The following is a 288,358-nucleotide window of genomic DNA, read 5'->3' on the forward strand; positions in this document are numbered from 1 at the left end:
TCACTCCCAGGGATTATAAGGATAAAATGAGGAACCAATATGGTGACTCTGTGGCTCCTGAGCAAGGCCTGAGGTTCTTGAGGAAGAAATCCTCAAACTGGAAGGAGAGAAAGGCACCCTTCTGTGGCTGGCCAGAGGCAGGCAGATCACTCAGCTAATTCAATGTGTGATGTCCAGTTCTGTGCTTAGCAAAATAGATCCCCATATTCATTCATTTTTACTTCTCCCCATTTCAACTGTCACCGCCCTCTGTGTTCAAGTCCAGGCATCCAGCTCCTTCTGCCTAGACCATCACCATGTGTGCGTGTGCTAAGTCACTTCAGTCGTGTCCGACTCTTTGTGACTCTATGAACCTTAGCCCGCCAGGCTCCTCTGTCCATGGGATTCTCCAGGCAAGAATACTGTGGGTTGCTGTGCCCTCCTCCAGGAGATCTTCCCCACCCAGGGTTCGAGCCTGCATCTCTTACACGTGCATCTACCTTGGCAGGTGGGTTCTTTAGCACTAGCACCACCTGGGAAGACAATCACCATAGCTCCTGTCTGGTTTCCCTTCTTGTTTACTCTTGTTTCCTTCCATTCTATTTTCCTCACAGCAGTAAGGAAAGATCAGAGTGATCTTTTAAAAACGTAAATCAGATCATGTCACTCTCCTGCTTAAAATCCTTCAAAAGCTTCTCATTTCACTTAGAAGAAAATCCAAACTCCTTCCCATGACTCATAAGGTCCTCCAGGATCAACCCTCTGCCTACCTCTCAGACCTCTTCTGTCTCCCTTGCTCACTATGCTCCTATGTGCTGAGCTCTTCCTTCTCTTGAGGGTCTTCACATATGTGGCTCCTTTTGCCTGCAGGGCTCTTTCCTAGGCTTCTCTCAAGGCTGGATCCTTCTCAGTTTTTAGTTCACAGCTAAAATGTCACCTCTTTAGAGAGGTTTTCCTGGCCACCAGAGAGAACTTCTCTCTCTGTTTATTTCCTTCTTTAGCATCTACTACAATTGCAATTGGATATCCCTGGTGTCTCAGATGGTAAAGAGTCTGCCTGCAATGCAGAAGACCTGGGTTCAATCCCTGGGTCAGGAAAATCCACTGGAGAAGGGAATAGCAACCCTTTCCAGTATTTTTGCCTGGAGAATTCCATGGACAGAGGAGCCTGGGGCCTGGTGAGCTACAGTCCATGGGATCCCAAAGAGTCAGACATGACCAAGTGACACACACACACACACACACATGCACAATTGCGATTGTTTGACATGTTTGTTTATTCAAACTCAGTCTTCCTCACTAGAATGTAAGTTCCAAGAGGACAATGCCATACTATCCCTAGCCTTAGCACATGTGTGAGTGCTAAGTCACTTCAGTCATGTCCGATCCTGCGACCCCATGGACTGTAGTGCACCATTCTCCTCTATCCATGGAATTCTCCAGGCAAGAATTCTGGAGCGGGTTGCCATGCTCTCCTCCAGGGGATCTTCCCAACCCAGGAATGAACCCACATCTCCTGTGTTTTCTGCATTGCAGGTGGATTCTTTACCACTGAGCCACTGGGGAAGACCCAGCCTTAGCACAGTACCTGGCATTTAATAGGCATTCAATAAATGTATGCTGAATTCCTTTTTTTGATAGTAAATGCACAACATGTAATTTTTAAATGAATGAGTGTGTTAAAAGTAGAGGGAATTCCATGGAAATTAAAAAAAAAAGAATATTATCAACAACTCGATGTCCACCAATTTGATAACTCAGATGAAATGCACCAGTGCCTTGAAAGACACAGTTACCAAAACTCAGACAAGGTGAAATAGATAATCTGAAAAGGCCTATATCAACTAAAGAAATTGAATCAATAATTAATAACCTTCCAAAAGAGAAAGCATGGGCCCAGATGGTTTCACTGGTGAATTCTACCAAACATTTAAAGAATAAATTATGTCAATTCTCTACAATGTGTTTCAGGGGGAAAAAGCACAGGGAAGCCCTCCTAACCTGTCCTATAAACGGCATTACCATAATATTAAACCCAAATAAAGATATTACAAGGAAGGAAAAGTACAAACCAGCATCTCTCATAAGCATAGATGCAAAGACCTTCCCAATTTGATCTATAGATTTAACTCAATCCCAACCAACTTCCCAGAGCATTACTTTGTGGATATTGACAAACTGATTCTAAAGCTTATATGCAGAAGCATAAGACCCAGTATAAACAACAGAATTATGAAGACAAAGGTGAAGAAGAAAGTCAAAAGACTGAAACTCTCCAACTGCAAGACCTACTATAATCAAGATGATGTGGTATTGAAAAAGGAGCAGACAATTAAATCAGTATAACAAAACAGAGCACCCAGATGTAGACTCACACAGGCTGGGGAGAGGAGAGAAATAGGTGAGGGAGAATAAGAGGCACAAAATTCCAGTTTCAAAATAAATGAGTCATGGATATGAAGTGCACAGGGTGGGAATATAGTCAATAATTAGTCAATAATTTTGATGATGACAGATGGTAACAACACTTGTGGTGATCACTTTGAAATGTATAGAAATACCGATTCACTTCCCTTGTGGCTCAGCTGGTAAAGAATCTACCTGCAATGTGGGAGACCTGGGTTCGATCCCTGGGTTGGGAAGATCCCTTGGAGAAGGGAAAGGCTACCCTTTCCAGTATTCTGGCCTGGAAAATTCCATGGACTGTATAGTCCATTGGGTCACAAAGAGTCAGACACGACTGAGCGACTTTCACTTATGTTCTATAACAGGAACTAGCATAGTGTTGTAGGTAAATTATGCTTCAAACACAAACATAAAAGGAAACCCATAGAAAAAGAGATCAGATTTATAGCTACCAGAGGCAGAGGAGAAGGGAAGGGAAATTGGATGAAGGCAGGAAAAGGTCAAATTTACCCTTATAAATAAGTATTAGGAATGTGTACAACATGATAAATATAATTAACACTGCTGTATGTTATATAGGAAAGTTGTTAAAAGAGTAAATCCTAAGTTTTCATCCGAAGAAAATTTTTTTCTGTTTTCCCTAATTTTGTATCTATATGAAATGATTAATGCTCACTAAACATATTAAATTACCACAGACATATTTGTGGTAGTCATTTTATGTTGTATATAAGTCATATTACTATGCTGTACACCTTACACTAATACAGTGTTCTGTATGCCAATTGTATCTCAATAAAACTGGAAGAAAAAAAGAAATAGACTCACACAAGTATAGCTAACTGATCATAAAAGCAATTCAATGAAGAAAGAATAGTCCTTTCAACAAATGGTGCTGGAACAACTAAACGTACATCCACAACCAAAAGAAAAAAGAGAGAAAAAGAGCATAGATACTGACTTTATACTTTTCACAAAAATTAACTCAAAATGGATCTTAGACCTATATGTAAAGGGCAAAACTATAAAAATTTTAGTAGGTAACATAAGAGAAAATGTGGGTGACCTTGGGTTTGGTAATGACTTTTTAGATACAATACTAAAAGCATGGTCCATGAAAGAAAAAAAAATAGTAAGTTGGACTTAATAAAATTAAAAACATCTTCCGTGTTAAAGAAACTGCAGAGAATAAAAAGACAAGTCACAAACTAGGGAAAAGTATTTCCAAACACCTAAGAGGTAAAGGACTAATATTCAAATATAGTAAAATCCTTAAAACTTAGGAAACAACCTAACTTAAAAAAAGGTGAAAGAAACCTCACCAAAGAAGAGATACAGATGGCAAGTTGGCAAATGAAAAGATGCTCAACATCCTGTCATTAGGGAATTGCAAATTAAAACAACAATGAGTTGCCACTCGCTACATACCTATTAGGATGGCTAAACTCCAGAATATTAATACCACCAAATGCTGGCAAGAAGGCTATGGAGCAATAGGAACTTTCATTTACTGCTGGTGGGAAGGCAAAATGGTTCAGCCACTTTGGAAGACAATTTGGCAGTTTCTCACAAAACAAAACATAGTCTTACTGTATAATCCAGCCACCACACTTCTTAGTATTTTTTAAATGATTTGGAAACTTAGGTCCACACAAAAACCTTCACACAGTGTCTATTGCAGCTTTTTTTATAATTGCAAAACCTAGAAGTAATCAAGATACCTTCCAACAGGTAAGTTAATAAAATCTGGTATGTCCAGATGATGGAATATTATTCAGCAATGAAAGAAGATGAGCATGAAAAGACACAGATATCACTTAACACATATCTCTAAGAAGCCAGTCTGAAAAGGCTATATACTACATAATTCCAACTATATCACATTCTTAAAAAGGCAAAACTATATAGAGTAGGAAGATTAGTGGTTGCCAGGGGCTGGGGCTAAAGGAGAGGCATGAATAGGTAGAACCCAGGGGGTTTGTAGGGCACTGAAAGTATTCTCTGTGATACTGTAATGGTGGGTACATGTCATTATACATTTGTTAAAATGCATAGAGCTGTACAGTACAAAGAGTGAACCCTAATAGAAGCTACGGACTTTAATAATAATGTATTGGTTGATCAATTAAAACTAAAGTAGCACACTAATTCAAGATTTAATAATAGAGGTAACTGTGTGCAGAGGGAGAGGGGGCATATGTGCTCTCTGCTCAATTTTTCTGTAAACCAAAAACTGCTCTAAAAGATGTGAAAGTGTTTGCTGCTCAGTCATGTCTGACTCTCTATGGACTGTAGCCCGCTAGGCTCCTCTGTCCATGGAATTCTTCAGGCAAGAATACCAGAGTGGGTAGCCTTTTCCTTCTCCAGGGGATCTTCCCAACCCAGGGATTGAACCCCGGTCTCTTGCATCTCCCGCATTGCAGGCAGATTCTCTACTTTCTGAGTCACCAGGGAAGCCCAGTCAATTAATTTTTAAAAGTGGAGGGAATGTGGGAGAAACAGTTCTGGAAGAGACAAGTGAGGAGACAGAAGGTCCTGATATTTCCCAGGAGATGAAGGTTGATGATTAAAGGGAGTTAGGTTCCAAAAGAATTGCAAAAACCCTCCTCCCACTAAAACCAGCAGCATGTGCTTCAACCCTACTCTATTCCAAGTTTTACATGGCAGCTCAATCCCACTGGGACAGTCTCAGATAAGAACAGGAACCTCTTGGCTTTTCACAGCCTTTCCCATTTCTCCTACTGAAGTTCCACTAAACTGTGATCTGACAGTTAAACTAGGCCTGTTGAAGGAATTTACCCCATAATAAATCCCTTTATTATAGCTTCCCAAATGGAAAGAAGGGAGAAGAGGGAGGGAGGGAGGAAAGAAGGAAGGAAAGAGGGAGGGAAAGAAGAAGGAAGGAAGGAGTAAAGAGAAAGGAAAATAGCTAATGAGGAACTAGAACTTCTTTCACAGCTACCTTTGGTGGAGTATATGCATTCCATTAAAGAGTGAGATATCCTCATGTCGCTTGATTCACATATCCTTCTGTCTCAGTGGGAAAAGATAGGACAAACACATTCACCCTGCAGTTGAGTGACTGTTGCTGTGCGTTCTCCTTATCAGAGCTCTGTGCAATTACCTAGAGATTCTTGGAATCGCATGTTAGGAAGAAATTAGACTCCTGGGAAAATTGCAAGCACTAGTGAGTGGTAGGGCCAGGGGGGAAATTACCCCCCAGGCTTCCTGCTCAATCTTATCTTCTGGGTCCTAGGAAATTGAGGAACAATAGAAAGAGGAGTGTACAGGCTCAGGAGTTTCTGGTGTCGTGCTTGTGTGCATGCTCAGTCACTTCAATCATGTCCAACTCTTTGCAACCCCATGGACTGTAGCCCTCCAGGCTCCTCTTCCATGGGATTCTCCATGCAAGAATACTGGAGTGGGTTGCCATGCCCTTCTCCAGGGGATCTTCCTCACCTAGGGATTGAACCCAGGTCTCCTGCATCTTATGCATCTCAGGCAGATTCTTTACTACTGAGCCAAGGAGGAAGCTCCAGTATCGTGCTTAATCGGTCATAATACTGACAGATGGTTTAAGGAGGAAGACAAGTTGCATGGGCCAGAGGGGAGGGGATGAGATCTATACTCTGGTCCCACAGCCCACAGAGAATTATAGGAAGAGGAGGCTGGTTGCTCTCCACAGCTGAGGCCCCACCTGACTTGGGAGGTGACTGGAATTTCAAAGCTGGAAGGCGCTGCTAGAAGAAAGTCAGCTGAGTGGGCTGTTTATTCAACAGGCACTAAACATGAAGTTTGGCACCTCATTTGAGAACTTCGAGCCACGTGAAGGAAGCTGATTCATTTTTTCAAATCAGACTTAATTGTTGTACTAAATTGTTATTTAATAGTGAGATAATAACATCTTATGTGTATGAACTGTCTCATAGCCTGAGGGAGTCTACACCAGCTTTCCAGACTTTAAAATCTGAGAGCAAGTTGACAGGGCTGGTGTCTTCCATCACTGAAATGCTGTCACCTGGAGGCTAGGGGTCTGGGAGGGGAGGGATTCGCTCTGGAGGAGCAGGGTCTTTACAAGGACAGACACTTCCTGGGGTTGCTTCACAGCCCAGGACTCATGTTTCTCTTGGGCAGGGCTACCAGGTAGGGTGAGGCAGGGTGTCTGGGGCAGGACACCCACCTGAGGAAGTAGATGAGAGCTGAAGCTTAACTCAAGCTCCCTTTGCCAAGCTGAGCCACCCTGTGAGGGTCTGCACCTGCCTAGGGGAAGACATATCCTTTTCTCATTCATAAAAATGAAGGGTTTCTAATTCTAATCAATGAAACATTTCATTCTAATGTGAATAGGTTAATGGTGGCCCTGCTGGAAGAGGGGTCTCAAGAAAGCATGTGTTGTGAGAGGGTCGGGCTGCCTTTGAGAGCACACTCTCCTTGCGAGGCAGTATGGTAGAAGTGAGATGGAGCCCCACTCTGACGTGAAATGGCTATGTACCCCAAGTAGTTCATTCAGTCATGTCTCCAGGCCTCCATTTCCTCGCCTGGAAATGGGGGAAGTCACTGTAGCTGATTTTTGAGGAGGGTTGCTGAGATGGACAACTCCAGGGGGCACCATTCCTATTGTTTCTGAAGAACCATGAGCTCTACAGTGGAGTCTGGGGACTTCCCTGGTGGTCCAGTGGTTAGGACCCCAGGCTTCCAAGTGCAGGAGGTGTGGGTTCCATCCCTGGTCGGGGAACTAAGATCCCACATGGTGCCTGTGCAACACAGCCAAATATTAAGAATTTAAAAATGTTTACCATATTATGATAATAAATAAATAAATGGAGTCTAGGCTTGACTAGCAGAGAAGGCAATGGCACCCCACTCCAGTACTCTTGCCTGGAAAATCCCATGGATGGAGGAGCCTGGTAGGCTGCAGTCCATGGGGTCGCTGAGGGTCGGACACGACTGAGCGACTTCACTTTCACTTTTCACTTTCATGCATTGGAGAAGGAAATAGCAACCCACTCCAGTGTTCTTGCCTGGAGAATCCCAGGGACGGGGGAGCCTGGTGGGCTGCCGTCTATGGGGTTGCACAGAGTCGGACATAACTGAGTGACTTAGCAGCAGCAGCAGCAGGCTTGACTAGACGATGGCGGGGCTAACCATTCCCTGTGCATTTAAGCCAAATGCTGACACTTGCTTCAGGTTCCCTCACATCCGGAAGCCAGTTTGCCCTACTCCCCACTTTTTTGTTCATGTTACTCAGCCCTTCTCTATGCCCGTAGGGTATACCCTGCTGTGTTGTACATAATCTCGCAATATTTTCTCACTTACTTACATCCCTCATTAGACTATGATCTCTTCAAGGACAGGACAGGATCTTTTTCTTCTCCATCTTTGCATGTTTGCCCTCTGCCCATCCCCAAGCCCCACACATAAAGAGTCCCTGTGGCTCCTCTAGCTAATTAGAGGTGTTTAAGTGGGTTTGTTCCCTCTCTCCTCTCTAAAACTTAACTTTCAAGAAAAAGATTGAGGGTGGGGATGGGGGTTACCTGGGAGACCACTAGGAATCACCCATTTCCCATCTGGTTCCGCCTTTGGCTCCCTGAGGCCCCTTTCTGATGGCCTCTCACTGCAGAGGCTGGGCAGGGAGCGGGAGTGCTAGAGATGAGCTGATCTCTAAAGTATCTTCTGTTTCCAGCTTCCTATGAAAACATGCTAGTTGCCCTTAGTAACCAGCTATGCATAAATTTATGAATGCTTCTAACCCTTTTTGAAAGGTATTTACACATACTTTCAGTTTACACTAACTCTTGAGGATAATGAATTTCATATATTTGTTTTCTGTTGCATAAAATCACATTTATTTGTGGTTTTCTAAATGTATCCCTTTCAAAACCCCGAGAAGTCTCTGATAGCATCTCCTAGATGTCGTGACCACAGTCTGCATTCCCCATCGCTCTGGGCCTCCCCCAGCTCTGCTGCATCTCCCTGCAGATGGAATTCAGAGGCCGGCATTCTTTGTGCAAGGGGAAGGGACAGGTCTTTCCTCTAACAAGCCCAGAAGTGGGTTGCCTGCCTTGACCACAGCGGTAGGTGGTTGTTGCTTTCATTGTTCAGTCGCTCAGTCATGTCCAACTCTTTTGTGACTCCATGGACTGTAGCCTGCCAGGCTCCTCTGCCCATGGGATTTCCCAGGCAAGAATATTGGAGTAGGTTACCATTTCCTCCTCCAGGGGATCTTCTCAACCCAGGGATGGAACCAGCATTTCTTGCATTGCAGGCAGATTCTTTACTGTCTGAGTCTTAGCGACTAAACAACAACAGTATGTGTTTATTTGGCTTTAAAAAAGATCCTCAGGGACAGAGTTCGTTTCTCTGCCTTTTCCAGTCATCTCTCCCCAACTTCTCCCTTCTCAGCCAGTATTGAAGAGGGGTTTGAAAAGTGGGAAACACACCCTAAACAAGTTGGACAGCTCTCACGGATCCTGGAAGGGTTTCTGGCTGCATTCTAAGAGCTCCTATCTTTTGAGGAGAGGGTGTTTCCTCTTGAGATTCTAGAGAAGCATGGAGCCTAGGGGATAGCAACAAGATCATCTACCACCATCCATAAAAGATTTCACATTAGAATATGTACAATTGAGGAGACATCTCTGGTTGTCCAGTGGTTAAGAATCTGCCAGCCAGTGCAGGGGACATGAGTTTGATCCCTGCTCGGGGAACTAAGTTCCCAAATGCCATGAGGCAACTAAGCCTCAGGCCACAATTAGAGAAGCCCACACGCCACTACTACAGAGCCCCACACACCACAACTACTGACCCTGTAAGCTCTGGAGCCCACAGGTCACTAGAGAATCCTGCACTTTGCAAGGAGGAGCCCACATGCCACAGCAAAGACCAAGCATAGCAAAAAAAAAAAAAAAGAATATGTAGCGCTGAAAAAAGAAAAAGAATATGTACAGTTGGCAAAGCTTCTACCAAAAAAAAAAAAAAAAAAAGAGAGAGAGAGAGACAGAGTGTGCTCTAAAGAAAACAGAAGCAGGCTGGTATACAGAGGACTTGTGTCTGGAGCTGAGTGACACTGTTGGATTGCTAGGTGGCTGTACCTCAATTTTTCCATCTGTCTTAGGGGAAAGTATGAGGATGAACGACCCCACAAAAAATAAAGGGATTTATAATCCTGATCTCCTTTAAAGAAAATGGCTACTGGTACACGAAAGAAACGTTCTTAATTCTGTTAAGACCTAGATGATTGACCTGCTAGATGGTCTAATAGAGTGAGAAGAAATTGCATGAGAGGCAGGAGCACAATCTAGGAGGAGGAGGAGTGAAAAAAGCAGAAGAGAGAGGAGAGGAAGAACACAAGGGACTTGGCAGAAGCCTCCATGCTGGGACCCCCTTCCTGGGACTGTCCCCCCAAATCAGTGAAGTCTAGAGATGAATAGGGCCTTCCCCGGTGGCTCAGCAGTGAAGAATCAGCTTTTCAGTGGAAGAGACATGGGTTCCATCCCTGAGTCGGGAAGATCCCCTGAAGGAGGGCATGGCAACCCTCTCCAGTATTCTTGCCTGGGAAATCCCATGGACAGAGGAGCCTGGGTGGGCTACAGTGCATGGGGTTGCAAAGAGTCAGACACTACTGAGCGACTGAGCACGCGGGCAGAGATGAGTAGACTTCTTTTTGAAATCGAAGAAGGGACTAAGGTTGTGTTTGGCATCCCTAGGCAAACAAAAATAGCAGATGCAGAAGCCAGAATCAGAGTGGGGAGCAGAGGAAAGAAATCCTCCTGAATGGCTGACTCCCCTTCCGTCGCATTGAGCTGCTCCTTGGGGCCTGCAGTGTCCTTTCTTGCCGGGAGGCTGTGGTTAGGCCTAGCTACTTGGTCAGATTTCCTTAACCTGAAGTCTTTGAGGAGAGATGGGGTCCCCTTCCCTTTCCTCCCAGCGAGAGAGTGGGGAGGGGTGGTAGGCAAGGAGACACTAAAGAGACATCACACAAAAGATCCTGAAAGGCTCTTTCTCTTGCACAAAGGTGCAAGCTGGCCTTAATTTGCTTAATTAAGGAAGCCACCGGAGAAGGCAATGGCACCCCACTCCAGTACTCTTGCCTGGAAAATCCCATGGATGGAGGAGGCCTGGTGGGCTGCAGTCCATGGGGTCTCGAAGAGTCGGACACGACTGAACGACTTCACTTTCACTTTTCACTTTCATGCATTGGAGAAGGAAATGGCAACCCACTCCAGTGTTCTTGCCTGAAGAATCCCAGAGACGGGGGAGCTTGGTGGGCTGCCATCTATAGGGTTGCACAGAGTTGGACATGACTGAAGCGACTTAGCAGTAGCAGCAGTAGCAAGGAAGCCACTCAAGGGTTTTTTGCCATTACAAAATGAAATCAAAATAAAAGCAAATAAATGTAAATCTTCAAGCTGAGATGACATGCAGATTTGTCCCCAGTCATCTTTCCCCTGCCCCCTTGCAAGTCCCCAAACCCTCAAAGAAACCCACTTGTGGTTTTGAGGCACCTTGCCCTTGGATCCATCTTTTCACCTGCCGATTTGGTTAGTGCTGGGGGGGCCAGGGGGCATGTCCTCACACAGCCTGAGACGTTAACATTGCATGGTAGTAGTGGGACTTCCCTGGCAGTCCATGGGTTAAGACTTCACTTTCCAATGCAGGAGGGGACTGCATTCTATCCCTGGTGGGAGAGCTAAGATCCCACATACCTTACAGCCAAAAAAAAAAAAAAAAAATCACACAAAACATAAAACAGAAACAATATTGTAGCAAATTCAGTAAAGGCCTTAAAAATGATCCACATTAAAAAAATTTTTTTAAATCACATAGTTGTTGTACTGCCATTTCTGTTACAGACATCAAAGGGGAAGGGCAGTCTCAAGCCAGGAGGACACATCAGCCTCAGTAACTGGCCTTCCCCCTCCTGTCTTTCACTTTCAGTCTGCCTGTCCTCCACCTCCACAGGCGACCCCTAGAATCCTGAACCAGGATGCATGCTGCCACACCTATACCTGGCCTCTGACAACCCAGTGTTTCCCTGTCTCAGCTGTCGAGTTGTGAACAAATCCCTCAGTTCAGCAGCGATAAGGTGGGAATTAGAAAACAAATGCAAACGCCTAGAAATGGAGGCATTGACAGCACAGTTATCTTCAGCAGAAGCCACAAAAGTGTATTCAGAGCTTATGCCCGGCCCCAGTTCCTTTGCCTCATGAAACCGTTACTCTGCACAAAGGGTGAATGCTAGGCCAAGCCACTCAGATTTCCAGCCTGAAAGAGTTCTGAGTTCATGCAGCAATGATTGCATGGGGAAGAGAGGAGGCCCACACAGAAAAGAAGTAAGGACACACACACACACACACACACACACACGATCCTTAAACAAAGGCGTCAACAACCACCATAAGGGAACCATCGTACTTTATGATCTTAATGCTGTTTCTCAGTTGAATCAAAATATTTTTCATTCTGACAGTTTAGGGCCCAGTTGACTCAACTGGTTTGACTCTGTCCCCCGTCTTGTGTGCCATCTGATTTGCCCTTGGATTGGCTGATGGCTGGGCACTGCGATAGCTCCTTGGCCAGCGTTTTCGTTTTGAGCTTTACCTCTGTGGCAGAAGGTTTCATCTGCTCAGAGAGAGGTTTTTTGTAGTTGTTGTTGTTTTGGCTTTATAAATAACCATACTCCTCTCCTCTGAGAATGATGGGTTATTTTGAAAAGGGGAGCTTCTAAGAAAGCTTTTATTGGATCTGGACTTGAGCCACTCTCAGAACTGTGTGTTTCATGTGGTCCATCACTCTGCTTGCTGCCACCTACGCAGATAGAAATCATTGCCAGGGACTGAAATTTACAGGCCCTAGCCCATCATCCAAAGTGCTAGATATTCTGGAAGCTGGCATCTACCAATAATTGCAATATTAAGGCATGTACACAAGACCCATAAATGCTGTTGGCTTACTGAGAATAGCCAAACCAGAGCTGATATGAACCAGAAGAAGGTACAATTAGTAGTTATAAACTACCCATACCAACAAAATCCAACATATAGCCCTGGCTCAAAAATAAGCCATGTAGATCTGAGAGCTGTCACCATATTTAATATGTAAACAAACTATGATCATTGGAGAAGAAGGAAACCAAAGTCAGTGTTTTCAGAGTGTCTCCTGGAAAACCAGAAGACAGATGTGTCTCTTAAATCTTCCATCAACCCCTCATATGAATCAGGCAATGGCATAAGTTACTAGCAGAGAAAATAGTGTCATATTATGGAGAGAAGCTTGGGCTTGCTGTGAGACAACCTGGATTCAAATCCCCCTAGAAGCACTTATCAAAATTTCTTTTGGAAATAAAAGAAGGGAGTAAGGTTGTGTCTCTCTTACTTAAACTTAATATAACTCTTTGAGTCTGCATTTTTTTTTTCATAAAACAACTATAATAATAGTAGTACATGTTGGAAGTTTCAAATAAGATAATTCAAGTAAATATTTGCCATAATTCCTGACACACTGTGAGAGTTCAGTAAACACTAGTTGTTTTTGCTTATGGGGTCCAGGAATCAGGGAACCAGAAACCCATAGAAGATTTTGGCCTCTGCTTGTAATTCCAAAGAGTGTGACCCTTTAGGTGTCCACAGTGCTAATATAAACTGATCTCTCCTGCCATTGATGTATAGTTCCCAGTCACTGGGAGACTGGATTTTCCTTTTTTTGGGGGGGGTGGGGGTGGGGGGGAATCACACTACAGCATGCAGGATCTTAGTTACCTGACCAGGGATCGAACCCGTGCTCCTTGCAGTGAAAGTGCAGATTCGTAACCACTGGACCACCAGGGAAGTCCCTAGACTGGATTTTCAAATTGGAATTAGTGGTGTGTGTTAGAGTTCTCCAGATAAATAGAACTGATAGACGAAATAGATATAGACACAGATATAGATGGGCTTTCCAGGTGGTTCAGTGGTAAAGAATTCACCTGCTAATGACAGAGGAGCCTGGCAGGCTGCAGTCCATGGGGTCGCAAAGAGTCAGACATGACTGAGAGACTGAGCACGTACATAGATATAGATGCAAATTTAGTATGAGGAATTGGATCATGCAAAAACGAGACTGAGGAGCCTCATGATCTATAGTCAGCAACTTGGAGACCCAAGAGAGCTGATAGTGTAGTTGTGGTTTGAATCCAAAGACCTGAGAACCAAAAGAGATGATAATATAAGTTCTAGTCTGACACCCAGCATGCTTCAGAACCAAGAAGGGTTAATATTTCAGTCTGGGTCTAAAGATGAGAAAAAACAGTCATCCTAGTTCATCAGTCAGGCAGGAGGAGTTCCCTCTTACTCAACAGTTTTGTTCCATTCAGGCCTTCAACTGACTGGATGAGGCCCACCTACATTAGGAAGGGCATCTGCTTTACACAGTCTACTGATTCAAATATTAATCTTATTCAAAACCCCCTCCCCACAGACATACCCAGAATAATGTCTGGCCAAATGTCTGGGTACACTAGAGCCCAGTTATAAAATAAGCCACCACTGGGGACATATGCTAAACTCTCAGTAGCCAGTGTGGTCTATGGGCCAGCACCATCAGCAGTCACACTCAAGTAGCTCATTAGGAATGTAGAAACCTGGGCACCCCCCCCCCAGACCTGATAAATCAGAATCTGCATTTTAATAAGATCCTCAAGTGATTCATATGCACGTTAAAACTTGAGAAGTGGTGAGATAAAACATTAAAAGCTCTGGTCAAAGTGTGGTCCTTGAAGAACTGGTAGTATTGGCATCACCTGTGGTCTTTTCATACATGCAGATTCATAGGCCCTACCTCAGCTTAACTAAATAAGAACATATGGGAATGAGGCCTACAAAACTGACTTTTAATGAACATGTTAAAGTTTGAGGCCCATTGACTTACAAGTAGATTCTTTTCTCTATAAGCATCAAATGACTTGATGCCTGAACAATAAGACCTTTCAGACCAATGTCTTCGTTTTCCTAGCTGATGGATTTGACACCACCATTTTTCTCCTCTCTGAGCTCTTTTATGCTTATGACTTTATTGCTAGCCACTTGTTTGGGGGGATACTGTCATAAGGTCTTGCTTGTAGGTACTTAAAAAATATTTGTTGAATGAATGAATAAAAGATTTTCAGCCAAGAAGCAGCCTAGGAACTCAGCCCTTCTTTTTCCTTATCTCAGCTTCATTTTCACATAGTACAACTTCCCATCAGACTCTAAGCTCTGCAGCCACTATTCCCACCTCCCAGAAATGACCAGTCTCCACAAGAGTATTGGAGAAGGTATTTGAGTCAGTGCTGGAGGAAGAAAAGTATGGACAGTGGATAGGAGCTGAGAGGATCCTAAGACCCTAGAACCCCACAACCCAAGATAAATTATGCCTACATACACACACACACAGTGTTTATCTGTCCTCTAAATAAAAGGGAATGGGTTAGCAGGCGGGTACTCTTTCTGCCCCCTTCTGATGCCTATGTCAGAAGCTTTCTCTATCTCCTTTATACTTCAATAAAACTTTATTACACACACACACACAAAGGGAATGGGTTGACTGTGATGCCAGGCCCTCCCATACATATCCAGCTATAATTCCATTAGTGGAGCTCATCCTGTCTTCTGCCTCTTTGGAGAAGAAACCAACTTGAGTGATGATCTAGGAATGCCTGGATCTAGAATTACCTTTTTATTGATGCATAAAAGATAAATGACTTGGCAAGGCTTAGAATTTGTCAAGGGTTTTATTGTTTTAAAAATATAAAATATTGCTGTTGTTTGTGGGGAGTTGCTTAGAAATTGCCCTGGTATGTATTTGACAACTGGTGTGTGTAAATGTCTATTCACATATTTACATGTATATATACCTATTTATGCAGAGAAGGCACTGGCAACCCACTCCAGTACTCTTGCCTGGAAACTCCCATGGATGGAGGAGCCTGGTAGGCTGCAGTCCATGGGGTCGCTGAGGGTCGGACATGACTGAGCGACTTCACTTTCACGCATTGGAGAAGGAAATGGCAACCCACTCCAGTGTTCTTGCCTGGAGAATCCCAGGGATGAGGAGCCTGGTGGGCTGCCGTCTATGGGGTCGCACAGAGTTGGACACAACTGAAGCGACTTAGCAGCAGCAGCAGCATACCTATTTGTGTGTGTGTGTGTGTGTGTGTGTGTTTAAGAATATTCATAGTTTGCACTGTGAGTTTGTCTTTCCTGTTATGCACTCTCTTTAGGCCCTGGGAACTGTAAAAAGCAAATAGTCATCTTAAAGCTACTCCTAGGCCCATTGTTTTTGTGACTGTTGTGAAAGTCGCTCAGTCGTGTCCTACTCTTTGGGACCCCATGGACTGTAGCCTGCCAGGCTTCCCTGTCCATGGAATTCTCCAGGCCAGAACACTGGAGTGGGTAGCTGTTCCCTTCTCCAGGGGATCTTCCCAATCCAGGGATCAAACCCAGGTCTCCCACATTGCAGGCAGATTCTTTACCATTTGAGCCATCAGGGAAGTCATGAGGGTCATGAAATAAGTGGGAGGGGAAAGAGAAGGTGGTGGATTCCCAGCGTTTGTGGCAAATGTACCTGTTACTGTGGGGAGATCTTGGTGTTGCCAAGAAGCCAGCTAATCCCTTTGCCGATAGGTTTTGATCACTACTAAAATTCAAATACTCCTGGGTTTTTACTCTTTAGTTACCAATCACATATCTCAGAATGAATATATAAATTCATTCTTCAACAAATATTTTTTGAGCTTTGTGCCAGGCACAAGGATGAAGAAGAAGCTGGAAATTCAAGAGGAAGAGAATTAAGAGAGAATCCCAAAATAAAGCTGAGATAAGGAAAAAGAAGGGCTGAATTCCTAGGCTGCTTCTTGCCTGAAAAATCTTTTATTCATTCATTCAACAAATATTTTTTAAGTACCTACTATTTGTGAGACACTAGGCACTAGAGACAGAACAATGAATATGAACCAAATAGACCCAAATCCCTGTCTTCATGAATCTTACATGATAGTGGAGAGAGATAGGTCATGAACTAGTAAGGAAAATATATAGTATAAGAGATTGTTATAAATACCGTGGGAAAAAAAAAGAAAGCAGGATATGGGGATAGAAATGTCAGGAGTTGCCATTTTAAATGGGAGAGGGGCAGAGGAGGCCTCATTGAGAGTGTGATATTTGCGCTTAAGACTTAAAGGCACTGAAGGAGTGAGTTATTCAAATACCTTCAAAGGCAGAGGGAAGCAGCCGCAGCAAGTCCTGAGGTGGGATTCTGGCTGGTTTGTCTATGGAGCAGAGAGGAAGCCATATAAGCAGTGGGAGTGAGGAAGTAAATGGCAGGATAGAAAGTTGGAACTTAGGCTTTTCCTCAGAGTGGGTGGGAAGATGTTGAAGAATTGCAAACAGTGACAGGATCAGTTTATCAGATAATTTCTTTAAATATATATATATTGTGGTGGTGGAGAAGACTCTTGAGAGTCCCTTGGACTGTAAGATCAAAACAGTCAATCCTAAAGGAAATCAGCCTTGAATATCCATTGGAAGGACTGATGCTGAAGCTGAAGCTCCAATGCTCTGGCCACCTGATGTGAATAACTGACTCACTGGAAAAGACCCTGATGCTGGAAATGATTGAGAGCAGAAGGAGAAAGGAACAACAGAGGATGAGATGGCTGGATGGCATCACCGACTCTATGGACATGAGTTTGAGCAAGCTCCAGGAGTTGGTGATGGACAGGGAAGCCTGGTATGTTGCAGTCCTTGGGGTCACAAAGAGTCAGACATGACTGAGTGACTGAACTGAACTAACGTGATAAAAAATCAAACAGTACATAAAAGTATGCAATGAAAATCAGAACTCTCTTTTCCATCTTTCCCTCTATCCCTATCTGACACTTTCTCCAAAGATAAACACTATTTTCAGGGTACTGAATAACCTTTCAAAAAAAAACACACATACGTATGTGTGTGTTTGTGTGTGGAGAGAGGCATATTTCCTTTTTTATTTACACAAATGGAATTATACATTTTATATAGTTCATAACTTAGAAACTCATCCATATTGATCCCTCTAGATGTATCTCTTATTCTTTTTAATGGCTGCATGGCACTGCAACATATGGCATAATTTAGTAAATCAAATCCTTATTGATGGATATTTAGGTTGTTTCTAGGATATTTCTTGTTTGTTTGTTTCTGTTTGGTATTACGAATAATACTACAATGAATATACTAATGGGAGAAGGCAATGGCACCCCACTCCAGTACTGTTGCCTGAAAAATCCCATGGATGGAGGAGCCTGGTAGGCTGCAGTCCATGGGGTCACTAAGAGTCAGACACGACTGAGCGACTTCACTTTCACTTTCCACTTTCACGCAGTGGAGAAGGAAATGGCAACCCACTCCAGTGTTCTTGCCTGGAGAATCCAATGGACGGAGAAGCCTGGTAGGCTGCAGTCCATGGGGTCGCACATAGTCAGACACGACTGAAGCGACTTAGCAGCAGCAGCAGAATATACTAATAAATGCCTCTTTGGAGCATAGTAATAATAATGAGCGCTCACACTTATTGTGTGCTTATTGTGTACTAGGTACTATGCCAAGCCCTTTACATGTCTTATCTCATTTCATACTTATAACAACTCTAGGAGGTAAGTACCTGCTATAAATTGAATGTTTGTGTCCTCCCCAAAATTTATATTGAAAATCTAATACCCATATGCCCTAATGCCTAATGTGGTAGTATTAAGAGATGGGGTGAAAAACAGAGATGGGGCCTTTAGGAGGTGATTAAGTCATTAGGGCAGAGCTTCCATGGACAAAATTAGTGCCCTTCAAAAAAGCCCTAGAGACCTCCTTCCACCATGTGAGGATATAGCAAGAAGGTGGCTGTCTGCAACCTGGAATAAGGCCTTCACTAGAGCCTAACCATGCTGGCACGGTTTTTTATTTTATTTTATTTTATTTTTTGGCCATGCCATGCCATGCAGGATTTTAGTTCCTCAACCAGGGATCAAATATTCAAGGAGTCTTAATCACTGGACTACTGAGAAACTCCCCCATGCTGACAGCTTGATCTTGGACTTCCCAGCCTGCAAAATTATGAGAAATACATTTCTATTGTTTATAACTACCCAGTCTGTGGTATTTTTTAATAGCAGCCCAAGCAGACCGACAGTATTATTATTTTTTAATTATTATTTCATTTATTTATTTTTGGCTATTCTGGGTCTTTGTTGCTGTGCGCAGGCTTTCTCCAGTTGCTGTGCGAGAGCTTCTCATTGTGGTGACATCTCTTATTGTGGAGCATGGGCTCTAGGGTGAACAGGCTTCAGCAGTTATGGCAGTGGGCTCAATAGTTATGGCTCATGGGCTCAGTAGTTGTGGGGCAGGTGCTTAGTTGCCCCTTGGCATGTGGAATCTTCCCAGACCAGGGATGGAACCCATGTCCCCTGCACTGGCAGGAGGATTCTTAACCACTGCACCACCAGGAAAGTTCCAGTATTATTATTATTCCCATTTTGCAGATAAAGACACTGAGGCTTAAAGAGGTTGAAGAACCTTCCCAAAGTCATAAAGTCCAGTTGTCAAAATAGAACTTGAATGTAGGCAGTAGGATTCCATATGTATTCATATGTACATTAAAAAATTATAGTATCTAAATTGTCTGTTCCCCTATGCCCTCATCAACACTGGATATTATCAATCTTTTTAAACAGTTGCCAGTGTGGTAGGTGAAGAAAGGGCATTTTGCTGTTTTAATTTCACTCTTTTGTTTAAGAGCATACTTTTTTTTTGTTTAAGAACATACTTTTATATGTGTATTTGCCATTCCTATTTCTTTTTATATGAACTGCTGGTTCTTATCATTTGCTTGGTTGTCTTTGGATTTGCTGGTGTTTTTCTTGTTGATTTGTTTGAGCTCTTTGGAAATTAAGGAAATTAGCCCTTTGTCACAAGTGCTGCAAATATCTTGTTGCTTGTCATTTGTCTTTTGACTTTGTTTATGTATATTTTTGATGTGCAGAAACTTACAATTTTTATGTGGTCACATTTATGCATTTGTCTACTGATTTCTAGATTGGTGGCCTGCTTACAAAGGCCTTCCCCTTACCAGGATTATATGTATTTAAATACTCCCATATTTTCCTTTAGTACTTTTAAGGTTTCATTTTTCACATTAAAATCTTTGATTCATCTATAATTAATTTTGATGTAAAGAGTAAGTTAGAGAATTCAGCTAGCCCATTATGCAAATATAAGTTTTGAATAATTCATCTTTTCCCCAATGATTTGACATGCCATCTTTAAAATGTACTAATTTCCCACATGTATTGAGGATTGTTAATAGGCATTTTTTTCCCCTCAAGAACGCAACTGTTGTTTTTTTTCTTTAAGAACTCAACTGTTTTAAGGTAGCACCATGTTTTAATACCTGATATTAAATATCTTGTTTCTCCTCAAACGCTCTTCTTTCAGAATTTTCCTATTTTATTTATTCTTTTCCCCTTGAGTTTCAGTTTCTCCTTTTGCTGCTTCTCTTCTACCAAGAATGACAGCTTATCCACACCATCTGGTATTGCTTGTTCATTTGATGTGTATTTATGGAGTATTGCCGATTGACAGATACTGTGTTAAGGACTAGAGATATAATAATGAATAATGACACAGTCTCTGCCCTCATGAAACTCACAGTCTACTGGGAGATGTAGATAATCAACAAATAATTACAAGACAATGTGGCTGGTACATTTCCTGAGTGGTGCAGAAGTCCTTTGCATGTTAAGTCACTTCAGTCATGTCTGACTCTTAGCGACCCCATGGACTGTAGCCCACCAGGCTCCTCTGCCTTTGGGATTCTCCAGGAAAGAATACTGGAGTGGGTTGTCATGCCCTCCTCCAGGGGATCTTCCCGACCCACGGATCGAACTGGTGTCTCTTATGTCTTCTGCATTAGCAGGCAGGGTTCTTTACCACTAGCTCCACCTGGAAAGTCCCAGAAGTCCTGTGGGTCCCTGGCAAAAACAAGTAACTAATCTGGACTTGGGAGGGCAGGGAGTAGGGGTCAGGAAAGACCTGGAGCAGGTGACACACAAGCTGATTCTGGAAAGACTAATATGAGTATACTAGGAACAGGGAAAGAAGTGAAAGGGAGTTCCAGGGAGTGTAAGCCTCTTGTGCAAAAGATCAGAAATGGGATGAACTTGACAAATCACAAGGAGCAGTTAGTTGTATTTAATAGCTGGAGCTTAGGAGGTATGGGAAATGTTGGGTTGGGGTGGGAGATGTGGCATATAGCTGGAGATGCAGGAGCTGGGTCCCATGTAGAGAGTCTTGAATGCTGTGCTCAGTTGGCTGGACTCTACCCTGTGGGCAAAAGAACTCCATTGAAATGATCTAATAGGAGGAGTGATATGATCACATTCTCACTCTGGCTGCAGGGTGGAGAATGGGTGGGAAAAGGGCAACAATGAGAGCAGGGCGATGCGTTAGGAGGCTTATGCAGGAAAGTAACCCAGATGAGACATGAATTCATGATGAGTTGGATTCAAGTAGTGAAAAGGTGGCATCAAGAATGCCTTCCAGAGTTTTTGTTTGTTTTTTGTTTTACTTTTTGGTTGTGCCCCATGGCATGAGGGATCTTAGTTTCCTGACCAGGGACAGAGCCCGAGCATCCTGCATTGGAAGCTTGGAGTCTTTTTTATTTTTTTTTAACTTTATTTTATATTGGAGTATAGCTGATTAACAATGTTGTGACAATTTCAGGTGGACAGCCATACATATACGTGTATTCATTCTCCCCTAAACTCCCCTCCCATCCAGGCTACCACATGACATTGAGCAGAGTTTCCTGTGCTATACAGTAGGTCCTGGTTGCTTATCCATCTTAAATATGGAAGCTCAGAGTTTTAACCACAGGACTTCCAGGAAAGTTTCAGGGCTTTTGTTGTTGTTGTAATAATCTATAAAAGAAAACAATCTGAAAAAGGAGATATGATATAATTATATATATCTGAATCACTTTGCTGTACATCTGAAACCAACATATTCTAAATCAACTATGCATGCTTGCTCAGTCACTTCAGTCATGTCCAGCTCTTCGTGACTCCATGGACTGTAGCCTGCCAGGTTTCTCTGTCCATGGGATTCTCCAGGCAAAAATACAGGTTACCATGCCCTCCTCCAGAGAATCTTTCTGTCCCAGGGATCAAACCCATGTCTCCTGTGTCTCCTGCACTGCAGATGAATTCTTTACTGCTGAGCCACCAGGGAAGGCCATAAATGAACTATACCTCAATTTTAAAATAAAATAAAAGCTACATCATGAAAAAGGTATAGAGTTACTTTGTCAAGAAAAAGTATGCCTTCCAGGTTTACGGAGCCAGGACTTAGAAAGGGGAGTAGGCTTGGATAGAATGTGAAGATAGCAGATCTTGAGCGTGCCCAGTGTTATGAACCTAGTCCCTCTCATCTCTGCTTCAAAATTGATCTATACCATGTTCCAGTCCCTGAAGAACTCTGTCCTCCCTTTCTAATTTATGCTAGGGTGTTGCAAGTTCTTTATTCTTACCATTCATGGGGAATATTTTCATTTGGCAGCTACTTTTAAGGCTCTCATCTATAAAAATTATTCTAATAATGAGAGTTTCAGGCAGGCCAACTGTGTAAGAGATTTTTGGCAGGAGGGCTTCACATTATACCATAGTCCCCACAGTCTGCTCCCCAAAGCAGATCCTGGTCTTCTGTTACCCTAAAGTCAGATATGCCTTTCTCCTACAGCATAGGCCAGTCCAAGGCGGAGGCAAGGAGAGGTGTGGACCTTCGGTTGGTCAGAGGCTGACCCAGACATCAGCAGAAATAGGTCATATGCCTCACTGGAACCATCTGTCTGCCTTGGTCTAGTCTCACATGTCAGACTCCCTCTTCCCCCAAAGGAATGTGTCCTTAGGGGTCCGGAACAAACAGTCCTGGGAGACAGGGAATTATATATAAGCCCAGGATTGAGCCCGTGAAACCAAACACAGCATTACAGCAGAAAAAACTGGCATTCTGGATTCTGAAGGAGGGGAGGAGGGCAGCCTGACATCAGAGGAGAGGGATTCTTGTTGTCATAGCAACCATAAGAGTTATACTGTATTGTTTGTACCCAGAATTTAAGAGATTATCCTTGGGCTAACAACAAAAAAAAGGAAGTGTCACCCCTTCCACTTCAACATCACCATCTCAGGACACCTACCACCTTCCTATAAGGAATTTTTATTTGTTCATTCGTTATACGTCATTTGGGTATTTATTGATTTATTAATCTGCCTTCCTCCATTTTTTTCTCCTTTTCTTCCTTCTCTGCATCTGACCAGCACAGCCAGAAGGGGCCATTTGTCTTCCTGCAGATGGTGCCAGTAAATCAAACTTCTGGCTGGTGGAAACTGGGGCCCTGGAAATCCTCCCAAGATGGGAGGTGTCCTTCCCATGCCTTAGGGCTGCTTCTGATGTGCAGAGGAGGGAGCTGGGGGAGGGGGTAAAGGAGGGCTTCTGGGAAAGGACTCTTTAGAAAACCAGGCACTATGGAACCCAACAGAGGTCGTTTTCCCAGTCCAAGCCTATATTGGATTATTGGATAACTTTGACATCTTCCCTCCTGTAGTCACTAGGCAGGGAGCTCACCCGAATTATAGCCTTAAAGGTGTCAGAACAGTATCAGGGACTTGGTAAATGAGTAAAGACCTTTTTTGAACCTTTACACAAGCAGTTAGGAATTTCCTCATCGCCGTGTGTTTCTTCCTGTTTCACAGAGGGATAAACTGAGATAGGAAATGCACCCCCAGCAGGTTCCCAAAAAAGTGAATCAAAGAAGAATCTAGAAATGACACAGTGCTTATTAATTCCCTGGCTCCAGCTAACCCCTCCTCCCATCGATAACACTGACATCACCTAGCTTTTTAACCCTGAGGACTAATTGGCATCCTGTTTATCAGACTTTAAAAACCCTTTCTTTCTTTTGCCTTCCTGGCTCAGTAACTCACACTTGGAAATCTCTGGAAATTTTAATTTCCCGAAGAGCCTCCTGTCATCTCTTACAGTAAGTCTTTTCATTTCACCTCGTGTAAGTATATTGGTTGGCTAGTTTAGAGGCTTAATAGCGATGAAGAAGATTAAGTCCAAGTTTAATAAGCATTAAGAGTAGAACAACATCCTTTATTTCCTCTGGCTTCAATAATCATTGCATTTGGTTTTTTTAATTTGTAGTGGAAAAGTTCAGATGACCCAAACTGGGGGAAGGAGGTGGGCTAAAGAGAAGGGCAAGAAGATGTTTAGCTGGCTTTTTCTAAAATCTGTGCTTGTTGCTGCTGCAGTGGCAGCAGACAAATGGTTGGAGGGTGATGGGTCTGGAAATTATCTGGGAAGAATGCAAGATGAAGCAGGCACCCAGGCAGGACAGAACACTTCCAAGCTCTTGCCTTGTTTCCAAATGGGCTCTTTATTTCACCAGCAAGATTGGCTTCCAGAACACTCTGGGTTCTCCAAGTCTCTTGGCACGAGTGTAGACAAATCTCTTTTCCTGTTAGTACAGCGAAGACCAGATTAGCATTTTTCAAAAAGAGCTTGACTAGGAAATGAAGGGAAACACAAAACTAAAAAAAGAAAATGTAAATGCATAGAAATGAGCACAGAATCTAAGATAAAGTCTAGCCCTAGATTGGCTCAACTGGCATAGACTAACACACACATACACACACACACACACACCCCTGGTCCTTTCTCCTCAGTGCTATTTGTGGAACCTTGCTTCAAAAGGCCCCCTTTCAAGCCTTGAGTATTCTTCCTATGTATTGCAGTCTTGACTTTCTCCTCCATTACATTCTTTATCCCTCTGTTTTCTGATGATTTGAATACATATTTGTCTCTTTCTAGTGGACTGTGAAGCTCTGCAAAGACAGGGACTAATCATAATCATTTTTGTACCCACAGTGTCTGGCATGTGAAACCATCCATAAATGATTGTGGAACTGAAGTGTACCAGATCAGATCCTGGCAACCTAGAATCATGTCTATCCTTGGAAAGGAGCGCCTCTAAAAGCAGGGTTCTGAGAGCAGACAATGCTTTACACTCGAAGCTTAGATCTGTTTGACCCCCATGTAAACACACTTCTGGCAATTTACAAGAACAGCACTGCCTTGTAATTATGTAGGACTCTGTGCTTTTCAAAACACTTTTCACACAAAACCTCATTTGATTCTCCTAACAACCTCATAAGGAAATGAGACTTAGAGAGCTACAATAGCTACCCCCAAAGTCTCAGAGCTATGTAATAGTAGAGTTTGAACTAGCTCCAGGTCCTCTAATTCTTAGTCCAGCAGTTCTCCTAGTTTGGTATCTTACATCCCCAAAGAGACATTTTATGGTTGAGTCCTCTGTAAACTCAGAGAACAAGTCTAAGGCTTACCTCCCACCATTCTCTCTGTCTTCCACCCACCCAATATGGCACTAGCTCAGGGAAAAAGACCAATGACCATCTGGGGGCAAGCAAATAGCAGAAACTGGCTAAATCAGAACTGAATGCATGAGACCCAGTGATTCTATTTCTAGGAATATATGCTAACAAGTCATCCAAATTCAAAACAACTTTTTTACTAAAAAACATGTGCTGGCCAAATGAAAACAAATTTATGATCAGAAATCAGCCAGTGGGTTGTCAGTTTGTCATCTATGAAATAACTGGACAGATGTGTAAATATGTATGCATAATGGTGTTCGTGATATCTACATTACAATTGAAAAACATAGGAAACTACCTAACAATAGAGGGAGAGGCAACAAAAATGAAAAAAAAAAAGTGAAAGCATATCCATACCATGTACTGTCATGAGGTCAATAAAACCAATGATGATATTGATCTATATCTATTGATGTAGAAATATACCAATGATATTGTGAAGCTTTTTAAAAGGCAAGACACAAATCAGCATTATAGTATAATATCATGTTTGTAAAATATACTGCTGCTGCTGCTGCTAAGTTGCTTCAGTCGTGTCCGACTCTCTGCAACCCCATAGACGGCAGCCCACCAGGCTACCCCGTCCCTGGGATTCTCCAGGTAAGAACACTGGAGTCGGTTGCCATTTCCTTCTCCAATGCATGAAAGTGAAAAGTGAAATTGAAATTGCTCAGTCGTGTCCGACTCTTAGCGATCCCATGGACTGCAGCCCACCAGGCTCCTCCGTCCGTGGGATTTCCCAGGCAAGAGTACTGGAGCGGGGTGCCATTGCCTTCTCCGGTAATATATACTACACTTCAAAAAACAGTCTGGAAGGATATTTTTAAAGTGGTAACCGTAGTAGAATGTGTAACCTTGAGATTGAAAGGTAGAATGATATGTGATCTTCATTTTTGCTCACATGTATTTTTCTGCAATGAGCATATATTACTTTTGTCTTAAAAATATATAACAAATGATTTTTAAAAAATATATTTATTTTAATTGGAGGTTAATTACTTTACAACATTGTATTGGTTTTGCCATACATCAACATGACTCCGCCACAGGTATACACGTGTTCCCCATCCCGAACCCCCCTCCCTCCTCCCTCCCCATACCCAACCCTGCCATTTATGGTCAGTTGATTTTCAACAAGGAGGAAAATACATGTCAATGGCTCAGAAATACTCTTTTTAATAAAAGGTAGTGGAACAAGTGGCTATTCACATGCCACGAATTTGGACCCTTACCTCATACCATATACAAAAATCAAAATGAATCTGAGACCTAAATATAAGAGAGAAAACTTTTTGTGTATAGAAAGTGGTCTAGTTTCATTCTTTTACAAGTGGTTGACCAGATTTCCCAGCACCACTTGTTAAAGAGATTGTCTTTAATCCATTGTATATTCTTGCCTCCTTTGTCAAAGATAAGGTGTCCATATGTGCGTGGATTTATCTCTGGGCTTTCTATTTTATTCCATTGATCAATATTTCTGTCTTTGTGCCAGTACCATACTGTCTTGATAACTGTGGCTTTGTAGTAGAGCCTGAAGTCAGGTAGGTTGATTCCTCCAGTTCCATTCTTCTTTCTCAAGATCGCTTTGGCTATTCGAGGTTTTTTGTATTTCCATACAAATTGTGAAATTATTTGTTCTAGCTCTGTGAAGACTAACACCATACACAAAAATAAACTCAAAATGGATTAAAGATCTAAACGTAAGACCAGAAACTATAAAACTCCTAGAGGAGAACATAGGCAAAACACTCTCCGACATACATCACAGCAGGATCCTCTATGACCCACCTCCCAGAATATTGGAAATAAAAGCAAAAATAAACAAATGGGACCTAATTAACCTTAAAAGCTTCTGCACATCAAAGGAAACAATTAGCAAGGTGAAAAGACAGCCTTCAGAATGGGAGAAAATAATAGCAAATGAAGCAACCGACAAACAACTAATCTCAAAAATATACAAGCAACTCCTACAGCTCAACTCCAGAAAAATAAACGACCCAATCAAAAAATGGGCCAAAGAACTAAAGAGACATTTCTCCAAAGAAGACATACAGATGGCTAACAAACACTTGAAAAGATGCTCAACATCACTCATTATCAGAGAAATGCAAATCAAAACCACTGTGAGGTACCATTTCACACCAGTCAGAATGGCTGTGATCCAAAAGTCTACAAATAATAAATGCTGGAGAGGGTGTGGAGAAAAGGGAACCCTCTTACACTGTTGGTGGGAATGCAAACTAGTACAGCCACTATGGAGAACAGTGTGGAGATTCCTTAAAAAACTGGAAATAGAACTGCCTTATGATCCAGCAATCCCACTGCTGGGCATACACACTGAGGAAACCAGAAGGGAAAGAGACACGTGTACCCCAATGTTCATCGCAGCACTGTTTATAATAGCCAGGACATGGAAGCAACCTAGATGTCCATCAGCAGATGAATGGATAAGAAAGCAGTGGTACATATACACAATGGAGTATTACTCAGCCATTAAAAAGAATACATTTGAATCAGTTCTAATGAGGTGGATGAAACTGGAGCCTATTATACAGAGTGAAGTAAGCCAGAAGGAAAAACATAAATACAGTATACTAACGCATATATATGGAATTTAGAAAGATGGTAACAATAACCCGGTGTATGAGACAGCAAAAGAGACACTGATGTATAGAACAGTCTTATGGACTCTGTGGGAGAGGAAGAGGGTGGGAAGATTTGGGAGAATGGCATTGAAACATGTAAAATATCATGTAAGAAACGAGTCGCCAGTCCAGGTTCGATGCACGATACTGGATGCTTGGGGCTAGTGCACTGGGACGACCCAGAGGGATGGTATGGGGAGGGAGGAGGGAGGAGGGTTTAGGATGGGGAACACATGTATACCTGTGGCGGATTCATTTTTATATTTGGCAAAACTAATACAATTATGTAAAGTTTAAAAATAAAATTAAAAAAAAAGAGAGAGAAAACTATAAAATTCTGTAGAAAACACAGGTGCAAATCCTTTCTTTGAGTTGGAGTATTGTCTTCACATTTGGTGATTTTTAAGGGATGGGATGGGGAGGGAGGTGGGAGCAGGGTTCAGGATGGGGAACACATGTACATCCATGGCTGATTCATGTCAATGTATGGCAAAACCCACTACAATATTGTAATTAGCCTCCAATTAAAATAATTTAATTAAAAATAGATATCCTCAGGGAGTTATTTAAATAAGTTTTTAAGCTCTGGTCTATAGTAAGCAATACTGTATGTGTGCATGTGTCTGTCTGTGTGTCTGTGTGTCTGTGTTTGCTTGTGTGTGTGTCTGTTTCCCTGTGTATGTGTATGTTGGGGACAGATATGTACAAAGAGTGAAGGAGCCTCCACCATCAGTCTTTGAATACTGTGGCCATGAGCATATTACCATTTTCTGGGCTTGGTGGACAGGAATTTATTTTCCTGAGGAAATAGAAGAGAAGGGTAACCTAGACTAGCTGCTTAAGAGGGGGCCCAGCTGAAATTTGCTGCTAAGCACAGGTGAAATCTTTCCTTTAGAAGCACAGCCTTCACAATTTATTGGCTGGACTGTAGCCATCTTGGCTTCCTTGTGGGTAGAGTTGCTCCACCCCTCTCCACCCCAACCTGATATTAATACTTGGCTCTTTGTATTGAAATGTTGTCTCTTCTTCCTTTGCTTTTCCAGGTAGGCACATTTTGGGTTTGTTATCTTAGGTTAGGTTTCCTGGAAACAGACTCTGATGCGAAGTTTGCATACAGAAGGTTGTTAGCGAGTACACTGGGACCTCTACCTGACAGGTACTGTGGAAAGCAGGACCTGGGGGGAGGGAGAGGGAGAACTGGAAAGCCACCCCCAGGACTGCAGGCCAGGCAGGCTGCAGTCCTGGGGGTCACAAAGGGTCGGACACAACTTAGCCACTAAACAACACTAAACAACTCGAAAGCCATAGGTTGTTCCTATGGGGAAATCTGGAGCTGGGATGGCCTTTCAGGGCTGTCCAAAAATTGAGGCAAGGAATGTGAGTCTTTGGTTAGCCTTTATACTCTCATTAGATGTGTGCTGCTTACCATGCCCCTGCCTAAAAAAGCATAACCTGGGGTAAGACCACCTTTGGCTAATAGCAAGGCCAAGAGAATGAGCTTCCCTGGTGGCTCAGTGGTCAAGAATCCATCTGCAATGCAAGAGACCTGGGTTTGATCCCTGGGTTGGAAAAATCCCCTGGAGAAGGGCATGGCAGCCCGCTCCAGTATTCTTGCTTAGAAAATTCCATGGACGGAGGGGCCTGGCGGGCTGCAGTCCTGGGGGTCACAAAGGGTCGGACACAACTTAGCCACTAAACAACAACAACAACAGGTTACAGCTGTGAGCCATCAACAACCAATGCTTCCAACAGCTGCAGAGGTTGAGGGGTGGGGAGAAAACATATCCAACTCTTTGTGACCCCATGGACTGTAGCCTGCCAGGCTCCTCTGTCCATGGGATTTTCCAGGCAAGACTACTGGAGTGGATTGCCATTTCCTACTCCATGGGATCTTCCCAACACAGAGATCAAACTGGTGTTTCCTGCACTGCAGACAGATTCTTTACTGTCTGAGCCACTAGGGAAGCTCCTGTACCACAATATCTACTAGTTATTGACCTCAGAGAAAGCCTCAGAACTGGTTGCTATAAATCCTTCCACTTTAACCTATCTTCTAGCACATTCTTTCATGGCTAGAATCGACATTTGAGAAGAGAGATGCAGGATGCCTGGATTTTGGGTGTGAGCAACTGGAGAATACAAAAAAAATTCCTCAGCTTGAGCAAATGGATGGATGCTGGTGCAGTTTATTGAGATGGATGAGGAAAAGGCTTGGGGCAGGGAGAAATCAAAATTTTAATTTTAGACAAGTAAAGTTCAAGATGTTTGTGGAATATTCAAAAGGAGAGGTAAATTATGTAATTGAATTTATGAGTATGAACTTAGAGAAGTCTGGGATATTATTCTAACTTGGGAGTTAGGATGTATATTGTGTTAAAAGCCACAAGCATGAAGGAGATCACTTCAGGAGAGAGTGTGGAAAGAGAAGAGAAAATCTAGAGCTGAGCCTTCAGGAAACCTTCAATGTTTAATGCCTAGAAGAATGAGGAGACAGAGATGGAGTAACCTGAGAGGTAGGAAGAATACTGTGAGAGCATTAGGTGACAAAGTACTTGGGAAAAGAATGCTTCAAAAGCAAAAAAGATATATAAGAATAGATATAAGGGCTTCCCTGGTGGTTCAGATGGTAAAGAATCTGTCTGCAATCCAGGAGACCTGGGTTTGATCCCTGGGTCAGGAAGATCCCCTGGAGAAGAAAATGGCAACCCACTCCAGTATTCTTGCCTAGAAAATCCCATGGACAGAGGAGCCTGGGCCAGCTACAGTCCTTGGGGTCACAAAGAGTCGGACATGACTAAGCTACTCACACACACACACACACACACACAACTGAATCACCTTGCTGTACACCTGAAACCAATAGAACGTTGTAAATCAATTATAAGTCAATTTTTAAAAAGAATTAAAATAAATAAAGTTTGAAAGCTAACTCCTCCATGAAGGATGATTAGAAAGACAGAAAATAAACAAGGAAGTGGTCAGTTGTGTTAAATATTGCTGAGAAGGGAGGCAAACTGAGGATAGAAAAATTTCCATTCCATTTAACAACATGCGAAGCCAGTGGTGATCTTTGTGAGAGCTGTTTTAGGAGAGTTATGGGGACAGAAGGCCAGATTGGAGTGGGTTGAGGAATGAGTGGAATGTGAGGAAATAGAGGCAGTGAATATATAAAACTCAAGAAATTGGCTGTGATAAGGAGGAGGGAAGAGATACAGGGCAGTGAGCTGAAAGAAAGTGTATGTGAGTCTGAGAAATTGTGTTTGCTTGCTTGCCCGTTTTTGAATATTTAATGGAAGTATAACATACACACAGAAAAGCACAAATCAGATGTGCTTGATGAATCTCCACAAACTGAACACACCCATGTAACCAGCATCCAGATTAAAAAAAAGTATACCTAAAGACTACATAGTGTATGATTCCAACTATTCAGCGTTCTGGAAAGGCAAAACTATGTGCTAAGTCGCTTTAGTCGTGTCTGACTCTTTGCAACCCCGTGGACTGTAGCCCACCAGGCTCCTCTGTCCATGGAATTCTCCAGGCAAGAATACTGAAGTGGGTTGCCATTTCCTCCTCCAGGAGATCTTCCTGACCCAGGGATTAAACCCGTGTTTCTTTTGTCTCCTGCATTGGCAGACGGGTTCTTTACCACTAGTGCCACCAAAAGATCAGTGGTTGCCAAAGATTAGTGAGGAGGAAGGGATGAATTGGTGAAGCAAAGAGGATATTACAGTATACAGTATACTAATGCATATATATGGAATTTAGAAAGATGGTAACAATAACCTGGTGTACGAGACAGCAAAAGAGACACTGATGTATAGAACAGTCTTATGGACTCTGTGGGAGAGGGAAAGGGTGGGAAGATTTGGGAGAATGGCATTGAAACATGTAAAATATCATGTAAGAAAAAAAATTAAAAAAATAAAAATAACTGCAAAAAAAAAAAATAAAAGCAGTGAAACTAGTCTGTATGATGCTATGTCTTTGTTGCTGTTGTTTAGTTGTAGGTCATGTTCAACTTTTTGCAGCCCCATGGACTGTATGTAGCCACCAGACTCTGATGTTCATAGGATTTCCCAGGCAAGAATACTGGAGTGGGTTGTCATTTCTTCCTCCAGGGGATCTTCCCAAATTCTATGTTTAATTTTTTGAGAACCCTCCAAACTATTTTGTTCAGTGGCTGAATCATTTTTCATTCCCAGTAGCAATGTATCCAAAATTCTTCACACCCTCTCCAATATTCATTATTTTCTTTCTTTTTTTCTTTGTAATAGCCATCCAAGTGAGTAATAAGTGGTATCTCATTGTGGTTTTGATTTGCATTTCCCTGATGACTAATGATGTTGAGCATCTTTTCATATGCTTCTTGGCCATTTGTATATCTTCTCTGGATAAATGTCTATTCAAATCCTTTGCCCATTTTTAAAATTGACTTGTCTGCCTTTTTGTGTTAAGAGTTCTTTATATATTCTGGACATTAGACCCATATTAGATATATGATCTACAAATATTTTCTCCCATTTTGCAGATTGTCTTTTTACTTTCTTAGTAATGTCCTTTGGTCCAATGAAGATGAGCATATTTTTTTCTTTCATTCTATTAATGTAGTGTTTTACATTGATTGATTTTCATATGTTGAACCACCCTTGAATTCCTAGGATAAATCCCACTTGGTCATGGCGTATAATCTTTTTGATATACTATTCAAATCAGTTTGTTAGTAGTTTTTTGAGGATTTTTTGCATCTATATTCATAAGTGGTATTGGTCTATAACAAATGTTCTATTTTAAAAAGAAAAAAATGTACTAATATACTTTACTCAAGAAACAAAATAGGGAAAAGGTAAAAATCACACTGCAGCAGTTATAGCCTTAAACAGTACTTCATTACATTGAAAAACATAATTGTTCATACATCTTGTAGGGAAATTTCCTTCAAGAAGGATTCTGCTTAATCTCTCTAATATAATTAAAAACAAATATAATTAAAAACAACTAAATCTTAAGCTCATCAAATCATCTTACAGAAGAAGAAACATTGCCACAGAAGTTAAATGATTTCCGGGAGTGGAACTGCTGGATCATATGGTAGTAATTTCCATGTGGTGACATTTATGGTGAACAGGAATCATCACTTCTATTTTGTAATCATTCACCTAAAGCACTCTATCCTTTACTACCAATCTCCAAGGCTTGTTTCCTTACCTAAAAACCCATACTGCCAAATTTTCCCTTGCTTCTAACTAAAAATACATATGTATTCTGCAATTTAAGCCAACTTCTCCCCCATGTTCTCTTTGGTAAGACTGGAAAACAACTAGTGTTACCTTTCACATATTTAAAGAACAATTAACCATGTGACCACATTCTTTAACATTTAAAAAAAATATTTTCTTTGCTAGTATTGTTTTCCCAGCCTTTTGGGCTACTGTGCTCTGGACTGGTACCAGTTCTCTATATCTCTCAAGGCTATGAAATCTGAAGTATCTACTGTCCTGGCAATGAACCCACTCCTGTATTCTCTCCTGGAGAATCCCATAGACAAAGGAACCTGGCGGGCTATAGTCCATAGGGTCACAAAGAGTCAGACACCACTTAGCACAGCACTGTCCTAACAGAGGGGAGTTCACAGGATAAAGCAAGAGTTGATTGTGATGGTGGATGTGATATTTTAAAGCTTGAAAAGTGATGTGGAAATAACAAACCTGTTTGAAATGTTCAGGTTGAAATGTTCAAATTAAGAAGAATGTTGAGAGACAGGAGGGTAAAAATGTGAACAGTAATGGTCTAATTCACAAGCATGAGTTAATCATACTTGATAACTGGGTGGAGCCAGAAGTGGATGCAAATAGGATGGCGAAAACTAGGGAGAAAAACTATCAGTAAGTGAGAGGCAATTCAAAGTTCAGATGAACTATGAGTGAATCAATTTGGATTTCTGCATAATAATTTGCACAATGGCCTGCCATGTGTCAGGCTTGATATGGCATGCTGCAGCCAATATCCTTGTGAAGTGGTGCTGAAGGGCCCAACATTTCGATATTTTTCAGTGGTAATTTCAAGCTCTGTTATTCCAGCTCTTTGACAGCAGTACCCTGGTTCTTTTGTATTTTATTTTTTGGAATTTTTCCTGGCTTCGGTGGTTCTTTATCCTTCTGGCGTTTACTGCCAGTGGCTGATGCAAACCACTGCCTCCTCTTGCTCTTCCTGCTTTACAGCCACAGTGCCTCCACACTGGCCGCTGTGCCTCCCCAGTGGCAGTGACCGCCACCACCGTTGCCACCATCTGAAGACAGTTGACAGCTCCCTCTCATTTCCCCCTTCTTAGGCTCTCAGGGACTATGGCAGCAATGACAGTCATGTACATATCTTTTGGTAAATGTATTCATATTTGCACTTACGTTGGGTATGTGCTTAGAAATGGAACCCCTGGGTCATAGAGTAGGATATGTTTTAGCTTTAGAAGATACTGCCAAAGAGGTTACTAAATATTTGTACCAATTTGTACTCCCACCACCAGTGATGAATGACAATTCAAGTTTCTCCTCATCCTCACTAACAGTAGGTATTGTCCTTTTTTTTTTTTTTTAGCCATTCTGGTGGATGTATAGTGCTATCTTATCATGGGCTGTTATTATTATTGTTTGTGTCTTTCTTTTAATTAGTTTGAAATAATTTTAGACTAATTAAAAAGTTACAAAAATATTACAGAAAATTCTGTATACCTTTCACCTAGCTTCACCAGATATTAATATATTATATACCCATAGTGCAACTAGAGGAACCAGGAAATTAACATTGATACATTATTATTAACTAATGTATAGCTTATTTGAATTTTGCTAGTTGTCCCGCTAGCAAACCTGATTACTTTTCTGCTCTGGGATCTAATTGTATCTAATTATCATGTCTCCTTAGTTTCATGTCCAATCCAAGACAATTCCTCAGTCTTCACCTTTCATGATTGTGGTAGGTTGAATCAACAAGGGAATCCCTAGGTTGAATCATGGACCCCGAAGATGTCCATGTTCTAATCTCTGCAACCTGTAGGTGTTAGCCTACATGTCAAAAGGTATTTTGCAGGTGTGACTAAGTTAAGGTTTTGAGATGATCACCTTGCATTATCCAGGTGTGACCAATGTAATCATAAGAGTCCTTATAAGGGAGGAGGCAGGCAAGAGATCAGAGTCAGCAGTAGAAGATGTTACAATGGAAGCAAAATGATAGAGCAATGGAAAAAGGGAGTTACAAAACCAAGGAATGAAGGCAGTCTCTAGAGACTGAAAAGACAGGGAAACAAATTCTTTCCTCAGAGCCTCCAGGAGGAACACAGGTACTGACACCTTGACTTTAGACTTCTGACCTCCAGAATTGTAAGAGAATAAATTTGCCTTCATCCACTAAGATAATTTGTTGTAGCAGCAACAGGAAAATATTATAATTAACTTCACACTTTTGAAGACTACTAGTTTTCTAGAATGTTCCCAATTTGAGCTTGTGTGATGTTTTCTCATGATTAGATTGTGGCTATGCTCATTTTTTGCACTAATATCACAGAGGTGATGTTGTGTCCTTCTCAGTGCATCATGTCACATCATGTCAGGGGATACATGACATCAACATGCTCTATTATTGGTCTTGGTAAACTTGATTACTTGGTTAACTTGGTGTCTGTTAGATTTCTCTACTATAAAGTTATTTTTCCTTTTGCAATTGAAAAAGATTTGAAAGGAGCTACTTTGAGATGAATGCTCAAACTATTGCACAATTGCACTCATCTCATATGCTAGTAAAGTAATGCTCAAAATTCTCCAAGCCATGCTTCAACAGTATGTGAACTGTGAACTTCCAGATGTTCAAGCTGGTTTTAGAAAAGGCAGAGGAACCAGAGATCAAATTGTCAACATCTGTTGTATCATCAAAAAAGCAAGAGAGTTCCAGAAAAACATCTATTTCTGCTTTATTGACTATGCCAAAGCCTTTGACTGTGTGGATCACAATAAACTGTGGAAAATTCTGAAAGAGATGGGAATACCAGACCACCTGACCTGCCTCTTGAGAAATCTGTATGCAGGTCAGGAAGCAACGGTTAGAATTGGACATGGAACAACAGACTGGTTCCAAATAGGGAAAGGATTACATCAAGGCTGTATATTGTTACCCTGCTTATTTAACTTCTATGCAGAGTACATCATGAGAAACACTGGGCTGGATGAAGCACAAGCTGGAATCAAGATTGCCAGGAGAAACATCAATAACCTCAGATGTGCAGATGACACCACCCTTATAGCAGAAAGTGAAGAACTAAAGAGCCTCTTGATGAAAGTGAAAGAGGAGAGTGAAGAATTTGGCTTAAAGCTCAACATTCAGAAAACGAAGATCATGGCATCTGGTCCCATCACTTCATGGCAAATAGATGGGGAAACAGTGGAAACAGTGAGACTTTATTTGGGGGGGCTCCAAAATCCCTGCAGATGGTAATTGCAGCCATGAAATTAAAAGATGCTTACTCCTTGGAAGGGAAGTTATGACCAACCTAGATGGCATATTAAAAAGCAGAGACATTACTTTCCCAACAAAGGTCCATATAGTCAATTTATGGTTTTTTTCAGTAGTCATGTATGGATGAGAGAGTTGGATTATAAAGAAAGCTGAGCACCGAAGAACTGATGCTTTTGAACTGTGGTGTTGGAGAAGACTCTTGAGAATCCCTTGGACTGCGAGGAGATCCAACCAGTCCATCCTAAAGGAAATCAGTCCTAAATATTCATTAGAAGGACTGATGCTGAAGCTGAAACTCCAATACTTTATCCACCTGATGTGAAGAGCTGACTCATTTGAAAAGACCCTGATGCTGGGAAGGATTGGGGGCAGGAGGAGAAGGGGACGACAGAGGGTGAGATGGTTGGATGGCATCACCGACTCAATGGACATGAGTTTGAGTAAACTGTGGGAGTTGGTGATGGACAGGGAGGCCTGGTGTGCTGCAGTCCATGGGGATCACAAAGAGTCAGACACGACTAGGTGACTGAACTGAAGAACTGAACTTTGAGACTGATATTACCGTGTTTCTCCTCAAGCTTTTGGCCATCAATGTTTCCTGCTTGAAATAAATATTACTGCCTCTTGATGATTATCTATTTCCATTATTCTTTCTACATTTATTAATTGGAATTCTTCTGTAAGAAAGATCTATCCCTCCCCTACTTTGTTCATTCACCTATTTACTTACATGTGTACGGATCTAAGTATACTTGTTCTATTCTTTGAGTGATAATTCATTGCTAGCGTTATTTACTTTGTTGTTCACATTTCCCCAGACTTAGCTTCTGAGAGTTGTCTGCTCTATAAAGACATTCTCCTAAATTTTCTTCTGAAAGCTTTATTGTTTTATCTTTCACATTTATATCTGCAATTCATGCAGAATTCATCTCTGTGTATAACATGAAAAGAAGTTGATATACAATTTCTCCTGTATGGATAATCAAGTGATCCAGTACAATCTATTGAAGAGACTGTTCTTTGCCCCCACTGAACTGCAGTGTCATCTTTGACATAAATATGGTAACTAAAGATATGGATTTGTTTTTATGTTCTCTATTCTGTTCCATTGGTCTATTTGTCTGTCCTTGTATCTATACCACATTGTCTTAATTATAGCTAGATATAGCTTAGTTTCTGGTATTATGTTCTGTTTCATTCTTCTTCAAGATTGCCTTGTTTATTCTTGGTCCTTTGTATTTCCAAATAAATTTTATAATTGGTTTGTCATTTTCTATCACTGGATACAACTGGGATTTGATTGGGCTTCCCAGGTGGCACTACTGGTAAAGAACCCACCTGCCAGTGCAAAAGACATAAGAGATGCAGGTTCTGTCCTTGGGTCAGGAAGATCCCCTGGAGGAGGGCATGGCAACCAACTCTAGTATTCTTGCCTGGAGAATCCCACAGACAAAGGAGCTTGCTGCTGCTGCTGCTGCTAAGTCAGCAGGCTACAATCCATGAGGCTGCAAAGAGTCAGACACAACTGAGTGACTTAGCATGCACACATCTTGTATCAACAGATCAAATCAGCAAAAATTGACAACTTTACAGTATTGAGATTTACAGTTCATTTACAACCTACTTATTTATTTGGGTCTTTTTTACTTCCTCTTAAATATGTTTCAGAGCTTTCTACCTGGAGGTTGTGCACAATTTTCCTAGTTTCACTCTTGCTGCTGCTGCTGCTGCTGCTAAGACGCTTCAGTCATGTCCAACTCTGTGCGACCCCATAGATGGCAGCCCACCAGGCTCCCGCATCCCTGGGATTCTCCAGGCAAGAATACTGGATTGGGTTGCCATTTCCTTCTTCAATGCATGCATGCTAAGTCACTTCAGTTGTGTCTGACTCTGTGTGACCCCATAGACGGCAGCCCACCAGGCTCCCCTGTCCCTGGGATTCTCCAGGCAAGAACACTGGAGTGGGTTGCCATTTCCTTCTCCAATGCATGAAAGTGAAAAGTGAAAGGGAAGTCGCTCAGTCGTGTCTGACTCTTAGCGACCCCATGGACTGCAGCCTACCAGGCTCCTCCATCCATGGGATTCTCCAGGCAAGAGTACTGGAGTGGGGTGCCATTGCCTTCTCCAAGTTTCACTCTTAGGTAGTAAATATTTTCCAACACTATTGTAAATGGTGTAAGATTTTGGTTTTTCTTTGTAGCTTACTTTTAACTTTTAATAAACCCATTTGAGAATCCAAATTTTTAAAACAAATGTCTTTCCATAATGGCAAATAGAAGAAAATTGACAAAGGAGAGAATTTCACAATTATTAGATGAATCAGAATGTGAATGAATATAATGAGAAAGATAACAGAACTCCAGACTCAGATGATGACAGTGAACTTGATTGGATAAGTGAAATATCAGATTATGAGTCTTCAGATGAAGATATATATCCTAGATGAATTTTCTCAAACTCAAGAATTGATAAGTCTATATTTCTAAAGACAAACTGCTGCTGCTGCTGCTAAGTCGCTTCAATTGTGTCCAACTCTGTGCGACCCCATAGACGGCAGCCCACCAGGCTCCCCCGTCCCTGGGATTCTCCAGGCAAGAACACTGGAGTGGGTTGCCATTTCCTTCTCCAATGCATGAAAGTGAAAAGTGAAAGTGAAGTCGCTCAGTCTTATCTGACTCTTAGTGACTCCATGGACTGCAGCCTACCAGGCTCCTCCATCCATGGGATTTTCCAGGCAAGAGTACTGGAGTGGGGTGCCATTGCCTTCTCCATCTAAAGACAAAAAAGAGTGGTAAAAAGTCCAAAAACAAAACAAAAGACATACAAAAAAAAAGGAATGACAGTCATTTGACAGGAAATATTTTATTATGCAATGTTTTGTGACATGGACCTGAACCATCCCTTTTTGCTAAGAGGCCGCGTGATGACATTCTTTATTGTTTATGATGTTTTTGTGCCAAAAATTTGCATGATACAAAATTATTTATTAAAATCCTTCCTAAATGTTTTTATAAAGTTTTTTGTTTCTTTACAATTATTTTTCCCTGTAAGGTATATCTCACTGGAGATATTCAGTCAAATTACTGTTTTTAAATTTTTTGAATACTTCTATCACTAGATTTGGAATTGCTCAACTGGAATTCCATCACCTCCACTAGCTTTGTTCATAGTGATGCTTTCTAAGGCCCACTTGAATTCACATTCCAGGATGTCTGGCTCTAGGTCAGTGATCACACCATCGTGATTATCTGGGTCATGAAGATCTTTTTTGTACAGTTCTTCTGTGTATTCTTGCCACCTCTTCTTAATATCTTCTGCTTCTGTTAGGTCCCTACCATTTCTGTCCTTTATTGAGCCCATCTTTGCATGAAATGTTCCTTTGGTATCTCCGATTTTCTTGAAGAGATCCCTAGTCTTTCCCATTCTGTTGTTTTCCTCTATTTCTTTGCATTGATTGCTGAAGAAGGCTTTCTTATCTCTTCTTGCTATTATTTGGAACTCTGCATTCAGATGTTTATATCTTTCCTTTTCTCCTTTGCTTTTCGCTTCTCTTCTTTTCACAGCTATTTGTAAGGCCTCCCCAGACAGCCATTTTGCTTTTTTGCATTTCTTTTCTATGGGAATGGTCTTGATCCCTGTCTCCTGTACAATGTCACGAACCTCATTCCATAGTTCATCAGGCACTCTATCTATCAGATTTAGGCCCTTAAATCTATTTCTCACTTCCACTGTATAATCATAAGGGATTTGATTTAGGTCATACCTGAATGGTCTAGTGGTTTTCCCTACTTTCTTCAATTTAAGTCTGAATTTGGCAATAAGGAGTTCATGGTCTGAGCCACAGTCAGCTCCTGGTCTTGTTTTTGCTGACTGTATAGAGCTTCTCCATCTTTGGCTGCAAAGAATATAATCAATCTGATTTCGGTGTTGACCATCTGGTGATGTCCATGTGTAGAGTCTTCTCTTGTGTTGTTGGAAGAGGGTGTTTGTTATGACAAGTGCATTTTCTTGGCAAAACTCTATTCCAAATCCTGAAAGATGATGCTGTGAAAGTGCTGCACTCAGTATGCCAGCAAATTTGGAAAACTCAGCAGTGACCACAGGACTGGAAAAGGTCAGTTTTCATTCCAATCCCAAAGAAAGACAACACCAAAGAATGCTCAAACTACTGCACAATTGCACTCATCTCACACGCTAGTAAAGTAATGCTCAAAATTCTCCAAGCCAGGCTTCAGCAATATGTGAACCGTGAACTTCCTGATGTTCAAGCTGGTTTTAGAAAAGGCAGAGGAACCAGAGATCAAATTGCCAACATCTGCTGGATCATGGAAAAAGCAAGAGAGTTCCAGAAAAACATCTATTTCTGCTTTATTGACTATGCCAAAGCCTTTGACTGTGTGGATCACAATAAACTATGGAAAATTCTGAAAGAGACGGGAATACCAGACCACCTGATCTGCCTCTTGAGAAATCTGTATGCAGGTCAGGAAGCAACAGTTAGAACTGGACATGAAACTACAGACTGGTTCCAAGTAGGAAAAGGAGTTCGTCAAGGCTGTATATTGTCACCCTGTTTATTTAACTTCTATGCAGAGTACATCATGAGAAACTCTGGGCTGGAAGAAACACAAGCTGGAATCAAGATTGCCGGGAGAAGTATCAATAACCTCAGATATGCAGATGACACCATCCTTATGGCAGAAAGTCAAGAGGAACTCAAAAGACTCTTGATGAAAGTGAAAGTGGAGAGTGAAAAAGTTGGCTTAAAGCTCAACATTCAGAAAACGAAGATCATGGCATCTGGTCCCATCACTTCATGGGAAATAGATGGGGAAACAGTGAAAACAGTGTCAGACTTTATTTTTCTGGGCTCCAAAATCACTACAGATGGTGACTGCAGCCATGAAATTAAAAGACTCTTACTCCTTGGAAGGAAAGTTATGACCAACCTAGATAGCATATTGAAAAGCAGAGACATTACTTTGCCAACAAAGATTTGTCTAGTCAAGGCTATGGTTTTTCCTGTGGTCATGTATGGATGTGAGAGTTGGACTGTGAAGAAGGCTGAGTGCCAAAGAATTGATGCTTTTGAACTGTGGTGTTGGAGAAGACTCTTGAGAGTCCCTTGGACTGCAAAGAGATCCAACCAGTCCATTCTGAAGGAGATCAGCCTTGGGATTTCTTTGGAAGGAATGATGCTAAAGCTGAAACTCCAGTGCTTTGGCCACCTCATGCGAAGAGTTGACTCATTGGAAAAGACTGTGATGCTGGGAGGGATTGGGGGCAGGAGGAGAAGGGGACGACAGAGGATGAGATGGCTGGATGGCATCACTCACTCGATGGACGTGAGTCTGGGTGAACTCTGGGAGTTGGTGATGGACAGGGAGGCCTGGCATGCTGCGATTCATGGGGTCGCAAAGAGTAGAACACAACTGAGCGACTGATCTGATCTGATCACTAGATAGAAATGTATATCAATTTGTTTTATGTTATTTTTTATTTTTAAAGATTGCTTTTTTAAAAATAATCTTTTTATTTTTGACTAAATTTAGATTCCCTAAAAGACTGCACAGATAGTACAGAGAGTTTTGCGTACCACTCATACAATTTTTTTCTATTGTTTGCATCTTACGTTTCCATGATATTTTTGTCAAAATCAAGAAACTGTCACTGGTACTTTCCTGTTAACACCAGACTTTATCTGGATTTTACCAGCTTTTCCATTCATGTCCTCCTCTTTCTCTTCCAAGATCCAATCCAGAGTAATGGTATAGCTTGAAATTTTTTTTTATTTTCAAGTTGTTTGTGCTGGTTATATAGAAATACAATTGATTTTTGTTTATTGACCTCATTAACAATGACCTTATGAAATTTACTTATTAATTCTCATAGTTTGACTGTAGATCATTTTGAATTTTCTGGGTAACCAGGTATGTCATCTGAAAATAGTAATGATTTTAAATTTTAATCAACTTTATTGAACTATAATTTACATATAATATAATATACCCATTTTGAGTGACTAGTTAATGAGTTTTGTCAACTGTGTACACCTTGTGATCCTTCTCAATTAATCTCCACAGCCCATTCTTGTTCTTTGCAACCACTACAGATTAGATTTGTGTTTTCTGGAGTTCCTTATATATGGAATCATACAATATATACTGTGTATTTTGCGCCTGGCTTTTTTTCATTTGGTATAATAATTTTTATATTAATGCATGTTGTAGTGTATCAGTAATTGGTTTATTTTTTAAAAACATGTTAAAAACTTTCTTGAGGTGTACATTAATCTTGAAGTACATTAAACGGGGCACATTTAAAGTATACAATTCACTCAGTTTTGACGTATATACACACCTGTGAAAACTTCACCACAGTTAAGATAAACATTTCCATCATCCCCCTAAAGTTTCTGTGTATCCCTTTGTAATCTATTCCATCCTCCACCTTCATACCCAAACTTCTAGTGGTCTTATTTCTGTCACTGCATATTAGTTTGCATTTTCTATAATTTTATCTTAATGGACTTATGCAATATGTACTTTTTTTGACCTAACTTCTTTCACTCAGCATAATGATTTTGAGGTTCATCCATGTTGATGAATATACCAATAATTTGTTCTTTTTTGTTGTTGTTTTTTGCGTGGGGTCGCAAAGAGTCAGACACGACTGAGAGACTGAACTGTGTTCTTTTTAATTGATGAATAATATTATATTATATATATTTACCAAAATTTGTTTTTATATTCATCAAATGAGGAACATTGGAGTAGTTTCCAGTTATTTGGAACTATTTCCAGTAGTTTGGAGTTATTATAAATAAATCTTCAAGTAATATTTGTATACAAGTCTTTGGATGTAGTATGGACATAGGCTTACATTTCTCTTGGGTAAAAATACCTAGAAATAGAAGACCTTGGTCATGTAGTAGGTGTAAATTTACCTTTTAAAGAAATTTCCAATCTGTTTTCCAAATTGGTTGCACTATTTTACGTTTCTACTAGCACTGTGTTAGAGTTGCAGCTTCTCCCCATCCTCATGAACACTTGCTATGGTCAATATTTTAAGTTTTAGCCATTCTGCTCGTTGAGTAGTGGCTTTAATTTGCAATTCCTTGATGACTAAAGATACTAAATATCTTTTAATGTGTTTATTTTCCATTCACATATCTTTTCTGTGAAGTGTCTGTCCAATTCCTCTGTTCACTTTTAAAAATTAGGTTGTCTTCTTAGTGTTGATTTGTAAGTATTTTTTTTTTAAATAAATTTTGGGTGCAATTCCTTTTTCTGATGTATGTATTGTGAATATTTTCTCCCAATCTGTGACTTGCTTTTTCATTTTTTTCATGCTGTCTTTTGAAGAGCAAAATTTAAGGTTTTAATTATTTATTTATTTATTTATTTCAGCTGCACTGAGTCTTAGTTGTGGCACCCAAGATCTTCAGTCTTTTGTTGCAGCGTGTGAGATCTAGTTCCCTGACCAGGCATCAAACCCAGGCACCTTGCATTGGGAGTACAGGCTCTTAACCACTGGACAGCCAGGGATGTCCCTAAAATTTTGGTTAAGTCCAATTTATTAAATTTCTTTGTGTGGTTTGTGTCTTGGTGTTCTAAGATTTTGTTTACCCCCAAAACATAAAGATTTTCTCCTGTTATTTTTCTTCTTCTAAAGTTTTATATTTTATATTTTATGTTTAGATATATGATCCATTTGGAGCAGGATATGGTAACCCACTCCAGTGTTCTTGCCTGGAAAATCCCATGGACAAAGGGGCCTGGCAGGCTACAGTCCATGGGGTCGCAAAGAGTCAGACACTACTGAGCACATATGATCCATTTCAGCTTAATTTGAATTACTATATCCAGTTTTTCCAGTACTATTTATTAAAGAGTATATTTTCCCTGTTGAATTACTTTGGTACATTAGTAAATATATATGTGTATAAATATATATATATATATATATATATATATATATATATAATTTTATATGTTGAATGTATATATATACATGCTATTCTGTTCCACTGATCTACCCTTAATATCAATACCACACTGTCTAGATTAGTACAGTTTCACAGTAACACTTAAGATCAGGTAGTATAAATACTTCAAGTTTGTTTTTTGTTTTTTTTTCAAAACAATTTTTGATATTCTAGGTGCTTGGAATTTTCACAAAAAATCTTAGAATAGTCTTGTCAGTTTCTACCAAAAAATCTACCAGACTATTGATTGGGATTGCATTGAACCTATAGATCAATTGGCAGTGAATGGATGTCTTATAAGAATGCAGTTGATTTTTATATATTGATCTTATGCCCTGCAACCTTCCCAAGCTCACTTATTGTGCAGAGGAAGTAGCTTTTTTTTGCAAAGGAAATGGAATGAGTGACTATAAACCACTCTGTGAGGACATTTAGCTTTGATAAGGAGTAGGAGAGAGATCGGAGAAGGCAATGGCACCCCACTCCAGTACTCTTGCCTGGAAAATCCCATGGATGGAGGAGCCTGGTGGGCTCCAGTCCATGGGGTCGCTAAGAGTCGGAAACGACTGAGCGACTTCACTTTCACTTTTCACTTTCATGCATTGGAGAAGGAAATGGCAACCCACTCCAGTGTTCTTGCCTGGAGAATCCCAGGGACAGGGGAGCGTGGTGGGCTGCCGTGTATGGGGTCACACAGAGTCGGACACGACTGAAGTGACTTAGCAGCAGCAGCAGCAGCAGCAGCAAGAGAGAGATACAGGGCAGTTAGCTGAAGGACTGTGTGAGTGTGGGACATTTTTTTGTTTATTTGTTTGGCTAGATGGTTTTCTTTTCTGTTTTGTTTTCTTTTATTAATTGGAGGTTTAAAACATGTTAAAAAGCTGAAGGACCCAATAGAGAGGGAACACTTTAATTTAGAGAAAAAATCATCAAATCATCCATAATTTAAGGAGATAGAGTTTTGCTGTTTAAAACAGCATACCCAAACCACACACAGATTTCTCTACCTTCGATTGTTCCAACAGAGTTACACCACAATTATTGTTTAAATTGATACTCATCATTTTTTTTTCTTTTTTCGCCATACCAGCCAGGGATCAAACCCAACCCCTTGGCAATGAAAGCACAGAGTCCTAACCACTGGACCACCAGGGAATTTCCTGATACTCATCATTTACATTATTATGACTGTTAATATCTTTCATTGCTGGGCAAAGTAGTATACTATGATTATATTTCCTTTTTATCCCTAGAGTGAATTTTTCCTTTAAAAAATCATGGGCTTACTATTTATGTTATTATCAATAGTCTTTTAATTATACTCTCCCTAGAATATTGTTTTTACTATCATCAAAGATATCTGGGATTCTGTCTGTTCCATTTGTTAAACAGAGACACCTGTACCTCCATCTTCTTGCTCCAATTTAAACTCACTGCCTTCTAGGCCTGCTACACTGTTCTCATCTTAGTGCTTCCTTTCATTCCCCTTCTATGATAAATCTCCTATTTCCTGAGTCCCAAATGTTCCTGTTTCCTGGAGCACGTCTAATCAATTCCTGAGAAAGGGTGTATAGGAAGGCTCTAAGACCTTACATGTCTGAAAATTTATTTATCCTACCCTGAAAGTGAAAGTTGCTCGGTGGCTTCCAACTCTTTGTGACCCCTGGACTATACAGTCCTTGGAATTCTCCAGGCCGGAATACTGGAATGGGTAGCTGTTCCCTTCTCCAGGGGATCTTCCCAACCCAGGGATCGAAGCCAGGTCTCCCGCATTGCTGGTAGATTCTTTACCAGCTGAGGCATCAAGGAAGCCCAAGACTTTCCTCAAGTGCCTGGTGATCCTCTGTTGTCCCTTTATATTTTAAATGCAAACTCTTCTAAGGCTTACTAACAGGTAGGTTTCACTGTAGATGATTGAACAGGCCCAGACATTTCACTGGAGGAACAAAAATAGTCAATATCAGCAATCCTCATTTTGTATGATTCCTATATGAACAAATTTCAGCTTCTACCAGTTCCCTATTAGCACAGTTTAAATTTCAGTTACCACAGTATATTAACTGTAAGTAATTGCAATAAAAACTGCTGCTAGCTCTTCAGCCTACAAATCACCATGTAAATAATAGATGTGCATCAAGATCACGTCACTTCTTTCAAAGCTCACTGGTGATTGGTCCCTGTAAATCTGTTATTCAGTTCAGGCACAGATGACAAAGCATGTACTGTAGTTGTGTTGATGCCTTGTCTCCCAGATAAACCCACATGGCATTTTACAAAAATGGATAATCAAAAGAGGGAATTGGCTAACAAAGGTGGAAGTACAGCCAAAAAATGAAAATGTGGGAAATGAAATTGAGTGTGATTTGAAAAGGACTGCAGCAAAGACAGGACGAGACCTAGGCCTGCATTAAGCTATGGTACAAACAACACTGGAGAAGTTTGATTAACATATTTTTTAAAAAGATAAAGTTCCATCAGCAACTTTTAGTTTAAGTTGCACTAGGGATAGAAAGCTGTTTATGATTGAAATGGACAGTTTACTTCTATTTTGGATTAAAGACTGTAATAAAAACAATCCTAATCAGTCTGGCTAGCATTCAGGCCAAAGCACTGAAGTTATTGCCAGTAAAGGCTGCTTTAATCATTTCAGAAGTTGTCCTAAACTGACTAATATTCATTTATCTGGTGAAGCTACTAGCACGGATGAGGATACTGCTGTAAAATTTGCTCCAAGATTCCAAGGCTTAGTTAAGTAGTTAAGAAAGCCTTCCTCAGTAATCAGTGCAAAGAAATAGAGGAAAACAATAGAATGGGAAAGACTAGAGATCTCCTCAAGAAAATTAGAGATATCAAGGGAACATTTCACATAAAGATGGGCACAATAAAGGATAGAAATGGTATAGACCTAACAGAAGCAGAAGATATTAAGAAGAGGTGGCAAGAATACACAGAAGAACTATACAAAAAAGATCTTCACAACCCAGATAATCACAATGGTGTGATTATTCACCTAGAGCCAGATATCCTGGAATGTGAAGTCAAGTAGGCCTTAGGAAGCATCACTACGAACAAAGCTAGTGGAGGTGATGGAATTCCAGTTGAGCTATTTTAAATCCTAAAAGGTGATGCTGTGAAAGTGCTGCACTCAATATGCCAGCAAATTTGGAATACTCAGCAGTGGCCACAGGACTAGAAAAGGTCAATTTTCATTTCAATCCCAAAGAAAGGCAATGCCAAAGAATGCTCAAACTACCTCACAATTGTACTCATCTCACATGCCAGTAAAGTAATGCTCAAAATTCTTCAAGACAGACTTCAGCAATATGTGAACTTCCAGATGTTCAAGCTGGTTTTAGAAAAGGCAGAGCAACCAGAGATCAAATTGCCAACATCCACTGGATCATCAAAAGAGCAAGAGAGTTCCAGAAAAACATCTATTTCTGCTTTATTGACTATGCCAAAGCCTTTGACTGTGTGGATCACAACAAACTGTGGAAAATTCTTCAAGAGGTGGGAATACCAGACCACCTGACCTGCCTCTTGAGAAATCTGTATGCAGGTCAAGAAGGAACAGTTAGAACTGGACATGGAACAACAGACTGGTTCCAAATCAGGAAAAGGAGCACGTCAAGGCTGTATATTGACACCCTGCTTTTTTAACTTACATGCAGAGTACATCATGAGAAATGCTGCGCTGGAAAAAGCACAAGGTGGAATCAAGATTGCCAGGAGAAATATCAATAACCTCAGATGTGCAAATGACACCACCCTTATGGCAGAAAGCAAAGGAGAACTAAAGAGCCTTTTGATGAAAGTGAAAGAGGAGAGGAAAAAGTTGGCTTAAATCTCAACATTCAGAAAACTAAGATCATGGCATCCAGTCCCATCACTTCATGGCAAATAGATGGAAAAACAGTGGAAACAGTGAGAGACTTTATTTTCTTGGGCTCCAAAATCACTGCAGATTGTGACTGCAGCCATAAAATTAAAAGATGCTTACTCCTTGGAAGGAAAGTTATGACCAACCTAGATAGCATATTAAAAAGCAGAGATATTTACTTTGCCAAAAAAGGTCCATCTAATGAAAGTTATGGTTTTTCCAGTAGTCATGTATGGATGTGAGAGTTGGGCTATAAAGAAAGCTGAGCACTGAAGAATTGATGCTTTTGAACTGTGGTATTAGAGAAGACTCTTGAGAGTCCCTTGGATTGCAAGGAGATCAAACCGGTCCATCCTAAAGGAGATCAGTCCTGAGTGTTCATTGGAAGGACTGATGTTGAAGCTGAAACTCCAATATTTGTCCACCTGATGCGAAGAGCTGACTCATTGGAAAAGACCCTGATGCTGGAAAAGATTGAAGGCAGGAGGAGAAGGGGATGATAGAGGATGAGATGGTTGGATGGTATCACTGACTCAATGGACATGAGTTTGGGTAAACTCCGGGAGTTGGTAATAGACAGGGAGGCCTGGTGTGCTGCAGTCCATGGGGTCAAAAAGAGTCAGACATGACTGAGTGACTGAACTGAAATGAACTGAGTTATGATGATCATCAACCATTTGATGATGTTGAGGACAGAGGTCTTTTTTAAAAGGCAATTCCATTAATAACTTACTTGACAAAAGCTGAAGGATCCTGAAGTGGCCATAAGGGAGAAACTTCTGCAGCCAGAAAAGCTTCATCTTACTGAGGACAAACTTATCAACATAAAGGAGGAGAGTGGTTGTGACAAAGACAATGAAGATGTTGCAAAGGAAGTGACACTGGAAAAAAAAAAAACTTCACATTAAAGGACCTCTCAAAGATGTTTCACAAGATTGAAAGTACAAGGGACAAAATTATGGAAATTGATCCAAATTTAGAGAAGTGTATGACTGTTTTCAAGCCAAGGTGTAGAATGCTTGCTCTATGTTGTAAATTATACTATGAGAAGACAAGAACTGTTTAGACTACTTCCTAGTAATTTTCTTCCAAAACAATAAATTAATAAAACACTTTCATTCTCAATGTTCCTGATGTTTAAAAAGTTTTTTTTTTATTATTTTATATTGGAGTATAGCTGATTAGCAATGTTGTGATAGTTTCAGGTTCAATGTTCCTAATGTTTTAAATTACAGTATACAAAATAAATATCAGTTTTACATTTTCATCATTTCCCTATACATCTAAACCTAACAGTAAGAGAGGTTTTAACGTTTTGACAAAAAAAAAATGTTGAAGGTCACAGCATGATTGTTTTCCATTGATTATTAAAGTCACCTTGGAGACTTCACTGGTGGTCCACTGGCTAAGACTATGCACTCCCAACATAGGGGGCCTGGGTTTGATCCCTAGTCAGGGAACTAGATCCCACATGCCTCAACTAAGAGTTTGCATGCTGCAACTAAAAAAGAGAGAGAGAGAGAGAGATTCCACATGCTTCAACTAAAGAACCTGCATGATGCAACAAAGATCAACAAGCTTCAAAGATTTCACATGCCACACCTAAGACCTGGCACAGTCAAATTAATTAATTAACTAAAAATATCAGCCATTTCATTAAAAGGGTAAAATGGAATTAAAATAATAAAGTCACTTGTATAATAAAGTTGCAATAATAAAGTCAGCTGTATGATCCAGCTTGCAACAGTCATTTCATTACCGGGAAAGCAAGGATTGCCTGTATCAGTAGATCTCTTCTCTGGACCACTCAGTTTCTCTGAAGAGCAATCTTCCTATGCCTTGCCAATGTCTACTATACATTGAGTTTGCTGTAAAGTTTGTTCAGATTTTCCCTTGACAGCATTCAAAAAACCCAAATGAATTTTTTGGTCAAGCAAATATTTAGCTGCTAACATGCTTGGAGCTATGTGGCACAAGAGGCATTGGCGGGATTCCACCATTGAATATGTAGACTTTTGCTTAATCACATTATTTTCGAATGGTACCATGCTCTGTGCCTGATAGCCCCCAAACCAAAGTCTCTCTGGTTCAGTTTCTCTGTGGAATAAATGTTCTGTCTCCTACCAGGATGAGGAAAGAGATTCACAGTGGACAGGGAGTGGGAAGTTGGGTCATTTTTTATGACACATGTTTTTAGGCAAACTCTTTTTCAGCTCTATTCATTTCCCATCATTTACTCATTAACTAACACCTCCAATTCCTAAGCTTCTCTGGGATTCTGTAGGTGAATAGGCTCACTTCTCATCAGCATCATGAACTTGTGTTCAATCTTTCAGTTCCACTAACTCCTCCATCTGCTTTCCATCTTTAAAAATGTGTTTACATTCTCTTATTCTCTGTGGTATCATTTTTTGCAATTTGTTTTCATAGGTTTATACTTTAAAATGTTTTGTTTAACTCCCATTTTAACAGAATTTAATCAGAGAATAGGTAGATGTTCCATATGTTATGTTTAACTGGAATAATCTACTATCATAAATTCATAGTGATCCTAGTCTGCCTTACTGTGATAACTTCTTTAGCAATGCTTAGGTGCTTAGGTAAAAGAATCAAGAAGCTATATTTTAAGGTTCATCCATAATTAGGGTTTTACCAGGCAGGTGCATCAAAAATTAGAGGGACAAGAGAGCCTGAGGCAGTGACAAAATGTTGAAATGATGAATCATATAAGCAGAAACAAAAGAAAAGAGAAAGCTGATGACTGATAAAATTAAGGGGTCCATATACTGAAAGTGCTGGTTAGGTCAAAAGGGTCATGGTGGGAGTATTTGAATAAGTAGTTAAGACAAAGAGGAAGCTGTGGTCGTACAGTGATATGTTTGGCTTACTGATTTTAGAGATCGAACAGTCACGGGTGGCTGACGTGGTATAGAGGACAAGGTTATTGGAATAAGATACCAAAGAACAGAAAGGCCAGATAATTGAGTCAACCACATGGATGTTGCACAAAATTCATCATACTTGAAGTCTCTTAGCATACATGGAGAGTAACAACAACCAAAAATAGGAAAAGGAGGAAGAAGAGAAAATTCTTTTTGTTTAGGATTAGGTTCAACTTATATTGACAGAAAACTTAAAACAGCCAGTTTCAACAGTATAGGTTCTCTCTCATGTGAGTGTCAGACTCATGGTGGTTCTGCCCCATGATGTCCTCACGGATCCAGGCTACTTCTAGCCATCATTCCTACAGCATAGCTCTTGTTTTCATGGTCCAAAGCGGACCTCCAAACTAGACCTCCAACCACCCCATCTGCCTTCTAGATAAGTAGATGAAGGAAGGTTAAAAGAAGAGGCAAAAGACATGAGCAACTTTATTTTTAATTTTATTAAAATATAGTTGATTTATAACGGTGTGTTAATTTCTGTTGTACAGCAAATTGACTCAGTTTTATATATACATATATATTCATTTTCATATTCTTTCCATCATGGTTTATCACATGACACTGAATACAGTTCCCTGTGCTAAACAGTAGGACCTTGTTGTTTATGCATCCTATATATACTAGTTTGCATCTGCTAAATCTGCATTCTTAGTCCTTCCCTCCTCCATCCCCCTCACTTTTGGCAACCACATATCTGTCCTCAATGTCTATGAGTTTGTTTCATAGATACGTTCATTTGTTGTACTTTAGATTCCACATCTAAGTGATATAATGTGGCATTCGTCTTTCTCTTTCTGACTTACTCTCATTAGGTCCGTACATGTTGCTGCAAATGGCATTATTTCATTCTTTTATGGCTGAGTAATATTTCACTGTATATATGTACCACATCTTCTTTATCCACTCATCTATCAGTGGACATTTAGGTTGATTTCATGTCTTGGCTAATGTAAATAGCACTTCCATGACAATAGGGGTGCATGTATCTTTTTGAATTGTGGTTTTGTCTGAGTATATGCCCATGAGTGGGATTGCTGGATCACATGGCAACTCTATTTTTAGTTTTTTGAGGAACCTCCATACTGTTCTCCATAGTAGCTATACCAATTTACATTCCCAGTAATAGTGTAAGAGGGTTCCCTTTTCTCCAACATTTATAATTTGTAGACTTTTTAATGATGGTCATTCTGACTGGTGTGAGGTGACACCTCATTGTAGTTTTGATTTGCATTTCTCTAGTAATTAGTGATGATGAGCATCTTTTCATGTGCCTATCAATCATCTGTATGTCTTCTTTGGAGAAATGTATATTTAGATCTTCTGCCCATTTTTCAATTGCGTTGCCTGTGTTATTGAGTTATGTGAGCTGTTTATATTTTTTTGGAAATTAAGGACATGGACAGCTTTCTTAAAGAACTTTCCTAGAAGCTGACATATTTCACTTAAGCTTATATCCCACTGGCCTGAATGTTATATGCTACTGGCTCACACCCCATGGCTACTTCTAGCTAGAAGGAAAATCAGAAAATAGAATATTCATTTCTGGGAAGCCATGTACTCACCTAAATACTTATTACTATGGAAGAAAAAGAAAATGGATATGAAGGGCCAAGCAGCAAGCTCTGCCACAGCCATAGAAATCAGATATAAGGAGAGAACTGAAAAACAAAGATGAAGTACAGAGGAATATTCTCACCATTAAGTGATGTTCAAAATTAATCTTTATTTATACTTCAATGTTGATTCTCTTTCCTTAAAAAATTAAGTCCTTGGTATTTGTTAACAGGAAGGAAGAGAAGGGGACAATAGAGGATGAGATGATTGGAGAGCATCACTGGCTCTCATGAGTTTGAGCAAACTCCAGGAAATAGTGAAGGATAGGCAAGCCTGACATGCTGAAGTCCCTGAGGTTGCAAAGAGTCAGACATGACTGAGTGACTGAACAACAGCAACAACATTTGTTAACAGAAAAGTCAGCAGGAACTCAAATATGCCAAATTAAATAATCATCCCTTTATAGTTACCAAGGGATTTGCGAACTTGCGCTCTCTTAAATAATAATAAAAGCTACTGTGAACAGCTAAAAATGACCCCAAGGGACTTCCCTGGTGGTCCAGTGGCTAAGACTCCATGCACCCATTGTAGGGGGCCCTGGGCTCTTCCTGGTTAGGGAACTAGATCCCACATGCCACAACTAAGACGTGGTGCAACCAAATAAATAAATATTTTAAAAATAAGAAAAATTGGCCCCCCAAAGATATCTTCCTTGTAATCCCTGGAACCCGTGAATAACACCTTACCTGGCAAAAAAGTGGAAGGCAGGGAGGGGGTTGGTTCTTGGCAAATGTGAATAAATGAAGCATCCTGAAATGGGGAGATGTTTTGCTCCTCTCCTCATCACCTCATTGGTGAGGGAGAGAGTCCCACTCTAAGGTTCTTGGAATGGTCAAATACATGGCACCTGATGCTGGACCGATGAGATGGACAGCAATTTATTAATCACATATAGTTATAGCCCAGAGGACGAGGACACCGTGCGCTATGCAGGGCCACATGGGGGTTGCACTCAGGAATAGAGTAAAGCTGAAGGCACTGTGGGAAGGAGGCAGGCTTCGTAGTTACAGAAGGGTGGGATACCCCTCAGTTCCCAAAGGAGAAGGTGAATAATTTCACAGGCTGTCAGGGAGGTGAAACCAGGTAGGTTGAAGACTGGGCTGGGTGAGGAACAGCTGATCTAGCTGATAGGGGGACCTTTCTCACTGGATGAGAGAAAGTAGTTAGAACTTTGAGGCTCTGAGAAACTCAAAGAGATTGAGGCAGCACATGAAATTGTAACCCTAACACTATAGAGATTATTCTGGTTTATCCAGGTAAATGCAAAATGCAATCCCATATATCCTTACAAGAGGGACTGTTGTTGTTCAGTCTCTAAGTCATGTCTGACTCTTTGCGACCCCATGGACTGCAACACACCAGGCTTCCCTGTCCTTCACTATCTCTCACAGTTTGCTCAGATTTATGTGCATTGAGTCAATGATGCTGTCTAACCATCTCATCCTCTGCCACGCTCTTTTCCTTTTGCCTTCAATCTTTCCCAGCATCAGGGTCTTTTCCAATGAGTTGGCTCTTCTCATCAGGTGGCCAAAGTATTGGAACTTCAACTTCAGCATCAGTCCTTCCAATGAATATTCGGGGTTGATTTCCTTTAGGATTGACTGGTTTGATCTCCTTGCTGTTCAAGGGACTCTCAAGAGTCTTCTCCAGCACCACAGTTTGAAAGCATCAGTTCTTCAATGTTCAGCCTTCTTTAAGGTCCCACTCTCACATCTGTGTATGACTACTGGAACGACCATAGTTTTGACTAGATGGACTTTGGTCGGCAAAGTGATATCTCTGCTTTTTAATATGCTGTCTAGGTTCAACATAGCTTTTCCCAGGAACAAGTGTCTATTAATTTCGTGGCTGCAGTCACCATCCACAGTGATTTTGGAGCCCAAGAAAATAAAATCTATCACTGCTTCTACTTTTCTCCCTTCTATTTGCCATAAAGTGATGGGACCAAATTCCATGATCTTAGTTTTTGAGTGTTGAATTTTAAGCCAGCTTTTAAGATGGATATAGAAGGAGATTAAGTACACAGAAGAAGAGAAGGCAGAGACCCAAGAGGCAGAGGTTGGGGTGATGCAGTTACAACCATGGGATTCCACTAGAACCTTGAAGTGGCAGGAAATATAATAGGTTCTCCTCTAGAGCCCCAGAAGGGCTCCCTCCTAGTGAGACCCTGATGACACGTTGTTTTCAGCCCAGTGAAACTGATTTTAGAATTTGGCCTCCAGAACTCTCAGAGAATAAATTTCTGTGGTTTTAAGTCATCCAATTTGTGGTAATTTATTAAAGCAGTGCTATGGTCTGAAAGTTTGTGTTCCCTTTAAATTCACATGTGCAATCCTAATGCAAATGTGATGGTATCAGGATGTGGAGCCTATGGGAAGTACTTATGTCATGAAGGTGGAGCCCTCATGAAAGGAATTTGTGCCTTAATTAAAAAAGACCCCACAGAGCTCCCTTAACACTTGAACCATGTTAGGACATGACCAGAAGAAGCCACTGATGAACCAGAGAGTGAGATTTCATCAGAACCCAACCATGGCTAGCACTCTGATCTTGGACATTTAGATTCCAGAAGAAATCAATTTTTGTTGTTTGTAAGCTACCCTGTATGTGCTGTTATAGCAACTGCAGGACATTGATATAGCTACCAACCATCGTAAAGTCTTTACATGCATTATCTCATTTAATCCTCACAATAGCCCAAACAAATAGATACTATTGTTCACTTTGTTTTACAGATAGAGAAACTGAGCAACTAACACACACACAGCGGGTAAGAGCACGGGCTCTAGGGCCATGTATATCACGAGCAGCACCCTCAATCTGCCATTGAGTGGTGTGTGGCCTGGGGCAAGTTATTTATCATTTCTAAACCTCAGTTCCTCTATCACAAAGTGAACAACCTGGATCTGCCAGACTCCTCTGTCTGTGAGATTCTCCAGGCAAGAACTAGTGAGTAACCATTCCATTCTCCAGGGGATCTTCCCAACCCAGGGATCAAACCTGGGTCTTCTGCATTTCAGGCAAATTATTTACCGTCTGAGCCATCAGGGAAGCCCTCTTAACCACTACCCAATATTATAATTAGAATATTCAGTTTCAGGATCTTGAGAAACACTCCTTGAGAGGATGGGAAACAGGATGAGGAAGTTTGGATGGTGAAGGAGGAAGCCAAGGCATAAGAGCTACAAGAGGGACATCCCTGGCTGTCCAGTGGTTAAGACTCTGCACTCCCACTGCAAGGGTCATGGGTTTGATCCCTTGTTTGGGAATTAAGATCTCACATGCCTTGAGGTGAGGCAAAAAAAAAAAAACAAAAAAAACAAAACAGAAGCTACCAGGGAATGGGGAGTGGACAAAAAAACTCTCAGGGTGAACAGACTAACAGAGCAACTATTGGTTTATTCATGCATGCATTCTACAAATATTTACTGAGTGCCTATCATGTGTTTGGCACTCTGCTATATTCTATGGGAATAGAGATGATCAATGACTGAACTTCTCCTTTCTGAAATGTCTCTTAACTCCTCTGCCCCAGAGTGAACCACAAGTAGCTTTCACTGGTCAGAGACATAGTCCCCACTTCTCTGTGAGGGCCAGCTTGAGCTTTACTCATTCCAAAACCCAGCCATCCAACTCTCAAATCACTCAAAACTCCCAGTCAACGAAGGTCGAATCAGGGTAAACTTCTGTGAAGTACTTAACACTCTCTAGCATCTCCTTAATCTAGTGATAACCCTAGGTCTTCCTTGAGCCTCTCTTTCACCTCCTAGCCTTGCACTATAGGGCTCTTCCAGCTTTGAAAGGAGGTTTTCTGAACAGAGTTTGCATGAAAACTCTCTAATATTCAAGAAACAAAGATGAACCATTAAGAGGCAAGTGCTGTTCTTCACTGCTTGCCCTGCAACACTGCTTTCTGAACACCTATACTTCACCCCTTGCTGCCTTCACCCACATATTCATTAGTTTCTGCTGATGAAACCCAATAAAATTGGAATAGATGAATACAGCTATGTGTATGCATGAGCTTGGTCCATTTCCCAGTATGTGGACTGTCTTATGATAAAGCTTCCATGAATACACTGCATTGCAAAACCAGGAACAGCATACAAATTGGCCTTTTATCGTTTTAAAAGATCTTCCCTGAGGACTTTCCAAGTATAAATGCAATGGAAGAAGTCACAAAGGAAAAATAAGGATAGATATGACAAAGTCGAAATAAAAAACTTATGTGCCCTAAAAAAAAAAAAAAGAAAAAGAAAACCCACAGACTGCTGGTGGGTAAGTAAATTGGCAAAACTTTCATGGCGGGCAATCTGGTACATATATTTAAAGTCTTTTAAATGTGCTTACTATGTCACCCAGGAATCCCACTGCTAAGAATTTATCTAAAGGAAATATACAGGTATGAGCACAAAGATTTTGCTATGAGGATATTTATCTGTTTTAATTATAATAGTAAACAGTTGGAAGCAACACAAATATCCAAGAATAGAGAGCTGATACATTGATATGATATAATACAGTACAGACATGAAAAATTATGGGCTTCCCAGGTGACTCAGTGGTAAAGAATCTTCCTGCCAATGCAGGAGCTGCAGGAGACGCGGGTTCCATCCCTAGGTCAGGAAGATCCCCAGGAGAAGGAAATGGCAACCCAGTCCAGATTTCTTGCCAGGATAACCTGATGGACAGTGGACTACAACCCATGGGGTCATAAAGAGTCAGATGCACCTGAGCATGCAGGCACGTGGAGTCATATCTTAAGGAATGTTTAATGTTGTAGGAAGTACTCGGATTACTTAGGTAAAGAAAGGATATAAAACTGTACATATCGAATTTTTAATTAAAATAAGTATATGTATTCATTAAACAAATACTGATTGAAAATCTAATATAAGTTAGGTACAGTGGCAGACTCAGGGGTTACAGTGGTAGACCACACAGTCTTTGCCTTCAGAGAGGAGAAGAGACTAGAAGGAAATACACCAAAATCCAAATCCTTAAAGGTACCTACATCTGGCTAGGATTAAGTGTGATTTTGATGTTTCTCTTAAGCTTTCCCTATGTGTTCTATAATTATATAATGCCTACATAATCAGAAAAAAAAATATTAAAAAAATCTTCCTTCCAACTGAGGCCAGCCAGTATGCCCTTGTGAAGCCTAATATATAAAAATATATCTAAAGAGCTCTTGACAATTTGGACCACTTCCATGGCCATTAGCTCTTTAAAGCCTCACAACAATTTTATGGAAATAGAGCAGGTATTACCATTCCCATTGTATGGATAAAGAGACTGAGGTAGAGAAAGCAAGTGATTATCCTGGAAAATAGAATGCATTTGGGCTAGAATCATAACCTGTTTTCATTCCAAACCCAAAGAAGGGTGATGCCAAAGAGTATTCTAACTACTGCACAGATGCACTTATTTCACATGCTAGCAAGGTAATGCTCAAAATCCTTCAAGCTAGGCTTCAACAGTAAGTGAACTGAGCACTTCCAGATGTATGAGCTGGATTTAGAAAAATCAGAGGAACCAGAGAGCAAATTGCCAACATCCATTGGATCATAGAAAAAGCAAGGGAATTCCAGAAAAAACACTTACTTCTGCTTCACTGACTACATTAAAGCCTTTCACTGTGTTCAGTTCAGTTCAGTTCAGTTACTCAGTCGTGTCCATCTCTTTGTGACACCATGACTGCAGCACACCAGGCTTCCCTGTCCATCACCAACTCCCAGAGCTTGCTCAAACTCATGTTCATCAAGTCAGTGATGCCATGCAACCATCTCATCCTCTGTCTTCCCCTTCTCCCACCTTCAATCTTTCCCTGAACCAGGGTCTTTTCCAACGAGTTGGCTCTTCGCATCAGGTGGCCAAAGTATTGGAGTTTCAGCTGACCACAGTCAGATCTTGGTCTTTTTTTTTTTTTTTTTTGCTAACTATATAGAGCTTCTCTATCTTTGGTTGCAAAGAATATAATCAATCTGACTTCAGTATTGACCATCTGGTGGTGTCCATATGTAGAGTCTTCTCTTGTGTTGTTGAAAGAGGGTTTTTGCTATGACCAGTGTGTTCTCTTAGCAAAACTCTGTTACCCTTTGCCCTGCTTCATTTTTGTACTCCCAGGCCAAACTTGCCTGTTACTCCAGGTATCTCTTGACTTCCTACTTTTGCATTCCAGTCCCCTGTGATGAAAAGGGCATATTTTTTGGGTGTTCTAGAAGGTCTTGTAGATCATCAAAGAGCTGTCCAACTTCAGCTTCTTTGGCATTAGTGGTTGGGGCATAGACTTAGATAACTGTGATATTGAATGCTTTGCCTTGGAAATGAACAGAGATCATTCTGTCACTTTTGAGATTGCACCCAAGTACTGCATTTCGGATTCTTTTGTTAACCATGATGGCTACTCCATTTCTTCTAAGGGATTCTTGCCCACAGTAGTAGATATATGGTCATCTGAATTCAATTCACCCATTCCAGTGCATTTTAGTTCACTGATTCCTGCAATGTCAATGTTCACTCTTGCCATCTCTTGTTTGACCACTTCCAATTTACCTTGATGCATGGACCTAACGTTCCAGGTGCCTATTGTAAAGAACAATATTGTTCTTTACAGCATCAGACTTTACTTCCATCACCAGTCATACCCACAACTAGGTGTTGTTTTTGCTTTGGCTCTGTCTCTTCATTTTTTCTGGAGTTATTTCTCTAGTCTTCTTCAGTAACATAATGGGTACCTATCGACCTGGAGAGTTCATCTTTCGGTGTCCTATCTTTTTGCTTTTTCATACTGTTTATGGGGTTCTCAAGGCAAGAATACTGAAGTGGTTTGCCATTGCCTTCTCCAGTGGACCACGTTTTGTCAGAACTCTCTACCATGACCTGTCTGTCTTGGGTGCCCTACATGGCATGGCTCATAGTTTCATTGAGTAAGACAAGGCTGTGGTCCATGTGATCACTGGTTAGCCTTCTGTGATTGTGGTTTTCATTCTGTCTGCCCTTTGATGGATAAGGGCTTGTGAAAGCTTCCTGATAAATATATGTATATGTACATATATTTAAAATATAAATTTAATGAGTACATATAAAATAAGTATATATACTCCTTAAACAAATATTTATTGAAGATCTAATAGATGCTGGGTACTGTGGCAGATTCAGGAGTTATAGTGGTGGGCCAAACAGACATAGTCATGGAAGAAAAGTGAGTACAAGGAAATACATAAAAATCCAAATCCTTAAAGGTACATATGTCTGGCTTGGATTAAGGGTGATGTTTATGTTTCTCTTGAGCCTTCTCTATATTTTCTATAATTATATAATGCTTCAGTTCAGTTCAGTTCAGTCGCTCAGTTGTGTCTGATTGTTTGCCACCCCATGAATCGCAGCACGCCAGGCCTCCCTGTCCATCACCAACTCCCGGAGTTCACACAAACTCATGTGCATTGAGTCAGTGATGCCATCCAGCCATCTCATCCTCTGTCGTCCCCTTCTTCTCCTGCCCCCAATCCCTCCCAGCATCAGGGTCTTTTCCAATGAGTCAACTCTTCGCATGACACGCCAAAGTACTGGAGTTTCAGCTTTAGCATCAGTCCTTCCAATGAACACCCAGGGCTGATCTCCTTTAGGATGTACTGGTTGGACCTCCTTGCAGTCCAAGGCACTCTCAAGAGTCTTCTCCAACACCACAGTTCAAAATCATCAATTCTTCAGTGCTCAGCTTTCTTTATAGTCCAACTCTCACAGCTACACATGACTACTGGGAAAACCGTAGCTTTGACTAGATGGACCTTTGTTGGCAAAGTAATGTCTCTGCTTTTCAATATGCTGTCTAGGTTGGTCATAACTTTCCTTCCAAATAATCTTCCTTCCAACTGATACAGACCACTATGTCCTTGTGAAGTCTGATACATAAAAAAATCTTCCTTCCAACTGAGGCCAGCCAGTATGCCCTTGTGAAGTCTAATATATAAAGATATATCTAAAGAGCTCTTGACAATTTGGATCACTTCCATAGCCATTAGCTCTTTAAAGCCTCACATCAATTTTGTGGAAATAGATAGGGCAGGGATTACCATGCCCATTGTATGGATGAAGAGACTGAGGCAGAGAAAACAAGTGATTATCTCGAAAAATAGAGTGCAATTGGGCTAGAATCATAGCCATAGCATCAGGTTTCAGGGCTTTTTAAAATCTCTACTCATTTCCCTAAAGATTTTGTGAAGGACAGAAGCCTCCCAGGGCTTTGCTCTAAATTCTTTTCCAGACATTTCACCCACTGGCTAAGCCACATTGTCTTTCTCTCTATTTTTGAAGTGACTGGATACCGTGGAATTCCCAGGTAAACAAGAGAAATTGCCAAGTTATTTTACCTCTAGTCTCTCAAAAATTTAAAATCATGGAGGAGAAAGAACCTTGGAAAGCATCCCAACCTCCCATCCAAATTGAGAAGATTGTTTGAAGGGCACCCGTGTTCCTGATCTGGCTTGTCCATCTCTCTCTGCCAGATATAGGTACCCCTTCTTTCTCACCTCTTTTGGAAAATCTGCTGGTTGACTGTTTGACTGAACAAATAAATTAGACTTGAGACAGGCCTGGCACCTGGGACCCTTTGCTGCAGTGCTGCCATGCTTGCACCTGGACACACCTCTCCTCAAGCACCAAAATATAAAATAACTATATGGGACTAAAAATAACTGTGTGCATGCTCAGCTGGGGCAAATTCAGCACCCAAAAAATACAAACAAGGCCAAAATACCCAACTGTCGCCTTTGCAGCAAGGGGTCCCAGGTCTTATTCATTTGTTCAAAGTCAACTAGCAGATTTGAGGAACCTGGAGCAAAAACAGGTGTTGTGAGCAAAAGCAAGGTACTGCTCATGCCCCCTGCACACAACACCACATAAGGGTGGACAAAACACCTAAGCCATCCCTTTGCTGGAACCCTGGACACACCCCTACCCTCACCCCATGTAAGGAGGCCCCAGTGAAGCCTTGCCTGGGTTTCTTGACTGGTCTCTAGTCAATTTTTATTGTTTGGGGAAGGACAGGAAAGGCTGGTGAGGGACTCATGCCTGAATACAAATTTCTCATGATGTTAGCACTGTAACTAGGAACTCTGAAGACAGCAAACCCAAATTAACTGTGGGATTTCAAACCATGTAGCAGGCTAAGGCAATGGCAACCCACTCCAGTACTCTTGCCTGGAAAATCCCGTGGACGGAGGGGCCTGGTAGGCTGCAGTCCATGGGGTCACTAGGAGTTGGACACGACCGAGAGACTTCACTTTCACTTTTCACTTTCATGCATTGGAGAAGGAAATGGCAACCCACTCCAGTGTTCTTGCCTGGAGAATCCCGGGGACGGAGAGCCTGGTGGGCTGCTGTCTATAGGGTCGCACAGAGTCGGATACGACTGAAGCGACTTAGCAGCAGCAGCAGCAGAAGACTAGCAAGGGCGTTATCTCTGGTCAAGATGGTGTTTTGGTAGACCTGCTAAAGGTTTTAGAAAACCAAGGCAAGCTCCCCTTTCCCACTGCATATAAGATCAGCCCTGTCTTCAGGGAGCTGGCTCTGCTGGAAGGGAGGACTGGGGATCCAGGCCCACAACAACTCACCCTCCTGGCCTCTGTCAGGGGTTAGCAGATGTAGCGAGGCACATTGCCATCAATTACTCAGTAGGAAGCAAGGGAGCCTGAAGCACAGGGAAGGGAAAGAGCGGCTAGTGGGAAGATTTCCAATCCTTCTGAGAAAAAAAACAAATCTATTTCCTATTCATTCACCTCCTAGATCCTGCTTCCATCCCCCCTGGCTTCCTTGAGTCAGTGGCAAATCTGAGCTCCTTGTTGTCATCTTCTTTTGCCTCCTAATGGCACTCCACATTCAATATCATCTTCCTATCCTGTCCCTGAGGGCAGGAGAGTCATTAAGGACACACACTCTGGAGTCAGATCACCAGGGTTTGCAGCCCATCTCTTCCAATGGCCAGCTGTGTGGCCTCACACAGTTTACTCACCTTTTTATATATTCTTTAAAATTAATTAATAATGTATTTGTATCTGTACTGGGTTTTCGTTGCTGCACAGGCTTACTCTGGTTGCAGTGAGTGCGGGCTTCTCACTGCGGTGGCTTCTCTCATTGTGGAGCGCGGGCTCTAGGGCAGGCAGCTCAGTAGCTGCAGCACGTGGGGTCGGTAGGCGTGGCGCCCGGGCTCTAGAGTGCAGGCTCGACAGTTGATAGCGGTGAGCTTAGTTGCTCCGAGGCATGTGGAATCTTCCCAGGTAGGGAGCAAACCCTGTCTCCTGCATTGACAGGCAGATTCTTTAGCCCTGAGCCACAAGGGAAACCCTACTTACCTTTTTTGGTGCCAGTTTTTTCATCTTAAAAATGAGAGCAACAACTGTCTTTAACTCACACAGTTGTGAGGATTCAATGCAATAGGTAACAGGCCTGGCACCTATTGAGTTCACTATGTAAGCTATTATTATATGGAATGAAAAGTTCTTTATTTTCTCTTGCATTCCACTGCTCCTCTAACTTCAGATACCTGCTCTTCCTTTCCCCAACTCCATTCCCATCCAGACATTGCAAGTGTTTCAATGCTTCATTTTCTTAAAGAAGAGAACTTCCTTTGGATCCTTTCCATCTCCTGTAGACCCTAGCACCAGATAATCATTGGCAACCAGAATTGGAAAGAAATTTTATAAATTGTCTGGTTTAATTTGTTCTTTTTGCAGATGTCAAAAGTCAGAGCCAGAAAGATAAAGTGGCTTAATAAAGATCATGCTGAACTAGAACCCCAGCTAACATCAGATGCCAAAGCCTAACCCACATTTAATTCTAGAAGATTCAACATATACCTGTTAAGGATCATGTGTGTGCGTGTGTGTGAGTGTGTACATGTGGGCAAATGCATGTGGTAATAGTCCAGACAGTGGGAGGGTTAAAAAATAGCCTCAAGTTACTTATCCTGCTGGGAAAATTGAATCTTGGGAGGTTGTGAGGCACTGTGTGTCTTGAGGAAACAGGGGTTTCCATTCTTTTGTTTTATGTATAGACATGGATCTAGATCTAGTTTTATGTATATATTATTTTATATGTGTGAAAATACAAATATACATAAAAGTATATATAACTGAATTTAGGTTCACGTGAAGAATTCAGTGAATTCTCCCACCATCTTTTTTAATTTAATTTATTTGGCTGCTCCAGCTCTTAGTTGGCAGCATGCAGGATCTAGTTTCCTGATCAGGGACCAAACCCAGGTCCCCTGCATTGGGAGTGTGAAGTCTTAGCCACTGGGCCACCAATGAAGTTCCCCCTCCATCTTTTTAAGTATCATCCTTCTGCCCTAGTACAGTGAACATATCTATGCTAAATGATGGGGTTTGTATACACTCATACATGGAACTAAGATAGAATTGGTCTTGGGCACAGGTCCCTCTTGTCCTGAATGTACCCAGCAGGTCCTCACTCTAAAAGCAGATGAAAAACAGGTGCCACTATTTGTGGTGGGAGCTAAGGAAATGACAATTCAAGGAAGACAAAAAGAAAGCAGTGTAAGTCTCTGTGTGACCTGGAAGGTGAAGGAGACCTACTGATTACTCAAGGAAGGCTCAGCAGGGACCACAGGTAGAAGAGGCTCCTAGAAAAAGAACAGGCTTTTCTGAGAGCTGGAGAGTGACCATGAATAGATTGAAGTAATAAGTCCTGAATCAGGGGACCCCAGAGTGAAACCAAACTGGACTCTGGGTGTTCACATGAAAATGATTCACAGAGTATGTTTGTCCCCTGGAGAGTCTTTATGTGTTGAGAAAGGCACAGTGGTAGTTGTTTACAGCTTACTGTGAAGCAGTGTCCAGCAGAGTCTAATCAGGTGTCATAGTCTGGAAGCCATGTTCCCAGGAAGGCAGGGAGGAGACCCAAGCTGCTGAGTTTGGTGCCAATTTCCTTACCTTCTGTAAATCACCCCCCTAGGCTGCCTTGTCCTACCTCCTTCTGGTCAGTTATGACTGAATTCTCTCTTGTAACCTGAGACTGACTCTGAAACCTCTTCCAAAGAAAATGCTAAATAGGGTGCGGTGAGATTCTAGGTCTAAAGCCTTTGGTCATCTTACATGGATTTTGGTAATGAGGTGGACCTCGGTATATTTGAATGGATGAAAGGAGAAGGGAGGAAAAAGGGGGAGAGGAGGGATGGGGCAGTGCATTACACAGGTTTCCCTCGAACAGCAAGGAATTCAAACCCATCAATCCTAAAGGAAATCAACCCTGAATATTCATTGGAAAGACTGATGCTGAAGATGAAGCTCCATAGCTTTGGCTACCTGATGCGAAGAGCTACCTCATTAGAAAAGATCCTGATGCTGGGAAAGATTGAAGGCAGGAGGAGAAAGGGACAACAGAGGATGAGATGGCTGGATGGCATCACTGACTCAATGGACATGAGTTTGAGCAAACTCTGGGAGACAGTGAAGGACAGGGAAGCCTGGCATGCTGCAGTCCATGGGATCGCAAGGAGTCAGACACGGCTGAGCAACTGAACAACAACAGTACATTTCTCACTTTCTTAGAACAACCACTTTGTCCCAGCTTCCAGCTACTCAGAGTTCAGGAACTCAGAGCGTCCTGATAGGCAATCACAATTGTTTTTAATCATAAAAAAATGTATTTACATGCTTCTTTAAAAGTAAAGTTTAATCTCAGGAAACAGAAAGTGAAAACAATGGTTATTTGGCTCATCTGCAGACGCTGAGCCACCAGCAGAGAGAGCGTTGTATGAAAGACAAACTTCCCCGACTTCCCAGTTTTTTTCTTGGCTGCCTCTGGATTGATTAATTTCAGAGAAACTGAAGAAGATCCAAGGAAGAACCATCAAAATAATTTATAAAAGGAAGAAGCTACTGAATGGTATGAGAAGCTTCCAGTGAAGGGCAAGAAAAGCGGAGGGGGAGGCCCTGAAGGCTGAAAACTAGGCAGTCACTGGGACTGCAAAGCTGCAGGCAGCCGGAACCCAGCATCAGGCCAGGCACTCTGGGAGATCAGAAGGAGCTCAAGCCTTGGCCTTCACCCACAAAGGTAGGGAGACCAGTCTATGACCACAAAAGGACAAATTACAGTCCAAGCCCAAAACACAAGGGCTGCAACAAGGCACTTACTCTGATATGTGCCAAATGGTACAGGGAGAAGGTCTCAGTACTTAGCACTCAAAGGAGGATGGGACCTCTGAAAGCGATGGGGTGGAGCCTAGGGAAGGGACACGATGTGGCCAGGCAGAAAAGAGGGAGAGGAACAGAGGTTGTAGAAAATGCAAGATCAAAATGCAGGAGGCAGGGTAGAAGCAAGGAAGAGTAAGGAGCCTTGCCTGGTGGAGCAGGCAGATGGGGTGGACTACCCTGAGATGGGTGTTAGCAGAAGAGTTTGGATTCTGTGCTACAGGCTGCTAATCAGGGGAGTGTCTTGGCACCAGTCATGCTTTAACACGATGACTCTAGTGATCATGGTGGATCAGAGGTGGGGACAGGGAGACCAAGCCTAAGACTACACCCCTTAAGAAACCTCCTGAGCTCCAGCCACTGAAAATATGCTCTAGTGCAGAGAGGGGCCAGGCTTCACCTGACAAAACAGCTAGAGCTCAAGCATATCTCCAACAGATGCAGTGTGGCCTCCACACCCTGAGACCATGGCCTCCGTTCTCTCAGACCCACGAAGCCCACGGAACTAGTCACCATTCCAAGCACAACTTGGCAAGCTTAGGCCAGGACCAAGGACAGATTTCTGGGCAGATGATATCTCTGTTATAAATAGAGAATTTGACTCCAGGTGGGAAATTCAATTTGTGGGAGCAGATGAAATCTTCTGAAACCAAGATCTGATTTCACGAGCAAATGTCCTTTGGTCTTAATGAACAAGAGGAGGAGATAAAGAAAAGAAGCTATAATTAGACTTTTTCCTTAAATAGGAGGCTTCTTGGATTACCAGGGAACTGCCTGCAGTGCCTTAACAAATGCCTCTCATTTCAGAGCCATGACTTTTGAGGCAAAGAATGCCATTCAGTATCGATGCATCACTTAGGGATGGTGGCAAAGTGCTTTTCGCCTTGTTATTCATTAGGCATCCTTATCTCCAACCGCTCTCCTCTCCCCCTCCTTTCCCCAGGCCCACCCCACCAGAAGCCAGGAGAGGCCTCTGCAGGTTGAAAAAATGAGATCTCGCGACAGAAACGTTAATCAATTGACTCCAGGTCAAACACAGCAAGTTATTGACAGTCCAGCAGTGAGAATGTTCTAGTCAGGCCTTGCTGGGGGTTATTGCTTTAGCCCACTGAGACACACAAACTAACGCTGGCTTTTCCTTGCAAAACTAATTTTTTTTTCCTTTCCTATCTGGTGAATGGCAGCCAGAGTAACAGGAAACAAGGTCCAAAACAGACAGAGGTGAGGAAGAGAGACATTTAGTGACAGAAAAAGAGAATGGGAGAAGCCAGCTGAACCCTCCAGGCCTGGTGTTCCTGACCCCTGTGCTTTGCTCTGGTGGAGTCAGCATGGAAAAAAGGTGGGGATGGTGTCAGCAGGAAACAATTGCTTCCTGCCGGTGTGGTCCTGGACAGTTAGCCAATCTGAGCCTCAATTTCCTCATCTGTAAATGGGGATTATAGCAGCCTTACATGCCTCACAGGGTTATTTTGAAAATCAAATAAAAGCCAACTGTGGTGCTAGTGGTAAAGAGCCTGCCTGCCAATGCAGGAGATGTAAGAGATGCAGGTTTGATCCCTGGGTCAGGAGGATCCCCTGGAGGAAGGCATGGCAACCCATTCCAGTATTCTTGCATGGAGAAGCCCATGGACAGAGGAGCCTGGTGGGCTACAGTCCATAGGGTCGCAGAGTCAGACATGACTGAAGCGACTTAGCACACATGCAGACAAGGATTGTCTGAAGGCAAACCAGGAAAGGGCTCCATACCCTCAAAGTCCTCAGCCACCTGCCTCCATGGCAAGCATTCCCACTATTAATCACACGTTTGGAGAAGGACATGGATAGTTTAGCTCTTGACAAGAATGCAAACTTGGGAATTCCCTAGGGGTCCAATGGTTAGGACCTTTCACTGCAGGGGGCACAGTTTCCATCCCTGGTCATGGAACTAAGTTCCCACATTGCAGCATCATGTGGCCAAAAAAAAAAAAAAAAGAAAGAAAGAGAGAAAAAAAAAAACACACAAAAAAAGAAGAAGAAGGCAAACTGTTGGGAGGGGAACTCATTGGCCCACTAGCAATACTGGAGTGGGTTGCCATTCCCTTCTCCAGGGGATCTTCCTGACCCAGGGATCAAACCTGGGTCTCCTGCATTGCAGGCAGATTGTTTACCATCTGAGCCACCAGGGAAGTCCCACTAGCATGCAGTAGCACATTAACAGGGGCTTCCCAGGGGCTTCCCTGATAGCTCAGTTGGTAAAGAATCCACCTGCAATGCAAGAGACCCCAGTAGGATTCCTGGGCTGGGAAGATCTGCTGGAGAAAGGATAGGCTACCCACTTCAGTATTCTTGGGCTTCCCTTGTGGCTCAGCTGGTAAAGAATCCACCTGTAATGCAGGAGACCTGGGTTTGATCCCTGGGTTGGGAAAATCCCGTGGAGATGGGAAAGGCTACCCACTCCAGTACTCTGGCCTGGAGAATTCCATGGACTATATAGTCCATGGGATTGCAAAGAGTCAGACACGACTGAGCAACTTTCACTTCCACTTTCCCAGGTTGTGCTAGTGATAAAGAATCTGCCTGCCAATGCAGGAGACATAAGAAACCGGGAGGTTCCATCCCTGGGTGGGGAAGATCCCTTGGAGGGGGCCATGGCAACCCACTCTAGTATTCTTGCCTGGAGAATTCCATGAACAGAGGAGCCTGGCAGGTACAGTCCATAAGGTTGCAAAGAACTGGACATGACTGAAGTGATTTAGCACATATGCATGCAGCACATTAACAAGAATTCATTTAACAGATTAGTGCGGACCCCCAGGGCTTTGAGGGGAGGTAGATTTAAACACCCTTTCTTCCCTAAAGTCTTTCAAGAGACATTTATCTCTGGGTGATGTTTTCCTTCCAAAAAGCTACAGATGCATCCTTCTGTAAGTCTGCGGCCCCATGAAAAGCAGTGGACATATGTTCGATCCTCCTTTGGGTTTTTTCCAGGGGAACCATAGGCACAGAGAAGTTAAGTCAAGTATCCCTGACCACACTGTGGCCCAGCCAGGATGGAGAGCCTATTAGTTCAGAAGCACCCAGGCCTCTGCTCACTAGCCTGGGAACATGTCCTGTCATCCATCCAGTTTCTCCTTTCCAAATTTCACCCCACTCCCACCCCAACCCGCAGAGATGGAGTAAGGGCCGGGAGGGCGTGTCCTGGCAGCAGTGTCCCAAGCACACGCCTGGACTCCTTTGCGGGGAAGAGCTATACTGACGGCAGCAGCAGCAGCAGCAAGCACTTGGCATCTGACAGGCTCCGTCAGCATCAATTTAAATTGGTGTTTTGCTTCCTAACTCCAGGAGGGCAAACATGCCTAAGATGCCAGCAGGAGGGAGAGAAGGAAGGCACACAAGGAAGCAATGGATGATTCCCCAGAGTCTGTCAATTCAGCTCCTACTCCGAGGCCTTCCTGAGCCACTGGTCCTCTCTCCACGGGGCTCCCTGTGCAGGAGGGAGGTGGACAAGGAGGGCCAGTAGTGCAGAAGCTCTAAAGGAGAGAGAAAGAAAGATGGGGGTGGGGGAGGGGAGGAAGCTCCAGAGTGGGGCCAGGGCAATGACAGGGTGCTGGTGGCGAGATTTTCTTACTCCTCGCCCTCAGTGGCCTCTTGTTAGACCCTGGCTCCCAACTCCCCCAGAGCAAAATTCTTTCTCACCCTGCTTTGGCTGTGCTTGGCTTCAGGTCTGTCCCAGGCACTTGTTAAATACAGAGTCTGGGGGATCCTGGCTGGCCCAGGAACCAGCCTTTTCACTGCAATGGGGTTGAGGCCCACAGCTGGGGAAAGGTCCCCCTACCGCATGGCACACCAATAAAAGGTCCCTGGTCATTGTCTCATTCCCCTTCCAGCTCTGCCCTCCAAGAGGTGACAGGCAATCTGACAGATTTATTCAGGTGTGTGCATTAATCGGCACTAATGACTTAATGCGATGTCCATTCTAGATAACATGTGCAATTTACCAGGACCTTCTGGAGACTGGGCCTTAACCCAAAGGAGAATTTCTGGCACATGCAACTCGGGGGTGTGAGAAAGGGGAAGGCTTGGGTCACACCAGGTGGGAGGCTGCCACTGCTCTCTAGGGGTGTGGCTGGTTCTGCAGGAGAAATTGAGCTTCACGAGAAGACAGGCTCCCCCTAGACTTCACTTCACCCCAACACTCCAAACCATTTCAGTCATTCTTTTCTGTTCCCCACTGTCTTCGATAGAGATAACGGGTCAGAAGCAAGCAGGTTCTGGGATGATGCATTCACTCAGAGCTTCTCGAATAGGGGTCTCTATAGCTCTTGTGGGATACACAGAGCCACAGGATTAACACAGTGTACCTTTATGGAGCTTCAGGGCATGCCAGGATATTGGAGTTATGCAATACTGACATGGTAAGTCAAACACCAGTGTGCTATGGGGGTAGAATCTGAAAATTCACATTTCTGAAATAAAAGGTAAGACTTTGAAGAAGAAATACAACACTTGGGGCCATTTTGGACTTTACCTTCAGATCCTCATTTATTCTGTTCTTAGGGATTCCACTCGTGTGTGTGTGTGTGTGTGTGTCTGTAAAGTTTGAGAAGCACTGCCAATTACAGTCTGTGTTTACCTAATATAGATTGGTTTATCGGACTGTCTATGACTAGGATGGAGACATTTTGATGGAGGACAGACATTGCATGTGGGAAACACCCAGAGCCTGAGGGACTATCTAGGGAAGGGCACAGAGGATCCAGAAAGAAAGTGGCTTACTGAGGGGAGGAGTTGGGGAGGTGGCATACTGAAAGGAAATCTTGTTAAACCAATCTTCATTGGGTAAGTAAGATGAGCAGAATCAGGGATGGCTAAGGAGCCAGCAACGCCAAAGAGGCCTGGGCTTCATGAATATAAATAGTGTCCCTCTGACTTCAAGCCTCAGAGAAGAGCCAAGACCCCATTTCAGTCACAGGGCATCACTGTAGGAAGAACCCTAGTTCTGACCCTGGGGATTCCCCTCCTGTGACTGGGTGCTTCCCCGCTTCCCTAGCAAGTTGTGTGGGAAAGGGATATGAATGGAGCCTGGGAAGCTGGGAGATAGCTGGGACCTGCAGAATGAGCAGGTGGCAGGGCCTGCTGGGCAGCTGCGTTAGAGGGGAGAGGGTACCAGCCAGCAAGGCTTGGGAAAGGACTAACGGGCAGTTTGCAGCTCATTAGCCTGGGAGTTCGTCCCTTAATATCTCCCAGCCCACACTGGGTGGGTAAGCTCAACTAGCACACGAAGGGCCCCTAAAAACCCTCTTAGGGAATTTCCTGGTGGCCCAGCAGTTAGGGGCCTTCCCAGGTGGCTTGGTAATAAGGAAGCCACCTATCAAGCAGGAGACATGGGGTTCAATCCTGGATTGGGAAGATCTCCTGGAGAAGGGCATGGCAACCCACTCCAGTATCCTTGCCTGGAAAATCCTATGGACAGAGGAGCCTGGCAGGCTACAGTCCATGGGGTCACAAAAGAGTCAGACATGATCCAGTGACTACATAACAACAACAACCAGCAGTTAGGACTCACGCTTTTACTACTGAGGGCATGAAAGTGAACGTGTTAGTTGCTCAGTTGTGTCCAACTCTTTGTGACCCTATGGACTGTAGTCCACCAGTCTCCTCTGTCCATAAGATTTCCCAGGGAAGAATACTGGTTTTGTTGTTTAGTTGCTAAATCTTATCTGATCTTTGTGACCCCATGGACTGTAGCCCACCAGGCTCCTCTGTCCACGGAATTTCACAGGCAAGAATACTGGAGTGGGTTGCCATTTCCTTCTCCAGGGGATCTTTCCGACCCAGGGATTGAACCCTGGTCTTCTGCATTGCAGGCAGATTCTTTACCGTCTGAAGCCACGAGGGAAGGCATGAGATGCAGCCCAAAACAAACAAACAAAAATCAAACAACAACAACAAAAACAGATTAAAAAAAACCCTCTTAGCTCATGTTGATGTATGGCAGAAGCCAACACAATATTGTAAAGCTATTATCCTCCAATCAAATAAAAAAGAAAAAAAGCCCTCTTAGTAGACTTCCCTAGTGGTCCAGTGGCTAAGACTCTGTACTCCCAATGCAAGAGGTCGGTGTTCGATCCCTGGTCAGGGATCTAAGAATTCACATGCCGCAGCTAAAGCTATCACAGGCCACTAGGAAGATCAAAGATCCTGAGTGCCACAACTAAGACCTGGTGAAGCCAAATAAATAAATATTTTTAAAAATAAAAAGTCCTGCTTTCTATCCTCCATAGTGACAAACCCTTTGAAATGGACTTTTCCTTCTGCATCTTTCTCTCTGGCCTCCTGTTTTTCTGGTAGCTCCTAGTTTCCCCCTGGATCCCAGGAACTTGGGAGTTTGGCCCCAGATGCTTTAGTATCTGTGGGTGTCTTGCCGATAGGCACGAGGGAGACAAAGGGCTGAAATATTATAAAGTGGGTTTTCTCCTTGATCTTTCTAATTACGCCATCCCTCCTTCGACCTGCACCTGCCTAGTCTCCCAGGGGCTGGGCCCCCTTGCTGCCTTAGGAAGATGCACTTCCTGCTCTTGCCATTGGCCATTGGTGATATTCTGCTCTTCAGTTATTCATCTTTTCCTGGATGCCTCCCAGCAGAGGCAGGGAGCTGAGTTTGTCTCTGGAAAAGGCTGTCTCCACTGTACAACCCCAGTTGGAGACATTATCACCATTGCAGTCAAATTGGCATGGGTTCAAGTCTTGGATTAGGCCGTAGCAGCTGTGTGACTTTGTGGAGATTATTTAACCTCTCTGAGCCTTCATTTCCCTTTAAAGTAGTCACAATCATACTACCTATTTTCTCAGGTTTATTGTGAGGATTACATATGCAAATGCACACAAAATGCTAGCATGGGGCCTGGTCCATAATAAGCGCTCAATAAAAGTTAGCAAGTGTCATTATTATCACTATTCGTTGTCATTCTGTGGTTGAAATTCAGGTTCCATTACTTATCGCTATGTGAGTCTTGGCTACTTCCTCCTCCATAAAATAAGGATGATCATGCTCCCTAAGTAAAAGGGTTGTGATAATCATGAAATGAGTTAATGCATGTAATGCTCTCGGGGCTGGCTGGAGGTCCTACCAGGGAAGTGGAACTAATTGTATCCCCTGGGATGAAGAACCGTCTGCCTTTTCCTAGGAGCATTACCAGAGTGCCCAGCTTGCAGTGAGTGATGGGTGGATGAATGGTGGTCAGTATTACCATTATTATTGAAGGCCGAGAGAGTCTCTGTCCATTTATTCCTGGATTCTCAGTTAAAGGTGAGTTGGGTCACTTGATCGTTAAGTGTTGATTACAGTCTAAGGTACCAGTGAGGCTAGGCTGCCTCCATCCACTCTCAGTGTGCCAGGGAGCAAAATAGTGCCACTTATTAGCTTCCTCTCAATGTATTGATTTCAGTAGGAAATAAACTTTTGGATGGAAGATCATCATTTGTCATCTAGTTGTCATGAGATTTGAAGAGACTAAAAGTTCATCCCAAGGGGATCTTCCTCACCAAATTTCAGTGTGACTGGATTGAGGGTCCCAATTTTACATGCAAGTGTTTATTTTGCTGCATTTGGGTGCCACGTTAAGAAGGTTGAGGAACCTTCTCTGTACCCTGCCTCTGGCTCTCCCTCCTCCCTGGTGAGCAAAGGGGGTACACACAGTTTGTTAAACAACAAAAACAAATCCTACTATGTGATTCTTGGAGGGGTATGGAGGGTGGGAGAGGGAGTTTTCCTTTCCAAAATGAAATCTGTCAATGTGCACACTGGCTTGAGAACTCATTTTGGCCAAGAGTAAGACACAATACATCACTTCAGACTGGAAAAAAGCAGAGTGAGAACAAACTGAGGAGGCTTTTAGTAGCCGACTAGGAGGCAGATTCCTCTGGAGAAAGAATGACAGCTACCATGTACTATGATCTTTATTTCCATTATCTTATTTAAATACCTCCAATAACCTTGTGAGGTAGGTTCTGCCAGCATCTCCATCTTGCAGCTAAGGCTTAGAGAGGTTAAGTGACCTACCTAAGGTCACACCTCTAATAAAAAGCAGATTCCAAAAGCTGTGTACTTAATCACTATTCTTTTTGTTTTGTTTGTTAATATTTTGGCTGCACCACACGGCATGTGGGATCTTAGTTCCCCGATGATCGAACCCACGCCCCCTGCATTGGCTGTTGAGAGTCTTAACCATGGGCCCAGCAGGGAAGTCTCCTTAATCACTATTCTAGACTGGACCATGCCTCACTGCTCACCCAGGAGCTCTCACACATGCATGTGTCCAGTGTTACAGTCCCTCCCAACACTCTCTCCCCTTCAATACCCCTTATTTACTTGTGTTTACCACACAGCAGATTGACTGGAGCCTGGCATCTGCTCCCAGTGAGCCCAGCAAGCAGCAGAAGATGGCTAATCAGAGTCACGAAACGCATTTGTTTTCGTTATTAACCCATTGAGTTTTATTGTAAGAACTGGTACAAACCAACTTGTTAGCATGCGTGCATGCTAAGTCGCTTCAGTGATGTCTAATTCTTTGCGACCCCATGGACTATAGCCCACCAGGCTCCTCTTTCCATGGGGTTTCCCAGGCAAGAATACTGGAGTAGGTTGCCATGCTCTCCTCCAGGGGATCTTCCTGGCCCAGGGATCGAACCTGAGTCTCTTATGTCTCCTGCATTGGCAGGCAGATTCTTTACCACTAGTGCCACTGGGGAAGCCCCAACTTGTTGGCATGTGTTATTAACATTAAAATTAATAAGGAAAGAACTGGGTAAGGATCAGGGAACTCTGGAGGGGATGCCCACACCCCCGAGACACCACCCCCAGGGAAACCAGCCAGGGACTGTCTGACTGCAAATAGCATTATTCATACTGGACAGCTGGTTCCTAGGCCTCCTCTCCAGTCCCTGGAGACAGGAGGCCATCTCTTCCCCTCTTCTCTTCACCTCTCCCTTTTGGAAGGATTAGAAATCAAGTCTGAGTCACTCCCCTGGCTAGACTAGACTTCTTTTTCCTTGTACTAGCTCAGCGTGTCTGTGGCCCCACATGTGATCTGTGTGTGTGCCCGTGTGTATGTTGTGCTCCCCACAGCATCTTCCTGCATGGGGGTCTGCCTGTGCATTTGCCCGGGAAGGCCATGTGTTTCACTCCCTCTATGTCTTTACTTTTGCTTACCATCCATATTTAATAATTCCACCGGCTTGTTTTCCCCAGCCTAGGCTACCCCCATCCAGATGCAGGGAATTTCCATCCTTTCTTTTCTTTCACAGTAGGAAGTGCCAGGAAGGAAGCAAAAAGCGTGCTCAGTGGATGGATGGCCAGATCTGCTAGTCAGCTACTCCACTGATGATCCCAGGTGTGAACAGCCACAGAGCCCTGCACCCGGAGCTTTTCTCTGTATTGTGGAAAGTCCACATAGCTCACACGACCATCCTCTTGCCCCATGATGGCCCTCCAGTATCTTCTGAGGCTTCACCCAAATGCTTACATAGAACTGGGGGTGGGGAAAAGATTCCAACTGGAATGGGTCCCCTTTTCCCAACAGCCTCCCTTCCAGAATCCAAGCACACAGAGAAAATTGAGATGGGCTCACTTTTCACCCTAGAACTGCTGAGGCTCAAATATGCCAATGTTAGCTGTGTCTGGGAGGGGCCTCTGACACGGGAAAAATTAGCAGGCATTCCGAATCACCAGAGGCTCTTCTGTTCCACCCTTTCCTCCTGTTTTTCTTTTCCCTGGACTCAACTTTGCCCTTCCAGACCCACTGACCAGTTTCCCAGGCCCTCTGGATCCCCACTAAGGTCACCTTTTAAGGGAGGAGATCTGCCTTTCTTCTAGATCGCCAAAACTCTTCCAAAGGGGTCTGGAGCCACCAGGGAGACCAAGAGCCTTTCTTTTTGTTGTGTTTCTTTTTGGCACGCCACGGGGCATGTGGGATCTTAGTTCCGCCCCAACCAGGGACCTAACCCGTGTCCCCTGCAGTGGAAGCAGAGTCTTAACCACTGGGCCGCCAGGGAAGTCCCCCAAGAGCCTCTCTTGAATCTCAGTTGCTACATGTTTAGTATTCACAGCGTGTCTCTTAAAAATGTCCTGAGATCATTCATCAGGCACTGTGCTGTGTGCCTGGCTACTCTCCTTTAGGGTGTGTGTGTGTGTGTGTGTGTGTGTGTGTGTGTTGTGCAGGACCCTCCCTCCATCTGCTGGTGAACACAAACACGCACACACACCTTAACCTCCTTCTCTTCTCACCAAACCGACTGCATGCTCAAAGTGGACCTCTGCCAGCCGGCGGATCGCGCCCTTCCTGTGGTGGGCTCTCCAGGCTGGGCCTGGGCTCGAAACAGCTCGCACTCCAGTGCTGGGGAGAGGCGCTGCGAGCTGGAGCCGGAGCCGAAACTCAAGGTGCGTGTGGACGCCGGCGGTGGTGACCAGAAGGGGGGCTGCAGGGCGGGCAACCCCAGCAGAAGGCGAGTAAACCCCAGGGGCGAGGGGGTGCTGGAGGCAAGGTCAGGGGCCAGGGAATGAAGTCCCGAGGCGAGCGGCCCGGTGGTCCCTTCTCCGTAGTTCGTCCCCCCGCCCCCATTTCCCCCACTTTCCCCGGGTTCACTTTGAAAATGGGCTTGTCTTCTTAGCCGCCAGCAGTTTCCCCGGTAGAGCCAAGCCGGAACGGTCAGGTTCAAGAAGTGAGGCAGCGCCGGGCTGGGGAGCTGGGTTGGTGGGGTTGTATCTTGCGAGATCCTTTCCCCAATAGTCAATGTTGTGCTTATTTTTAGTTGTGACCCGAGCCGGCAGCTGTGCCTTTAAGCCGCGTTCCCATTCGGGGAAACCGACGCCAGCGCTCGAGGGTCGGGAGGCGCTGGAGAGGCCCCTCGTTCCGTACTCCCCTCTTTCCTCCCCCTCCCCTCCCCTCCCCCGCCCCCTCTTCCCTCCCCTCTCGGCCGTCCGGCCGCCTCGCCGCCATCCGTCACCTCGCCGCCGCCTGCCGCACTCCCGGAGCGAGCGAGACGAGCGAGCCACGGCGATGGTGCCGCCCGCGGCGCAGCCATGGAGCCCGCCCGAGGAGCCCGCGCGCGCCGCTGCCAGCCTGCCCGCAGCCCGCCGCCTGCGCGCCAGCTCCCCGCGTCCCGGGCCAGCTGCTGCCGCCCCGCCAACCTTCACCCGCCCCACCGCCCGGCGCCACTGAGCCCCACGCCCGTGCCGGGCTCGGGAACACGGGCGCCCTAGTCCCGCCGCCGTCGCCGCCGCCACCGCCGCCGCGCCGCGGAAGAGCAGGAGGAGGAAGAGGAGGCGGAGGAGGAAGGTAAGAGGCGCGCTGCTTCCAGGGGGGCGCGCCCGCAGTCTCAGACCGGCTGGGGGTGAGTCGCGGCGGGAGCGTGCCGCCCCGGGGCCGGCTCGGGGATGCCGGGCGCTTTGGCGCCCCCGGGAGCCGGGAGCCGGGGCGGGGGGCGCCCAGCGTCGGGCCGCCCGGAGTTTGGGCGGTCTATGGCCGGGGGGAGCAGCCGGTGGTGTGCCCGCTGCCCCGGTGAGTCGCCGGCTTGGCGGGCTCGCCTCGGCCGCCGAGGGTGCGGATTCAGGAGCCGAGCTCAGGGGAGCTCAGCGCGTTCATTATGGAGCCTTTGTGTGCGCGCCGGGGCCGTGGGCACAGTTGGGAGAGCCGGCAAGACACGGGGCCCGGCTGCTGGGAGGTGGCCACTTAGCCGGGGTACCCCGAGAAGCCCAAGCCTCGGGGCTGCCAGAAACAGCTGTCTGAAGCATGTGCGTGGTTCCCGGGGCCATGTTCACACGAGGACACGGACGCACACACAGCCGCACCGTATACCCGGCGCTCAGCTTACAGAGTCACCCCCAGCCAAAGAGGAAACACACACACACACATACACACAGCTACAGTTGCCCCCTCCCACCAGGATGCTAATAAAGCAGTCACCCAAACACAGACCCCTACATGCACCCCCTCCCCAGCACTGCTAACACATGTACACACACACACACACACACACACACACACACACACACACACACACACACTCGACTCCCCAGCTGGGTGTTTTGGAGCTTGGAGTGTATGTCTGTGAATGAGTGTGTTGTGCGCCCCCCAAGACACACACAACCACCCCCCATCCCAAGGTGCTGCTGTGGACCCCTCCACCAGGGCCCTTAAGAACTCCATTCTGGGCAAAAAACGTTCCCAACTCTTGTAGTCGTGCCCGTTCATACCCAAGCTCTTGGGCCTCTCTTGCACACACACACCCTCTCACACACACACACACACACACACTGAAACCACTGCAGGGGCAAAAATGCTTGACACCATCCTGTTAGAAGCAGGTAGTATGCCCACCATTTGCCACCAAAGAGCCCTTGATCACAGTATACCCCCAATTCTGCCAGGCCTGTCCCCTCCCCTCTGCATCTTAGTCCAGCTGCAGAGCCCTAGAGTCCACCGGGTGGTCTCTACCTCCGGCAGGTCTTGCGGAGGGCGGGGCAGTCCCTGGACTCTGCCCTGTATCACAAACTGCTCTAAGAGCAAGGCTGCCTTGGGGGCGCCCTTCTTGGCTTGGAGGGTGGGGGACTCTGTGCTGACGCAGAAAGAAGCCCCAAGTGAGTTTTCTCCCCTGGAAGTCTTGGGGTAAAAAGCACACACTTTGGCCTGAGGGCCCCAGGCTGTTGTGGCGATTCAGCCACCAGGGCCATCAGCTGGGGGGACCTTGCCCCTCCCTCCCTTTCTGGGCCCGTCAAGCTCACTGCAGGAGAAACTGGGGAACCTAGTTTCCTGGGAGCTGAGAGAGGCTTCCCAGGAAGCCTTTGCTATTTCCTCTGAGCCAAAGACTCTCGGCTCTCCCCTGGGAAACCTCAACAAGACTTGGCCATGCCCAGGCAGACATGCTAGCTTCTATCCAGTTTCGTAGCTTATTTTATTTTATTTTTTCATGTGAGAGAAGCAATTCAATCTCGGCAGCTTGGTGTGAGGGTACCCTTGAGGTGAAATAAGATGTGATGTATGGTATGTGTGGAGGGGAAGCAATTTGGTGTGTGTGTTGTGGGGGAGAAGTAGTGGTTTTGACTGGTTTAAGTGGAGATGCCGAGTCAGACTGTAGCCTTTGGTAAAATCGTGACTGAGATGCTTCGACGTCAGAACCCCTTCCCTGCACCCCTCCGGTCGGCTGCTCGGCGCCTCTGGGTCCCCTCCCCCACTCCCTTAGATGCTTAGATGGGGCTTAGCTCCCAGCTCAGTCAAATCTAATGACAGAATCCTGGTCTGGCCTAGGTGTTAATAGCTGATGGCGGTGTATTGCCTTTCCCATTCAGTTAACATTTGCATTTTCAAAGGAGGCGGAGGAGTGGCTCTGTTGGTGGGGCTTTGGGCACCTGTGGCAGGACCCAGGCTGGAGCTGTTGTGGATGGCGTTGACTGTCTGTCTGGCCCTGAGTTATGCATAACGCGTGTGTGGGAATGGGGATGTGGGAAGGTGGGATGTAATTATGGAGGACTTGGAGGCCCACAGAGAGAAGGTTTAAATGGATGTGAGAGGTAGTTGGGAGCCACTGCAGGATTCTGAGAAGGGAGGGGATATGATCCAAGTAGGAGAGAGACACTCCTTGCTGTGTGTTTAGAGATCCTCCCCTCTCTCCCACCAACACTCACTACCACAATTGGCTGAGAAGTGTGAGCTGATGTGACCACCAGAGAGAGGAGGCCAGCCAGAGTAGAGGGGTAGGTGCCCCAGGTTCTCGGCTCTTAGCATCTCCCAGATCTGAGGTGCCCTGCAGACTGGCTGGGCTAGCTGCCCAAAGCCAGCAAGTGCCCCCATAAACACCAGCTAGTGATGCTGTTGGTGCTGTGGCTTCCAAGAGTCAAGCTTCTGCCTCCCTGGGTGAGGGGCCTGGGGACTCCTAGGAGGCTGCAGGAGTCTGGGGACCTCTGTCTGGTGAATGGCACAGTTCCTGGGTCTTGGGGAAGTGAGCCATGTGGCCTGATCAGGGGATTTTGCCACCAACCAGGCCTTTGGGGAGCAATAGTAGATTGAAAGAGTGCAACAGGAAAGCCTTGGGATTGCTGAGAACAGCAGCAGGCTGGGCAAGGCAGGAGGGGACAAGGGGTGGGATTTGGGGGTGGTTCAGGGGGGCAGGGGCAGAGAAGAGGCATTGGTCCTGCACTGCCTCACTGCAGTAGTACCCCCTGAGTCCCTGGAGGGAGCAGGACAGCAGAAGCACTCTGTACCCACCCACCCCCACTCTGCAGAAATGACTGGGTTCCGCAGCCCAGCACCAGAGGAGGCACCCTGAGAAGGCAGTACCAATGCCATGGAAGCAGGATCCCTGTTCCTTTGAAGGCTTCAGGCTAGCTGAAGTGACAAAACGCACACACATGTACATTGCACACAATACCTTCAGACAAGACAGGCAGACACACAAGCACACTTGTGCACACATGCACATACATACCCGAAGACATGCACACCTGGAGCAAATTATAGGAAATGAAGCCCACGCTGACAAGCTCAGCTTCTCGGGGTTCATGCTTCACAGAGGCCCTGCCGATCACTTTTAGGGGGGCTGGGAGGGCCCTCATCCATACTAGGTGAAGACCCTTAGCTCAGGCCCCTGGGAGGAGGCCACACCCAAGATAGCTTCAGCTGTGGTCCAGCCTTAAGGTTATTAGCATTCGCAGCAGAAAACTCTGTTCTGGCTCTTCTCTCAAGGACTTCTGTTTTTCTTCTTACCATAAATTCAAGAAGGAAAACATTCTCTTGCATTATCAGCAGCCTAAACGAAGGACTCTCAAAATGGGCTAGACTTTGCGGCCCTGCTGAGAAATCTGAGGGCTGGGGCGCAGGGGAGGGAGCAAGGGGAGGAAAGGGCACCACCTTCCCTCCTTTCTAGTCCACCCTCCAGCTGAGGGCAGGGATCTTGGGGTCCTGTATTATTTCCCACCCACGACAGGCAGCGCCCCTTTTTCTGAGGGCACCATCCTTCTGACAGAATGTTAACAGCCCAGTGGCACACTAGCGCCTACTCCCCTGGGCAGTTAGAAACCGGAGTGTGCATAGGACAGCGTGACACGGTGGGTGGGGCGGGGAGGGCAGGGGGAGGCGAGGGAGCGGATGCTGCCTGTTCTGTGGAGGAGCCAGTGTGCTTGTTTGTGTTTACGGTGATAAACAGGTGATGAGCCGGTTTCTCTTGATGCATGCCCCAGCTAGTGACCTTTCTCTGAGCCCAGCTTCACCTTGTCATTAACCACCCTGCTAGCCATCCCTAGCTTTTTGAAGATGCTCTCTGCCTGGCTGCACTGTTTGGGTCTCCTTCCACCTCAGTGACTCCTCTTTTTCCCTCTGTTTTGCTATTACTCTTCCTACCCCTCAGATCCATGTGTCCTCTTCCTGTTTCCACTTCCTCTGTCTGCAAGGGTGCATAGCCAGGGGTCATGGCTTCCCCTCTCACCCCCTTCCTGACCATTCCCACTTCTCTAACCCAAACTTAACCCCTCCCCACTATGTCAGTCCTCGCTTTCCACCTTCTTGCTGAGGGCGTCCCCTTGGATAGTCTGCCTTCATGTCCCACTCAACGTTCACAAATTCATCTCATTAAAAATGCCTTGCTTTTCTGACCTTTCTATTACACATGCTTTCTAGTCTCCCAGACCAGAAACTTCAGAACCATCTCTGACTACCCTGGCTCACCCTGACCCTGCTGCCACCTCAAGTACACTGTACTAGTCTCTCTCCATTCTGGTCCATAGTACACACACTGGCTGAATTAATATTACTAATATCCTTTATTCATGACATGTATGATCATCTTTGAGAGACTGATTACCAGGGGGGTAAATTTCAGCTTCCTGAGCCTGGCATTCAAGGCTCTCCTTGAGTGGGCCTAACACTGCGTATTCTTCCAAGGTTATTTTCTACTCTGCCTACATCATGGATTCTCAAATTTTAATGTGTCTTAAAATCGCTTGGGGGAACTGCTAAAATGCAGATTCCTGGGTCCCCCATCTGAACTTCTGCTTCAATAAGTCTAGAGCTTGAGTCCAGGAAAGCATTTGAACAGACTCCCCCAAGTCATTTGTTGTGTACCCTATGCAAATAAACCAAAACGTCAAGAGTTTGGAGCAGGGAAAGTTTTATTGCAGTGCTCTGAAATGAGAATGCTTGGCTCCTGCTCAAAAATCCTGAATTCCCTGATGGTTTAGGGGGAGAAGTTTTTAAGTGGGCAGAATTTGGGGTGAGGGCTACAGGGTGGCTACTCCAGGAATCTTATGTTCAGCCTGAAGTTGCCATCCTTCACCTGGGTGGAGGCCTTAGTTCCTGCAGAAGAACTCAAAGATCTTATATATATTCCTTGACATGAGTTTGAGCAAACTGTGGGAGATAGTGAAGGACAGGGAAGCCTGGCATGCTGCAGTCCATGAGGTCACAAAGAATCAGACATGACTGAGCAACTCAATAACAACAACATATTCCTTGAGGAGGGACTAGGGCCCTGCCCCAAGACTGTACTATTGTTTCTTGACTGCTCCTCCCTAGGTTCTTCATCCCCTCCCTTCCCAGATTAGCAGCTGTTCGAATCTGCCCATTGGAACTCTGGGAGTTCTAGGGGGCTAAAGACTTTATCCTGCAAAGAAGAAACCTGGAGACTCCAAAAGAGTTTTGTCCCCAGGAGGGCCTCCGCAGGGTCCTGCTCAGTTTCAAGGTGATGCTGATGGTTTTGGTCTACTTGAGAAACTCAGCCCTATGTGGACTCTCTACTCCAGGCAAATTTCTTTTATCAGGGTTCCTAAGCAGGTCTTTTGTACATTTTCTATTGCATCTGTACTCTTGTTCATGCCATCCTACTCACCAGGAGTGCCCCTCCCCTCTCCTCTCTGCCTGTACCCATCCTTTCATACACATTCAAATTCAACTCCTCTGTGAAAGTCTTCTCTGACCAGTCTAGACCAAAGGCCTCTCTCTCCCTCCTCTGAACTACTCCTACACTTACTGTCTCTAAAATACATTTGATCGGGGATTTCCCTGGCAGTCCAGTGGTTAAGACTCCGAGCTCCCATTGCAGAAGGCACAGGTTCAGTCTCTGTCAGAGAACTAAGATCCTGCATGCCACCAAAAAATAAAATAAAATGCATTTGGTTAGTACATCACTGATATACCCCATTATTATTTCTAGAATCATTAATTCATAAAGTCTTCACATGCAAATGTAACTTCTTATCTGTCTTGTCTACACTGTAAGTTCAGTGGAGGAAAGAGCCTGGTGTTTCTCATCTCTTATCTCCACAGCACCCAACACCTTACACATAGTATGTGTTCAATAAGCATTTCTTGGGTTGGATTGAATACGAGTTCATAGGAGACAGGGATTCTCTCCCATCTCCCCCTGCATATCAGTTCCAGTAATGTTTGTTGAGCACCTGTTATGAGCAAGGTCCTGTGCTAGTTGCTGGGAAGGATATAAAGATGAAGGAGTCCCCTCATCTTCCTCAGCCTCAGTCATCTTTGCATTTACAGGCCCAATGTGTACAAGAGGTCCTTGCTAAGTCACTTCAGTCGTGTCCGATTCTGTGCGACCCCAGAGACGGTAGCCCACCAGGCTCCCCCGTCCCTGGGATTCTCTAGGCAAGAACACTGGAGTGGGTTGCCATTTCCTTCTCCAATGCATGAAAGCGAAAAGTGAAAGTGAAGTCGCTCAGTCGTGTCTGACTCTTAGCGACCCCATGGACTGCAGCCCACAGGCTCCTCTGTCCATGGGATTTTCCAGGCAAGAGTACTGGAATGGGGTGCCTTTGCCTTCTCCCAAGAGGTCCTTACAAGATATTTATTGAATAAATGAATTAATGAGTGAGGGAAGGGATAAAGTTGAGACAAGAATCACTTGGGCAAGGACACAGGGCAGGTGTCACAGAGAAATGAGGTAGGAGTAGAAGATAAAGCTAGGAAAGGAGTCTGGGGTACAGTGGATGACTATTGTTTTTGTTCTTTATTATGAACAACTTTCCCCCCCAACCAAAAAAAATGAGAAAATAGTATAGTAACTCCATATACCCATTATCCACAATAAGTAGTGATTAGGACTTGGCCATCAGTTCAGTTCAGTCACTCAGTCATGCCTGACTCTTTGCGACCCCATGACTGCAGCACGCCAGGTTTCCCTGTCCATCACCAACTACCGGAGTTTTCTCAAATGCATATCCGTTGAGTCAGTGATACCATCCAACCATGTCATCCTCTGTCATCCCCTTTTCCTCCAGCCTTCAGTCTTTCCCAGCATCAGGGTCTTTTCCAATAAGTCAGTTTTTTGCATCAGGTGGCCAAAGTATCGGAGTGTCAACTTCAGCATCAGTCCTTCCAATGAATATTCAGGACTGATCTCCTTTAGGAATGGACTGGTTGGATCTCCTTGCAGTCCAGGGGACTCTCAAGAGTCTTCTCCCACACCACAGTTCAAAAGCATCAATTCTTCAGCACTCAGCTTTCTTTATAGTCTAACTCTCACATCCATACATGACTACTGGAAAAACCAAAGCTTTGACTAGACGGACTTGGCCATATTACCTTATTTATCCTTTTTTTTCTTTGCTGAAGTATTTTAAAATAAAATTTAAACATCAGTTGTGTCATTTCACCCTTATACCTCTCTATGCACATTGGAAAATGGAGATTTTTCTCATATAACCACAGTCCCATTAACATGTCTAACAGTAACAATAGTCCTTTTATTATCCATGACCCAGTCCATGCATGAGTGTCAACTGTCTCAAAACATGTTGTACAGTTGGCTTGTTAGAATCAAGATCCAAAAAAGTTCAGCACATTACATTTTCTCATTATGCCTCTTAAGGACTTTTTGACAGTCCCCTCTCTCTGACTTAAACAGAGAAGTCTCATCAGTTGTTCCACCCATTAGCCCGCATTCTGGTTTGCTTGCTTCACCCTGTTGTCATTTAGCTTGTTCCACTATCTCCTGCATCCCTTGTAAGTGGAAGTTATCTCTAGGCTTGATTAGCTTCAGGCTCATTTTTCTTTTTTTCCCTTTGGCAGATTGATTTAAAGGGGGCCATCCTGACATGAAGACCAGTTAGCAGGCTGTTACAGTAGCTGGCTGGGGATAGGAAGAAGGAGGTGGGTGGATGGATGTTGGAGGCAGAAGATATCTGATGTACCTACCAATTGGATGAATATGGTGAGGAAAGAAGCAGAGTCAAAGGCTTTGAGCCTGAATGATGGTGAGCATAACACCATTATATCATATCTGAAGGATAGGTTTTAAATGAGAGCAGCAGGAATCATGGTTAGATGAAAGGAGGAACTTTCTCAAAGTAATAAGCCATCTGCTCTGTTTTTTCCTGATAACACTATCTTTCCTAGGGAAAAAAAAAACTATGAAGTGGTACAGCTAGAGATTTGGGCCCTCCAGAAAAATAAAAATCGGAAAGAAACTCATTTTTTGTTAACTGCCAAATAATTAAATTTCCAGGCCCTGAGCCTTGGAGTAGGGGGATTAGGGGTAGTATGTACAGCAATGGACAGAGAAAAGGTAATACTGACATCACCCTGGCAGATAAGCCAATTCTCCAATATCATCATGGATAGCCTAGTTATCAGTCTTGGGTGGAGGACCGAAGGATGCCAGGGCTTGGGATTTCTGTGGACTCAGCCTTCGAGCATAGCTCAAGCCCCAAGTCTCCATCCCACAACCCACTTCTCTATCCAATATGGAGCCTGCAGCCTCTTAGGCTCTCAGTTGGCTGTGACAGCAGTAATCCTGCCAAGGTCAAAGATTGCCCAGCAGCCCCAGCATATTCACTGGGCTCTGAGAAAGCTCCCCCGATCATTTAGTTGCCTAAGTAAGAACGTGCTTCAGCTGTTGAATCAGTTGAGAACTACTCTCAGCTCCATCCTATCAGCTCCTCATTCATAAAATCTCTCCCTCCATCTTCCCCTAGCTCATCTTTCTTCCTGCCTTCTCTTCTGCTCCTCCCTCCCTGCTCCATCTCTTCCAACATACATTTATTCTCTCGAGTTAATCAAACACTGGCCCCTGCAGTCCATTGTGTCTCAGATTGATCACTTAAGCAGCATTATTGATCGCTCTGAAAGCCTTAGGAGGTGGGAGTGGACTGAAAACTAGAGATCCAACAGCCGATTGGCTGGCTAGACCTCTCTGGGCAGCCTCAGCTCCTCCAAGGCCTGGAACATGTGGAGGAAACGGCTGGAGAAGATCCTCAGAGGGCCTTCATTCATCTCATCCTTCCTTCATTATGGAGTTAAGTCAAGGGAATAGGGGTCTCTCGAGCACTCCTGGGTCTAGCCCAATGCCAATGTTCTGGTGAGAAGGAGAGAGCCAAGAGCCTGCTCTTTAGAAACTCATAATTTAGCAGAAAAATCATACTTATTCATATGAAGCAACTAAGAATAATACAAGTTGGGAAACAATTACCTACCACATTAGGTGTTCTAAACAGTAAGCACCATAGGGGTTCAGAGTACAGAGAGAGGAGCAATGTGGGCTGGATTGGAGGGAGGAGGCTTCCCAGAGGAGGCTGAACTTGAGTTAGGTTGTTAATAATATGTGAGATGGAGACTGTTGGCTAGAAAAGGAGCAAGCTTCCAAGGGGGAGGTATGATTAGGGAAAAGGGTGGAAGTGGAGAGGGTCATGATGTGATTAAGGAAGAATGAGGAGAGTAGACTAGAGGAGAGGATGGGTGTGGAGGTGCAGTGGGGGAGAAATGACTTACTGGGGAAGGGGTACCTGGATTCAGGGCATCTTTGATATCAGCGTGAGGAGTTTGGACTTAAGGAGGCTCTGGAGGGCTATTGGCCAATGAACACAAATTGCTTTAGGATGGTTAGCTCTGCCCCAGGAACCAAACTTGACTGGAATAAGAAGGATTGCGACCAACTTGTCAATTACTACAGCAGTTTTGCTGCTGCTGCTCTTGCTGCATCACTTCAGTTGTGTCCGACTCTGTACAACTCCGTAGACTGCAGCCCACCAGGCTCCCCCGTCCCTGGGATTCTCCAGGCAAGAACACTGGAGTGGGTTGCCATTTCCTTCTCCAATGCATGAAAGTGAAAAGTGAAAGTGAACTCACTCAGTTGTGTCTGATCCTCAGTGACCCCATGGACTGCAGCCCACCAGGCTCCTCCGTCCATGGGATTTTCCAGGCAAGAGTACTGGAGTGGGGTGCCATTGCCTTCTCTGACAGCAATCCTAGTGAGAGGTAATTAGGGTGGTGGCGCTGGGCTGAGATAGGAGTTGTTGTTTAGTTGGTAAGTCATGTCCAACTCTTCTGCAACTCCATGGACTGTAGCCTACCAGGCTCCTCTGTCCATGGGATTTTTCTAGGCAAGAATACTGGAGTGGGCTGCCATTTCCTTCTCCAGGGGATCCTCCTGACCCAGGGATCGAACCCATATCTCCTGGATTGGTAGGTGGATTCTTTACCACTGAGCCATCTGGGAAGTCCCAGAGAGAGAGAAAGAAGAGTCAGATCCAAAAGGCATCAAAGGCATTGGTGTACCTGGTAAATCACCAAGTAGATTCTCTTGACTTGTTTTTGTCTTGGGCTTCCCTGGTAGCTCAGATGGTAAAAAAAAAAAAAAAAAAAAAATCCACCTGCAATGCATGAGACCCAGGATCAATCCCTGGGTCGGGAAGATCCCCTGGAGAAGAGAATGGCAACCCACTCCAGTATTCTTGCCTGGAGAATTCCACAGACAGAGGAGTCTGGCAGGCTACAGTTCATGGGGTCGCAAAGAGTTGGACAGGACTGAGCAACTAACACTTTCACTGGTCCTGGTCTTTGTCTTGTCAACACCCTCCTCTTAGCCTCAGAATTTAGAGTCTTTTTGCCCCCAGGCCTCAGGGCCCTCCTGTGGTAGAATTTTACTGGAGCTAAGACACCAATGGGTTAATCAGTTAAGAATAAAGTAGATTTGCACCTGGGGCCTCCTTGGTAGGCCTGAAGGAGTGAGCAATGGGGAGTCTGGCCGCAGAATCCAGTGGAGAAGACAGCTGAGCTGGAGTGCTGAGTCCTACACTGACAGGAAGGCTGTTTTAAGCTCCCAAGACCTGTGAGGGCAGAGATGCCTTTCAACCGACGGCCCTGGTAGAATCAGATTGAAAACTCCTCTCAGCACTTGGGATCATCCCAGTGGTGGTCACACCTGTGTCAGAGCATGGTGAGAGCTACCACAGCACTTTAATGCCAGCTGGAGCCCTGTTGTTACAGCTGGTATGAGAGAAATAAGTGAGGATCCCACAGGTGGGTGGGAGGGTGACTGATGGTAGAGGCCTCTGCCTGCTCATTTGCTTCCCCCATCAGCTCTCTTCTCACTGCCCAGACCACTGAATTTCATCCCTGGGCAGGTGTCTGGACGTCCCCCATCCCTGAGTAGGAGGAGCATAGGGAACTGCAGATAAAGGGATAGCTGTAAGACTTGAGCCCCCTTCCTCTTACTCGTTCTTCTTGTTGGAGACAGTGATGCCTTCTAAAGAATGAATGGAGAGTAAGTCTGCTCAGGCTGCAGGCTCCAAACCACCAAGAGAACTCAGCTCTGGGGGCAGGGCCACCCAAACAGGCCTCTCTTTGCTCTGATCCAAACGTACTGGAAAAACAGGAACAGATGGCTAGATTGGTGGATGAACATGCGCGCACACACACACACACACAGTGTAGTCTGTGGACTAGTGGTCTCTGGCATTTTCCTGCTGGAGAACTGTGTTCTGATTTCTGATCAGTCTTCCTGTTTGAGGTAGGGATGATGGTTGGATAGAGGGTGGCTGAGAAGTGGGCAAGCGTTGCAAGTGGAAGATGCTCGTTGAAGTGTGGGACTGGGAGGAGGGAGCACGAGTCTCTGACAAGGGCAGTTGTCCCATCTATGACTCTTCATGTGGAAAAGCCCATTAAATGCAGAAAAGAAGAGGGCATGGTGGTGACAACTGGCCTAGGAGGCAACCAGGTAAGTGTCAAATCCTCTCATTTTGGAAATGCTGCTGCAGTCTGCACTCACTATTTCCCAAGTTTTGTCTTCTATTGCTCCATTTCCCCTTCAGTAGTCTTTCTCTTTATCTTCCCCCTTCTAACCCAGGCCCAAGCAAGTCAGTTACAGATCAATTTCCAGTTAACACAAGGAGATACTGAGGTACCCAGATTATTATTTTTTTCTCCTTTTCGGCCACACTGCCCACATGGGGGATCCCGACCAGGGATCAAACCTGCATCCATTGCAGTGGAAGCATGGAATCTTAATGACTAGACTGCCAGGGACGTCCCACAGATTACTTTTGAATAGGACTTGCCTTCAATTCTGTATCCAGAAGTCCGCATCTTGTGTTTGTAAGGCTGGGACTTTGAAAACCAGCCCACTCACAGGGCTGGCAAGGGGGCTGTGTGTCACACTGGCTCTGTTGCCACCATCAGTGAAATCACAGAGAATGCAGATATGATTAATAAAGTGAGTGTTGTTCCATATTCATCTCATCACCTGGAGTCAAGCTGTAATCTTTCTAATATATAGGGAAATCACTCACTGACAGAAAAAGGAGGGGGGGGGGTGTTTAAACAGAGCCACCAGCCTGCTGCTGCCACACAGTTTAGTGTCTGTCACCTGCAAAGTCCAAATCAGAACTGGCTGTTAGGTCTTTTTCCTTTTTTTTGCTCCCCTTTCTCGAGTGGTTTCCACAGCCAGTCTAAATACAGCTTGTCCTGCTTTGGAATTCTGGGTGACTGCAGGAAATGATAAAGCCTGGTCTTTAACCTAAACTCCAGTTCCATTTCATGATTACCTTTAAAGGACATCTTCTCTTAGGAGTTTACCATCACTTTAGATTCATCACAGCTAAAACCAAACTCAGGATGTCTTCTCCAACCTTTCCCTCCACGCTGATCCCAAGCCCCTCCCTGGATCTCTACCTCTATTAGTGACACCGTCACCCTTTGAATAGCCCATATTCTGAGCCTTGGAATCACTTAACCCTCCCCATTCCTATCAGTCAACCAGCACGCCTTGGTGGTTCACCTCTCACAAATGCCTCGTTAATTCATGCCTTCTTCACTATTCCCCCTGCCGCTATCATAGCCCAGGCTCTCATTACCTCACACCTGGATTCCTGCAGCAGCCTCCTGACTGATCCCTCTGGTTGCTGCACCCTCCCCTTCCTGCCAAGTGATCCTTCAACGCTGCTGCCAAAGGAATCTCCTTAAAACATCTTTCATCATGTCACTTCCCTGCTCAAGAGCCTATAATAGCTCCCTTTTGCTTACGATGTCAAATAGAAACCCCTCTCCCTGGTATCCAAGGCCAGTCTTCCACAACAGCTGAGTGTCACCATATAAATCTATATTCCCTTTGACCTATTTCTTCCTGACCCCGAAGCTCCACTAGTCTTCTTACTCTCCATGCCCTACTGTACCCCACTTACAGCTTACTCCTCTCTGTGTACTCATCTCCATGCTGTTGCGCCACCTGCAGCCCCACCCCCACCTTTCTCCACCGTTGCACATCCTTCCGTTGTGTCCTCTAAGAAGCTCAAGTCCAGCCTCTGTTGTGAAGCCTTTCTTGGTCAGTCTACCCCTCATTGGTTGCCCTCCTCTTTTTAATTATAAAATTTCCCTGATGATATAAAATATTACCAATACAGAGGGGAAACCTCTGAGAATACAGAAAAATATAGGAAAAGACATTGTCACCCACAGTTCCCCCTCTTCCATTTTGGAATTTGGACCATTTTTCTTCCACCATTTAGCACTTGATTCCATCATCTTTTATTGCTTCGACTTCCTGTGTCTTCCCCTTTCTCCTCAGCTAGGGGATGAGTTCTTCAGGGGCCTCTTTGATGTATACCTCGAAGGATGGTGCTGGACACACCATTAGGGGCTCAACAGACCCTAGTTTGTGGATGGGGGGAGATAAGCCATACATCATCTGGTCTGTACCCCTCCCCCATCACCATGGGGAGAGCGGGTCCCTAGGTAGGTGCTGCTGCTATTTCCTCTTCCAGGAAAGGAATGCAACCTGAGAGAGGGGACTGCACATCCAGAGAGACAGCGAAGAGGCCAGGGTTCCTAGCACCCTGGAACTCTGCTACCTCTAATGACACTACCCCCTTGCACATTGATGGGTTTTTTCCCCTTCAGGAAGCCCCTGGCTTTAAGGTGAGAGCTTTAATTCATCCTAGTGGTCAGAATGAGCCTTTCCTAATATGTTGGCATTAAATTGTGAGAATCAATAATTGTTTACTTTGTCCACACTATCACATTGAAATGTCTTATCCTGGCCTTGGAAGGGGGCTTTCCCTGGTGGCTCAGTGGTAAAGAATCCGCCTACCAATGCAGGAGACACGAGTTCAATCCCTGGCTCAGGCAGATCCCCTGGAGTTGGAAATGGCAACCCACTCTAGTATTCTTGCCTGGAGAAACTCATGGACAGAGGAGTCCAGCAGGCTACAGTCGTGCTAAGTCACTTCAGTCATGTCCGACTCTATGCGACCCCATAGGTGGCAGCTCACCAGGCTCCCTTGTGCCTGGGATTCTCCAGGCAAGAACACTGGAAAGGGTTGCCATTTCCTTCTCCAATGCATGAAAGTGAAAAGTGAAAGTGAAGTCACTCAGTCGTGTCCGACTCTTCTCGACCCCATGAACTGCAGCCTACCAGGCTCCTCCGTCCATGGGATTTTCTAGGCAAAAGTACTGGAGTGGGGTGCCATTGCCTTCTCCCAGGCTACAGTCCATGGGGTCACAAAGAGTTGGGCATGACTGAGAGACTGAGCATGCATGTACAGCCTTGGAAGACCATCTGCCAGTTCACTTTGCTTCCCCATCACATCTTGCTAAAGTATCTCTCATGGTTTCCCAGATAAACCCCTTCACTTGAGCTAAGCCAGCCAGAGTGCCATACCCTCAAAATCCTACTTCCCCCGTGAAAGGGTATCTGACAGTAGGTTATTTGCTGCCTACCATCCCCCACCGGGGCCCCAAGCCCTGCACAACCTAACCCCTGTACGTGGAACCCTGTCCCTGTTGCTCTTCACTACTGACCTTCCTAACCCCATCGATCCATGCTGCCACTAACCTCAGACTCAGTGTGCAACCTCCTCAGTCCTTGTGTAATGATTTTCTATTAAAATATGTGCTTGCTATTATATTATTATATCAAAGTGTGTTGCCCAGTTAGTTCCCATCTGAGTTCTGGGAATAGTGTTAGGCACAGTATCTACTCTGGAGCCAGCCTCAGCACTTACTGTATTCCACAGTTTCAAAGACACAGTTTGAACCTTTCTGAAACTGAAATGCTTCTTGTATGCCATGGTGCATTGTAGTCAAGTCAGCGGCATCTTTTCTTCTTCAGGGAAACCTAAGAAAATGTTGTCTCTAATATCCAGAGTCAATGAAATCTGGTAGTAAGTTACTTAACCTCTCTGAGCCCCAACCCTTTTCTCTGCAAAATATGTACTTACATCAGAGGGCTGAAAGATAATATTTATATAGCACTTAGCACAGGGCCTGACGCTTTGGTGGAAGCTCAATAAATGTCAGCCATTGTAATTCCCCAACTTTATAAACTGTAAACCCCTCAAGGGCAGGGACATACTTTTTCCTCTTCTAGCAGATGGTGTGATGTAAAGGGTAGGAAAAGTTCCCTTTCCAAATATATCTCCTTTACTAGACTGCAAACAGGTGAAATTTCAACATTAATCACTCCTTTGAGTTAAGGCATTATCTCTTGAAGACCTCTGTTAAAATGCAAATATGTCACTTGGGAAAGTAACACATTGATTCATTAGCATTCATGATCCCATTAGCGCAGATTAGTTTATCAGATCAACTAGCTAGCACCAAGCAACCTCTGAGAGTCCTAGTAAGGGGGATAGCAAAATACAAGACTCTAGGTGGGAGTGGAGAATTGAGGCAGACAGCCAGTTCAGAGCTTGGGCCACCTCCCACCTGCTTTTGCCTTTTAGGGTTAGTTTTTTTGGCAAGAGTGTGACTCTGATCTGCAATAAACTAGGAAGGTTCTCAGTGACAGACAGAAACAGGGGATAGAAGGAAAGATGAAGTTGGGAAGACGGTTCTGAAAGATCGTCTAGTTCAGTCTCCCTTTCACATTTTCACTTGGCTAAGTGTGCCTACATGTCTTCACCCTGGGTTCATAACATTCAATACCAGTCCAGGACCTAGAAGAGGCCTTAACCCATTGGTCTTGCAGCATCTCAGTCATCATTCTTCAGTAACACTCCAGTTTGTGAGGGTGCCTCTGAGGGGTCCTGTGCAGAGCTGAAAACAGTCCTCCCAGGGTCCTCTAACCAGCACACAGTAGCCACTGTGCTTTTATGAACAGCTTGATACTATACAGTTCTCACCTTTGGAGAACTCTCAGAGAAAACATCTTGTTCTCAGGTAACCTACCCTTACCAGGACTGAAACAGGAAGGAAGGGAGCAGGGCACAACCTTTAAAAGGGTGACAAAGCCATAGGACATAACAAAAACTGGTTAGAACTAACTAGATCCAAGATGGCAGAAGATATGACTTCCAGTGGGTCTTGAGCCTCATTACATGCTCACTGTAACACATTAGCATAAGCTAAGTGACACACCCACTAGCACCAGGACAGTCCTGAGGCCAACCATCATAGATCAAAAAATGGGCAGTGGACCAATTCCTGAAAGTCTCCGCCCCTTCCCCTCAATAGTTGGAATATCCCTCCCCCTCAGTAGTCTATGAAATTACTCAGCCCGTAAAAACTAACCACCCCAAAGGGAAGGGATAGTTTGGGAGTTTGGGATGGACATGTACACACTGCTATATTTAAAATGGATAATCAACAAGGACCTACTGTATAGCACAGGGGACTCTGCTCAATGTTATGTGGCAGCCTGGATGGGAGGGGAGTAGGGGAGAAGGCATCCATGTGTGTGTATGGCTGGGTCACTTTGCTGTGCACCTGAAGCTATCACAACCTTGTCAATTGGCTATACCCCAATACAAAAATAAGATTAAAAAAACTGAGTGGAATGTCAGAAAGAGAAAAACAAATATTGTGTATTAACATATATATATATATATATATATGGAATCTAGAAAGATGGTTCTGATGTACCTGTTTGCAGGGCAGCAGTGGAGATGCAAACATATAGAATAGACTTGTGGACACACTGAGAGCAGGAGAGGGTGAGACGAATGGAGAGAGTAGCATGGAAACATATACAGTACCATATGCAAAATTAGACAGCCAGTGAGAATTAGCTGTGGGACACAGGGAGCTCAAATCTGGTGCTCTGTGACCAGCTAGAGGTGGGATGAGGAGAGAGGTGGGCGGGAAGTTCAAGAGGGAGGGGACATATGTATACCTATGGGTGATTCATGCTGATGTATGGAAAAAACCAACACAATATTGTAAAGCAATTACCCAATTAAAAAGAAATTTAAAGCAAAAAATGAATAAAAATAGAGTTTAAAAAACTAAGAAACTACATAAAATACAGAATTAAGTTAATAATAATGTAAAAATATTGGTGTATTAGTTGTGACAAATTCACCATACTAAAACAAGTTGTGAGTAACAGGAAAGTTAGGTATGAGTATATGAGAAGTCCATTCTCTTTGCAGATTTTCTGTAAATCTACAACTACTCTAAAAGTTAATTAAAAAATAATAAAAAAGTAATTGCCCCACATTTCAGGGCCTCTCACCTTCTGAGATGTTCCACACCTGGTGGAATGTGTCTCTCTCTAAATATAAATCCATTTCTTACCTATCACTTTGTCTCTCACTGAATTCTTACTGTGATGAGACATCAAGAACCTGAGCTTCATTAAGTCTTGAGACCAGATGTGATCTCAGTTAAAAGATCTGGGTTCAAGTCCCAATCTGAGTTGCACAGTTTCAGGACTAAGTCACCTCTTTCCAAAGAGCTTCTTGCTACCCACTCCTCAGCTCACCATGCTGAAAACCTCTCACTTCTTTCATCAGGAGCTAGTGGAGTTCCCCTCTGGGGACTGGTCTGGTCAGGACACTTAGTAGGCCAGCAGAGGAGCAGTGTGACCAGGCAGAGCCCTCAAGTTTTCTCCACTGTCCCCATTTTCTCAGGTCTGTGCACTGTAAAGGAATGTTTGGTTTGCACACACGTCTCACACCTGGCCCTTCTTGAGGTAGCAGGCCCGGGGGGCTTTGTAGGATGGAGTGTGGGGGACTGGTGGTGTCAGTGAAGAACAAGGTCACAAATGTCAAATGCTTCAGGAAGGAAGGAGTGTGTCAGCAAGAGAAATAGGCATGTCTTGGGGAGACAGGCTCCTATCTATTCCCTTCATACTAGTCACCCAGACACAGCACAAAAAAGATAAATAGTAGGTACTCCGGACTGTATGGGGCAGGAGCAGGCCAGCTGGTAAGTAACAATCACCTGTAATGTGCAACATGAGACAGCCATACCACCCAGGTCCTCTGGCCAGAAATATGTTCCTTACGCCTGGTGGTTAGCACCACTTGTGCTAACAGTTTGGGCACTTGCTTTCCCACTATCACAGTCATTCTTTCAGGTGTAGGTGTTAGAGACTGTTGTTAAAATGCAAGTATATTATCTGAGAGGGGAAATACATCCAGTAAAACACTACTCTTGGGACTTTCCTGGTAGTAATAGTCCAGTAATTAAGACTCTGTGCTTCCACTGCAGGGGGCAAGGGTTCGATCCCTGGTTGGAGAACTAAGATCCCACAGCTTGGGCAAAAACAAAACAAACAAAAAACCCACTCTTGCAAAGTGAAAGTGAAAGTGAAGTCGCTCAGTCATGTCCGACTCTTTGTGACCCCATGGACTGTAGCCTACCAGGCTCCTCTGTCCATGGACTTTTCCAGGCAAGAGTCCTGGAGTGAGTTGCCATTTCCTTCTCCAGTACTCTTGTAAGCTGCTCTACAAAGAAGAAAAAAGATTCTGTGTCTAGATCCCCCTCTTAGATCTTCACAGTGCATCTTAGCATATTAAAGGCTCTGAGAAGTCCCACAGTAGAGAAACTACTATCCTTGTTTAAGGTTTTCAGTACATATTTGATCACAGGCCACCATCTTTCTCTTTTCTTCTTTGAATACAATCTATGAACATCCATGCAGTAGCTATGGAGGATTCAGCTTTCAGCCCTGACCCACCATTTCACACCTGGGTGCACAAATGACTTGCTGCACTCAGGGTTCTGCAGAAATGACACCAGGCTGGGAAATCTGGTGGTGGTGAGGGACAGTGAGAAAGCACTGGGTACCTGGGAGAAGGTCTCAAAATGGGGATAAAATCAAACTAGGGGCTACCAGAGACTAGCTCCACCTACTTCCCAGTTTTACCCCTGGCCCGCCCAGCTAGATGCTCAGCTCTGAGCCAACCGTGAGCAGAGCGGAGCAGCTTTGGCCAGGCCAGGACCCTGCAGGGCCATTTGTGGTCATTGGCTTCTCAGCTGGGGCCTTTCCACTTTCATTCCCCACCCGCTGCTGTTTCCTCCCTGGGCCTCTGGCACAGTTTCAATTTCTCAGACTACTAGTCGCTCCATTTCATTTGGGTCTTGTTTTTTCCTCTTCCCTTCAGTGGGACTGAAGAGGGTTTTGAGTTCTCTGCTCCCCATAGAGGGGAGGAACAAGAGGATGGGGCAGGGTGGGGAGGAAAAGAATGTGACCTCTTCTGCAGGACCCCTGGACGAGTATAGTCTGCATTTTGTCTGTGTTCTCAGAGCAGAATGGGCGGGCACCTCTATACCCATTGCTGGGCCTTGAGGAGATAGCAAGGATACCCCCAGAGGCAGAGACAACTCCTGTCTCTTGTCAAGAGACTCTAGGAAGCATTGAGGGTCAGAAAGGCAAGGGGTGCCCTCTGGGAACCAGAGGGACACAAGTGTGAAGGAGTCCAACTGATAGCTATTGAAAATAGCTCAGGTTGGAGAGACGGAGCCAGAGAGGAAGAGAATGTATTTGAAATATACAGACTACACACGTATTCATGTGCATGCCTGTGTGAGTGCGTACTCAGTCGCTTCAGTCATGCCCGACTCTTTGTGACCCTATGGACCGTAGCCCGCCAGGCTCTTCTGTCCATGAGATTCTCCAGGCAAGAAAATTGGGGCAGGTTGCTGTGTCTTCTCCAGGGGATATTCCTGATCCAGGGATCAAACCTATGTCTCCTGCAATGCAGGCAGATTCTTTACCATTGAGCCACCAGGGAAGCCCACATGCCTCTGTGTGTGTGTGTGTGTGTGTGTGTGTGTGAGAAAGTAAATCTGTAGGATTGTTGAAACTTCTGAGTGAGGAGGCCTAGGGGACACCTGGACCCTTGCGGGGGCATCAGGATCACATAAGTGACTTGGTAGTAGGGAGAAGGGATGAAATCTCTGGAGTGCAATAGCCCCTTTCATCCTCAGTGAAACAGACAAGAGGAAGCAGGGTCATATCCCTCCACGGAGGGTGCGGGAGTGTGAGTTGGCTGAGCACACACACACGCAGCTGCCCCTTGGGACTGACCATGCAAAAGGCCTCTCAATGGATCCATTTGAAGCCCCACCACCTCCCCCACTGCCCACAGCCTGGACAGGCTTGCTGGTGTTGATAAAACCCCCTTAGGATCTGATCTTGCCTAGTCTGAATGCCTCTAATGCCAGTGACTCAGCCTCCTTGCTAGGCAGTTTATTCCGCTGCCTAACTGCATTAAGGTTCAGAAATGGGCTTTTTCCTCTCACTAGATTCTTTCTATTTTTAGACACGAAGACCCCAGGCTTTCCTTCTCTTCTCTCTCTCTGTCTCCCTCTCTCACGCCAGGTCACCGAGGCCTGCAGTAATAACAGTCCACGTTCCTACTCACATAGAGACCTCCAGCATTTGCTTTGAAGCCTCAAAATGCCATGACCACGCTGCAGTTGGAATACCGTAAATGGCTCACCCCTCACCCCCTGCTCCACCCCCAAGATTTCCTGTTCTATGACTTATGTGGGCTTTAGCTGTTGCCTATCAGGGTAGCCCCTTCCATCCTTCCTTTTGACTCTGCTGTACCATCTCCCCTGCAAAGACCATCTCCACTACCCAGACCCTGCAGAAAACCTGCCAAACTCCCCACCCCATCCCGATCAAACCCTTGCAAGCATCGAGACTAGAACATCATGCACTAAAATAAAACCCATGCCACTCTGCAGCTCCACATCCCCAACAGCCCAGTAAGTCGGAGTAGTACAGTTAAATGGGTGAAAAACAGTCATGGGCAAGACATCCCAGCAGTCTTACTCCACAAGTATGGTCTTAGGATTTACTTATATCCTGTGTTATACTACATGCCATGGAAAACTGAAGACTGTGACATGGGTTTTGCCCTTAGGACACTTGTTCTCAACTACTTCTGGGGAAAAACAAAAAAATTCCAAGTGAAACATCTTTTTTACTCAACCAACAAATATTCAGTGAGTATCACCAATGTGTCTCACTATGTTTTAGGCACAGGGGACACAGTCGTGAACAGGATAGATGAAATCTCATTCCTCGTGGTATATACATTTCAGTGGGAACACGTTTGGTTTTTTGAACTTTTTATTTGTATTGTGTTGTGTGCTAAGTTGCTTCAGTCATGTCTAACTCTGTGACCCCATGGACTATATCCTTTATTCATGGAGTTCTCCAGGCAAGAATACTGGAGTGGGTAGCCATTCTCTTCTTCAGGGGATCTTACCAACCCAGGGATCAAACCTGGGTCTCCTGCATTGCAGGCATATTTTTCTTTACCATCTGAGCCACCAGGGAAGCCAACTTTGTATTGGAGTATAGCTGATTAACTATGTTTCAGGTGGACAGCAAAGGGACTCAGTCATACATATGCATGTATCCATTCTCCCCCAAACTTCCCTCCAGTCCAGGCTGCCACATAACATTGAGCAGAGTTTCATGTGCTATATGGGAACATTTTGAAAGCAAACAAATAAGCATGAACTACTTGTATCAGTGAGTGCCAGGAAGGAAATTAACAAGTGGCAAGGGATGGAGAGTAACAGGAGAGGCATTTTTGCAGAGGTGATGTTCAAGCTCAGAATGGAATAGCTTGAGCAGAGTCCATGCTGTGTGCCTCAGAGAGAGACTTCCTACCAGCAGAACAAAGTGGGGAGGGCTTTCAGGAAGAGATGGGGTGTGGCTGGGTGACATGCTTGGCACAGAGCATTGACAACTGAGAGCTGCACTTTCATTCAGGTAGAGTATTCCTAATCTTGGAATCTGAGAGAGGAAGGGTCTTCAGGATTTTCCCAGATGATCTGAGTATAAAACCCTCTCTATGTCACACCTCGTAGTTTCCAGCTAGAAAGATTGAGGCTTTCCAGGTAAAACAAAACAGGAAGATAGCTTATCAGTGGGAGAAAATCAGGATTTATTGCAGCTAAAAGTAGAAGTTACATCGTGGAGAATAGAAAAAGATATGTGGACTGGGGCCAAATTATGGTAAAGGTTGTGAAGAGGACTTTGGACTGATCCAGTAAGCAGTGGGTAGTTGCTGTCAGTTTTTGAGCAAGGTAAATAGTTGTGAAAAGAAGGGAAGTGAAAAGCAAAGGGGAAAAGGAAAGATATAGCCATTTGAATGCAGAGTTCCAAAGAATAGTAAGGAGAGATAAGAAAGCCTTCCTCAGCGATCAATGCAAAGAAAGAGAGGAAAACAATAGAATGGCAAAGACTAGAGATCTCTTCAAGAAAATTAGAGATACCAAGGGAATATTTCATGCAAAGATGGGCTCAATAAAGGACAGAAATGGTAGGGACCTAACAGAAGCAGAAGATATTAAGAAGAGGTGGCAAGAATACACAGAAGAACTATACAAAAAAAGATCTTCATGACCCAGATAATCACGATGGTGTGATCACTCACCTAGAGCCAGACATCCTGGAATGTGAAGTCAAATGGGCCTTAGGAAGCATCACTACGAACAAAGCTAGTGGAGGTGATGGAATTCCAGTTGAGCTATTTCAAATCCTGAAAGATGATGCTGTGAAAGTGCTGCACTCAATATGCCAGCAAATTTGGAAAACTCAGCAGTGGCCACAGGACTGGAAAAGGTCAGTTTTCATTCCAATCCCAAAGAAAGGCAATGCCAAAGAATGCTCAAACTACCGCACAATTGCACTCATCTCACACGCTAGTAAAGTAATGCTTAAAATTCTCCAAGCCAGGCTTTAGCAATACATGAACCGTGAACTTCCAGATGTTCAAGCTGGTTTTAGAAAAGGCAGAGGAACCAGAGATCAAATTGTCAACATCTGCTGGATCATCAAAAGAGCAAGAGAGTTCCAGAAAAACATCTATTTCTGCTTTATTGACTATGCCAAAGCCTTTGACTGTGTGGATCACAATCAACTGTGGAAAATTCTGAAAGAGATGGGAATACCAGACCACTTGACCTGCCTCTTGAGAAACCTGTGTGCAGGTCATGAAGCAACAGTTCGAACTGGACATGGAACAACAGACTGGTTCCAAAAAGGAAAAGGAGTATGTCAAGGCTGTATATTGTCACCATGCTTATTTAACTTATATGCAGAGTACATCATGAGAAATGCTGGGCTGGAGGAAGCACAAGCTGGAATCAATATTGCTGGGAGAAATATCAATAACCTCAGATATGCAGATGACACTACCCTTATGTCAGAAAGTGAAGAAGAACTAAAGAGCCTCGTGATGAAAGTGAAAGAGGAGAGTGAAAAAATTGGCTTAAAGCTCAACATTCAGAAAACTAAGATCATGGCATCCGGTCCCATCACTTCATGGCAAATAGATAGGGAAACAGTGGCTGACTTTATTTTTCTGGGCTCCAAAATCACTGCAGATGGTGATTGCAGCCATGAAATTAAAAGGCACTTACTCCTTGGAGGGAAAGCTATGACCAACTCAGACAGCATATTGAAAAGCAGAGACATTACTTTGTCAACAGTTTCGTCTAGTCAAGGCTATGGTTTTTCCAGCAGTCATGTATGATGTGAGAGTTGGACTATAAAGAAGGCTGAGCACAGAATTGATGCTTTTGAACTCTGGTGTTGAAGACTCTTGAGAGTCCCTTGGACTGCTAGGAGATCCAACCAATCCATCCTAAAGGAAATCAGTCCTGAATATTCATTGGAAGGACTGATGCTGAAGCTGAAACTCCAGTAATTTGGCCACCTGATGTGAAAAGCTGACTCATTTGAAAAGACCCTGATGCTGGGAGAGGTTGAGGGCAGGAGGAGAAGTCGACGACAGAGGATGAGATGGTTGGATGGCATCACCGACTCAGTGGACATGGGTTTGGGTGAACTCCAGGAGTTAGTGATGGACAGGGAGGCCTGGCGTGCTGCAGTTCATGGGGTTGAAGAGAGTCGGATATGACTGAGTGACTGAACTGAACTGAACTGAATGAAAGGAAGATAGAAGGAAAGAAAGGAAAGGTCCTGACAACTTGGAGTAACCAGAATGCATCCTTCTGCCCAGTACACGTGGGCTCCCCTAGAGCACATGGTTATGACCCTGGGTTCATATCTCTGCTCTGCCACTTACTGACTTTGAACTTGGGTAAGTTACTTACCTCTTCTATGCCTCAGTTTCCTCCTTTGTAGAATGGGGTTATTGTGAGGATTAAATGAATTAATCATTATGAAGTGCTTAGACTTTTTAAAAGATGGAATTATAGTTGATGTATGATTTAAGTTACAGGTATATAATGTAGTGAATCACAATTTTTAAAGATCATACTTCATTTATGGTTATTATAAAACATTGGCTATATTCCTGTGTGGTACAATCTATGAAGTGCTTAGACTTTAGCTACTCTTATCCAAGGACAAGACTGGTATGAAGAAGTACAGTGTGGATGTTGCCATGAACCTTGAGTTATTCTGGTCACAATTTGATCAGCCCTGCATTGCCTGGGCTCAGAGCCCAATGTCTACAAAGTAAATGTGGGACTTCTTCCCCAATAATCTTTTCCGTTAGCCTCCTACCAGTAGCTAAAACCACCACTGTTCTTTAGTGGTGAGTTAGAGACTCAAGCATTTTTTTTAAATACTTTTTAAAATTAATTAGTTTATTTACTTTTGGCTGTGCTGGGTCTTTGTTGCTGCAATGAGCTTCCTCTAACTGAGGTAAGTGCGGGCTACTCTAGTTGCAGTGTACAGGCTTCTCATTGCAGTGACTTCTCTTGTTGCAGAACATGGGGTCTAGAGCGCGGGTCACTTGTGGTGCACAGGCTTAGTGGCTCCTCAGCATGTGGAATCAGCTTGGACAAGGGATCGAACCCATGTCCCCTCTGTTGTCAGGCAGATTCTTATCCACTATATTAGCAAGGAAGTCTCTCAAGCATTTTTAACTAAATTAGGACTTCTTCTTGTCTGGCTGTTTAAAAAGAATCAAAACATTAGCTCGTTGGCCATTGTTACCTGGAATAAAGCAGAGCTTTGAAGGAATGGAATACAAGATGGTATATTAGTTATCTATTGCTGCTAGATAAATGGCCCAAACTGAGCCATTTAAAACAACAAAGTGATCATCTTATAGTTTCTGTGGGTTAAGAATCTGGGAGCATCTTGGCTGCCTGGTTCTAGCTCAAGGCCTCTCATAAGGTTTTGGTCAAGCTATGGGTCAGGTCTGTAGTACCCAAAGACTCCACTGGGGCTGAAGAATCTGTCTCTGATCTCACTCATGTGGCTGTTGGCAGACTTAGAGTTTTAGTTCCTTGTCATGCCTCTTGGCCTCTCCATTAGGTGGCTCACAACATGGCAGCTTGCTTTTTCCAGTACAGTTGATCAGAGAGATCAGATACATGATCAAGGGTAGGCCAGTCCAAGGCAGAGGCCACAGTCTTTTGATAACTTTATCTCAGAAGTTACATCCCATCACTTCTGCTGTATTCTGTTCATTACATGTGAGCCCTGAGGTCTAGCCCAAGCTCAGGGTGAGTGGATATACAGAGTGTAAGTATCAGAAAGTGGAGATTATTTGGGCCATTGTAGAGGTTGTCTACCATAAATGGATGAGGATTGATGGTAGGTGATAAAAAAGCCTCAGTGAAGTGGAAACTTGGAACATCCTGGCCAATTCAGGGTCAGCATAAAATGGTTACTGGACTTAGTGGTGGCCAGAAATATTGCATACCAAAGGGGCAAATGGAGGAGCAAAAAGGTAGCCTGGGTGGTAGGTAGGAGGTATTTGATCCACAACTGGGGTTGCCAAATGTCCCGGGACCCTCTGCTCCAGGTCCAAATGTGTCCAGTGGTATCAACGCCCCTGCCCTTGCCCACCAGGCCCACTCTATGGGCATGGCCAGGGGGAGAAGAGGGAGCTGGGACAAGGTCCAGGAAGCCCAGTGGCAGCCGAAGCAAGAGAGGGGAATGCAGGTTCAGCAACTGCATTTGTTTGCGGTGGGGGAAGTTGTTAATTTTAGCCTCACACAAGGGGCTGAAGCAGGAGGGTTTGTCGTTTCTGCTGAGCTAGCCCTTGGATGCCTCCCACAGGCCACTGCAGCCATGTCAGCTCCAAGCCGCTGTTTGCAGGGTGGTGAGCTTGGCTAACAGTGAAGAAGGACTGCACGGATTGTGGGCTCCCTTGGGTGTGATGGATCTGGGCCTTGGGTAGAGGGGCTCAGTCAGTAGTGCTGCATGTAGCAACTATCTGCCAGTGCCTCCTCCTCCGTTTTTGCTCCTGTGTTCTCATCCTGGCTCTACCACTTGCTGATTTCTTGACCTAGGGCAAGTCTTTTCATTTCTCAGTGCCTCCATTTCCTCCTCTGCAAAATGGAGATAAATTGTCCCTAGCTTGCAGGGTTGTTGTGAGATATTGTGAGCTCTTGTAGGGAAAGTAACAGTAAATTATAGCTGCTATTACTTATATACCTGGCTCTGACCCAGGGCGCCCAGCCCAAATGAGGCAGATCTCTCACAACACAAGACCCCGCTTCCCAACCCAATCAGAAAACCTCTCTGAGTGCAAGTGTCTTCTTCTCGGTCAGGGCTTTACATGGATTTCTGTGGATTAGGCACACTGATAATTGCCATTTCACATAGGAGGAAACTGAGGTTCAGAGAGATGAAGTGATTTGCTCAGGGGTGCACAGCTAATAACAGGTAGCAGAGATGGGACCATAATCCAGGTCATATTCCCAAATCTGCCCTTTTTGCTATCCTACCCAGAGTTTGTTGGCCCTTAGCCCAATTTCAGGACATGATGGGGATAGACAGCCAGATGAAGGAAGGCTTGGGGTCCAGATCATACAACCTTTTGGAGCCCCACAAACTTGACTTTGCAGTGCAGTTTCTACTCCATCTCCACATGCCTAAGCCAGGAGTAGAGGTTCTCATTTGTGTAACAGCACTCTCCCACCCCCACCCCCAAAATACACACATGCTTTTCTACCAAATAGCTAATTTTCTTTCAAACACATTCTGAGATGAAGAAACGGGGAAGCGAATGCGGATGTGTTTTGAGGACCTGTTCGAAATGCTAAGCTCTAAGAGTACAGTCATCATCACAGAGAGATGCACTCCCCTTATCCCTCCCCTCGTTACCAAGGGAAACCTCGGTCCCTTCGGTGGGGCCCTGGGTAAGCTCAGGGTAGACTCCTCCTCTCCTTTATCTGCACTCCTGCAAAGAGGGAAGTGCTGGAAACCTTTGGCGCTTGAGGAAAGGAATTCAGAATGGAGAAGATTCCAGAATTGAGGCTTGGTCTGGAGAGAGAGGGAGGTGAGGTGAGGAATATGCAGATCAGAGAGGTCAAAAGAGGACAGAGAATAGAAAGCACAAGGATTGAGAGAATGGTTAAGGGAAAGGGAAGAGAAAATCAAGAAAGAGTGGAGTGTGAGAGAGGTGAGGAATGGAGGAAAATTAAGGAAGGGAGTTGCAAAATGCAGAGAAATCCTCAAAGAGTGGCCTCTGCAATTGTCATACAGGATGAACACGGAGGGGCAACAGTCTCATGGGTAGAGAGTTGAGGAGCCTTGTCTGGAAGCAGCCTTTACACATGGTTTTCACTTAGGGTACGTATTGTTGCGGGGTAGCTTGCAGGGGGCAGAAGTTATTAGAGATTGATGAGAAAGTGGTTTCTCCCCCATCCACCCATTGGCCCTGCTGCCGCTAATGAGCAGGATTTGTAAAAGTGCCTCCTATGTGCACATGAGATTGAAGAAAATCAAATAGCAGGAAGTAAAGAAAAGGGAAAAAAAGCAGAAGGGTCTGTATACAAAAGCTGTGTGTGCATGCTAAGTCACTTCAGTTGTGTCCAACTCTTTGTAATCCTATGGACTGTAACCCGCCAGGCTCCTCTGTTCATGAGATTTCGCAGGCAAGGATACTGGACTGGGTTGCCATCTTTTCCTCCAGGGGATCTTCCCAACCCAGGGATGGAACCCCTGTCTCTTATGTTTCCTGCATTGGCAGGCAGGTTATTTACCACTAGCGCCACCTGGGAAACCCCTACAAAGGCTGCAACAGGTTGAACTGTCCTGAAGGGGATAGAGGGCAGGGGTGCTGATAGAGGCTTTCTGCTCAGCAGTCCAAGGAGGACAAGTTGACTAAATCAAGACCTGATACAGGAGACTCCCCAAAGAGGATGGGTGTATATTCCAGAATTTTATTTTAGAGAATTATCAGGCCCACCTCCACCAACAGTAGGGCTAGCTCTGCGTTTATAGCGAGGACACCAAATGTTACTGAATCTCTCTCTCTCTCTCTCTCTCTTATACACACACACACACACACACACACACACACACACATCTGTGTGTGCTCCTAGAGAGGAACATTTCCTCTCCCTGTACACAGATGCATTGCACACCCATGGCTAACACACACAGTGTGTGTGAAAGAGATTATGCGCCCTGTATGCTATCCAGGGGACAGAGGATCGTTCCTTGGCCTGTGAAGGCCATTTCATCTCAGCTCTCTTTCCCCTCTGAGCTCTGTCAAGTGTCTGCTCTGCTCTGTGGAAGAGGGGCCCCAGCTGGGAATGTGTTTTTGTTTTCTGCAGTTCCTTTTTCCTCTGCCCCAACCTTAGCCTGAGCTGCTATTTCCTCAACAACATCCAAAGGGGGAAGCAGTCATTGGTTTAAGAAGAATCTCTGAGCCAATGAGATGTCAGCTCAGCCATTGTTTCCAGATGCCTAAAAGAGAATTATCCATAGAAGGAGTGAAACCTCTGTTGACCAGAATATTTGAGAATGGGCAGATAATAATGCAGTTTTCTGGTGGATTGGGGATTTTTATTTTGATTCATTGTTGACATTCTAAAGTCTGAGGTCCCTTTCTTGCCTTAGAATGTAAGGCTCAGTGAACTGGATTCTGTTTGATGACTAAGGGCTTTGCTTTCTAAATATCAGCCCCAATGTTTGGGGTCACAGGAAGATAGTATAGTATATCAGTCAGAACACTGATTTCTAGAAGTCAGAGGATGTGGGTTCTACTTCCGACGTAGCCACCCACTAGCAGTGTGACTTTGGTCTGTAGCTTATCCTATTAGAGCCTTCATTTCCTCATCTGTCAAATGGAGTTTTGTTATTTTTATAGGATGGAGAAAATATAGGTGAAAATCCTGAATCCAGACTATTTCCTGAAAATTACTTACTTGAATCTTTCCTTCATGCTGGCTTTATTTCATTATCCTTTGCCTCTTTTTTCCAAACAGCCAAGTGAAGAAAAAATGTATATGATCCACTGATGAATCGGAAGATTGGTCTTTTGTTGACTGAAATGTCACCATTTGTCCCATTTTTTAACCCCCAAGGATACACACTATATCCACTGCACACCATTTGAACCCCTTAGCTTCCAGTTCAGTCTCAAGCACCTACCCAATGCTTAGTCATCTTTCACAGTGGTGCCTTGTTGATGCCTTCATCCCTCCACCACTGGCCAAGCTGCAGGTTCCGACAGAATCCCTGCTTTGAGATCTGGGCAAACATAGGGCTTGGCATTCAGTGAGTGCTTAACATACGGTAGTTGCTGGTTCTAGTATCATTCTTCTTTGGGGGCTACCTAAAAACTGGAGAAGATAGTAGGAATAAACATGGAATCACCAGTTCCACTGGGACTGCTAGAATTGTATGTGTAGTCATAGCAAGGAGAATAGCAGAGCTGGAAGAGACTTTACAGATGAGGAAACAAGGTCGGAGGAAGTACACTGGTGGAAAATCTAAGCACCATCCCTTCAGAGCAGATAGGGGGAAAGGAAGACAGAGAGGCAAAAGTTGAAGAAGGTTGTGGTCTGGGTTCGATCTCCTCCCTGGTCCTTTCCCATCTGCCTGTTAGCTGGGACTACTTCACCTGCTTAGGCCGAGGGTTGAGGATAAAGGAGGGACTGGCCTCTGGGGAAGGAACCCAGGCCTAGATGACTTGGGAGAATTTGGGTCTTGAGAGTGGAGAGCAGGGATGAACAGGGGCACCCAGGCTAGAAGGACAACCAGAGGGCATCTAGTCAGGGATGGGGGCAGGAGGTGGTAGGGGTGGCATACACGTGTCACTCCTTAAAGACATCCAGCCTCCTCCCCAGTTTTGTCCAAGGATACCGGAGGTATAGGGTGCTGGCTTTGTCCCAGGGAATCCCTTTGGGGCCCCAGGAAAGAGAAACAACCAGCTCAGTGCCCAGGGCTCTTGGCATCCTGGCCTGGTGATTCTACAGACAGAGCTGAGTGGGGGTGGGGGCAGCACCTATTGCAGAGGGAACTGTGGGGAGAGAGGCCAGACAACCAGCTCACCCAGGATAGGACTGTCACATAGAAATATTCCCATCTGGATAGTTCTAGAGAAGCAAGTCTGGATAATGATAAACTATGAATTTTATGCATGAGCTGAACATTGAAAAACTTCAGCCCCAAGCTCCCGGCTAGCATCTGAGCCAAATCCCACTCGCACAGCATTTAATCAGCTTCCTGACAGATCCCAGTAAAAGAGAGATGAATTTACGAGATTGATTAGCTAATACCCAAGTGTTATGCTTACTCCGTGATCCAAGAGCACCAGGCTGGGGCCTCCAGACATTCTTCCACTTAGATTCTGCAGCTGCTGTGATGGCAGGTGGGCCTGGGGGGCTGCCCCCAGAAGGGGACTGAGCTGGACTGTTCCTGCTCTCAGGCTCCCTGCCCAGCCTGGGATGCTAACCCCAATCCCCAACCTAAGATGGTTCTGGGCCTCAGGAAAGAGTTATTCTACTCTTGGTCTTCCATCTTCTATTATGGCCTCAGCTCGTTTATTGCCCATCTCCACCCTATGCCAAGGATGCTCTCTCCGTGTCTCTACTAATCCAAAGCATGCAAGTCCTTCAGATCCGCCTGGAGTCTCCCCTCCTCCAGGAAGCTCTCCCTGATTATCAGGACCCTCGGTGAGCTTTCCTGTCTCCTAACTCCAAATGTTAAGTATTGTCCAAACCACAAATACTCACAGACTGTGGTTAGAGCTAAACCAGAATGTAGCAAGTTCCATCCATTCCCACTTGTAAATCATAGATGTATTTAATCACAAAAGTCATGCATGCACATTACAAGTCAAAAAAATCCAGAGAAGCTTCTAGAAAAAAAAATTATCCCCCTCTTCTGTCCCTCTAATCCCATCCCCTCAGAAAACCAATATTACCAATCTCATCATTCTGTCTCTACACTCATACACAGCTTCTTCATTTTATCTGTAAGGAAACTGAGGCCCAGAGACATGAGGCAACTTGTCCAAGATCACACAGCTAACTAATGGCCAGGCTTGGAGTTAAGACGGCAGGTGTTCAAGTTCCCAGTTCCCAGGGCCAGCGCTGTTGTGAGTTAGTTGCCTCCTAAGAGAGTCTTCTCTCCCCAAGTGAATTGTAAACTCGACTGAGGGTAAAAACAAACAAAACAAGAAAACCCAAAAAAAACTCTGTTGCATTTCCCACAACACCTAGCAGAGTTTCAAGCATCTGGTCCAGGGTGTTTACTAAATGTTTGTCTCCTCGTTTTAAATCCTTTCTGAAACAAGACACAGTATAAATAAAGAAAAAAGAAAATGTTTGACTCAGTGCCTGGTTGTGCTAGACTGCAAAGCCAAGCTGTGCAATCATACCAAAGTTGATTGTTAAGATGGCTGGGAAAAAAGCAGCCAAAAACTGAAATGATTGGTGACTGTGCACAGATTATCTGAAGGCAGAGACAAATACGGACACCAAGGAGCTCAAATATTTGCAGTGAGCTGAGAATCTGGTTTGAGGAGAGGTGGGAGCAGTGCTAGAGGTGGGGAGGGAGGGCCCTAGACACCCCACTTTCTTTGGGACCTGTTGCTCCCTGGGCCAGTGGCCATATTGGTGGCCTGATCAAGGCCTCCTTGGCATGGCTTCTTTCATGTTTCAAGTCTCGAGAACCTACTCTATGTGGCCTTTTTTCTCCTTTGTGGAGTCAGTCGTGGGATTTGTATGGATTTATTTGATATTTGATATATTTGTGGGGGAGGTTTTTTTTTTTTTTTTTCTGGCTGCCCTGGGTCTTTGTTGCTGCACATGGGCTTTCTCTAATCGCGGCGACTAGAATCTATTCTCTAGTTATGGTGTGTGGGCTTCTCATTGTGGGGCTTCTTTTGTGGCAGAGCACGGATTCTAGAGTGTGGGCTCAGTAGTTGTGGCGCACGGGCTTAGTTGCTCTGAGGCATGTGAGATCTTCCCAGACAAGTGATCAAACCTGTGTCCCCAGCATTGGCAGGTTGGTTCTTTACCACTGAGCCACCAGAGAAGTCTGATTTGATATATTTGTTGACTGTTGATCAGGTGTAAGGGTAGAAGAGGCAGGGCTGGAATGAAGGCTCTCACCCCCAGGGGTGTCTCACTTCCTTGGGGCACTGGGGAGGGGGTGGGGAGCGGCCTCTGGCACATCAGGTGATCTGGAGGTGGAACCTTTTGGAAAATCATAAACACGAATTGAATTTTAGAGCTGAAACAAATTTGTAAGACCATCTAATAAGGCTATTAATGCCTCACATTTATCCAGCACTCCATGGTTTATGAAATGACTGGATGTGACTCATTCCCCTCATTTTGCATGTAGAGAACCCTTTGCTTATTTAAGAAGACCCTGACAACTGGATAGCAGATCGGTAATTGTCTTCAGTGTGAGAATGACATCGTGATTATGTGGGAATATTCTCATTCTTAGGAGATGAATGATGAAGTATTTAGGGGTGATGCATCATGATGTTTGAAACTTTAAACTGATACAGCATTTCAAAAGATATAAATAGGGGTTGGGGAATATGGGGAGTTGTTTAATGGGTATAAAAATGGATGATGGTGATGGTTGCACAGCAGTATGAATGTACTTAAAACCATTGAATTGTACACTTAAAATGATTAAAATGGTAAGCTTTATGTGTGATATTTTACCACAATAAAATATGTATAAATATACACACAAAGATAAAGCAAAATGGCAAAAATATTAATAAATGTTGAATCTAGGTGATGAATATAAAGGTGGTTATCATATTGTGCTTAGGGTTGCTTTAGCAGCTCTCTATAAATATTCATAATAGAACTCTTAATGTGAATAGGCTTATCGAGAAATGGATACATGATTGTCAGAAGCAGCCAAAGATTGTACCAGAGAGGAGTCATGGGCCTCATGGGCACAGCGAAATTTGGAACCCATGATGGAGTGGAGACAATGAATGAGTTGCTGTGTGGTTGGCCATTGTTAGTTAGTTGGCAGGTAAGATGGCAGTTTTCTACTCTGGATGTCATGTGGCATATGTGATAGGAAAGTTGTTATGTAGAGAGTCCCTAGACTGCGACATAACACAGCTCAGAGTTACGGGTGTCTCAATGGCTCTGAATTACTCAGAGGCCAGCTGTCCAGTTTCTGCCTCACCCCTCCCTCTGGACCATGGGCATGCTTGTGAGTCTTCCCTGATTGATTGACACAGAGAAATAAAGTTGCTGAAACCGTCATCAGTTCATTTTGGTTGGTTTTGTGCAGTTCTTCACCACTCTTGAAATTTTATCAAAATATACATCCCCTAGGTGGGCATTGGAGAAGGCAATGGCAACCCACTCCAGTACTCTTGCCTGGAAAATCCCATGGACGGAGGGGCTGGGTGGGCTGCAGTCCATGGGGTCGCTAGGAGTTGGATACGACTGAGTGACTTCACTTTCACTTTTCACTTTCATGCATTGGAGAAGGAAATGACAACCCACTCCAGTATTCTTGCCTGGAGAATCCCAAGGACGGGGGAGCCTGGTGGGCTGCCATCTATGGGGTCACACAGAGTCGGACACGACTGAAGCGACTTAGCAGCAGCAGGTGGGCATCAGAATGGCTTGCTGAAAGTTAATCCATAATGGCTTGGTGGTCCAAGGTTTGGTGAGAGGAGAAGTCAAAAGGAAAGACTTGTGATTCAGTCACACAGCCCTACCTTCATGTATTCTGTCAGCCACTTGAACCTTTGCTGATGAAAGAGAAGGATCTAGAAGGATCTAGTGCTGGGGAACCTTCCAGATGTTCTTGCCTGGAGTACGAAGGTGCTATCCATCTCACTGCTGGCAGGGCTTAAGGATCAGTTCAGAACTCAACAAAGAGAGCCATTAGGGTGGGGTCTGGTCCTCCCAAGCACAGGACAAACTGTAATTTGTTGTTGTTGTTTTAATTTTTATTTGGCTGCACCAGGTCTTAGTTGCAGCACAAGGGACCTTTAGTTGAGGCATGTGGGATCTAGTTCCTTGACCAGGGATGGAACCCATGCCCCCTGGATCATGAGCATAGAGTTTTAACCACTGGAGCACCAGGGAAGTCCTGACAAGCTGTAATTTGTAAGGGTCACATCGTCCCCACTGTTGCTTTGCTTGACCCACTTGCTTCAGCCCCACCAGGGCCTCACCCCTCCTCAGCATACAAGGATAGAAGGTCTTCTGACTGCCCCTCTCAAGGCACAAAGGAAAGGGACAGGGACTTAATTTGCATTTTCCCTTGGCCAGCATTTGCCTGGTGTCTACATTAATCACCATAATGGATAAATGCCACCAAGAGAATGGAGCAAGCCAGAGAGAGACAGAGAGAGAAAGCGCTTGAACAAGCAATAGGGCCTAGTGGCAGGGGAGCAAGGTGGTCTGGAAAAGAGCTGGCCAGAATGAATCCTCAGTGAGCTCTCACTTCAGCCTCTGGAAAATTGGATTCCCTTCCACGTCATGTTTGATGGCCATGCTCCAAAGTTATGGAGACTGAAGCTGCAAGAAATCAGGCTGTAAGCAGGGCCTGATGCAGTGTCGTCATAACAAATGAACGCGGGTGGGAGATTGGACAGAGCAGGATCGGCTAGAATGCTGGAGATGATACATTAGCTCAGTTTCCTTCCAAACGGTACACAGAAGGAACCTGAGACTCAGCGAGGGGAAGGGACTTACCCAAGACCACCCTGCTAATTAATTAGTCCAGCCCCTGAATCCTGTTCCAATCTGCTGTGTATAAATCATAACACGTTCTGGCAGGCAAAACCCGCATGAGCTGAGAGTTCTTTATTCTCTCAAACATCTCTGCAAGGAGTTGGAAGAGGCCTGCCCCTCCTCCCTTCCTGTCTTACCCAGCGAGACAGCCATACTCTGGAGTCAGGCCAAGCTCCAGTAGGTCCTCACTCTGTCTCCAGCCCGCTCCCCCTCCCATGCCTTTGTCAGCAGAGACTTACCGGAAAGGCCACTCTGGAATGAAGGTAATGTCAGTGAAGTGCTCGTTAGCAGGTAGCCGCTGGCTGACTACAGGCTCGGCTATCTCCCTTGGTCCCAGGTTGAGGCCCTTGATCTCTGCTGTACCTGGCCCAACTTTTACCTTCAACTCTGAGCACAGGGTTGACCAGATTCTGCCCTGGGGCTCATATTTTTTCCCACCTCAGCTTTCAGGAAGATCTCCTAAATAAGGGAACGGCTACCCACTCCAGTATTCTTGACTGGAGAATTCCATGGATAGGGGAGCCTGGCAGGCTACAGTCCATGGGGTCACAAAGAGTTGGATATGACTGAGTGACTAACACTTTTACTTTCACCAGCTTCCAGCCTCAGGACCCTCTGTTGAGTTGCTGGAGAGGAGGGGCCAGGAAGCAAACCTTGTGACAGGAGGTGGGACAGGCTTTTCAGAATTACAGACCCTCCGAACAGGAAGGGACCTTGATCTGCCTCCATTGTATAGATAAGGGAACTGAGGAGCACTGTTGCAATTTAGGTTCCACTTGAGAGCAGAGCAAGAGGGAATGGGGTCCCCAGAGAGTTGGCTTGCATGCCAACACTTTTGGGCAGGGAGGTTATATGGAGGGCTCTGGGGGTGGGGAATGCAAGGGAGAGGTTGGTAAATGAAAAAGACATGTATATTGCACAACAATATGAATGTACTCAGTGCCACTGAGCTGGACACTTCAAATGATTAAGATGATAAATTTGATGTTATATATTTGTTATTGTTGTTGCTTAGTCGATAAGTTGTGTCTGACTCTTTGCTATCCCCATGGACTGTAGTCCACTAGGCTCCTCTGTCTGTGGGATTTCCCCAGCGAAAAATACTGGAGTGGGTTGCCATTTCCTTTTCCAGGGGATCTTGCCCACCCAGGGATTGAACCTGCATCTCCTGCATTGGCAGGCAGCTTCTTTACCACTGAGCCAACAGGAAAGCCTGATGTTAAGTATACTTTACCACAATTTAAAAAATAAAAAAATATAAAATAATTCCTAAATAAGTGTTGGTGTTAGAATAAATATAGGTTTTCGTGGGTGTGTATTGTATTAAAAATCTTGACCCTAACGAAGATGTGGTACATATATACAATGGAATATTACTCAGCCATTAAAAAGAATGGAATGAAATAACACCATTTGCAGCAACATGGATTGACCTAGGGAGTGTCATACTGAGTGAAGTAAGTCAGACAGAGAAGGAGAAATATCATATGACATCCCTTATATGTAGGATCTAAAAGGAAATGATGCAGATGATCTTACTTACAAAACAAAAAGAGACTCACAGACTTAGAAAATGAACTTATGGTTTCCAGGGGGGAAGGGATAGTTAGGGAGTTTGGGATGGACATGTACACACTGCTATATTTTAAATGGATAACTAACAAGGACCTACTGAACAGCACAGGGAACTCTGCTCAATGTTATGTGGCAGCCTGGATGGGAGGGGAGATTGGGAGAGAATGGATACAAGTATATGTATGGAGGAATCCCTTTGCTGTTCACCTGAAACTATCACAACATTATTTGTTAATCACCTATACCCCAATACAAAATTAAAAGTTTAAAAAATATAATAAAATTCAAAGACCAAAAATCTTGACCTCTAAAAAAACCACACACACACACATGATACCTGTATTGCTTCCATGACAGGATAAAACACAGTAAAAACAAAAAGTTGCAAAGTTGTTTATGGGCAGAAGGACCTAGAGAATAACTCCCTCAAAAAGGAAAAGATCTATCTCCACGTCACAATGTAGCCTCCCACTGGTCTGGTAACCCCGCCAGGTTCACCATTTTCCCTATCCATAGGCCCATCCCTTTCCTTCTAGCCCATTGAGAATGGGATGCAGGCAAACTTTCAGCAGCTCAGTCTCCATGCACCTCAATATGCAGGAGGAGGGGAGTTATTTGTTACAGTCTGGGTTGCCATGTACAGTTGTGCAGGTTGTGAACTGCATAAAGGTGACTAACTAGACAAAATAAGTAGGGGAGGAAATCCTGCTCGTGCTCTGCTCCCCACATCATGTGTCCTCCTGAAGGGCTGAGTCTACTTGGATAAAGGGGTACATTTTTCACCTGAAAAAGCCACATGTTCATGGGGCTGTGTTTACCCAGAGGAAGTAGCTTTTTCTAAGCTTTATACACAAAGGCATTGAATAGACTACTTGTGGTTCTGGCTGTCATCAGCCATGGGCTCCTGTGCTCCATGGTGACCCGCCCTTAGGTTCCCAAGTTTCCCCCTGAGGCTCTTCTCCTCCCTGTACCCCCTGGTCCCAGGCTTTTTGTTCTTGCCAGGCATCTTCAGAGCCCAAGGGTGGGAGATCTAGTGAGGCAGGTCTCTTAGTGCTGGGGCCCGCCTCAGGAACACTCCCAGATTTCTCAGCTCTCTCAGCCCTGCATTTTCTGCTCCTGTGCTCTGCCCACCTGTTTGGCTCAGCTACCACATCTTGGATACCCGTTCTCTTCCTGCCAGTCTGGTGCCAACTGTTTGTCTGAATCGTGACTCTGACTGCTGTGTCCCCTGTTTTCTGTGCCCTGCCCTCCCAGCTGCCCCCTCTGGAATCAGTTGTTGTAGCCAGAACACAGCCCCTCAGCCTGTAGGGCCCTGATGCTGGGGCTGGTGGGGGTGAGGCTCACCTCCAGCATGCCAGCTCACTCTTGCTCCCTGCCTGCCTGCTGATCTGGACAGAGGCCTCCTGTTGGTGCTTTTCCCTGTGAAAGAACAAGTGTGTGAGGTGGGCAGGGAGGATGATGGTGGCCAGGGGCACTCAGCTGCAGAGCTTTATCGTCCCCACATAGTGCCTGTCCAGACCCCAGCAGATAATCTCCCTGTCCTCCCCGTGGCAGGTCCAGGAACAGGTAGAAACCTGCATGGTTGGGGGTGAGTTTGGGTGGGGAAGACAGCTTAGTCCTTAGGATCCAGCAGCTCCTTCTCATGATGCTTAAAGCGTCCCCTCCCCCACTTCCTGGAGGCCCATGCCCAAGGCTCCCAAATGAGCTCCCTGGGACCTCTCAGAGACCAGGGGATTATGGGAACAGATGGGCCTGAAGCCCACTGCCCAAAGTGCTTCTGGGACAAAGAAAGGGGCCTCAGAAAGGGGCCTTGGATCAGGACCAGCTTGGGGCCAGACCCCGGGGTTGGAGGAGGCAACAGGGAAGGAGCCCAGTTCCCTAAACCTCTCCACTCTGACAAGAAAGCCAGTGTCCTCTCAGCTGAGCCCCTTCAAGTAAGGACCAACAAAAGCCCTTGAATCAAGGGTGTGAATGGAACAGCTAAGCCTTTTCCCTCTCTGCCTCCTCCCTCCTTCTCCAAACCCCAGAGCTGGAAGGAACCAGACAGTGGAAGAAGGGGTGGGGAAGGAAAGCAGAGGGCCTGCCATCAATCTCCTGCCCTGACAAGCTGCGTCATCGTCATCGCAGCTGGCTCCCCTGGGGCAAGAGGGAGGGGAGCTGGTGCGGGTCCCTGCCAAGAGGAGCAGGGGGATTGAGATGGGGTACAGGCAGGTGCTGGGGCTTAGAACCAAGGGCCAGGGCAGAAGGAGAGGGGCTTGGCCCAGGGTGCATAGAGACCCAGCAAGCCCAGGACATTTAGGGAATGCACAAACCAGGGCAAGTCCAACTCTAGGTGGATACCAGCTGGACAGGGCACCAGGCTTTGAAGAGTTCAACAGTAATCCTGCTGCTGCCTCTCAGGAAAATCAAAGCTGCTGGTTTTCCCAGTGCCTGGTTAAGCACCATCCTCAACCTCCCAGACTTCTCAGAGTTCAGTCTGCTCCCCAGGTGTGGGAGCAAATCCCCAAGGAGATGTTTCACTAATTGGGAAGGCCAAAGATCTGGTCATCCCAAGATGTCAGAGTTATAGAGTGGAGGCAACCCCAGATCAGTTTGTCCTTAGTCAGAAATGTCTGCTTCCTGGTTCTTCCTAGAAGAATGTTCCAATTTAGTCATGCCAGTGGGCTTAGCCAACCAAGTAATTTGGTGAGGAGAAGGGAAAGAGGCAGGCACCCTGGGATGGAGGGACTCCTTGTGCCATGGAACTTGGGTTCCTCTGCTGCTAAGGCAGGTCTTGAGGGATCTGGTTTAGGGATGGCTGAGTCCTTGAGGGGGTCTCAACTATAGGAACTGGTCAGTTGAGATTTTCTTTGCAGGGGTGGGAATCACAGGGACAGGGACACCAGACAGTTGTGGGGCAGGGGAGCAGACAGAAAGATAGAGGCAGAGAAGAGAGTTCCCAAACAAGCATCTCCAGTCTTCAGAGAACGATCCTGGGCCAACTTAGATGCTTACTCCTTCTCAGATGTACTAGCTGTTTAAATTTTGTTTAATAATGTTAGAAATGAATATCCATTGGAAGGACTGATGCTGAAGCTGAAGCTCCAATACTTTGGCCACCAATGTGAACATCCAACTCATTGAAAGAGACTCTGATACTGGGAAAGATTGAAAGCAAGAGAAGGAGTGACAGAGGAAGAGATGGTTGCATGGCATCACCAACTCAATGGACATGAGTTTGAGCAAGCTCTGGGAGTTGGTGATGGACCAGAAGCCTGGTGTGCCGCAGTCCATGGAGTCGCAAAGAGTCAGACACGACTGAGCGACTGAACCACAACAACAAATATTAGAAAATATGCGGGTTCCTTCCCAGGTTTATTGGGATTACTAGGTTTGAAGTAGATGTTTTTCTGGAACTCTCTTGCTTTTTCTACGATCCAGCAGATGTTGGCAATTTGATCTCTGGATGAGATGGTTGGATGGCATCACCGACTCAATGGACATGAGTTTAAGCAAGCTCTGCGAGTTGGTGATGGACAGGGAAGCCAGGTGTGCTGCAGTCCATCGGGTGGCAAAGAGTCGGACACAACTGAGCAACTGAACTGAACTGACTAGATTTGAAAAAGCATTCAAGTTCTGTGTTTGATAAGACAGGAAGCCCAGTTCGGTGAAGGAAAGGGTCAGCAAATTAACAGGTTTCATTCTGACATAGAGTTTGCAGCCTGTTCCATTCGAGCTCCTGCCTCTGAATCAGTCAGCCTGGGAAAAGCAGCTGTGAAGACAGGTCTCTGGTAGCCTCTGAGGCCCCAGGGTCTCCGGAAGCATCACCTTCTCTTAGACTCTCCCTGTGTGGAGGGCAGGAGCGCATGGAGGGAGGGGCCTAGGCGAAGGAGGACTGTTCCTCCGTGGCGCCATCCCGCTTAATGGTTTTCCCACTGAAAAGTGCTCATTTGTCACATTTAGCTTCAGGAGGTTGACAGGATGATCCATCCCTCGGGCTTGGACCTATAAAAACCGGGGAATTGGCACCTGCGACCTGCCTTTCTCTGCCTGTCTTCCCCGGCAAAGGCCAAAGCGCCAATAAAATGCTGAGTCCTGCCATGTCCATGATGGAGTGAGCTTTTAACAGGGTAGCTTGGCCTGTGGAGCTTATTTTCTTCAGAGCTGTAGCAAACAATGAAGGAGTAAAGAGCTAGAAGGGCTGGTGGAGGAGTAGGGAGGAAGATGCTGGTGGCTGGGGGCCAGAAGAGCCCCATGTGGCTGGAGGATGGCTGGACCTTTCCTGGGTGCCGTCTCCAGTAACCCCTGGAAGAATGGGCCCAGCTGTTCCTGACATTTCTTCTACGTGGATCTCTAGTCATTAGCTTCATGGCTAGCCATCTACTCACAAAGTGTGCTTTGAAGTTGGGCTTCCCTGGTGGCGCAGATGGTAAAGAATCTGCCTGCCATGCGGGAGACCCAGGTTTGATCCCTGGGTGGGAAAGATCCCCTGGAGAAGGGAACAGCTACCCACTCCAGTATTCTTGCCTGGAGAATCCCTTGGACAGAGGAGCCTGGCATTGCAAAGAGTCAGACACGACTGAGCAGCTAACACACACACAGGTCCCTTTCACCCCAGAATATGTTCTCCATGCTTTGTCATTATTGTTGTGAGTCTGGGCATTGTCCTCTGAAGACCTTTGTTAAAATATACAATTATTTTTTGGGGTCCAAGAAAAGTTTTTATATATCAGATCCATTGGCCTTTACTTGTCAAAAGCAGGCTCATGAACAAAATAGGATCCAGGGCAAATAATGCTTGATGGGAAGGGGAGAGAGGTTATGTTTGCAATTAGGAGAAGCATAATGGGCTAGCTGAGCCGGGAGTCATAATTACTTGGGCAGGGAGGAAGGACTGGGCAGCTGAGGCGCAAATCAAACAACTGGCATCAGTTATCCTTCTAATCCAGGTCCTCCCTGCCCAAAAGATCCTTCCAAATCGCCATGCTCCCAGACCCCTGCATTCCCAGGAAAGGCCTCCTTTCTCCTCATCCCCCACCCACCCCAAGCACCTGGTTCTCCTGAAAGAGTTCCATCTGGAGCAGTGGTTCTAAGCTTTGACTTGTGCAGAATCACTTGGGGAGCTATTAGAAGCCTTAATGCCAGGCCCCACCCCAGACTAATTACATTAGAATCTCCGAAGGGAGGCCCCGGGGCCATCCCAGGTTTTAAAAAAGCTCCCTCAGGTGATTCTCTCTGGTTGCTTGCACAAACAACTGAAAATGTAAACTTGGGAATCCTGGGCCTTAGGCCATGGTCATTTTCCCAGTCAGGCTCTAGCCTCCCAGCCTGTTCCCCAGTCCCCCTCTCTTTCCTCTGTCTACTCCTCTCCTCTCTGCTTCCCCAGCAACCCCCAAAGTTCTGTTCACTTTCCCCACCCGGCATTACGCTCCCTTTTCTGTTGCCTTGACTCCTGCCTACCCATGCTGTCAAGGCAAGTAGCTTATCAACATCTTTTCCTAAAGGCAGTCCCAGTTCTCTCCTTAAGAGGGATCTAGTGCCAGCTGATGAGATGATTGAAATTTCACTCCAGATCCATTTGGTTTTGACAAGGACCCTGGATGGCCCCTTCGTTCTGGCTCCAAGAACCATCGCAGACGCACACTCTATTTCCATCCAGAGAAGCAGGGCCCACGTCTTGCAGGGGAGGCCCAAAGTTGGCACAGCATGTGGAGAGTGACTGTCTGTGTATGCACTTGAGGGAGTCTTTGTGTACTTGTGGGTGTCTAGCCCTTATGGCTAATATTCAAATTTGGCCCATTTGCAGAGTTGACGGGACTTTCCCAAGAGCTGAGAAAAGCATCCTTGATTCATGACCTAAAAAATTAGATACTGTTGCTACAAAACTACTTGAGATGAAAAACATGCGATATTTTCTTCAGTGGATATGTTGTTTTTTGAATTTGATGGTGACCCAAACCTGCATGCCTAGTGCTGGCAGTCTAGAGGCTTTTAGTCATCTTTTTTTTTTTTTTTAAACTACTCTTCCTGAACAAAAAAGCACTATTTTTAAAAAGAAAAACAAACACGTTAAACTGAGTTAGGAATTTCCATACACTGGATATTCTCTTCAGCGCAGGGGTGGGTTTCTGCACACGGGCCTGAACAAGTTATTTACCTTTTGTGTGTGTGAAATGGTGATGTGTGTAAAAGCACATCATGTCTTTTATGGGCCTGTCCATGATTCTCATGTTGGACTATAAGGGCATCTTGAGTCCTGTTACTTTACTTTCCAGAACTCTCAAAAATTCTCAGACATTGCCTGGCTAGCTAGTGGGTTCACAGCTATTGGTGCTCACAGTCCACCAGGCGCTAGGCTTGCTACTTCACACGCATCGTCTCTTTCCCTCCTCACGAGGGAAAGGTGAGTAAAACTCTCATCCACATTTTGCAAATGGCAAAATGGCTCACCTACTAGTCAATAGCAGAGTCAGGATTCAAACCCAGGACTGTGTGACCCCAGAGCCTTTCAAACCACACCCCCTTCCGATGCTACTGCCAAAGCAGGGCTGAGGCAAAGCAAGCTCCCTCCTCATCGAGAGCAACGTTATCACTGTCCTCATTGTCATGGTCATTGTCATCCTGTCATCATATCAGCGATCATTTGTCAACTGCTTTCTTTGTGCCAAGTAATTTGCACTAAAAAGCTTTTAATAATAATAAAAGAATACTATTGAACTGATAACAGTTAACAGTTACTGGATTCGTGTTCTGTGGCAGGCACTGTCCTGACCAGCTTACCAGGATCACCCTAATCATTTCCTCACCAAGTTGCTGTGAGACAGATCCTATTCTTAACCCTGTTTTTTAAAAAAAATTTTTTCTGTTTATTTATTTTACTTTACAATATTGTATTGGTTTTGCCATACATTGACTTGAATCCACCATGGGTGTACTTAACCCTGTTTTAAAGAGGAGAAAACTGAGGTTTCAATGGGCTTGTTTATCCCATGGCCTCACAGAGTAACAGAGCTGTGGTGTGGCCTCCATCTGACCCCCAGGGCAGGAGTTCCCATCTCTTGTGTTTTCCAGTTCAGAAGCACTGTCTGCCTTCTGATAATTGGAGAGCCCTCTCGGATCCATGTGCTAATTGGAAGAGGAGCTGGAGTGACAGGCCACCGTGGGTGTGAGCAGATGACCTCCTACATGAACTGACAACCCAGACCCTTTCCATCTGGCAGCCAATGCCATGAGAATGAGAGATCTGCCCAGAGAGAGCCTCGTGGCCAAACAATTTGTGCAGCAGAACTTTGGGAAAATACATAGCTGAGACCTGTACAGGTGGAAGCCAGTTAATCAAGATGACTCTTTGTATTGTCTTCCTCCTCATTCTGAGGTTGTTTTTTTCTTTTTATTACCTTCGATTCTTTTTTCTCATTTACACTGTATTTTATTTATTTCTTCCTCCCAGGTTTATTGAGACTTTAGTCAGTTCAGTCGCTCAGTTGTGGGTCGACTCTTTGTGACCCCATGGACTGCAGCACACCAGGCCTCCCTGTCCATCACCAACTCCCGGAGTTTACTCAAATTCATGTCCATTGAGTCGGTAATGCCATCCAACCATCTCATCCTCTGTCATCCCCTTCTCTTCCTGCCTTCTGTCTTTCCCAGCATCAGGGTCTTTTCAAATGAGTCAGCTCTTTGCATCAGGTGGCCAAAGTACTGGAGTTTCAGCTTTAGCATCATTCCTTCCAAAGAACACCCAGGACTGTTCTCCTTTAGAATGGACTGGTTGTATCATCTTGCAGTCCAAGGGACTCTCAAGAGTCTTCTCCAACACCACAGTTCAAAAGCATCAGTTCTTCAGTGCTCAACTTTCTTTATAGTCCAACTCTCACATCCATATATGACCACTGAAAAAACCATAGCCTTGATTAGACGGACCTTTGTTGACAAAGTAATGTCTCTGCTTTTTAATATGCTGTCTATGTTGGTCATAACTTTCCTTCCAAGGAGTAAGCGTCTTTTAATTTCATGGCTGCAGTCACCATCTGCAGTGATTTTGGAGCCCCCCAAAATAAAGTCTGCCACTGTTTCCACTTAATTCTTTTTAATAATTAATTTATTTATTTGGCTGTGCCAGGTCTTAGTTGTGGCACTCAGGATCTTTAGTTGTGGCTTGTGGGATCTAGTTCCCTGACCAGGGATCAAACTCGGGTGCCTTGCAGTGGGAACACAGAGTCTTAGCCACTCTTCCACCAGGGAAGTCCCAAGGTTGGATTTTATAGACTGTATATTTTCTTTTCATTGCACTTCCAGGACACCCTGCCCACTAGCATCACTTACTGATGCCTATTCCTTCCTCCTCACCCCAACTAACCCCTGAGTCCCTTACCTCCTGTCTGCTTTCAGTGCCATTTGCTCATCATCTCATTTCATCGCTCTTTCGAAAATGCCTGCTCCTCTCTGCTCCAAATCTCTTCACTTTTCCCTGCTTTCATTTCAGCTTGAGCCACATTAAGGTTGTAAAGCATTTTGGAATGTGGTGAGTATGGCAGGATGGTAAATAGAGTTTTATGATATTTTGCTGTCATTGAGCTTGGAATCTTTGGAAACCAATGGCAATTCACAGCCCTGGCATACCTTTGTCTCTGCAGGGCCATTAACCAGCCCTAGATGAAGTTTGTGGCCACGACCCAAAATGTCGACTTCTCAGATGATGTGAAGTCACTCCAGGTAGAGTAGTATTAGCCTAAACAGCACTCCCCAATTGGCTTCCACAGTGTGTGGGATTAATAGGTACCACAGGAAGAGAAAGGTTTCCAGGTACCAGTGAGTTTGACAAATGCTGGGTTAGATAAGCTAAACTTTACTACAGGGTCTCACAGAGCCCTTAACATACTAATGAGAATCATGAATCTCCAAGAGGACATTTAGAGCCTTGCCACCAAAGTGTTGTGTGAGGACTGGCAGCTTGCTGGGAATGGAACATCTCAGGCCTCTGCCCCAGACTATCTGAGTCACAATCAACATTGTAACAAGATCCTCAGTCAATCTGTAGGCACATTAAATTTGGAGAAGTACTGACTTGGAGTACTAGGTATTTCTTAAACTTTTTATTCATGGAACTCCTTTATGGAGCCTCCTCTGGGATTGGTGTTCCTTGCAGCATACTTTGGGGGAAGTGCCAAGAGTGGAAAGCCAAAGGAATTTCTCATTGTCCAGAGACTCCATGGAAAGACATTCGCCAGAGCGACAGAGATTGGGGGACTGATTCATTATACATTAAGCGAAGTCTCACTTTACAGAGTTTCAAGTCTTGTGTTACCAGATAGTCTTCCACTTACCTCCATGGCCCCAATTAATTCATTTCCTGGGGCATTTTTAAACATTGCCTCGGCTGTGCCACTTTGTCTAGTCTCTGGGCCAGATCAACCTGTTCATTTCTGAAATCCAGCAACTTCTCCAGAGTGCTAGAACTCAGGCTCTGAGCCTCCAAATAATGTGCCTGGACCCCACTGTAGAACACTAGAAAGGCAATTTTATAGGAGCTGGGCAACTTTTCAGTCTGATGTGTTCTGTTCAGTTAAGCTGTCATTGTTTTTCTTTGGGGCCTTTAAGCTACTGTGCCAGATATCAAAATAACACCAGCTATTTTATATTCAGATCTTGCCACTCATTTGGGGGCATGGTTAATATTTTATAAGAAAATTCTCATTTTTTGCCATTCACATTTGTGATTTTTCAAGTGTGTTGCTGCATCGCATTCATAAACATGCTTTTTATTAAGTCTCAGGGCCTCATTTTTTTTCTCAAAGAAACACATCTTCAATTTTATGTTAAAAGTTAAATGGAAAATAGGCTTTGATATGTGAAGATTTGATTTCTGAGAAACTTGTCCAGGTTGCAATCATTCTGTACAATAAGGGGCTGACATGCCCAAGCTCTGGTTAGGTCATGGTAAAGCTGTCATTGAAGTTTCCTGGATGTTGTTACCAAGCACCTCCTCAGAGGCTACTTTCTCTGGCTGGACAGGAAGTTTTGTTCAGAATACAGGAAAAGGATGTAATAGGACCAGCAGGATGATATGTGTGAAAGCAAAAGACACTCCCACTATTAGGCTTCTTGGGTTGGAGGGCCTGCCAACCATAGAAGTTGCTTGTTCTGGGTTTGGAACCATGATTCTGATCTCTCCCATGAAGAGATCTTTACTCTGTTGCCCATATGAACAAAAGCAACAGAGTAAAGAGGGAAGAAACTATGGAAACACCTCCTCACATCTCCTCAGAAGATCCAAGGCTTCATTTGAATTTCCTACCCTCTCAGCGATGCTACCAGTGCCAATTGATGGCACTGCTTGGCTTTCTAAGTATTGGGTTGGCCAAAAAGTTCATTCAAGTCTTTTGGTATGATGATTACCTGAATGAACTTTTTGGCCAAGCCAACATCAATACCCATTTGTAATGTTAAAAATGTAAGACACTCCCTACAATGGTGATTCTACTTGCATTTTTTCCCCCCTCTCTACTGACAACCCACAGTTGGTATATTTGAGAATTTTCCTTGCAAGAAATCCACAGACTTTTCACGGGGTCCCCAGGCGCACAGTTGTCTCTAGAGTTTATACATGGGTGTGAATGAATAATAGCAGCTACTGTTTCTTGAGCACTGACTATGTGCCCAGCACTGGTCTCAACATTTCACATGCATTTATTTCATTTAATCCTCCCAATACCTTATTTTGTTGTTTAGTCACTAAGTTGTGTCCAGATCTTTGCAACCCCATGGACTGTAGCCTGCCAGGCTCCTCTGTCCATGGGATTTCCCAGGCAAGAATACTGGAGTGGGTAGCCATTCCCTTCTCCAGAGGATCTTCCCAACCCAGGGACTAAACCTGGGGCTCCTGTGTTGCAGGCAGATTCTTTACCATCTGAGCCACTTAAGGAAACCCCCAAATACTTTATTACCTCCGTTTTAAAAATAAGAAAACTGTGGCTCATAGAAATACATGACTTACCCAGAGGAAGTCCAACAGCTGGTGAGAGGTGGAACCTGGAGTTGAGCCCAGACCTGTGGGACCCCCAAGCTGTGTTCTTTATTTCTGAGGCTATGGGACTAGCTTTGCTGGCAGAAAGCACTGAAGAGGCCCCAAACACTGGGGAGAGAGGAACAAATGGGCTCCCGAGGAGGCAACAAGAAAGGACTAGGGAGTTGAGGAGAGACAGAAGCGTTTGCCTCATAATTTTGCCTAGAGCTAGTTCTGCAAACCAGGATAGGGTGACCCTTGTAGGCCACTTGGAGAGCTAATGGCAGAGCCCATTTTGGAATCCACTTCTATACATAGAACATTCTCTCAGACAAACTCTTCCACAAGCTTGACTCCCTGTCAGTCCTTGGTTACCTCAGGCAAGCTCCATCCCCGGCCGGCACCTGTGCTGTTCCTTGTGCAGACAGACTCTGCCCCCGACAGCTACAGTGTTGGCTCCCTCCCTTCCTTTAGGGCTCTGCTCAGTTGTCGCCCTCTCATACAGGCCTTTCTTGACCACCCGATTGAAAATGGCAGCCACTCACCCCCAATTCCTTGCTTCAGTGTTCCTTCCAAAGCACTTTCTCACTTTGTAAAATATGTAATTTTACTTATTTATTTGTATATTGTCACTAGGAGGCAAGCTCCATGAGGATAGGGATTTTTTTTTACTATTTTGTTCACTGCAGTGTCCCCCCCCCCCCTGGTCTAGAACAATGTCTGGCAGGCAGTAGGAGCTCAATAAATGTTTGCTTAATTGGAATGTGCAGATAGCTTTCAACATGGCTCCCTACCCTGTCACAGCTACAGAGACACACAGGTATTTTGAAATAAAACAAAAGGTGAGCAGATAAAAGAATGTGTCCCTTCATGGCTGAGAGGACATGAAATGGGAATACTCCATGCACAAATACCCACAGTTCTCACAGTCTGTGCAGTCTGTCTGCACAGTTCTCAATCTGGCTAAAACCGAGGACCCATATTCTGGACCCTTGTTACACTTATTTAACGTTTAGACCTGGGCTCTTCTGACTTTGCTTGGTAACACAAAGACATCAGGCTTCCCACGTGGCGCTAGTGGTAAAGAACCCGCCTGCCAATGCAGGAGATGTAAGAGACGTGGGTTGAATCCCTGGGTTGAGATGACCCCCAAGAGAAGGAAATAACAACCCACTCCAGTATTCTTGCCTGGAAAATCCCATAGACAGAGGAGCCTGGCGGGCTATAGTCCCTAGGGTCGCAAAGAGTTGGACACAACTGAATTGACCTAGCATGCATACATGAATGCATCCATTGATTGAGAAATATATAATGACCAGAGTAATCTGAATATATGATACCTTTAAAGGAATTTCATTACGACATCTGCCTCACATCTAGAAAATAGTGGTACACACATGTGTGAGGTATTTTAGGATGGTGCTTAAAGGCCTAGTCTCCGGCATCTGTCAGCCAGGGTTTAATTTCCAGCACTTCTAAGTATTACCTGTGTGATCTTGAGCAAATTGCTCAAACCTTTGCTTTGGTGTCCTTGTCTGCAAAATGGGGCTAATGATAGTACCAGGCTCACAAGGTAATGATGAAGATGCAATGAGATATTGCATGTCAAACTCATGTAAAGTGTCTGGAATGTAGTAAATGTTCCCCAAATGGAAGTTCTTAGCATCATCATCATCATCATTATCATTGTAGGTTTTTGATTGACATATCCACAGTTTATGCTTCATAGTGTATGGATGTGCATCCCTCTGGCAGTATGCTGCAGCCCAGGGGTCCGGAGCTCACAGTTCTGGGGGCCAGTGTGGTGGACACTAAGTCTCGTTGGCAGTCAAAGAAGAGGGGTCAGTAGCTGGATGAATAGAGACATGGTCGTGGGTAGAAGGGGAAGGTAGACAAGAGGGAGAGTGGCCCCGGGCATCATCTTGGAATGGTGGCTCAAGGTATGCCTTCAGAGAAGAAGCCAACCGGAGGCCTTCCAATACTTCTGAAATCCTGACTTAGTCAAAGGTTGCTCAGGAATACAGATAAAGATAGTTATTACTGAATGTCCCTGGTATAAGTTTCAAGTTTTTATCACCTCCAAGTGTTAGCTCTTCTAGAGTGGTGAGGCTACTCTTATCCTTACCCTGCCTGGCCTTGTATTGCATAGAACGCTGAGTACCAGATGGTAGCCCTTGAATGACAGGTTGGATCTGGGCGACCTGGACAGTTTCTCTGCAATATTTCCATCCTCACCCCCTGCCCCCAAACCAGGGCTCCAGAAAGCCATTTCCAAAATAATCTGTAGGGGTGGCGGGACCACAAGCAACCAGCTGAGGTCCTTGGGAGACCTGATCTGGAAGTGGCAGTGGGTAGCCAGTCGGTCAGGAATATGTCCTTCATGGCACTTCATTACTGTGCCCTGCAGAGCAGGAAGCACAGGGCAGATTACCCAGGGGGTTCAGTGACTTCTGGTGGTTCAAGGGCTCAAACAAGAAGGAAGTCAAGGATGGAGCTCTGGGGGGGGGGGGTGGTATAGTGGCCACCCACTGAAGCTGAACATTATTAGACAGGAACCAGTCAACCTGTGGAAAGAGCATGCATGCTGTGCCCATAGGCTGATTGATTTGATGAGGGAGTTGAGTATGTTCTGTGATTTTTTTGCTCAAAATGGGAAATATAGCCAATTAAACTTCACCTTCTCAGGGAAGAAGCAGGGAACCCCAGCTTTTGATTCTATTTTAAGAAGCTGATCTTTCTGGAAAGATTAAAAAAAAAAACAAAACTCCAGTGGCACGTAGCCACAGACCACAAAGAGGCTTCTTCCCAACCTTCAGGTGGAAAGCTCAAACTCTCATGCAAGTCAGAATTTTTTGTCCTCAACCAAGAATCTTAAAACGATAGCTCAGTCAGTCATGTGTAGATTGACTGCAGCCCCCTCTCCATTGCTTCTGGAAGCCTTAACTCAATTCTCATCACTGTGCAAGGAGCCCATTTGTAACTGTCCAGTCCCTTCCCCAGCCTGATGGGGAGTTCTGCTCTGGGGCCTCATTTGCATAGACAAATGCAGACTGGCATCTGTCAGCTTAGCACCTCAAGCCAAGGAGCTGGATCAGCGACACGAGGCGATGGGCAACCTTCTGGGCAAATACCTTGGATATTGGATTCAAAAATGACAGTGTCAAATTGGGGCTAATTTGCATAGGCTTATCAGGTTAATTACTACAGTGTCTCCAGGAACTTGAAAATCCTTGAATTCTTATGCAACCAGAATGCTCAAAGTCTGTTGCTATGAAACTTGGAGTGTAAATTGCCATGAATACCATTAATCTGTTCACTAGGAGGTTAATTTGCAATTTGTTGGCAAATCACATGTGGGTCTTATAGCAAGAGTGTGGGTGGTGTTTTTGTGCCAACGGTGGCCCCACCTGTGTCTCTGGATGTGTGTGTGTGTGTGTGTGTGTGTGTGTGTGTGCACCCGCACGCACGCATGTGGCATTGGGCTCCACACTCTGTGGGACCTCTCATCTTGGGTTTTCTCACTGTTCCTCAGATCTCACCTGGCTTTTCTGGCAAAATCTTGGGTTCTAGGGCATGTTTCTTCAGTGTTGGAGGGCTGCCGTGTCAAGCAGTCCTCGGCCCAGTGCCACCTTACGAGACATTAACTCCTCCTGAAATGGAATCGCAAAGGTGTCTATTAATGCTTTAAAATCATCTGGCTTTTCTGAAATATGCTCTTTTCTGTTAATGGCTTTCAAGTTGTTTTTGCACGAAGACAAGTTGCTCCTGGCAAAGGAACTCAATCATCCAGAGGAAATGGGCGGGGAAGTTCCAGTGGGGTGGGAGATGGTGACCCAGGCCACAGTGACCTGGGATGGAGGAGTGAAAAACTGTGGAGCAGAGCTGCAGGCATGGTCCAGAGTGGGCCTGTGTTTTTGTTAATGGAGGGTGGCAGGGTTGACGGTACAAATCTCACCCCAGCTGTAGTAGTGTTGGAACCCTATCCACGTGGAAGTAGCTCCCCAGCTAGCCTCAAAGTCAGGGCTCAAAATCCCCATTGGATGGATGTACGGGAGACTCACATATGTTGTCTTGGAAGGAAGACCTAGTGGGACAGCAAGGCCTCACATGTTTTATGGGGACATAAAGCATCTCAGCTTTGATGCTCAAGAGGGGTGCTCCAGGAAATGCTCAATGGTTTGGGGACATCCTAAAGAGCCTAGGGGATGGAAGCCCATGGGTCCATCATAGTGAGGGGCTGTTCAAAGGAGCAAGGGCATACTGAAAGTTTGGGAAGGCTCCGCAAAACAATCCCATCCATCTACCTTACAGGTAAGCCTTAAAATAGGTCTGGGAAGGGCACAGGGAGTTAGGGATGATTCAGTTCAGTCACTCAGTCATGTCCAACTCTTTATGACCCCATGGGCTGCAGCACACCAGGCCTCCCTGTCCATCACCAACTCCCAAAGCTTGCTCAAACTCATGTCCATTGAGTCAGTGATGCCATCCAACCATCTCATCCTCTGTCATCCCTTTCTCCTCCTGCCTTCAATCTTTCCTAGCATCAGGGTCTTTTCAAATGAGTCAGTTCTTCGCATTAGGTGGCCAAAGTATTGAAGCTTTAACTTCAGCATCAGTCCTTCCAATGAATATTTAGGACTGATCTCCTTTAGGATGGACTGGTTGGATCTCCTTGCAGTCCAAGGGACTCTCAAGAGTCTTCTCCAACACCACAGTTCAAAAGCATCAATTCTTCTGCACTCAGGTTTCTTTATAGTCCAACTCTCACATCCATACATGAGTACTGGAAAAACCATAGCCTTGACTAGACGGTCCTTTGTTGGCAAAGTAATGTCTCTGCTTTTTAATATGCTATCTAGGTTGGTCATAACTTTTCTTCCAAGGAGCAAGCATCTTTTAATTTCATGGCTGCAGTCACCACCTGCAGTGATTTTCGGGCCCCAAAAATAAAGTCTGTCACTGTTTCCATTGTCTCCCCATCTATTTGCCATTAAGTGATGGTTTGGTAATGGTTTGAAGAATTTAAGGAGCCACACAGAATCAGACTTAGAAGATGTGCTGGGAACCAGAGAATCCCCCCAAAATGTGGCTTGAACCTTTCTTTTCCCCACATCCCCCTTCTTCCAGTTCATCCAACCAGCATTTACTGCATACTGATACTTGTGCTGGGCACTGGGGATCCAGTGGACAAGTCATGCCCTCCCTGCCTTCAGTGAGCTTATATTCTAGTGTAGAGTAGACTTTGAAATTAACTCCACCTGGGGAGGCAGATGAGGCTCACAGAGGGTTTCCCAGATAAAGTGATTTGAGCTGAATTCAGAAGGATGTGTAGGAGACTGCCAGGTAGACAAGGGGGTGGAGGGCCTTCTGATGTGGTCCCATGAACAAGGCAAGGAAATGTCATCTCCCTTAATAAAATGTCACCCAGAATTTCCACTATTGGCACTAGAATGAGATGGTTTCCATGGGAAGAAGCATCTGTGAGATTCACCTTCCCCCGTAACACTGACCCATCACAGGAGTCTTTTATCAGTAACGCTTTACAGTATTGTTTAGACCAGGCTGATAGTTTCATATGTCAAAGGCTTAGGAGGAACTTCCCTGGTGGTGCAGTGGATGCGAGTTCACCTGCCAATGCAGGGGACACAGGTTTGATCGCTGGTCTGGGAAGATTCCACATGCCACTGGGCAGCTAAGCCTGTGCACCACAACTACTGAGCCTGCGTGCTGCAACTACTGAAGTCTGTGCACCTAGAACCCATGCTCCACAACAAGAGAAGCCATCACAATGAGAAGCTGGTGCACTGCAATGAAGAGTAGTAGCTGCTGCTCACCGCAACTAGAGAAAACCTGCACACAGCAATGAAGACCCAGCTCAACCAAAAATAGATAAAAAAAATTTTTTTTAAAAGCTTAGGAGATGACAAAATTCTGGGAAACCAACATGGAGAAGAAGAATGAAATAGCTAACGTTTGTTGAGCACCTCCTCTGAGCCAGGCATGATTCTAAATGTGTATGTACATTTATACTCATTTTAATCCTCATAATAAGCCCATGGCGTAGACATGGTACTGTTATCATCTTTATGCCCATTTCACAGATAAGGGCCAGGATGCTAGACTAGACAGTCGGTCCTAGATAATATCTCTCAGTCATCTTTCACTGTCCGTGTCCCTGGGGTCCTCCTTCCTAACTCCCAGCATACCTCCATGGGCCAGAGAACACCTATAGTCCCAACCACTAACGAGTACTCTCCCAAACTGGGATACTCAGCCTTCCCTCTCCCCACAGTAAAGAGGAGTGCAGAGGAGTGGGGTGAAGGGTTCATAGGCATAGATGTCTATAGGGCCAGACCCAAAGGAGTAAATGTATTCACTAGGGCAAGGTCTGGAGAAGAAAATGACTGTCCACTCCAGTATTCTTGCCTATAATGTAGGAAGTGATCCACAATAGCTATCCATATGATTATTATTAGGGGTTCCAGCCTGTTACCTAAGGAGTACCTCATTCTAGATGATTGACATGGAAGTCTCTATTCTTCACCTGGAGAGAGACCCCATGCCTTACTCAGCAGAATTCAGCTCCACGCTTGTAGGCAGAGGATACTAAAGGTGTGCTTACCTAGCAGTTAGCCAGCCTGTGTATTTGGAGAGAGAGGTGCATTTCCTTCTTAATATCCCTTCACATAACAAAATCAGTGCTGACTGGTTTACAGAGCCTGTCCAGGGCTAGGGAGGGGTGGTGAAGGCCTGCAGAATGGTTTCCTTCAGGCAGAAGGGAGGAAACTGAGGCAGGGAAGCTAGATCATAAGTTCCCATCCCAGTCTACACTGAGTTCTTACCGGGGACGCCCAACGTTTATAAGAAAGCTCTTGGCTTCTTGAGGCTTTTACACTCTCTCATCTCTCATTTTTACATCTTCCTTTCAAGCCGTGAGTCTCAACCCTGGCAGCATATTAGAATTACCTGGGCAGCTCCAAAAAATACTTGTGCTGGGGCTTGACCCTCTGAGGTTCTATGACCCCTCACAAATTCATAAGCAAAAGTGCATGTGGGTGTGTGTGTGTATATGGACTTTTCTGGGGACTTGGTTAGGGCCTCAAAGAACAGTGTTGAAGATGAAAACCATAAGCATGTGGGGTCCTGTGGGGAAGAGCCGTGTTCTAGGCCTGGACAGTGATCACACTGTATCTCCATGTAGACGAGCAAGCGTTCCTAGCTTTGGTTTCCTCATGGTTTCCCCCAGCGATCAGTACTCACACCCGCTGTGCTTCCTCAGGTAGTTGTGAAGAGGTCCTGAACGACTAAAGACTGTACCAGAAAGAGCTTTGAGGGAGCCCAACCCCCTCTCCACAGGGAAGGGCCCCATATTACAAGATTAAGGAGGGTGTGGGTGGGGAGGTAATGGAGGCAGCGGGAGCAGCGTGGCACATCAAGAAAAGGCCATGCACAGTAACAAAGCAGCACACAAATGAGAGCAAATTAATACTGGGCCCTGAGAGAACAGAACATTCGCACCGCAGGGGCAGTGCACCCATTGGAGCAGCCAGACCTTAGCAGGGAGAGGAAGTAGAAGAGCAGAGGGAGGGGAAACAGGCCAAGGGCGGGGGGAGGTGGTCTTCAAAGCTGGGGAGCCTCACCGTGGCTAAGAGCAGAAGGGATGGGGTCGGCTATGAAGGAGGCAAAGAAAATGGTGGCAGGCACCCCAGGTGGGCCTGAGGAGCAGGTAAGAGTGCCCACAGCCCTTGGTGGGAGGTGGCCAGGGAGGGGCTGGGGAGTGGGAGGCAGCGGGGATGGGGGGAGACCAGTGAGGGGTGCAGAATCAACACCCTGTTCGGGTTATAGCCAAAAGGAGTGTCCCTCCAGTTTCAACACATTTGGTTTCATCCTCTGGCAAGTGGATCCAGACCTCAGGGCAGAGTCACTAGGGCAGCTGCTGCTAAGTACAGAGCCAGTCTCCCCACCCCCTATTCCCTACTTTTTCTTCCTTCCTGGCAAAGCAATCAGGACCCACCTGACTGAGGCAGCAAGTGGCGCATTCCTCAATCCAGAAAGCCCTTGACACATCTTCATGGAGACATGGCCTGGGAAGGGGCTGGTGTGTTAGACTAGAGGGGAATCCTAGAGTAGAGTGATACTAAAAATATTCTATCGCCAGACTTCCCTAGTGATCCATCCAGTGGTTAAGACTTTGTGCTTCCACTGCAGGGGGCACGGGTTCCATTCCTGATCAGGGAACTAAGATTCCACATGCCAATGAGGCTGGAAAATTTTATTTTTTTAATATCACCTGTATGGCTGAACAGGCAGAATGGTCAGCACCCCCTACTGGGCCAAGCATTAACCCTTTAGTTACTGGATCCCTGGGGAAGGAAATGGCAAGAATCCCATGGATGGAGGAGCCTGGCGGGCTGCAGTCCATAGGGTTGCAAAGAGTTGGACATGACTGAGCAACTAACACACACTGGATCCAAAGGTGGTGGAGACAGTTGGAGGGCACTCAGGAAACTTGGGGCAGTGTTTACCCATCACTCAATCAGGAACGTGTGACGGGGCACAGGTGTTCACTGGAGAATGTCAATCCTGATCCTGGGGCAGCTGGAATAAGTCCTGGGAGGTATAGTGGGGGTTCACAGGCAGAAAGATGCAGCTAGGAACCTGAGGGATCCTGGTGGCAAGATGGGGTGGGGGCAGTGAATAAATCCTCTCTTTGCTTCCTAGCAAAGGTGGGTCAAACACTGGCTACATTGTTGAATAGCAGCACCAAGCTTATGCACACAGTGCCAACCCTTTTGCCCCCTCTGATGCCCGTGCATACACAGTGCCCTGCCCAGTGTCCTCCTAGTAGGGGCCCACTCTGGAGGGAACATCAGTCTATCTCCATGCCAGATTGCCCAGAACCTGAGCCTGTTAAACACGAAGGGGAAATCAGCTAGTCCAGTGCTCTCTTTTGACATATGGGGAAACAGAGCCCTAGGAAGGAAAAGTATAGGACCATATATCTAATTACTAATGGAACTGGGATGAGCAGGAAGATGTCCCTGCTCCCAGCCTGGTGTATTTTCTATGTCTTCCTTTGCTGTTATTCCAAGTCTTCATTATAGTCGAGGAAAAATGCCAGAATATTCTCAGGGCCAGCCTCACACATAGGTAAACATGATGTGATCAAATATGTTTCCTCAGTTGCCTGTCACAGTGCCTGGAATTTCACCACCGGTGATTCATTCCTTCAGATCTTGAAGCTTTCTGGTCTTTCAGGGGGATGGGCGATTTATTGACAATCAGCAAGGAAAGACTTTGCAAATTGGACTCAGGTTATGTAGCTGGGGGTAGACCAGTGGCAGCCAGCTCAGGGAGGAGGATGCAGGCTGGTGTAGGTGTGGGAACTTGGACTGAGACTCAATCCAGCACCCAGGCCACCCTGAGGGGGCAAGGAAGGAGTACTTGATACACCCACATCCAAAGCTTTTGTCACAGCCTGGCTTGGGTGCTCAGGAAACTGTATTGTGACCTAGGAGGCCTGAATCACTGCTGTGTGGCCCATGCTGGGGAGAAGGGTGGGAGAGTGAAGGATAACATCAGGCTGTCTGGAGTGGTCGCAGGAACACTTTATTAAGAGGAGCAGTCTGGGTGAAATGGATGTGGCAAAGGAATCTGTGAAGACATTGAGTGGAGCCTCTAGGCTTCCAAAGAAGGCTGGGTGTAGAGTTTGCACCTCCCCCAGGGACCTGCTGACTGAAGGTGCCCTGGCCCAAAGCTGGGCTCCTTTGTATCGCTGCCTCTGACTTCCATCCTGGTTTGGCCCCAGAGCTGTGGGGTGCAGCTCTGGACTCAGCCAGCCATGGTCCCCAGAGGCCTCCCCGTTCCACATTGGTTCTGTATTTTTATATGGAAGAAGCTTTGGGGTGACAGTCTGGTGGGAAGAAGGAAAGGAAGGAAAGAGGCTAGCAGATTTTTCTGGAAATGGTTTTCCTGGAAAGACCCTGTGTTTCCTTAGTCTGTGTGTTTACTTCGGGTAGCAGAGGGTAGGGGAGAGTACTTTTGGAAATTTGGGAATATGTCTCGTAACTGTATTGCATAGCAAGTGTACTATTGTAATTTAGATTATAGGTCTATTTGACGGCACTTGCAGGAGAGAACTGAGCAAATTTAAGACCCTCCCAGAGGCTCCACTAGTTCTGTTGTAGATTTCAGTCAGCTAGACTGAACCCAGAAAGCCTAGCTTCCCAAAGTGTAGAGCATTCACCCTGAGGGCCACCACTGCTGTGTGACATGAACCCTTTGCTTCCTGAAAGGGTGTCTCTGGGGGCCTCAAATGGTTTCTACCCAGATACGTCTGGTGGGCTCAATGGAGGTGGGGAAGGGGGAGGATGCTGCCATTGCCGGGAATTAGAGACCCAGAGGCAAAACTGCCACCCACCCCGGTTCCACTCAAGTCCCCCAAACAATCTCCCTGGCTTAAAACCAGGTCATCACTAACCTTGATGTCATGGGCACTGCTGATGGAAGACGATGTTTCACAGAGCAGAGACTCCTGTGAGTGCAGAATCAGTGATTCGGGGAAGATGGAATTCAGTGCAATCAATTTGGGAGCGTCAGCCAGGATTTCTCTTAAGCTTTTCTTCCCAGCAGCCCCCTCCCACCTTGGAGACAGACTAATCCCTGACATTTGTCTAGTGGCTTTATACTTTTCAAAGCTCCTTCACATCCATTATCTCCATTGAGCCTCAAGACACCCCCATGAAGTAGGAAGGGAAGGTGTTATTATCCCTGTTTGACCAACAAGAAAACGGAGGTCCGGAAAGGATACATGACTCATCCAGGGTCACACAGCTATTTAGTCGAAAGAACTAGGACTTTAAATGTGTTTCCTAACTACCAGCCCTGTGTGCCTTCCACCTCCCATGTAGACTCCCCCACAGAACCGTGGAGATGCAGAGTGGATGCAAATAAACATTTGCCAAATGAATGACTGAGTGAATAAGCAGGGCAAGGGAGGGAAGAATACAAGTTCTTGAACTGCTCTTTTTTATGATCAGAATAGAAGGGCAAGAATACTGTGTTATTTCATCATTTTAACCAGGAAGGAAGGAATAAGAGACCTTTCCCATTTCACAGATGTCATTGCCATGGCAGGGAGATTAGGGTAGCTCCTATTAAGAACCTGTGGGGCTCAGTCTCCCCAGAAGGCTGCCTTCCACGCATTCTCTAAAGAGGAGTGGATGGTGTGGTCCCTGCCAGCAGTTCCCCAAGATTCTCCCATGGGTGTCTGAGAACACTGGCTACTTGCTCCTTTAAGGGCCTCTACCCCTGCCACCTTTGATCTTTCTAGCATAACCCACACCTCACAGACTCACTGGCTGTCTCCTGAATAACACCTGGAGAATACCTCCTTGACCTTTTTGTCTTCCACAAGGCCTGGCACTAGCAGGTGAATTGTAAGCAGGGATGCCCACTCCTGGGCACTAGCACAATGGTCAGGATCCTACCTCCCAGGGCCTCTACCCCCCACCTCCACCAGCAAACTGGCCTGGAGTTGCCACCTGTCCCTAGTCCTGTCTGGAAAATGGGGAAAGAGGAGGTGGGGACACAGGTATTCAAATAAGTTCTTTGCAGCAGCGCAGTGGCTTTTGAGGCAGGTAGCGGTGAATTTGCCATTCTTCGTGTTTCTGAACTTGGCTTCCCACCACTTATTCCCAGCTCCTGCATTTGGGTCTACTTGCTTTGCTCCCCTGAGCCTCGGTTTTATTTTCTGTACAATGGGGAGGATGCTGAGATGAGAAGATGATTAGAAAGCACAGTGCCGGGCACTTAGTAAGTGCCCACCCAGCGGCAGCTGGATCACCCGCCTGTCACAGTACTTGGAGCCCCCCTCCTCTGCTCCCCCGCGGGGGCCCGTCCAAGGGGGAGGATGAGGGGGGAGCTCCTCCGCGGCGGATTGCGGGCGGGCTAGAGGCAGCAGACGCCGTGTTTACCAGCTGCCTCGCTAGTTCGCCACCTCAGCTCAGCCGCGCCTCTGGGGCCGAGCCAGTCGCCTCTGTCTTTAAGATTCTGGTCACAGCAGGGGCTGGGTTTCTAAGGCAGGCGTGATCTTTCTCTTCCTACAGACGCCGCTGCCGCTACCGTGCTACCGTCGGTGCTGGGCACAGCCGGGGGTAGCGCGAGGGGAGACAGCCAGAGGGTGGCCAGAGGGTTCCCTGGGCCAGGCAGCTGCCCAGCCCCGGCCCAAAAGAGGGCCCCGACAGTAAGTACAGCCCTCTGAGCAGCCGGGTTTGAGATCGCCTAGGAAAGGACCAGAAAGTGGGGCGCCCAGCTGATGAGGCCGGTGTCTGTGGGGTTGGGGGAGTCGGGTGCTGGGGGTCCTCGCCGGCCACACAGTGACTCCGGGCGGCACTGGCATGGGTCCCTGGTCCAGGGTGTGCGTCCGCTGGGCGCCAGCAGTCGATGGACGAGGGGACAGAGTTGGCGCGTCTAGAGCCGACATCTCTCCTCCTCCCATCCTGGGTCCCCAGGGAACCCTTCGGGTCGACAGGCCACCCGCGTGCCTCTTCGCAGTGCCGCTCGCTCTGAAATAGGAAGACAAGATGCGCGGGGCTGAGGGTTTGGACGCCGCTGGAACGGTGGAAGCGCAAGCGGGAAGTTTTCCGCTGGAAGTGGGGGTGGCTGGGGGGCGGGGGGTGGGGGTTGGGAAGGAGAGCTGGAAACCGCGACGCACGCGCCCGCGGGAGCAGGGGCTACCCCTCCAGGGGACTCGGCCCCACCCTCCCCGCTGCCGCCCCGCCCCCAAAGCTCAGCCCCCAGGAGGGAGCCGGGTATCTGAACTACCGGGGGACCGGAGGGGGACTTCTAGCCGCCCTCCTCACAGCACCTAGTCTTCCCAAGGGCGGATGCACCCAGGCTGGCCTGCCCTCTCGAGTTCAGGAAGCATTGCGAGGCTGAGAAACGAGACCGCCCTATGAGATGATGCTTACTTGTAGAAAGCTTGGCAGGCGGGAATATGTAGGCCTGTACCTGTCACATTTTTTTCTTGAGCTGTGTACAGTTGGGGGGCGGGGAGGGTAGTGTGTGAAATCACAAAGGTGAGTTCAAGAGTACCAACCATCACTATTACTATATGCCAAGAATTGTGCTAAGCTCTTTAGGTAGTAATGAGAAGTCGTGTACAATAAGAACTGTAACTGGTGTTCACTCAGTGCTTTCTGTGTATGGGGACACAGTTGTTGTAAGTGCTTTACCTGTATTTAATCTTCAGAACAACTCTGTGAGATAAAACCTGATATTTTCCCCATTTTACACATGAGGAAATTGAGGTGGTAGAAACTGAGGGGTGGACAAGCCCAAGGTCCCTCAGCTAGTGAGAAGCAGAGCTGGGCTTCCTACCCTGCCCCACCATGATCTTCACTCCCCACTGTTAATGGCTAGAAATAGGATGAGAACTTGACTTTAATGAAGTAATAATACAGGCTTTGTTTTTCCCATAGCAAAGCTTGCTTATTCTGTAGATCTGAAGTCAGGGCCCAAGGTCCACAGAGATTTGAAACAATTTCAAATCATCCTCATTACATTCTGTGGTGAGAGGCAAACCTAGCAGGCTGTAACAGGACAGCAGGTCCTATTAGTATCTAAACATAACAACCATAACAGTCATTGCTAATAGCCATTAGTAATTGACACTTACTTTGTACCTTTCATCCTCATGTAGGTACTTTGAAGTAGGCACTATCATGAGCCTCATTTTATAGACGAGGAAACTGAGGCTCAAGAGGTTAAGTAACTTGCCACAGAGTTGGGATTCCAGCCCAGATCCCCTGGCTCCAAAGTCCAGGTTGGACCAGACCTTTGGCAGATGTGCATCAACTCTTTGAGCCATCTCCTCCCCGGCCAGTTGCCCAGGGCTCTGCTCAGCACTGGAAAAGCCCCTGATGCTGGGAAAGATTGAGGGCAGGAGGAGAAGGGGGCGACAGAGGGTGAGGTGGTTGGATGGCATCACTGACTCAATGGACATGAGTTTGAGCAGACTCTGGGAGATGGTGAAGGACAGGGAAGCCTGGTGCACTGCAGTCCATCGGGTGGCAAAGAGTTGGATATGACTGAGCGACTGAACAACAACTGCACTGTTCCCTCCATCCCCCAGCCCTGTGTTTGCATTGATGAAAGGATTGTACAAGTTGGCGGAGAAAGGGTTTCCTAAGGAACATGGAGCGTTCTGCATGGATTTGGGTTTTGTTGTTGTACTAAGTGCTGGGCCTGTAACATCAATAAGTTGTTATGCTTTATAAGTTTTATTAATTAGACAAGTGTCTGCTCTGCTGGTTTGGAGCTGTTAATCTGACATTATGGCTCTATCTGAGTACCTCTGTTCAGAATTGTTTTCTAAAAAGTTTTTAGAGCCTGATTTGCAGTGCTGAGCAAAGTCATCTCTTTACCTCCCAGGGAGGGAGAGGGGGCCTTTTTTCCTGGCAGGACTTCAATAACTGAGACTGTAGCTTGTGTAGAAATATTGCTGTTTCTATTGATTTTTGTCCCTCCTTCCCCCAGGATGGCCCCTGTGAACTGAATGAAATGTAGCCAGGTTTGGAGGGGCTCTTCCTGGGGCACAGGTGGCCCTGCAGTCAGGATGTTTGTCATTTCGTACTATTAGCCCTGTCTTGTTCACAGAGCTGGCTTCCACAGACCTGCTGCCATGTGGGCATAATGGCGTTTGAGCTTTGCAGCTTTGGTCTCCATTACTATGGCTGGATTTCAGTGCATCCACTAGCAGGCCACCCTTTCTGCCTTCCCATGAGACAGGGGTCTTCCACGTGTAGCTTTTGGCTGGTGTATAGATATGTGGCTGGTAACCCAGTGTTGGGCTGTGTCCCTGGTTGTGTCTGTGACCTCTTCTGAGTTCAGTGCATCATCTCAGAAGGCTACATGAAAGGAGCCACTGGGTAGCACTAGCCCTCCGCCCTCATTCCCATACCTAGAAATTAAAGACTGACGAGTTATGCCTGATTTTTTTCCTATGACTTCTTTTTTCCATTATAGCAGCTTCAGTAGCTAGAGGTTTCCCTCTTTACTGAATCTTTTCCCTTCCTGGAATGCCTTTCTCTGCTTTGTCTGTCTGCTGGACTCCTCACCTTCACCACTCAGCTTGGGGTGAGGGGGCTGTGGTGGGAGTCATAGGGCCGGGGGAAGAGCCCTCCTCTCTTTCCCATGGCATCCCCTGCTTCCCCCTGTGGTGCCAGGTGACACACGGTTTTATATTTGTGTGTTGACATACCTGCCTCCACCTCAGACTGCAACCTCCCTGAGGGGAGAGACTGGCCCTAGTTTTTCTTCAGTACCCAGCACTGTGCCTGGCACATAGTAGGTGCTCAGTAAATTTTTGTTGTCTGTATGAATAAATGCTATGTAAGAGCCTGTGGAGGGAGCCCCTGACTTACAACGAGGAGAATAGCTAATAAGGCTTCCCAGGTGGCACTGGTAAAGAATCCACCTGCAATTCAGGAGACATGGGTTCAATCCCTGGGTTGGGAAGATCCCCTGGAAGAGGAAATGGCAACCCACTCCAGTATTCTTGCCTGGGAAATCCCATGGACAGAGGAGCCTGAAGGGCTACAGTCCATAGGGTCGAAAAGTCAGACACTACTGAGTGATTGAGCACATAATGGCTAATAATAATAGCTCTGCTATTATTCCTCTTACAAGAGGGCAGGTGGGAGCAGAGCTGGCATTATGATGTAACAAAGAGTCCCAGCTCTGCATATGTGAATCACTGAAAAAATACAAATACCCTGTAATGCCAAAACCTGAATGCTTGGGGAAGGACTTTTCTGGTTAATAGAATGTTCTGGGTAACTGAGGATTAGGTTAAAAAAAAAGCTATTTTTCTTACCCTTTTTTGTTCTTTCTACAATGTCTGGGTCTAGTTTTAAAACCAGAAATAATGAGTTGAATCTGGGGGGTCCACCATTGAAGCAGTGTTGCCAAGTAGGCAGCCTGTGGGTTCTTGGAATTCCTTAGGATCCTGTCTCCCTCAAGCCTGGTTGCATAGTTGGGTGTAATCTCCTTATCACCCTCACAGCCAGTCAAAAACAAGTCTACAGGCCCTTTGAGTTTTGCAGTTTTACTGCCATTCACATCCTGGAAACCAACTAACAACGTGGAGGAGGTGCTGGCTAACTCACGCCTTATGAGATCGGCACCTGCCCTTGCCCTTAACTTTGTTAAAAATAATTTTATTTATTTATTTTTATTTTTTGGCTATGCTGGGTCTTCACTGCTCCGCGGGCTTTTCTCTAGTTATGGCAAGCCGGAGCTACTCTTCACTGCAGTGCACAGGCTTCTCATTGTGATGGCTTCTCTTGTTGCAGAGCACAGGCTCTAGGGTGCACAGCTTCAGTAGTTGCGGCGCATGGGCTCAGTAATTGCGACTCCCAGTCTCTAGAACACAGGCTCAATAGTGTTGCACACAGTGTTGTTCCAAGGCATGTGGTGTCTTCCTGTACCAGGAATCGAACCTGTGCCTCCTACGTTGGCAGGTAGATTCTTTACCACTGAGCCACCAGGGAAGTACCTGCCCTTTACTTTTATTCTTAGGTGGAGGGTTCACCAACCTTGTTTCCCTTTCTCTGATCCCATAGAATCTTCTCTTTGCTTTAGGAAAAACCTTCTAATTTCTTACTCACTGTCTGCAGGAAGATGCAATTAGGCAGAATAAAAGGTATCTCTTTGCCCTGAAGCTGTAGTTGGCATCTCTGGATGCCTCCAGACGGGGTGACATGAATTTACCAGGCCTCTGCTCACATAACCTCTTTTATTGAGTTGCTTCTTGGCCTGATTTCTGCCCTGCCACCCCTCCCCCCATGGACCCAATGAACAGAGTTTGGAGCCAGTGCACAGTTGGGGAAGCCGGGGCTTGCTCCAGTTTGTTCCCTCGCAAGAGGTGAGCCTGGTGCCTGCTGGGCTTGGTGCCTGGGCTTCAGCTACCACCTGCATCATCTCAGGCAAAGAGGGGGCAGATGGGCCATCTAGGCAAAGCAGCGGGATGGATGTGCCTTTCTCTGTCCAGCCACAACTAGACTGGCTCCCTAAGAGGGCACTGCAGAGAGGACATAATGCCCCAGCAGAGCCAGACGTGAGCAAGGGAGGGAGGAGAAAGTTTACCCACTGTCTCTCTGGGTCAGCTCCAGCTGCCTGCTCCCCCGGCCCACTTCTCCCCAGCGCCTTGCACTTGGGCTGTCTCCTCTGCCTCCTGCCACAGCCCCTCACCACCCACTTCTATCTCAGGGTCCAAATCTGGCCCCTCCTATAACCCCCAGCTGCAATTTCTCCAGAAAGCCTTCCCCTGTCATTCTGCAAATCTTCAGAAAGTGAATAAAGGTGAAATAAATAACTTCTTCCCAGGGCCCTGGCAACTCCAAGATTCTCCAGCTGTTTAATTGGAGTTAGGCTGGGACCTCTCAGGCTGGCGGCCCAGGCCATGGATGCCTGGCAGGCTCACAGAGTGGAGGGAGATAGCGCAGCCAGCCTGCCGAGGAGCGGGCCCTCATTTGGCTTCAGGAGATTTTGCCTGGAGCCCTGTGCAGCTGGTGCCTGCCAAGCAGACCCCATAGGGCCACTGTTGGAGTCCCAGGTCTTTGGCTGCTGGAGGTAGCTACTTATGGGGATATTCCCAGAAGCCCCTGTTCACACCTGCTCCCCCTCTCTGGCCTCCAAGCCTTGTTTACAGTTCAGCCATGGGCAGACTAGAGGCTGCGATCCAAGAAAAGAGAAAGATCTGGGTGGCCAGGGACCCTCTCCTAGCTTAGTGTTCTGTGCCAGGGCTCTGCAGCCCGGCCTGGCCTCAGAGAGGTATGCTCGCTGAGGGGAAGAATTCAGGCCTGCTGCTCCCTTCCCTGCCAGCTCCACTTTTCCCATCATGACCATTCCCTCCCACCTTCTGGAATGTTCTCTCCATCCTATTTTCTCCTCTTGATCTCTTTCCCCCAAAAAATACAGCTTCTTGTGGCTGGGGAATTGGCCCCAGTTGGGACAGTGTCCTGGGTTTTCTTCTTCAGCCTACTTCAGATTTGCCCCTCGCTCACCCACATCCCCATCCATGAAATGGATGCGGTCAGTGTGGCAGAATAGCAGTACCCTTCCCCAGAGAGATGGAGCACTGGAAGTCCTATAACAGAGGGCTCTTGTTACCGTGTGGCCTACTGCCAGAGCCTGAGGACAGAGCTGGGAGCAGCTTGAGGGTATTTAGAGAACAGGCGAGGCACAGAAGTGGGCCTCCAAAAAGCTAAGGCAAATGAGTTGGCGGGCACAGTTTCTCTGCCAGGCTTGCCTTCTTCAGCCCTGTCTTTTCTTCTTCACTGTCTCCAAAGCCCTCCTCTTATCTCATATCTCTGCTTCTGTCTGGGTTTCTGGGCTTCACCTCACCTCTCTTCTCCCTCCTGGCTCTGTCTGGCCCCCACTCCTGTCTTCCCCTCCACTCCTCACCTCTCCCGCACTGGCTCGGTCAGTCTTTCTCTCAGCCTTCCTCAGAAATACTTCATGTGTAAGTGGAGGGTGGGGGCCAGGGTGCTCTTTGGGGTGACATGACAATTCCTGCAAGCTCCCGTGAATATTTCATAGCTCCAGTTCCCCCTCACTGCCTCTGCCAGTGACAGGTGAGTGGGGGCTAAAATGCAAGGATCTCCCCACAAACTCCGCCACAGCTCAGTGGCAGCAGCTTCAGACCTTGTGACCCATGGTGCCATATGGTACCAGCCTCACAACTGGCACAGCCCTCACATCTGTCACTGGGCTGGCAGGGAGGGCTGAGGAGCATATCTGGGCCTATTAGACAACATGTCTGAGTTTCTTGAATGTGTAGCCCCTGAGGGGGAGAAGTAGGGAGGGGAGGAGGCGGCTGCCCAGAGGGTCCACTGCAGCCTCCTCTCAGAAGGATCATGGGGATGGTCTTTTGTGAGGTGACTCCAGGTTCACGGGTATTTGTGGAAGGACGAATGGCTTTGGTCTCTCTACCTGCTCCCTTGTGACCTGCTAGAATGGGTGACAGGTGTCTCCATTCCAGCCCTCTGGGGAAGAACAACTGTTTGGACAATGAGAAAATGAATCCAGACACCAGCAGGTTTTCCGGGAGATGCCTCTCCAGTCTCAGCTGAGAAAGAAGTGTCAGGGCCATGAAGACCTGGAGGGAAAGAGGGCGGAAAGCCCTGGAGGCAGCCCTGGGACAGTAATCGATTGAATTGTCTGCCTAGAGGCTCTTGGAAGGGAAAAGACTATCCAAAGTCATCCTGCCCACCCCTGGGCCTCTGGTCATTCTGAAAGAAGAGTTGTTGCCCTTTAAAGAGACTTTTCTGTCCCAGGAAGGAATAGTCATTAGATTTCCTGCCTGATATTCTTCTAAGAACTGTAGCCATTTCTTCTTAAACTGTAGCCCTCCTTGTGTGCTTGCTTTTACTCCATTCTCTCCCTCTTTTTGTCTTTGGTCAGAGATGTTGAAAGCTTTCTTCCATGGACCAGACTCCCCATTTAGAAACCTGAGGCAGAGCCAGTAGGCATTTGATAATGAACTACATGGTCCAGCCAGAGGATTCTAATCCTTATGCCTCAAAATCCATCCATCAAGCCATTTATAAAATATTTATTATAGCACCCACTATGTGCCATGTACACACTAGAAGGTGGAGATATACTGTTGAACAAAAGATACATAATCAATACTCTTATGAGGTTTACAGGCAAATAATCACAGAAATGAGTCTATAGTTACTGATCCTGATGAATATCATGAAGGAAACAGATCAGTTTACAGTGTTAGGACTATCAAGGGGCAGAGTTTTCAGGGAAGACCCCTTCGAGGAGGTGATATTTACATGAGACTTGAAGGAAGGATGATTGGCCACGTGAAGAATAGGGAAAGAGGTTTCCAGGAAGAAAGGAGTACCAACTGGGAAGACTTCAAGGTAGCATAGAGCTTGATCAGAAACTGAAAGGAGGCTAGTGGGGCCAGATTGTTCTAGGCAAGAGTAAGAAAGATCCCTTGGAGGAGGGCACAGCAACCCACTCCAGTGTCCTTGCCTGGAGAATCCCATGGACAGAGGAGCCTGGCAGGCTACAGTCCATAGGGTCACACAGAGTCGGACATGATTGAAGTGACTTAGCACACACGTACAAGAGAGGTTGGCAAGGAAGAGATCACAACAGGGCCTCGTAGGCCATGGAAAAGAACTTTGGATGTTCTTCACTTGCAGTGGGAAATGTCTTCAGGGTGTTAAGCAGAAGAATGACGGGATATGATTTGGGCTTTTGCAATATCTATAGGGAACAGGCTTAAAGGGGGGCAGCAATGTCTATAGGGAGACCAGAAAGAAGGCTGCTGCAGCAATGAAGGAGAGAGATGATGGTGGCTTGAACTGGGTGACAGTCATGGAGATTGAGAGAGTTGGTCAGATTCTGAAGGAATAGCTGCAAGCATTTACTGAGAGGTTAGAGATGAGGGTGAGGGAAACAGAGAGACAGGACACAAGAATGACTCTGAGGTTTCTGGCTTGAGTCACTGAAGAGATGATGGTGCCATGTACTGAGATGAGGAGGGCTGAGAGAGGCCTAGGCTTGAGGGGGAAAAATTTGAGTTCAGTTTTGGACATGTTAAATTTGCAGTTCCCTTGAGACATGGGAGCAGACATGTCAAAGTAGATCGTTGGAATGTAGGAGTTTGGGGGCTCACAGAAGAGGTGTGGATAGAATGGAAATTTGGGCGTTGTCTGCACATAGATTGTATTTCAAGCCAGGGGACTGATGAGATCACCTGGGAAAGAGAGTCTAGAGAGAAGGTCTGGGAAGTTGGTAAGAAGTTCTGAGTTCGCAAGAATTGTGGTATCCAGTGATTCGGTGTAGGAGGAGAAGCCCACAAAGGAAACTAAGAAATATTGGGCAGAAAGGTAGTTGGAGTAGCCACAGAAACCAGAGGAGGAGAGCCTCCTCAAAAGGAAGGAGTGGTCAACTGTGTCCAAGGGTGGTTAGAGGCTGAGTAAGATAAGGACTGAGAGAGAACCATGAAGGCCGTTGGTGGCCTTAACGAGAGTGATTCTGTGGAGTTGAGATATGTAGGAACCAGATTAGAGTGGATTGAGGAGCAAGTAGAAGATGAAGACGTGGAGAAAATATTTGTAGAAAACTCGAGCAATTTTGCCATGTAAGGGGATTATGGAGTGGAACCAGGTCATTTCTGTTAGTTTTCTTAAGGATAGATGATTTCCATCAGTATGCTAGCATGATTCTGGAGAGATGAAGAGATTGATGACTTAGGGAAGAGAGTGAATGGCCAAAGGAGGGAAGTCTTTGAGAAGACAAGAGTCTTCTTTATGGTACTAGGGCATAACTGAGTAGATCTGCCATTGACACAAGAAACTAAAGATCCTCCATTTTAGTAGGAGGGAAAACAGAGTCATGGGTACAGATGCAGACAGGGTGGTGTATAGATTTAGTGGTGGTAAGATAAAGGAGCTCCCATTTGATGGCTTGTGTTTTCTCAATAACATATAGGACAAGGTCATCAGATGAGATTCATTGGGATAAATGGGGAGGTGGGGCAGATGGAGGAGAGGAAGACCTATAAAATAGTCATCTTAGAGAGTGAGAAAGTGGTGGTCAGACAGTGGAGATGGTATTGGGCTGGCCAAAAACTTTATTTGGAGTTTTCCATATGATGTAATGGAAAAACTCAAACAAACTTTTGACCAGCTCAATAGAATAACGGTTGTCAGTGACCGTGGGGAGGGGGGAAATAGGATGTCAGTATTTAATGGGTACACAATTTCACTTTGGGATGATGAAAAATTCTGGACACAGGTGGTGGTGATCGTGGCACAACAGTGTAAGTGTATTTGATGCCACTGAACTATGTGCTTTAAAAAATTATTAAGATGATAAATTTTATGTTAGACACATTTTCTCATAATAAAATAAAAAGTTAGAGCAGAGGGGAAGATCACATATGACTAGTAACATAAATCAATGTCACTGTGGGGACTACCCAGGATATCATAGACAGCAATGGAGAGGGAGAGGTAGAGGTGGGTGGCAGGCGTATTCCACAAGGGAGCAGGATTTAGGCAGAAGGAAGGAGGAGGAATGGCACTGGCAAGCAAGGAGACACCTACCCGCCCTCCCCACCCCCCCCACACACACACAGGCCCTGAGGGTCTTGAGATTTGAGAGGGAAAAAAGTCCAGCTTCCTGTTGAGAGGGCTTGGTGGGCAAGTGATGTCCTCAAGGAATAAAGCCGGCTTCCATTGAGAAAGAAGCGAAAGGGCACTTTCAGAGAGTCAGTGAAAGATACAGAGGAGTTTGCTATTGACTGAGAATTCCCGAGGGCACCGCAAAAGAGTTCGAAGAGAAGAGAAGAGAAGGGTGGCATTAGAGGGTGAACAGATGCCCACGGGGATGAGAACCCCTGGGTTCTGAGGGATGACCAGAGTTGAGTGCACTTCTCTCTGGTGGTGACTGAGGTTAACAGGCATGGGAGGCCCCCTGGGCTGAGTCTCCCATGTAGGAGGGTGGACTTGGAGGCAGGTAGGAAGTCAGTTCTGGGGCTGGAGTCTCCCACCTGTCCCCTCTGCTGTGGTGGCTTCAGGGGAGGCTGCTCTGACACACAGCACTGGCGTGGCCTTCTGTTCCCTGGCAGAGGAGCAGTCTGCTGACTCTCCCCCAACATCTCTTCATGCCCGTTACTTACCCACAGGTTCTTGGCCCAAATCGTGTGAGAAAATTGGCTCTGGAGTTGGACGGACCTGGGTTGACATTGTAGCTACACCACAGTGTAAATAGGTGGATGTCGTGGAGTAAATTAATCTCTCTTCCCCAATCTCGGTTTCCTCATCTGTAAAATGGCAATAAGATCTTCTACTCATGGGGTTGTCGTGAGGCTGGAGTGAGGCAATATGTGCATAGTACCTGGCACACCACAAGTCCTCAGTAAATGGTAGCTGTTGTTTTCAGCACTGTCCTCTCTCAGCATTGTCCTCACCTTACTCCCAGATGTTGTGTGAGACCTCAGGCTGTTCTTTGACTGACCAGACTCTTCAGGGTAAATGGTGCCCCATCTCTCCAGATCTTTCTCTCCTTTCCCCTAATTCAGCCTTACCTGTCACTTCTTATCCTTATAGCTCACTCCCTATTCTCTCCTGGGGTAAATCTGATTCAGCCAGTCAGTCATTTGTTTGCATGGCTTTCTGTATCGTTTCCCCAAGATAGCATTTGTGTTTTAACTGTGCCTTCAATGCCATAAACCAACGGAATGAAAGCACCTTATCCCTCCCACTTGATTGTGGCCCTCCCATTGTCTGACAAAGGTGTTCTTTTATATCTTGCTCCTCAAAGTGTGGTCCATGAACAAGCCACCTGGGCAGCACCCTGGAATTTGCTAGAATCTTAAACTTAACTCCAGACCTACTGCATCAGAATCATTCTAGTACTACTCCCAGGTGGTGCAACTACACACTCAAGGGTGAGCCACCCTGCTTAGAGTAAGTGAGCCCAAGTGAGGGCTCCTTTAGCAAAAGAAGGGTTTTGTGTTCAAGCTCCTGAAAAGAGGGCACCCAGAGCAGCTCCTTCACCCAGGATCTCCCATTCCTACCACAAGGAGAAGATGGCATCTCCTGGGGTCCCAGCTGCCACGTGGGATCTCTGGAGCTTTCAGGAGAATCAGCCTCCTATGACTGGAAGCAGAGGGCTAATTGGCCCCATGTGTCTCCACAGCCTGCCAGTTTCGAGGGGAGCAACAAAACTCCCCAAGGAGCCAATAAATGTAAAGAAGAAAGAGCCAAAGGCAAGGAGGGATGGGGAGCTCAAAGCTGATGCCTGGGAGTTAAGCTGTTAACATTTCTATCTTCCTGCCCAGAAGTGCAGGGGAGAGAGCAGCAGCTCACAATCAGTCCATCTTCTCAGTTCACCTGTCCTTCAACCACATCCTGCCTAGCAACAGTTGTCAGCATGAGCTCCAGCCACCAGCTCCTCTTTAGACAGAGATGCGGGGTGGAGGGTGGGAGTTGTTAGTGGTGGTGGTGTAGGGGATCAATTTAGCCCACAAAGGAACTGGTGCCAGGGTGTCCATAGGGAGCCAGGTCATCTGATAGTGGGGACAGTTGCTTGGAAAATGAGGGGGCAGAGCACTTCTTGGGGCTGCCACTTAGAGGCCAGGAGTTGGTGGGGGAAGGGCCCGGACTGTAGAAAGCGAAGTTTATCTTCAGCCCTTATTCTCTGCTCTGCCTGCCACCCCAAATGATGCCACTGGTAAGATCACCACCTCTACATCTACATGATATGTTTAACCTTCTAAAGGGTTGCTGTAACTATGATCTCATTTCCTTCTCCCAGTGACGCTGAGTGAATGGGATCCAAGACAGATGAATTAAGATGAGGGCCAGCCCGTCAGACTTGGCCAGGATGTGGAGAGCTGCTGGCTGCAGGGTTAGGCCAATTCTGCGATGGAGACTAAATAGCCAGAAGGTCCGGGACCCTGGGTGGGTATAGATGAGGGTACTGGGATTGTGAGCCCTGTCCAAGAAATCTGGCCCCAGCTGAGTCCCTCATTGGCCTCCGCCTTGGAGTCTGGGCTGGAGGAGGGGCAGAGACCTAGTCTGTTTGGCGACTAGGAAGTGATAATGGATGTGAAAGGATCTTTTTGTTGGATGAGATAATGGGTTTAAGAATAAAAAAGAAATAACCACTTGGCTATAAAGTGTTATCATTAGGCAGAAGAGAAAAGGCTAGACCTTTACCCAGGTCACTGACCAGAGAGGGCAAGCCTGGTGCAGGCTGAAGGGATATACCTTTGGAGACCTTGGGTAGGAACAGGACAGATTGAAGGCACTGTGTGGTTTGAAGAACAAAATAGCCAATCCCAGAAACAAAGCTGGGTGGAGGGTGGGGAGAGAGGACCATAAGCTGTGGCTGCTTCATAATTTTGTTCAGAGTTGCCCGGTTTGATGAGACCAGAAGCCAAACATCTTTCAAAGTGCATATTTCCCCCAGGAGGGCAGTCACGTGGCCCATGGACAGCTGAGCTGCTGTCATCCATCACCACTGGCCTTCAATGTCACTCCCAAGTCTCTATGCACTGAGCAAATTTCGGAGGGACTGACTGAGCCTCAGACACTGAAAGATGCCAACCCCAGGAGGGTGGGGACAGCTGCAATTTGCACTGCAAAATAGCCTTCCAGTGTGTTAAAGGAGGGGTTTCTTCTCTGACCACAGATGCTGGGAAGGCCCAAGCAGTGTGAAAAAAGGACTCCTTGCAGAATTGGGGGAGGATCTAGTGGTTGGCACCATGGTAATGGTAAAAAATTTGCCTGTCAGTGCAGGAGACACAGGTTTGATCCCTGTTTTGGGATGATCCCATGGAGAAGGAAATGGCAACCCACTTCAGTATTCTTGCCTGGAGAATTCCATGGACAGAGAAGCCTGGCAGGCTACGGTCCATGGGGGGTCACCCATGGGTACCCATGGGGGCACAACTGAGCACAAGGAAGAAGAACTAATTAGGGACAGGTAGTCCAGCTCTGTCAGACACAACCCAGGGATGAAGTGCTCCAGTCACACCTGGAGACATGCCTGTGGCTGTGGGAGAAATAGCTGGGTCCCCTGTGAAAAGATGGGGGCCACCCATGGACAGAGCTTAGCCTCGTGTTTCTCTTCCCATCAGTGCCATTTTCTGACTACACAGCATAGGTCCTACCTCCTCCAGGGAGCCCTTCAGTCTTCACTCCCTTCTATGAACATACTATTGGGACCTTAATTATGAACTTCATATACTATTCTCATGGGCTCCCTGATGGCTCAAGTGGTAAAGAATCTGTCTGCAATGCAGGAAACCTGGGTTTGATCCCTGGGTTGGGATGATCCCCTGGAAAAGGAGATGGCAACCCACTTCAGTATTCTTGCCTGGAGAATGTCATGGACAGAGGAGCCTGGAGGGCCACAGTCCTCGGCATTGCAAAGAATTGGGACACAACTGAGCAACTAACACTTTGACTTTTTATACTATTCTTAGTTACCACTCTCTTTCTCCTGTTCAGTGTACACTTGTGTGTTCCCCCTCCCCCAACCCCAGACTGGAAGATCTTTGAAGGCAGAGATCTGTAACTTCTTGTGCCTCCTCCCCAAATCTCCAACTGTGTGAGTAGGCACTCAATAAATACTTGTTGATGGATTAACATAGTCCAAACAGTAAAGCAGAACACTTGGGTCACAAAAGGCTCTTAGCTTGTCGGTTCCCCTGGCACCAGGAGTGTCTCTTTTCATGAGTATTGGTGGTACTTCAAGGCCCAGTGGAGACTGGAGTGTCCCTAGCTTTAGAAAAAGAAAAAGGCACCAAAAGGAAGGTTGCAGTGACCAGGGGGCCCTGAGCAAAGGACAGGGTGTCGAGCGCTCTCATTGCATGTGTGGGTCTTCCTTGTGGTGTCCCTGCTTCCCACGCCACAGCCTGTGTATCCCGACAGGCTCTCATTGTCCAGGGTGCCCTGGCTGGAGCCCATGGCCGAAATGAGCTGGTGTCATCCCAAGCAGAGGCCCTTTTAGGGCCAGTGAGCTGAGATTAGGAAACAGCAGGCCAAGGGCTCATTTGGGAAGCAGCCTCCATGGTGAGGCACGATGGCAGCCACAGGAAGATCCTCTGTGGCTCCCTTCAAGCCTTCAAGTGCCTACCTGCCCCCAGGAGCAGAAATGAGAGAGGGGCCAGCCTGAGGCCACCGTCACTGAGCCCTTGTCCTGGAAGGGTACCTCTCTAGAACACCAACTAGCCATATTCCAGCTCCCAACTAACTTTCTGTCAAAGAGTGACCATTTGTCTTACCCAGTGTGAAATGGAAGGAGCCAGTTCCTGAACTCATCTTCAGGAGCCTTGACCTAGCCCTGGAAGCCCCTTCCACCTCCCTAAGGGACACCAGACAGAGCCCAAGTCAGCTTGGGTGCAGCCATAGTTGATGTGGTCAGATTCCAATCAGCCACGGTCCATCTTTCTTCCTGAGTTCTTCAATGAGAGAGATGAGTCTGGGACTATGAATTTCTCTTTTACACAATTACTCTAAATCTTCCCACCCTCTCCCCATCGATAGTCCTAAAGCTCCTCTCTAATTAGCAAATCTGTGTCCTGATAAACAACCTAATTGCTTACAACCATTTGCTCCTGAGGAATTTGGTGTTCTTAGTTAGTCAACAATCACTCTCCTAGTGTCAGAACCTCCCACTTCTTTTCCAAATCTTGCACTAGTTTGATTAATTAGCTCCTGGCCCTCTGTATCTTGTTCAGAAGGGCCCTGCCTGGAACCTTAGTGTTTCAGAAACACACGCCGAGACTAGGAAACTCAACCTCATTTATTAGACCAGAAAGCCTCTTGGCTCTGGTCCCCTCTCTTCCACCTCCACCTGCCCTATCCTGCCTCCCGGTCATTCATTTCCCTTTTCTCCTCTTTTCTGCCCCTAAACCCAGTGCCTTCACATAGCCCAGGGGTCCCCATGCCTTCACTCCTTAAGGCTCTTCATTCAAATACTGAGCTCAGACCCATCCTTGCCTGCAATATGCTTCACCCTTGCCCTTGATGTTAACCTTTTATAAAGTCCTGGCGTAATTCTGAAGCTTCAGTAAGATCTGTTACGGGCATTGGAGTGCCATCTATAATCTCTCCCAAGTATCAGGGCAGCGATTTCTCTTCTCCCAGCTCACCTGGGTTCAGGTCTGCTGACAGCCTCCAGCAGTGGCTCTTCCCACTTGCCCTTGGCAGCTATTCTCCAGCTGTCCTATTAACTGAAATAAGTTGGCATTGGGACTCCCCTGGTGGTCCAGTGGTTAAGAATCTGCACTTCTGCTGCAGTGGACACGGGTTTGATCCCTGATTGGGGAACTAAGATCCCACATGCTGTTTGGTGTGGCCAAAAAAACAAAAAACAGAAGTTAGCATTATGCACAGTTGTGTAAGGGACTGGTCCTCCATGTGAGCCTGTTTGTTTTCATATGGCATCTCAATATTTTCTTTTTATATATGACCTAAGGGATTTTAAAGTTTAAAATTACACAAGGACTTCGTGAAGGTGCTCCACACTCTGAAATGACTTCACATTCCTTCCCCACGGCCTTGCCTGTTTTGCAGTCCCTTCCCTCAAGGTTTTGGTTTCTCTGAGGGAGTTAATAGCCGATTCCATGGGTGATACCGGTTAACCTTCCAACAACACATTTGCTTTTAGGCTCCTTCTGAGTCCCAGTATCTTGAGGAAAGGACAGACTCTAATGTCAGGCTCCATGGCACCCATGTCCTCTGTTGGCCCTGGCCCTATAGCCAAGTGGCTTCTCCTTTCTAGACTCTTCTTTCTCCAGTGTGAAATATGCATTGGTCATCCCTTCTGCTGGTGCCAGAGGATGTAGGAAGCAATGTGCGTGAACTCCCAGGTGCCATGGCCAGCACCCTTATCAGCATCCCTCCCAGCTGCTCTGAGGCTTAGCTGCCTTTGCGTCTTCTTTTGCTCCCATCTTCCCCTCCCCCTCAGTCATGTGATGCAGGAAGAGAACGCAAATGATATGGAATGTGAGCAGCTGCCGGCAGAGACGCTGCGACAAGTGACCATTCACCGGGACCCTATATGTGGCTTTGGCTTCGTGGCTGGCAGTGAGAGGCCTGTGGTGGTGCGATCTGTGAGGCCAGGTAGGTGTCACCCAGAGTGTCCCCCTGGCCCTGGCTCCCACCCCCACCAAACACCCACACATCGTCCCAGAGAAAAGAGCACCCAAGTATACTGTGTTGCCAAGGAATTCATGAAGAGTGGGTGAAGACTTGCCAGCCAATAACTGTGTGAGGGAGCTGGTTTTTAAAGATTTATCCACACACAACACTGACGCTGCAGTTGATAATTTAGTAGGGTCTGGGTCTTAACAAAACTTCCCTTTGCATAGAACCTTCACAGAAGAGCCATACTGCCTTGAGTGAGACATACCGATCTGATTCAATTCAACAAGTATGTATTGACTGCCTACTCTAAGCAAGGTTATAGGGAAATAACAAGACAGAGTTCCTGCCCCCAAGAATCTAATCATCAGGCTGTAGAGACCAGTACACGCTCACCAAATAGGTCATCCAGTGAAGGCTGGAGTCAGGATATAGACCATAGGTGGCAGAGAAAGGGAGAGGAAGTGAAATCTCTGAAGCCCCAGTAGCAATACAACACCTACCATTGATGAAGCCCCCTAGAGTGTACAAATTTACATCATCTTGTTCAGTGCTTGCGGCTATGTCCACAAGGTAAGTAATACCATTCCCATTTTACAGATGAGAAAACTGAGGCAGAGAGGAAGAGAAATGGCATGTCCAGGGTCACTCCACTAAGAAGTAGCAGAGCTAGGATTTGCACCTGTGCCTGTGTGATGCCACTGAGGGGGGTGGGGAGGGAAGCAGGGCTTGAATGGGACCATACGGGGTGGACCAAGTGCGAGCCCACCAGAACTGTGAAAGCCTGCTGTTGTGAATGAAATGGGAAAGGGCCTGAGCACTGTTTTGTTCCAAATCTTGCTAGGCATTGACAAGAAAAGACAGACGGAAAGGAGCTCTATTCCTGAATTGCTGGGCCTGAGGCTTTAGATGTTTACAACAGTTTCTTGCTCAGTCAAGAGGAGCAGCCGGAGTACAAACTGGTCTAGCAGAAATTTGATGAATTTTGCAATCCTCCAAGGAAAAGAAAAAGATTTTTGTAAGCTTGCTCTTCAACTGGAGGGCATAAAGTAAAAAAACAATTCGGTACAGGAGTTTGTGGCTGACCTAAGGCTCCTGAGGTAGTCATGCAGTTTTGCAAAAGGTTTTTGAGTCTCTGATCCAAAATCAAATTTATCCTGGGAAAGAGGGACCATATAAAACTTAGTAACAGATCACCAGGAGACCCTGGTTTAACTTTAGAGGAGACAGAATTCACAGGGTTGCTGCAGGTGGTCTGAGAATGAATAAGAAGGGGTTGGAGGAGTGGAGAGAAGAAAAGCCACAAGGGAGACCACAGGAGGCCATGGGGCCAGCAGGCTGATCTCAGACCTGCCTCCAACCCAGGTGCCCCTCCATCCAATGCAGAAAACTTGATTTTGAGGCCACAAGAAAAGATAATATGCATCCTATAGAGGAACAGGAGAAGGCAATGGTACCCCACTCCAGTACCCTTGCCTGGAAAATACCATGGACGGAGGAGCCTGGTAGGCTGCAGACCATGGGGTCGAGAAGAGTCGGACACGACTGAGTGACTTCACTTTCACTTTTCCCTTTCATGCATCGGAGAAGGAAATGGCAACCCACTCCAGTGTTCTTGCCTGGAGAATCCCAGGGACGGGGGAGCCTGATGGGCTGCCATCTATGGGGTCGCACAGAGTCGGACATGACTGAAGCGACTTAGCAGCAGCAGCAGCAGAGAGGAACAGTTAAGGCTGAACAAGCCAACAAACAATTCCATGAAAATAGTAAGTAGACTGAGCTTACCACTGCCATCAGAGAGCCAAGGCCTGTGATGGAGACCAAGTTCTATGAGGACCTCCTCCATTGAAAGGAAGGATGGAGGGATGAATGGATGGACAGGAGAAAGGAAAGAAGGGAGGGAGGGAATAGGTAGAGTGGTCTGCACCTAAAAGATTGGCATATTTGGCAGAAGTAGATAGGAGGAATATCTTTCCTGGTGGCTCAGTTGTGAAGAATCTACCTGGCTCAGCGGGTAAAGAACCCACCTGCAATGCAGGAAACACAGGAGACATGGGTTCAATCCCTGAGTGAGGAAGATCCCCTGGAGGAGGAAATGGCAACCCACTCCAGTATTCTTGCCTGAAAAATCCCATGGACAGAGGAGCCTGACAGGCTGCTATCCAAAGGTCACAGGGAGTTGGGCACAACTGAGTAAATAAGCACAGTACAGCCAATGCAGGAGATGTGGGTTTGATCCTGTGTCGGGAAGATCCCCTGGAGAAAGAAATGGCAACCCACTCCAGTATTTTTTGCCTAGAGAATCCCATGCACAGAGGAGCCTGGCAGACTACAGTCCATGGGGTCGCACAGAGTGGGACATGACTGAAGCGACTAAACGACAACAAATAGGAGGAATGAAATGAGTGGAAGGAACTGTCCCTTGGAAGACATAATAAGTACCATTTATTGAATTCTTACCAACATCAATCAACTGTTTTAAATGCTCTACATCCATCATCCCATTTATCCTCCCATCTTTCTTCTGCTGTTATTTTTCCATTTCTTAGATGAGGAAAGAGATATTCAGAGAGATGAAATGTCTCATCCGAGGTCCCACAGCCATTGAGTTGTAGATTTGAGTTGAGCGTCCAAACCTGACTTGCTGCAAAGAATGGGCTCTTCACCAGCAGGCTTCCTGTTTCTGACATCCCTGTGCTGTCAGAAGAGTGGGTTGAGGGTCTTTGCGGTTGGAGTGGGGAATCCTGCTCGCTGAGCATACAGGCCTCACCCTCAGCACACAGGCCCCACTCTCCAGAGCCACAGACTGATGCTCAACTGACATGGTGACCTGGTTGTTGTTCATGTTTGTTGCATTTACACAGCACACTTTTTTGCAGAGAGAGGAACAGTTGGGATCTGACCCTTTCAAGTGGATCCCAACAAGCATCCAGGCTGGGTTGAGAGTGAGACATGTCCTTAAACATGTCCTTAGACATGTCCTATTTTGGGTTTGAGTTAAGCTGAGTTCTACTTGTCATTCTCCTTAAATCTCTAAAATCCTTTTCTCCAAGGAGATCTTTGCTAAGCACCAGAGGCAGCACAGCCCAGGGCGCCCCTCCAACCCACCCTTTACCCCCATCAGGAAGGTAGGGCCCTCAGGCAGGTCTGCTTTCTAAACCTCAACAGTAGACGTGAGGAGGAGAGAAAGCAAATTTCCAACTGCCAGTGATTTAGGGTCTGTGCCTTGTTCTTCTCATTTCTCAGACAGCAGCATGTCTCTTAGGTGAAAGAAAATAAATGCCTTTAGGGCTTCTCTGGTGGCTCAGATGGTAAAGAGTTTGCCTGCAATCCAGGAGACCTGGGTTTGATCCCTGGATTGAGAAAATCCCCTGGAGAAGGGAATGGCTACCCACTCAAGTATTCTTGCCTGGAGAATTCCATGGACTGAGGAGCCTGGTGGACGGGCTACTGGAGTTACAGAGTTGGACACTAACACTTTCACTTTAGGTTCTTTAGTTCATCCCCCTGTCTCCAGGGAAGTGAATGCCTACATCCTTCCAGACCAGTAAGTATGAATTATGTTCAAGTAAGAAGATTCCTTACCCGCTCCTGTCACCTGTAACCCCTCCAGTAGTCTGGAAGCCATGCCTTGTGCCCAAGCAGATCCTTCCTGATGAAACCGAAGTTTGTGCTCCTCACTAGGTCCGAGCCGGGAATCACTGGTGAACCTTGCTTGAGCACCAGGCCTTTGCTACCACACCACTCCCAGCCTAGGAAGGGCCATTCCATTCTCTTTCTCCAGCCCTCTGCCCTCCACTTGCTACAGGCAACAGTGGCCCAGGGCTCGAAGAGTTGCCTGTCAGTGGCACCACTCGGCCCGCATCTCCTGCAGGCCTCAGTGCCTGCAGCCACTCCCTCAGGCACTGGCAACTCCCTCCCACCCAGGCCTCACGCCTCTCTCCTCTCCTCCACAGGAGGCCCCTCTGAGGACAAGCTCCTGGCTGGTGACCAGATTGTGGCCATTAATGAGGAGGACGTGAGTGAAGCCCCCAGGGAGAGGTTCATAGAACTCATCAGGTAATAGGAGCCTCTTGGGCCTTGCGAGAGCTGAGCACGGCTATCCCCATCCCACCAGTAGTGTAACTATGACTGCCACAGCCCTCCCTGGCTAAGAGAGAGGGGTCTTCCCAGGGAGAGCAACCTGAGCCAGGGCTCCTGGGTACCCAGAACTTCCAGGGACTGAGGGCCCTCACACACTCTGGCTTAACCTCATTCAGTGATGTGAAGAGACACAAAGAACAGCCTCCTGGAAGTTCACCTCACCTCCCTTCACCCAACAACTCCCCTCACCCAAGCCCTTTGGTTTTCAACTTACATGTGCAGTGACTACTGAGAACAAGTGAGTGACCAATGACACAGACCAAGTGAGTAAAGAATAAGAAATAAACAAGCCATTCAAACAACATTCTGAGATAAGCAGAATCAATGTGAGCAAGACATTATTTCCCACCCGCCACTCCCTCCCCGCACCGCCTCCCCCCCCAAAAAAAAACCACAAGGAGAATAAAATCCAAATGCCTGGCCAGCAGGTTGAGGCATGGAAACTGCCATGTTGGATTTTGCTCACAGTGTGTGTAGTGCCCTCCCCAGATGGGGGCAGGTCAGAGAGAGAAAGGAATGTGAGGAGGACCACCACTGTCCATGGAGTCATCACACTGACTTTTACCCTCCCTTACTTCTGTATATGGGGCTTCCCTTGTGGCTCAGTAGTAAAGAACCCACCTGCCAAGGCAGAAGATGCAGGTTCGATCCCTGGGTGGTGACGATCCCCTGGAGGAAGGCATGGCAACCCACTCCAGTATTCTTGCCTGGAGAATCCCATGGACAGAGGAGCCTGGTGGGCTACAGTCCACAGGGTCTCAGAGTTGGACACGACTGAGCGACTAAACAACAACAACCTCTGTATATACCATACCACCACATATCACACAGACACTACATACCTCTTCCCCCCCATACACCATGCCACCACACACCACATACACACACACACACACCATGCGCTAAAAATACACCCATACCCACAGGTACCACATGCGCGCACACACACACACCTATGCCATAGATACTCCCCCACCCCACACGCCTATCACATGCACACACACATACCACCCCACGCCCCCTTGCATAGACACTTTGATAAGGAGTAAGACAATAGAACTGAGAGAACGGAATTAGATTCTTTCAGCTCTAAATTCCAGGGGATAACCTCAGTTTGGGGGACCTCAGCTATCTATCCTCACATGCTTGCTCTCTTTCTCTCTCTCTCTCTCTCTGTCTGACGTAGTCTGCTCCATCTCTGCCTCCATCTCCTTCAACCCTTCTCCATTTGGAGTGTTTTCATTCCACTCGTCTTTCTTGTTCTCCCAAAGCCCACCTGCCTCCAGGGCCCCTCCCTCCACTTCAAAGGCAGAGGAGTGACGCCCCCTTGCTACTTCTGGAAGGGTTTGCACTGCCCCTTCCTGAAGTCCAGAGCAGGTCTTCCTCCATAGGCTCCCCACTCCAGCCCAATATCCTGGTATGTGTCTGGTCCCTAGTGACCCTTAGTTTGGCTCTTCTCCAAGTTCAGTTTGTCCATTGCATTCCCCCACTCTCTACCCTTCATGGTCCACCACCACATCACCATGGGGTGAATTCTTTCAACCCCATCAGGGCATGTTGGGGGTTCTTTCAGGCTGACCCCTCAGAAGTCTTTGCTTTGCTTCTTGTGGATATCTTTGTACCCCATACCAAGGTAGCCCAATTTTGTGAGACTGCTCAGAGCACCTTCTGGGTCAAGTTAGAGCTCACACATTTGATAATCTCTGGGACTAGCAAGTCATTCATTCATTCAGTGAATATTTATTATATTGAGTGTCTCCTGCGCATCAGTTGTTGTTCTAGGCACTGAATATACAGCAGTGAATAAGACAGACAAAATCCTTGCCCATTGGAGTTTACATTCTAGTGGAAGAAGACACATCATAAGCAGTAAACATGATAAATAAATATTGCACAGTATATTAGAAGTTGATGAATGTTATTGAAGAATAGAAAGGGGGACAAGATAAAGATCAGGAATGCTGGGAACACGGGTGCAGAGTACAACTTTAAATAGCATGGCCAGTGTTGGCCTCAATGAGGAGGTGACATTTGAAGAAAGACTTGGAGGAAATGAGGATATCAGAGAAGGCAAGAAGAACCCAGTGTAGAGGCCCTAAGGCAGGAGTGTGTGTGATATGTTTGGGGAACATGGGAGAAGCCCACGTGTGGAGTGGGGTAAGGAACGGGGTAGTTGTAGCTACTGCAAGGACTTTAGCTTTGTTCTACATGATATGGGGAGACGTGGCAGGGGCTGGAGCACAGGAGTCACATAATTCAATCTATACTAGTTCCCTGCCCTGGCCAAGAGACAGAACTTTCCAGGTGTTTTCCTTGGAACGCAGCTCCTTCCTTACTCGAGGAGCTTCCCAGACCCAGGAGCTGACAACATCCCTGGACTCTGCCTCATTGAATATGGTACCAGTCCAAGTCCTCGAGCAGGGGCCCTGGGCTTTTCTTTTCTTTTTTTAAAAATAATTTTATTTATTTGTTATTTTTGTGCTGAATCTTCATTGCTTCTAGTTGTGGAGAGCAGGGGCTACTCTCGAGTTGCAATGCATGGGCTTCTCATTACAGTAGCTTATCCTGTTGTGGAGCATGGCTCAGTAGTTGTGGTACATGGACTTAGTTGCTCCACAGTATGTGGGATCTTCCCGGACCAGGGATCGAACCTGAGTCTCCTGTGTTGGCAGGCGGATTCTTTACCACTGAGCCACCAGGGAAGCCCGGGCTTTTCTTGAATACCCAGAATCAAGGGTGTCTTGACTCTGCTTCCTGAACACCTTTGTTCCCAGAAACATTTGTAAAAAGACCAGCAAAGAGGGGAAGCTCCTTCAAGGCGAACTCTTTCCATTTCTTTTAGTTCTTTTAAAGGATGATGTATTCTTGGGAGAGAATTTTCATACCTCACAGCTTGTTGGATCATTGGCATAATTCTTGTCTGAAGAGTTTCAAATTCTTCATCCTTTTGAATGTTTGCTATCTGGAGAGTCTTGTCTTCCATCTGTTGCTCTCTGGCTCTCATTTTTTTTGGTCCTTCAATTAAAACAACTCTGCTGAGTATGAGTCATGATGACCAAATGACCTCCTTTGGGTTTTTCCTTTGAGTTTCTCCTCTTACTTAAATACCAAATTGCCAATAATCATGGTACACGGTTCCCAGGACTCTGATTGTGCTCCCTTTGAGTTCCTTAATTCAGGTCTTTCGTTTTCCTTGCAAACTTTTTTGCCTATAGATAAAAGGTTCCTAAGGTTTGAGGATTTCTAGAGAGAATGTGAGAAGGAATATAAAAAGACCTGAAAAATGACAACCCAGAGGTAATGATAATACCATTTTCAGAAGCCTGTGTGAACCTCTATGGATGGTGGATGTCAGCTGCCACAAATGATGGGAGGCGAGGCAGCCATGCAGATATTTAGATTGCCCTCTGTCCTAATCCATATACCTGAATGCAGCCCAGGGGAGAATTCTGGTGTTCCTTCTTGTGCTAGATGAATACCCAGTGCATGATACACTACTCTCCTGTTCCCTCTTCTCTCTGTAGGAGCGCTAAGGAATTCATCGTTCTTACAGTTCTGCACACTCATCAGGTGAGTGAGCCTCTTTGCCATCCACCCTTCCTCCTGATTGAGACAAGAGCATTCCCACATTGGAAAGTGACAGTGATGGGAGAGGGAGACGGGAGAGACTAGGACCAGCATTGTTGTGAGCCAAGGGTTTAGGAGTGAACTTAAAATCGTACCTTCTGCACATCTTGTCTATGCTCACATCCCAGACTTGAGGATTTTGAAGGGCTCCATAGTGCTGTGTGCTGCCCTGTGTGCTCTGCTTTCCCCCACTTAAGCTACCCCACCACTGCCCCAGTTCCAGACATATTTTCTACCTCTTTTTTGCTGTGTCCCATCAAAATTTACCTGTCCAGTGTCCAATTCCATTAATCCTTGTAGACTGTGGGTGCTAATCTTATTCATTCATTTTATACAGGTATATACTAAATGGCCTACGGTGTATGGGACACAACACTGTATGTGGAGGATTTACTATAAAGTTGCTGGGGAGGTGCAGTTGGACAAATAGGTTCATCTTTGTCTAGGTTCAATTACTAACTGCCTGTATGACCTTGGGGGAGTCAGTTCCCTTTTCTGAACCTGTTTCCTCATCTGTAAATTGAGGGATTTAGACTAGATCAGTGTTCCCCATGCTTGCCTGATCATAATAGTCACCAGGACTATTTATTAAAAATGGAAGTCCCCAGGCCCTTCTCAAAAGTTGGAATCCAGAGGCACTGTGTCTGTTACTAGGTCACTTCCGCATAGTAATCTTTGTGGGATCTTAGTTCTCTGACCAGAGATCAAACCTGTATCCTCCACAGTGAAAGCATGGAGTCCTAACCACTGGACCACCAGGGAATCCCTGATTTTTTTTACTTTTTAGTTTGATATCATTGTAGATTCATAGGAAGTTGCAAAGCTAGTACAGTGACATCCCTGTGTATCCTTTACCCTGTTTCTCCCAGTGGTTACATGTTACATCCCTAACAGTACTATATCAGAACTGGGACATTGATGTCGGTACAGTGATGTGAATGGTTCAGTGTTACTCTGTCACATGTGTGGGTTAATGTATCAACACAGTCAAGATACTGGAGAGTTCTATTACTGAAAGGATGCCTCATGTTGCCCTTTTTTGGGGCACCTACTCCCTACCCTCAATCCGTGTCAACCACTAATCTGTTCTCCATTCCTGTAATTTCATCATTTCAAGAATATTATATAAATGGAATCACAAAGTATGTAACCTTTGGGGATTGGATTTTTTCACTCTGCACAATGCCCTTGAAATTCATCCAAGCCATTGCTTGTATTAACAGTTTGCTCCTTTTTTATTGCTGAGTAGTATTCCATGGTATGGATGTACCACTGTTTAGTCATCCACCTGTTGAAAAACATCTTGGTTCCTTCCAGGCTTTGGCTAGCATGATATTAAAGCTGCTATAAACATTCATGTACAGGGTTTTTTGTGAGCATAAGTTTTCGTTTCTCTAGGACAAATGCCCCAAAGTGTGATTGTCCAGTCATATACTAAGTGTACGTTTAGTTTATTAAGAAACAGCCAGACTGCTTTCCATGAGAGTAGACTGTGGTTCACTGCTGTATCACTAGCACCTGGAACAGCATCTGACATAGAATAGGTGCTCAGTATTTGTTGGAATAAAGGAAACCTAAATCAAACTCAAGTGTCCAAACTTAGGTGCAGAATAAAGAGCCTAACACTCCCCCATCTCTGTCCCAACTCTCATCCCAGTGCCCCCAACACCTCTTTGTCATGGCCAGGGTGCTCTCCTTCTCTTCCTTGTACATTTCTTAGTTCTCACCACCCTGTAGACTTCTATCCTTGTTGTGATCCACATCTCTTGTAACACATGGCTCTTTCCTTGAATACCTGCCTTAAGACTTATGTCTTCCAAACATCTTTGCCTGACTAACCTCAATGAGAGTTTCTAGTTCATTAATTTGTTCATCAGACATTTACTGAATGCCCACTATTCTAGGCACTCTTCCAGGCTGGGAATATAGCAGTGCACAGGACAAACATGCTTCCTACCCTTGGAGAGCTTACATTCTAGTTATTGGCCTTGTGCCCTCTAAACCCTGCTGCTCCTGCTAAGTTGCTTCAGTCATGTCTGACTCTTTGTGACCCTGTGGATTGTAGCCCACCAGGCTCCTCTGTCCATGGGGATTCTCCAGGCAAGAATACTGGAGTTGCCATTACCTTCTCCAGGGGATCTTCCTGACCCAGGGTTTGAAGCCGGGTCTCCTGCATTGCAGGCAGATTCTTTACCACTGAGCCACCAGAGAAGCCCCTCTAAACCCTAGAAACATAGAAAAGTATGGGGGCACATATACACAGAAGTGATAGTCAAAACAGTTAGCAACCTGTACAGGAAGGGCCTTCCAGTGAGAATGTAAGCCAGCCACAGGCGGTGGAGCAGAGTCTTGCAGGCCACCTAACTGTGCCAGGTGTTAACCCTTTGTTATTTGATCTTTTATAAAGAGGTTCCAGGGGAGAGATCAGGTGGCACCCAAAAAGCTTAGGGCACAGACTACTTATCAGACAGTGAGCAAAATCCCTCAATGTTTTACAATAGGTATGGCCATCCCAGCACGTCCCGACCAAATATCAGCCTTGCAAACATGTATAGTCAGTCCTCATTATTCACAGATTCCATATTTTCCAATTTGCCCACTTCCTAAAATTTATTTGTGACTCCAAAATCGAGACTTACGGCGCTTTCCTGGTCGTTTGCTGACATATGCAGAGCATGAAAAATTTGAGTCTCCCAATGTACCTGTTCCCAGCTGAGGTCAGGCAAAATGATGCTCTGTCTTGTTTTAGTTGTCATGCAGAGTTGTCCTGAGGATGGAGATGGTAGTGGGCAGTGCAGTGTAGTCCAGGAAACTCTGGCCTGGGGACAGTGGGATGGGGTTTGAATGCCAGCTCTGATACCTGTTAGAGGGGCGGCATCAGGCAAGTCACTTAACACTTCAGAACTTCATTTTCTCCTGGTGAAATAAAATCGAATCTACCAGGATGAATTGTTTTTAGAATTTAAGATTATAATCTATGTGAGACACACACACAATCCCCCTAAGAACAGTTGTTCAGTATTCATTAGTTCAGTGTTAACACAACTGTGAATAACAAAAATCAAGTGAGAAAGTCTTCTCTCTTACACTGAAGTGAAAACTCCTTGAAGACCGCACCCCCCCCCCCAGCAGACGTTACTGTTGTAGCTCCTACATCACGTAACAAGGTAGCACTTGATATCTCATGGGTGCATGAAGACTGCTTCTTCTTATCAAACTCTCCTGTGAAGGCTTGACAGTCTCCCAGAGGACAGTCTCCTCCTGATAGGTTCATGTTGTGGCTCAAGAATCTGTACTTTTAATAAGAGCCACAAGTAAGTAATTCTGATGCTCGGTAGAATCTGGGAAACATTGAACCAGACTATCTTTAAGGCTGCTACCACTCGTACATTGTGTGGCTGGCAATGGTCTAATACAGTGGTTCTCTGCCGCTGCTGCTAAGTCACTTCAGTCGTGTCCGACTCTGTGTGACCCCATAGACGTCAGCCCACCAGGCTCTCCTGCCCCTGGAATTCTCTAGGCAAGAACACTGGAGTGGGTTGCCATTTCCTTCTCCAATGCATGAAAGTGAAAAAGTGAAAGTGAAGTCGCTCAGTCGTGTCCGACTCTTAGCGACCCCACGGACTGCAGCCCACCAGGGTCCTCCATCCATGGGATTTTCCAGGCAAGAGTGCTGGAGTGGGGTGCCATTGCCTTCTCCACAGTGGTTCTCTACCCTGGCTATATATACATTAGAACTTTCTGAGAACTCTTAAACATATTGATCCTTGGGCTCTAGCCCTGACCAATTGAATTACAAGCTGTGGGGATGGAGCCCAGGTATTGATCTTTTGAAAAGGCTCCCCAAATGATTCTGATATGTAGCCAAGGTGTGTGGTCTAATGTGTAGTCTCTTTCAGATGGCATTTTCTTTTTAAGAGAGTGACTCCTACCGTAGCAGACCATTGGGGAGTATTTTGAGCGGCCATAGAGATCCTTTCCCAGGGACCCTCAAACAATATTGCATAGGTAGCCACTTACTAAGTCTAGATGTATTTAAGAATGTTCTTTAATCTTTGAGTGACCAACTATTCCCCATGATTGACTGAATATGTATTAATTTCGGTACCCTTAGACCTTGACACATCATTTGTCCTCAATAAATATTTTAAAATAAAGTACTGACTGGTGACCTAGAACAGTCCTGGCAAAGCAAGCAGACAGTCCCTTCAAATGAAACTAGTTTTCTGGTTTTGAAAACAGCCTGTACCCAGAGAGTCTCAGTCCCCTCTGCTTGAAGCCACCTGTCCAGAAAAAAGCCAAAATCATGGGAACCACTGCAGAAGAACTGGTTTTCCATAGAGCTTCTTGAGTATAGGGCCTGGCAGACAGTAGGTACTCAAGTCCTATTTGCTTAATTGATGAATTAATTCAGTACTAGCCCCTGCAATCAACGACTGTCTTCTCTTCTGTGCCTCCTCTGTGCTTGGTGCTGGGGGAGACACAGTAATGCAAAATGTCACCTCTTCTTTTACAACCTAGTTGGAGAGATAAGTAATGGCTATGTGGATTCACAAAGGAGGACTATAGGAAATCCAGGGAAGGGAACGGCAAGGTTGGGAAAGGATTCAGGACTAAGGTAGGATGTGAGCTGGGTTTTGGAGATGGCATTTATTGAGCAAGAGGGACACGAGGGGGCCCTGAAGAGTGGGGATGGTGAAGAGACAGCATGACATAGGCACAGAAACGGGAAGAAGCTGTGGGCAGAATAACTCGATTAGGTGATTGATGGGAAGTGAGGGTTATGTGTGGTTTGTCAGGGGCCTTGAAATCCAGGGAGAGGACATGTTCCCCTGTAGGCAGTCCTGAATGCAGCAAGGAAGGACCCCCAGGTCCCTTATCAGTGGACCCCTGGAATCAGGATGGCCCTCCATAGTCCCAGGCTCCCACAATGGTTGCTGTGGGAATTGCTTATAAGTAGGTTCAGGTGTCAAAGAAAATGAGGCAGCAGAAAGGGAAATCAGGAGGCTGTTAAAGCTTCAGGAACCTGAGCTCCATGTTCTTAAAATCCTTTCACAATTATCAAAGTGGGGCCCTATCGTACACTTAACACATTCAGCCATATACCTGTCTTCGGCCAAGATATGTGAACACAACCCTGAAATCTGTACTAATAGAGTCACCAAATTAAAAAATGGTCAAAGAATCACCAGCTGCTGAATTCAGCCCTGAGGGAGAAGGCAGACTCTCTCCTCTATTGCTTATTCCACCAAGCTGCTGGCTTCATATTTACTTCAAGGGGCTTGCAATGGCCCTGGAGGTACTTAGAAATTCTAGTCCCGTGTTTCAAGCCAAAATTCATTTTTGCTAGAAAGGGTGCCTGTTGCAAAATGAGACTTCCAGCTGCTTAGAGGAAAAATGGGGTCAGTCAAGAGCTCAGATGTCCCAGCTTTAAGGTACTCAATTAATCTATGCTTCGTGGATTAGGACATTTTCAGCAATTCCTCGGCCCTACCCTCTCAGAGAGTCTGACCTTTGAAGTCTGAAATGGGCTGAGAAATCTGTGTTTGTTTTGTTTTTGGCCATGCCACTCGGCTTGTGGGTTCTTAGTTCCTGACCAGAGACTGAACCTGTGCCCTGGCAATGACAGTGTAGAGCCCTAACCACTGGACTTCCGGAGAATTCCCAAAGAAATCTGTGTTTTAATAAGCATTTCCTGGTGATTTTTAGCATCAGGTAAGGTTTAGAAACATGAGTGAGAGTATGCTAATGAGTTAGTGCAGGAGTCTGTGAACTTCTTCTGTAACGGACCATAAAGTAAATACTCTAGGCTTTGTGCTTCCCCAGGGGTTCAGCAGTAAAAAATTTTCCTGCAATGCAGGAGACATGTCAGGAGCCACGGGTTCAATTCCTGGGTCAGGAAGATCCCCTGGAAAAGGAAATGCCAACCCACTGCAGTATTCTTACCTGGGAAATCCTACGGATAGAGGAGCCTGGTAGACTGCAGTCCATGGGATCACAAAAGAGTCAGACACAATTTAAGTGACTTAGCACACATGCATGCAGACCATATGTGGTACTACAGAAGTAGCCATAGGCAATGCAGAAATGAAGAGAATGGCTGTGTTCTAATAAAGCTTTATTTACAAAAAACAAGTGGTAGACAGGAGCTGGCCCACACAGGCCCATAATCTGCTGACCTCTGAAATGTGTTCATTACTCCTTCCAGGTACATTTGAATTTGGGCCAGGGCCTTCCCAATTCTTAAGACTTTAGTTCAGATGGGCCACTCTAGTATCAAAAACCTCAGGCCCCATAGTTGCACTTTGAAGATGCTTTGGGACAGGGCAACCTTTGAGAGCCACTCATGTCACACTGCAAGGCAGGCGTCATCTGTGTCAAAGCACAAGGCTAGACATGACTCTATGACATATAGCAGAGACCAGCTGGCAATGAGTGAGTCACTGTCAGTGATCAAGGCTGAAGACTGAGAGTAGGATGGAGTCTTAGAAACCAACAGGCAGGGGTCAGTGAGTAATGAGGCACAAACAAGCTGAAAATGGCTGTACAACAGACACTGGAAATGACTAAAATCCTTGAAAATACTGGCAATCCCACTTTCTGATTTTGCTCCTATAAATATCTGAATTTTTTGTTGTTGTATCTCTAGGACAGGATATAATCATGGACTTCTGGTAGAGATAGCAAAGAGGCTGTCCCCTCTGCCTATAGGGTACCAGTTAGGGTTCTTTATTTGTGCAAATCCATTCGCTGGGACCAAGATAGAACCAGACCATTGAACAAAAGACCAGGAATGGACTTCCAGCTTCAGTCCACTGCAGGGGATTGTATAGCTAATCCAGGACTCAGAAAATCTAGGTTCTGGGTTTTGCTCCACTACTCAATTATTTTGATACTTTGAATAAACCATAGCCTCTTCCCTGGGCTCCATTTCCTATGTAAAAATGAAGGGTGGACTGCATGGCCCATTCAGGTCTCTAGAGATGCCTCATTCCACACTGTACATGAGGATATTCGAGGATGACAGATGATCACAGAGAAAATACAGGGTGACTGTCGGGTGGAACAAAGAGTTCCCCTACCTTGTGTCTGGCACCTCCAGTGGAAATGGGACTACTGTGGAGACGAGTCAAGCAGAGCTGCCTGAACAGAACTACAGATCTTTCTGCCTCGCCCCTTCCCTTGTTCCTGCCATAGCCCATGCCCCCTCCACCCCCGCCCCTAGGATCTGAGCACCAAGCTGTGTAACACAAAGGCATTTCTGGACTCCTGTGAACAATCGATACTATAATCACTTTCTGCAGCCATCTCCAGCCCTGGATTTCCTTGTGCTATATTGTCTGCTGCCAACAAATTGTCCCTGTGGCTCAGGATGAGAAGTCTAAGATTCCTTTAGCACAGTGGTTCCCAACCTTAGCTGTATTTTGAAATCATTCGAAGCTTAATACCTGGGTCCTATCCTCAGGAATTTGACGTCATTGATCGGGGGTGGGGACTGGGTACTGGTGCTTTGTAAAGCTCCTCCCTCCAGTGTTTCTGCCCTCTAGCCAGGACGGAGACCCACTGCCTGAGGTTCGGCTGGACTTGGGTTGAACAGGTGGCTTTCTGCAATCTGCCCTCCGTGGGGAATGAGATTGTTGGCTCCGGAAGAGAACACAGCTGGGACCAGGGCCCAAGAGCTGATGAGGACGTTTGTTTCTGGTGTGTCTTTATCTTAGGGCCCTGCCCTCCTGTGGCTGATCTGGTAAATGAATCTCAACTACAGCATTAATGGCAGAAAATTGCTTAATGTATTGCCTTCCCAGCTGGCAGGGACCCTTCAGGGCTGGGAACACAAAGGAATGCTTGATTGTAGGGCTCACAGGCTGCATGGTAAGGCTGGTAGTGGTGGTGGTTTGAAAGAGCCCCAAACCTGATTTTCTCCTTCCTTACTGGAGAGGTCCTGCTCAGAGAGGCAGCTGGGGGCTGCGTCCAGTAGGGCCTTGTGCGTGCGTGCGTGCATGCTAAGTCATTTCTGTCATGTCCGACTCCAGGGGATCTTCCCAACCCAGGGATCGAACCTGCATCTCTTATGTCTCCTGCATTGATAGGCAGATTTTTACCACTAGTGCCGCCTGGGAAGTCCAGGCCTTGTAAGCCATGGCAAAAACTTTGGATTTTGTTCCACCGGAAGGTTTTGAACAGACAGGGTCTGACTTGCATTTAAAAAGGACGCCTCTGTCTGCTGTGTGGAAAATAGTACCAGAGGCTGGCGGCCGGAGGAGGGAGACTAGTTTGGAGTCTCCTGCAAGAATACAGTTAAAACATGATAGAGGCTTGCGCCAGGATGGTAATAATGGTGCTATGATGACGAGTGAGTGGATTCTGGCTAGATTCTGAAGATAGCACCAAGAAGTTATGTTGATGGATCGGTTGTGGGAGGTGAGAAAAAGAAAGGAGTCAACTGGAAGACTGGAGATGCCATATACTGAGATGAGGAAAAGGACTTCCCTGGTGGCTCAGATGGCAAAGAATCTGCCTGAAATGTGGGAGACCTGGGTTCAATCCCTGGGTCAGGGAGATCCCCTGGAGAAGGGCATGGCAACCCACTCGAATACTCTTGCCTGGAGAATTCCATGGACAGAGAGCCTGGCAGGCTACAGTCCATGGGGTCACAAAGAGTCAGACATGACTGAGCAAAACTGTTCAAAGCCTTCCGGTGGAGCAAGATCCAAAGTTTTTGCCATGGCTTACAAGGCCCTGGGCTTCCCAGGTGGCACTAGAGGTAAAGAATCTGCCTGCCAATGCAGGAGATATAAGAGACGCAGGTTCGATCCCTGGGTTGGGAAGATCCCCTGGAAGAGGGCATGATAACCCATTCCAATATTCTTGCCTGAGAAGCCCATGGACAGAAGAGCCTGGCAGGCTACAGTCCATAAGGTCGCACAGAGTCGAACATGACCAGAATGACTTAGCACGCATGCATGGACGCACAAGGCCCTACCTGACGCAGCCCCCGGCTCCCTCTCTGAGCACGACCTCTTCAGCTCCCCACTCACTCAGCTGTGGCTACACTTGGCTTCCTGACTGTTCCCCATGCACCCCACTCCTCCTCCCACCTCAGACACTTTCTTCTTCTTTCTGTTTGGAAGGCTCTTTCTCCAGATATCCTCATGGTTGTCTCTCCCTCATTTCCTTCAGACCTCTGCTTAAATGTCACCTCCTGAAAGAGGTCTTCCCTGCCTGTCTTGTCTAAAATAACAACCCCACCACTCTCTCCCTCACGACTTCAATCTCTGCTGTAGTCCCTCAGTCTGCTCAATTTGTTCTCATAGCCCTTATTTGCCTCCTAAGAGGTGTTTCAGTATTTCTTATCTGTCTGTCTGTCCCTGCTAGGATAGGCACTCCTTGAAGCCAGAGTTTTGTCCATCTTATTCACTGCTAGATCCTCGTCATGTAGAACAGTGCTTGGCACAGAGTGGGCCCTCCCAAAATTTGTTACACGAATGAATAAATGCCCCAGAGACATGAGGGTGCCCCTCACTAGGACTCCTGCATTTTCTCAAATCCACAGTGCACCCAGGAAAGACTCAGTTTCCAGCATTTGCTAACCATGCATCCTGCTGAATTTGTGGGAGTTTTCAAAAACGAGAGACCCTAGCTGATTGTTTGAGTGTCTCTTACAGAGTTGGATGAACAAAGTAGTAGAAAGCCTAGAACTTGGAAGCCAGGACACCTGGGTAAAATCGCTAATGTCTCTTCTGTCAAATAGTGTAGAAACTGTGGATAAATCATTTTGGCATGCTAAGCCTCCTTTCTTCTGCATCTAAAATAATATTTTCTATGAACCTCCTTCCTAGGGGCAGGACATATCTTTGAAATGAATAAGATTATTTCCTTAAATCCTTTGCAATGTTCATATTCAGATGTAATAAAAATCACCATTTAGGTATATCTCACATTAAGGAAACCAAATATATAAAATTTCAGTGTACGTTATTACAAAGAATTTTTGCAAACTCCCGTAGGCCTAGAGCATTAATAATGGGATTCAATTTACTCAAATTCGATTCATGCCCAGCTTACTCAGAACATACCAATCATCTAAGGAAGCACTTAGCACATTGTCTTGCACCTAGTAGGGAATCAATACTTATTTATTGGCTTATTGATCCACAAGGCAAAAGGGGGTACCCGAACTGAGACGTCTTAACTCCATGCAGCAGATGTCAGGTTTTCTCCAAGTATGGTGAACTCATGAGCCCTCTCTGTTTTTTCCAGTCCCCCAAATCTGCCTTCATTAGTGCGGCAAAGAAGGCCAAGCTGAGATCCAATCCTGTGAAGGTCCGATTTTCCGAGCAGGTGGCAGTTGGAGAAACAGATGCAGTAAGTGAGCTTTCGCCTCCTCCCCTCAGCCCTTGGCCAGAGTCAGCCAGGCTGTCGAAGTATCCCTCTGGGCCAGTTGCTCATCTGCTGCTTCTCAAAGTGGACAGCATTATGAAGGGGTCAGAGGAGGGACCTTGGGGCTCTGGGTGGGGAGCGAGTGAGGGGTGTGTGGCATCCAGAGAAGCCCTGGGCATCATGGGGAGAAGGAATATGTATCAATTCACTCAGAATCTTCATGGTACTTCAAGAAATTTTCACCTCTAGCACAGTACTCGGAACAAGTGCTCCATAAACATTTGGCTACTTGATAGAAACAGGAAGGAAGTAGTGGTTTTCTGTAAATGCGGCGAAATTGAGCCCTCGGCACGTTGAAGTGATCCTGCAACTCCAGGTCTCATTTGGAGAAGACTGGGCAGTGAAGGGCGAAGCAGCCTAGGGGAAATGATATAGACTCTCATTAAGTCACAGAACTTTTATTAATACTAGATGCCTGCTGTGTTCCCAGCACTACAAGGGATGCAAAACAGATACCTGTTCCCTGCCTCTGGATTCCTCTCAGTGATGTTGGGAGGACAGGCAACTCAGATTGAGACAGTATAGAATCCACCCCTGGGTGGTAGGGTTTTGAGGAGCAGGTGGTGTTTGACCACCCATGTCATGCAGCAGCCAGTCTGGAGGGGTCATGGCCAGCCCACTGTCTTTATTACTGCCTTGTGGGGTTAACATGAACTGAGCTGTCTGCTTCAGATAAGCAAATGAGAAGAGGCGGGTAGAACACACAAAGATGTGTATTAGGTGGCCATGGATGATAACTTCAAGTCCTCTAGGAGTTGGCAGAAGTTGGTGATATCCCATGGGGGTGGGTGGGAGGAGGCCAGCAGCGCTAACAGGTGCTGTGTGCTTTCACAGGCTGTCATGGACTGGGCTCTCGGGAGGCCCATGGCATTTCTGTAGTGAAGCACAGCTGCAGCTGAGACAAGGTAGGAGGCCCAGCCTGAGTGGAGAATCAGTGGGGCACCAGCACCCCTCTAGTTCTTTGAGGCAGAACCACCCAGAGGATGGTATGGATAGAGGTCAGAGATGTCTTACGACTCAATTTCCCTGACCCTTATCCCCAAACTCTGCCAAGGCCCTCCTCCCCGTTTGAGGAAGACTGTGAGGCCCAAGGGACAACTGGGCCCCACTGGCTAAGCCAACTGAATAATTGGTGGCTGGGCTTCATGTCAGTCTCAGCAGAAGAGGTTGAGGAAAAGCAGGGGCCACAGAGAGGAAAGGGAGCTGTGTGGAGTCCTTGTGTGTCAGCTGAGGTACAAGTCACTAAGGGTACATTTGTGTCCTGAGCCCTGAACACCCAAAGGAAATGAGACCTGAATTTGGAGGGTCTAGGTGGCGCTAGTGGTAAAGAGCCCACCTGCCAGTGCCGGAGACATAAGACAGATGGTTTGATCCCTGGGTTGGGAAGATCTCCTGAAGGATAGGGCATGGCTACACACTCCAGTTTTCTTGCCTGGAGAATCCCATGGACAGAGGATCCTGGCGGGCTACAGTCCATAGGGTCGCAAAGAATCAGACAGGACTGAAGAGACTTAGCACACACAATAGACAGGTGCAGCTTCTCCCATCTCAGTGAAGTGAAAGTTGCTCAGTCATGTCTAACTCTTTGCAACCCTATGGACTATATAGTCCATGGAATTCTCCAGGCCAGAATACTAGAGTGGGTAGCCTTTCCCTTCTCCAGGGGATCTTCCCAACCCAGGGATTGAACCCAGGTCTCCCACATTGCAGGTGGATTCTTTACCAGCTGAGCCACAAGGGAAGCCCAAGAATACTGGAGTGGGTAGCCTATCCCTTCTCCAGCAGATCTTCCCAACCCAGAAATCAACCTGGGGTCTCCTGCATTGCAGGCAGATTCTTTACCAACTGAGCTATCAACATCACAGAAAAACCCACCAAGGCCTGGTCACCCAGTGAAGAATCCTATCCCTCCTCCCCATTCCATTCTTTCCCCCCTTTTTTCTCCCCTTTCTTCCTCTCCCTTGTGTTCTCCCCTCTACCATGACTCGCCTCTCCATATGTCACATCTAGCCACAGGCAGAAGCAAGCCCCCACTCCAGACCAATCTAGACATAAATGCCGCAGAGTGGCTAGAACCCACCCCAGGTTACTCTGTTGCTCCTGGTCAGGTAAACCAGAGGTGGTGGCAGGCTCTTGTTTGGGAGAGACCGAGACATCAACCTTCCTACCCTAGCTGTGCTCAGGAAATGACCTGATGTCACAACACTCCCCCCCGACCACCGCTGCCACCAGCGTGGACCATAGCAGCCTCCCCATTGTTTAGGTCCAGGGTTGGGGGTGGGGCGGGGTGTCCAGGCCCAGGTGACTCCAGAATCCCTTTCTCTTGTTGTTCCAGACTTTATTAAGCAACAAGAGCAAAAATAAATCCTGTGGGCATTCCTTGCCAACTCTATTTTTAAGCAAAATCAATTAAGTAATTATCTGAGTCCAACCCAGTGTGCTAAATAAAACCTGCCACCACAGAGCGTCATCAGCCTGGGAATCTGGGGCCTCTGGGCTTGGTGGGAGTGAAGCATCTTGGGATCAGGGAGAGAACCAGGGAGTCACTTTTCTAACTTTAGATCCCATCACTCCCCGCTGTGGCTTGACTCCATCAGGAAATGACCTGATGTCACAATAGCACCACCCCCTCCTCTTACCACATCCCGACCCAAGAGGACTTGCTTTATGTTTTTGTACTTGTCCATGACAGTCCCTAGATCTGGACTGTTCTTGTCTGGCCTCTCTGATAGTCCACGCCTGCCATCTCCTTTACAATCAAAATCCAGTTCACCCCATCTAGGAGACCTTAACTTATACCTTTTGGTTTGTTTTGGTTTTATTGTTCTCTAGTGGATCATGTGTGTGCCACGTCACTGTAAGAGTGTAAGGCTTGGAGTTCCCTAGTGGTCTAGTGGTTAAGAATCCACTTGCCAGTGCAGGGGTCACAGGTTCAATCCCAGTCAGGGAAGATCCTACATCCCACGGAGCAACTAAGCCCATGCACCACCACTACTGAGCCCATGCTCTGCAACTAGAGAATAGCCCCTGCTCACCAGCAACTAGAGAAAGGCTGCTTGCAGCAACAAAAACCCAGCACAGCCATAAATAAATAATGTTTTTAAAAACAGTATAAGGCTAGACCCTGGTCCTCTGCTTTTGCTGTACCCTCATGAGGCTTAGTATAGTGCTGAGTGTGTAGCAGAGGCTCAGAGAATTCAGGACACTGCACGTCTGAGGCAGCTTTTCAGGTCCTCTAGAACTGATGATGGTGGCCCAAGGAAATGGTTGGATTTCCGTAATGAGTCTAATCAAGCAAGCACATATTAAGCACCTCCTGCTCATATGTTCAGCAGCCATTTATTGAGCACCATCTGTGTGCTGGGAACTCTGCTCAATGTCAGGGCCACAAAGATTGAATAGGACATAGTCCCAGTGCTGAGTTAACTGTTTGGTTACAAAAGACACACATTCTTCAAAAAGAGCACTGGGACTTCCCTGGCAGTCTAGTGGTTAAGACTCCATGCTGCCAATGCAGGGGATGTGGTTTCAATCCCTAGTCAGGGAACTAAGATCCCACATGCCACACAGTGTGGCCAAAAGATTAAAAAAAATTTAAAAAAATGAATGCATAAGGAAATACTTAAATATTTAAGAGCACTTAGAGAGGTGTGTGAAGGACAAGGAGGTCTGGCATGCTGTAGTCCATGGGGTGGCAAAGAGTTGGACATGACTTAGCGACTGAACGACAACAACTGATAGGTGTGTATAAGTTGCTAAAAGAACAATGTGGGAACACCAGGTTCAAGTACCTAATGATATTAGACAGGCTTTACAGAATTCATATTTAAGCTGGATTTTGAAGGATGAGTAGAAGTTTTCCAGGTATCAAAAGAGGGAGGCAGAGGAAACAGTCTTTATTTAATAAAGGTTTATCAAGAGCCTAACATGAACCACTCTATAAATACAGAAATGCCTAAGCCAGGAAAGCTTTAAGGAGTTGTCAGGTGTTCAGAACTGGGCTTTGCAAGTGGTTCTCAATCAGGGTCAGTACTGCCCACTCTCAGAGAGCTTTTGGGAATATCTGGAGGGTGTTTGGGGTCATCCCAATGATTTGGCTTGTTATTGCATTTAGTGTCTCAGAGTCAGAGATGCTAAATGTCCTTTGGGGAGTGAGGCAGTCCTCAAATGATGAGTTGCTAGAGGTATACAGGTATGAAAGAACAGTGTGGGTACCAGGAATGATAACACATGACTGGAGAAGTAGGCATGGACTAGGTCAGAGAAGACCTAAGATGCTTGGACGGAGGGAGACTGGCAGGGCAAAGGCGTGGAAGTGATCTCAATGTGTGAGGGGCCCGGTGGAAAGGAAGGAGGCAGGAGATAGGAGCTGGTGAGTGAGGTGGGCTCCTAAGACCTCCCATCAGCCCTTCAGGGTGTGGTGGTCTCTATTGGCCAAGCCCCCTCTGAGCTGTGGAGCTTTGAGCCACAGTAGACCGTGGGTGTGCTGTGACATCAAATGAAGGGTGAGCTTTGGATATGGCCCATTGTCTTCTTGGAGAATTTGCTTTTGGTCTCTGTGTAATGTTATCTTTGATCAGTTCTTTCTTCTGTCTCTGTCCTTCCATACCTTTGGCTCCCTCTCCTTCACTCACTCCTCTCTCTTCCTTTCTGCTTCCCTCCTCCTTCTAAATGAGCCCCCTCCTTGTCCTTTCACAGAAAATGATGAAGAAAGAAGCTCTCCTCCTCATCCCCAATGTCCTGAAGGTTTTCTTAGAAAATGGGCAGATCAAGTCATTCACGTTTGATGGCCGGACTACTGTTAAGGTACCCACAAAATCTCCTCTCGCGGGTCGGTACTGTACTCTCTGGAGCACACACAGCCGCTGGTCTCAGAGTTCCTCTGAGTCTGCACAGGGCTGCTCACTGCCAGAGCAAGGTGCTCTTGGTCTTTGACCTCCTGCTCCTGGAAGTACCTGGTTGTAAAAATGTACAGTCGTTGGATGACTGTGGTGGGGGGAAAGTTGCCTGCCCAACTGTGTGCTAGTGATTGTAAATGTGTGTGTGTGTGCATTCATGTACATGTGCATGCATGTGGGTAGGCATGCATGTGTGCACACATCTGTTAACAAACTGCTTTGTGTCATGTTACCTTGCATCCTTCATGACTTTTAGGAGCTAAGGAGTGTGATGATCATTAAACCATTTATAAAGCAAAAGTGATTTGTATTGCTACAATAACACCTATGCAAGTTTACACACAGAAATCAACAAATGATCTCTCAGGAGATTAGCTTAGCCATGCCTTGCTTTTTAAATAACAACCAGCTCTTAAGCACTGAACAAGATTGAAAAAAGTCCACCAACAGTCCCTTTGGCTATTCCTTTCACAAGAAGAGCAACTAAAGAGCTCTGATTCTTAACAACTCAGCCAGGCATTTGGGGAGAAGGCAATGGCACCCCACTCCAGTACTCTTGCCTGGAAAATCCCATGGGCGGAGGAGCCTGGTAGGCTGCAGTCCATGGGGTCGCTAAGAGTCAGACACGACCGAGTGACTTCACTTTCCCTTTTCACTTTTATGCATTGGAGAAGGAAATGGCAACCCACTCCAGTGTTCTTGCCTGGAGAATCCCAGGGACGGGGGAGCCTGGTGGGCTGCAGTCTATGGGGTCGCACAGAGTTGGACATGACTGAAGCGACTTAGCAGCAGCAGCAGCAGCAGGCATCTGGAAGTTGTAGCAATTCCCTTAGTCCTGAGGATGAGAAGTATGTACCATTAACCACCTGGATCTACTCTGCTCTGGGACAGAAATATCTGTTCCTGCTCCTTCTGGATTCTCTCCAGAAAGAGAATGCCATCCTCAGAGTGAATGTTTCCATGCAGTTAATGCTTCCCAGAGCCTGGCAGGCTGCAGTCCACGGAGTCACAAGAGTCGGATACGACTTAGTGACTGAACAACAAGACTGCCAGGCAGCTACAGCACCTGCCCAGAAAACCCACTTGGCCCAGGGCTCTCCTGGGGTACCCCTGCTGGGACCAATACAACCCTGTACTAAAGCAAGCTGTGGGCCAGGAAACTTTCCCTAAGAGGAGTTACCAGGTGTTCAGAATTGACTTTGCCAGCGATTCTCAGCCTGGGTCAGCGTTGCCCCCTCCCAGGTAGTTTTTGGGAATGTCTGAGTGTATGTGGGGTCATCCCCATGGTTTGGCGTGCTACTGGCATTTAGTGTCTCAGGGTCAGAGATGCCAAGTGTCCCACAAGAAATGGAATAGTCCCCAAATGATGAAGAATTGTCCTGTCCAAAGTGCTAGTAGCAGCCAAGTTGCAAAACTCTAGGCTTTATTTAACCTGTGTTGGTTGAACCGAGAGTTTCTTTGGAAGGCTTAGGCCTGGGTGGATTCCCCAGGGAACCTAGGACTAAAACACACTCCCAAAGCTGTCCTGAGGTGGTCTCTTGACTGTTGAAGGCTTCCGTCTATGGGACAGACATTAAAACTAAGCCACCCAGTGATGTCCAAGTGCCCTCCCAAGTCCAAGTCCAAGAAGTGGGTATGGGTGTGTCAGAATCTTCCTGTGTGTTACATCATGGACTGGTATGGCCATGTTGATCTGTTCCCACACTGGAGCATTTACCACTCTCTTTTGCCTGAGTAGCTTCTCTAAGCATTCTCTCCCCTCACAATGTCACCACCATTGGTGCTTCCAGGTAGCCCCAGCTTTCCAAAACAATGGCAGCCCCTGGTTGGTGACCATACCCTGACTTCAGGGTGCACTGGCTGCTTCATTGGAACTTGGACAGGTTGCCAAGCCACTTGTCCTGGAGAGGTACCTGGGTGAATTGACAGCCTGGCACAGGGGCCATTACACTTGTAATACAATTTGGCAATCACCAGCTTGGCCACCCACAGTCCCACTGCAGTTGAAAGGCAAAGACAACCTCATTTGTCTGTGCCAGCACTCCAGCAACACTGGGGCCTCTGTGACTACTTGCATAATACAAAGAGATACTCTCAAGTACCCGCCAGTTTCCAGCCTGGCATTTGAATAGCAAATCGGCTTTCAGTGTTCACTGAGGGGCTTGTTTGGCAACCCTGGCTAGAAGGGAGCTTTGCATTCGCAAGTCTGCTTCTCTCTGGCCCTTGGAGGCTTGAGCCACGCTGACTCTAAAACACACGTGTTAGAGGTCGGTGTATGCCAAAGTCACAGCAGGTAGATGGGAAGTCTCAGAACTGACATGTGGGCAGCCCCCACAGATCTGTTCCAGACACCCTAATATTAAAAGGCAGGCAGCAGAGCAGACGGAGCTTGGAAGTCATCAGATTCCTGACTGTACATAGAACATGTGATGTTGTTCCTCTGCATGGACACATTTTTCAAGTTGGTAAATTGATCATCTCTAAAAGCCAGTGACAAAGATGAATATTTTGCCAGTAACTGCAAGTCATTCAATTTAGATTATGAATCCAGAAATCATGTACCCTTGAAATCATGTAATTGTGGCCTTGGCTTTTGTTGATTCCTAAGTAAAGAGTTGCTGGACAAACCAGAGGGAACATCCTCATTTACGTGAGAAGCTGAGGGAAGAACCCACACCACACATGGCACTAAGGACAGGCTCAGGAGATCATTGGTTGAATGGAGAGGGGGGAGGGGGAGGAAGGGCCATGACCTTCTTTTGCCATCTACATGGACCAACCAAGTTTAGGAAGACCTCCCTTCACCCCTTCTGTGTTCTCCAGGGCCTAGGCCTCTGAACAACACTCCTAGGTCACTCTCCTCGTCCTGGAGCCCTGTGCCTGGGCCACCCTGAAGGCCAGTGGCTCTGTCTGACCCACTTTCCCACCCTCAGCCTTCTCCCCAGGACTCTCTTGATGTTCAGTCCCCTTCTGCCATGTTGGGTACAGAAAGTATCTTAGAGCTGGAAGGGATCTCTCTCTCTCAAGGCTCCTTTGTCTTTATAGGATGTGATGGTGACATTACAGGACCGGCTTTCCCTGAGGTACATTGAGCACTTTGCTCTTGTCCTTGAGTATGCCGGACCAGAACAGAACCAAAAGTTCCTGCTTCTCCAGGACAAGCAGCCCCTGGCTTATGTAAGTAATTCCTCTGTCACAGCTTCATACCTTTGCAAGTGGCCTCTAGTAGACAAGAGGCCACCAGGCAATCTCTTACTGGAAAATTCATCATGACTTGCTCAGCCAGCTCCTAGAAGTCCCAGTTCTCAATCAAGATCTGTCCCAACCACCCACAGAGGCCTTTAAAAATGTCCCTTGAGGGACTTTCCTGGAAGTCTGGTGGTTAAGACTTTACCTTCCAATATAGGGGGTGTGGGTTTGATCCCTGGTCAGGGAGCTAAGATCCCACATGCCTCATGACCAAAAAAAAAATTAAAAACAGAACATAATAGAAGCAACATTGTAACAAATTCAATAGAGACTTTAAAAATGGTCCATATCCCAAAAAAGTTTTAAAGAAAATGTCTCTTGGGAATTCCCTGGTGGTCCAGTGGTTAGGACTCCCTATGTTTTCCGTGCTGAGGGCCCACGTTCAATCCCTGCTTGGGGAACTAAAATCCCACAAGCCACTCAGCTCAGCCAAAATAAATAAATAAATTCTTTAAAATGTCTCTTGTAACCTAAAAAAGGCATGACGGTTGTTAGTCTTGGTGGTCACTAGTTAGGGAAGGCGTGGAGTGGCAATTCATTGTGTGGAAGGCTGAGTTGAAGAGCAGTGTCAACTCCACCATCTCATGGAGTCCCTGCCTGCTAGACGTTTCTGCCTCTGAGAGGACACTCAACCTTCAGATTAGCGCTGTAATATGGAGGAGTTGGCGAGTGGAGTCTAGTGAAACCCCCGAGGCTGACACGTGGACTGAGGAGGGGCTGAGTGAAGCCGAGAATGGACAGTGTGTCACCCGTGTCACCCATGTGACAGCCATGTCAGGTTCCACAGTGGAGTAGGGGAAGTGTCTTATCTTCCCCGCCTATGGAAAAAAGCCAGTGAAATCCAGGATTGCTGGATAACGTTTCACTAATGGTGATTCACCACGAAGAGGAAGACAGGCAACCAGGGCCAATCAGTATTCCCAGGCAGTGCAGACTTCCCTGGCGGTCCAGTGGTTAAGAGTCTGTTCTCCCAATGCAGGGGGACACAGGTTTGGTCCTTGGTCAGGGAACTAAGATCCCACACGCCACATGGCATGGCCAAAGAAAGAAAGAATCTCTCATTTGCTTTAAAAAAAGAATATTCTCAGAGAGGGAGAGAAGGAGTTGGAGAGGGACGGCCAGAAAGAAATGTCTAAAGGAAGCAAAGCAAAAGCTGAAATGAGACACACCAAAATGAAAGGATTTTAGAGAGAGGAATTCTTCAAGGGTAGTTCTCAGCCAAATGTAGTCCAGAGACTTAGGTTCCCATCTATGAAGGAAAAAAGGTGGATGGCCTGCCTGGATGGAGGCCTAATCACCTCCCTGCCCATCAGGGGAGCTTATGGATCCAACTGATCTCTTGTTCCAAATGGGATTTTTAAGCATTTTTATTACGGATTCATGTTGATGTATGGCAAAACCAATACAATATTGTAAAGTAATTAGCCTCCAAATAAAATAAATAAATTTATAATTTAAAAAATCTCAAACATACACCAAAGTAGAAGGAATTGGATAATGAACCCTCATTACCCATCCCAGCTTCAGCAGTTACTGGCATATTGCTGGCTTGTTTCAGCTACACCTCCAAATAGGATTTTAACTCTTTGATTTGGTTGCTCATCAGCAACTTCCTCTGCCAGAGGCTGAGCCCCTCTGCAAGGCAAAGGCCCCACAGCAAGAAGAGTCGGAGAAGTTGCCGGGAGCTCTTTCTTCCTACCTTGTGTCCTGGGCCTTGGGTTGTTGATAAAGACCAAGTCATGGATCAGTGGTTTGAAAAATTCTAATCACTTTGGGTCAGAAGAGCAAAAAAGACTCGGCTCCTCATCACTTTCCCCGAGGGTAATTGGAATCAGCCAGGCAGAAGACAGAGTAGGAAATAGCACCTAGCTCTGTTCGGGGGGCCCTGAGCAGACTCCTGCCACCCCAGCCATTGATTCCTGATCTCTTTTCCTCCCACCTCTCACTTCCGGGATTCAGGTAGTGCAGCGGACACACTATCATGGAATGAAATGCCTCTTCCGGATAAGCTTCTTTCCCAAAGACCCCGTGGAGCTGCTGCGTCGGGATCCTGCTGCTTTCGAGTACCTGTACATCCAGGTAGAGTCTGGTTTTGGGGTACACAGACAAACAGACCAATGGACAAACAAGCAGGCAGGCTGCTCTGCTGTCACAATGAAGTTGCTATGTAAATTTTTCCAACCTTCAGGTAGCTCTTTCCTTTTTGGCTACCATGGTAGGGCATGGTCAAGTTAGTTGGCCTGGCAACTTGGGCTGTCTGGGGCGCCAGTCTGTTTGTCTGTTTGTCTAGACAGATCCCATCAACATTCAGGAGGAAGCAACCCTGGTAACTCTGGCATCTTCGCAGGATACCCTGGTTTAACAAGTGCATTTGGGTACCAGGAGGTTCCACTCCTCAGTTCTAAGCTCCAGTAAGGAGACAGTTCCCAAATCAGTTCATCCAGAAACATTTGCCAAGCACTTACTCTGGGCCAGGCCCTGTGCTAGGTGCTGGCAATCACAATGATCAAAGAACTGTCGCAGATTGCTAGAGCTCAGACAGATATGTGCACAAATAAATACAAGACAGTGTGACAGGCACTATGAGGATGGCAGGCTACAATGTCAGTAGGGGTGCTCAGGAAGCAATTTGCCAACTCTTCCTGGGTGAGGCATAGTGAAGGCTTCACAGTGGAAGGGATAGATGCGTGTTCTTAGCCTTGAAGGATGAGTGAATGTTTGCTGGGCGCAGAGATGGATGTTTGGTTCAGATATTTTGGAATTTGGTGACAAGACCTTGTCCACCTTGCCTTTCGCCTTTATGATGATGTGTTCAGCTATATTCCTTTTATACTGAAGATAGTTTTAGTGAGGTCTCATTGACACATAGCAAACTGCACATATTTAAAATGACAATTTGGTAAGTTTTGACATATGTTTATATCCTTGAAGCCATCACCGCAATCAAGATATTAAACACATCCAACACCCCCAAAAGTCTCCTCAGTCTCCTTTGTAATTCGTACCCCTATCCCCAGGCAGCCACTGACATGCTTTCTGTCACTGTAGATTAGTTTGCATTTTCTAGATTTTATAGGAACGAAATCATACAGTATAAACACTTATTTTGATCTTGCTTCTTTCACTCAGCATGATTTTGAGGCCCACTCATGTTGTTATGTGTATCAGTAATTCATTCCTTTTTATTGTTGAGTACTGTTCTATGGTATGGATATACAAAAATTTGTTTACCAGTCCACCTGCTGATGGATATTTGGGTTGTCTGGTTTTGGCTACTACAAATAAAGGTTCTATGAACATTCATATACAAGTCTTTGTATGATATATGCTTTCTTTTCTCTTGGGTAAATACCTAAGAATGGAATGACCTGATCATATGGTAGATCTATCTTTCCTTAATTTCTTGAAGAAATTCCAATACTGTTTTCCAAGGTGGCTGTGCCATTTTACATTCACACCAGCCATGTGCTAGAGTCCCAGTTTCTCTACACCCTCATCAGCACTTGGCAGTATTTTTAAATTTCCATCATTCTAATAGGGTATAGAAGTATCTCATTCTGGTTTTCATTTGCATTTCCCTAATGACTAATGATGTTGAACACCTTTTCATGTGCCTCTTTGTCATCATGCATCATTTTTGGTGAAGTATCTGTTCAAATCTTTTGCCCACTTTTTAAGTTGGGGTTGTTTGTTTACTTATTAGGAAGTTTTGAGAGTTATTTGTGTATTCTAGATACAAGTTGTTTATTGGATGTGTTATTTGCAATTATTTCATCCTAATCTCTAAACAGTGTCTTTCACAGAGCAGAAGTTTGAATTTTGATAAAGTCCAATTTGTCAATTTGTTTTATGGATTGTGCTTATGGTGTCATATTTAAGAAATCTTGGCCGAGCCCAAGTTCACAAAGATTTTGCTATTGTTTTTTTCTAAAAGCATTATCATTTTAGGCTCTGCATTTAGATCTGTGATCCATTTTGAGTTAACTTTAGTATGTGGTACAAAGCATTGATCAGATTTCTTTCTTTTTTCCATATGGATATCCAGTTGTTCCAGACCATTTATTAAAAAGAGCATCCTTTCTTCCCATTAGTTGCCTTTGTGCTTATGTGAAAAATCAGTTGTCTGTATATGTGTGGGTCATTTCTGAAGTCTGTATTCTATTCTGTTGAGCTGCTTGTCGGTCTTTATGCCACCATCACACTTTTTTGATTACTGAGGCTTTTTATTGATTATTATTATTTTTATTGATTACTGAAGCTTTTTAACAAGTCTTAAAATCAGGTAGTGTTTGTCCTCCAAATTTATTCTTTTTCAAAACTGTTTTGGCCATTCTAGGACCTTTGCATTTGTGTGTGAATTTTAGAATTAGATGGTTAGTTTCTATCCCAAACCTGCTGTGCTTCTGATCGAGATTGTGTTGAATCTATACATTGGTTTGAATCTTCCAACCCATGAAGACAGTATATTTCTATATTTCTTAAGGTCTTCTGTAATTTTTCTCAACAGTTTTTTGTACTTTTCAGTGTTTAGGTCTTTCACATGTTTTGACAGATTGTCCTTAATAATTTCATGTTTTTGATGCTATTAGAAATGGTTTTGATTTTCAATTTTAGGTTCTGATGGTCGCAAACATGTAGAAATATGGTTGGTTTTGTATATTGATTATGTTGATACTGAAATATTGATTATATCCTGCAACCTTGTTAACTCATTATTTCTAGTAGATTTTTTTGTTGATTCTGTTGGATTTTCTACATAGATGATCATTGATGAAGCATTCCTTTTACACTGTCTCCTCTGCTGTAGTGATACCACTGTGGCTCTCTAGTCTCTCAGCTTATTCTGGTTCCACCTCAACACAATGGGCAACTGGTCTAACCTAGGCTGATCCTTGATAGCTGGGATTCTGACCTTCAGGGTCTGAGGGTTTTCTTACCTTTGGCCATTAATTCCAGGAGATCCTTTTTAGGATAGCATAGGGAAGATCATGGCATCTGGTCCCATCACTTCATGGGAAACAGATGGGGAAACAGTGGAAACAGTGTCAGACTTTATTTTGGGGGGCTCCAAAATCACTGTACGTGGTGATTGCAGCCATGAAATTAAAAGATGCTTACTCCTTGGAAGGAAAGTTATGACCAACCTAGATAGCATATTAAAAAGCAGAGACATTACTTTGCCAACAAAGGTCCATCTAGTCAAGGCTATGGTTTTTCCAGTGGTCATATATGGATGTAAGAGTTGGACTGTGAAGAAAGTTGAGCACTGAAGAATTGATGCTTTTGAACTGTGGTATTGGAGAAGACTCTTGAGAGTCCCTTGGACTGCAAGGAGATCCAACCAGTCCATTCTAAAGGAGATCAGTCCTGGGATTTCTTTGGAAGGAATGATGCTAAAGCTGAAACTCCAGTACTTTGGCCACCTCATGCGAAGAGTTGATTCATTGGAAAAGATTCTGATGTTGGGAGGGATTGGGGGCAGGAGGAGAAGGGGACGATAGAGGATGAGATGGCTGGATGGCATCACCGACTCGATGGACATGAGTTTGGGTGAACTCCGGGAGTTGGTGATGGACAGGGAGGCCTGGTGTACTGTGATTCATGGGGTCGCAAAGAGTTGGACACAATTGAGTGACTGAACTGAACTGAGGGAAGACTGACTCACTATTGCTTTTGATCTTCAGACACCAAGGAAAAGAATATCTGCCCCATGCCTGCCATCCGTCTCTCACTGTGGGCTTCTGGGCCAGAGCCCTATAGAGAATCCCTCCCAGTGTCTCTCTTATTTTGTTCTTATCTAAGCTGGTAGAGGAGCCTCAGATGGCTGGGGGTGAACAGTGGTGAGTATAGGCCCCAGAGAAAAGGCAGAAAGGTCTCTTGGAACAGGAGGAAAGAAGGGGAGTATTGCCATGTCTCACTTCTGTAGTGCCCTAGACATCCTACCTGTTTGTGCCTTGCCATCGTGTGTACCTGGCACTGAGAAGGGGGCAGTCAACTATCTGCTGAATGAAGCAAATAGTATCTCTTCCCCAAGGGCAGAACCTTCCTCTTCCCTTTGATCTGGGATTCTTAGTGACACCAGGATTCTCTTCTGGGATGTAAGGGAGTCCGTGGTGCAGTGGCTGAAAGATCTCTAACTGATGGGTTTGGACTGCCCTCTCTCACAGAGTCGGAATGATGTCATCCGAGAACGCTTTGGAATGGACCCCAAGCCGGAGATGCTTTTGGGCCTTGCTGCCCTCCACATCTATATCACTGTCTCAGCTACTCGACCTAGTCAGAAGATCTCGCTCAAGAATGTGGAGTGAGTTGTGCCAGGGCCCTTCAGGAGGGGGGCACATAGCCACACAGGGAGAAGGTACAGTGGTTGAGCTGTGCTATGCTTTTGAGGACCATGGGCCTGGGATGGGAGTGAGAACTGGACTTCCTCAAACCCCCTAGACCAAGATGCCCTTGAGCTCCAGCTCCTACTTGCCTGCCTCCTGCCCGCCCCCTAGTCTCCATTCCTCCACCTCTGTCTCCAATTTCACTCCGTTTCTGTCTTGCCATCTTCCTTTCCTGTCTCACTTTGTCCCTCTAATTTCCTACTTTTCTTCTGCTTTTAGGAAGGAGTGGGGCCTGGAACCCTTTCTTCCCCCCTCCCTCCTACAGGGCATCAAAGAGAAGACCCTCCGGAAATCTCTCTCTCAGCAGCTGAAGGCACACCAAACACATCCTTCCAGTGGCACCAAGGTATCCAGAGTCAGCCCCGGGGCCCCCTGCTGGGGCACTAGTGGCATTGGGGGACTCCTGCTTGGTTTCCCAGCAAGTCTGGTCTTCTGGGGACTCTCCCCACTGTTTTTGACCTGGATACACATCCAGCTTGACCAGATATGGAGGATGACTGTGGAGATTTTTCCCCAAGCCTGAGCCTCCCCCAGAGACAGCTCAGTGGCAAGTTACTGGGAGAGCCCAGGATCCTCAAAGCAAAGGGACCAAGATGCAGGCAGAAAAAATTCTTGGGTTGTTTCACCGATTTAGTCATTGCTGATGAAGCACCTGTTGTGTGGACAAGCCCCGAACCCTGAATAGACACATTTCCCACGGAAACGACTACTCTGTCCTCCATTAGCTTTCTAGTTCATCAGTCCTGGTACAGGGAGATAAAAGCCCAACCCCATGGGACAAGGTCTGACCTGGATAACAGGACTCCAGATCACTGCTGGTCACTCCAGGTCACGTTGAGGGCTCAGGTCACTGCTGTACTTTCCTTCCCTTTCTGGGGTGCCCTCTGAGGGGCTCCCACTCCCTGCCTCCCCAGCCCTGCAGGCCCTTCTCTGACTTGTAAGGCTCAATCCACTTGCCTCCTAAGAGGCGGTGGTGAGAGGCCCCAGAATCCACATGCAAATGGAGACACAAGACACAGTTGCCCTCTTATATCACACCCATTCCAGATTCCCTGCATTCCCAACTAGCTTCTCTTTTAAGATGCAAATTTCCCCGGAGAGTTAAGCCATTCCTACCTTGCTGTGCATATTTAATCAGATTGTTTTCTTCCCAGTGGAGAGTTTCAGGGGTCCTAACCGTCTCCTCAGCAAACATCATTTGTGAGCGCCACCACCCCCCCACCCCCGCCGCACCCCCGCCCAGCACTTGGGCGAGAGACATGAAGATGAAGAAAGCCGAGTCTCTGCCCTGAGTCAAGCATAGGCTGGTGGGAAAACCAGAGGCAGTCACAACAGTGCAATCCAACTCATGCAGGTTCCCTGGAAGCTTAGAGGAGGAACAGCCAGCCCATCCTGAAGGAGATGGAAAAAGCCAGGAACTGGTGCATTTGATGCCAGTTGTTCAGTCTCAGTCGTGTCCGACTCTGAGACCCCATGGACTGCAGCATGCCAGGCCTCCCTGTCCTCACTATCCCCTAGAGTTGGCTCAAACTCATGTGCATTGAGTTGGTGATGCCATCTAATGCCAGAGATGGGTCTTAAAGTACAGATAGGAGTTTGTCTAGACGAGTTGCAGGGAGGAACATCCCCAGGCAGAGAAATCTGACATAAACCAGTAGAGAGGGTTCAAGAAACCTTCCTGGGTAGGGTGCAGACAAGAGAAGAGGCCAGAGAGGTTGGCAGGAACCTGTTCATGGAGGGCCTCATGTGCTGTGGAAAGGGATTATCCTTCATCCTGTAAGCAGCACACAGCCATCAAAGGGTTTAATTGGGCAGCTGATGTGATTTAAGTTTTAGGCTGCTCCCTCTCACTGAAGATGTGAAGGGAAATGCGTGTTGGTACTGAAGGTAACATGGCTGACAGATGCAAATGGCAGACCTTGAGGCAATGACCATGGAGCTAGAGAAGAGGGATGGTAGGGTGGAGAGGGAGTTAAGAGGTAGAATCAAGATGATTTGGTGACATGAGAGGCTGAGGGAAGAGTCCAGTGTGACTCGCAGGTTTCTGGCCTGAATGCCCAGGGAATGCCTGGACCACTGTTGGAAATTTTTCTGCCAGAGGAAGAGCAGGGTGGGGACTTGGGAGTGCTCAGGATAAAGGTATCGAGTTGGGGATGGCCAGCACCTAGTGGTCATCAGGGATCTCAGGAGAGAGGTATAGATGTCATGGGGTGTTGAAGTTGGGGAAATGCATTGAGATTAACCCAGGAAAAAAATGAGTAAGCTGAATTCTTCAGGAATGAGGACCTGGAGGTAGCAGGAGGGTTTAGGAAGGCGGGTGGGATGCTAAAGTCTGGCAAGAGCTGTCCAAACTGGAACCTTCCTGTGATTTTTTCCCAAAGGTCCCACAGTGGGGCTTGCTGGCTGGTCTGACTACTGCCTATCCAAAGCTGTTGACCCTCCTTCCTGAAAACATGGGTTTGCTTTTCCTCTGCACCTCAAGTTTCTCACACTTCTGGGTGGGTTGTTTCCACAGGGCTCTGCAATTCAGGCCAAACTCCAGTATCTTCGAATTCTGAATGAACTTCCAACGTTCACGGGCGTTTTGTTCAACACTGTGGGCCTGGTAAGTGAGGCCAGTGAGGGGGTGGGAGCCCTTTAGGGGCACTTGTCCTTGGGTGGGGGGACAGAAGGGACTCCATTAGATCTTTTGGGTGGCATTCCCTATCAGTGAATATTTCTAAAAGACTTCCCTCCCCTTCCTCCTTCTCCCCATTGGGTCCTGTGGTGTTCTGGTCCCACCTCTGGTAAAATGGTTAAAGTAGGAGGCAAAAATTAATAAATAAATAAAGTAAAATGTAAAAACTTTCGGGAATTCCCTGGCAGTCCAGTGGTTAGAACATGGTGCTGTTGCTGCCAAGGCCCTGGGTTCGATCCCTGGTTGGGGAACTAAGATCTCACAGGCCATGTGGTGCAGCCCAAAAATAAAATGTAAAGTAGGAGACAGTATTTGTTTTCAGCATCCCTCCAGGCTCTTTTGTGCCTCCTATTCTCAATTTCAGGGGTCAGCAAACTTTTTTTGTAAAGGGCCAGATAAGTGAATCGCATAGGCTTGGTAGGCAGGCCACAAGGGTCCCTGTCGCAACCACTCAGCCCTGCCATTGTAGCACAAGAGTGGCCATCAACAGTGCATAAACAAATGGGCCTGGCTCTGTTCCAATATCTCTTTGTTTACGGATGCTGAAATGTGAATTTCATGTGATTTTTATGTGTCACAAAATATGGTTCTTTGGAATTGTTTCCACCCATTTAAGAATGTACAAAACCATTCTCAGTTTGTGGGTTGGACAAAAACTGGCAGAGGACTGGATTGGCCTGTGGGCCAGAATTTGCCAACCCCTGCCCTATTTCATTGTTCTTACCCATATTCCCTCAGTCCCCCAGCCTGGATGCCCCTTGCACCAGCCCCCACCCAGGGCCTTCAGTATAGCAATGCTCGCCTGAGGTAGGGCGTAAGTGGTCCCCCTAAGACTGTGCCCCGGGCTAGTTTACCCTAGTGTGCTTCTGTGAAAGGAAATTCAAATCATTTGCTTACTGGATCCAGGTGTTAGTCATGCTCTGGGGAACACACTGTCATGCTCGTGGGGCACACTGATGGAAAGCCACTTATCAAAGTGTCTAGAACAGATGGAAGAGGTTCCTTGGGGTGATGCTAATGCCAGGGAATGGGCTGGCAGAGGACTCAGGCTTGATGGCACCAAGGAGCCTGTCAGGACCACTTAAGGGAATCTAGTCCATCAGGCACAGAGGTGACCATTTACGTACTGAGATTTGAGGATCCTGGGAAGTCCATTGCTGAAATTCTTATAGATCATTCCTCTGGGGTAAGACTACTGTGGTCCCTATTACGTGTGTGTGCACTTAGTCGTGTCCGACTCTTTGCGACCCAATAGACTGTAGCCCACCAGTCTCCTCTGTCCATGGGATTTCCCAGGCAAGAATAATGGAGTGGGTAGCCATTCCCTTCTCCAGGGGATCTTCCTGACCCACGGATCGAACCCATATCTCCTGCATTGCAGGGGATTCTTTACTGTTGAGTCAACTGGGGAAGCCCATAGTGCCTATTCAAGAGAGCAAATAGCTTCTTAGGGAGGGAGATCCCCCTCCAGGCTACTTTGTCAGTTTAGCTTTTAGCACGAGGTGAGAAGTGCAAGCTGTTGGTGGGGGAGGGTAAAGACCAAACACCAGATGCCACCTGTTCAGACAGAGCACCAAGGGAGACTTGAGTGGCCCAGGGCAACCAATGGAAAAATCTCTGGGGTTTAGTAGGACAAGGGTACTTCAAAGGCACCAAAACAGACCTCACCTATTTGATGATTTTGCTAGAACTAGCCCTGTTGCTGCCCACTTCACTCTCCCTGCTACTGAGGCTAATGTGTCCATTTAGACCGATGATCCAGGGCCCTGTCCTGGGAACAGGGGCATCCCAGACCATTTTCCCTTCGAGGTTGTCTTCTTGCCCTGACCCTGAGCTCCAGATATTTCCAGATCTCCCAACAGAACCAGTCCAATGCCTGTTTTGTCTTTCCGCCTTCCACCTCCTCTTCCCCACTTCCTTTGCCCTTCTTTCTGTGAATGCTGTGCACCACGCTGGGGCCCCAGGATGAGAAGCAGTCAGCCACCACCCTCCTGGTGGGACCCCGACACGGCATCAGCCATGTTATTGACCTCAAAACCAACCTCACCACTGTGCTGTCCGAGTTCAGCAAGATCAGCAAGATCCAGCTGTTCCGGGAGAACCAGGGCGTGGCCCGGGTGGAGACCAGCATCATGGATGCCAAGGTAAGTCCAGCCTCGAGGGGTTCCTTCCCAGGAACAGGCCTGGGGAAGAGAGGAAGAAGTAAACTTGACAAATAGTTTTAGCCCATGAGGTGAGGTTCAGTGATTCTGAAGTGGTTCAGATCCTGGGCCTTTGGGGGCTTATCTTTCTTCCTCTTTTCAACCCTCTGGGACATGCTATCTTGACCTCATTTTTTTTTAACCACCTTTGCAATTTAAAAAAAATTTTGATTTATTTATTTATCAGCTGTACTGGATCTTCATTGCTGCACAGGCTTTTCTGCATGGGCTTTTCTCTAGTTGCGATGAGTGGGGGCTACTCTTCGTTTCAGTGCATGGGCTTCTCGTTGCCCCTCATTGTGGAACATGGGCTCTAGGGCACAGTAGTTGCAGCTTCTGGACTCAAGAGTACAGGCTCAGTTGTGGGATCTTCCAAGACCAGAGATTCAACCGGAGTCTTCTGCATTGGCAGGCAGGTTCTTTACCACTGAGCCACCAGGGAGGCCCTTGACCCCCTATTAAGGTCAGCCCATGCTAGGGAAGGCTAGAAAGTGTCTGATCTACCCGTGAGAGGTTTTTAGCAATGGGCACAGAGATTGGGGAACTTGGAATTACCCCTAGGCCATCTCTTCCCAATCCTTATCATGTCACAGCACACATAGAACTTGATATTCATGTGGGGCATTGGGGTAAATGGACCAGCCCCTGGGACTCTGGCCTCCCCAGCCCCGCCCCCGCCCCCGGCTTCCCCCAAGGCTGAAGGGATGTGTGCACACCATTTGGGTGCCATAGGTGCACACACTTGGATTCATCGAGGAGGGGAGTGTCTGTGTGGACAGAACCAAGGGGTCCTGGGGGGACAGGGAGCAGGCAGAGCCTCGTCCCCATTTCACCTTCCAGAGTCAAGTTCTTCTAGGATCTTACAACCTTTCCCATAGATCAGCTCCTTCAGACTGGCAAGCAGCTGTCGCCTGTACAGAATCTGGCAGCCGTGATCAGCCGCCCCCTCTATGGCTCTCCTGTTTGAATACCCAGTGACCAGTGTGGATGGGGGGCAGGCCTGCCTGCCAGCTGGTGGAAGCTGTTAGAGGAGGTGCAAGTTTCCTTTCTTAATCTTAAAGGATTTCCCAGGGGGAGATATTGTTAGCAGATTAAGAGGTGGAATGTTTGCTGTTTCTAAAAGAGCAAATTATTTATTTTTGTCTTTGTGAAACCCAGGAAGCTTTAATATATTAATTTTTTCCACCTGTGATTCATAGGCTTTCCATTGGTTTAGGAACCTTCCTGGAGCCAGTATTTAATTGGCTTGTGGCCACTTCCTCAACCAATGATTGCTGGCCTCCTCAGATGTTGTTGGGTGAAAAGCAAAACAGACAGGGAAGTAGGGGAGGAAAGACAAGACATACAGGGAAGATATGACTTCCTGAGAAATTAAAAGGGTTTAAAACTGAGAAACGGGTTTCCAGCTGAGTCTCCTGTTTGGAGAGTGATTCTCAACATTGGCTACACAACAGAATTTCCTTTAGAGTCTTTTTTTTTTTTTTTTTTAAATACAGATGACTGAACCCTGTTCCCAGAGTTTGTGATTTAATTGGTCAGGCTGCAGCCCGAGCATCAGGATTTCTTTCTTTTTCAGTTCCCTGGTGATTTGGTAGTACAGTCAAGTTTGAGAACCACTGACCTCTGCATCTGTGGTTCTGGGAGGAACCAGCCCCAGCAGAGTTGCTGGGTGTTGCCTGAGTGAGGAACCCTCCTCTCATTTCTAGGAGTGATCTGGCCACAGTTGTGGGCATGAATGCCACCCAGGAGGGGTCACACTCTTATTGGGGAGACTCACAAAGGCACATGACCTGCCTTAATCATACCACATCAGAACATGTATGGACCTCTGGAATCAGACGGACCAGGTTCAAATCTCAGCTCTGCCACTTCCTAGCTGTGTGGCCTTGAGAAAGTGTCTTAACCTCTCTGAACACTGATTTCTTCAACTGCAAAATGGAGTGCCTGTCTCCAAAGGTCGTCATTCAGGATTAAATGAGAAAATGAGGTAAAATGTCTTAGGACACTGTCTGACACAGAGTAAGTACTCAACAAATGCAACCTATTATTTTTGCCAATGTAAAACAGCACTGAGGAAAAGTTCATATGAAGTCAATTTTGTGGTTAAGTGTGGTGTGGAACCATTGGAGAAGGCAATGGCAACCCATTCCAGTGTTCTTGCCTGGAGAATCTCAGGGACGGGGGAGCCTGGTGGGCTGCCGTCTATGGGGTCACACAGAGTCGGACACGACTGAAGTGACTTAGCAGCAGCAGCAGTAGCAGTGGTGTGGAACCTGGAACAAAAGAAGAGGAAGGGGTTAATCAGAACTTGCTTCCCACAGGAGAGTGTTTGAAGCTGGATCTTGAAGTGATAGGCATGGATTAGCAAGGAGAAGTGGGATGTGTTCACAGACAGAGAGCAAGCACGGAAATAAGTAAGCCATGTGTGCGGGTCGATAAGCATAGTTGCTTGGCTGGAGAGGAGAATAATGAGAAAAGAGATTGGAGAGAGATTGGGGGTGGGCAGAACGAGCTGGTGAAAAGTTTCAAAGGCCAGTCCGAGGAATTGAGATTCAATGTGTTAGAATACTAGGAATCCACTGTAGGCCCTTGAAGAGAGGAATGACAGGCCAAAAGCTGACTGGGACCAGTGTACCAGATGGATGTTTGCAAGGCTAATGTGAAGCCAGGGAGGCAGAGAGGGGAAAGTAGTGCAAGTACAAGGGTGAAGTGACCAGGGCAGGGTCTGAACTGGAGGAATAGCTGTGATAATGGACAAGAGTGAGGGTGAAACATAGAATTACTACGAGTTTGCTTGCATATCCCCATACACATTCCTCTCTTCCACACACAATGCAGAGGTCTTATACCTAACCCTTGCTGCCTGCTGCCTGTATCCTGAATGCACTGAAGCACGGTGCCGTGCAGACGGCTCACAGACGGTCCACACTGTGGCTGGGTGAGGTGGTGAGACACTACATCTCAGGGTAAGCAGGACATCTTGTTGGTGCATGGAGGGGGGTATGAGAAGGTTATGCTTTGCTGAGTGAAAAGCAGCAAATCATTAGGTAGATGATACAACCATCAAGTGGTAGATAGATCAGATTGGCTCTACTTAAAGGTGCTGATAAAATGCATATGAGAAACCACGGGAGAATTCTAATTTATATTAAAATGTTTCTATTTTGTCAAAAGGTTTATCATGTGTGGTAAGCAGAATCATACACCTCCCCTAAACTTCCCATGCCCTAAGCCCAAGATCCTGTGAATACACTATGTTATATGGCAAGGGGAATTGTGGTTGTAGATGGAATTAAGATTGCTAGTCAGCTGACTTTAAAATAAATAGATTAGCCTGGATTATCCAGGTGGGCCCAGTGTCAACATAAGGGTCCTTGTAAGTGGAAGAGGGAGACAGAAGAGAAGGTCAGAGTGGTGTGATGTGAGAAGGAATCAGCCCAACCTTGCTGGCCTTGAAGATGGAAGAAGGGACCATAAAACAAGGAATGTGGACAGCCTCTAGAAGCCAGAAAAGGCAAGGAAACCTGTTCTCCTCTAAAGCCTCCAGAAGGGACGCAGGCCTGCCTACCCTTGATTTTAGCCTATGAGACTTGTGTCAAACTTCTGATATCCAGAACTGTAAGAGAACACACATGTACTGTTTAAATCACTAAGTTTAATTTGTTACAGAAGCAACAGGAAACTAAGATTCCTTCAAATAGGAAGCTCTCATTCACTCCGTTAAAGTGTCATTTCTTTGATAAATGTTTCATCTGCAACCCAACTTCTGTTAACATAAAATCTGATGCATCTGTGTTCAGAGATGTCTGACATGAGCATCTCTATTTACAAGTCAGTGCCCTATGAAATGGACAGGGGAGTGTCCCTTTCTTGGGTAAACTGGCAGAATTGGTGATATACTGGTAGGAGGAAAAGAAGAAGGGTGGGGACAAAATGATCCAGGTTTCATTAGGTAGTCATTTACTGTGAATTTACTGTTGCTTGGAAGGACACTAAACCCAATGGGAGATACAAAGATGAAAAAAAAAATGGCTCCTAGCCCTCAAGAAGCTTACTGTCTTGTAGGAGAGAAAGAAGTACACCCTTATATGCATACCAAAGAAGGTACCTTAGAAGAGGTAGCAAGATCATGTTAGAGTATGTGCATGCATGCTCAGTCACATCCAACTTTTTGTGACCCCATGGACTGTAGCCCACCAGGCTCCTCTGTCCATGGGATTTCCCAGGCAAGAACACTGGGGTGGGTTACCATTTCCTCCTCGATGCAGAGACTGAAACTGTGTCTCTTGAGTCTCCTGCATTGGCTGCCAGGTTCTTAACATGGGAAGACCATGTTAGAATACAGAGGAGTGTGAAATTAATTTTGGCTGGGGGATTAAGGAAGCTTCCAGCAGGCACTTTATATTAGCAGGATCTGTGGTTACCAAGCAGTGCCTCTTCCATATATGTGCACAAGGAGGAGGATTTGGGAAGACAGTCTGGGAAGCTCTGCACTGGAGGGTGACTTCCTGGGCTCAGTAGGAGTCTCTCTGTAGGGCCAGTGTCGTGCTGGACCCAACTCACACAGGCACATAAGAGCTGATTGGGCATATGTATCTCTCCCAACTCTGCATTCAGTGAGGTCATATTGATAACTGGAAAGCAGCCATGGTGGGAGTATGTATGCCAGGGAAGTTAGCAAATGCTACAAATCAGAACTTTGGAGAACTGGTTGTTAAATGTTTACCAGCACACCACTGCATGAGGTACACTGAGGAAAGACTCTTTGAACTTCCTGAACAAGGAACATGAAGTTACAAACCAGAATTGGCCATTTCCCCCTAGATGTGCTATTCTGGTTTGGGAATATTCTGGAAGGGCCTTAATAACTGAGACTGTTCACTTAAGGCAGTCAGCTCTGACTGCACATTTGATTCACGTATGGAGATTTAAAAACCACTGGCTGCCCAGGCCCTTCTTTTCAAACCATTTAAAAACCAGAATTTCTGGGGATGAGGTCAGGAGTAGATAAGTTTTTAAAGCTTCCCAGGTGATTCTAATGTGCATCTGGCCTGAGAACCACTGCCTTAAAGTGATATTCTGCCTTGCCCCCGAATTGGCCGACTATTACAATTAGCCTTTCCTGGTGCTGTGGAGGCAAGAATGCAAAGGCACCAGTCCCCTGGGACTCAAGGACAACCATCTTGTTCCTTACTCCTCCAGGCCTCTAAATTTCCATTTTTTCCTGTTTTCAGGGATGCTAGTGTGAGCTGAGGCTCCCGCAAGGCCAGTCCCCTCCCTAGCTGGCATCCCCAAGTGCTGGGTGCCTTCAAACTCCCAGGGCACCCCAGGAAGGTGGTGCTAGAGCATGTCAGATGAATCCCTGCTGTACTTTCTCAGGGCTGGCCATGCCTCCAACTCCATTCTCCTCTTTTCCATTTGAAGATGGCTTGGGCCTATTTAAGGGCTTCCCCAGTGGCTCACACAGTGAAGAATCCACCTGCAATGTCAGAGACCTGGGTTCAATCCCTGGGTCAGGAAGATTCCCTGGAGAAGGGAATGGTAGCCCACGCCAGTATTCTTACCTGGAGAATCCCATGGACAGAGGAGCCTGGTAGGCTACATCCATGGGGTTGCAAAGAGCTGGACGTGACTGTCACTTTCACTTTTTCACTGGGCCTATTTAGTTACAGTTTTCACTCAGTTTACTTGCTCTGAGTGAGGTAAACATGAGGTAGTCTGCAAATATCTTTCTCCAGGAGACAGCAGTCTGGGACTGAGATGGCTCTGGGCCATTACCATACCCCATTACCACGGAAACCCATAAGGGGGAGAAAGAAATCATCACGCTAAAGTCCCAAAGGATCTCTTGTGGCCCAGTGTGTCTCCTGTTCTCATGTTTGAGCCTTATTGCTCTAGTGGTTTCTGTCGGGACAAGCATTACATTAGGCGTCATGATCATTAAAATCCTATTTAAAATAAAATGTTGTTTTTGAAGGTTTCTAAGAAAACCTATCCAATCTCTCTGCTTGCCTGCCTCTGATTAGATTTTTTTTTTTTTTTTACCCCTGATGGCAAAAACTGCCTCTGTTCCTTTCATGAGCTACATTTGGCCCCTGCTGGAGCCGATTGGGTTGTATGGCGATGCAGATGAGAGGCTGCTGATGTGCTTTGCTGAGCCAACTCAGGCTACGTTTGGCCCTCTCTGGGCATAAGATTTTGTTTCATACTGTTTTATTACTGACATTGGGCCATAGTGGGGGTAGGAGAGAAGAGGGGACATTGAAGGCAGACAGTTCAGTCAATCAGCCAGTTAGGCACTCAGCCTCTGATCTATCCATTGGCCAGCTAGCCAGCTAACCAGTCAAGATGTCAGGCTGTTAGGCATTCTGCCTGCCCTGCAGCCAGCTCATCAGCCAGTGCATCAGTGAGTCAGACTGCTTGCAGCCAGCTAGTCTGTCATCAGTCTGTCCATCAGTCAGTCAGCCTGTGCTTTGGTCCAGTGGTCTCTCGTTCTATTTGTCAGTCAGTGCCATTTCCACAAAGAACCTCTCTCCAGCTTCTGAACCCAAAGTAGTCACCCATGCACACATTCACACCCACCCACCCACCAGTCCAGTACATTCTATGTTCTGATCGGTCTCTCTACTTTCCCTTCATATTGGGTGGCACTAGTTGTAAAGAACCACTTGCCAAGGCAGGATACAGAGAGACAAGGGTTTAATCCCTGGCTCAGGAAGATCCCCTGGGGAAGGGAATGGCAACCCACTCCAGTATTCTTGCCTGGGGAATCCCATGCATAGAGGAGCCTGGCAGGCTACAGTCCATGGGGTCGGAAAGAGTCAGACACGACTGAAGTAACTTAGCATGCACACACACTTTCCCTTCGTAGTGCTTATCACACCTTGTAATCATATTCCTTTGTATGATTACTTCATTTATTTTTTTGGCTGCACTGAGAGGCTTGTGGGATCTTAGTTCCCCAACCAGGTATTGAACTGAGACCACCACAGTGAAAGTGCTGAGTCCTAGTCACTGAGGAAGTTCCCTTCATTTATATCTTATTTCCTGATGGATTATAAGCTCCATGAGGGCAGGACCTAATTGGCCCCACTCTAGGATGAACGGCTGCATCTCTCAGGGGGTCATGTGGTCCTTGAGCCGTTTAGCCAGTGTGTAGTGGCTTGCTAGGTGGACAGGGCATGGGAGCATTTCAGCCAGAGGGAACAGCATAGGTTAAGGTATGAGAGGGCAAAGACACAAGGCCTGTCTAGCACCTTGTAAATGATGTGGTGTTGCTGTAGCATATGGTGAAGGACAGTGATGAGAGGAGTCAGAGTTAGTGGAAGATGTGCTTGGAGCTGTAGGTTGGGTCACGAGAGGCTTTGTGTGATGTTGGAAGGCAGTAGATTTTAGGTGATGAGATATTAAAGATTTTAAGTGAGAGTTGTGTTTTAGACAGATGCTCAGGCCGCAGGATGGAGGTGAAGTGAGTAGAGACTGGAAGCAAAGAGGCTGGGACTTCCCTGGTAGTCCAGTAGTTAGGACTCTGTGCTTCTACTACAGGGGCATGGGTTTGCTCCCTGGTCAGGAACTGAGATCCCATATGCTGTGCAGCATGGCCAGAAAAAAAAAAAAAAAAAAAAAGGCAGGCCAATCAGGAGGCTATCAAAGGTCCTCAGGTTAGTGTATCCTCACCTTTTCTTAATCATGAAAATATCACAATTTGTATGGCCCACTGGAATAAACAGATGAGGCAGTTTTGGCCAGAGGCTGAGGGGCTCAGGATCTCAGCACACTTGTGACCCATTTACATGTACCTTGAGAAGATTTGGTCTTAGAGGAAGATTATGAGGGTCCAGAATGAAGCAAGGCCATGATGTGTGTGAATGCTCCAGAGGCCAGCCTAGCTTGTAGTAATGGCAAGAGGCCTTAGTAATGGCAGTAGCAGCTATCTACACCCACTCTATGTATCCTTCTGCTGTTGGTGGCAGGGGGTGACGCAGAAAGGAAGGGGATCTTATTCTCCCCCTGCCTCACCACCCCATCCCATTCCCCCCTGTCTCTGCTTTGTTGTACACAAAGTTGACCATTCTGTGGTGATTGAGAAGCATGTGTTAACTGGAGGTACAAACATCTCCTCTACCCCTTCCAAACAATGATTCAAAGGTAGTGTCTCATCCCTGGTCCCTTTATCACTGGAGAATAGAGTCATTGCTCTTCTGGGTAAAGATGGTTCCTTTTTGTTTTTTTCCTGATGGTGTTGAATGAGTTCTACAGGAACATCACTAACTCACTGTCTGTGGGGCAGAATCCAAAATGCCTTACTGTGGCGTGCAGTATAATTAGATGAACAATAACTATTAAACAACTTAAGATAGGATTCGATCCAGCACAAGACTGTGTGATATAGACCCAGCACGGTACAAGCTCTGAGATAGGAAAAGAGTTCAAGAGGGGAATGGACTAGAAATAGTGACTTTGGGATCCCTAGCTCAAAAATGAAAGTTGATGCCTGAGGACTGAGCCTGAGACAAGAAGAGACCCAGAGAGAGAGAGAGAGACAAATGTGGTCAGAGCTTATAGAACTAGAGCACAGTGTCATCTCTCGGAAACAGAAGTCCAGAGAAGAATTTCCAAAGGACTATGAGATCACTGTTGACAAATGAAACAAGCTGAGAGGTGTGAATGTGAATACAGACTATTGTATTTAGTTGGAAAGTAGCTTTACTCATAGATTAGGTGGCAAACTATGAAGCAAACCTGACCCAGCAGCACTTGTTTCTAGAAATAGTTTTTGGAGAAGACCACCACACCCATTTGTTTAGCCTACAGATTATCTATGGCTTTTTTCACATTACAATAGCAGAGCTATAACACAGCCTGTGTGGCCTACCAGGCCTAAAATATTTACTATCTAGCCCTTTGCAGAAAAAGTTTGCCAATCCCTGGTCTATATGAACTGAAAATATTCAATGCAAGCTATGTTTCAGGATCCTGAGAGATAGCAAAAAAACTGACTGCTGCAACTTTAGCTAAAAGCTGAGCTGGTTTGGATTCAGAATTGTTCCCAAGGTGAGGGTCCAGCCAAACAGGGCTCGTCAAGTTGGTGACCAAGTTCCATCAAGTGTTTGTGATGTGCCTTTTTACTGCTACTGCCCTGAAAGTAGAAGTGTTAGTCGCTCATTTGTGTCCGACTCTGTGACCCCATGGACTGTAGCCGACCAGGCTCCTCTGTCCGTGGGGTTTCTCCAGGCAACAATACTAGAATAGGTAGCCACTCCTTTCTGCAAGGGATCTTCCTGACCCAGGGATCGAACCCAGGTCTCCTGAATTGCAGGCAGATTCTTTACTGTCTGAGCTATCAAGAAATCCCCTAGTAGGGTCCTAATCACCCCTCACCTGTACTGTTGCAGTAGCTTCTTCACTAGTCAGAGGAGGCTCATTCCCTCCTCTTAATTCCTTTTGCTCTTAATGCTTGGTCCAGAAACACTCAAAAGACAAGATGATGCATGACCCCATGGCTTCCTCTTTAGCTAGTCTTCAGTGGTCTTTACCTGGAGGCCACTTCCCTATGGCAGGGAAAATACTCTCATGGCTGGCTTCAGTCTGACCCAAATTTATTTTCAAGCCACACTTGAAGAATACAGATATTGGGAAGGTTTCTGGAAAAGGTGTAGGTGTTTTTTGGGGTTGGGGGTTTTTTTTGTGTTTTTTTGTGTGTGTGGTTTTTTTTTTTTTTTTTTTTTGGTATATCATTGCCAGGTCTTTGAAGTAGTCAGCTAGCTAACCCCAAGATTAATTTGACTGATTTAGGGTCAGGAACAGAAATCAACAGAGTATGCTAGTATTTTCCAGTGTGGGTTAAATAAAACAACCCCCCCCCAAAAAAAAAGCAGCCCTGCTACTATGAGATGTTCTATAAAAATAGATTTTTTTGATCAAATAATTGGAAAAAGTTGCAGTATTAAAGCCCTCCTCTTGAAGTTTCACAGCGCACATTAAAGGATCTGAGAATTCCCATAAGTATAATTGTGTGCATAGCTTTGTTTAACTCATTGTTTCACATACATATTTGACCAAGAAACTCTTTTAAGTGGCACTGATTAACACTGTGAGGGCACTTAGGGAAATAGAGGGAAATGCGGGGAACAGCATGCAGGTCTGAGCAGGACTACAGACCAGAAAGACTTTGTGGCCCAGAAGACACAGGGAGGACGGGATTGCTCAGAGTGTCCACGTCCGGGGAGCTCTTCTGGGTATCATAGCAGGTTATAGAGTTGAGTAAGAGATAGTTCATGCATTTGAGGAACTTCCTGTCAAGGATCTTCCCCAACCTAGCCTAGACTCCCAGGTTTAGCCTTGTTCTCTCAGCAGGCTTGCCCATCTGCCGAGCCTCAGTAAACCCAAACAGCCACACAGCAGTCATGTGATGTTATATAATTTTAGTCTGTTTCAGTAAAAGTGGTTCATTAAATGTGTAATTAAAGGTTGATTTAGTTTTGATACCTGGGGAAGAGTTGACTATAAATAAATTCTCAAATCAGAAGAAATTATCTGTCAGCCTAGGTGCCTTAATGTGGGATTCAGAAAGGATATTCTCATAACTATACAAGTCATCTTGTCTTTGCTGTTGTTCTCCTGGACATGTACCTGTTCCCCTCCCTCCTGCCTCCTCACGTTTTCTCCTGTCTCTCCCCCAGCCTCTGGTGCTGTTGATGGAGTGGCCCGAAGCCACCAACTTTGCCTGCCTGATTGCGGGGTACTGCCGCCTCCTGCTGGATTCCAAGAAGATGGTCTTCTCCAGGCCCGCCAGCCAGCCTCTACCACCTCCAATGATCAAGGCAGGTAGGGCTCAGCCTGAGTTTTCAGTGTCTCAGAGGCCCTTTGGACCCTGCAGACATGGAGGAAGGCTCACCCCTTTCTTCCAGCTCCTGGTTTACCAGGAGTCCCTGATACACCATTGCGTCTCCCCTGGCCCAAGCCAGTGGAAAAGACAGCTGGCCTTCATATGGGCCTGTCCCACAAAGGATGCCGGTGACAATACTTTGTGTCTGAGTTGGTCAACAAGCATAACATAAAAATAGCAAACGAGCAATGCATAGAACCAATTGGAGAATCACATGGGATCTAAGGCAAAGCTTTAGAGGTACAGTGATCTAGGAGAGATGCACAGATGTCCTGGCGCAGTTGAAAATGAAGCTAAAACCTTTCTTTTGTTCATCAGAGTGGGCACTGACGGAGCTGCCTGGAGTAAGAGGCCATGGAAGGCGGGGGTAGGAAGGGCTATGCAAGCCCAGCAAGAGGCTCAGAGATAGGAGGGAATGATCACTAGGATCAGATAGAGTCAAGGGCTGCCCCCCAACAGAAGGCTTCCCAGTGAGGCAACTCAGTGTATCACCCAGAGCTGTGCTGGTGATGCGACACATAGGGGCCTTAGGACAGATCAGCCCAGTCCAGATACTGCTGTCCTGAACCACAGTAGGAGGAGAGGGAGGAGACCCAAAGAACAGACATTCCATGTATTACACCCGAGGCTTGCCTTGTCCCAGCACCCAAACATCGTGGGCGGAAGTTGAGACTGACTGCCCAGGAGTCGCCTTCCTCACATGCTGATGACTCCATCCGCTTGCCTTGCCGCTTGTCTCGTCTCTTTAAGGCTGTCTTGGTTTGCAGTATGGTTACCTGTGATGTAGAGTGAAGAGTAGAAACACACTTTCAGGGGATGAACCAGCAGCCTGTGGGCTGTGTACACTCACACCCACCCTCTCACTTCATGATCTCTTCACGAACGTGGTGACAAGCCTGTGTTTACATCTCATCGCATTGTTCACAGGAATTATTATTATTTTATTTGGCTGTGCCAGGTTTTAGCTGCAGCATGTGGGATATTCCATCTTTGTGTGGCATGCAGGATCTTTTTTTTTTTTTTAAGTTGTGGCATGTGAAATCTTAGTTATGGCATGTGAGATCTAGTCCCCTGACCAGGGATCAAACCCAGGCTCCCTTTCATTGGGAGCTCGGAGTCTTAGCCACTGGACCACTGGGGAAGCCCCTGACCAAAGGAATTAGAAGGCAATCCACCAAACACAGATGTAGGAAAGGATCAGTGGCCTTAAGGCACATGAAGGAGGTTCTACGTAGAGAAGCATAGGAAGTGACTTAGAATAGAAGGAGCCAAGGGGCTGAGCTGCCATCTGCACTATCAAACCTCTGATGGTCAAAGGATGCCAAGGCCAGCGTTAACCTTGTCAGTGTCACCGTGGTCTTCCTCTCTGTCATCACATCCAGTGATACCTCTTACTGAACAGCACCAAGAGGGAGACATGGAAAAGGAAAGCCAGAAAGAAAAGCCTGGAACCCAGCTGAGGACCAGGTGTGGAAATGACAGTTGTTTAAAGGGATCCACTTTCACAAGACCCTGGGAGTGACTCTGCCAGTCCCACCCGGCCTGACAAAGTGTTTCTGTCATCCCACCCTAGCCAATGCTGTCCTTAAATACTCTCCTTGCTGTGGGGACAATGGCACCAAGTAAGCAGCACAGTCTTCTGTGTCCTGGCAGTTCCACTGAGCACATTGTATGTTGCAACCCTGCTGCTATTCCAAAGGCAAATCCATTTCTCATGGAGGTGTTGCAGCCTGGAAAGAGGTTTCCAAAAAACTGGATGTGGGTTTTGGTCCTTCCCGATTCCTGAGAGCCCCCTTGGGCCTGCAGAGTGATGGGGGCTCAGGCTGTCTCTACCATAGGGCCTCACTTGTCCATGTGGGAGCCACACAGACCACAGTGGTGTCCCTGCTGTTTGCAGTGCTTCACCTCCCCAAGGCCTTGAGTCCACAGCAGGGCCTAGTTGTGTGGCCTTTGGGACTGTCAGATGCTGGGTTCAACAACAGCCACCCAGTGTTCTCAGCCAGTGGCACAGGGCAAGCCTCCTGGCTCTGCCTGTCAGGGGCTGGTGTGCACTTCTTCTCCCTTGGCCCCAAGGACAGGCTAGAAAGACAGCAATGGGTACCACTGAGGAGCCCTCTGCCCAGATTACAGTGAGGGGCCATCAGTCCCTGGTACAAAGCTGAGATGGCTTTCCTCTGTTGGCCCGCACTTTCATTTCAGAACACAAGGCCCAGTACTGTGTTACTTAGCCAAGGCCTATAGGGAAAAGGAATCCTGCCAACTTCAGTGGGGCTTTACCTTCAGGAACCAAAGCTCCAGACCACTCAGGGCCTGGTATCCCTGGCCTGCTCTCTATTCTTGTCCCTCGGCAGTTACTGGCTGCCAGCTAGCTCGACTCAGTTCTCAGCTGGCTGGGCCAAAAGGATGCTGTTAAACCCACAAGTAGAGAAGAGAAAGCACCTCCTCTCCTCTGAGACTGAATGAAAAAGGAAAATGGGGATGTGGGAAGGAAGGGATTACCTCTTGGGTTTTATCAGTAGTTTCCCCACAGGAGGTATTTCATTTATTCACTCAACAACTCTTTCTCTAGTATTCACTATGTGCCAGGCAGTGCGGATAGAGCCAGGAGTAACAGACATGGTCTTTGTCCTCGCCAAGCTTACAGTCCAGCGGGGGAATACGGACAGATGATGAAATGGATAATGTCAGTGCAGTAAGTGCCTTTGCATTTATTTAGGGGAAATTCAGCTGACACAACAGAACAATACCTGGGCTTGAGAAAGACTCAGACAAATGCCTGTTCTCCAGCTGTGGGAAATCCAGAGGCAGCTACCTTCTCTCTCCAGCCTTGAATTCCCTTGTATCCTGGGGAAATCCATGAAAATAAGGTTTGGGGGCCCCAACTGGGATGACAGTTGAAGGAACTCACTCTACGTTTTCTCTCACGGTTATAAGGCAGTTTGGTCTAGTGAATCAAGTATTATGCTTAATGGCTACTACATAGTCCATGCATGGCTTACTGATTTTCATGAAGTTAAAACTCCATGACATGCACAGAGTGCTAAAGCTGGATTGAACATAACAGGCTTTTTTAATGATGAGTCAGAAAGAACATGAACTTATTCCAAAGCCTCTAGGTCATTATTATAACCAGTAATGATTACTGGACTATAGAATATAGCAAGGCCAAGTAATAGGAGGCTAGCTAAGTCAACATCCTGCTGTATGTGTGTGTGTGTGTATGTGTGTGAGATATACTTGAGCATATATAGGTAAAGAACCCGCCTGCCAATGCAGGAGACGCAAGAGATGCAGGTTTGATCCCTGGGCCAGGAAGATCCCCTGGAGGAGGAAATAGCAATCTGTTCCAGTATGCTTTCCTGGAAAAGTCCGTGGACAGATGAGCCTGGCAGGCTACAGTCTGTGGGGTTGCAAAGGGTTGGACACAACTGAGCACACACACACACACACACACACACACACACATATACTTATATAGTGATCTAGTTGGACCACCAGGCTTCCCTGGTGGCTCAGACGGTAAACAAACCACCACCAATGCGGGAGACCTCAGTTCAATCACTGAGTTGGGAAGATCCCCTGGAGGAGGGCATGGCAATCCACTCCAGCATTCTTGCCTGGAGAATCCCCATGGACAGAGAAGCCTGGGGGGCTACAGCCCATGGGGTCACAAAGAGTCGGACACAACTGAGCAACTAAGCACACCACAGTTGAATCACTATCCTATTTCTTTACAAGCATTTAAATTACCCTTGAGAGTAACTGAGTACAGAGGGCTAGACTAGGGCATCCCTCTTGGGGAAAGCTGATGAGCAATTTACAGCAGATTCAGTCTGAGAGGCATGCTGTCCCAGCCGTCAGCATATCATAGCTGACTTTACTGGCATCTGTAACCTTCTGTCCTCAGATGTGGGCTTTTGCAGGCACACTGTCTCTGCCACACAGCCCCATGCTGCTCCTTGGATCTGCACATCACAGCACCAAGTGGCAGGCTGTGTTTCATCTGGCCTTGACAACCTGGTGCTGGGAGATGTTTCCATCTTGCAGGGAGGGAAGCCACCTTTGGACATCAGGACCTTGGCTGAGAGAAGTCACCACCTGCTTAGTGCACATGCCCCTGGGACCCACCTATGATGGCAGCTTGTTGCCAGGCTGGCTATGCTGATTATTCATCTGCCTCAAAGGGAGTTAGCACCTGGTACATGGCTGAGCCCTGTGAACAGTGCCTGTGGGTAGAGACCTCCTGAACTGCTAGTTCGTGCTCCTGGCTTGGTGCTCCCCTAGAGCACTTCTTACCTAAAGCACAGAGGTCATTACATACCATTCTCCCGCTGACCTAGAGTTCCCTAGAGTCAGCCACTGTGATCTAAATTAAACCCACTCAATGTGGTTACATTGACTATATGTTTAGAGAGGCAGCATGTGTGTGTGTGTGCTCAGTCGTGTCCAACTCTTTTCAACACCATGGACTGTAGCCCACCAGGCTCCTCTGTCCAGGGAATTCTCCAGGCAAGAATACTGGAGTGGGTTGCCATGCCCTTCTCCAGGGGATCTTCCCAACTCAGGGATCGAACTCATGTCTCCTACATTGGCAGGCAGATTTTTTTAACCACTGAGCCACCAGGGAAGCTCTTAAATTGGCCTATTTGACCATAAAAAAATGGATTTTTTTCTGGACTCTCAGTTCTATTCCATATGACCTATAATGTCTAAACTTATGCCAGTACCACAGTTTGAATTGCCATTGCTTCGTAGTGAGTTTTAAAATCAGGACATATGAGTCCTCCTACTTTGATCTTTTTAAGATTGTTTCAGTTATTCTGGATCTCGTGATTCCATGTGAATTTTTGAATTAGCTTGTCAGTTTCTACTTAGCTTGTAATTTCTACTTGTGGCTCAGCTGGTAAAGAATCCACCTGCAATGCAAGAGACCTGAGTTCGATCCCTGGGTTGGGAAGATCCCCTGGAGACAGGAACAGCAATCCACTCCAGTATTCTTGTCTGGAGAATTCCATGGAGTATAGTCCATGGGGTTGCAAAGAGTTGGATGTGACTGAGTGACTTTCACTTCACTTCTATAAAGTCAGCTGGAATTCTGATAGGGACTGTGTTGAATCTATAGATCAATTTGGGAAGTATTGCTATCTTAGCAATATTAAGTCTTTCAGTCCATGAACACATAGTATCTTTCCATTTATTTAAATCTTCTTCAATTTCTTTCATAAATGTTTTGTAGTTTCCAGTAGTTTCCAGTTTCTTTTATTAAATTTATACCTAAGTATATTATTGTTATGCTATTGTAAATAGAATTGTTTCCTAATTTTATTATCAGATTATTTATTGCTACTGCATAAACATACAATTGATTTTTATATATTAAGTTTTTATACTGTAACCTTGCTGATATTGGGCTTTTTTTTGTTTTTCTGGCTGCACAGTGTGGCATGCAGGATCTTAGTTCCCCAGCCAGGGATGGAACCTGTGCCCCCTGCAGTGGAAGCACAGCCTTAACCACTGGACTGCCAGGGATGTCTTGCTGAGATTGTTTATTAGTTCTAATATTTTATTAGTGGATTCTTTGGGATTTTCTATATATAAGATCTACAAATAGAAATAGTTTTACTTCTTTCTTTCCAATCTGGATGACTGTATTTCATTTTAATAATTGTCCTAGCAAGAAATCCAAGTATGGTGTTGAATAGAAGTGGTGAAAGTAGAAATCCTGGACTTTTTCCTTATTTTAGGGGGAAGCTTTCAGTCTTTCACCATCAAGTATGAAATTAACTTAGGTTTCTCACAGTTAACCTTTATCATGTTGAGGACATTTCCTTTTATTGCTATCTTGTTGAGTTTTATCATGAAAGATGTTGGACTTTGTCAAATGATTTTTTTGTGTCTGTTGAGATGATCATGTGGTTTTTGTCCTCTATTCTATTAACGTGGTATATTACATTAATTGATTTTCAGATGTTAAACCAATGCTGCATTCCTGCAATAAATCCCTCTTGGGCATGATGTGTAATTCTTGATATATGTTGCTGGATTCTGATTGCTAGTATTTTGTTGAGGACTATATTTTGTATCTATATTCATAAAGAATATTGGTCTGTAGTTCTCTTGTGTGATGTTTTTGTCTGCTTTACTATGAAGGTAATATTGACAATCATAAAACGAGCTGAGAAGTATCTGTTCCTTATCATTTCTTGGAAGGGTTTGTGAAGAATACTATAAATTACTTCTTTGAGCACTTTATGAAATTCATCAGTGAAGTCATTTTGGGCTTGGACTGACTGACTGATTGACTTGATTAATTTGGGGAGAGTTAATTACTGATTCAATTTATCTTCTTGCTATTGGCCTATTTAGATTTTCTATCTTCTTAATTCAGTTCTGGTAATTGGTGTATTTCTAGGAATTTGTCCATTTTATCTTAGCTTATCTAATTTGTTGGCATAAGCTTATTCAAAATATTCACCTTATAAATGATTCTATTGATGGAGAGTGAGTAGTAATGTCCTTTCTTTCACTCCTGATTTTAATAATTTGAATTGTCTCTCTTTGAGCTTGGTCTGTACAGCTAAAAGTTTGTTGGTATTATCAATCTTTTCAAAAAACCAACTTTTAGATTCACTGATGTTTCTCTATTTTTCTGTCCTCTATACTGTTTCTTTGGCATAGTCAATAAAGCAGAAATAGATGTTTTTCTGGAACTCTCTTGCTTTTTCGATGATCCAGCAGATGTTGGCAATTTGATCTCTGGTTCCTCTGCCTTTTCTAAAACCAGCTTGAACATCTGGAAGTTTATGGTTCACGTATTGCTGAAGCCTGGCTTGGAGAATTTTAAGCATTACTTTACTACCGTGTGAGATGAGTACAATTGTGCAGTAGTCTGAACATTCTTTGGCATTGCCTTTCTTTGGGATTGGAATGAAAACTGACCTTTTCCAGTCCTGTGGCCACTGCTGAGTTTTCCAAATTTGCTGGCATATTGAGTGCAGCACTATCACAGCATCATCTTTCAGGATTTGAAACAGCTCAACTGGAATTCCATCCCCTCCACTAGCTTTGTAGTGATGCTTCCTAAGGCCCATTTGACTTCACATTCCAGGATGCCTGGCTCTAGGTGAGTGATAACACCAACATGATTATCTGGGTCGTGAAGATCTTTTTTGTATAGTTCTTCTGTGTATTCTTGCCACCTCTTCTTAATATCTTCTGCTTCTGTTAGGTCCATACCAGTTCTGTCCTTTATTAAGCCCATCTTTGCATGAAATGTTCCCTTGGTATCTCTAATTTTCTTGAAGATATCTCTAGTCTTTCCCGTTCTATTTTCTATTTCTTTGCATTGATCACTGAAGAAGGCTTTCTTATCTCTCCTTGCTATTCTTTGGAACTCTGCATTCAAATGGTTATATCTTTCCTTTTCCCCTTTACTTTTTGCTTCCCTTCTTTTCACAGCTATTTGTAAGGCCTCCTCAGACAGCCATTTTGCTTTTTTGCATTTCTTTTTCTTGGGGATGGTCTTGATTCCTGTCTCCTGTACAATGTCACAAACCTCCATTCATAGTTCATCAGGCACTCTGTCTATCAGATCTAGTCCCTTAAATCTATTTCTCACTTACACTGTATAGTCATAAGGGATTTGATTTAGGTCATACCTGAATGGTCTAGTGCTTTTCTCCACTTTCTTCAATTTCAGTCTGAATTTGGCAATAAGGAGTTCATGATCTGAGCCACAGTCAGCTCCCGGTCTTGTTTTTGCTGACTATATAGAGCTTCTCTATAGAGCTTCTCCATCTTTGGCTGCAAAGAATATAATCAGTCTGATTTCGGTGTCGACCATCTGGTGATGTCCATGTGTAGAGTCTTCTCTTGTGTTGTTAGAAGAGGGTGTTTGCTATGACCAGTGCTTTCTCTTGGCAGAACTCTATCAGCCTTTGCCCTGCTTCATTCTGTACTCCAAGGCCAAATTTGCCTGTTACTCCAGGTGTTTCTTGACTTCCTACTTTTGCATTCCAGTCCCCTATAATGAAAAGGACATCTTTTTTGGGTGTTAGTTCTAGAAGGTCTTGTAGGTCTTCATATAACTGTTCAACTTCAGCTTCTTCAGCGTTACTGGTCGGGGCATAGACTTAGATTACCGTGATATTGAATGGTTTGCCTTGGAAACAAGCATAGATCATTCTGTCATTTTTGAGATTGCATCCAAGTACTGCATTTTGGACTCTTTTGTTGACTACAATGGCTACTTCATTTCTTCTAAGGGATTCCTGCCCACAGTAGTAATTATAATGGTCATCTGAATTAAATTCACACATTCCAGTCCATTTTAGTTTGCCGATTCCTAGAATGTCTATGTTCACTCTTGCCATCTCTTGTTTGACCACTTCCAATTTGCCTTGATTCATGGACCTAACATTCCAGGTTCCTATGCAATATTGCTCTTTACAACATCGAACCTTGCTTCTATCACCAGTCCCATCCACAACTGGGTGTTGTTTTTGCTTTGGCTCCATCCCTTCATTCTTTCTGGAGTTATTTCTCCACTGATCTCCAGTAGCATATTGAGCACCTACCGACCTGGGGAGTTCATCTTTCAGTTCATCTTTCAGTGTCCTATCTTTTTGCCTTTTCATAATGTTCATGGGGTTCTCAAGGCAAGAATACTGAAGTGGTTTGCCATTCCCTTCTCCAGTGGACCACATTCTGTCAGACCTCTCCACCATGAGCTGTCCATCTTGGGTGGCCCCACACAGCATGGCATAGTTTCACTGAGTTAGACAAGGCCATGGTCCATGTGATCAGATTGGCTAGTTGTCTGTGATTGTGCTTTCAGTCTGTCTGCCCTCTGATGCCCTCTGTCAGTGCCTACCTCTTACTTGGTTTTCTCTTACCTTGGATGTGGGGTATCTCTTCACGGCTGCTCCAGCAAAGCAGAGATCAAATTGCCAACATCTGCTGGATCATCGAAAAAGCAAGAGAGTTCCAGAAAAACATCTATTTCTGCTTTATTGACTATGCCAAAGCCTTTGACTGTGTGGATCACAATCAACTGTGGAAAATTCTGAAAGAGATGGGCGTACAAGACCACCTGACCTGCCTCTTGAGAAACCTGTGTGCAGGTCAGGAAGCAACAGTTAGAACTGGACATGGAACAACAGACTGGTTCCAAATCGGAAAAGGAGTATGTCAAGGTTGTATATTGTCACCCTGCTTATTTAACTTCTATGCAGAGTACATCATGAGAAACGCTGGGCTGGAAGAAGCACAAGCTGGAATCAAGATTGCCGGGAGAAATATCAATAACCTGAGATATGCAGATGACACCACCCTTATGGCAGGAAGTGAAGAACTAAAGAGCCTCTTGATGAAAGTGAGAGAGGAGAGTGAAAAAGTTGGCTTAAAGCTCAACATTCAGAAAACTAAGATCATGGCATCCGGTCCCATCACTTCATGGCAAATAGATGGGGAAACAGTGGAAACAGTGGCTGACTTTATATTTCGGGGCTCCAAAATCCCTGCAGATGGTGATTGCAGCCATGAAGTTAAAAGACACTTACTCCTCGGAAGGAAAGTTATGACCAACCTAGACAGCATATGAAAAAGCAGAGACATTACTTTGCCAACAAAGGTCCATCTAGTTAAGGCTATGGTTTTTCCAGTGGTCATGTATGGATGTGAGAGTTGGACTATAAAGAAAGCTGAGCACCAAAGAATTGATGCTTTTGAACTTTGGTGTTGGAGAAGACTCTTGAGAATCCCTTGAACTGCAAGGAGATCCAACCAGTCCATCCTAAAGGAGATCAGTCCTGGGTGTTCATTGGAAGGACTGATACTGAAGCTGAAACTCCAGTACTTTGCCCACCTGATGCAAAGATCTGACTCATTGGAAAAGACCCTGATGCTGGGAAAGATTGAGGGCAGGAGAAGGGGACAACAGAGGATGAGAGGGTTGGATGGCATCACTGACTCAGTAGACATGAGTTTGGGTAAACTCTGGGAATTGGTGATGGACAGGGAGGCCTGGCATGCTGTGGTTCATGGAGTGGCAAAGAGTCGGACACAACTGAGCGACTGAACTGAATGGATTCTTCCCCAAACTCTCCTCGCATACAGGCTGTCATATAACTATATAAGCCTATGTTTTTAACCATTACCCTATAGTTCATCATAGTGGTCTAGATGCTGGGGGGGAAAAAAAAAACTTCCAAATGCCTTTCAAATTCCAGTTTGACGGGGGCAATGAATCAGTGTTGCTTTTCACTAGAGCTTACAGCCATCACAAAACTGTGATGATGTCACTTAACAATGGAGCCCCAAAATACATGAAGCAAAACCTGATTGAATTGAAAAGAGAAAAACACAATAAAACTGCAATAGCTGGAGAATTCAATACCCTACTTTCAATAATGGATAGAACAACTAGGCAGAAGATCATTGAAGAAACAGAGGACCTGAACAGCACCATGAACCAATTAGACCTAACAGAAATCTATAGAATATGTCATTTAACAATAGCAGAATATACACTCTTCTTAAGTACACCTGGAACATTCTCCTGGACAGACCATATAGTATTAGGTCATAAAATAAACCTCAACAAATTTAAAAGGAATGAAATCTTATAAAGTATGTTTTTTGAGCACAACAGAAATAGAAAAAAATAATAACAGAAAGAAATCTGGGAAATTCATATGTACATGGAAATTAAATAAAGCATTCATAAATAACCAATGGGTCAAAAAATAAATCACAAGGGAAATTGGAAAATACTTTGACATGGATGAAAATGAAGATACAATGCATGAAAACTTATGAGATCTAACTAATGTAGGGTTTAGAGGGAAATTTATAAACACCTGGATTTAAAAAGAAAAAAAGACTTTATATCAGTAACCTGACCTTCCACCTTACAAAACTTGAAGAAGACAAAGTATGGGAATTCCTTGGCAATCCAGTGGTTAGGCCATGGGATGTTCACTGCTATGGCTCAGGTTTAATCCCTGGTGGGAAAACTAAGATCCTGTAAGCCACAAGGCATAGACAAAATAAACCCCAAACAAACAAAATCAGTGAACTAAACTCAAAACAAGCAGAAGGAAAGAAACAGTATCAGTTCAGTTCAGTTTAGTCACTCAGTCGTGTCCGACTCTTTGCAGCCCCACAAACTGCAGCACGCCAGGCCACCCTGTCCATCACCAACTCCTGGAGTGCACACAAACCCATGTCCACTGAGTCGGTGATGCCATCCAACCCTCTCATCCTCTGTTGTCCCCTTCTCCTGCCCTCAATCTTTCCCAGCATCAGGGTCTTTTCCAATGAGTCAGATCTTTGCATCAGGTGGGCAAAGTACTGGAGTTTCAGCTTCAATATCAGTCCTTCCAATGAACACCCAGGACTGATCTCCTTTAGGATGGACTGGTTGGATCTCCTTGCAGTCCAAGGGACTCTCAAGAGTCTTCTCCAACACCAAAGTTCAAAAGCATCAATTCTTCGGTGCTCAGCTTTCTTTATAGTCCAACTCTCACATCCATACATGACCACTGGAAAAACCATAGCCTTAACTAGATGGACCTTTGTTGGCAAAGTAATGTCTCTGCTTTTTCATATGCTGTCTAGGTTGGTCATAACTTTCCTTCCGAGGAGTAAGTGTCTTTTAACTTCATGGCTGCAATCACCATCTGCAGGGACTTTGGAGCCCCGAAATATAAAGTCAGCCACTGTTTCCACTGTTTCCCCATCTATTTGCCATGAAGTGATGGGACCGGATGCCATGATCTTAGTTTTCTGAATGTTGAGCTTTAAGCCAACTTTTTCACTCTCCTCTCTCACTTTCATCAAGAGGCTCTTTAGTTCTTCACTTCCTGCCATAAGGGTGGTGTCATCTGCATATCTCAGGTTATTGATATTTCTCCCGGCAATCTTGATTCCAGCTTGTGCTTCTTCCAGCCCAGCGTTTCTCATGATGTACTCTGCATAGAAGTTAAATAAGCAGGGTGACAATATACAACCTTGACATACTCCTTTTCCGATTTGGAACCAGTCTGTTGTTCCATGTCCAGTTCTAACTGTTGCTTCCTGACCTGCACACAGGTTTCTCAAGAGGCAGGTCAGGTGGTCTTGTACGCCCATCTCTTTCAGAATTTTCCACAGTTGATTGTGATCCACACAGTCAAAGGCTTTGGCATAGTCAATAAAGCAGAAATAGATGTTTTTCTGGAACTCTCTTGCTTTTTCGATGATCCAGCAGATGTTGGCAATTTGATCTCTGGTTCCTCTGCCTTTTCTAAAACCAGCTTAAACATCTGGAAGTTCAAGGTTCATGTATTGCTGAAGCCTGGCTTGGAGAATTTTGAGCATTACTTTACTACCGTGTGAGATGAGTATACTTGTGCAGTAGTTTGAGCATTTGGCATTGCCTTTCTTTGGAATTAGAATGAAAACTGACCTTTTCCAGTCCTGTGGCCACTGCTGAGTTTTCCACATTTGCTGACATATTGAGTGTAGCATTTTCACAGCTTCATCTTTTAGAATTTGAAATAGCTCAACTGGAATTCCATCACCTCCACTAGCTCTGATACACGTATAAATATGCCTGAGTCCCTTTGCTGTCCAAGTGAAACTATCACAACACTGTTAACTGTCTATACTCCAACATAAAGTAAAAAGTTTAAGAAAAAAAAAAATACATGGGCTTCGTAGTCTCTCAAACCTGGGCTCAAATACAGACTGCCAGGGAATTCCCAGCTGGTCCAATGGTTAAGGCTCTGAGCGTTCACTTCCAAGGTTGTGGGTTCAATCTCTGGTTGGGAAACTAAGACCCCAAAAGCTGTGTAGCATAACGCCCCCCCCCAAAAAAAAATCCAGACTGCCATTTACAATTCATGTGACCTTAGGTAAGTCACAAAATGAATGGATCATTTTCTTTCTCTGTAAAATGGGGATAATGATAGCACCTACCTCATTGGGTTGTTGTGAGGATTAAATTGGATCAGGTATATAGTCTTAGCCTAAGATAGTGTTTGCCATCGGTCTGTCTTCTGATAGCAAAGAAAACTGGCATTGTCTGAGTATATTCTCACAAGTAACATGGGAAGGGGCCAAAAAGCAGCCTAAAAGAGAGAAGCCATTCAGAAAGAAAGCATTTGCTATGAATAATCCTCAGATCTACATACTTACCATTGTTAAATCTCCTCTGTGAAAGTCTTCTCTGATCATTCTAGACTGAAGGCCTCTCTCTCTTCTGTGAACTCCTCCTGCACTTACTGTCTCTAAAATACATTTGGTAGCAGACTTCCATGGCAGTCCAGTGGTTAAGACTCTGTACTTCCAATGCATGGGGCATGGGTTCCATCCCTGGTCAGGAAACTAAGATTCCTCTTAAGTGAGGCATGGTCAGGAAAATAAATACTTGACTAGAATATTTTGCCACATGTACATAGAGCAGGCAGGCTAGCCCTGTATGAATACAGAGAAGTGATGTGATTTGAGGAATTGAAAAAAATGCTCTTCCTACTCTCCTCCCACATAATATACATGCCAGCATCTGTCTCATATGCTTGACACATTCAGATGCCCCAAATTCTGCTAGTAGAGCTCTGTTCTTTTAGGTGCCCTCCATTGACCATCCTCTTTGAAATACACACTCTTGGAATTGTACTACCTGTTGTACACTTTCTCACTAAAGCACTACTAACTTGTCAGACTCATTTCCTTCTGCTAGAAGAGATACAACCTCACACAAGTATAACACAGGCTCTGAATAGAGGGGGTTGGAGACAGTGACAGTTCCGAGGGAACATGAAACAAACCTCACCCGTACAGCTGACTCTTGGACCAGACATATACCCATGTAAGAGTCCAGCTGTGCCCAGACACCAAGGTGTTCATCCCTACACCACCTCACCCCATGCCTTTGCCCATTGCAGAAAAGGCCCCCCCCTGGGGGCCCCCATTGCCCCCATCCCTGGGGGCTCTTAGCCACCCAGGCCATTCAATTCTACTCACTCTACTTTCAGGGTCAGCAGCAGCCTGGCTGCCCCTCCCCTCATCTCTAGGAGCCAAATCATGCTCTTTCTCAGTACCCACCACCCAGCTGGGTGCCAGAGACCCAGGCCCAAGACGCCATGTGAACTCAGCCACAGTCCTCAGCACCAGGACTCATCTGTTGATTCTCTTTCTGGGTTTAGATTACATGCACAGCGCCCACCGCCCTGTCACTGGGGGCCACCTGGGGAAAAAGGAGAGTAGTTATGTGGGCAGCGTGGGCACCAGCCCCAGGAAGTCGAGCCGCTGCACGCCCCCACCTGCCGACTCTGAGCTTGTCAGCTTTTGCTACCTCCACATGCGGGAACAAAGGAAGGAACAGGAAAGCCGGATGGATGTCAATGAAAACTTAATCTTTTTTGAGGAGACCAGGCCCCGGACCAAGTCTGACCCCACGTCCAAGAGCTCTGGCCAAGGTTATGAGGCGATCCCTGATGACTTTGATGCAGCTAGCCTAGACCACGAGCCCTGTGCCAGCAGGGCCCGCTCCTACACCTTGGACAATTCCCTTGGGGCTGAAGCCCTGAACTTCTACTGTGACTCTTGCAAAGCCAAACTCCAGGAGCAGCTGGGCCCTCGCAAAGGTGGGAGGTCTGGCTCCTCTCGTGACAATATGGTGGACTTGATGTCTCTCCCACCCCCTGGGAGTGAGGAGGAGGAAGAGGAAGAAGATGAGAGCACTTCGCTGTTGCCTGCCATTGCTGCCCCACCTCCTGGTTTCCGAGACAACAGTTCTGATGAGGATGACCCCAAGCGCCGGGCTGCCCAGAGCCAAGAGCAAGGACGCCACCTGCGGGGGCTCCTGTACGATGAGATTCCAGTGACACTGATTGACAGCGTGCAGACCCGGACAGTCCGAGATCATGCCCAGGAGCTAGATGATGCCCTGGTGTCCACTCTGCAGGCTCTGGAAGCCCTGGCAGCCTCAGAGGATGGACCACATCCCCCACCCCCACAGACTGCAGGTAACAGCCCGTTCCTCCTCTCTCTTGCCTCCCCTTCCTTGTCCTGGCCAGGCAGGGCCAGCAGGTGACATTTCTTCTTCCCAAGCAGAGGTCAAAGTTAGCGTGGTGTGTCAGGGCAGTGGATGGCCCAGAGGCAGTTCAGATAGGGTCAGGGGAGCGATGATGCTGTGACAGGGAGCTACTGCTCAGCCCCCACTACAGGTCTGGCTCTCACCATCCCATCGCTTTGGAAATGTCTTGCGGATGGACCCCAGGGATTGGGGCCATGACAGCTACGGAGCCAGGCCAGGATGGAGGATCAGAGCAAAATTGTGAGAGAGATAGAAGACAGGCAAAGAGCATCCAGCATGCATGTGTCTGGAAGAAAAACAAAATGACCAACTAACCACGTAGGGACCTGGGATCAGAGGAGCCAGGAGCCATCACTGCTCAGGGCTAAGGCCTTTATCCCACCTCAGAGTTTTGGCTCTCAGTCAGAGGCACCCAAGTCCTGGCTCCTTCACCACTTTTCGGTGTCACCTTTGCTTTTCCAAGCCACTTAACCTTCTCTGAGCCTCACTTTCGTCATCTTAAATGGATCTGAGAACAGTCCTATCTCATAGGGGTGTTGTGAGGATTAAATTGAGATCATTCTTGCAAAGTACATAAACACTTCCTAGTACATTGTACGGATTCAGTAAATTGTAGCCATTGTTATTATTATTTGGTAGGCAAGCCATACAACATGCATGTTATTCCCTGTTATAGACCCACATACATCCATCTTATAGTCTGACATGCACCCATAGCCACATGTACATCCTTCCATACACATATGCCTAAAAGAGGTCAATGCTGTAGTGAAAGGAAAGAAATAGGGAGGAAGAAGGCATATGGGAAAGCATGTGAGGCAAGGACAAGTGTGGACAGAAAGTGAAGCTATTGGGGTCAGAGGGAGCCTAGCTGACCAGGGCGAGCGTGTGCCTTTTCTGTCTGTAAGAGCATCCTTGGTGTTGGGCAGCCCCTATGTGTTCGGCCCCTAGGCCTAGCGTGACTCTCTACTCAGAGTCTGGAGCTCCAAGCACTAGCTGCTCCCAGGCTAGAGGCCCATGTGGTAGCCAGAGAGAGGCCAAGGTCTGCTAAATGGTCTCAGCTGCGGGGACAGTAGGCTGGCCTGGCCAAATGAGGAGTGCCAGAGAGAGGGAGCTCTCTTTGTCAGCTCTCTTCAGGACAATTAACAAAAATTTCCTAGGCTGTTGAGTCTAAAAATAGTGATGATTATTAGCATGTTATGTTGCCTGTGATTTGCATGTTAATTTGCCATCAAACTGCCCAGATCTTCTCTCTGGCCTCTTTTGTTTCTCTTTTGGATTCCAGCCCTTCATCACCCCTCTCCCAGCTTGCCTCTCTTTGTCCCCTCCCCTCCCCGCTTCACACCCTCAGCCCTGCAGGCCCCCCAGGGCTGACTGGATTTTCCCAGCTTGAAATCCTATTGACTAACCTTTACCCTCACAGACCGTCTACATATGATCAGAAAGGACTTGACCTGAGTAAGTGCTGCAGACCCCTCTTCCTGTCCCCCCAGGTCTGATTGTGCTGGCCACAATCACCCCTGAATCATCACTGGACTCGGGCCATGAGACCAACTCTTCAGAGCTCACAGACATGTCGGAGATGATGTCGGCCATGAAGCAGCACCAGAACACCACCTACTTCCTGGCCCAGCACCTCAACAAGGACAGCCTCCTGGCCCGCAAGGACCTGCCCTTCCGGATCCAGAGTTGTGCGGCCCAGGCTGTTCTCACGGCCCCTTATTCTCTCGGGCGCCCGGATCCCAACTCATCCCTCCAGCCAGTGGTTGCAGGTCAGAGTCCCGGTCCCCCTGGTGCTCGGAGGAAGCTGCCCTCATCGGAGGCCCAGCCACAGCGTGAACGAACATATGCCCTGGCAGTGCACCCAGCACTGTCCCCACAGCTGAGTGAGCCGAAGAATCTGAGCCTGCTGTCCCCAGTTCCTGAGGACAAAGGGCCTGGCCACACTAGGGCAGGCCTAGAGATGTCACTGAGGGCAGCCACGCCATCCCTTAGTGAAGAGCAGGTCTCTGAGCTAAGGGAGAATCTGCCCAAGGAGGTCAGGTTGAGCCCCAAGCTTATCCTGGACCCAAAGGGCAGCATGACCCCAGCCATCATCTCAGCTGCCCTCCAGCAGGTGGTTCACACTAAGAGCCTACCTGCCCCTGCCGGAGCCTTGGGGAACACTCCCAGCAGTGGAGAGAGAAGGCTAGAGGCCAGCGTGGGGAGGTCAGAGGTCAGCCTAGTAAGGCCAGAAATTAGCACAATGAGTGGCAGTGCCACTAAGAATCTGAAGTTCAAAATGAGCCCCGGTGCTCCGGAGACCTCACGCAGTTCCCAGCAGCAGCTGAGCCCAGAGGTCTCTTCCAGCTCCAGAGCACCCACAGGCAGCCGAGCTGAGAGCCTGCACCTCTCCCCACAAGAGGACAGGCTGCCTGTTCAAACTTTCCCTCCCAAAACCTATCTGTCTCGAGCGAGTCGAGAGTCAGCAGGCAAGCAAGGTACTGGGGAGGTGGCAGGCAAGGGTGGGCCTGAGGGTGCCAAGCCTTCTGTGCACAAACAGGGCACTGTCTCTGGCCATGGGGAGAAGGGGCAGCTGGAGAGCACCCCCCAAAGCAGCAAACTTGAGGAGACCAGCCTGGTCCCCCGAGTCGGCTACCCCATGATTCTGCAGAGCCCCAGCTGCCTGACACGAGGCCAGAGCCCACTGAGGCCTCAAGCCATCAACCGGCAGGTGAGCACTATGCCCTCCAGAAAGATCGAAACCACCCTGGATGGAGGCCAGTCAACCTCCGAAGGTCCTGTCAAGCCCAAATCTTCCCGGGGTCCTTTCCGGCTCCGTAATTTATTCTCTGCCACCTTCCCAACACGCCAGAAGAAGGAGACTGATGAGCGGCAGGCCCAGCTGCAGAAGGTGAAGCAGTATGAGCTGGAGTTCCTCGAGGAACTCCTTAAGCCGCCAAGCCAGGGGGAGCTGCCAGGAGCCGAGTACCTGCAACCCCCAGCGCCAGGCCGCTGCAGCTGCCAGCTCCGCAGCAGCCCTGTGCAGCAGGGACCTGGCATGTCCCGTGAGCAGAGGCGCAGCTGCGATTGCAAGCGCATGTGCAGGGGGGCCTGGCCTCAGGCTCCCCAGACGCCAGTGCCCAGCCTCCGGGGGAAGGATCGGGACAGGGTCCCCCCTACCCAGAGGCAGCCAGAGGCCGGCCCAGGCTTGAGCCTCGACACCCCCACCAGTGTCAGGCGCATCCGCTCCACCAGCCTGGAGTCCCGAGAGTGCCGATCGGACCCTGAGAGTGGTGTTTCTTGCCTGACCACGTGTGCCTCTGGGGGCGAGTGTCTCGGAGCTCCCAACTACAGGAAACTGATGCGCCGCTACAGCATCAGTGAGCTGGACCAGGGTGACAGGGCCTCACTGACCTCAGACATCTACCCGCACCCACCCCTGGGCATGCTGCCCAGGGAGGCCAAGGAGGTAGAGGCGGGCCTCCCCCTAGGCATGGGTCCCAAAAGCAAGTCGCTGGAGTCCCCGACCTTGGGAGACCCCTCTTACGTCCATGTCGCCCCTGAGACCAAAGGGCCCCGACAGATGGCCGTGTTCTCACTGCCAGAAGAGGTGTACCGGAAGCCCGCAGAGCTGGACGAGGACAGTGAGAACAGCAAGTGCTGCTCCATCCGCTACTGCTTCTACTACCGCAAGTGTGACATGGCAGATGATGCCAGTGATGGCAAGGATGAGCTCTCGTACTCCATCCCCATGAAGATCCTGCCCGGCATGAAGCTGGATGAGCAGGTAGTGCCCGTGGTGAGCAGGACCCTGCAGGTGCTGGATGCCACCACCTGCAGCAGCAGCAGCCCCGAGGCATCCCGCACCCAGGAGATCGACCTGCGGGTGTCCACCTTCGAGGGAAGCCTGGCCAAAATCAATGCCCTGCGGGCCCATGCCTATGGCCTGCCCGACGGCTTCCTGGCCGCCCGGCTGGACACCAACGAGCTGCTGACGGTCCTGCGGCAGTGTGTGGCCAGTCCTGAGGCCCGCGCCCCCAAGCCCTACGTCTCCCAGATCTCTGAATACAAACTGGAACTGGCTCTCAAGTTCAAGGAGCTCCGGGCCTCCTGCCGCCGTGTGGCCAACGTGGACAAGAGCCCCACGCACATGCTGGCGGCCATCACGGGCAGCTTCCAGGTGCTGAGCAGCCTCATTGAGACCTTTGTGCGGCTGGTGTTCATCGTGCGCTCTGAGGCCCAGCGCCAGGAGCTGCTGGCCAAGGTGGAGGAAGTGGTGAGGAACTACACCTTCCTGCTGCGCGCAGCTGAAGAGTCCACTGCCCGGAACCTTAACCAGCAGCAGCAGCAGCAACAGCAGGCAGCAACAGCCTTGGGGGCAGCTGGGGGCCACCCGCCAGGCTCCCCAACTTCAGCGACTGTTATGAGCACATTCACCCGCTCCTTAAAGACCCTTATTAAGTAGGCCATCTGCCCAGGCCTGCCCCCCTTCTCCAACCGTGGCCCCAGGTTTGAGCTTTGTGGTCTTTGCATCTTGTGGTGAGTATATGTGTCTGCTGGGCCAGTCAGGGCCCCCCTGAGTCCTCAGTCTCCAGGGACTGAGAAGTCCCTGGATTGGAGGCTGTCCCTGAGGGCTCCAGGCAGCTGCCACCCTGGGTATCCTCACCCCTTCCCTGGCCTCTGGGCGTCACTGTGAGGGCCACGGCCCCCCCGTCACTACGCCCGTCACAGAGCTGTATTTTCTCTCTTCTCTAGGGCTGAGACGTGACGTCAGGTCCACTTCCTGCTCCATCGTGGGAGTCAGAGGGAGGCAGGCCTGAAGCCAGAGGCCCGTGGGTCTCGAGCTCCTCTTGGCACCTGTTTCCCTCCAGGGCCACGGCGGTGCCGAGCGAGCAGAGGGGAGAGGGCACACAGCCCAGATGTGCCCAAGCTCTCACTCACTTGGCAGGAGCCACCCTGAGGGCTGGTGCCCAGGTGGTGGGTCTGCAGAAAACAGCCACTCTGGGCTGTTGGTGGCCAGCTCTACAGGCTGGCAGCCTTGGGAGCACTCGCCCCTGGGCCCAGTAGCTCCACACCAGCCATTCCCAAAGTGCCCTGTCCCTCGCTGACGGGCAGGGCAGCTCAGTCCACTAGGGAGCAGGCATCTGGGATTACCCCGCTCGTCCTGGGTAAGGTACCTGGTGACCATGTCTGCCCTGGGGAGACCCAGTGCAGGCCTTGGAGCCCACCCTGCCCAGCCCGGCCCAGCACAGGGGCTGTCGCTGCCAGCATGCGACTCCTCTCAACATCTCTCTACCAGACAGACTGTCCTTAGGAGTCCGACTTAGCTACAGATTGGGGGTGGGGGGTGGGGGGTGGGGGGCAGGGGGTTGGGGGTGGGGGGGTGTCGATGACTATATCTTAAACTTCTGGAAGCTAGCGTGATATGTTAATCCTGAGTATATGCTTTTGGCTGTGTATTGACCCTGTGGATTTGTCTCTCTAAGAAAAGAAGCTGAGCGCCTTACCCGGTGCAGTCCTGCACCTCTCTCTCTCCCTTTCTCTCTCTCTCTCTCTCTCCCCTCCCCTGGAGTTATCTGGAAGGGAATTCACACTGTTTCGCATTCTTCTTGACACACATCTGCTGCCGTCACCGTCCCCCCACAGTGTTCCTGGGAGTGAAGACACGGAGTCCCTACTAATTGCCCATTGTAGGGAACAAAGAAAGCCAATGTTTCTTCTGTATAGATTGCTTCTCATGCACCTCTCCATATTCCCCATTTCCCACATGCTCGTGCCCTGTGTCTGCCTCATTCATCGTTCTGTGAGGGGCTCATGTGAAACCTCCCGTTCTTATGTGAGTTTTATAAAGATGTACACTGTGCTCAACCCCCACCTATCCTTGGTACCCCCGAGTGTGATAAAAGACCCCCTGAGTGGCAATTCCTCCCGGCAAGGATTAGAGGAGCTCGTTCTGCAAAAGCCAGCGCCCCCCGCTCTTCCTTGCCTCTCCTCCCACAGGACCAAGTTGTTTAATGGGCCAGAGATGCAGCCAGGTGGGGAACCCTTGCCCCCAAGACCACTGTGAGCCCACTTGCTGACATGGTCTCCCTCTTCTCCCAACCTCTTGATCCTGCCTCTTCACCACTTAGGTCCCGCCTGTGTCATTCATTCCACCGCCATCCTTCACCTCTCCCTCAACCTCATGGAGAGGACACATTTTCTAATGTCTGTATATAGTATATATACTACATAAAATATATAAATTCTATATATATACTAATTTATGTCTTGTTTTTCAAACAAGAATGATTAAATCTATTCATCTTACTATCCCAATAAGTCTTTGCAGTGCCTCTGTGTGGGAGTCCTTGTGTCCTTGAATTGTTGATTGCTGGCAGCCCTCTGAATGCTCCCACTGGGCCCCTCACCCATCTATCTGGGCCCCGGTGGACAAGGAGAGCTGAGAACCCTGCTCTTCCAGCCTCCCCTTTGCCCCTCTTAGAAGTCTCCTGTTTGTCACAGGAGTTGGATACTGTGCTCCTTTCACTTGACCCTGGGGCCTTTGGCTCCACTGGCCACCGTGGCTGCCAGCAAGGGCAGCACAGAAACACCATGTGCTCTGTGCTGGGAGAACTGGGCAGCCTGGGAGCTAGGAGACAGAGGTTCAGGTCAGCTTTCACGTTGCTTTGGGAAATGGGGCCTCTCCCTCTGAAACTGCACCCAGTTACCTCAGAACTAGCCTGTAGTTAAAGCTAGCCAATCCTTTGCAATGGCCTCTAGCAATTTCTAGGGACAGGGGTATTTCCATACAATAGAAGCAACAGGACCCTAAGCAGAGATGGTTTTTCAGAGAGTTACCTAGTCGGGGGTGGTAATTCTATTTCTCCTGTTCTGGGTCCTTGTGGTAATCACAGATTCCACAAGTCTATGAGATACCTTTGTGCCAACTAGGAAGTTTCTCCCTGCTGCACCCACCTGCCATGACGAATTAGGGGAGGCAGATCCAGTCCTCTGGGTGATGCTAGGCCTTTGGACACATAGCTTGGTAATTTCAGGCCCACTTGCTTCCCTGGCCGAGTGTACATCCTATACAACTGTGTACAGCAGCCCTAATGAGTTACTTCCTCCCAAAGCTTGGACACAGATGCTTTTCCTCATGTTTGCAAAGGTCATGGCTAAAGTGGTTTGGAAGCCACACATGGAGGAGGAACCAGAGACAGCAGTCAGGCTGGGTGGCTCTGCATGTGGGAGGCTACCCAGGGTGACCTGGTGGCAGAACTCTTTGGGGAAATACCCACCAGGGATACATCCCATGACATCAAGGTTGGGACTCTTGAAGTCAGTCCCAGTGTGAACAGAGGCCACCACTCAAAATGACCTGATTGGACAGTCCAGAAACTTGTGGTCCTGTACCACACTGGTAGCTCCTTATAGTCAGAAAGCATATCTTATTCAGTTCTATAGTCTGGGTGTGCACCCACACAGTACCTGCCTGGCACATAGTAGGTGTTCAATAAACATTTGTTGAATGAATGTGTTGAATGAGATGACTGCCGTGAGAGAGTCCTGCCAGACCTCTGACCCTCGTGAAAAAGGTCCTCTCTATGGGAATGGCTAACCCTAGTCAGTGCAGTTGGATGAGGCGCAGCAACCTGGCATCCTCCTATCAAAGATGAGGAGTCACGTTCATTACAGACTTTGCAATGGCCTCTGGCGATTTCTAGGGAGAGGGGTATTTCCGTACAATAGAAGCAGCAGGACCCTAAGCAGAGCTGACATCTCTGGTTTTTCAGAGATATCTAATGGTGGGTGCTGATTCTATTTCTCCTGTTCTGGGTCCTTGTGGTAATCACAGGTCCCCACAAGTCTATGAGATACCTTTGTGCCAACTAGGAAAAGTGTACCACAGACTCAGAGCTGAGTTTCACCAGTTACTTTCCAAAAGCTTCACAAACTCTCCTGAGGTGCTCAATGGACTCCTCTTCTCCTGACCTGGGGTGGTTCTCTGCAGTAGCTGGGAGACCTGGGTGGGGTTGGCACAGGCTTCTCCCCACAAGCACCTTCCTCACCATCTTTGGCCTGAGCTGGAGCCGGAAGCTGATCCTCTCCAGCCATCCTGTACCTGACACAAGTCCCCAGAGCCTGCCTCCTGCCTTTCCAACTTCAGGCCATTTGAGGAAAATGGGTTCACACTACTGGCGTGGGCCCAGGATGCCAGTGGTGTTGGCACAATCACATTTTTTTTTCCAAACTGCTATCAAGACACTGTGGATCATAGTCAATTTCATCAACAATGAATTGAAAGGGGCCGCCTGAGCCAGAACTTCTACTGCCAAAGGGACCGGGGAGGATCGGCTACCAGCACTAGGAAGGGGTATGGTTTTCTGTCTTAGGATCAAATTTCTCCAAAGAGCCACTAGGATGGGAGTACTAACTCCATCCCATGCCCCATCCTGTCAGCCTGGGAGCCAGACTGTGTGTGTGTGTGTGTGTGTGTGTCTTCAGAGGAAATGACCCCTGAGGGTTCAGTCTCGGGTCTGGGCAAAATGTCCTGGATTCCAGGTGGGTTTCTTGGTTTCAACGCCCTGACCTGCTGGGAGCAACCATTACATGGAAACCATGGAGGCCTGACTTCTCACAGGTACAGAACTTCTTGTTTCAGTTTGGGTTTCTGCTTCCCACTCATGATCACGGCCCACACACCAGTAAGTCTGCAGGTGCTGCCCATGCTCCCAGTATCTCAGGGACACTGCCGGGCACCCTCACTGACCTTTCCAGCTGCAGGTTTTGGACCTACCACTTAGCAGTGTGCTCACTGTGAGCTTCTTGCCCTCCCATCTGCGATGACTGTCCTTCCCTCTGCATACTGACGCCTCATTCTAATGTTCACTGCTTTGGCTGAAAGGAATATGAATAAGTTGGGAGCCTTCCACAGCACAGAAAAATTTGATCCCTGCCTTTAAATGTGTGCGCATGCACACACACACACAAACGTGTATGAGTATCTACCCTATGCTGGGCACTGTGTTAAGTACTTTACATGCATGATCTTATCGGGTTTCCCAGGTAGCACTAGTGGTAAAGAACTTACCTGCCAATGCAGCAGACACAAGAGACATGGGTTCGATCCCTGGGTCAGGAAGATCCCCTGGAGGAGGGCATGGCAACCCACTCCAGTATTCTTGCCTAGAGAATCCCATGGACAGAGGAGCCTGGTGGTGGGCTACAGACCATGGGGTCACAAAGAGTCAGACACAACTCAGTGACTTAGCACGCATGCACACATGCATGTTCTTATTTAAACTTTCTAAGATCCTTAGAGAGAAATACCACAAGCATATCCACTTTTCTTGGAAGAAACTGAAGCCTAGAGAGGTTAAGTCACTACCTTGGTCATACAGCTGGTAAGCAGTAAGCTAGCTGGTTTCCAAACTCAGACCAAGCTTTCACCTGCTACCCTGCAGTACTCAGCCTAGCGCCAAATTTAAAGCCCCTCCCCCTGAAAACAGAGGCACAGGCGCAGCCACACTCGTCAGAGGATGGCCTATAACTGTTGCTCAAGGTACAGGCAGCGTGTGGGTCATTGATAAGGTTGGGGTGGAAGGTGCAGGATACTGCAAGCCCAGCTGACTCTTCACCCAGCGGCCCCAGTGCCATGTGACTCTCAGAAGCAGTGGAGTCATATAGAGCAGCTGTGTCCAAAAAGTCACCATCATCAAAATGAGGGGAACATCCCTCCCGCATGTTCCTCAAATGGGAATCTGAGTTTCCTATGGGTATGACCCATACTCATTATGCACTGGCATTTTTCTCAAAGATTTTGTAGGCAAATACCACATGAATGATATATTTAACTTTTCAAAAATATTTATTTTACTTATTATTTTTTTATTTGGCTGGAGAGGGTTGTAGTTGCAGCATGCAGGATCTAGTTCCCTGACCAGGGATTGAACCATTCCCTGCATTGGGAGTGCAGAGTCTCAGCCACTGGGCCACCAGGGACGTCCCTATCTTCAATGTTTTTATGTAAAACTTTGGAGAGGAATGAAGAAGTTGAACTTGCTGTAAAGAAAACATATCATTTCAAAAGACACTCGAGACGCATGGTTGATACTTCTGGCTTCATTACCATGTCTACTGCACCAGCGTCCAGGTTCACCCTTCTCTACCCCTAGATGTGCGTTGGTGAAAATGCTGGACACGCTCTGAGTCCATCAGATGAACTATATAGTGATGTAGGCCCCAAGGGGAGGACAGCTAAGGCTCACCTATTTCTGTGCATCTGGGCCCTGGCGGTCAGGCACCTCTTTGGGTATGAGACACCTGGCATGACAGAGTGCCAGGAAGGGGCGCCAGGAGGAGATTGAGCACATTATCAAAGTCTCCTTCTCAGCCCCAGTGTTGCCTCTGACACACTTTAGCACAGGGTCAGTCCCATGATTTAGTGGTAAAGAATCTGCCTGCAATATACAGGAGACATGGGTTCGATCCCTGGGTCGGGAAGATCCCCGGGGGAGGAAATGGCAACCCACGCCAGTATTCTTGCCTGGGGAAATCCCATGGACATAGGAGCCTGGCAGGCTACAGTTCATGGGATCACTAAGAGTCAGACACGACTTTGCAAATAAACCACCAACCACAGCCCTGGGTACAGACAGGGAAGTCAGATTCTATGCCACCCAAAATTTCTTCCTCTGCAATGAGCAGGCAAAGCAGGGTGGCCATGTGCGTAAGGTGAGTGGTTCCCCCTAGAATCAGGGCTCGGTTCTATTTTCAGCCTGGCCGCTAACTTGTCATCTGATGGGAGTACAAATCATTTCTTCTCTTTGGATCTCTTCTCTAAAACGAAGATGACTGAGTCTTCAGCCTCCCTCTGCAGCTGGGAGGATTAATGAGGTGGTACTGAAAAAAACAGCTGTAAAAGTCCTAGCTGTAGAGCTTAACAAGTGCAAATCGAACTGCTCCGTTTGCAGCCAGTCCACAGAAACTAATTAAGCTTGTACCAAGAGCCTGGCACTAGGAAATTGGGTGTCTATTTCCTTCAAATATCCATTATTTTCTGACAAAAACCACCTTCCCCTCAAAAAGGCATGTGTGAGGTCTCTGCCCTCTCGGGCCTTTCTTTTGAAATTGGGAAGCCCACCTGCTCCCTCAGTACACACTCCCATCCTGGACCCAAGGCTCCCTGTCAGGCAGACCCAACGCTCTTTTCAGCCATTGGCCAGTACCCCAGCTTGTTTCTCTGACACCTTCCTCTCCTCTCCATTCTCATCCTCTTTGCTTTAAAGCAGCTATAATTCAAGGAAACTTGAGCTTCTCATTTTTTTTTTTTTTTTTCAACATTCAGGCTTAGTTCACAGGAAACAACTTTCCATTTCAAATTCTTAGCCAGCTTCTCAAGGACAGCTTCGAGTTCTTGCTGCAGTGCCTGTGTTTAGCTCCTGTGCATCCCACTCCCACCTTAGAAGTTTGCCAACCTATGGCAGTGGGCCAAGGGCAGCAGGAGAAATGATTTTTGAAGACCCATGGGGGCAGGGGGTGGGGAGGCAGTTCAGCTCCCAGATCACAGCAAGACGGCTTAGAAGGCAAAGCTGGCTTTGGTTCCCACCCCCTGGTTCTTTCCCTACCCCTGGTTCTCCCTTGCCAGGACACTCTGGGCCCTCAAGCATTCCTCTAGCTTGTCAATGCCCTGCTGCTGCTAAGTCGCTTCAGTCGTGTCCGACTCTGTGTGACCCCATAGATGGCAGCCCACCAGGCTCCCCCATCCCTGGGATTCTCCAGGCAAGAACACTGGAGTGGGTTGCCATTTCCTTCTCCAATGCATGAAAGTGAAAAGTGAAAGTGAAGTTGCTCAGTCGTGTCCGACTCCTAGCGACCCTATGGACTGCAGCCTACCAGGCTCCTCCGTCCATGGGATTTTCCAGGCAAGAGTACTGGAGTGGGGTGCCATTGCCTTCTCCGGTCAATGCCCTACATGGTGATAACCCTCTAGGCATTCCCCCCCTACAAAATGACCTCTTCCTCCTCTTCCTCTCCCCACATAAAAACTAGTATTACAGGCCTATGTTTGGTTTCGGAGCCATCTGATTAACACACAAATCAATTTATACCATGCCTCATGGCTTCCTATAAAGCTAGCTTTAGTGATAACCAGTGCAGGATGCAATGAATGTGATATTTGAATTTGTATGCATGCCTGTGACCTAGGTAACATGGCCATTGGAAATCCCTTCTCTCGGTTATGGCATTATGCCAGTGGGGATGGTCTAAGCCACTGAGGTAAACAGAGTTCTCTTTGCCTTCTCTAGAATCCTAATCATTCAATCCCTCAGCCTGTCTACTTGTAAACTCAGAAACCCACCCACCTCTCCCTACCTCATATGAAAAATATTGGGGTGGGGGGCAAGCCACACAGCTTGTGAGATCTGAGTTCCCCATCCAGGGACTGAACTCATGCCCCCCATCAATGGAAATACAGAGTTCTAACCACTGGACAACCAGGGAATTTCCCTCATATAAATTTGAAGGTAAATCTGCAGTATGGGCAAGCTGTTTGCAGATTCTTGTTTCCTAGTACAATTTTTAGGAAATGGTACATTTCCTATAAATTCCTGCTTCCTAGTACAATTTAGAGGAAAAGGGGGGAAATGCCATATGGCAATGACGTGATTCTTGGCCCCCAAGGACAGGAGAATTGGTAGGAAACGGAGACAAGGACAAGCATTCCTGCCCCTTTCCTTGCCTGGCACAGCAGGAATGTACAATGCCTCCAGGGACCTGGAAAAATTCAAAGAACTGAGTCAAAAACAGGCAGATGTTCCCCGTGCTGAACAATGGAAGAGGCTTTGATCTGACTTGCCGTTTCTGCAGCCCTGAGCCCATGCTAGCTTGGCTCTGTAACAGAGCGGCACTAGGAGCCAGGAGATTTGGGTTCTACTTGCAGCTCTTTCAAGAACTAGCTGTGTGACCTTGGGCATTCACTTCCCTCCCCTGAGTATCAGTGTCTTGCTATACATTAATAAAAGGAGTGGGTTGAACTAGAGGTCCTATTAGCTTTAAAAGAGCACATTTTCCCTACATTCTTTCATATAAGCATTTTTTTAGACAAAGACAAGTACTTCTAGCATCACCCAAACATTCGCCAGGTCAGTAATTAAACTGGGAGAACTCTGCAACCTCATAAAATGTAAGCACCAGAACAGACCACCGAGCCAGCTTGGCCCTGCTGCTTTCATCTAATCCCCTCTGTCAAGGGGGATAAAATCTCCTGTTTCTTAAATCCCTGGATGATTCTCACTCCCTGGAATACTGACCTTGTACAATAAAGCCTACATTCACATGAAACCAACTCACAAGAACCCTAGAGAGTGAAATCCATCTAAAGGGTTCAGGCAAATCCTAAGGTAAAGCAGCAAACTTGGCTTTATGAGATAAATCTTCTGCAACAGGACTGCGTTTTGTTTGTCTGTTTGTTTTTGTTTGTTTGGCCTTGCTGCATGGCTTGTGGGGTCTTACTTCCCCGACCAGGAATAGACTGGAATAAACTTCGCAATGAAAGCACGAAGTCCTAACCATTGGAGTGCCAGGGAAGTCCCAGAACTGGATTTAAAAGACTTCTGTTGGACTTTCCCGGTGATCCAGTGGATAAGATTCCACCTTTTTCCAGTAGTCATGTACGGGTGTGAGTTGGATGATGAAGAAGGCTGAGAGCCAAAAAACTGATGCTTTTGAACTGTGGTTCTGGAGAAGATTCTTGAGAATTCCTTGGACAGCAAGGAGATCAAATCAGTTCATCCTAAAGGAAGTCAACCCTGAATATTCATTGGAAGGACTGATGCTGAAGCTCCAATATTTTGGCCACCTGATGTGAAGTGCCAACTCATTAGAAAAGATCCTGATTCTGGGAAAGATTGCAGGCAAAAGGAGAAGGGGATGACAGAGGATGAGATGGTTGGATGGCATCACTGACTCGATGGATGAGTTTGAGCAAACTTTGGGAGATGGTGAAGGACAGGGAAGCTTGGCATGCTGCAGTCCATGGGGTCACAAAGAGTCAGACATGACTTAGCGACTGAATGACAATGCAGGGGGTACAGGTTCGGTCCCTGGTCAGGGAACTAAGATCCCACATGCTACAGGGTACAGCCAAAAATTAGAGGAAAAGAAAAAGTAAACCTAAAGATAAACTGTTGAGAATTCCTTGGCAGTCCAGTGGTTAGCCCTCTGAACTCTCAATGCTGAGGGCCCCAGTTCAATCCCTGGACAGGGAACTAAAAATCCCACAAGGCACATGGAAAAAAAAAAAAGAAGAAGACTTTTGTTAATAAAACCATGACTTACATTTATGCCTTTTGCTCTTTCAAAGGACTACTAAAGTTAATCCTTTTGAAAAGCTGTTACTACTCACCTCGTAATATATCTTTGGCATCAGTTCAGATTTTCAGTTCAAATTCTTAAATCTTTAAAATGCATCCACTCTAAGGGTCTGTGCTAAGGGCTGTGAGAGATGCATGGTCTCTGGCCTCAAAGAGTTTGTGTGCTCACTGAAGACACAGAGAACATAAATTGGGAGTTCAGGGCCCACAGAAGGGCTAACTCTTGAGAGTTGGTGCACTCAGTGTGGGCTCAGCACATCGGGCTGTCTCTACAGATGTACTGTGCTTTGTGGTGGCCTTTGAAAGCCCTCTGGTGTGCTGACAAAAGAGAGACACCCACCTGCCATCACCCTGGCACTGAGTTAGGAGTTGGCTGAAAATGTGAAGGTGAGGATATGAACAATGAGAGGCCACACTGGCCTCGAGAGGGAAAGAGATAGAACTAAGGCAGGAGACAGAAAAGAGAAAATAGCTTGAAAGAAATGCTAATACCCAGAAGGAGCAGGAAAGTTTGCTTGAAGATGACAAGGAAGTCCAGCTGGTCAAAGCCGCTGCTTAGAAGGAGCCCTGCGCACTGGGATTGAAATGGCAGGACCAGAAGAGACTCTACTGTAACTCCTTCCTTATATTCCTGCAGGGGATGGGAGGAGAGAACCATAACTTTCTCTCTGCCTGCTGTTAAAGTAGTCATTTACGAATCTGTAAAGCTTCTCAAGGAAAAGGTCATGTTTTATTCATTTCTGTAATCCAAAGGCTGACCACTGTTATCTTGCCCATAGTTGCTGCCCAAGAAATCCCTGCAGAAGAAGTGACTGAATAAATGGATAAATTTAGACCCTCCTATAAGGCTATGGTTTTTCCTGTGGTCATGTATGGATGTGAGAGTTGGACTGTGAAGAAGGCTGAGCACCGAAGAATTGATGCTTTTGAACTGTGGTGTTGGAGAAGACTTTTGAGAGTCCTTTGGACTGCAAGGAGATCCAACCAGTCCATTCTAAAGGAGATCAGTCCTGGGTGTTCTTTGGAAGGAATGATGCTAAAGCTGAAACTCCAGTACTTTGGCCACCTCATGCGAAGAGTTGACTCATTGGAAAAGACTGTGATGCTGGGAGGGATTGGGGGCAGGAGGAGAAGGGGACGACAGAGGATGAGATGGCTGGATGGCATCACTGACTTGATGGATGTGAGTCTGGGTGAACTCCGGGAGTTGGTGATGGACAGGGAGGCCTGGCGTGCTGCGATTCATGGGGTCGCAAAGAGTTGGACACGATTGAGCGGCTGAACTGAACTGAATAATGCTACAGTCTTCCCAGGTGGTGCTAGTGGTAAAGAACCTGCCTGCCAGTGCAGGAGACATAAGAGACAAGGGTTTGATCCCTGGGGTCGCGAAAATCCCCTGAAGAAGGAAATGGCAACTCACTCCAGTATTCTTGCCTGGAGGATCCCATGGACAGAGGAGCCTGATGGGTTACAGTCTATGGTATCGAAAGAGTCAGACACAACTGAAGTGACTTAGGATGGATAATGCCTGCTTCCCTGGTGGCTCAGACAGTAAAGAATCTGCCTCCAAGGCAGTGAGACAGGGGTTTGATCCCTGGGTCTGGAAGATCCCCTGGAGAAGGGCATGGCTACCCACTCCAGTATTCTTGCCTGGAAAACTCCATGGACAGAGGGGCCTGGCAGGCTATAGTCCTTAGGGTCACAAAGAGTTGGACACGATGGAGCGATTAACACTTTCACTTTTATAATGTCTGGAGAAAGGGGTGGCAGAGGATGAGATTGTTGGATAGCATCACTGACTCAAAGGACATGAATCTGAGCAAACTCTGGGAGACAGTGGAGGACAGAGAAGCCTGGCAATAACAACATAATGCCTGGAATCTCAGAAGGAAGCAAAACCAGACCTGCCCTATAGAGGAGGGAGGGGACTCTCTCAGTGAGGAAGGTGCTTACAAAATTCTCCCACTAGCCCTGAGCTTTGGAGTTAGTTGGAAATATGAAACAGGCAAGAGGACATTTCTCAGCCCTTTCTAGAACAAAATAGTTTGAATTCTCCCCTCCCCTTCTCTCCTATTTGGGGACCAGGACTCTAGTCCTTTACCCTTAGCAGCCTGAAACTGGCATTCAAAACCCTCCACAACCTGGTTGTGTATAACTCAGTGTCAACCAGAGAAACAGACCCAGTAGGAGGTGTATATTAAGGGATTTATTATAAGGAATTGGCTTATACCATTGCAGGGGCTGGCTGGACAAGTCTGAAATTTGTAGGCCAGTCACCAGGAAGGGGAGATTAGAATTCTACTAGTGGAATACCTTTATCCTCAGGGAAACTGAAATTGTCCTCTTAAGACATTTCAACTGATTGAATCAGACCCACCCAAATTGTCTAGGAAAATCTCCTTTACTTAAAGACAATCATTAGAAATATAAATCACATCTACCAAATACTGTCACAGCAACCCCCAGATTAGTGTTTGATACAATAACTAAGACCACTGCCTAGAAAAGTTGATACATAAAACTGACCATCATAAGCTTCTGAGTTGCTTTCTTGCCTGAGCTCCAAACATACCTTCCCTTACTTCACCTCCCCATCTGTGCATTTACCTGCCCCAAGGCCTTTGATAAACCTGAGACAGGAAAGGGGCAGGGCACAACCTTTAAAAGAATGACTTAGATGTTGAGAACACAATATAAACTGGTTAGAAGTAAGTAAGCCCAAGATGGTAGAAGAGTCAACTTCCACTAGAAGAGCTTGAACCTCATTAAATGCCCATTGTAATACATCAACTTTCCTAAATGACACACTTGGGAATTCCCTGGCAGTTCAGTGTTTAGGACTCTGCATGGGTTGGGAAGATCCCCTGGAGGAGGGCATGGCAATCCACTCCAGTATTCTTGCCTGGAGAATCCCATGGACAGAGGAGCCTGGAGGGCTACAGTCCATAGGGTTACAAAGAGTCTAACACAAATGAAGCAACTTAGCACACACACACGCAATTCCACTACAGGGGGCATGGGTTAGATCCCTAGATGGGGGAGTAAAATCCCACATACCATGTGGTGTGCCAAAAAAAAAAAAAAGAGAGAGAGAGACACACCCACCAGCGCCATGACAGTTCTGAGGCTAGCCATAAAAGACTAAAAAGTGGATGGTGACCCAATTCCCTGGAAATCTCTGCCCCTTTCCCCAAATAGTTGGACTAATCCTAATCCTCCAACTCATTAGCTATGAAATTACTCAGCCCATAAAACCTAACCACCCCAAGGGTGAGGGAAAGGGTTAGTTAGGGAGTTTGGGATGGACATGTACACACTGCTATATTTAAAATGGATAACCAACAAGGTCCTACTGTATAGCACAGGGAACTCTCTTCAATGTTATGTGGCAGCCTGGATGGGAGGGGTGTTTGGGGGAGAATGGATACATGTATCGGAGAAGGCAATGGAACCCTACTCCAGTACTCCTGCCTAGAAAATCCAATGGATGGAGAAGCCTGGTGGGCTGCAGTCCATGGGGTCGCTAAGAGTCGGACACAACTGAGCGACTTCACTTTCACTTTTCACTTTCATGCATTGGAGAAGGAAATGGCAACCCACTCTAGTGTTCTTGCCTGGAGAATCCCAGGGACAGGGGAGCCTGGTGGGCTGCCGTCTATGGGGTCACACAGAGTCGGACACGTCTGAAGCGACTTAGCAGCAGCAGCAGGATACATGTACATGTATGGCTGAGTCTCTTTGCTGTCCACTTGAAACTATCACAGCACTGTTAATTGGCTATACTCCAATATAAAATAAAAGGTTGGAAAAAAACTAACCATCCCATATTTCAGGGTCTCTCACTTTCTGAGATGGCCCACACTCTGTGGAATGTGTTTCTCCCAAGGCCTCTCTCACTTTCTGAGACAGACCTCATTCTGTCTGTGGCATGTATATTGTTAAGTAAAACAACTTTCATTTTACTATGGCTTGCTCTTGAATTCTTTCCTGCATGAAGCCAAGAACTCACAGTTCATGGCCCATCCCAGGGACTCACCTCAGACCTGGGATGTGACCATCCTTTTTTCCCATGCAACAAACCTCACTAATCTTAAGAGACCCATTTCCTTCAAGACTCTTCCTACATCTTCTCAACTTGACTGCATTTCTCACACCCCTGCCCCCCATATTTAACCTTATTTCTGTATCTGTCTTGCATGCTAGGAAGAAAAGAATGTGTACTGTTTGCATTTCCGCCCTCCATATAGAAGCCCTGACATATAGAAGGATCTCAGCATATTTCTTTGGAATGATATCAAACTTACAGAACTCATCACCATTTACATATAACTCAGCACACTCTTTTCTAAATTTCGTATTTTAGGATCCTTATGCCAGCCTCACATACATTGTTCCTATTCTGATGACCTAATTTCCAGTAGTCATGCACAGATATGAGAGCTGGACCATAAGGAAGGCTGAGCACCTTTGATTGATGCTTTAGAACTGGGTGCTGGAGAAGACTCTTGAGAGTCCCTTGGACAGCAAGGAGATCAAACCATTCAATCCTAAAGGAAATCAACTCTATATTCATTGGAAGGACTGATGCTGAAGCTCCAATACTTTGGCCACCTGATGTGAAGAGTCAACTCATTGGAGAAAACTCATGCTGGGAAAGATTGAAAGCAGGAGGAGAAGAGGGTGGCAGAGGATGAGATGGTTGGATGGCATCACCGACTCAATGGACATGAGTTTGAGAAAATTCAGGGAGAGGGTGAAGGACAGGGAAGCCTGGCATGCTGTGTCCATGGGGTCACAAAGAGTCAGACATGACTGAGCAACTGAACAACAAATTTGGCCATGTTCATCCATCCCTAAAGGTCTGTGGACATTTTTTCCTGGATCACTTTAATTCAAGTCTCCTTTAAACTTTCTCCTCCGGATTACCTTACCTAAAATAAGGACTAAGACTCCCATCCCCCATGCCCTAAGGTTGTTTACCTTTCTAGAGAGAGAAAAATTGAATAAAGATAACAGCATTTTCCCCACACACATTTATATTCTGGAATTCTCTGATTAGGTGACTTAGTTTTTGTCCTAATGGGATCATTATTAGTTTTAATCCAATAAGCCCAGGGTTCTTTGATCATTTATATGGGGAGAAGATCCCTTGTGTTCATAAAGTTCTCCAAGGGGTCCATGACATCCAAAAGGTTGAGATTTACATCTCTCATCCCTCCTCTTAAACCTACAGCTACTGGCCCAATTAAGGACATTACTAACTTACCCTCCCAAGCTGGTTTGCCTGCCTCCAATCTTCTCTTCCCTATTATTAACCCACACAGTTAAACTTGCCAAAAGCACAATTATGATCATGTCATTCCCTTATTCCAGAATAGTAAATGGCTTCCCATCACCCGCAGAATAAAATCAATATGGTACCTGATACGCTAGTCAAGGCAGACTACTTACCTTTCTTCAACACATCTACTTCCTCACCTTTTCTTCTTGTCAGGGGAGAACCACCTCCTCCCAATCATTGTCTGCTGTCAGCAAAAAAATTAATCAACAATCGACCTAAGAAAGAATGAAAAATTTTATTCAAGCCAACCTGAGGATTGTAATCTGGGAAACAGTCTTTCAGACAGCACTAAGGACTGTTCTGCCCATCACAGGTCAAAGCAGTTATATAAGTTTTTGAGACATTTGTTGTTGTTCAGTTGCCCAGTCAGGGATTCCCTGGTGGCTCAGATGGTAAAGAGTCTGTCTGCAATGTGGAAGACCCAGGTTCAATCCCTGGGTCAGGAAGATCCCCTGGAGAAGGAAATGGCAAACCACTCCAAGATTCTTGCCTGGAAAATCCCATGGATGGAGGAGGCTGGCAGGCTACAGTTCATGGGGTCGCAAAGAGTTGGACACCACTGAGCGACTTCACTTTCAGTTGTCCAGTCATAGCTGACTTTTTGTGATCCCATGGACTGCAGCACGCCAGGCCTCCCTGAGACATAGAGTTATACATCAAATCACAGTTTGATTGACAGCTTACATAATCCTGATCTGTGCATACAAAGTGAGTAGTGGGTCATCATGACCCATCACAAGAATGAGAAGGAAGTTTATCTTCTAGAGAGGTCTGGTTAATAATAATAATACACACTAAAAGGGAAGGAGGAGTCCCAGATGGGCAGAGAAGAATTTTGTCTTGACACAAAATATGAATTTTATTTCATCACTGCCAAAACCCTGCCCATCCTTCAAGGCCTAGCTCATGTGCTTTCACTGCCAGAAAGACTCAGGATATCCCAGGTAGAGGAGACATTTTTTACCAGAGTCTGCATTATCACTTTGTTTGGGTTGCATGTCTAGTTGTACCTCCAAAATCCCTTTTTCCTCTGCATCCTGAGTATAAGACATTTCCTAGTCTTTCTTGCAGGTAGGTGTGACTTGCAACTAAGCTCTTGCCATGTGACTAAGCTCATTCCAAAGGGATGTGATGGAAAATGAAATGAGCAATTTCCATAGCCCTTCAGTCAAGTCTGACTCTTTGCAACCCCAGGGACTGTAGCCCGCCAGACTCCTCTGTCCATGGGATTCTCCAGGAAAGAATATGGAGTTGCCATGCCCTCCTCCAGGGTATCTTCCCAACCCAGGGATCAAACTTGTGTCTCTTACGTCTACTGCATTGGCACTCGAGTTCTTTACCACTAGCACCATCTGGGAAATTCCACGTGACTTGATTAAAAAGCTCAACATTCATCATGGCATCTGGTCCCCACACTCTATTCCTTTTAAGAAAGAAGTCAGCTCATGTCATTCTCTGGACCTCTTCTCTTTCCTCCTTCCCACAGACTGGAAGGTGGATGTGCTCATGACATAGCATGGAGCAGAATGGTCCCATCGGCCTGGGAGCATGTTATACAAGAGAGAAATAGTCTGTGTTCTTTGAGCCACTGTGTTTTAGGGTCTATGTTACAGCACCTTGCTCTTTACCCGAACACAGAGTTCTGTAAGGTAGTGTATTAAATTGTACTGTGTCTTAAATATTTGTATAAATGTCTCATCTTCTTTACTAGGAAGTCATCTCCTAATTGGTCTCTCTGCTTTTCTTGTTCAATCTCCGACTCTTCGAAATCCCATGAATCACAGCACACCAGGCCTCCCTGTCCATCACCAACTCCTGGAGTTCACCCAAACTCATGTCCACCGAGTCAGTGATGCCATCCAGCCATCTCATCCTCTGTCATCCCCTTCTCCTCCTGCCCCCAATCCCTCCCAGCATCAGAGTCTTTTCCAATGAGTCAACTCTTCGCATGAAGTGGCCAAAATATTGGAGTTTCAGCTTTAGAATCGGTCCTTCCAAAGAACACCCAGGACTAATCTCCTTTAGAATGGACTGGTTGGATCTCCTTGCAGTCCAAGGGACTCTCAAGAGTCTTCTCCAACACCACAGTTCAAAAGCATCAACTCTTCGGCTCTCAGCTTTCTTCACAGTCCAACTCTCACATCCATATATGACCACTGGAAAAACTATAGCCTTGACTAGACGGACCTTTGTTGGCAAAGTAATGTCTCTGCTTTTGAATATGCTATCTGCTGCTGCTGCTGCTAAGTCACTTCAGTCGTGTCCGACTCTGTGCGACCCCATAGATGGCAGCCCACCAGGCTCCCCCATCCCTGGGATTCTCCAGGCAAGAACACTGGAGTGGGTTGCCATTTCCTTCTCCAATGCATGAAACTGAAAAGTAAAAGTTAAGTCGCTCAGTCGTGTCCGACCCTCATCGACCTCATGGACTGCAGCCTTCCAGGCTCCTCCATCCATGGGATTTTCCAGGCAAGAGTACTGGAGTGGGGTGCCATTGCCTTCTCCAATATGCTATCTAGGTTGGTCATGACTTTCCTTCCAAGGAGTAAGCATCTTTTAATTTCATGGCTGCAATCACCATCTGCAGTGATTTTGGAGTCCAAAAAAAATAAAGTCTGACACTGTTTCCACTGTTTCCCCATCTATTTCCCATGAAGTGATGGGACCAGATGCCATGATGAATGTTGAGCTTTAAGCCAACTTTTTTGCTCTCCTCTTTCACTTTTATCAACAGGCTTTTTGGTTCCTCTTCACTTTCTGCCATAAGGGTGGTGTCATCTGCATATCTGAGGTTATTGATATTTCTCCTGGCAATCTTGATTCCAGCTTGTGCTTCTTCCAGCCCAGCGTTTCTCATGATGTACTCTGCATAGAAGTTAAATAAGCAGGGTGACAATATACAGCCTTGACGTACTCCTTTTCCGATTTGGAACCAGTCTGTTGTTTCATGTCCAGTTCTAACTGTTGCTTCCTGACCTGCATATAGGTTTCTCAAGAGGTAGGTCAGGTGGTCTGGTATTCCCATTTCTTGAAGAATTTTCCACAGTTTATTGTGATCCACACAGTCAAAGGCTTGTTGCTTACACTCTATTCCTTTTAAGAAAGAAGTCAGCTCATGTCATTCTTTGGTAAAAACCCTTACTTAGTAATAGCAAAAATCCTTTAAATGATCTTCACAGTCCTACATGGTTGACATCTTCCCACCAATCACTCTTATCTCACTGATCTTATTTTCTCTTACAGGTGTGCTCCACCCCTGTGGTCCCAATATTCACTCTGTACCAGACACACCAATCTCCTTACTAGTCTGTGAACAAGTTAGGTGCACTCCTTCCCTAGAGTTTTTGCTGTGCCTTCTGCTTATCCCAGATATCAACAGGCCCCATTCCTTTATCTCCATGAGGTCTTTGCTCAAATGTCACCTTCCCAGATAGGCCTTCTCTGACTCCCCTACTTGAAATTAGACTCTCCCTTTCCTCCACAAGCACCATGGCACATTTCCCCTGATTTTTCTCCATATGGTTTATCACCACTTGATATATTACACAGTTTCTTCACTTACATGTTTATTGTTTGAGAATGTAAACTCTATGAGAGCAGGGGTTTCTGATTGTTTACTACTGCATTCTTGTGCCCAGAACAGGGCCTGGTACATTAGAAGAATTCAACAAAAATTTCAATAAATATTGAATGCGCAAATTCCCTGGAGGCAAATATTTTATAGTCCCCTCAATGCCTAGTATACTGCCTTGTATGCAATGAAGCACTCAGTAAATATTTGATGAATGAATTGTGATGGAACACTGCTAATATTCTGCCTGTAGTCTACTTCCTTCTTCAAGTATTCCTGTACTCCTGGGCTTATATTGAATTTCTGAACTCATAAAATTATAACAAAAGGTCAGAAGGAGAGGTCCTCTGTGGGCACTGCTGAAAATGGCAGGAAGAGAAAGCTAGGGTGCTGCCTGAAATATTTTTTGCCTTTGCCACTTGGACAAATTCCTTTCCATGTCTGGTCTCCGTTTCAACCGTATGTAAAATGAAGCTAGTAGACTAGATGATTTCTGAAGTCCCTTCTATTTTTACAGCTTGTAGTTATGAGCATTATGGCACTTCTAACTAAAATTGTATGATTCTAAAATTACATGAGTTTTGTCTTACTTCTAACCCATGGTTGGGATATGCTTAATGAAAATGTGGTGTGAGAATAAAGGCTGTCTTTGGTCTAATTAGCTGGTATCATCACACAAGTAATAAAATAGTGGTGTAAAACAACACATTAGCAACAGGTAGAATATGATGCTGAGGATAACATCAGGCAGATAGTACCAAAAACTAGGTTTTCTGACTCCTTCGGGGATCTTTATCTGAAGTCCTGTAAGTATACTGTACTTTCTTTCCTTTCCAAGGGTCAGATAAATCAGACCATTTATCACCCAGATATTGTGGAAAATCCATACTCCAGCACCTGTTTGAACGTACTTGGTCCCAGTGCTAAAAACGAAATGTGACTTCTCTTGCAGTGTCTCTGGATGACTCAGGTAGCTTGCCCTCAGTCACTTACCCCTTGGGACTTGTCTATCAGGCACAGGGGATAGTGAAATTACCGGTGTGCCCTTTGGATGAGCCTGTGCTATGGGCGTCTGTCTGTGAGGCAATCATGCTTTAAGTTCAGCTCCATCCTTACAAAAAGATAAAAATCATGTTCAGAACTGCGGCTGCTATCCTGAGAAATAGATATTTTTAAAAGAAACTGTAAAAAAGAAAAGAAAAAGGAATTGTAAACCACAGCCAGGCTTACTTTCAGGTGCTGAAGGAAAAAAAAAAAAAAAAAAGCGTGGCTGATTTCCCGCTTGCAGGAAAGATCTGGCCCTACGCGTCACCAGCATCCCTCCACCCCCATCCGAACCCGGGCTTCTAGGCGTTCTGCCCTCCCCAACTGCCTCGCTGCAGGGGGCGGGGCGATTCGTTAGCCTCGCCCCCTTCAGGGCCTCCAGTCAATCCTCGAGACAGTCGGGGGTAGGCGGAACTACAACGAGGACCCGCCCCCCGCTAGCGCTCAGCCAATCGGAGAGGGCTGGGTGTTAACTTCCTCTCTGACTCCGCCTACCCAGCGCTGGGCGATTTAGAGCCGCGCACCGGGCGGGAATGTAAGATGGCGGAGTAGAAACGCGAGTGCTTAGTACTGAGTCTCAGGGCCGACTCGGTTCGGGTCTCGGAGGCAGCACCAGTGATCGTTAAGCAAAGAGAGCCTAGGGTAGTTGGCCAAGATGCCGAATATCAAAATCTTCAGCGGCAGCTCCCACCAGGACCTATCCCAGAAGATTGCCGACCGCCTGGGCCTGGAACTGGGCAAGGTGGTGACTAAGAAATTCAGCAACCAGGAGACCTGGTGAGGATGAAGTTGGGACGCCGACCGGCCTCACCTGCCGGAGAGGCCAGGGCAACCGAGGGTAGGGGGATGAGGTCACAGCATGAGTTCCAAAGGGCCGGGTTTGGGGGGAAGGGGCAGCTCTGTGACGAGCGTGCCTCACGGGCTGTTTCCGTTATTTTACCTCTCGCGGGAGGGTCACGTTCATTCTCACTGTGAGGTGGGGTGGAGTCAAGATGGAGCAGGAGGCGAAGCTACTGGGTTTGACGCCAATCGCCGGAGGACCCAACGCGGGGATGGTGGCTTCCTAGAGCGGCTAGAGGGGAAGAACGCCTAGGCTCCGCGGTGGGGACACGTGGCTTTGCCGCTTAGCTGTTGAGCCATCCAGACTGGGTTCTCTTCTGCTCTTAGACCGGCTCGCTTGGGAGATCTTACTGCGTACTGAACCCTCGTGGTGTTTCCCCTAGCGTCTGAGAAGCAGCTTTTCAATTTGAAACCGTGTTGATCGGATTTACTGTTGAGGGAACTTGACATTATGTGCTGAGGGCGCCAAAATTAATACTGAGGACTTCCTTAGATTGGCGAGTGTTGAATTTTCACATCTTTAAACTCGAAGTTAACTCTAGTCGCTTGAATAAAATGATGCGTTAACTGCATCCCGATTGCCAGCATCTTGGTTTGAGCCATCCAGAAAATAATAGGGAACCTTAATTCTGGAATCCTTGATCTTCCCAAGCATAGCTGTTTGTAAAACAGTGCAAAAGCATATTTTTCAGAACCAAAGTCTATCCTGAACTTGCCCTCTTCTAATGTGTGGGGGATTTAAGAAACATTTTTATCCCTGAATATTAAGATAATAGAAGAAAGATAATGGAGTGGAAGGCTGGAAATGCATAGTTAATTGCAATGACTTTTTTGTCATTGCTTTGCTGATTACATTTGCTCCCTCCCCCCACTTCCACCATGCTCCTGAACCTTGGGGCCATCTTAGAGATAACTTGGTCACCAAATCCTTTCAGTACCACTTCCATCTAAATCTAGAATCTTCTGGTTCTGATAAGTGTTTTTCTGTGTTTTGTTGTTACCCTGTTGATCAAGTCAGAGCAGTACCCACAGTCAGTCCTCTATTAAGGGGAAAATTCACACCAAACCTAATGAGTCAGTTAAATTAGTGAAGATTGCCTTGAACATTTTTTCCTAAGTGCTTTTGTTTTCCTTTTCTCTTCCCAAAGTGTAACTTCCCCTGTCCTTTGTAGACCCTGCTGGTAAAAGCATTCATCTCTAGTGGACAGCTTCCTTCTGGATGCTTGATCATCGTGCCATTGGTTGTGATGCAAATGATGGTGCAAGCCCTGATGCCCTCTGTAACCAGACAATACCTTAGTCGAAAGGCTCGCCAAGCTGCTGTCTTTAGCTTTAACCACACCATTATGACTCATGGGCTGTAATAAAACAGGACCAGACTTTGCAAGTGGCAGTATAGCTAGGGGACCAGAATGATTTTCATTTGGAGGTTTTTTGTTGTTCCCTAGAGAACTGTGACTATTAAATCTTTTTTCTATGCTTCCAGGAAAAATACAAAGACTTTATTTTCCCTGTGCACCCTCTGCCTAGTGCACCACATCAGAACCTGAGGCTAAATTGGGAGAGGGGAGGAGGAGAACAGTTTAGTGGTCTACTGATTGATTTCTCTAAAATTGTCTGGAGTCCCAGTCTACTGAGACTGAGCTAAAAGGCTGATTTCATTTTTAAATAACCAGACAGTAACATGCTTGGAAACACTGGATAAGATTAAGCCCAATGTGGAAAATTGCTGACTGGTTCGGTTGCTTTGTTTCTGGCTTTATCATTAGCTTTTTGGCTCCTTAGATGTTCTGAAATCTTCATTCAACATAATCAAATATGTTGCCGATGGAGCTTCCCCTCACCTCCCTCCCCCAACCTTTGGCTTTTCTGCACTGCAGAAGTGGTAATTGCTGCCCTGACTCTGGGATCTAAAGGTCATGGACAGGATAGCCCCTACCCACAGTGGGTGCTATGGGTCATTAGATGGGGAACTGCAAGCCCATCCTCAGATGAGACTGTTTTGCTGCAATTTGGCACAATCTCAGGGGTTGATGCTCTCCTGAGTAGTTTTCTCGTGAAGTCAGGATCATCCTTTGCTGTCCAGTTTTTTTTAATTAATTAATTTTTGATTGCGCTGGGTCTTCCTCGCTGTGAGTGGGCTTTTTCTATTTGCAGCGAGTAGCAGTTGGCAGGGGAGTGGGGTGGGGGCACTACTCTTCATTGCTGTGAACAGACTTCTCATCACGGTGGCTTGTCTTGTTGTCAGAGAAGGGCTTCAGTAGTTGGGGCACATAGACTCAGTTGTTGCAGCTCCCGGGCTCTAGAACATGGGCTCAGTAGTTGTGGCACATGGGCTTAGTTGCCTCGTGGTGTGTGGTATCTTCTCAGGAGGGATCAAACCGATGTCCCCTGCATTGGCAGGCAGATTCTTAACCACTGTGCCACCAGGGAGTTCCTGCTGTCAAGTTTTTAAGGAGAAACATGCATACATATATGTGGGTGTATGGCACACAGATAGCTATGAAAGAGATTGAGGGTTCCGGCTCTGGAGTCAGAGAAGCTGGATTTGAATCCTAAGCCTTTCTTTGCCTCAGTAATCTCACCTGTAAAATATTATCTACCCAGAGTATTGTGGTGGCTCAGACAGTAAAGAATGTGCCTGCAATGTGGAAGACCTAGGTTTGAAGACCAAGGGAATGGCTCTATAAAACTTTAAAATAATAAATTTGGGCTTCCCAGGTGGCTCAGTGATAAAGAATCCAGCTGCCAATGCAGGAGACTCGGATTCCATCCCTGGGTCGTGAAGAACCCTTGGATGGGGAGATAGCAACCCACTCCAGTATTCTTGCCTGGAAAATCCCATGGACAGAGAAGCCTGGTAGGCTACAGTCCATGGGGGTCTCAAAGAGTTGGACATGATTGAGCATACACGTTTTTTAGAGTCTTTTGTGACAATTAAATGAGATGGGAGTAAAATTCTTAGAACATTGTCTTAACAGATTCTCAGTGTTGGTAAGGGATGGTGATGGTATTGCAAAAAATGTGGGGAATATAGGATAAAAGATGTCCCAAATAATTCTACCACCCAAGACAAACGGTTCACATTTGAGTTTATGACCTTCCAGGTGTTTGTGTGTTTATATACTTTTTCAAAAAAGTATGGCATATTGTTTATAGCTTTCTTCACTCAGCACTATATTTTGAACACTTCTCTTAATATTTAGTCTCCATTGTTTTAAATAGCTGTACAGTCTTGTCATGATTTTACTATAATTTTAGATCACCAAGTCCCTATTCAATATTTATAATTTTTGATCTAATGCTTTTAAATGAAAACTCCTGGATCTCTAGAATTACTAGGTTAAAAGGTATACACTACTTTTCAGGCTTTTTAATACTTATTGCCAAATTGATCTCCAAAAAAGTTGAACAAGTTTCTGCTATTAGTAATGGTGATATTAATAATAATAAATACTGAGTGCTTAAAATGTGCTAGTTCCCATGCTGAGTACTTTATACACATTTCACATATAATCCCCTCAACACTGCTGTAAGAGATTACTCTTACAATCTCCATTTTATGGATGAAGGAACTACGATTCAGAGGGTACCTTGCCCACCTCTGGGGCAAGTCCTTTAATTTTTTTGCTGATACAATATTTATCTGGATTTTGGAACTTCTGAATGTATTGAGTTTTTTACCTGAGGTGTAGTTGACATGCAGTATTTATATAAGGTTTCAGGTGTACAACAAAGTGATAAATAATTTTTTAATGTTATAGTCCATTTATAGTTATTATAAAATGTTGGCTATATTCCCTGTGTTGTACTATATACCCTTTTAGCTTATTTTATACACAGTAGTTTGTACTCTTAATCTCCTACCCTTATCTTCCCCCCTTTCCCTTCTTCATTGGTAACCACTGGTTGGTTCTTTGTATGTGATTCTGTTTCTTTCTTTTTCAGAACTATTTTGGCTGTGTCGGGTCTTAGTTGCAGCATGCAGGCTCTTTGTTGTGGTGCGTGGGCTTAGTTGCCTTGCTGCACATGTGATCTTAGTTCCCCAATCAGGGATCTAACCTGCACTCCCTGCATTGTAAGGCAGATTCTTAACCATTGAACCACCAGGGAAGTCCCCTGGGTCTTTTTCTTTTTTTATTATATGTACTAAATCAGTTCAGTCACTCAGTCATGTCTAGCTCTTTGTGACCCCATGGACTGCAGCACACCAGGCTTCCCTGTCCATCACCAACTCCTGCAGCTTGCTCAGACTCATGTCCATTGAGTCGGTGATGCCATCCAACCATCTCATCCTCTGTCGTCCCCTTCTCCACCTGCCTTCAATCTTTCCCAGTATCGGGGCTTTTCCAATGACAAAACATGGTCCACTGGAGAAGGGAATGGCAAACCACTTAAGTATTCTTGCCTTGAGAACCCCATGAACAGTATGAAAAGGCAAAAAGATATATACTGAATGTTTGGATTCAATTCTCTTCAATATTGTTAAATAACTTTGTTTTATTTGGTTACTCTAGATAGGCTGAAAGGGCGGTGACTAACCTTGGTTACCTAGGATTTTCCTATAGTTAATCCTTGTTTTGCATGTGCCAGCACCCATCTAAATTCTTGAGATTTTCTTAAAAATACCACCAATTAAAAGGCATTTTTAAATTCACTGTATTTTCTGTTTTATGTTTAAATGGAATGGATGGAGCTAGTCACCTGGCCTCCCCAGAACAGCTGAGAGAATCACTGGCCCAAAGCCAATTTGGAGGACATGCCATTAGCTAGGAGAAGGAAATGGCAACCCACTCCAGTATTCTTGCCTGGAGAATCCTGGTGATGGAAGAGCCTGTTGGGCCGCCGTCTGTGGGGTTGCATGGAGTCGGACACGACTAAAGTGACTTAGCAGCAGCAGCAGCCATTAGCTAGAGGGAAAGAGCAAGAAGAGTTACCTTTCAGTTGCTAAACCAGGTCTTCCTACCTGGTTTAAAAGCAAACAGGTTTCAGGCACACCATCAATTCTTCTGCCATACATCACTGCCTAACTTATTATCTCTGAGACTTAGAGGAAACCATAAGAATAATATTAAGGTTTTTTGAGGATTCATTGAACTGTTCATTGACCAAGCTGTATAATCTAAGTGTAGTTCCTGGGCTTTTGAAAAAGACTTTGTGAAAGTACATCATAGTACTAACTGGAGGAAAAGATTGGTCTTGATTAGTGAGATTGGAATTGCATACCGTAAAACAAGGACAGTGTCCTAATTTACATGTGCTACTTTTATTTTTCATATAGTTAAATAACTTTTTCTAGTTATTAAATGCATGTCTGGTCATAACATCCTCCTGTGCTTGAAAGGTAAGTGCTAGTCCTAAGTTTGGCTTTGGGAAACGGCCGCACTGTTGGTTGATTATCCTTAGGTGATATAATACAAAAGTGGTACAAGTTGGCAGTGAAAATTTAATTTTGTAATTAATACCTTGCCTGCTTTCAAGAAAGGTTTAGTGTTTCATGATGCTCACAGGTACAAAAAGTTAGATAAGTACAGCAGAAGCCTATTAGAACAAAGGACTATAGTAACTATGTGAAGAATTTGGCATAAAGTGATTACTGAAGTTTATTTAGTGTTACTTTAACTGTATCCCTTGGCTTCCTGGCAGCCAAAGGGATAAAGGCATAAAGGCTTGTGCAGTAAATTATGTAATTTTTATTTTCATAACAATCTTTAGATACTACTTCCAGACACACAATTCTATGAAGTTTTTGGGTGGGATCCTTAAATAATGATACCCAGTAACATAATGAACAATGTAAGCAATTTTTTGTATTGACTTTGATAGTGGAGGCATTTGTTAAAAAGAGATAAGCCACCATGGTGTTAGGTATGTTGCTTTCTGGCCTTATTTGATAAAAAGACAGCTTTAGAGTAGTAGATAATTAGCCTGTCCCTTATACTGTCTTAGGTCAATTGTCAAACTGCTCTTTCCTGGCTCCTAATCCAGCAGTCTGACTGGTGAGTGAATGGAGCACAGATGATTCTCTTAGTGTTCTTGACTCAAACGAGAGCCATAGGCTTCCTATACCAGATATGGAAGATCCAATTGGCTTTATGGGCAATCAATGTGCCTGACTTTCATTCTCCCCCAGAGAAGTGGAGAGCTTGGTCTTGGACAAGGAGATGATGTAGTGGGGATGACAGTGGGCAGGACTAAAATTTTCTTGAGTTTTGAAGTTGCTCAGATATTTGAAATACTACTTTGTCAGGACCATAGAGTTGTGCACCATAAAGCATAGAAGGGACTCTTAGCCTGGAACCTCTCAAAGGGCAGGCAGTGTTGGTAAAGGAGATTTGGAAGTACCTTGAAACTCCTTCGGCCTCTTGTTTGGCCCTCCTCAGTGAGGAACTTGCAGAGCAGGCTTAGCTCCACAGGTGTTACTGAATTCTATCCATTTGAGTGGTATTTTTTTAAGTTAACATATAATCGATATAAAAATCAATACATTTAAAAATTTTTTACTGTCTTTACAGGAAGGTATGGTGTTAATATTACTTCGCATCTCAGTTCCCTTCCTCAGTTGCAGTAGCCACATCCAGGTGCTCAATAACCACACGAGGCCAGTGACTCCCACATTGGACAGTAGTGCTCTTGGGCCTACTTTTAGACAACATGCAAGTTGTTCTTCCAGGAAGCTTTCCCTGGTCTCCTCCTGCGTGCCCATTTGAATTTAGAACAACGTCTCCCGAAAGCAATTTTGGCATTAGCGTAGTTGACGTTGCCGACAGATTTAGTTGTTTCTTTCTTTCTTTTTTAAAAATATTTATTTGATTGCACCAGGTCTTAGTTGTGGCACACAGATGTTCAGTCTTCTTCAGCATGTGGGCTCTTTAGTTGTGCCGTGGAGGATCTAGTTCCCTGAGCAGGGATTGAATATGGGCTCCCTGCATTGGGAGTGTGGACCACCAGGGAAGTCCCTTTAGTTGCTTTTCTTTTTTTTTTTAGTAATTTTTAAAATGTATTAGTTTTGGCTGTGCTGGGCTCTAGTTGTGCGCGGGCCTCTCATTGTGGTGGTGGAGCCTGGGCTCTAGGCTTTGCAGCTTCGGTAGTTTCAGCAGGTGGGCTCAGTAGTTGTGGTGCGTGGGCTTAGTTGCCCCACCCCATGTGGGGTCTTCCCAGATCAAACTCAAGTCTCTTGCATTGGCAGGCAGATTCTTTACCACTGAACTACCAGGGAAGCCCACATTAGTTGTTTCTTAAGGCTGATCTTGGTGATTAATAGATGTCTGTTCAACTATGTCTTAGGGTCCACAAAATTGATGTTTGGCTCATTATGTTCCTTGGCATCACTGTTTCAGGATCCCACCATAAAATTCTTTGTAGCCATCAAATCCTGGTGAACTCATCAGGTTGTAGTTCCACCCCCATTAAATATCTGTCAGCTGAGTATCTGTTAAAGGGATGAGCAGATCTGTTAAAACCTTTTGAAGAAACATGTTGGACCCACTTACCTCTAGTGTGAGGTGAGTTAGTTTGTGAGGGACAATCAGCTGTCTTCTGAATTCACAACAGCAGGCGTGCAGAAGGTTCATATTCTGCCTTAAAGTGAGCAGACTCAAGGGGCATCCTAATCCTGAGTGGTATTCATTCTTTCTTTGTGTTATTGACACTGGCCGGTTGGGCATGACAGATCCGGTTCCTGCCTTCATGGAGCTGGCTTGCATTCTAGTAAGGGTGACAGATAAACAAGTGCGTAAAATATAAGGTGATGAGAAACTGTGATGTGTTCTGCAGAGAATAACCAGGATAATGAGAGAATACCTGGGGAGAGTCACTTTATTTATTTAACTCAGTTATAGAATATTTCAAACATACCTGCAGAAGTAGAGAGAATAAATGATCTTCCTACCTTGCAAGGATGGTACCTTCCTCCCATCACCCAGTTCAGTTTAGTTCATTAGCTCAGTCGTGTCCAACTCTGTGACCCCATGGACTGCAACACGCCAGGCTTCCCTATCCATCACCAACTCCGGGAGCTTACTCAAACTCATGTCCATCAAGTCGGTGATGCCATCCAAGCATCTCATCCTCTGTCGTCCCCTTCTCCTCCTGCCCTCAATCTTTCCCAGCATCAGAGCCTTTTCCAATGAGTCAGTTCTTTGCATCAGGTGGCCAAAGTATTGGAGTTTCAGCTTCAGCATCAGTCCTTCCAATGAATATTCAGGACTGATTTCCTTTAAGATGGACCAGTTGGATCTCCTTGCAGTCCAAGGGACTCTCAAGAGTCTTCTCCAACACCACAACAAACTGTGGAAAATTCTTAAAGAGATGAGAATACCAGACCACCTGACCTGCCTCCTGAGAAATCTGTATGCAGGTCAAGAAGTAACAATTAGAACTGGACATGGAACAACAGACTGGTTCCAAATAGGAAAAGGAGTACGTCAAGGCTGTGTATTGTCACCCTGCTTATTTAACTTATATGCAGAGTACATCATGAGAAACACTGGGCTGGATGAAGCACAAGTTGGAATCAAGATTGCCGGGAGAAATATCAATAATCTCAGATACACAGATGACACCATCCTTATGGCAGAAAGTGAAGAACTAAAGAGCCTCTTGATGAAAGTGAAAAAGGAGAATGAAAAAGCTGGCTTAAAACTCAACATTCAGAAAACTAAGATCATGGCATCTGGTCCCATCACTTCATTGAATATAGATGGGGAAGCAATGGAAACAGTGAGTGTCTATTTTCTTGGACTCTGAAATCACTGCAAATAGTGACTGCAGCCATGAAATTAAAAGACACTTGCTCCTTGGAAGAAAAGCTATGACCAACCTAGACAGCATATTAAAAAGCAGAGACATTACTTTGCCAACAGAGGTCCATCTAGTCAAAGCTATGGCTTTTCCAGTAGTCATGTATGGTTGCGAGAGTTGGACTATAAAGAAAGCTGAGCACCGAAGAATTGATCACCTGGTTCAGCAGTTATCAATTCATGGCTAATCTTGTTTCATCTAATATTCCACCTCGCCACACTCCCCATAATTGGATTATTTTGAAGCAAACCTCGATATTCTGTCATATGATCTGCATACATATCATTGACCACAATACCATTTTCTCGCCTAAAACAAATTAACAGTAATGTGGTTTTTTTAACAGTTGCTTGAATTAGTATGCACATAAGGTTCACACAGTGCAATTGGTTGATATTTTTAAAGTCATTTTTAATGTTATAGGTTCTTAAGGAAGTCACTTGTATTAAGATGGTCAGAAATGATATTTTGATTGGAGACCTAAGAAATTAATGAGTTAGTTGCAGGTAGAGCATTCCAGATAGTGGGAATATGTGTGCAAAGGCAGGAAAGGGTGAATCAAGGAATGTAAAGGAAGACGGTTTGACTGATGCCTAGTAAACTAGGGAGAAAATATTTTTCCAGATGAGCTACTACTCAAGTTAACCTCAAACTAGAACTCATTTCTCAGAAAATATTGATACAATCGGACTAGTTTCTTTTGACTTATTACAGAAGTGCCTGTTTTAAGATATATTGGATTGGCCAAAAAGTTCTTTCCATAGAATGTTACAGAAAAACCCGAACGAACTGTTTGGTCAACCCAGTACTTTTATGACCTCAGCTTTCACTGAGGGTTGCAGTAATTTACTCAAGTATACACAAGGTATAACAATACACATTTTGTTAAAGTAGAATTTTGAAGTCATCCTAGATTAGCATGGAATTGTAAGAAATAACACAGAGAGATCCTGTGTACCCATTATGCAGTTTTCCCAAGGTTCCCAACTCTAGTTTTTCCAAACTGTAGTTTTCTTGGCTGTTGCTGTTGTATAATGCAACCACCAAGATATTGACATTGATAGAGTCAAGGAAAAAAAAAACCATTCTGTCATCGCAAGGATCCTCCCTGTTGCCCTGTCGCAACCACACCCATTTTTGTCTTCCTCCTCCTCTGTAGATTTCTTTTTTTATATTGCCTTTGTCTGGCTTTGGTATCTGGGTAATAAGTGGCCTCATAAAATGAGTTGCAAAGTATTCTCATCTATTTTCTTGAAAAGATTACGCTATCTGGGTAATAAATGGCCTCATAAAATGAGTTGCAAAGTATTCTCATCTATTTTCTTGAAAAGATTACGCAAAAATCAGTTTTTATTTATTTATTTGGCTGTGTCAGGCCTTAGTTGGGGCATGTGGGGTCTAGTTCCCTGACCAGGGATCTAACTTAGGCCCCCTGCATTGGCAGCTTGGAGTCTTAGCCACTGGACCACCAGGGAAGTCCCCCAAATTCGTGTTAATTCTTTAAATGTTTGGTAAGCTTCTCTTGTAAAGTTATTTTAGGTCAGCCTTTCTAGAGGTTTATCAATTTTATTGATTCCCCCCCCCCCCCACCAAGAGCTTTTTGTTTCAGGGGTTTTTCTTTATTGTTTTACTGTTTCATTGGTTTCTGCTCTTATGTCTGATTTCTTCCTTCTGCTTATTTTGGGTTCATTTTGCCCATTTTTCAGTGCCTGAAGGTTTCTGTCCAGGTATTCCAAACTAATATGTTTTTGTCTTTGTTTGGACTACTGTGAATTTCAGCATCCCTGTTCTAACTGGTTTCTGGTTTGATTTTTACCATTTGCTTGTATTTTTCTTGCTTTATAATATAAAGTAACCCCATTCTTTTAAAAAGTAGGATCCTTACAACTGTTACTTGGATTGGGAACAAATAAGTTTTAAATAATAATTATCTCTGATATCAGCTTCTGACAATGGAATTATGTCCTGTTGAAGTTTTCCTCTTCATCAGTACAGGTTATTAACTGTTCTGATCTACTTGCCTACACAAGCATGCACGTACATATACCCACACACCCCCCTCTCCTCCTCGTCACCTACGATATTAATTGGGGAAATGGTTTTGCTTTGAGGTATCACTGAGGTTTTTTTTTTTTTTTGAGGTTATTTTTAAGAAGTTATTTTTGGTAAGGATCCAAGTACAAATATTAAAACTTGCATTTTATAGTAAATAAATATTAAATATTTATAGTAAATAAAATATTATTTTATTTAAAATAAAATAAAATATATAATAATAAAATTATTATTTTATTTAAAGTAATAAAATATAAAATAAAATATAATAAAATAAAATATTAAATATAGTAAATAAAATATTAAAATAGTTTACTATTTTATAGTAAAATATAGCTTTACTCCATAATTAGAGTAACTTCCTATGGAATTCTTTTAAAATAAGACTTACTAATTGGACCAGCGTACAGTTAGCATAGAATGAAGGCAAGGACCATGTCTGTTCTCCATCGTGTCCCTGGCACCTAGCACAGTGACTGGCATATGAACATTTGTTCAGTGAACTGCCAGTGTGGTAGACGTGGTACGGTCTTCTGTAGAAGGCATCATTCTAAAACAGTAGTGATTCATTCCTTGTATGAGTTTTCTGATTCCTTTATTATATACTGATGACAGTCATAGATGCTGTATCTAATTTGCATTCACACATATGAAATGAGATACAGCCTGCTTACTGAAATTATGGTCCAATTACTAAGTACCTTAGCCAATTTTTTTCATGTCGTGTCACCTATAAAAACAGGTATAGGACACTGGAGTAAACAGGCAGTACACGGTTTCTGGTACAGGGGCTCCTCCAGGGGAATCTCCTGTAATCCATTCATAGCATACTAGTGGGGAAGCTGTGACTTTTAGACCTTACTGTAGATGTACAGTATAGTGCTTTAAAATCTGTTTTTGTTGTCCTTCCTTTTCCTATAGTGTGGAAATCGGAGAAAGTGTTCGTGGAGAAGATGTCTACATTGTTCAGAGTGGCTGCGGTGAAATCAATGACAATCTCATGGAACTTTTGATTATGATTAATGCCTGCAAGATTGCTTCAGCCAGCCGGGTTACTGCAGTCATCCCGTGCTTCCCTTATGCCCGGCAGGATAAGAAGGATAAGGTAGGAGTGGAATCTCTCTCTTTTTTTTTTAATTCTTTCTTTTCTTAAATCAGGAGAAGCAGGAGCACTTGCCCAAAGTTAAAAAAACTTCCTTAATTATCAAATGTATATTTAGAGGATATTATTTTTTTATCTTAGGCATTACCTGATTTTCTAAACAATTGATGTGATTGGTTTGTATAAAGCAACACATTTGCAGTCTGTCTGTTTTATCCCAGTCATACATATGTGACTTTTGGCTAACTCAGTGATATTTTTTTCATTGTATCAGTAAGACTAAGCACCAGCTCCCATGGAGCAGAGTATTTTTTTAAACTGGTAGATCCTCTGGGACCCTCTTGGTTATAGTTGTGACCTCTTCGTATAACTTGAAGTCTGTTACATGAATACACACACGCACAGCTCACCTTCTTTGGAGTATTAGAAGATAAAGCATATAGGTAAAACTTTGCTGGTCCATGGTAGTTGGTGCCCAAATTTTATTAATATGTCCAATACCTGGGAGAAGCCTAGATATTTTTATTTCAATAGAATACAGTGCTGCTAAGACGAAGATCATGGCATCTGGTCCCATCACTTCATGGGAAATAGACGGGGAAACAGTGTCAGACTTTATTTTTTTTGAGCTCCAAAATCACTGCAGATGGTGACTGCAGCCATGAAATTAAAAGATGCTTACTCCTTGGAAGAAAAGTTATGACCAACCTAGATAGCATATTCAAAAGCAGAAACATTACTTTGCCAACAAAGGTTCGTTTGGTCAAGGCTATGGTTTTTCCTGTGGTCATGTATGGATGTGAGAGTTGGACTGTGAAGAAGGCTGAGCACCGAAGAATTGATGCTTTTGAACTGTGGTGGTAGAGAAGACTCTAGAGAGTCCCTTGGACTGCAAGGAGATCCAACCGGTCTATCCTAAAGGAGATCAGCCCTGGGTGTTCTTTGGAAGGAATGATGCTGAAGCTGAAACTCCAGTACTTTGGCCACCTCATGCGAAGAGTTGACTCATTGGAAAAGACTCTGATGCTGGGAGGGATTGGGGGCAGGAGGAAAAGGGGACGACAGAGGATGAGATGGCTGGATGGCATCACTTACTCGATGGATGTGAGTTTGAGTGAACTCTGGGAATTGGTGATGGACAGGGAAGCCTGGCTTGCTGCAATTCATGGGGTGGCAAAAAGTTGGATATGACTGAGGGACTGAACTGACTGAAGGAGTAGAGTGTAGGACATGGGCCTTGTTATTTTATGGTGCAGTCAGGTGTGTTTACCTGTTATTTAAGGGGATTGAGGTTACTGGAAGTTGGGCCTCCGGATGAGTAAGGGGAGTGGTGTAATTAATAAAATAAAACTATACTTTTCATCCTTTGATGTGCCTTTAAATGTTGACATGTTAGATGTTGTACAGGTTTGAGTATGTATGTCTTAAAAGAGATTTTAATACAATTCTTTCAAAAAAATTTGTATACAGTCTGCCTAATTTAAATAATTGAGCATTGGAAAGACTTGAATAGGCTGAAAATATATACATGAAGAAAGTGAAACGTTGGGAAGGTTTTTTCTGATGTATGTATCCTGATTTGGAAAAATGATATTCCACTTCCTATTTGTGCCAGATTGTGATGAAGTGAAAATCAGTGGCTATGTCACTTTGTATGAATTTTCTGTTAGCTCAGTGCCTTAAACACAATAGGTATACAATAAATAAATGCTTCCTGAGCAAATGAATTGTTTTTCAGATTGGCTTTTTTTCCTCTTTCCTTCCCTCCATTTAGAGCCGGGCTCCAATCTCAGCCAAGCTGGTTGCAAATATGCTGTCTGTAGCAGGCGCGGATCATATTATCACCATGGACCTTCATGCTTCTCAAATTCAGGTATCATTGGGAGCTAAATATTAGCTTAGGGATTATTAGGGATTAGACATGGGGTTAGAGAGGACTGAATGCTGAAAATCACAGGGAAGCAAAAACTGCCCAAGTACAGCTCAGATAAACTAGACATTGATGACATTTTCAACATCCTCAACTGAAGCATAGTTTATGGTCTTAGTCATGTGGGCTGGTTGTACAGGGAGGCAGTTTGGGATTTTGGGAAGAGCGTAGTAGGCTTTGGCATCAATCTGAGTTTGAATACTGGCTCTGATACTTACAAATTTTGTAACCTTGGGCAGGTTATTTAACTTCTCTGAATACACACTGCTTTGTTATCGTGAGTATCAAACAAGATGTAAAATTCATAGTGAAACACCTGGCTCATGAAAGATATGAAATAAATGGGAGTTGTTATTGTCATCATTAAATTTAGATCCATAGATGTTGGAGCCTACTTTCTAGCATTAAAAGAGTTTGGGGAGCAGAATACTACCTTATAGTTGATACTTTTTAAAGAGACTTTGAAATCATTATCTTTGGAGGCTTCTGGGAATTCAGTGAGATATAGGCCAGATGATTATACAGCCATTTTATAGAAGAGGGACAGATTAGTTGTGAAGTACAACAAATCTGTAGCAACTAGTATTAGAACACAAATCTCCTGACTACTAGTTACTGTGACCATTTATTATAAATGCCTTCCACTAGGTTTATATACCATAGCATCTCTAACTGGTTTACCAGTTAGCTTTGGCTCTCTTAACAAGCCAGCCCATCACTGAGTGGCAGAAGGTAGTAAGTATGTATTACCCTGTGGGTCTGCACATTGGCTGGGTATTTCTGATCTTGGCTGGACTTGGGTGTTTTCCTCAGGAGCTTGTTCATGTGTCTATGGTCAGTTGTGGGTTAGCCGGGGGCTCACTTTGTGGCTGGGCTTTCTTGCACAACCCACACTTTAGGAGTCTGCTTTTACAGTCTGCCATACCAGGCATGTTTTCGGATCAGTTTGAATGTTCCAGTAAAATATTCTTTGGGCAAGTTACTATTCTCTTTGTGTTCATTATTTGTAAATGGAAGAGAAGGAAAACAAGCCAAACTGACCCAGGTTCTTTCTTTCTGCAGGGCTTTTTTGATATCCCAGTCGACAATTTGTATGCAGAGCCAGCGGTCCTCAAGTGGATAAGGGAGAACATCTCTGAGTGGAGGAACTGCACAATTGTCTCACCTGATGCTGGAGGAGCAAAGAGGTATGGTTGAAATTCATATTATTCCCAATGTACTGGGGAAAGTTTTCAGACAGTTGTGTCAGAAAGTGATCTTTTGTTGTTGAACTGAGTTTTTCTTTTCTTAAAGTATAGTTGATTTACAGTGTTAAGTTTCAAGTATACAGCAAAGTGGTCTGAAAAAGACTATAAAGACTACACATATATATAAAGTCTTTTTCCAATTCTTTTTCAGTATAGGTGATTACAAGATACTGAGAAGCAACAGTTTTTAAGTATTTGGATGTTCTGATAGCTTAGGACACAGGCTGGATATGGTTTTACTCACTCTTTTACTGGTCTGAGTCACTGCCTGAAAGATAAGATAGCAGCAGAGGGGCACAAAATAGTCTGGGATCATGGGCTTGACCAAAACCCATTAGTGACTCAGCACTGCAGGGTCAGTGACAGCACTATGACCCATTAGGAGGAGGAGGCAATTTGATTTTCTAATGAATGCCACTTGCTATCAAAACCCATGATGATAGTGAACAAGTAAGCTTTTACATGGACTTCCCCTGTGGCTCAGTGGTAAAGGATCCGCCTTCAATGCAGGAGACATGGGTTCAATCCCTGGGTCAGGAAGATCCCTCAGAGGAGGGCATGGCTACCCACTCTAGTATTCTTGCCTGGAGAATCCCATGGACAGAGGAGCCTGGCAGGCTACAGTCCAGAGGGTCACAAACAGTCGGACACACTGAAGCAGCCTAGCACTCATGCACAAGCTTTTACATATCTCTTAATGTTGTTGGTTAAACCATTTTGATCTTTTGAATTAGAATACTAAGCAGGACGGAAAAGAAAGTGTGGTGATTTTATTTAAGCCAAGCGCTGAACATTCGAAACAAACTGATTGCCAGGGATCGCTAGTTGCAGTGCTTCAGCTCACGTGGTACAGACTAAGAGCTTTTCATTTCCTTAGTGGCTCACTCATTAGTAATGCATTCAGAAGTGTGACACATGTTCTTCTTGTTGTGGAAATAGAATGAAGAGCTACAAAACACAGATGATTAGGAAATGCCAATTCACATCTTTGCAAAAGCCATTCAAATTTTCAATGACTATTTCTCAACGACCTCTTTATTTCAGGAACTTCAACAGAACTGATAAGCTGAGAGCTTGAGTTCTGTTCTCCAGCCAGATGCATGGCTTTGCGAGTCCCTTGTTGTTGCTAGTTACCATCTGTAATACTAGAGATAGAGCCTAAAACACATCCCCTCACAGTGGTTGTCATACTTGTGAAGATCATCTTCTACAGAGACTGAGCAAACAGTCTCATTTGAAATAAGTAATCAAGCACAATTTTCTTTCCAAAGTTGGGTATAGAAAAACTGCCTTCAGTAGATGGTTTATTGCTCCATAATTTTGTTTACTGTTTTCTTTTTTAAATTATTTATTACTGTACTGGGTCTTCATTGCTGCTCTCGGACTTTCTCTAGTTGTGGCAAGTGGGGGCTAGTTGTGCTGTGTGGACTTCTCGTGGTGGTGGCTTCTCTCGTGGAGCACAGGTTCAGTAGTTGTGGTGCATGGGCTCAGTTGCCCTGAGGCATGTGGAATCTTCCTGGACCAGGGATCCTATCCATGTCCCCTGCATTGGCAGACAGATTGTTAACCAGGGAAGTCCTGTAATTTTCTTTTAGTGGTGGAATCTTTTCAAAGTGAGTGGCTATCACATCTGTCTTGGCAGGGTTTGGGGACTAGGTAGAAATGCCTGTGCAGTTGTGACTTGCATGTAGTTCTCCCCTCAAGGATATAGGGAGTGACTTTTTTGAGCCCTTTACACTTTGTCGGTCACTGAGTTTGTTGGCCACTGAGTATGGATGGCTTAGGATGCTTGAACTAAGTGATCATGCATTTGCCTCATCTAAGTAATCATTCCAAGCAGATTGGTAGCTCTTGATGTTATGTGCCTGCACAGTGGGGGTGGAGAGCACACAGGATATGGGTCGTTTAGGTCAGGTGCAGATGCTGCCTAGGTTGTGGTCCAGGTCTTGTCTGTTCTCTATTATATGGTCACAGCTTCTCCCATATTTTGCACAAACTCAAAATATTTGAGCATAGTCACAAGGGAAATAGGACTTGATACTTGGTTGGATCAGCACTACATTAAAAAACAAAGCCCAAAGCACAGGCCTCTTCACATATAACAAGATGGCAGGGTGGAATGTGGCCACAGATGTCACAGGCAGCAGTCATTGCTGATGGAGAGATTACGTGGTACTTTGTCACCAGACAGATTTGTCTTCTATCCCACCTTCTAGTCTGGTTTGTATTACCTTGTAATTTAAACAAAAGGAATTCTGTTTTGATTTGGAAATCCTTTGGTCTGTACAGCAAGATGCCCAGTCTGCCTGCTTAATTGGTATAACTTTCTTTCTAGCAGTCATTAAAGGAACTCCCAAGCTTGGTGTCCAGGTACAGTTGACATTGACAGTTGGTAGATCACTGAACTGAGTGTGATGAGGGCACAACAGAACAGGCTGGGCAATGCTTCTCTCCCCTCAAATTCAGGTTCACTTCTCACCACATTTGCATGTCATAATGGGACCATCTACACTCCTGGCATTAGTTAACCAAGTCGTATATCTCTCCACTTCTGCTGCCAGTCCAGTAAATGAACATGCCCTAGCATTCATTATACTGCTTCCTGGGATTGGTGAGAATTGTCTATCTCCTACTGTAACCCAGAGTGAATTTTAATCTAAGTTTGACTAATAATTCATAAACTGCTCTTAGGATGTGGGAGGCATCTACATCTTGGAGTATGGAGGCATTAGTCTATGAAACCCAATTTGTGATGCCAATTAATTGCAGTTACTTTCTTCCACCCCTGGGACCTGTTGAGTTTCATGGAGTATTCTCACCTAGAAAATAAGTCCATCCTTTAGTTCCTTTCTTTGTCTTAAGATACACACACACAGTGGTTTTAAGTGAGGTTTTACCTGTGAATACACTGTGTTGCAGAGTGACTTCCATCGCAGACCGGTTGAATGTGGACTTTGCCTTGATTCACAAAGAACGGAAGAAGGCCAATGAAGTGGACCGCATGGTGCTCGTAGGAGACGTGAAGGACCGTGTGGCCATCCTCGTGGATGACATGGCTGACACTTGTGGCACAATCTGCCATGCAGCTGACAAGTGAGTGCCTGCTGGTGGGGCTGGGCGCTGGACGTGAAAAACTACTGCCTGACTGCCCTAAGCCTGTTGATTTTCTTTGCAACTCAGTTTAGGGAATTCTAACTGACTGTTTTGTCACCCTAGGCTTGAATTGCAATGCATGTAAATTGATGAGTATTCTTACTTTTTTTTCTCTAGTTTCTTAGTTTTATTTTTCCTTGTTATTGTGCTAGACTGTATACAACATGAAATTTGACATTTCAACTTTTTTTTTGGGGGGGGGGGCGGTGTCGTGCAGCTTGTGGGATTTTAGTTCTCTGACCAGGGATTGAACCCATGCTCACAGCACTGAAAACAGAGTCCTAATCACTGGATTACCAGGAAATTCCCCATTTTAATCATTTTTAAGTGTGCAGCTCAGTGACATTAGTTATAGTCACAATGTTGTGCAACTATCACCACTGTATTTCCAAAAAACTATCTTATCTCTCTGAGTATTGTACTTTTTTTTGACCATACTTTGTGGCTTGTGGGATCTCAGTTTCCTGACCAGGGATTGAGCCTGTGCCCTCGGCAGTGAAAGTGTATGGAGTCCTAACCACCAAACTGCCAGGGAATTCCCTGAGTAATCCACTTTTGATAGTTCTTTAAAACAGGTTAAGGTAAGAAATCCATAGTCCTGAGCAGACAGAAATATATCCCCATTTTCATATTTTATCTAAGCTGAAAGCCCTGGCCTTACCTCTAGACCATTTTGCTGCTCCTTCCTTCATTCTTACTCCTTCTCATCGTTTGCCTGCACTGTTCTGAATTACCTTGCCTCTCTTCTCTGCTGCCATTCACCAGTCTCTTACCTCCCAGTCCATTTTTCACATTGCTGCCCCACTGGCTTATCTTCCTAAAACTAGATTCCACTCATGCCTCCTTTAAAACTGTAAGTGGCTACCCATTGCTTATAATCCAAGTCACTATGGACAGCATTGTTTCTCATAATTTTTAAAAATCTCATATATATTTGTTGTTGTTTAATTGCTAAGCCGTGTCTGACTCTTTTGCAACCCCATGGGCTGTACCTGCCAGGCTCTTCTATCCATGGGATTTTCCAGGCAAGAATACTGGAGTGGGCTGCAGTTTTCTTCTCCAGTGTGTGTGTGTGTGTGTGTGTGTGTGTGTGTGTGTGCGTGCGTGTGTGTGCTAAAAACAAAACTTGTATGTGGAGTGATTTCCTGGCTTGGATCCTGGAGTATGCATTTATAAAACTCCTTTTATCATATTAGTAAGATAATGCTAATTGCTCATAACAGATCAGCTCCCTTAACACAGTAAAGTTACTTGTTCATGGTATTCTCCAGTGCAAGTATGCCCCTTTCAGTCTTATGGCACTGCATCTTTAACATTTCCATTGTGGCCAGCCAGAAAGGGAAAAGAGCATGGAGGATCATCCATGGGAAGTTTTTTATAAGAATCTGTCCACATTTAGATAGCCAGAAGTAAGTCACTTGGCTATACCTAACTATGCAAGGGAGGCTGGGAAGTGTCCAGCTGTGTACTAGAAAGAAGAGACAGATTTTGTTGAGCATAGCTGTCTGTGCCACAGTCCTTTTACACTAATCCAAACCTATTCAGATAAGTTATTGACTGAACTGTATCACCCAAAAATTCAACCCTAACCCCCAGTGTGATGGTATTTGGAGATGGGACCTTTGGGAGGTAATTAGGTTTAGGTGAGGGCATGAGGGTGGGGCCCTCATGATGATATTGGTGTCCTTATAAGCAGAGACACCAGAGAGCTCTTCCCAACCTCATTCCTCCTCTCAATCTGTGCACACAAAGAGATCACATAAGCACATAGTGAGATGGCCACCAACAAACCAAGAGAAGAGGTCTCAGAACAAAACCTACCTTGCTGGCCCCTTGATCTTAGACTTCCCAACCTCCAGAAACAAGCGAGAAATAAAATTCAGTGTAAGTCATCCAGTCTGTGGTATTCTGTTATGGCAGTGCAAGCTGACTAAAACATTCCTCTTCACTAACTTTGGTTTTATAGTAACAAGTAAGATTACTCCTAATCAACTCTCCTTTTTCCTCTAGACTTCTCTCAGCTGGAGCCACCAGGGTTTATGCTATCCTGACTCATGGAATCTTTTCTGGCCCAGCCATTTCTCGTATTAATAATGCATGCTTTGAAGCAGTAGTAGTCACCAATACCATACCTCAGGAGGATAAGATGAAGCATTGCTCCAAAATACAGGTGAGACTGAGATTCTTGCAAAACAAGACTCCCCTGAGTATTTAGGAGGTGATTACATGTGTTGAATTAGGTGTCTGGGTGGGTTCTGAAGATTTCCTCCATTGCTCTCAAGGGTTAACCATTAGGATCTGTGACCCAAAAGAAAGGATCATGTGTCTAAAAATTCAAACAGCTTGACCTCAGACTCTCTGGAGGATGGAACCCAGAATTTTGTGTTTTAACAGACTCTCCCAGTGTTTGTGATGCACATCAGGTCCATGCTTTACCGTTTGTGTGTGTCACTCTTGTCTGTCAGCCCCTGCAAACATAATGTGAAACCTTCAAACTGGTTTTTAAATGCCAGCCCACCGCCATCTTGGTGAGTCAAGAGTGTTTCCTCCATTAGCATTTTGACTCTTTCTTAAGCGGTTGGTTATATTTAAAATGTGAGTATGAAGAGCAGCTGGTTGTGGGCTCACTTGGGGAAACAGCACAGTGCACAGTCTTAAGAGGAAGGACCCTCATTGGGCTGCTTATCAGTGTCTGCAATGACCAGTCAATCATCTCTGTCTGTATACTAACCCGATGCTCCCCTTGCCTTCCTAGGTGATTGACATCTCCATGATCCTCGCAGAAGCCATCAGGAGAACTCACAATGGAGAATCCGTCTCCTATCTGTTCAGCCATGTCCCTTTATAATACAATAACTCCTGAGGCTTTTCAAAAATAAAGTGAGCCTCACCCCTTGTTTTTTTCTTTGGTATTTGATGAAAAATCCAGCAGAAGACCCAGCTTGTTGCAGTGTAGCTTTCTACATCCCTCATCAGTTATATGAGCGTTACTACTATTGTGTTGGCCAAAAAGTTCATTTGGGTTGTTCCTTAACAGCTTATGGGAAAACCTGAATGAACTTCTTGGTCAACCAAATACGTTAGAGAAATATAGAGTGACATTAGCCGCTGGGATTTTCTACCTGTATTGTCTCCTCCTGGCTTCTTTGATCTTGTGAGCCTTGCAGCTTTAACTGTTCGGCTGCTACAAGATGTTGGACTTTGGAAAGCTTTTTGTAGAGTGTCCAAATATGTTTGGGGAAGCTCAGACTACTTTGTATGTGAATGCTTCAGCACACCCACCCCCCTGCAATGTGTGATAAGTTCTCTAAAGTCTGTACTAAATTATAAAAGAACCTAGGGCAACCTGAACCCAGATCTGGTTGCTGAGCCCCTGTAGGCTGGAGAAGCCCTAGGGCAGGACCCTGAGGGGAAGCAGCCCACCATAGAGCAAATGCTTCTTGGGAGGAAAAAGCCTGATCCATCACCCTTTGCTTGGATTCTGTTACTTGGATTCTTTTTTGTCCCTATTCCTTTCCATTTGGCCTGATCTTCTATCCACTTGGTCCCAAGTGATTGTTGTGCCATCATTTTCTGGAAAGCAAACTCAATTCCTGCTCTATGATCTGTAACATTAACATGAGATGATTTTGCTGTAGCTTGATCTTCCTTAGCCCACTACCACTGTGGTGGTGTGCCTTTTGATTAATTTAACTGTTTATCATCTTTCTTCTTTGGATCTATTTGGCCTCTCAAATGACCTGAGATTTCTGTTTAAAAAAAGTTGGTATTACTGTCTCTTGTAGAAGAAACTAATAAAGTTATCTCTTTGATTGTGGGTCTATATCTGTACTGGTCTCCCTGCTGAAGCTTTGGTTTAGGTGTCTTGGCCGCCCAATCATGGTTCTTACTTCTTTGTTTCCAAGCTGTTAACTGTATTGTTAAGCCAAGAATAGACACAGCTGCACTTTTCTTCAGTTATAAGAATTGAAGATGCCTGGGGTTAATTGAGAACTAGGTATAGTGTAATTCTTTGCATTATACCTGAGTTGTAGGCTGTATATGCCTGTTGGATCTCTGGTTCTTAATCCTGATGATAGGAATTAGGTCTTTTCTTAGAGGAAGAGAGTAGTTTTTATAATTTATTCATTTTTGAGCCAGTTTTGCCAAATGTGGTTAAAACTTCCCTCCATCTGTAGTTGACACACATTTAGCATTTAATTTCAGCTCTTCTAATTATAATGCATTCCAAAATGTTACATGAGGGTTTTGTGTGTGAGTGTGTGTGTGCATCATCAAATAAGCGCACTGACTTTTTGGGAAACTAAATGCTTCTAGAGCTTTGTGAAGGGTGCTGCCTTGTCTTTGAAGCCTGGTTTGGCTTTTGTTTTTGTTTTATATTGAATATCAGGGTATTTACAATGATCTTTTGGAAAAAGTGATTCAAAAGGGAACCAAATTGAGCTGTGAAATGTGTTCCTCTGACCCTCTAGGCCTCTTCTATTTCAGGTCTTTGCTCTGGGGCCAGCTGACATGGAACACTGATGCCATAAATTGCTGATTCTGCTATTTCTTGAAGTATTGGGTCAGTGAATCAGGGTTTGCTAGGTCAGAATTTTTTTGACATCAAGACCCTCTTCTCTGGGCCTTGGGCAATCCAGTTTCTAGGATGAGGTTTTGAGGCCCTCAAGAAAGGCCCTTAGCCCCCATCTTTGATTCCTATGCCTGAGGGAAGGTCAAGATTCAATTCCCTGTGACACCCAGCAGTGCCTGAAGTACTGCCAGGACTGTTTTTTTCCTCCAGTGAGAGAGTCCCAAGTGTCCTGGATGGCAAGCAATTCTTAACTGGAGAACAGTAGCAGGAACAGGCCTGGAGGGGCCAGGGAGGAGGCACAAAAGCTGAATGGAGTTGCAAGGAAAGCACGGTTTAGAAGAAACTGTAGCCTTAATAGCTGTGTAATTACTTCTGAGCAAAAGACATCACCAGGTTTAATTTCACATGCCCTCACCTCCCCTTACCCTTAGAACCAGAGAAAAGGAGATTACTTAGACCAAGGCTGAACTGGGCAACTCTCAAACCTAATGTCTTTATCAGAGGTTTATTTCATCTCAAGTTGGGGCTTTTCCAGATTTGAAATAAAAGCATTTTCTGCTCGAGTTTTTTTAACTTGCCCATCAATAGTATGTAGCCCTTAACCTGAGGGTTATTAGAATCATGTAAAAGTTGAAATTAAAGAAAAAGCTCTCCTATTAACTTGCCCTCCTACCATCTCGCTCTTGGTTGTGGGGGAGGGGGAAGAGACCTCCAGAAAGAAGTCACGTTGTGGGCTGTGGGGGCAGGATAGAAAGCACTGTATTGCCACCCCGAGGCCCCACCGCTTGGACTGGAGACCACTAAAAGTGTAAGTACCCTATTTGCAAGAATAGCCCTTATGTCCGCGGTCAGAAATTGGAGCCAGCCCCCTACCCTGGCTTGAATCTGCACCTCCAGTCTTAAGATGGATGCTTCTTCAGCCCTGATGATTGGCTCTTGCAGCCCTGAGCCCCAGTCTCCTCTGTGTCTGGTTTTCCCTTGCCCCGCCTTTGCCAGGGATTCATTTTCATTACCATGAAAAAAGGCACAGGCCTTTTTCAACCTGTGCATCAAGGACCAAAAGAGGTCCTTATAGGAGGGCCCTGTGTCGGATCCTCTAAGGATTGCAAAGGGGCTTCCCCTGGTGGCTCCGTGGTAAAGAATCCGCCTGCCATTGTAGGAGACTTGGGTTTTTAAATTATTGGTTTGGCGGTGCTGGGTTTGAGTTGTGGCACGCAGAATCTTCTATCTTTGTTGCAGTGTGCAGGATCTTTAGTTGTAGCATGTGAACTCTGAGTTGTGGTATGTAGGATCTAGTTCCCTGACCAGGGTTCAAACCCAGGCCCCTTGCATTGGGAGCGTGGAGTCCTCGCCACTGGACCACAAGGGAAGCCTGAAACAGGTTCTTTTGACGGTCATGATTGAAATGGAGCTACAGCTAAAGATTCTTCCTCCTGCTTTATTCTTTGGCTAGGTTTTGAGGCTTGTTTTCTCTTGGGCTTTTCTTGCAGGTCTTACACGCCTTGTTTAAAAATAAAGCAAATTCTCCAAATTATGACAGATTTTTGATGACTTGATGTTCTGTAAAATCTTGCTTGGTTCAAATATTTCTTCTAAAAAATCACCTTTTCCAAAGTCTAGGTCTTGGTAGGACAACTGCAGGGGAGTTAAGATGCTAATAGGTATGTTCAGGTCCCTTGTACTAGGCACACATGAGAGTTAGGATCCATCAGGCCTTGCCATTGGTTCTTGGGTTGCCCTTCTGGGGTGATTTCTGCTGGGGCAAGTGATGTTAGCTGCCTCAGACCTTTATGCTGTTAAGAAAAACCTGTTGTTAGAAAAACGTATTTCAGGGATAAAATTGAATGTAAGGCCAGGTGTTGTCGAATCTCAAGGAAATTGCAGTGTAAAGTCAGTTTCTCATAAATCTGATAACCAGGAGACTGATTTGAGGTAACATTGGGGCTTTCCTGGTGGCTCAGAGGTTAAAGCGTCTGCCTCCAATGCAGGAGACCCAGGTTCGATCCCTGGGTCGGGAAGATCCCCTGGAGAAGGAAATGGTAACCCACTCCAGTATTCTTGCCTGCAGAATCCCATGGATGGAGAAGCCTGGTAGGCTACAGTCCACGGGGAAAGAGTCGGACATGACTGAGCGACTTTACTTTCACTTTCTTTTGGTTCATTTGGATGGTGGTGGGCCCACTGTATGCTTTTTTCTTTTGGCTGCACTTTGTGGCTTGCAAGATCTTAGCTCCCCAACAAAGGATTGGACCCAGGCCCGGCAGTGAAAGAGCTGAGTCCTAACCACAGGACCACCAGGAATCCCCTTGAGTGTATGTTTTTGTTTTTGTTTTTATTGGAAGATAATTGCTCTACAATGTTGTGTTGGTATCTGTCATACATCAGCATGAATCAGTATAAATACTTCCCCTCCATCCCTTGAGTGTATGTTAATGAGAAGGATTGAAATGAAGGGCGGGAGATACAGAGGGTGATATCAACCTACAGAGGTTAAAAGAAGCAAGGGTAGGGTTCTTTCCTTAAAGCTTTCAGGAAGTTGAATTGACCTCTAAGATTGCAAAGGCCTTGCAGGGGCTGAACAGGCCCTGCTGCTTCTCCCTTCCCGAGGCTGCTTTCCTGTCTCAGCACTGAGGGCCTGTCCACCACCTTCCATTCCCCCAACCCCCATTCTCCTGCCTGGATGCCCTTAGTCTCTGATGTTCCTAAGGACATTGATTATGCCATGAAGGTCTTTAGGCCCTGTGTTTTTGAGTATGTTGCCTTGGTTTTTAGCTTCCAGAATGAAAGGAAAGGAAACCCAGAGGGGCAGGGAAACTTTCCATCCCAACCCTTGGTAACCTTACCCGCCCCAGAGCCTCAGAAAGCTGGCTGGCTCCTCTTCCAGCTGAGTCCCTGTGGCTAGCTCCTCTTCCAGCTGATCCTCTTTGCTGCTGATCTATTATATGCCCCCCCCCCAGTGACAGCTCACTGTCCCCACCCCCATGCCCCGAGGGAGACCAAAGCCAGCCATCAGAGTCTGACTGTTCATCTTTCCCTTTCCCCGAGGTCTTTTCCCCAGCACATTTCTTCAGTAGCTAGGCAGCCACCTGTGAAAAACAGAAGGGGCGGGAAGGGGAACTTCCAATCCAGTGTTAAGACCACACAGCCAATGCAGGGAGCATGGGTTTGATCTCTGGTCAGGGAACTGATTCCCACATTTCTCACAGCATGGCCAAAAAGTAAAAATTTTTAAAGGTAAAGAGTGACATGTTGAAAAAAAAAAAAAAACGGAGGGGAAGGCTCCTTTTGAAACAAAAATGTCTGAAGCCCTGCAGAGTGACAAGAAGCCTTTGTCCCATTCCTCTCTGTCCTTCGTTTTTTCAACTGGCTCAGTTCTGTATCTGTATTCTCCAAGTTTACCTCCACACCTGCTGTTCCAGCCAGGTCTTGTCACTTCACCCATACAGTTGCCATGAGCTCACACACATACTGGGGTTTCGATTCATGGTTTGAATGTAAAAACAGGACAGTCAGCCTTGTCCATTTCACCCGGGCAATACACAGAGCAGTAAGTCAGCCTGGAGCCACTCCACTGAACTGTAGTTCTCATCCTCAAAGTTCTTGGGGTAGGGCCTCTGATGACAGGGGTTGGGGACTTACTATGCAGGAGGGCTGCAGCCATGGGGAGAGCTGCTGAAGCCTGGCTTGAGGAGGATTCCCCCTCCCATCCTTTTCCTGCAGCCGTCTCCCACGGGGCCTGTTACTACTACTCAGCTGCCACCAGGGGGAGCCAAACCTGCTCAGGGCTCTAAGCACCTGCTAAGAGCTTAGAGCTCTCCAGGTCCCCTCTTCCCCTTTATGTCGCCAGCAGTCAGGGTGACAACACGGTGCTCAATTCTCACTCATTCAGCAGACAGGAAAGTGCACACAGTGTAAGCACATTCCAAGTGCTGTGCTAGATGCTTAGAACTCAGAAAGGAAACTGTTATTTACCCGAAGCACTTGTCTAGAGGGTGAAATAAGGCATTACAACTTGGTGTGATAGAGATTATGATGAGGGAAGAGCCAAGTGCGATGGGAGCACAAGAGGGTCACCTGAGCCAGTGGTGGAAGTCAGGGAAAGCTTCCTCAAGGAAAACATTTTGACTTAAAGCAGTTGCTTACAAGTTGGCCAAAGGGGTTCGGGGAGAAGGGTCTTTCAGGCAAAAAAATAGCAAAAAAGAATGCAGCTGAGGAGGACTTCCCTGGTGGTCCAGTGGTTAAGACTCTCTTCCAATGCAGGGGATGTGGATTTGATCCCTGGTTGGGGAACTAAGATTCCCCATGCCCTGGGGCAACTAATTCTTTGCATGGCAATGAAGACCCAGGGTAGCCCAAAAAAAAAAAAAAAAACCAAGAATGGGGCTGGTATGTGTGTGTGTGTTTACAGGTAAGATGGGGAGCTGTAATGAGTAACGGGGGTGGGAAGACCAGATCATAACGGATGGTATAAGAATGACTGGATGCCTGTCTTCCCAGGGTACTTAGTAACAGCACCCCCTTCCATGCTGTCCTGGTTTGGATAATTGAGTAAGCTATCACATGCTATCCTACTTGTAAGACATACTAAGGAATGTGAACTTCATTCTAGGAGCAGAGAAGAACCCCTGAAAGTTGGAAGAGGGACCTGACAGGATCAGATCCAGACAGATAAAATAGACTGGCAGTATGTGAAGAATGGATTGGGTGGAGCTAAGTGTGGAGGAAGGTCAGTTATGGAGCCATGCAGTTGTCCAAGGGAGAGATGAGGGTGGCCAGGGCGAGAGAAGTGTTGGTAGAGAGAAGACCAATTTGTACTTTTGGGCAGCAAAATGCAACAGAACCTGGTGGATGCTGGTACCGTGGAGGATGGGGCTGCCTGTGGAGAGGTTGTGGTCATCAATATATTTTTGCCCAAATGCCTTTTCCAGATAGTTATGAGGCAGTGGGGCTGCAAACCGGGCCAGCCTTAAGTATCCTGGATATTTGAATCCAAAGGATAAGGAAAAGTGGGAGGAGGATATGTAACGGGAGGAAAGCTAGGGAACAGTGAAGAAAGGTAAAAAGAGTTTTAAATGCACAAGGTAAAAACCTGGATTATAGGTTATCTAAAAGAGAACAATAAATGGAAGCCAACATAGAAGGCTGTACAGGAAAGAAAGGTGGATATTTTTAAAATTACAGTTTACAACAGCATGTGACCATTAGGGAGACGTGTGTAAAAAGCCTTCACCCATAATCTGCTGCTCCATGACAGGGATGATGATTTTGGTGTATTTGGGAGGTAGGCATGAGTGAGGCAAGAGCGGAAACAGCAGGTGAACTAGAGAAAATCTATGGTAACAGTTTAACAGGGTCCAAGGCCAGATTTACAAGGCTACATCACCAACCCAGCTAGGGAATGGCAGTCAGAGACTCATTGCAAAGGAGGGCAAAGGCTTCAGAGCCTTGTGTCCATGCTGAACAGGATCCTTGTTTTCTTCTTAATTAAAATGTTCATTTTGAGATAGTTAGATTCGCATGCAGTTGTGAAAAATAATTCAGAGATCCCATACCCCCTTTACCCACTTTCTCCTGCTTGTCACAGCTTGCAGAGCTAGAGTGTAATATACAACAGAATCAATATATTGACACAAGCAAGATACAGACAGTGCCATCGTCACCAGGAGCCCTCACAGCCGCTTCCCTCCCACCCCTGCACCCTCCCTTGTCCCTGGCAACTACTAATCTGTTCTTCATTTCCATAATTTTATCATTTCAAGAGTGTAATGTAAATAGAACCACACAGCATGTAACCTTTTGGGATAGACTTTTTTTCTTTTTAAACTGAGCCTAATTCTCTGGCTATTAATACAAAATGCATGTTATCAATAGTTTGTTCCATGGTATACATGTACCAGAGTTTAACCTTTCACCCATCTAAGGACATCTGTGTTTCCAGTTTGGGGCTATTAAGAATAAAACCGCTGCGAACATTTATGTACAGGTTTTTGTGTGAACAGAAGTTTTTTATTTCACTGGGATAAATGCCCAGAAACACAGTTGCTGAGTCTTATAGTGGTTGCATGTTTCGTGTTTTTTTTTTTTTTTAATTGCCAAACTGGTTTTCACAGCGGCTGCACCATTTTAACATTCCCAGAAGCAGTGTACGAATGGTCCAGTTTCTCCACAGCCTTTGGTTGTCACCATTTGGATTTTCGCCCTGTGTTTAGCCAGTTTGAGTGGTGTGTAGTAATGTCTCCTGGTTGTCATTTGTGCTCCCTAGGCTAATGATGTTAAGCATCTTTTCTTGTGCTTACTTGCCATCCTTAGATCCTCTTTGCTGTAGTGTCTGATCAAATTTAGGGGGATCTTTTCTAAGCCTTCTGTTTCAGCTTAGCTCCCTCTGACAGGGCTCTAGCACAAAAAGGGGAGGGGATTGGGGCACCACCACAGGACTGCCAGCTGGGGGTCAAAACACAGGTCCCCACTCAGCCTCCACAGACAACTGTGTAGGGAACCTCCCTGTTCTTGGTGGGCAGGGTTGGGTGTTCCAGTCTCCACTGATACCTCCTGGCTGGGGGGCATAGGAATTCCTCATTACCGCTCCCCACTTGGCCTCAATAGACATCACAGGTGGATTACTACAGGTGGATATTACTGCTGGGTGACAGAGAAAGTCTTAACTCTTTACTAGAGCATCTGACACCACCCAGCCAGGAAGGAAGTGTAGTAGTCAAATTACCGCCTTGTGGGTGTAGAAGTCCTGGCTCCCCACGTGGTCTCCACTGATGCCCAAGCAGGGACCAAATTACCACCTAGCTCCCTCCTCTGCCTTCTCTGGCATCCTGTCTGGTAAGGGACTCAGGTGGGAGCTTGGGAGCCTGATGTTGAAATCTCTGCTCCCTACTCAGCCTTTGCTGGTGGATGTGTTCAGCGACACTAGAGAGCTTCTTATCTAAAATGGTCTGTCTTGGGACTTCCCTGGTGGTCCAGTGGCTACGACTCTGTGCTCCCAATGCAGGGGGCCTGGGTTCCATCCTTGGTCAGGGAACTAGATCCTACATGTTGCAACTAAGGGTTCGCATGCCCCAACTAAAGATCCTACCTGCCTGCATGCTGCAACTAAGACCTGGTGCACCCAAATAAATAAATAAATGAAAGTAAAAAGATGAAAATAAAGTGTTCTATCTTGCTAAGCTGTCCCTCTCCTAGAGAGAGATGACTTTTCCTGGGGCTTTTTAATCTGCAACCATTAGCCTTTCCAGGTTGTCAGTTTCTTGAGCTCCAAGGCTGAAAAAATGAGGCAAGAAGAAAACTCAGGAAACTCACCACCATGTGTCATTGCTTGAGTCTAAAAACCCCTAGCCTGTCTGCCTTCTCCATCTTTCAAAGTCTCTTGTGGTTTTTTTCATACATACTGTCCAGAGTTGTCAGTTGTACTTAGCTGAAGGAATCGGCAAAATTAAGTCTACACTGGCTTCCCTGGTGGCTCAGATGGTAAAGAATATGCCTGCAATGCAGGAGATACAGGTTTGATCCCTGGGTTGGGAAAATCCCCTGGAGAAGGAAATGGCCATTCCAGTATTCTTGCCTGGAGAATTCCATGTACAGAGGAGCCTGGCGGGCTACAGTCCTTAGGGTCGCAAAGAGTCGGACACAACTGAGTGACTAACACTTTCACTTTAATTTTCATCTTCCTAAACCCCCTTTTGCCTTTGGAAAAAACCATAACTTTATATTGATGAGTAACATATTGGAAAGTGTGCGATTCACAAGTTTACAGCTTAATGAATTTTCACACACTGAACCCACCTAGCACCCAGATTAAAAAAAAAGAAGAAGAAGAACATTACCAGTACCCCCACAAGTCTCCTCACAGCCCTTTCAACCACATTCTCCACACTGAAGTAGCTACTGCCTCTGTGGCTCTTACATGGTGGTCCAGCAGAAGGGCAGCAACAGCTGGTGATCCACCTTGACTGGTTTGTAGCTCTCTTCAGCATGCGAGCATGAGTGCGTGTGTGTGTGTGTGTGTGTGTGTGTGTGTGTGCTCACACCTCTCCCCTCATGCACAGGCTGGTAGAGTTTTTCACACAACTTCTATTCATCTGACCTCCTCACCTAGGCACCTTAGGTTTGCAATTTCTTCACAGACCTGGGTTCAAATTGGAGTTCCATTATTTACCAAAAGTTTAGTGACTAAGAATGTGGGCTTTGGGGTCAAGCTGTGCTAAGTCACTTCAGTCATGTCCGACTCTGTATGACACTATAGACTGTAGCCCACCAGACTCCTCTTCCATGGGGTTTCCTAGGCAAGAATACTCGAGTGGGTTTCCATGCCCTCCTCCAGGGGATATTCCCTACCCAGGGATTGAACCCATGTCTTTTATGTCTCTTGTGTTGGCAGGCAGGTTCTTTACTCTTGGTGCCACCTGGGAAGCCCCCAAACATGACTTAAAATCCCAGCTCTCCCACTTGACTGTGTGGTCTAGAAAAGGGTAATAACAGTAGGGCCTTATGTCTAGGTGCTGTGAGGATTACATGAAACAACTCATGTGAAGTGCTTAGGACAACGCTTGACACAGAGGCCAACCAACCCTCAATCAGCTTAGGTATTACCATGGTTAGTGTGAGGGCTGTTGTGATTCTTAAAGGATTTCAATTACGTCAAGTGCCTGATACAGTTCCTGACAGTAAGTGTGAGCTCTCCTCCTTCTTGCCTGCCTGCCTAGTCACTCAGTCATGTCCAACTCCTTGCGACCCCATAGACTGTAGCCTGCCAGGCTCCTCTGTCCATGGAATTGTCCAGGCAAGAATACTGGAGTGGGTCGCCATTCCCTTTTCCAGGGGATCTTCCCGACCCAGGGATGGAACCCAGGTTTTCTGAATTGCAGGCTGATTCTTTACTGTCTGAGCCACCAGGAAAGCCTTGCAGGGGAACACTAAGGAGTTGGTACTGGTAATTTTGTTCTCATGGGTTGGGGGAAGAGAAGGAAAAGTTTCAGTGGGGATAGTAGCTGTGCTGTGGTGTCCTTCCCACACTTCCTGGGAATATGCATTAGGTTCCCTTTTGACAGACTTCCTTCCCCTGCTTGGGACCAAACTCAGCTCCCACTGCCTCCCTTTATGCCCTGACTCAAGACTCTTCTGGGCAAAGGCCTAGATGGAGCAGAAGGCAATGCTCATGGGAAAGCCAGCCTGCTCTCCACAGGTTAAGGTGGACCTGGCCCCTCAGCTCTGACGCTATTGTATTTCCTCCTTAATATGGTGGAATAAAGGCCCTGGAGGGTTCCAGGCTAGTACCACTCCATACTCCAGGATGGCCCCTGTGAGTCTTTTCCTTTCTCTGGCAAATGGTACTGACTGCCATGCCCAGACCTACCTCCATGAAGCTCCAAGTTGTCTCCCAATTTGGGGGTTAAGGAGAGAGTTTGTCACTAAATATACAAAATGTAGTTTGACGTAAGTTTCATTTTCAAACTATCTCACTACACATTTCTGTGAGAAGAGAAGGAAAGAGTATCCTAAAGTTGAAAAGAGCTAGGGCATTACAAGTCCCCAAGTTTGGGGATCAGCTGCTGTGATAATTGAATGTAATTTATAAACTGCTCTGCCTTGTTCCAGTGTAGAAAAATTTGCTACATCCTTTAGATTTATGGCGGAGAAGGCAATGGCAACCCACTCCAGTCCCCTTGCCTGGAAAATCAATGGGAGGAGGAGCCTGGTAGGCTGCAGTCCATGGGGTCGGGAAGAGTCGAACACGACTGAGCGACTTCCCTTTCCCTTTTCACTTTCATGCATTGGAGAAGGCCATGGCAACCCACTCCAGTGTTCTTGCCTGGAGAATCCCAGGGACGGGAGAGCCTGGTGGGCTGCCGTCTATGGGGTCGCACAGAGTCGGACACGACTGAAGCGACTTAGCAGCAGCAGCAGCTAGATTTATGGTGTTGCCCTTCTCTCTGCAGACAGCAGAGGGCCTCATTAGCACAAACTCAATGTCACTGACATACATGGGAAGGGATGTTTGTAAGGTTCTCAGTTCAGTTCAGTTCAGTCGCTCAGTCGTGTCTGACTCTTTGTGACCCCATGAACCGCAGCACACCAGGCATCCCTGTCCATCACCAACTCCCAGAGTCCACCCAAACCCATGTCCATCGAGTCGGTGATACCATCCAACTATCTCATCCTCTGTCATCCCCTTCTGCCCTCAATCTTTTCCAGCATCAGGGTCTTTACCAATGAGTCAGCTCTTCGCATGAAGTGGCCAAAGTATTGGAGCTTCAGCTTCAACCAGTCCTTCCAATGAACACCCAGGACTGATCTCCTTTAGGATGGACTGGTTGGATCTCCTTGCAGTCCAAGGGACTCTCAAGAGTCTTCTCCAACACCACAGTTCAAAAGCATCAATTCTTTGGCACTCAGCTTTCTTTATAGTTCAACTCTCACATCCATACATGACTACTGGAAAAAACATAGCTTTGACTAGATGGACCTTTGTTGGCAAAGTAATGTCTCTGCTTTTGAATATGCTATCTAGGTTGGTCATAGCTTTTCTTCCAAGGAGCAAGCGTCTTTTAATTTCATGGCTGCAGTCACCATCTGCAGTGATTTTGGAGCCCCCCAAAATAAAGTCTATCACTGTTTCCACTCTTACCCCATCTATTTGCCATGAAGTGATGGGACCAGATGCCATGATCTTCATTTTCTGAATGTTGAGTTTTAAGCCAACTTTTCCACTCTCCTCTTTCACTTTCATCAAAAGGCTCTTTAGTTCTTCTTTGCTTTCTGCCATAAGGGTGGTGTCATCTGCATATCTGAGGTTATTGATATTTCTCCTGGCAATCTTAATTCTAGCTTGTGCTTCATCCAGCCCAGCATTTCTCATGATGTACTCTGCATATAAGTTAAATAAGCAGGGTGACAATATACAGCCTTGACATACTCCTTTACCTATTTGGAATTAGTCTGTTGTTCCATGTCTGGTTCTAACTGGTGCTTCTTGACCTGCATACAGATTTCTCAGGAGGCAGGTCAGGTGGTCTGGTATTCCCATCTCTTTCAGAATTTTCCAGTTTGTGGTGATCCACACGGTCAAAGGCTTTGGCATGGTCAGTAAAGCAGAAATAGATGTTTTTCTGGAACTCTCTTGCTTTTTTGATGCCAAGGTTCTAGAAGCACTGTAAAACTTTGATTAACAGAAATGTGCAACAAAATTGGCTGTTTAGGTTAATTCCCTAAAAATAGAAAAAGATTTTCTGAGTTAATAGGGGTTAAACAGAAAGAAGGGCTTCCCAGGTGGTGCTAGTGGTAAAGAACCTGCCTGCCAATGCAGGAGACATAAGAGACGCGGATTCGATCCCTGGGTTGGGAAGATCCCCTGGAGGAGGCATGGCAATCCACTACAGTATTCTTGCCTGGAGAATCCCATGGTGTAGCCTGGTGGGCTACCGTCCATAGGGTTGCACAGAGCCAGAAACAATTGAAGCAACTGAGCATGCAAGCAGAAAGGAATCAATAAAAGAAGGAATCAAGTCTTAGAACATGAGAAAAAATGAAAGAATATGGTTAAGCAAAAACATGGGTAAATGCAATGGGCATGCTTTCTCTTCTTGAGCTTTCTAAATTATGTTTGATGGTTGAAACAAAACATAACTATGTCTGATGTGGTTCTCAACATATATAGAAGTAATATTTAAGATAATTATATATTTATAAATTATACTTTATTAAAGCTAGAAAAAAATGTAAGAAAATAAGAAAAAAGACCACTATATTATATATAATGGCATGTAAAGAGAGATAAGAATTTTATACTTCACTCAAACTGGAAAAGTATTGACACCAGTAGGCTGTGATAAGTTTATTATATTATTATATGTAATATATATTATATAATGCCTCAGGCAGCCACTAGAAAAATTATACAATCAGCTAAACCCCAAAAGCACTATAAATAATTAAAATAAAATTCTAAAAATGATACAAGTAACCAACAGGAAATTAGAAAAAGGAAAACAAACAACAACAAAAAAACCAGAATAGGAAAAAAAAAACCACGGTAAAATAGTGGTCTCAATCTCCAGAATATATAGCAAATAATTCTATCTGATGTACTATATATGGTTTAAATACACCTAAAAAGTCTTCAAGTTACATAATAGATTTAAAAACATGAAAAAAATACTGGATGGACTTATTGTGGTAATCATTTCAAAATATATATGTATAGTGAATCATATTGCACACCTGAAACTAATATAATGTCTTCTCTCAATTAGATCTACATTGGTAAAAAGCTAAAAAAAATACTGGATGCCCAGCTAAGTTTGAATTTCAGATAAAAATGAATAATTTTTTAAAAAATGACTAATTTCTGTGATATAAGTAAGTCCCATGCAACTGCTCTTTTACGTTCCTCATAGCTGGTTCTTTTCTTCCCAATTTGCAAACCTCTCGTACAAAAATCAATAGTCTGAAGAAAAATAAGCAGTTTAACTCAGGTCTCTTCTCCAAGGAAACTGAGTTGATTGTCTATGAGGTAGATTTCTCTCTCTGGATTATTGTGTGGATTAGACAAGCAAATGGAAATGAAAGCTCTTAGCACCCAAGAGTTGCTCAATAAATATTAACTTTCCATAAACATCAAGGAGAACTTCCCAACATCCTCGGCCTGTCTGTAGCTCAGAGATAAAAACCCAGCTGACCCTCTGAACTGTGCATGTCATTATTATTTTAGTAACGAATGCTTTTATTGAAAAAGATAAGACATGGTTAACAAAAATCCAAGCAGTACAAAATGGTATACTATGAAAAGGAAGTCTCTCCTATCCCAGCCACAGTCCTCCACTTCCTCTCCCTTGAGGCAACCTCTGTTACCAATTTATTCTTCCAGAGTGGCCCTATGCATATGTATGCCTATATATAACCTTCTTTTTTTCCCACCAGTGTGAACATACTAGCCACACTGTTCTGCACCTTCACACGCTATTTTTAGCATTTAATTGCCTGACTGCAGTGGGATACAGGCCACCCATCCTGAGGGTCCTTATGAAAAACAGTCCTTTGAAACTTGTTGCTACCGCTGTTGTAAGGATGTCGTCAAGGATGTTGTTCATTGTATCCCACAGCGTCCTCTCTGAGGACCCCCCAGGAGGAATTCCTGTCTGATCTGAGTACTGGAAACAGTTGCCCTTCTGAGCAACTACTTTGTTTTTATCTGCTGGACATTGTGAATTGTGTCCAAGATTTCTTTCCCCTTTCCTGTTTGCTGCTAGAAAGCTTAGAGGTGACTTTCAGGCCCACCCTTCGTGGGAGCAGAGGTTTTGATGGTATGCATTCCTACCCTTATTCTTGGCTCTACATTCTGCCCACTCTTGTTTTTCTATCTTTAATCTATGCTGTCTTATCTTGTGAGCCCTGGTAAGCTACTGCAAATCTCTTCTGAGAAAGGGCGAAGTTGGAATAATTAAATAACCTCCTGGCTTTATTCACTCCCTCCCTCCAGTCCCCACTACTCCCCCACAACCCCCATCATATCCTTTCAGCAGCTTCCGGCACTCCCCTCTGGCCTGTTTGGTAATTACTCTCCCCTCCAACCTTTTATCTCAACCTGTTTTCATTGGTCTTGCCCTTGAGGGGCCTCTCTTGCTTGTCATTGTCCCCTCAACCCCTCACCATCATCCCAAACTCAATATACTTTGTGGGCAGCTTTTCCATGCTTCGTTTGATCATTCTAGGACTGAAGACTGGTCCCTGGCCACACATGAGAGCCTTTCTCCATCCACCCCAGGTATCACCTTGCACCCCTGACAGCCTGGCCTGCATTTCATATTGTCATTGGTGCATGATAAATGAACAGAGCCTTCACAGACTCAGCTTGCATCTTTGGACCAATATGGTCAAAGCTTCAAGGGAGGATTCCATGAAGAGATGAATTCATTTTGAGGGGAGTTGCATTCTCAGGCCCTAACCTTGTTTCCCAGGTAAAGGATTTGCAGGGCCAGGAAGGCAGGGTGGCCTCTGGAAGAGACCCTGCAGACCCACCAGAAAAATTTGGAGTCTGGAGTTCTGTTCCCAGACTTGCCACTGAGTGGCTGGGCAATGCTGGACATGTCTTGTCTCCTCCTGGACCCTGCTTTTTTGAATTCATAATGATAGAAAAATTAGACAGAAAATTAGATTATAGATGATCTCTAATGGGCCTTCTGGGCTTCCCAGGAGGCACTAGTGTTAAGGATCCCACTTGCCAATGCAAGAGATATAAGAGATGTAGGTTTGATCCCTGGGTCGGGAAGATCCCCTGGCAGAGGGCATGGCAACCCACTCCAGTATTCTTGCCTGGAGAATTCCATGGACAGAGGAGCCTGGTGGGCTACAGTCCATGGGGTCACAAAGAACCAGACTTAAGCAACTTAGCATGCATGCAAGGGCCCTTCCAGCTTTAACAGTTCATAGTCTCATACTTGGGATTGCTCTTTTTAGGGCCTCTACTTACTCCTCCTGCCCTGAGGTGTTTCCCAGCCTCTGTTAGCCAGTCCACAGATCTAAGCATGGCGACTGGGTCTATTCCCCCTGGACAATGTGCTCACCCCTCTCATCTGTTGCAGGCCTCTATCCTGGCCTCTCTAGTGAGACACTTCTATCCCTTGGCCACAGAAGAGCAGTTTCAACAATTGCCAATCTTCCAAACTGGCAGAGACGTTCCTATCGACTATAATAGTCTGAATTCAAATTGAACAGCGTAAGTTCAAGGGAAATAGAGCTGGAAGGTCTGATGGGCCCACCGCTTAGCTAGTTGTGTTTTTCTTTCAACGCCTCTGCAGTGTTGCCCATTTCACACTGCAGTGCTATGGCAGGTAAATGGTCTGGATTATAATGAATGGTATTAGCACAGTGATCATTCCCCTAGGAGCTCAAAGTGCTCAGAAGTTAATCGTTACTTTTTCCACAGAGTGGAAATACATATTTAATAAATTTTGAAAGCCTACAAACACACAGAAAAATAAAGAAACAATAATAGCTGCTTTGAAAAGTTCATAGTTGAGTGCAGTAATGTACCAGTCCTATTCAAAGTAGTTTTGGTGGATTAACCATTCTTCACAACAACTCAGTGAAAGTGGTACTGTTATAATAAACACCTGCATAGCCACCTGCCGGATTTAACAAATGTTCACTTTTTCCCATATTTACCTAGTATCCTTTCAACAGCAAACAAGAAAGAAATGTGACACTGCAGAAACAGTTAACATTCTCCCTGTTCCTCTTCTACCCTCCCCACTGTCAACCATTATTGTGGAGTTGGTGGTCGGTGGGGAAGGATCTTTCCTAGTTATGTTGGTTTTTTTTTTTTTAAATGTCAGTAGCTGGAGACTTCATGTATTCTGACTGTGCCACATGGCATTCAGGATCTTAGTTCTTTGACCAGGGATCGAATCCATGCCCCCTGCATTGGTGGCACAGAATCTTAACCACTGGGCCACCAGGGAAGTCCCACCTAGTTATGCTTTGATAGTTTTACTACATGGTTTATGTCCATAAACACTCTGTAGTATTGATTTATATAATTTTTAATTTTTAAAATACTTTTATATTTTTATTTTTTGATGGTGCTAGGTGTTCACTGCTGCATGGGCTTTTCTCTAATTGTGTGGCAGGGGCTACTCTCTGGTTGCAGTGTGAGGGCTTCTCATTGTGGTGGCTTCTGTTGTTGCAGAACATAGGCTCTAGGACATGGGTTTCTGTAGTTGAGCAAGTGGGCTCAGCAGTTGTAGTTCCCAGGCTCTAGAGCACCAGTTCAATAGTACGGTGTGTGGGCTTCTCATTGCCGTGGCTTCTCCTGTTGCAGAGTAAGGCCTCTAGGGCAGGTGAGCTTTAGTAGTTGTGGGACATGGGCTCAGTAGTTACAGTTTGCGGGATCTAGAGCACAGGCTCAGTAGTTGTGCCACATGAGCTTAGTTGCTCTGGGGCACATGGGATCTTCCCCAGATGAGGGATCAAACCCATGTCCCGTCTTTGGCAGGCAGATTCTTTACCACTGAGCTACCACAAAAGCCCCAATTTCTGTTTTTCTTATTTTCCACTACTGGTGTCATTATGTACATTTCTTTTGGAAACGAGTGCTTAATTTGTATCTTACTCTAGTGCAGTGGTCCCTAACCTTTTTGGTCAGATCAGATCAGATCAGTCACTCAGTCGTGTCCGACTCTGCAACCCCATGAATCGCAGCACGCCAGGCCTCCCTGTCCATCACCAACCCCCGGAGTTCACTCAGACTCACGTCCATCGAGTCAGTGATGCCATCCAGCCATCTCATCCTCTGTCATCCCCTTCTCCTCCTGCCCCCAATCCCTCCCAGCATCAGAGTCTTTTCCAATGAGTCAACTCTTCACATGAGTTGGCCAAAGTACTGGAGTTTCAGCTTTAGCATCATTCCTTCCAAAGAAATCCCAGGGCTGATCTCCTTCAGAATGGACTGCATGAGGAACCAATTTCACGGAAGACAATTTTTCCATGGAATGGCTGGGGTTGGGGGTGGGTCAGGCAGTAATGTGAGCAACGGGGAGCAGCAGATGAAGCTTTGTTTCCCCAACTGCCATTCACCTCCTGCTGGGTTCCTAAGAGGCCATGGACCCGTATTGGTCCCTGGCCCAGGCACTTGGGGACCCCCGCTCTAGTGGATGGCTTCATTGACGTAGTTTCCAGATCATAAATGTCAAGAGTTAGGGCCCATCTAGACTTGCCTTTGGGCTTCCCAGATGGCTCAATGATAAAGAATCTGCCTGCTAATTCAGGAGACATGGGTTCAGTCCCTTGGTGGGGAAGATCCTCTGGAGTAGGCAATGGCAACCCACGCCAGTATTCTTGCTTGGGAAGTCCCACAGATAGAGGAACCTGGTGGGCTACAGTCCATGGGGTTGCAAAGAGTCTGACACGACTTAGCAACTAAACAAGATAATCGCCCTCAAAGAGAGCTCCAATTACTTTACAGCCTTGTGCTTCATGAGGTCTAAACACCAGCCTTCCATAGACCAGCTTTATGTCCCTTATAAATAGAGCCACGCTAACTAGCTCCTATCAGGCCAACAGCCAGGAATTTCCTCAACTTTCGAGCTGCCCTCCTACCAAATCTTCTCTATTTTTAGTCACCACCTTAACTTTCCTTCTTCCATCAGTCCCCAGCACTTCAGTGATTACCTACTGAATGCGTGACTCATGAAACGGTATACAGCCCAGACTTTTCTTCCCATTTCCAGCCCTGTACCTCCATCTGCCGAAATGAACACTCTGGATGTCTTAAAGGCACCTCCCACTCAATTTGCCTCAAGTTGAACTTATTTCCAGCCTCCTCTCTAAAACAAAACACAACTCTTGAAAGAATTGTCTGCACATATGGCTTCAATTTCGCTTCCCAAGTGGTCTTCCTTTTTAATTCATTCATTCTTCAACCCATTCTCTTCTAGTTGTCAGCCCCAACATTTCAGCAAAACCGTTCTTGTCAAAGTTCCTGATTATCTCCAAGTCACCAGCTCCAGTGATCAATTGTGTGTCCTCAACTGACTAGACCTCTCAGCACCAGTTTTGCCACTGATCACTTAGTCCTTCTTGAAATTCTTTCCTCCCTTCATTTTGGGATCTCTTCCACGTTTTCCTGGTTTCCCTGACTCACTGGTTGCTCCTTCTCAATCTGCTTTGCAGGGCCCTTCTCGAACTCAGAGCCCTTGTCTTCTCTCTCTGCACTCAGGCTGATGGGGGGCTGATGGGGAGTTCATTCAGCCTCATTACCGATGAATTCCAAGTCTACAGCCCCACTCCACACCTCTTCTCTGAACTCAGAGTCATACAGCCAAGTTCTTACTAGGAGATTCCACTTGGAGGTCACATTGCCCCAACCAATGTGGTTAAGACTTAGCTCAAGTCATTGCCCAAATCAGATTCCCCCACTTCAGGAACTGGCCCTAAGCAGAAACCAAGAAGTCATACTTGACATCTTCTTGACCTCCTTGCCCTATCCATTGCTAGGTTCTGCCAATTCTGCTTCCTAAACCTAGCCCCACCCCCACCACATCTCACCATCTCTATAGCTTTCACCCCTTTCTGAGCCACCATATTCTTTCCTGAACTTTTAATTGTTTTTTTTTTTTTCTGCCTCCATTCTTGTCCTGGGGCTTCCCAGGTGGCGCCAGTGGTAAAGAATCCACCTGCCAATGCAGAAGATGCAAGAGCCTCAGGTTCGATCCCTGGATCAGGAAGATCCCCTGGAGCAGAAAATGGCACCCCACTCCAGTATTCTTGCCGGGAAAATTCTATGGGCAGAGGAACCTGGTGGGCTACAGCCCACGGGGCTGCATAGAGTTAGACATGACTGAGTAACTGAACACACATTCTTGTCCTAGAATCCATTCTCCATACATATAGCAGATATATCTTTATCTATATATATATATACATTTTGATATTTAAAAACTGCTGCTGTGGACAATGCTGTGCTATGCTTAGTCGCTCAGTCATGTCTGACTCTTTGTGACCCTATGGATTATAGCCCACCAGGCTTCTCTGTCCATGGGGATTCTCCAAGCAAGAATACTGGAGTGGGTTGCCATGCCCTCCTCCAGTGCTATGGACAATGGGAAGATACTAAAGGATTGGAGAGTAAGCAAGTTGATATATTTGACTTATACATGTATTTGATTTATCACAATCTTTGATTTATCATATATATAAAAGCATATAAATCAAGTCCCCTATTCCAAATCATTTAACATTTGCCCACTGTCCACAGCAACAGGTTTGAAACTTCTGTGTGGGTGATGGTTTTAACAGAGGAACTTTTAAAAAAGTTTTTAGGGAAACAAATGAAACTTTTAAACACAGGTCAGAATGGAGCTGTTCTAGTTGGAGAGGGGCAAGTATCCTAAAGCCCCATCTGCTCAGTGTCCCTCCATGTCCCTTCCTCCCCTCTCAGCTCCCGAGGAGAGCAGGGCAGCTCCACGGAGGCCATGGGGAAATGTGCAGAATAAAGTCCAAATTAACAAAACAAAGAGCAACAACCCATGCTCTGGGTTCTGCTCCCCTGCCCATCTTGCCACCCTGCTGCACTCCTTATGCATTGGCCAAGGCCACAGCATGGCCCTCAGCACCCCAGCAGTTTCAGTCCCCTGGTGCATAAGTGTCATGTCATGTCCCCTGGGGGAGTGCCCCATGCCCCGTGCCTTGTCTCACTCCGAAAAACTTCTCTTTCAAGAGTCAGTGCAGGGATTTCCTTGGCGGTCCAGTGGTTAAAAAATAAAAAAGAAATAAAATGCATTTACTAGTAGAAAGAGTTAAAATGATGATCTAAAATAAAAATGAAAAATTTTAAAAAAAACCACAAAAGTCCACACTGCCTTTTTGAAGTCTTGCCTTATTTCTCTTAGGAGGACTTGTGTAGGTGAGGTCTGTGGTGACCTTCTTTAATCTCTGTGTTCCCATTTTCTTGGCCTGGGTGCCCTGGAGAACAGGCAACTTCCTCTACTTATCTGTGTGAACCATGGCGCCTGGTTTGTAACAGGTACCCAATCAATGTTTGGAGAATGGCTGGGGAGACAGAAGTGATGGTCTTCACCCCATGAATAGACCCTATTAATATATTGCTTTAACCAACAGGACTAAGTAGATAGAGCTATCTTTACTGATAAGAAGGAACTCCCCAGAGCCTGGTTTCTTCTCTCCTATCCTGGAAGCCATAAACAATGTTTCCCTACTGTTTCAGGTTCCTGGGAGGGGAAGAGAAGTTTCCTCAAGCCAGCTGCTCTTGGCAGCTTTCCTCAACCCATGTGGGAGCCCAACAAGGCACCTCCAGGTTAACGAGCACACAATGGCTACAATGTGCTGGGCTGTGGGTGAAGAGAACAATCTCTCTAGTCTTTATTGTTAACAGCAACTTAACAAAAACACTGCACACAAGTGGAGGGGTGGCAGCCTGAGAAGGCAGATCAACACAGGGAAGGAGTGGAGGATGATGGAGGAAGGAGTCTAAAAATTCAACAACAACCCTCCCTGGAAATCAGACTGAGGTGGCACCTGCTATCTCCTGATGGGGTTGTTGTTGTTTTGTTTTTGGTAGTCAAGAAGGCACTGAAGAGGAAAAAGGTGACTTAACAGGTCCCAATTATTAAGAGTTTACTATGCACCAGATGGGCTTATCTGATAGCTCAGTTGATAAACCTCTTACAATATAGGAGACCCCAGTTTGATCCCTGGGTTGGGAAGATAGGCTACCCAATCCCATATTCTTGGACTTCCCTCATGGTTCAGCTGGTAAAGAATCCGCCTGCGATGTGGGAGACCTGGGTTCGATCCCTGGGTTGGGAAGATCCCCTGGAGAAGGGAACAGCTACCCACTCCAGTATTCTGGCCTGGAGAATTCCATGGACTGTATAGTCCCTGGGGTCATAAAGAGTCACACAACTGAGCAACTTTCACTTTCATGCACGAGATGCGTTTCCCTGGTGGCTCAATCTGTCTGCAATGCAGGAGACCTGGGTTTGATCCCTGGGTTGGGAAGATCCCCAGGAGAAGGGAATGGCAACCCACTCCAGTATTCTTGCCTGGAGAATTCCATGGACAGAGGAGCCTGGCAGGCTATAGTCCATGGGGTCACAAAGACTCAGACACAACTGAGCAACTAACACTTACTTTTCAAGCTCTTGAGATGATTACTATCCTTATTGTCCCCGTTTGACAGATAAAGACACTGAGGTGTGACAAGGCTAAGTAGCTTGCCCCAATTTACACTAGGACCGGCCAGGATTCAAACTCCCCCACAATCTGCCCACAGAGCCCACACAGTTTACCATGGCACCACACACTCTCCCACTTGTTGTACAAAGGCCATGGCAGTTGTGGCTATGGTACTCATGGATTTGACAAAGAAGGCAATCAAAACCAACATGGTCTTCAAGGGGAGAGGATATGACCATAAGTACACAAAGCAGAAACAGTAAATGAAGCCCAGAGAGGCTCACCAGTCAGAGTTTGGCAACAGCCTAGAGGCAGGATGGGGCTTCCCAGGTGGCTTGGTAGTAAAGAATCCACCTGCCAATGCAGGAGACACAGGTTCGATCCCTGAGTCAGGAAGATCCCCTGGAGAAGGGCATGACAACCCACTCCAGTATTCTTGCCTGGAGAATCCCATGGACAGAGAAGCACAGCCGGTTATGGTCCAGGGGGTCGAAGCATGCATGTTGCAGCAGAATGGGGTGAAGTGAGGAGCTTTTCCTAGAGATGCTGATAGGTGCGCTGAGACAAAGCGGAGTCAGGGCAGAAATCTGTGACAGCAAGTTTCTTCTGAGGAGGGCCAGGCCACTAGCCTATTGTGGGGAAGGGGCTAATACCACAACATCCATTCTAGGCATATTTGCCAAAATGAAAGCAGACTCCAACAGATCTTTGAACACCCATGGTCACAGCATTTTTCACAATAGTCCAAAGGTGGAAACCCAAATCAACATGAGTGGTTGAACAAGATGAGTGGATAAACGAAATGTGGTCTCTACATACAGTGGAATATTACTCAGCCTTAAAAAAGAATGAAATGCCAACACATGCCACAACTGGCATGTAAATATTGATGACATTATGCTAGTCAGTTCAGTTGCTCAGTTGCGTCTGACTCTTTACAAACACATGGACCACGGCACGCCAAGCTTCCCTGTCCATCACGAACTCCCTGAGCTTGCTCAAACTCATGTCCATCAAGTTGGTGATGCCATCCAACCATCTCATCCTCTGTCATCCCCTTCTCCTTCCACCTTCAATCTTTCCCAGCATCAGGGTCTTTTCCAACGAGTCAGTTCTTCGCATCAGGTGGCCAAAGTATTGGAGTTTCAGCTTCAGCATCAGTCCTTCCAATGAATATTCAGGACTGATTTCCTTTAGGACTGGTTGGATCTCCTTGCAGTCCAAGGGACTGTCAAGAGTCTTTTCCAACAGCAGAGTTCAAAAGCATTGTTTCTCCAGCACTCAGCTTTCTTTATAGTCCAACTCTCACATCCAGACATGACTACTGGAAAAACCATAGCTTTGACTAGACGGACCTTTGTTGGCAAAGTAATGTCCCTGCTTTTTAATATGCTATCTAGGTTGGTCATAGCTTTTCTTTCAAGGAGCAAGCAATTTTAATTTCATGGCTGCAGTCACCATCTGCAGTGATTTTGGAGCCCCCCCCACCCCCGCCGCCAAATAAGTCTGTCACTGTTTCCATTGTTTCCCCATCTATTTTCCATGAAGTGATGGGACCAGATGCCATGATCTTCGTTTTCTGAATGTTGAGTTTTAAGCCAACTTTTTCACTTTCCTCTTTCACTTTCATCAAAAGGCTCTTTAGTTCTTCTTTGCTTTCTGCCATAAGGGTGGTGTTATCTGCGTATCTGAGGTTATTGATATTTCTACCAGCAATCTTGATGCCAGCTTGTGCTTCATCTAGCCCAACATTTCACATGATGTACTCTGGCATATAAGTTAAATAAGCAGGGTGACAATATACAGCCTTGACGTACTCCTTTCCCAATTTGGAACAAGTCTCTTGTTCCATGCCTGGTTCTAACTGTTGCTTCTTGACCTGCATACAGATTTCTCAGGAGGCAGGTCAGGTGGTCTGGTATTCCCATCTCTTTCAGAATTTTCCACAGTTTGTGGTGATCCACACGGTCAAAGGCTTTGGCATAGTCAATAAAGCAGAAATAGATGTTTTTCTGGAGCTATCTTGCTTGTTTGATGATCCAGCGGATGTTGGCAATTTGATCTCTGTTCCTCTGCCTTTTCTAAATCCAGTTTGAACATCTGGAAGTTCATGATTCATGAACTGTTGAAGTCTGGCTTGGAGAATTTTGAGCATTCCTTTGCTAACATGTGAGATGAGTGCAGTTGTGCAGTACTTTGAACATTTTTGGCATTGCCTTTCTTTGGGATTGGAATGAAAACTGACCTTTTCCAGTCCTGTGGTCACTGCTAAGTTTTCCAAATTTGCTGGCATATTGAGTGCAGCACTTTCACAGCATCATCTTTTAGGAAATGAAACAGCTCAACTGGAATTCCACCACCTCCACTAGCTTTGCTCGTAGTGATACTTCCTAAGGCCCACTTGACTTTGCATTCTGGGATGTCTGGCTCTAGGTGAGTGATCACACCATTGTGGTTATCTGGGTCATGAAGAACTTTTTTGTATAGCTCTTCCGTGTATTCTTGCCACCTCTTAATATCCTCTGCTTCTGTTAGGACCATACCATTTCTGTCCTTTATTGAGCCCATATTTGCATGAAATATTCCCTTGGTATCTCTAATTTTATTGAAGAGACCTCTAGTCTTTCCTATTCTATTGTTTTCCTCTATTTCTTTGCATTGATTGCTGAGGAAGGCTTTCTTATCTCTCCTTGCTATTCTTTGGAACTCTGCATTCAAATGGGTATATCTTTCCTTTTCTCCTTTGCCTTTAGCTT

General features: G+C 45.7%; 2 protein-coding genes, 1 long non-coding RNA gene and 1 other non-coding gene across 9 annotated transcripts; all 4 read left to right on the forward strand.

Moving 5' to 3' along the window:
• The first annotated feature begins 22,362 nt into the window (after positions 1–22,362).
• On the forward strand, positions 22,363–25,249 carry LOC132344339 (uncharacterized). Its single transcript, XR_009493600.1, has 3 exons — positions 22,363–22,664; positions 23,394–23,457; positions 24,348–25,249. It is a non-coding gene; the product is annotated as an uncharacterized lncRNA (long non-coding RNA).
• Positions 25,250–76,438: 51,189 nt separating this feature from the next.
• Positions 76,439–222,229, forward strand: FRMPD3 (FERM and PDZ domain containing 3). 5 transcript variants are annotated; one of them, XM_015461596.3, is made up of 14 exons: positions 152,805–153,296; positions 157,274–157,376; positions 160,985–161,030; positions 171,348–171,452; positions 176,226–176,333; positions 179,471–179,602; positions 181,634–181,753; positions 185,842–185,978; positions 186,280–186,406; positions 188,576–188,665; positions 190,702–190,881; positions 201,621–201,765; positions 216,016–216,837; positions 218,402–222,229. In XM_015461596.3, the coding sequence occupies exons 1-14, from the start codon at positions 153,026–153,028 to the stop codon at positions 221,353–221,355; spliced, it is 5,340 nt and encodes a 1,779-aa protein (XP_015317082.1). In that variant the 5' UTR covers positions 152,805–153,025; the 3' UTR covers positions 221,356–222,229. The 5 variants fall into 5 exon arrangements, with proteins under 5 accessions (XP_059739640.1, XP_015317082.1, XP_015317083.1 ...); XM_015461597.3 differs by lacking the exon at positions 216,016–216,837 and having other exon boundaries at positions 152,807–153,296; XM_059883657.1 differs by lacking the exons at positions 152,805–153,296; positions 157,274–157,376; positions 160,985–161,030 and adding an exon at positions 76,439–76,976.
• Positions 222,230–241,706: 19,477 nt separating this feature from the next.
• On the forward strand, positions 241,707–264,149 carry PRPS1 (phosphoribosyl pyrophosphate synthetase 1). 2 transcript variants are annotated; one of them, NM_001046189.2, is given in 7 exon segments: positions 241,707–241,980; positions 253,822–254,005; positions 255,777–255,875; positions 256,995–257,119; positions 260,099–260,272; positions 262,343–262,502; positions 263,088–264,145. In NM_001046189.2, coding segments are annotated over 7 exon segments (957 nt in total). In that variant the 5' UTR covers positions 241,707–241,858; the 3' UTR covers positions 263,181–264,145.
• Positions 264,150–266,851: 2,702 nt separating this feature from the next.
• Positions 266,852–266,924, forward strand: TRNAW-CCA (transfer RNA tryptophan (anticodon CCA)). The gene has a single exon. It is a non-coding gene; the product is annotated as a tRNA-Trp (tRNA).
• Positions 266,925–288,358: the final 21,434 nt, after the last annotated feature.

This window comes from Bos taurus, chromosome X (genome assembly GCF_002263795.3).
Source record: "Bos taurus isolate L1 Dominette 01449 registration number 42190680 breed Hereford chromosome X, ARS-UCD2.0, whole genome shotgun sequence".
In the NCBI taxonomy this organism is placed as follows: domain Eukaryota; kingdom Metazoa; phylum Chordata; class Mammalia; order Artiodactyla; family Bovidae; genus Bos; species Bos taurus.

Bases quoted from the DNA above. Each gene is read 5' to 3' on its own strand.
- FRMPD3 (XM_015461596.3), top strand. From the start codon at position 153,026: ATGTGCGTGAACTCCCAGGTGCCATGGCCAGCACCCTTATCAGCATCC. The intron at 181,754-185,841 runs GTAGAGTCTGGT...CCTCTCTCACAG, and splicing joins TCGAGTACCTGTACATCCAG to AGTCGGAATGATGTCATCCG. The intron at 201,766-216,015 runs GTAGGGCTCAGC...TTCTGGGTTTAG, and splicing joins ACCTCCAATGATCAAGGCAG to ATTACATGCACAGCGCCCAC.
- PRPS1 (XM_059883561.1), top strand. From the start codon at position 253,901: ATGGAACTTTTGATTATGATTAATGCCTGCAAGATTGCTTCAGCCAGC. The intron at 255,876-256,994 runs GTATCATTGGGA...TTCTTTCTGCAG, and splicing joins TTCATGCTTCTCAAATTCAG to GGCTTTTTTGATATCCCAGT. The intron at 257,120-260,098 runs GTATGGTTGAAA...ACTGTGTTGCAG, and splicing joins GATGCTGGAGGAGCAAAGAG to AGTGACTTCCATCGCAGACC.